Here is a 243845-nt window from a genome sequence, read left to right on the forward strand (position 1 = left end):
TCAAGAGTAACAGGAAGGTTAGGAGGGAGGGGAGGTTTTAGGGGAAACAATGAGTTCAGTTTTGAGAATGTTGAGTTTTATGATGTCTACTGGACATCCAGTTCAAGATTACCAAAAGTCAGTTGGAATTCCAAGGGAAACTTCCTATAGTTTAAGGTTCTTCAATCATCATGATCACTCTGTCAAGAATTCTAAGGTTCAGGAACTATTTAAAGGTTTGTAAAGTACCGTATTCCCAGTTATTTAATTTGACTTGGTTGGACCTCCAGCCAACAAAAGGTCCACTTCCACCTTCAGTAATTCTCATGTACACCTTCCAGTTATTTTTGCTGTAATAATTAAGCCATCAAATATTCTAGCCATTATTTATAATCTTCTCATTGTTACATTTATCTAGACTTTACAAACTATCCTCCTTTTGAAGTCTTATTTCAATGCTACAATAAAGGATGCAGCCTCATACATTACTCCTTTCAACATTCTAGCCAAATTGGCTTCCTACAGTTCTTCACACATGACATTTAATTGCCATTTTCATGCCTTTGTACTAGCTGATCCCCGTGACTGGAATGCTCTTCAATCCTTTACACCTCTAACTCTTGGAATCCCTGATTTCCTTTAAGAGTTTCCTTCTACGTGAAAGTTTTCCTCATTCCCTACAATGTTAATGCTCCCTTTACCACCCCTTCCCCACAGGAAACCTTGTATATGCTTTCTAGGTGTTCAGTGTTTTGTATATACTTAAATATGCACAGGTTATTTCCCCCTGTAGAATGTAAACTTGAGGGCAAGAATAGTTTAATTTCAGTGTTTGTATACCCTACCACCTAGCGTGGTGCTTGATACGTAACAGGTGCTCAATAAATGCTGGTTGATGGATTGTTCAGGTGACTGTAGGTTCCTGAAGTCTATTCTAGTAGAGGGCAAACTCTGGTAGGTCATCCAAAAATGGAAACACTTTGAGTAGGACTCTGGTCATGGGCTTCACATGTATTGCCTAAGAAGCAGCCTGGTTAAGTTTGGAGGGGCTAAGAAACAAAATACTTCTATCAATGAAATCACAGATTTTTCAAAGACTATCAAAGTTTCAAACTTGGTCCTCACTGTCAGCTAACAAGCATTTATTAAGCACCTACTATGTGACAGGCAATGTGCTAAGTACTAAGAATACAAAGAAAGGTAAAATTATGGTGTCCCCTGCCCTCAAGAAGCTCACATTTGAATGTAGGACAAAACATGCAAACAACAAATATGTGCATACACATATGTGTGTATACATGTATGTGTACATACAAGATATATATAGTATAAATGTGTTTCTCTGTTTTGGGGCTAGATTGTCTATAAACCTTTACTCACTTGTTATTACTAATTTTCCTGGCTTTCTAAAACTTTTCTGAAGACTAAGTTCAATCTACAACAATCACAGAATGAATTTTGGAACTGGAAAGGAACAAAGATTACTATCTTTTCAAATCACCTTGCTTTACAGATGAAGAAAATGAGACTCAGAGAGATGCAAATATTTTTCCCAAAACAGTTTGTTTTTAGAATCCATCAATCAACCAACAAGCATTAGGCACTATGTGTTAGGCATTAGAGACACAAAGATGAAAGTAGATTCTGCCCTCAGGGAAAGTAGATTCTGCCCATAGGATATATGGGGGGGGGGAAAGCAATATACACATATATATTGGTCTAGACAAAATGGATACAACATGCTATTTGGAAGAGGGGGTATCTGTAGGTAGGAGAGTCAGGAAAAGCTTCTCATAAAAGACAACACTTATGATAAGTCTTAAAGGAAATGAGGAATTCTAAGATGTAGAAGAGAGGTGGGAATGAGTTCTGGAAATGAGTGGTAGCTAATCCAATGGTTCAGAGACAGGAAATAATGAAGTGTCTTGTATGAGAAATAATAAGCCCAGATATATGAAGAATGAGTGAAGGGGAGTAATAAGGGAAGAAGGGCAGGTTAGAGCTAGGCTGTGAAGGAATGTCAAAGGAGTTTATATTTCTTCCTAAAAGTGAAAAGAATGCAGAGTTTTGCATCTCATAGTTTCTATCTTTTCTACTTTTAAAATCCTCTGCCTTCCCTAAGGAATATAAGTGTTTTAAAAGAATTAAATGGCACTAAGTAGTATTATGGTGATCATAAAGATTTTTAAAAATAACTGGAGTGGGATTCAGTTAAGTGAAGGAGCTTTCATTTCAAATCAAGGATTTGAAAGTTTCTGGAATTCTGGTTTTCTGTTGATTAAAATATAATTCTACTTTAAAGTCATTTCATCATTATTTCTATCATTTACAGATTACCCTGCAAAGTAGCAAAACCCACAATTACTCAATATCAAACCTGAGTCCTACCTTATCCACACCAAAAGCTTTAAATAGCCTCAGGATTAAAATATACCACTACAAAATAAAGCCAAAACATTTATTTTGGGCATGATATATAGTCTTTAAAAACTGCTATTGATAAATTTATCATACTGTTAAGATTTCTTTTATATTTTATATTATACCTGATCAGAACATAAAGCACAGCTATTTCCAATGAGGCCCCTTTACATTTGTTCATCTTTGCCAAGATTAATAAAAAAAAATTGCTGTTATACCTGATTTGTAGGTCACTAGATCTATCACAGACCTTTCTCAGGGTTTAGGAGGAAGTTGGACTTTGTACAGCATTGGCCTATGGCCAATAAAAAAATGTCATGATTGGTCTGTTGGGAAACTTGTTAGCAAAAGAAACTAATTACACATCCAATAAAGAGGGGTGTTTTAATTGTACCAGTCCTCTGCCTTCCAAAGTTCTCTGCTAGTTATAATACAATAACAAAATCAAGAAATGTATTAACTAGCTATAATACAGAAGACATTGTGCTGGGTACAATGCTGTTTCAAAAAATAAAACAGTCCTTTCTGCTTGAAGGAGCTAACTTTCGGGGGGGGGGGGAAGAACATATGTAAGACTATCCAGTATGAATGTGTATGTATATACATACATACATATGGATATATCAATACACACATGTATAATAAAAATAAACAAGAGAAAGTTCCTGTTTTCAAGGAACTTATATTCCATGAAAATATAAGTACCAAAACTGAAACAACTAGATCTTCACGTATAAGATAATTATTGGAAAAATGTAAACTTCTTGAAAGTAGAGACTATTATTTTTATATTTTTAATCCCCAGTGCCTGGCAATCAGTCAATCAACAAATTTTTATTAAATGCCTACTATATGCCAGGCACTATACTAAGCACTGGAAAAACAAAGAAAGGCAAAAATACAGTCTCTTCCCTTGAAGATTTCACAATCAAATGGGGAGATGACATTCAAAAACTATGTACATATGAGATATATAAGTGTGTTTTGCACAATACACATTTACACATGTGTATATATACATACATACATGCATGTCTATAACTATGTCTATATATAGAAGGTAATCTCGGAAAAAACCACTAGGTAGGAAAGGCAGGTGATTTGGGGGGAGGGAGACTAAGAAATACCTCCTGAAAATTTTATATATACATATATATATGTGTGTATAACATGTATGTAAAATTTATTTCATTAAGTATTTCTCAATTACATTTTAAAAGAATTTTAAACTATTTAAAAATTTTTTGAGTTCTATATTCTCTCCCTCCCTCCCCCCACCTTGAGAAGGCATGGAATTTGATACTGATTATACATGTGAAGTCATGCCAAACATATTTTTATATTAGCTATGTTGCTAAAGAAAACACAAACAACAACAACAAAAAACCCAAGAAAAATAAAGACTAAAAAAAAAGCATGCTTCAGAGTTCAGTTCTCTCCCTGGATATGGATAGAATTTTTCATCATGGATCCTTCGGAATTTTTTTGGATCATTGTACTGATCAGAATAGCTAAATCTTTTACAGATCATTATTGTTACAATATTGCTATTGCTATGTACACTGTTCTCCTGGTCCTACTCACTTCAATTTGTAATGAGTTCATATAATTCTTCCCAGGTTTTTTCTGAAACCATCCTGCTCATCATTCTTACAGCACAATTGTATTCCACCACAATCATATATCACAACTTGTTCAGCCATTCCCCAGTTGGTGGGCATCCTCTTGATTTCCAATTCTTTGCCACCACAAAAAGAGCTGGATAAATATTTTTGTACAAATAAGTCCTTTTCCTGCTTGATCTCTTTGGGATATAGACCTAGTAATGGTATTGCTAGGTCAAAGGGTATGCACAATTTTATAGTTCTTTGAGCATAGTTCCAAATTGTTCTTCAGAATGGTTGGACTAGTTCACAACTCCCCTAGAAATGCATCAATGTCCCAATTTTCCCATATACCCTCCATTTTCCTTTTCTGTCATATTAGCCAATCTGATAAGTGTGAGGTGGTATCTCAGAGTTGTTTTAATTTTTATTTCTCTAATCAATAGTGATTTAGAGCATTTTTCATATGACTACAGATAGCTTTGATCTCTTCTTCTGAAAACTGCCTCTTCATATCCTTTTATCATTCATCAACTTGGGGAATGTCTTTTTTTAATTATAAATTTGGCCCAATTGTTTATATAGTTGAGAAATGAAACCTCTATCAGAGAAACTTACTATAAAATTCCCTCCCCCAGCCCCCACCAGTTTCTAGTTTTCCTTTAAATTTTGGTTGTATTAGTTTTGTTTGTAAAAAAGCTTTTTAAATTTCATGCAATAAAAATTATCTATTTTATTTCCTGCAATCCTCTCTACCTCTTGTTTGGTCATACATTCTTCCCTTATCCATAGATCTGACAGGTACATTCTTCCATGCTCCCCTAATTTACTTATTTTTTTAAAAAGCAATTGGGGTTAAGTAACTTGCTCAAGGTTACACGGCCAGGTGTTTCTGGGTGGGTGCTAAGTGTCTGAGCCCAGATTCGATCCCCAGGTTATCCCAACACTGGAGCCGGTGCTCTTACTCACTGTGCTACCTGGCCGCCCCCTTAATTTACTTATGATATCACCTATATACCTAAATCATTTATCCATTTGACCTTATCTTGAGATGTTGGTCTATGCCTAGTTTCTACCAAACTGCTTTCCAGTTTTCCCAATAATTTTTGTCAAGTGTTGAGTTCTTACCCCAAGAATTTGGATCTTTGAAGTTATCAAATACTAGATTACTTTAGTCATTTACTGCTGTGTATCGTATACTTAGTCTATTCCACTGTCTGATCCACCATTCTGTTTCTTAGCCAATACCAGACTGTTTTGATGATTATTGCTTTGTAATATAGTTTGAAAACTGGAGCTATTAGGCTCCCTTTTCTTCATTTTTTTCATTGATTCCCTTCATATTCTTTATATTTTGTTCTTCCAGATGCATTTTATTATTTTTTCTAGCTCTACAAAATAATTCTTTGGTAGTTTTATTGGTATAGCACTGAATGAGTAAACTAATTAAGGTAGAATTGTTATTTTTATTATATTAGTTTGGCCTATCATGAGTAACTGATGTTTTCCCAGTTATTTAGATCTGACTTTATTTGCATGAAAAGTATTTTGTAATTGTGTTCTTATAGTCCCTGGGTTTGTTTTAGCAGGTAGACTCCTAAGTATTTTATATTGTCTACACTTATTTTAAGTGGAATTTCTCTTTCTGTCTCTTGCTGCTGGGTTTTTTGGTAATATATAGAAATATTGATGATGTATGTGGGTTCATTTTATATCCTGCAACTTTGCTGAAGCTGTTAATTGTCTCAACTAGTTTTTTAGCTTATCCCTCAGGATTCTCCAAGTGTACTATCATATCCTCTGAAAAGAATGATAGTTTTGTTTCCTTGTTGTCTATTTTTATTTTTTCAATTTCTTTTTCTTGCCTTACTGCTAGGAAGAACTTCCAGTACAGTACTGAATAATAAAAGTAATGATGGATATCCTTGCTTCTCCCCTGATCCCATTGTGAAAGCTTCAAGTTTGTTCCTCTTAGAGATAATGCTTGGCTTGGTTTTATGTAGATAGAATTATCATTTTAAGAAAGGTTTTTGTTGATTCCTATGCTTTCTAGTGTTTTTAATAAGAATGGGTGTTGGAGTTTGTCAAAGGTTTTTTCCATATATATTGACATAATCACACAGTTTTTGTTGCTTTTATTGAAATTTGTTCTTTTTTAGTTTTTGTAGTTGCATGCCCAATGCATTATTCTGCTCTTTTATTAATGTACACTTTTAGAGAGATAAATTTCCCCCTATGTACCACTTTGGTAGCCTCCCACAAATTTTGGAACATTGTCTCATTGTTGTCATTCCCTTTAATGGAATTATTGATTATTTCTGAGATTTGTTCTTTGACTCACTCATTCTTTAGTTTCCAATTAATTTTTAATCTATGCTTCCATAACCCTTTATTAAATGTAATTTTTATTGCATTATGGTCTGAAAGGGATTCATTTAATTTTTATGCTTTTCTGCATTTGGTTGTGAGGTTTTTTTGCCCTAATATATAGTCAATTTTTTGTGAAGGTGCCTTATACAGCTGAGAAAATTGGATACTCCTTTCTATTCCCATTCAGTTTTCTTCAGAATTCTATCATAACTGACTTTTCTAATATTCTATTTATTGCCTTGATTTCTTTCTTATTTATTTTATGGTTAGATTTATTTATCTCTGAGAGGGAAAAGTTGAGGCCCCCACTAGGTTTGGCATTTCCTTCTATAATTCATCTAACTTTTCCTTTAAGAATTTCAATGCTATGCCATTTGGTGCATATATAGTATAGATATTATTTTGTTGTCTTTGGTTCCTTTTTAAGGAAATGTAGTTTCTCTGCTTATCCCTTTTAATTAAGTCTATTTTGCTTTTGCTTTGTCTGAGATCATGATAGCTACCCTTATTTTTTTTTTTACTTCAGCTAAAGCATAATAGATTCTGCTCCTGCCCTTTATTTTGATTCTCTGTATGTGTGTTTGTTTCAAGTGTGTTTGTTGTAAACAATATATTGTTGGATTCTAGTTTCAATTCATTCTGCTATTTGCTTTTGTTTTATGGGTGAGTTCATCCCATTCCCATTCACAGTTGTGATCACTACTATTCGTTTCCCTCCATCCTATCATCATCAACTCCTCCTCCTCCTCATTCTCTCTTATCCCTCCTTTAAAGTCTGTTTACTTCTGACTGCTGCCTTCTTCTATGTACCTTCTCTTTTATCACCACCACCTCCCTTTTTCTCTCATTCCCCTTTTTCTCCTACTTCCCTGTTGGGTAAGATAAATATCTATTAACAATTGAATATGTATATATTTCTCTCTTTGAATCAATCTAGATGTGAGGGAGGTTCAAGCATCACTTGCTCCCCCCACCATTTTCCCCTTTACTGTAAAATCTCCTTCTTACACACCTCTTTTTTGGGAGATAATTTTCCCCATTCTTCTCCCCTATCCATTTTTAACATCATTATAACATAATCAACTCACTCTCATGCCCTGTATCTATGTATACTCCTTCTTAACTGTCCTTACAGTAATAAAGTTCTTAGAAGTTATATGTATTATCTTTCCATATTGAAAGGTAAACAGTTTGACCTTATTAAGTCCCTTATGATTTCTCTTTCTTGTTTATCTTTTTATGCTTCTCTTGAATCTTGTATTTGAAAGTCAGATTTTCTATTCAATCCTGGTCTTTTCATCTGGAATGCTTTGAAGTTCTCTATTTCATTAAATGTTCATTCCCCCCCAACCCCTCCAAGCATTATACTCAGTTTTACTGAATAGGTTATTCTTGATTCCCAAATCTTTTGCTTTCCAGAATATCATATTCTAAGTCTTCCTCTCCTTTAATGTGGTAGCCACTAAATCTTGTGTGATCCTGACTGTGGCCCCATGGTATTTCAATAATTTCTTTTTGACTTTAAATGTTTTGTCTTTAACCTGGGTACTCTGGAATTTGGCTATAATATTCTTGGGAATTTTCATTTTGGGATCTCTTTCAGATAGTAATTCCTCCCCCCCCCCAAATTCCTATGTTATCCTCTAGCTCTAGGATATTGGGGAAGTTTTCCTTGATAATTTTTTGAAATATGATGTCTAAGTTCTTTCTTTGATCATGGCTTGCAGGTAATTCTTAAATTTTAAATAATTCTTAAAGTTGCTCTTCTTGATCTGTTTTTCAGATCAGTTGTTTTTACAATGAGTTATTTCACATATTCTTCTTTTTCTTTTCTTCTTTTGACTTTGTTCGATTGTTTTTTGATATCCCATGGAGTCATTAGCGTCCACTTGCCCAATTCTAATTTTTAAGGAATTATTTCCTTTATTAAGCTTTTGAACCTCCTTTTCCATTTGGTCAATTCTGTCTTTTAAGCAGTTATTTTCATCATTGAATTTTTGCACCTCTTTTTCCTCTTGGCCAATTTTTATTTTTAAGATTTTTTTTTTCAGTATTTTAGTGCCTCTTTTACCAAATTGATTGTCTTTTGTTTGTTTGTTTTTGTTTTTTGGAGGGGGTAAGGTAGGACAATTGGGTTTAAGTGACTTGCCCAAGGTCAAACAGCTAATTTTTGTGTTAAGCGTCTGAGGCTGGATTTGAACTCAGGTCCTCCTGACCCTAGAGCTGGTGCTTCTGCTCCACCTAGCTGCCCCTTAATTGTCTTTTCATAATTTTCTTCCTTTGCTCTTATTTCTTTACCTACTTTTTCCTTTACCACTCTTATTTGATTTTGAACATTAATTTTTAGCTCTTCCAGGAATTCTTGTTAGGCTTGTGTCTGATTCATGTTTTTTTTTCTTTGAGGCTTTGCTTGTAGTTATTTTCACTTTATCATCTCCTTCTGAATTTGTGTCTTAATCTTCCTTATCATCATAGTAGATTTTTATGGTCAGATTATTTTTTTGTTGTTGTTTGCTCATTTTCTACCCTATTTCCTGATTTTGAACTTTATATTAAAGATGGCCTCTATTCCTGACATGGAGAGAGGGGCAGTGTCTTGAGCTATAGGCTTTTTTACACTGCTGTTTTCAGAGCTAGCTCTGGGGGTTTAAAAGTCTTTAGTGCTGGGGTGCCTAGGTGGTGCAGTGAATAGAGAACCAGACCTGAAGTCAGAAGGACCTGAGTTCAAATCCTGCCTCAGACAGTTAACATACTTACTAGCTGTGTGACTTTGGGCAAGTCACTTAACCCCAATTGCCCTCCAAAAAAGCAAAAAAAGAGTTTTCAGTGCTTCCAACATGGTATTATCTGGGGAGAGGTGTTGTCACTGCTCTCTTGGTCTTTACTATGATCTTTCCTTACCCAGGAAGGGCTCCTGATCCCTTGGGGCCAGAAGATATACTGTTCCTTGAAGTCTCTGATATCCTTGTAACCACAATTGATACTGCCTCTCAGGTTTCCACTTTCTCCTTAACCAAAAGTACTCCTTTCCCATGCTTGAACTATGACCCAATAGTGGGTATTGACAATGGAGTTGCCAAATAGTGTCTGATCCTGTGTCCAGTGCTAGCACAGGGGGCTCCTGTAATTTCTTTCTGACCAATTACCATGTCCCTTACCCCCTTTCATAGGGTCCTAAAGAGAGCTCTTGAGAGCTCCTAAAATTGCTGCTACTGGGGGGCGGCCAGGTAGCACAGTGAGTAAGAGCACCAGCTCCAGAGTCGGGATGACCTGGGATCGAATCCAGGCTCAGACACTTAGCACCCACCCAGAAACACCTGGCTGTGTAACCTTGAGCAAGTTACTTAACCCCAATTGCTTAGGGGCGGCCAGGTGGCTCAGCGAGTAAGAGCACTAGCTCCAGTGTCAGGATGACCTGGGAATCAAATTCGGGCTCAGATACTCAGCACCACACCCAGAAATAACTAGCTGTGTAACCTTGAGCAAGTTTTTAACCCTGATTGCTTAAAAAAAATTGCTGCTACTTCTCTCACCACCATCTATTGGTATTTCATGCATGTGTGTTCTAGGTCAGCCTCCAACCCAGTGTCACAAATGTTTCTCTCCAACCTCCTATATTGTCTTGGACTAGAAGAATGTCTCATTTTGATCTTTTGTTGGCTCTGCCACTCCAGAATTTAATTTGAGGCATTATTTTAAAGTAGTTTGGAGTAGAATATTGGGAGAGCTGATCTGATTAGCTTCTCTACTCTGACACCTTGGCTCCACCCCCAGAAGTCAGAAAATAGGTTTTGAACTGGGTCCTGAAGGAATGAAGGGAAGCCAATAGGCTGAAATAAGGAGGGAGATCTTTCTAGTCATGTAGTACAGCCAGTACAAAACCACAGAATTGGGAGATGGAGTGTCCTCTGTGAGCCTTAGTAGGAAGGCTGGAAAGATAGGAGGGGCACAGGTTATAAAGGACTTCATCTTTAATGGAAGAAAGGGGCTGGGGGTGCAGGGAGCTTACTGCAGAAGGTCAACAAGCATTTATTTACTATGTGCCATTCGAGGTGAATGGAAAGGAAGCCAGAAAAGGCCAACAGGGTGAGGTGAGGAGGGAGAGTATTCTGTGGACAGAGGACAGCCTGAGAAATGGAGTGTCTTATGTGAGGAACAGTAAATAGGTCAATATAGCTGAATCATGGAGGGTGTGGAAGGGTGTAAAATGCAAGAAGACTAGAAAGTTAAGAAAAGGTCAGTCTGTGAAGTCCTTTAAATGACCAAGAAATTTAATATTTGAGCCTTGAGGTTAAGGGAGCTGCTGGTATTTACTGAGTACAAGGATGATGGAGTCAGGTCCTATGTTGCTAAGATCAGTTGGGCAGATGAGAGTAGGATAGACTAAGGTAAGGGGAGACTTGAGGCAATAACACCGAACAGATGCAATGCAATGCAATAGAGTGGTAAGAGGTGAGGGGATGGTACAAAGCTGAGGGCAATAGCAGAGGTGAGAACAGGAAAGATTACGTAAAGGTAAAAATGACAAGATTTAACAATTGAATAGCTATGTGGAGTGAATGTGAGACAGGAGTTGAGGATGACACTGAGGTTATCAGCACATACCAGGCTCTTAAATATTTGTAGAATAACTAATCTTATACCTATAACAACCCAATGAGGTTTTTAGGACAAGTATTATATAATTATTACATTATATAAATAAATTTAATATCCTATTAGAAAATGAATAACCTAACACATTGAGAGGTTAGGTTAAAGACGAAGCCAGGACTAAAATCCAAATTTTCTTAATGTGAATACTGCCTTTCAGTGACACACTGTGCAATGTACTGTGTTTCCCCGATAATAAGACCTATCCCGAAAATAAGCCCTCCCCTTACTGTGTAAGATTCCTCTAAAATAAGCCCTCCCCCGAAAATAAGCCCTATTGAGATTGCTACTGTAGTGAAGGTGATCCCCTGCGCTACACGCTACATACGGTACCCTCTGTATACACCGTCCTGTCTCCCCCCCCCGTGAAACGCATGCCGTGCTCCGAGCTGCATCCAATCAGAGCTACAGCAGTGAGCGCATCATCCTGTTCTTCCCCAGTGATTTGCTTATTGAATAAAGGTACATTTTTTTGTTCACATTTACCTGTTTATTAAAATTGCTGTCAATGTTCATTAAAATAAGCCCTCTCCTGAAAATAAGCCCTCTGGTGTTTTTCTGTCCAAAAAAATTAATAAGACAGTGTCTTATTATCGGGGAAATACGGTAGCAGTTTCAAAAGGATACTTACTTATTCAGTTTATAATTCAAAGATACAAGTGTTGAACATCAAGTTAACACTGATAACAAACAAAAGTAACTGTTACCAAGACAGGAAGGAGACAGGAAATGATTAATGAGGAGATACGACGAACCTCCCTCTTCCACTACCCCTTTCCAATAATACTCACTGGACATTTTTTCTGCCTGATTTTTCTTTTTGACCAAATGGAAGTCATTATTAAAATAAGGAACTCTGGTTGGTTCCTTGAAGACTGTATTGAAAGTGTGTGAAGTTTTGATAGTTTATCATGTGCCATTTTGGCAGGTGTGCTATTTATATGAATAAGGCTTAAGTATCCTTTTGTACCCTAGTTCGGCTTGGTGAGATAAGCACACAGACAGTTTTCTTGCAGATAATTATATCATTGTTAGGATCCAAATGGGATGTCCTTGCTTTGCTTATATAGCCAAATGATCAAAGTATCTAGAGAGAAAAACAATTCCCTAATCCAAAGGGGTATAACCAGAAAATAGCCACTTGATTTGACCTTGGAATTAGTACTTGAAGTAGACTGACATTGTCCAGAGGAATAATTCTTATCTTTGAGGGGGAAAAACCCACTCTGAAGTAAGTCTTACTTTTGGAATGCCAGGGATTAATTTATGTAAGGGGCTACACAATCCAAAACTAGGAAAAGAAGGTATATTAGGTGTTAGTATAAATTGTCAATCTCAAAGCTTGTTCTAACACTATGGAAAAAAATAAAACTTAAGTAGGCTTTTGCAGGTGCTTGCTGGCTATATTATTTGCTTTGATACATGATCCTCATCCAAGTCTTTAACTGGGGGCTCAATTTTAGAAGGGTTTTCTTGGCAGTTTCTCTTGTCTGAGTATGCCATTTGGGGTTGGTTGGCAACAGAGTTTGAATGGAATTTGGAGGCAGAAAATCCAGATGCAAATCCTGGTTCTGTTCCTTGCTACCCATGTGCCTTTTGGCAAGTCACTATACTTTTCAGGGCTTCATTTCCCTCCTGTATAAAATAAACAGTTTGTACTAAATGATTCCTAACTTGCCTTTCAACTCTAAAAATCATAGGATGACCCTACTTATGCTGCGCAGAGCTTGTTGGCCCATGGTGTCTGCATGTCGTCTCCCCCATTAGACTGCTAGCTCCTTGAGGGCTGGGCTGCCTTTTGTTTTTCCTTGTATTCTCAGGGATTAGAATAGTCTGGCATAGTCCTTAATAAGTGTTCATTGACTGACTATTCCAGATAGCAAGGTTAGGGTTGTATTTGCACTAAGTCCATTTACCAATTTACCCTAAGGTGGCAATGGATTTATCTGTCACAGCAGTACTCCCCACAAAATGATGGCAAGCATACTTCCCTTCAAACCAATGTCAAATCTTCCTCAAGAAGACCCCACTGCAGGAAAGGGCCCTGTCAATTTATTCTCCTGAGAACTTAAGCTTCTTTAGCTTTATGTTATAGTTTTTTAGGCCCCTGACATTCAGTTTGAAGAATGTTCTTTTGAAGTTTGATCATTTCACCTACCTCTGATCTCTTTAGCTTTTCTGATTTCCTAAGAATGAAAAAAATGTCCTCAAGCATTAATGGCAATTGAGTTCAGTTTACATTCTCAATCCCCTCTTTATTGCTATGAATTTATTGAATGATTCAGTGCCCGACAGGCAGTTTCACCTAATACGAGCACTTTTTTCATGACAATAGTCACAATCCAATGTTATAAACACACTGAATCACCACCTAGAACCACCACTTCCTTCCTATCTCTCCTCTTCTAGGCTAGTACTCCTCTGAATTACTTGTTGCAGGGCTGGTTACATTTAATATTTAGCCTGGGCTAGTGAAAAGAGCACTGGGATACAAGACAGCTTAGTTCTGGTTCTGGTTTTACTTCCAATTGTATGATTCTGAGCAAATCACATCATCCAAGTTGTTATAATTATTAAAATAACTCACGTTTATATTATACTTTAAGGTTTACAAAGCCCTTTATATGTGTTATCGCATTTGATCCTTGCAATGTGAGATAGCTGCTACCATTATCTCCTTTTTACCTATGAGGAAACTGAGGCTGAGAGAGGACAACTTGTTCAAAGTCATACAGCTGATAAGTGTCTGATGCAGGATTAAAACTTGGATCTTTCTGACTCTAACTCTAGCACTGTTCCACCTCCAATTCACTGTGCAACCCAGTTGCCTCATTGTTTTTAGTTCCTACAGCTATAAAATAAGGAGATTAAATTAAATAAAATTACAGTTCTTTACTACTCTAAAATCCTATGGTCTTACACCTATGCCTGTTTGAATTCAAAATTCTAAAATGACATGGGTATTGTAACATACATTTTTCTTGCTCATTATTAGGGGAGGCAGGGAAAGAATGGGTATTTATTAAGTGCCTACTGTATGCCAGGCACTGTGCTAAGCACTTTACAAATATTATCACATTTGATCCTCACAACAGCCCTGTGAAGTAGGTGCTATTATTATCCTCATTTTATAGTTGAGTAGACTGAGGCAAACAGAGATTAAATAACTAGTCCAGGGTCACACAGCTAGGAAGTACCTCTGGCTGAATTTAAATTCAGCTCTTTCAGACTCTATCACTGTACTACCAGCTGCTTCCTTATTACAAAGGTATTCAAGTGAGAGGTAGACTGGAGCAGTGGATAGACAGCATACCTTAGAGATAGGAAGACCTTTGTTTAAGTCTTGCCTCTGACAAATCACCATAGGCAAATCACTTAGCCTTTCAATGCTCTAGTCAGAAGTGTCAAAAAAAAAAAAAGACAAAATTCCCAAGGAGTCTCAACCAGATTAAAATGTAACTGGAAAATGTTTACCAAAATAAATAAAAAATATAATATAACATAGATAATGTTAATTTGTAGTTTTCTAAGTCAACATGCTGCCAAAAGGATATTTTGGTACTTGAGTTTGACACTGCTGCCTTAGGTAACTCTCTAAGGCTACCAGTTACAGATAAGTTGTTGATTTGTGTTTGCATCTAAAAATTTTGGAATACAATAATAAATAATAAATGCTCATGCATTACTAGATCTGCAAGAGTAGAGGGTGATTCTCAACTGAGAATTCCCCACATTGATGAATTAATAGGATAATAGATGTAGATATAGAAGAAACCTCATATGTTCTAACCCTCTCATTTTTACAAATGAGGAAATTGAATTTAAGTGACTTGCCTAGAGTCATATGGTTAATAAGGCTAGATTTGAACCCAGGTATTCCTGAATCTAGCTCTCTATCCATTATACCACACTACCTTTCCATCCTATGTATAGACAAAAGCAGTTGTATTCCTATTTATGCTAGGTAAGAACCATAGGCCTAAATACTACTCTTTTATCAGAAGTTACAAAAAGTTACTATCCAACAAGTAAATTGTCTGCTCTGGTCTGGAAATGATTGCAATAGGGTTGCCAGTTTACAATTGCTATCTTACAAAGATCTCAAAGTACTTCATTAATTTTTACATAGCACTTTATACTTTATTAGTGTTTTATACTTGATTTTATAAGCACTTTAAGATTTACAAAAACACTTTAGAAAATCATCTAATTTTATCCTCACAGAAACCTGGGGAGGTAATCAGTCAGTCAAAAACATTTATTAAGAACTTACTAAATGCCAAGCCAGACTAATGTCTGGCTAATTACAGACAATATAAAGAAAAGCAAAAACCTGCCCTGAAGGAACTTATAAGACACGTCCACAAAGACAACAGGAAAGCAGGTGTGTACAAACAAGATACATACAGGATAAAATGGAGAAAGTATCAGAGGGAGGCCACTAGCATTAGGTGGGATCACCAAAGGCTTCTCGTAAAAGAAGAGAATTCCCAGCCTGTGTGACAGCCACTGAAAATGCATCAAGTCAGAGTATATAGCATTTTATGTGAGGAATGCCAAGTAGTCCAGTGTCACTGGAGTGCTATTATTAACCTCATTTTACAGATGAGGAAACTCAGGCTAGCAGAGGTTATGTGACTTTCCCAGAATTCACACAGCTAAAAATGATGGTAGCCAACAACTATATAATAGTCACTATGTGCCAGGCATTGTGGTGAATGCTTTATAATTATCTCATTTCGTCTTCACCACCACCCTAGGAAGTAGGTTCTCTCACTATTCCCATTTTACAGATGAGGAAACTGAGGCAGAGGTTAAGTGACTTGCCCAGAGTTCACATAGATAGTAAGGGGCTGGGGCAAGATTTGAATTCAGGTCTTCCTGACTTTCAGCATGATGCCTGGCAGTAGTAAGTGCTTAGTAAATGCTTGTTGAATTGATTTCACTCTAGGTCCAGCACTCTATCCACTATGCTACCTAGCTGTCATGAATGAAATGAAAAACATATACACATACATATATATTATATTTATGTATTATGTATATGTGCTTATATATGTATATATACATATATATCATAATATAACCAACATGGATGGTCAAACTATATTTTCCCATTGCTACTAGGAAAGGACAATTCCACCAGAGTATAGAAACTTCACCCACATTAGAGAATTGCTTTTCAATAGTGCCTCAGGGGCAAAAGTGGTCCTTAATGATTTGTTTACATATATAGACATGACTCAGAAGCCACTAGATCTAGACAGAAGCAGGCAAAAGTCAGGAGGTGAGGTGATATAAGTAACAATGGCCATCCTCATTCTCCATTGGGTTCATTTCTCCTGCTCTGTAATGTCATGGATCACTTAAGAAATATAGGTGGGTAATAAGGACTATAGCTTTCCTAAAGACTGGGACTCTGGTAGGCAGGGCTTTCCCCCTGCATAATGACATCATTTGTTTGGGGCTGAGTCTTCCAGGAGAGCTATATAAAAACAGCCCTAAGAGAGTTGAGAGCCTGAAGATCAATCCAGCTCACCACAGTGCTCCAGCTGAGAGCACGTGGTAGTATTCGGCTTGTTCCAGAGAGGCTTTTCCACTGAGTGAGAAAAAAGAAAAATCCTGTGAAGTACCTACCGGGAGACAGAGCTTTCCTGAACATGCCAGCCCAGAGCTTTAGTGCAGCTTGTGCCACCCTGCTTATCCTTTTCTTAAAGGGGCAAACCTCTGGAGCAGCACCACTTAATGGTAAAGTTTCTACCTTTTTTTTCTTTATGAACCTACCTGAGCTCTTAGATTTTATGCATAGACTCACTGATCAGATGAATTACTTGATGTCATATTAAATAATACAGTGAGCTCTTATCCTCACTTAATGGGGGTGGAGAATAGTAATGTATAACTTAGAACAGCAAATAATCAAGTTATTTTTTAGTTTTACTTAGAATGTATTACTTAAGGTGGGAAGAGGAGGTTAAAGCAGAAAGTGAACTTACTAATTATGTTTTAATCATCCATAATGTTAGAATTAGTATTCATTCCCTGGATGTATACTGAACAAAAGATAGCTTGGGAATGCGCTGACCAGTGGGGAGAAATTGCTATGAGACTTAAAATAGGCTATTCATAATCCACCTGCAGACAATAAAGAATTGACTAGTGTTTTATGATGTTCTGATTACTAGGAAAATTGCATATTGGTTTGGGAGATCTCAGAGACAAGATTCATTCCCTTAGGGGATAGATTCTCATGCCACCAACTTCATTTAAAGATGAAGGGATGATGCATATTAGCTTTAATCATTATATTCTCTGAAAGGAGTCTCACTGCCTCCCCCCCACCCCGGCCCCCAACACACACACTTTGCTTTTATCTTTTTTTTTCTGGGTTAATCAGTGCTCTAATATTTAAAAACAAGACTGGGGACCTGAAGCTTAAGTCGTGAGCTTCAGGTATGGGTCAGTGCATTTTGCTGAACTGCCACATTGTGTGTATGTGTGTGTGCGTGCGCGTGGTGGTGGGGGGGTGGGGGTGGCGGCATAGGTTTCAAGTTATTTTTGAAAGAAGAGAAAAATGCCAAACTTTGCTTGCTGGAGAGTGTGCATGTGGGGGTGGGGAATCTCTAACGCCTAGGGTTAGTGCTTTTCCGGGGGAGAAGACTGACACTTATGGATAGTTCATGGATAATTCATGGGTATTTCATGGATAATTCATGATGGTTCATGCCCTGTGTGGGGTATGCTCTGAGACCATAAGCCCGGGTCATTTGTGGGAGCTACAAATCCAGAGGATTTACACCTGCCCCCAGTTAAGACAAGTGGGATGTTTTGCTGGCTTGGCAGGGGAACTAAAAATCACTTCAGTCCCTGACCAGAAAACTTATGTGCCTTCTTTCTCTCCTAGAGGTCAGCAAGGAGATCTGAGTGGCAGAATCTATTGTTAGTAACTTTAAGATTGCCTTTAATGAAATTAAGGCATTGCATGCTTCATACTATCTTCTGGGAAGAAAGAAATAACAAGGAGATGGGAGAAAGAAGTGATATAAAAGTTTAAATGAAAAGTGGCAGAAGTTTAGATATATTGTGACTGTTGAAATCTTGTTAACCTTTTTCCCCCTGCTTCAAGAAAAGAGTAATAAGCTAGATCTATATTCAGCTTAGAGACTCTCCTCCCCCCCCCCCCCCCATCTCGCCTCTCTTCTGCTCTCTAACCAATCCAGGACAATAGAGACAACTAGCTATTCATTAGTCCTTTTCATTCCCCAACACTCTTGAATGAAGGACCTTTACCCTTTGAGGGGCAGCTACCTCCCACTGCCCCACTCGTCAACAAAACAACTTTCCAAAGATTTGGAATGAGTGGGGGTCTGGGGGAGGGGAAGTAGACCAGGAAAAGGAGCTCTTCATTTCACACTGTAGTTAACTGACCTTGCACTCTTTCCTGTTCACAAAACATATTTTTATATAGTTGTGCCTCCTCCTTCTCCACCCGGGCTTCTCAGCTCTTTTAAAGCCTCTAGGCATAAGGTTCAACACACCTATACCTCCCCTCCCCTCCAAGAAAAATACCAACCTCACCTGTGGTGCAGGACCAGGTCATGGGGGTGGAGGTGGGAAATGCAGCCTGGTATAAACTGTGGTTTGTTCTCTACCTGGACTTCACAGTTTTTAATTCCTCTAGCTGCTAGGATTGATGAATGTCAAAGAAAAATGCTTGGGGGATGGTATGAGTGAGAGAGAAGTAAATAAAAGTGAGATGTGAAGTCCTGGGCAGAGAAAGCCTTGAATTATGACTTTATGAGGCTGTTTAGGGCAGGTTTTTAATGAATTCTGCAGAGCCAAATCTAGTCTAGCCTAAACCAGTTTGTACTGTGTTTCAATGAGAGGAATTGAGTTTGCAGCTGGGCTGCTCTGCCTCAGCATAGGGTTACATCGAGAAAGTTCTGACAGTGGGTACAAGGAGCTCCAAATACTCTGAACCCTGTGACCTGGATCTTTATAAATCAGCTTTTTTTTTTCAAAACACACCCAGGACATTTTCCCTGCCCAGTCTGTAGCAAGTCTGCAGGTTCAAACAGGCATTCAAGGTTGAGTTACTCAAGCCTTCCTAAATCACTCAGATGACCTTCTTTAGGATGGAAAAAAATCTTTCCCTCACAGAAGGCCCTACTAGTCACAAGAAATTTGCCTCACCTGCTTTGTGGAGGTTCAGCCCTGTCCTTAGACATAAGTTTCCCCTGTAGTCCAGGTTTATTCTTCAACATCTTATATGCAAGGAGTAGCAGCCACTCTAGGAAAAGCTTCTTTTAGTAAGAACCTTAACAGTCTGTTTCAACACTATAGGTGTGTGTCAACTCTGGGACTGGTATATCACCCCAGAAAGCTAACTGGCTGGATTTGGCATTGATATGTATCTGTAAAAGCAGGCAAACCTAAATCCTTCTGACTCAGTCCTTATTAGCTTTGGTTTTTCTTCAGGCTGATTGTACTTCCTTTTCTGCACCCCACCCATTTCCAAATCTAACCAGGTACTGACATTTATTCCTCCCCCACTGAATCCTACCCTCCCCCCCCCCCCCCCGCCCCCCCCCCCACCAAGAGCCTAAGAGTCCCTCACCTCAGAGAGAAGACAGCTCAAGAGGTTGGCTTGTTATACCATTCACTTCCAGTAGCCAATCCCCAGCCTCGTGTCAGTCAACAGGCTGACTCCTCACTATCCCTGACATTAGGTAAGAGCTGTCACTGAGGTGTTTTTAGGTATTTCTCAGTTGTTTCTTCCTCAATTAACAGTCACAATAAAAGAAAGGGCTCAACCTGGGAAACTTGTCGAGTTAGCAGCAAAGATGTTAAGTAACAGCCCTCTCACTGGCAGTTATTTAGTTTGTGCAGGTGCAATTTAAACACTCAGGCTAAGGATGGACTAGTCAGTGGAAAATTGGTTGTTTACTTGGTGGTCTCAGGCCTGGTAACCGGCACTTACTGTGCTTCTCCAGGGGAGAAGTGGGGCAGAAATACCTTGTCATTCATGGAAACTTGGGCTAGAAGCTTCACGTGATAGGAATTTGGCATAGCTTCCTTTGTGAGAGTAACTGCCATATATTTCTACAAACTACCATCATACTTAGTAAGACAAGCAAGCAAATGTTCAGGGAATAAGACAAGACAGTAAAGGGGAGCCTCCTGTTGTTTAGACCTTAGGTAGGCTTCTTACCTTTGTTCTTTGGCCCCATTTCTGCTGAGAACCTGTAGTCAGTAAACTGTAGGAATTCACTTGAAAAATTTTGCTTCCCCAGAATTCCAACCACTTCTTTCATGACAGTGGGAAGCTAAAATAGCTAATCTGGCCTGAATAAAGGCAGTAGAATGAGGAAGCCTGATGTAATGGAAACAGTGGATACAAAAAGACCTAGGTTCAAGGTCTGCCTCTGACACACATTACCTGTGTAGTCCTAGGCAAGTCTTTTTAACCTCTCAGTGCCCCCTCCCCGCCAGAAAACTCTATACAATAAGCTGTAGAGAAGGTGCAGATCTCCATTGGTATAGGAAGTTTCTAACTGGGACTATTTGCTGATAAAATGACAGGTCCAGTCTCATTCCATCCCCAAAGTCTGCAGAACTGCACTTAGAGAAACTTAGTTTGATTCCCAATCCACAAAGAAGACTCGGTCTAATGCTATCCATGTAAATTCATGGTAATTCCCAGGCCACTGTCCCAAAGAGGAAGAGAAGCCTTGCTTTCCTGGTTGGTAACTTACTCTCCATGTACACTATTTCAGGAAATTCCAGGTCAGGCTTCACTTTACTCCCCCTCCTTCCTACTACCTTCTCCCTTTCCTCTACAACCACTTCACCCAACCTGCATCCTTACACCTTTTCAATTAAGGGAGAGCAAGGAAGCCTTTATGAAGAGGATAACATTTGAGCTACACTTTCAAGCATAACTAGAATTTCAACAGATGGAGATGGGGTGGGCAGAGATAAGGGTAGTCTAGGCATTGGGAAAGAGATGATGTTAAGAAATTATATTATGCATTTGGGGGTAATGTTAATTAATCTAATTTTTCTGGAATGCAGTTTATAATGGGGCACTATTGGGAAATAGGGCTGGAAGAGTAGGTTGGAACTAGATTATGGAGGGCCTTGAATGCCACACTAAAGATAATAGACTTTAGTTGGTCAACAATGGGGAGTCAAGGAAGGTCTTGGAGCAAGGAAATGATGAGATCCTATTTAAGAAAGACTAAACTGGTAATTAGGTAACATCCTAATCATGCAGGATGATTTGTAGGAGGGCAAAATTAGGGCAGAGAGATGACCTGGGAGGTTGTTTAAATGTCCAGGTAAGACTTGAAAACAAATATGGCAGTAAGAAGAAAAGGAAGGAGAAGAGATTTTAGGGAATATGATCAAGGTAAAGGGTGTATGGACTCATTTCAGTAAGTGAAGGGGGAGCATGACCTCTTAACATAAGATAGAAAAGAAGGAAGAAAGAATGGCTGAACAAATGAAGACTTTTTAAAAGATAAAGAGACAAGGTTTTCTTCTACAGGTAATCTGATTGATAGCATAGATGTAAGAAGAATGAGGGGAAAAGGAAGGAAAGACTGAAAGCTGGGATAGTCAAAGTGGTAAAAAGACTATCTTCATGGAAGAAATAGTAGTGGGGAGGATTTTTCTGTAGATTCCTTGCTATAGGCTACAAGTACTCTTTGTGATTGGGGATTACATTTAGTTATATTCATATAACTGAAAGGGACCTTAGGGATCATCAAATCCAGAAGTGTTAAACATGTGGCCCCAAAACACTCCTGAGTGCAGTCAAAAACCATATTAAAATGTAATTGGGAAATATTGAACAAAATAAATAAAAATAAAACATGGGAAACACTACATTGTAAAATTTAGTCAATATGTAGCTCACAGGGGTCCTTATGTATGGAATAGTGGTCCCCTTTCTATTTGAGTTTGACACTACTTGTCTTGTCCCACCTCATTTTATATATGAGGAAACTGAAACTCACAGAAGTAAATTGACTTTCCCAAGGTCACACAGGGACTAAGTGGAACTAAGAGTCCACTATCCCTGGAAAATCCTTGAAGGAAGGACTAGGTAACCCAAGTAAAAACTTCCCACTTAAAGGTTCTCTGAAATGCCACTTGAGGCTACACTCAAAAAATCTCAAGCTATTCCCAAGTCAGGACAGAAACAACCAAAGAGATACAGGGTTCCTATTTAGGAGCCCAGGCAGAGCAAACATTTTTATTCAAAATAGCTGATCTGACAAAGAAGCACACAAATTTTGCTACACCTGAGTATCACTCTTAATCTTAATTTAATTCATTTTAAAATTAAATAGGTCCTGCTTAGTCTCCTCTTTTGATTATCTAATCAGTTCTCATGGATTCAATGATCATCTTTATGTGGATGACTCCCAAATCCCTCTATTCAGCCCTAATCTCTATCCTAGACTCCAGTCAGTCAGGCCACAAGCATTTATGAAGCATTTACTTTGTGCCAGGCACAGTGCTAAGTACTGGAGATTCAAATAGAGGTCAAAATTACCCCTGCACTCAAGGTTCTCACATTCTAATGAGGTACACAACAAATAAATAATTATCTGCCTGCTAGAACCCTTGATCTGGATGTCCTATAGACAACTCAAACTTGCCATGATCCAAGGTGGAATTGTGGTAATGATTCCATATTTTCCTGAAATCCAGCCTTCCAAACTTCTGTTGATGGCACTACCATCTTTCTAGGCTCCTAGTTTTACTGTCTTGGAGGTATCCTTGACCCTTTCCTGTCTTTCAGCCATTACTTCTAATCAGTTACCAAGTCTTGTTGATCTTACTTCTATACCATCTCTCCTTCTCTCCATTCACTCAGGCCCTACCCTTATTCAGGTCTTGACTTGACTTGACTATTCCAATAATGTCCTGTTTGATCTCTCTACCTCCAGTCATCTCTTCCTTTCTCCAGTCTATCCTTTCATAGAGATATGGACTAAACCTGTGATTTCTTTAGCATAAGGAGCTCTCAGGTAAGGAAACTTCTTCTATCAATGCAGATTGGTACCTTCTATACAGTTTATTGCATATATACAATTTATAGGTTCAGAGAGCTAGCTGCCTGAAGTTAAGTGACTCCCCAGGGTCATACATCAGCCAGGTTGTCCTGGTCAGTTCTCAAATCACTAGACCACTTTGTCAGTCTCCTCCGTACAGCCACCAAATTTGTATTCCTAAAACATAGTTCTAAACCTGTATTCATCCTATTCCAGAATCATCGATGATCCTCTCTTGCCTCTTGAATAAAAAAAAAAAAAAGATTGTTTGCCTGGCACTGCATTGTCAAATCTGGTTCCTACATACCTTTCCAGTCTTATTCCATGTTATTTCCCTTCACACACTCAATTTTCTAGTCAAACTTTGCCTGGCAGGTGTTCTTCATTTCCTTTTCAGGAGTGGCCTTCCATGTATGGAATACATTCTTTGGCTTCCTTCAAAGTATAGATCAGGTGTTGCCTCCTAAATATGGCATTTCCTTAGTTTTCCTTCCCCCAGATGTTAACATTTTCTCACTCCCAAAATTATTTTGAATTACTTTGTATATAGAGTTGTATTCATGTTGTATCAATTCCTCCCCCTCTTCTCCATTAAAATATAAGGTGCTTGAGGATAGATGCATCATTTTTGTTTTAATATTCCTAGAGCCTGAGAGGCAGTGTGATAGAATGGACAGAGAGCCAGTGCTGGAGTTAGGAAAACCTGAGTACAAGTCCTGCTCCTGATGCATACTGGCTGCAAGACCCTGGGGAAATCATTTTAACTTTTCATTGCTCCGGGCACCGAGAAGACAATAAACTGCAAACCAATGGCTGGTGTACATTAGTGGAAGGAGTTCTTTATGAGAAATTCCCTATGCCAATGAAATCTCAAGTCCAGAAAAAAAAAGAAAAAAATTCCAAGCACCTGGAATATTGCTTTAAACATAGTAGACCCTTAGTAAATGTTTGGTGAATTGAATTAAATTTTCTGACCTGAGAACTTCACAAAATCATAGAATCTCAGAGTTGTGAGGGGACCTCAAAGGTCATCTTAGTCCAATTCAAACATGGACAAGAATCCTTCCTACCCTTACCTAGTAAGTAGTCATTTTAGCCTTTGTTTCAAGACCTCTCATGAAGGGACAGTTAGATGGTATATAGTGGATGGAACACTACACTTGGGGGGGAGTCAGGAAGACCAAATTTCAAATTTGACCTCAGACATTTACTAGCTGTGTGATTCTGGACAAGTCATTTTACCCTCTGCCTGCCTCAACTTCCCCTGCTATAAATTGGAAATAACAATAGCACCTACTTCCCCAGGGTTGTTGTGAGGATGAAATGAGATAATAATTGTCAGGTCCTCACAAACCTTAAAGTGCTATATAAAGCTAAGTTGTTGTTATTAGTGGTGTTTTTTTCTAGATAGGTAGCGCATTCTACTTTTGTATCACAGTAAGTTTCTCTTTCACTTGTAGGAAATTTTTCCTCACTTCAAACCTACAGCTACCTCGATGAAACTTCCACTGATTGCTTTTAGTTTTGGAGCCAAGTAGAACAAGTCTAAACCTCTTCCACACTAGAGCCCTTCAGATACTTGAAAACAGCTATAATGCCCCCCAAGTCATATTTTCTCAATATTAAAATTCCCTATTCTTTTAACTTGTACTTACTTGTTTTAATTTTGTTTTGTAGGATCAAAGTGGACCTATGTTGGTAAGTAGTGACTTTTAATTCCTTTCATCAGGAGAGAATTGAACTTAGAGAGGATGTCGGGAATGAAGAGTAATATAGATATTCTGAAGTGAGTAGGGAGATGGGGGTGGGCGTGGGGTTCTTCCCATTATAATCAGCGGGTATAATGAAGCAACCCTGGAGCTGGTCTGTTGAGAACCACAACTGCTTTCATTATTAAATGAAAACACAAAGGTTTCTATGAAAGATTGGTTCCTTGTGAGGTTCCTATTGCTCAGAAGGTGTGTGTTACATACCGTTCTCCAGAGAACTGAACAGCCTTGGTTATCAGGCTGCCCAGTGCTCCAGGTCACATGTCATGGCTTCCAGAGCCTCACAAGGACTCCTATGAGAAAGGAGTATTCAGAGTTACAGATACTGGGCAAATAGCCTCTAGAAGGGAATGGAGGAAAATGGTAGCCCTCTCTTCAACAGAGATAGGTTTACTTTCTATTTAATAATGAATAAAGGGCCTCTTTCTGAAATTTTGGCTAAAGGAGGAAAAGGACAAAAGATTTTTCTTTGATGATTTTGTTGCTATGTGGGAAGAAGTTAGAAGTTCTTATGCTTAGTCCTCAGGCACCTTACCTGCCCAAGGCTGAGAACAAAGTTTTGGTGATTACATTTATCCAAATCAGCTAATTGTCCTGCCCTGTCACTCCAACATCTGAGCTGTAAGCAATGATGTTTTCATAGAATTTCTATTTAGTGCCAAAGTTTTTTCTTGCTCTTGATCTCCATTTTGATCAGAACTGCAAGACAAGAAAAAAAACCAGCTTGCTTGGTGTGTGGAAATGAAAAGAATATGTTATATAATGTTTAGAGGAGGATTGGGAAGTAAAGATTTTCCTTGTGACCACGGGCATAGGAAGCAGGTTTCTTCAATCACAGTGGCTTTATCTGTAGAACAAGGATTATTAATAATGACTTGGAAATGGTGAGAGAAGTAAGAGAAGAGGAGATAAATGCAGTTTACATTGTTATAAAGAGCAAGAGGGCAGAACTGGGGACAGTGGTACAGGGAGCATCAAATCTGCTAATGCCTAAGATCAAACGTATCATGAAAAAGACCTCTTTCCTTTGATGCAGCAGAAGTTGAAGATAGAGGTTGACATGACTCTATGGTAATGTTCTGGCAGGATAGCCAACTATTGCAGTGGAAGCAGAGTCCAGGGAGAGAAATATTTGATCTGTATTTCCAAAACGAAACCTCAGCAGAGGCTATTGTGGCAGATTGAAAATCCGAAGAGTCACATCGTAACATTTATTTACCTATTTTAATATAATAGAAAGCATATTGCTTCTAGAGTGAGAGTGGTTCAAATCCCACATATGATGCTTATCACCTATGTGACCTTGGGCAAGTCTCTCCCTGGGTATTAGTTCTCTTATTTGTAAAATGAAAGGGCTGGACTAGATGGCCTCTGAGGTCCTTTCCAGCTCTCACAATAGGATCTTGTGATATTTATAAAACACCATGTATGTGTGTGTGCATGTGAATATATACATACATATACACAGATACATACTCACATGATATCCCAAAAGCCTTAATGCAGTTTTAAGCTATTAAAGATTTTGGGACACCCTGTATCTATAAAATCTTATTTGAACTTCAAAACTACCCAGTGAAGTAGGTTAAGACTCATATTATTATCCCCATTTTACAGATGAAAAGCAACATGGAGTACTGCATAGAGAGCTGGCCTTGGAGCCAAGAAGACCTGAGTCTAAGTCCTGTCTCTGACATTACTGGTAGCATGACCCTGGGCATGTCATCAAACTCTTAGTGGTCTAGGCCAGAGCAGTCCACAACACTCTTCTGAATGCAGCCTGAATCAGATTAAAATATAATTGGGAAATATTTAACAAAACAAATAAAAATATAGGAGAAGATAGATAAAGTGATTTTCTAAGTCAAAATGTGGTCCAAAGAGATCTTCTAGATGTTTTTTCGTCCCCATTTCTGTTTGAGTTTGACACTTCTGTTCCAGGCAAGTCAGCTACAAATTGCAGAGGAGGGGTGGGTTCACATGGGTGAAGGCATTTTCCTCAGCTACGGGTTTCACATACCAGTGAAATCACAGGCCTAGTCCATATCTTTATCTTACGAAATAGGAAACTGAGAGTCAGAGAGAGTAAGTCATTTGCCTATGGTCATAGAAGGTCAGTGTCACATAACCAGTCACACAACTGGTCTGCTACTCTGCGCCCATGGCTTATGTGGCATAACAACACTCATTAGTATGCTTTTCTGTCTCTCTTAGCCCTCTGGGCCACTTTAGTGTTTGCCTGGTATAAGAAGGGCATTGGACCAAGTGACTGCTGAACTAACAAAACCTCAATCTTTGATCATGCATATATGCACAGAGTACAATGGACAGGATTGAAGAACCCAAGGAACTAAAGGAAAGCTTTGTTAATTCCATATGGACATAGAATGGGTTCTTTCTTACATGTTGCTTCTCCCCCTCAAGGTTCGTTGCTCTTGGCTCAAACTAAAATGCCCAATATCCTTTATGTTTGTCTTTGAGGAGACACTCATTCATGAGAGGTTAATAGTTCTTCTTTGAAATAGGGAGTATAGGCCTAAACTATTAATATTATTTAAGCTAACATGTCCATTTTCTTTCATGTGCCTTATGATGTTAGCATTTCCTCAGCCCATTCCCACCCCATGAGCCTATTTAAGGCTCTCATTCTCATGACTTTTCATGATAATAATACTGACAATGATTATTATAATGATACTAGCCAGGAATTTATGTAGCTCTTTTAAGGTTTGAGAAGCACTTTACAAATACTATGTCATTTTATGCTTATGACAACCCTGGGATGTAGGTGTCACTATTATCCCTCCTTTAGAGATAAAGAAACTGAAGCAGACAGAAGTGAAATGACTTGCCCAAGGTCACATAGTTATTAAGTGTCTAAGCTTGAATTAGAACGCAGGTCTTCTTTACTCCAGGTCTAGTGCTCTATCTACTGTGCCACCTAGCTGTCTCAATAACAATAGTTAGAATTTATATAGCACTTAAAGGTACAACACACATTACAAATATCTTATTTTATCCTTACACCAGTCCTGGGAGGTAGGTGTTATTATTATCCCCATTTTACAGATGAGGAAACTGAGGCAAATAGAGGTTAAGTGACTTGCCCAGTGTCACAAAGTTAGTAGCTGTCTGGGGCCTGATCAGAACTCAGCTCTTCCTTTTTTGAATAAGTATAGGTTAGCCTTGGTTTGCTTTAAAACAAAGCAAAAGACAGGGGTCAGCATGGCACAGTGCCAAGAATACTGGCTGTGGAGTCAGAGGTCCTGGGTATGAATTCAGGGAATGAAAACTGAAAACTTGGTAAAAGCACTTCGTCTTTCTGGGCCTCAGTTTCCTCATTTGTACAATGAGAAGTTTGTTTGAAATGACTCCTGAGGCCCTTGCCAGCTCTAAATTTGATTATCGTTGGTCTCAGTTCAGAAACACTGATACAGGTTCACATTTCTGTTACACTTTTCCCCCTCACTACACTTACTCATTCAGACAAGAATAACTAAATGTAGCAGCTCTGTGCACCACCATGATTCCTCTCCTGGTCTTTGGTTCATCTGTCAGTTGTCACAGTCATGGTGGTGGTCTGAAGCGGGCTCTAACTTCTACCCTTTGCCATCATTGTTAAATGAAAGTCATATATTCTATTCCCTCTCACCACATTCGTTGGGGCCATTTCTTGACTAACAATAGTCCAACAGGAGATTATGTTTTAATTTAGCTTGAAAATTTTCTATTCAATTCTCATTTTGCATCAGGCCCACTAATCACAAAGCATAACTAAACCTTCTGCAACCACAGACCTAAAATGGATTTCTAAATGGCTTTTATTGGGTCACTTAAGTGGAAAATTATTACCTGCCTCTAATGATCCTTTCAATTTCCTTGGCCTAGATAAGGGTAGATTACTGCAAACACCAGCATTTTCTATGACCAAAACAACACCTTAGTGAGACCTGGAGAAATTAGCTCATGTTTCTGAAGTAGGTCTTTAACCATAGTTAGACCAATTGAGGTAGCCTGCAGGAGACTAGCTGGCATTACCCTAGTCGTCTGCAGTCCAAAGGAATTACCTTTCCTTCTGTTGATCAGGAGCTCTTAACCTTGTTTATGTCGTGGGCCCCTCCTCAAAATAATTTTGTAAATGCATAAAATAAAATATGTAGAATTACAAATGAAACTAATTTTATTGAAATAATTGTTAGTTTTTCTTTTTTAGTTCACAGACCCTAGGTAAAGAACTCTTGTCTTAGACGGATAAATTGTAGGGAACACCAAAGCATTGACATATTTGGGGGCCTTTCTCTGATAACTACTTAGATTAAGTTGAATTCTCTCTCTCTCTCTCTCTCTCTCTCTCTCTCTCTCTCTCTCTCTCTCTCTCTTTTTTTTTCTCTGTCTTTCTTTCTCCTTCTCCATCAGTAACAAAACCCACTTAGGAATCCAAATGAGCATCTTGTACATCACTAAATTCTAGTCTAGGAAATACTCAAGGGAAACCTTCTGGGGAAATTTTCACTGTTATATCACCTAATTAACAAACATTTGTTAAGGACTTACTCTGTACCAAGAAGGCAAGGTGCTAAGCTGCCAGAGTTACAAAGAAAGACCAAAACAGCCCCTGCCTTCAAGGAGCTAACATTTTAATGAAACAACACAGAAAAAGAAATAGGTATGCACAAGATACACACAGAGTAGATGGAAGGTAACCTTAAAAAGGATGGCTTTAGAAGCTGGCGGACTGTGAAAGGAAGGCCTTTTACAGAAAGCAGGACTTGAGCTGAGTCTTGAAGCCAGGGTTTCTAAAAGGTAGAAGCAAGTAGGGAAGCTCAACTGGAAGTGAATTGCAACTGTTAGAGGGCATTATTTTTTTTTTGTTTGTTTTAATGATGAATGTATGCCTTAGAAAGTCTCTATATTGCTGGGTATTTGCCACAGTTAAAAATAAAATAGTTTAACTCACTTGGATATTTTACCCTACAGGAAAGTAGGGGAAAGGGGATAAGAAGGGGGATGATAGAAGGGAGGATAGATTGGGGGAGAGGGTAGTTAGAAGCAAACACTTTTTGAAAAGGGACGGGGTCAAAGGAGAAAATAGAATAAATGGGGGGGGCAGGATAGGATGGAGGGAAATTTAGTCTTTAACAATATAACTACTATGGAAATGTTTTGCATATCTACACATGTACAACCTAAATTGAATTGCTTGTCTTCCCAGTGGGGGTGGGTGAGGAGGGAAGAAAGGAAAGAATCTGGAAATCAAAGTTTTAAAAACAAATGTTAAAAATTGTTTTTTACATGCAACTGGGAAATAATATATACAGGCAATGGGGTATAGAAATTCATCCTGCCCTATAAGAAAGTAAGGGGGGGATAGGGGAGGAAATAAGAGAGAACAAATTGGGGGAAGGGGTATTCAATATGCTTGCTATCTTGGGGTGGGAGGTAGGGGAGAGAAGTGGAGAAAATTTGTAACTTAAAATTGTGTGGAAATGAATGTTGAAAACGAAAAAATCAATTAATTAATCAATTAAAAAAATAAATAAATGGATTTATTTTTTAAATAAATAAATTTATTTTTAAAAATAGCTTTATTTTTTAAAAAGATAAAATTGTTTAGTAAGGGATGTGAGTGCTTGCTTTTTCTCCTTTGCGTGTTTCTAAGATATATTGTAATGATGAATAAAGTATCTGACTTAAAAGTAAAGCTATTATGTCCTGGGTCAGATTATTACATAGAGAATATGGGGTGGGGAACCTGTAGCCTGGAGGCCACATGTGGCCCTCTAGGTCCTCAAATGTGGCCCCTTGGCTGAATCCAAACTTGACAGAACAAATCTCCTCAATAAAAGGATTTGCTCTGTAAAACTTGGACTTGGCCAAAAGGCCACACCCAAGGACCTAGAAGGCTTCATGTGGCCTTGAGACCACAGAATCCCCACCCCTGGAATAGAGGAATTTACATGCTCAATTCTCTTTGTAGGAGGGATGGGGTGTGTGTGGAGGGGGAGCGGGGCTGGGGTGGGGGGGGTGGAGGGGGAGACTATTGCTGCTTGAAGACTTGCTTCTCCTTGAAGCAGTCTCCCTCAGATCATACTGACAATTCAGTTCAATTTAACAAACTTTTAGTAAGCATTTACTATATGCCAAGCACTTCTAGGACTTGACACATAGTAAGTATTTAATAAATAATTTTTGACTGATCACAAGGGATTGTTTTATATACTGGGGATAGGAAGACAAAGTACTCCATGACTTCAAGGAACTTAATATCTTACTGGGAGTGGGAGACAATTTTTACTCAGAAAAGTAAATACAAAGTTACTTTGAGGGGGAAGGGTGTAGGAAGTGGTTTCTGAAGTGAGCATGGAACTATATTAATGATAGTAATGGTAATAGCTATCATGTATTTAAGCACTTTAAGTTTTGCAAAATGCTTTACAAATATCTTATTTGATCCTCACAACAACCCTGGGAGGTAGGAGCTATTATTATGCCCATTTTGCAGATAATATCCCCATTGTCCTCAGAAGAAAATGAGGCAAACAGAGGTTCAGTGATTTGCCCAGGGGCTGAGGCTGGATATGAACACAGGTTTTCCTTACTCCAGGTCTTCTGCACCACCTAGATGCCTCTAAAGCTAGGTAGGATGTTACAGTGTAGCCAGAGGACCATAGCTCTATTTCTTATTACCTGTGGATACTTAGGTAAGCCACTTACTCTCCTGGGCCTTGGTTTCCTCATTTGTAAAATGAGGAGTTTGGACTAGTAATCTCTGAGATTACTTCCAGTTCTAAATCTATATAATTGTGACTCCAAGAGGAAGAAGTAAGGAAAGGGAGTAGTCCAGGCATAGAGGAGAGCTTCCAGAAACATTTTTTCCAAACCATCAAATGGGAAAAACCCATTGCCCCTCTCCAATATCACTCTTCTGCTATGGAGGTCAAATCATTGTAACTAGAGCAGATTTTTGCCGGGAAAGCCCAGGTAGAGCCAGTCGCTACAAGGACTCCATGTCGTGAATGCAAAAGTCAATTAGGGGAAGAGCAGCCCTTTAGCAGAGTGGGCTAGAAGAAAGGATATGGGTTACAGAAAAGGCAATCAGCAAGTCTTAACTGGCAGCCTTTCTCTGGTGCTCAGAATTGCTTGGAGTAAACAGTAGACAGCAGCACAGGCTGGGAACAGTTTGTTTCTGAACATGTAGGGCTTCTATTCAATGGGCCATTTTAAATGTAATGCTTGATAGCATTCATTCATTCATTCATTCATCCAAGAAAATCCTCAGGAGGTACTGGCCTTCATGATGCACTGTACCAAGTAGGTTTCAGGAAAGATGCAAAGATAACTGAGACATGGGGCCTGTAGAACGTCACATAAACACTGCTGAGTCACCTTTCTGTTCTGGAAGACTTCTATAGCCTAGAGCATATAATAATGTCCTTCTAGAAGTATGTGAAAAGGGGATCTATTCTTGGATCATCAGACCAACCTCAGAAGGTGACTCCCCAGGACACCGATTTGGATGGCTCTACTCTCCAGACCACAGCTTCAAGGCAGCCAGAACTCTCTCCCTTCTGATGACTGGTTCCCTATTCATGGTGACAGAGCAGACAATCAGGCTTGTATTGTTCTTTGATTACTGTTGAGGCATGAGAGAATATGGATGGTGTTACACAAGCCATCCCCATTAAAAAAAATGTCAAACGAATTCTGCTGTAGCCACTTGATTGTGGAAATGATATGATGTAGCAGGGGGTTAGTAGAAAAGAGACCACCTGGGTTCTAGTCCTAGCTCAGTTACCAACTTAGGTAATCCAGTTAACCTGCAAAATGAGGTAGGTGGACCTCCAAAGATCCCTTTCAGTTTCATTAGTGTATTACTGGAAATGAAAAATATTTATAAGTAAAATTCCAAGAAAATATTTCCACTGCTACAAGAGCTAAGTATGTACTCATACCTAGGTATTTTGGCCTGCAGGGAGAACTATCTTATGCCCTGAATTCTCCAAGTTAGAAACCAAGATATTAAAGAAAATAAGTTGAAAACACATTGTGTAGAAGAGTAACGCACATGAAGGTTCTTTGCTAATCACATCAAGCATAAATTTTATTCTAGGCTTTTAGAAACTTATAGAGATACAGTGGAACAGGTAGAATGCTAAATGTGAGGTAGAAAGACCTGGGTTCAAATCTTGCCTCAGACACTAGCTGTGTGACCTTGGGTAAATCACTTACCCTTTTTGGGCTTTCCTCATCTATGAATTTATTGTCCAGAAGTAATAGACCTGTTTATAGGTAGAGGTTAGATGGGGAAAAGGAGAACGGAGAGCTAAGGAATGCACATCTCTGTCAAGCTATGATCCTTTGTAAGCCTTAAACAGCTATCTTCATCATCATTATTGCCAGAAGGAATTTTAGATACCACTGAGTGTAATCCTTATATTTTATAGCTAAGGAAACTGAGGCAACAGAGAGGTTAAGCAACTTATCCAGGGCCATACAGCTAGTGAGTCTCTTGAGACAGAATTTGAACCCAAGCCTTTCTGACTCCAATTATGTTTACCAGATATTATCTTTTCACTATGGCCCATCAATATTAGAGCTAAAACGATACTCAGAAAGGGAGGATTATAGCTTGATGGAGACATTCATTGCTTACCCTTTCCCTTCCCTTCTCCTTCCCTAAACCCCACTTATAAACATGTCTGTCACTGATGAATTCACTGTTTGAAAAATTTCCTATGGGAATCCAAATTCACCATGAAACCAAACCACATTTTTGGTCTCCCAGGTTTCCCATGCTCTCCAACTCAGTACCTCCCCTTCACATACATACACATAATTGTCTTTCATCTGCTAGATAATAAGCTATAATATTTATACCTCTGCTACTATTCCCTATCCCCCAATCCCCCCAAAAGACCCTTAGTAAGTACCATAACTGAAACAAATGAGAGAAAATATTAGAAAACGGAGAATAATAAAACCCACTTTCCTTACCTCCACCCCATTTGCTACCTTTTCTTCTATGACAATAAAGCATGTAAATCTTCAAACAGAAACCACAATATTAAAGGATTTTGTTAGGAGTTAAAATGAGTCTAAAATGGCAGTCACCCCACATCCCAGGTCCACATCAATTAGGGAGCTGGTGCAATTACATTGAGCTGATTTAATTAAGGATAACTCTTGTCTTCACAAAAGGTACAGAGTTATAACTTAGTTGAAAAAGAACACAGCAGCCTTTATTCTTGGCCCTGCCTATGTCCCAGAGGAGGAAGGCAGTCTCTGATAATCATTGAGAGGTCAGCAAAGATCTTTTAGGAGAGACCAAAATAGTCATGGCATGCTTTCTCCCATGTAAATATACCCCTATTTCTATGATCTGGGGATTTCCCTTAAGGACAGTAATCTGACCCATTATCATTAATTGAATCTGCCCTATAATTTCAGTTACTCTGTAATTGAAATTCTAGCCTATTATTCTGAGTTCTGTCACACTAGTCCTGTGTGAAATGCCCAATTGTAATTATTTCTTAACTTTCCTGAAAGCACTTGGATTGTAGCATCTTCTGGAGAGATCTTCACTTATTATAATGAAATTCCTGCTGAATTTGCCTACTGATCAAAGATCCACATTTGAGCTCCCAAACCTGGTTCTGGAGCTGTGGGTATTATCCTTGCAACCAGCAGGGCATTATGAGTATTAGTCAATCTCCCTGTTTCTCTCAGTCAAGAATCTTAGGGCACTTAGTTATCGTCCACTGGTAGGGCTCCCTCTGTTAAGCTGGACTAGGTTCTGACTTCAGTTTAGAGGTGGGTGTGTGTGTGTGTATGCGTATAATCTCTGGCTTTATGCCCTCACCTACTTAGCAGTTCCCATTCCTCCCCATCTCTTGCATGTGCTTTACCAGGTCACCTCTGTGAAGGTCATAAATTCTTTAATTAGTGTGATAAGAGAAAACATGAGCACATTAAGATCAGATATATCCCATCTCAGACTACAACTTTCATTTAGTCTCAGTAGCAGCCAGGGAAGGCAAGAACCCAGAAATTAAAATTTTGGTGGCTCCCAACTCCTAGCCTATGAGGCAGAAAGTATGCTGGATCTGAAATCTGAAGACCTTGGTTCAAATACCTGTTTTTCTACTTAGTGCCTCTGTAGCTTTGGGCAAGTCACTTAATCCCTGTGCACCTCGATGTCCTCATCTATGAAATGAAGGAATTGTACTAGAAGACTCTTAAGTTCCTTTCAGTTCTAGAGTAGGAATCTATTATCTTCATCTATGATAATCCTCTGAGAGCTGAACAAAAGCAATGAATTGATCAGTGTGCTCTAGTACACTAATGAGAATGGGAACCACAGGATGCCTAATGTCATGTCTGCTGATAGCTGTCCAGGACAACAGGCATCAGTGTCACTGTCCCCAGCATCCATGTCAACATAGTTCCATACAGATACACATATCTCTCTGTCCCTTCAGGATGGGAACAAAGATTGGGTTAGCTGTAAGGAAATAACACCACCCAACTACTCAAGACTTGGCAAAAGCAAATGCCTGCAGGAGAACAAGCTGCTCAGTCATGCTGACTGTTCTACCCCTCTCTCTTCCAGTTCACCCACCCCTGCATCTGTCATTACTCTCCTAGGGCTTGCTCTCATCTTGGGCACGCTGGTCACCAGGCTTGGCAGCAGTCCCTCCACTACTCATTTTTTTGTTGTCTTTAAAACAGGGAATTGAGAATTAGTTATTTGAAAGAAAATGCTATGGTATGGGAAAAGTGTTGGAGGTGAAAGTGGGATAGGGATGTGGTGAAGATTGAGAATTTTTTTATAAAAGGTATCTAGTAGAAATGAAGAATCTTGAGGCTTTAGAAACCAGATAATAAAGAGCAGAAATTGCTCTTTTAGTCTTTCTCTAAACCGGGGTGAACATGGAATCCAGTTTCCTAATAAGACAATCTTACTTTTGACATTAACTTTCAGATAGCAGATTCCAGAATTCCTCTCTTTCTCCCATAGGTAGCACATATGTTTGTGTACCCAAGGCCTGCTTCTTTTAGTCACAAAGCAACTATGGTTTCTAGTTTCATAGATGAAGCACCGGCCGCACAAGGAGGTCAAACATTTTCAGATGATCCATTAGTAGAACTACCACTGACTGGCTCATCTCATGTAGCTCAGAACTCTGTTTCTCCAGCCCCTTGCCCTGTCCCATAATCACCCAACTTTTTTTTGGCAAAGAAGAAAATTTGGGAAGTAATAAGAACTATCTTTCTTTGTCAGTTATTTGCCTGTGTTTATTTATTTGCTGTTTTTTTCTGCTTTGAGGAAATTTTAAGGGCCAGATTTGGAGACAAAGGCAGAGTACTGCCCCTTCAGTATAACACTGCAATGTGACCCCAGCCCCAGGCCCCAGCCACCAGCCTATCACAAGCAGTCAGAGGGTAAAAAGGACCCCCAAGACTTTCTGATGAAGAATTTCAGAAAAGAAGTGGGGAAGCAAAACAAATTTGTGATAGGAGGGTCAGATTTTGGAGGGAAGATTAGTTTAATATGAGGAAAGAAATGGATTTTAGATTGTTTCAGAGAGATCTCTTTGAAATCACTTGGGTGATATTTATGGAATTGAGTTCCCAATTTAATACCAGATATTCAGTGTCTTTTCTCGGGACAGCAAACTTCAATTTCCTGAAAAGAACTATTGTTCTTGTCACATTTTAGGAAGGTTGACTTTTTTTTTTTGGTACCTTCTATATGTAGTTTTTATCTGATTTTTGCTTTGCTTTTTGTTTAGTTCTGTATCGGGGCAGATTGGTGATGCAATGGATAGAATATGTGACTTCAAGTCAGGAGGACCTGAGTTCAAATTTTGCCTCAGACACTAGCTGTAGAACCCTGGACTAGTCACTTAATGTCTTCAGCCTCATTCTCTTCATCTGTAAAATAATGGGAATTAGAAGCACCTACCTCCCTAGGATTGTTGTGCAAATCAAATGAGATCATGTATGTAAAGTGCTTTACAAACCTCAGAGCACTGCATAATTGCTTATTATTATTATTGTTGGTGTTGTTATAGCAGCATGAATAGCAAAGAGAAGAAGAATTATAGGGTTGTCATTGCTGTTACTGAAAAAGAGTTCTTTAAAAAAAATAATATGTAATTTCCTGCTACACTTCCTTTACATTACATGCTTACATTTCATTTTTTTTTTGAGGACAACTGGGGCTAAGTGACTTGCCCAAGGTCACACGGCTAGTTTTGTGTGTGTGTGTGTTAAATGTCTGAGGCTAGGTCCTCCTGACTCCAGGGCCAGCACTTTATTCACTGCGCCACCTAGCCGCTCTACATTTCATTTTAAATATTCAATTTACCAAAACTTGATATGTGCACAACTTTTCAGGATCAGTTTTGTTGTGTAAAATGACGTGCAGGTGTGCTAACATTCATTGCTTGCCACTTAATTTCTGGTATATACTGGAAAGGTTAGCTCTGTACAAATCTAGAGCTAAACAAAACTGAGTTAACATGTCTTGATTTTTTTTTTTAAGTTTTCCATCAAGCTGTTGCATGTGCCTTGTACCTTTTTCAGGATATAGAACAGAAACAGATACCTACCCACAACACAATACTAATAGAAATATGGTTTAGTGTCTTGTGATGCTCTCTCTCCAGTGACTCAGGAAGCTCCTTTGTTTTTGACAGATGTGGGGTTTGATTTTTACCTGCTGTAAAAGGTCACAATGAAGTTGGCAAAGAATAGTTGCTGTGTGGGTAGGAGGCTGCTTTCTTGAAGTTCTTGGCTGTTAGCTCCTCAGAGAATATCCCAAGGCTAGGAGAAACTGGAGAGATGGGGTTGGTTTTGTGAGAGTTATTGAATATAGATGTTGTATAAGTAACTTTTAGGCTGCTGGGTTTTCTTTTTTCTTCAGATCATTGGACTTTTAAGTAAACCTAGGTGTACAGGAAAGGCAAAGATTACACTCACTGTTGGGAGGAAGCAAAGGAGAAATCAAAATATCACAAGTTAAAGTGAAGGGTTTTTGAGTCATCTAAGGATTTGGAGCTGGAAGGACAAGTCAAGTCAACAAGCATTTAAGTGCTTACTGTCTGCCAGGTGCTGTGCTAAGGGCTAAAAGGTCATGTAGGACAAAATCTTCACTTTACAGAGGAGAAAACTGAGGCCCAGAGAGATAGTCTGAGTGACTCAGTACAACATGACTCTCACAAATGGCACACCAAGAAATTTTCTTCTTCACATATCCACTTAAAACAAATTATAAACCAACTATTTTGGCCTCCACTAAAAATCTGGCTCCTTTTGAATTTACAACTAATGTTATGAATCATCAGAGTACAAACAAAACAAAGCACAATTTGTTGCATGTTCTTCTCCACCAGGATAGCACAGAGATGGTCACTATAGAAGGGGCACAAATCTGCCTACCTGCTCACCTTAAGTCTCGAAGGTGGGGAAGGGGAAAGACGAGAGGAATCCCCAAGCCTTTGGTTAATTTGATTAAAAAATAAAAGAAAGAAGAAAACCAAAGTACCAGTATCAAAAATGAAAAGGAAGAAATCACCACCAATGAAGAGGAAATTAAAACAATTATTCGAAACTATTTTGCCCAATTGTATGCCAATACATTTGACAATCTAAGCAAAATTTATGAATATTTACAAAAAAATATAAATTGCCCAGGTTAAGAGAAGAAGAAACAGAATATTTAACCCCATTTTAGAAAAAGAAATTGAACAAGCCATCAATGAACTCTCTAAGAAAAAATCCCCAGGGCCAGATGGGTTCACAAGTGAATTCTAAGAAACATTTAAAGAATGATGAATTTGAATACTATATAAACTATTCAGGAATCGAAAGTTTTGGGTAATGACTGGATCTGGAGGCCTAATTGCCACAAAGCCTTTTCTGTTGCCAGTTGAAATATTTCATGTGCTATGATTCCCCATAGAGTATTGCATCATTAATAAATAAACAAAGAAAAGTTTAAGAAACATTGCAGTAGAATGTAAGCTCCTTGAGGGCAGAAGTGGTTTCATTTTTGTCTTTGTAGCCCAATATATACCACATTATCTTTTTCACTTTAAATATCTAAAAAATGTTTGCTGAGTTGAATTGCCCACAATCATATAACTAGCAAGTAGCAGATAAGGACAAGAACCTGGGTCTCTGCAGTCCTAGCCTCATGCTATTTCTACTACACCACTTGTGCGATCAATTTTTAAGTATTTTTAGAGAAACATAAAGTAATAAAAATTCAATAAATAATATCATTTGGTCAAAAAGAAATCAATTGAGGCAGTGCATGGAGAGCTGACCAGTTAACCTGGCAGTAAGACCGACATTCACGTATAAGACAAAAGCTGGTTCTGTGGCACTAGGTGAGTCATTGAATATCTCCATGTCCCGTGTACTCCTCTGAGACTGGGAGTTACAGAGGAAGTGCCAACCTGTCTCGATCGAGGGAGTTCCTTACCAGACATCACATCTATGAATTCACAGGTCTAGTTTCAAAACAAATCCAGCAAACAAAAAAAAACACATCATGCCAAGTTAACTTGATTTTTCAGAATCAAGATGAAAAGCTTAAGGGATCAAGAAAACACAATAGACATTGTCTGTTGACATAAGTAAAGCTTTTGATATGATTTATTGTGACATAATCCTGGGAAAATATGGGTCAAAAAAATATGTGGCTGCTGAAAAAATCAATCAAGTCACTCCATATTATTGATGTTGTTATTGTTCAGCTATTTCAGTTGTGTCTGATTTTGTGACCCCATCTGGGATTTTCTTGGCAAAGATACTGTTGCGGTTTTCCTTCTCCAGCTCATTTTACAAATGAGGGAATTGAGGCAAACAGGGTGAATTGACTAGCACAGAATCACATAATTAGTGTCTGAGGCTAGATTTGAACTCAGGAAGACTCATCTTGCTGACTCCAGGCCCAGCACTCTATCCATTATGCTATCTAACTGCCTCCATATTATCAATATCAGCTCACAATTGGGAAGAGATATCAAGGAGGTTCCTATTTTGTCAATGCTAGGTCCATACTGTACTTGAGAGAGGCCCATTGAGCGATTGACTAGGGGATCTGGCCAATTATCTGATCCAATCCAGTAATATTTATTAAATGCCTATGTGCCAAGCCCTGTGCTAAACTAATCAGAGTTGGGAACAATAGATTTGGAGTAGAAGGCTGGAGAGAGGGCTGCCCTGTGACTTAAGGGCTAAAGTACTTGATAAGGTCTTGAATGAGTAATAGAAAGTTAGCAATCAGTTGTACAGTCATAGTAGTGAGTGAATAAATGAGCTTTTATTGAACACTTGCTGTGTGTCAGGCATCATACTAAGCACTGGGGCCATAAATATAAAAAACAAGACAGTCCCTTGCCTCCAAGGGACCTACGCACTAGTAGAACATAACACATATAGAGTAGTGACCAGGAAGGGGTATTTTGGTCAGCAAAGTCAGAGGGAATAATGAGAGGAATCATAGGGTCATTGATTGCCATGTCCTTTCCTGGAATGATAATGTCGATCTGATGATTGTTTCCAGAGTAAGAAGTAGAAAGTCAGGAACCTGAGGGATAGGAGAGGCTATGGATGCAGATGCATGGTAGGGACATGTCTGAAGTGGATTAGTACTAGATTTACAGAGAAAAACCCAGGATCGTAAAGAAGGGAGAATAAATATGACTCAGAATAATCTATGTCTTAATTTCTCTTGTTACTCATCAAGGTTCTAAAATATGACATTGAGTAATGTTTATGTACACACACATCCAGTAAAAGGTAAGTTCCTTGAGGGCAGGACCATCTTTCATTCTGTCTTTACAATCCCGTGTCTTTGGCTCATGGGCTTATATGGTATAGGCACTTAATAGATAATAATTCTAATTTAATTGTATAGGGATGTATCCTTCATTTTCAAAGAGGAGAGATGCAGCCTTGTGTAATGGATAGAGTCAGGAAGACCTGAGTTTGAGTCCTGGCTCTGACACATACTGATTGTGTGACTCTGGGTGAGTCACTTCCTGCTCCAGGATATCCTTTGAGACTATAAATTTCAGAGAAGGTGCTGATCAGTATCAATAAAGGAAATTCCTCACTGGAGCTCCCAGCACTGAAAAAATTGTAGCATTTTCTGAGAGATCACTGTCAGCACTTAGAATCCTTGAATAGAAGTAAATCTGAAAAGAAAAAGTATTGAACCAATTTCCTTTCCACACCATGTACACTTCAAGGTTCTCCTTGGAGGATCTTCAGCTGTTACCAAGAGTTGTCTGTTGCCTATATCAAAGAAGACACAGTGCTCTATGAGCAAAGCAGAAATGCAGGAGCTCAAAAGAAATGTGAAATGTGCAAATTTAGAGCCAATTCTGCTCCAAATGTTCAAATGGACTTGGGCCTGACCTGTAGCAGAGCCTTCTTAGCTTACATCTTAGCCACAGTTGGACACACTGTACACTGACCTCAACATAATGTTGTCATTTTGGTCCTTTTTGAGTACGAAGGACAACAGCCTAAGATAAGATACTATATCAGCCTTTGCTCAAAAAGAATGCTATTTCTGATACACTACAAGAGTCAGTCTGTCAGTTTTCGCCTCATATCTGTATTCTGTGAATTCATTTTTTAAAAAAATTTATTTATTTTTAGTTTACAACATACAGTTCCACAAACTTTTGAGTTACAAATTTTCTTCCCCTTCCTCCCTTCCCCCCTCCAATAGCATGCAATCTGACATAGGCTCTATATATACATTCACATTAAGCATATTTTCACATTAGTCATATTGCAAAGAAGAATTATAACCAATGAAATGAACCATGAGAAAGAAGAAAGAGAACAAAACAAAAAAGAGAGAGCAAATAGTATCCTTTGATCTGCATTCAGACTCCGTAATTCTTCCTCTGTATATGGATAACATTTTCCATCATGAGCCTTTTGGAGTTGTCTTAGAACTTTGCATTGTTGAGAAGAGTCAAGTCTATCAAAGTTAGTCATCTCACAATGTGGCTGTAACTGTGTACAATGTTCTCCTGGTTCTGCTTCCCTCACTCAGCATCAGTTCACATAAGTTTTTCTGAAGTCCACCTGCTCATCATTCCTTATAGTACAATAGTATTCCATTACATTCATATACCACAACTTGTTCAACCATTCCCCAATTGATGGACATCCCCTCAATTTCCAGTTCTTTGCCACCACAAAAAGAGCTGCTATCAATATGTATGATATACATTTGTATGCTCTCTTTGGGATACAGCCCTAGAAGTGGTATTGCAAGGTCAAAGGGTATGCACATTTTTATAGTCCCTTGGGCATAATTCCAAATTGCTCTCCAAAATGGTTGGATTAAGTCACAACTCCACCAACAAAAATGTTCCATTTTTTCCCCCACATCTTCTCCAGCATTTATAATTTTCCTGTTTTGTCATGTTAGCCAAACTAATAGGAGTGATGTGGTATCTAAGAATTGTTTTGATTTGCATTTCTCTAATCAATAATGATTTAGAGCATTTTTTTCATATGACTATAGATACCTTTTATTTCTTCCTTTGAAAACTGCCTGTTCATATCCTTTGACCATTTATCATTTGGGGAATGACTTGTATTCTTATAAATTTGACTCAGTTTTCTATATATTTTAGAAACGAGGCCTTTATCAGAGATACTGGTTGTAAAAATTCTTTCCCAGTTTTCTGCTTCCCTCCTCATCTCGGTTGTATTGGCTTTGTTTGTATGAAAACTTTTCAATTTAATATAATCAAAATTATCCATTTTGCATTTCATAATGTTCTCTTTCTCTTGTTTGGTCATAAATTCCTCCATTCTTCATAAGTCTGACAGGTAAACTATTCCTTGCTCTCCCAGTTTGCTTATACTATCTATCTTATATACTATCTATCTTATACTATGCTATCAGCCTTTATATCCAAATCATGTACCCATTTGGACTTTATTTTGGTATATGGCATAAAATATTGGTTTATGCCCAGTTTCTGCCATACTATGTTCTACTTTTCCCAGTAGTTTCTGCTAAGTAGTGAGTTCTTATCCCAGAAGCTGGCATCTTTGGGTTTCTCAAACAGTAGGTTACTTTAGTCATTGATTACTGTTTCATCTGTGAATTCTTAAAGTAATTCTTTGCCTCTGGCTTGTTCTTATTCCACTTCATCTGTCTTAGAACTACAGCTCTTCAGGCATCCTGCTGTTCTCCAGTCTTAAAAAACAGTGAAGCAGAAGTGGTTTGTGATGAACAGCCCCTGTTTGGGGGGTTGTTTAGGTTTTATATCCCTGTAGGATGTGAGAGAATACTATTGCTTTACAGACCTTTAGTTTGGTCTGAAGTTTCTACTACACAGAGGCAACTAGGTGGTGAAGTGGAGGAAGGGCTGGACTTGAAGTTAAAAAGACCTGAGTAGATAAGCAAATTAGGAGAGCATGGAATAATTTATCTGTCAGGTTTCTAGATAAGGGAAGAATTTAGGATGAAAGAAAATATAGAGAACATTTCAAAATGTAAAACAGATAACTTTGATTATATAAAATTTAAAAGTTTTTTCACAAACAAAACCAATGCAACCAAAATTATAAGGAGAGTAGAAAAATTTTGCAAGAAGTATCTCTGATAAAGGCCTGATTTCTCAAATATATAGAGAACTGAGTCAAATTTATAAAAATACATGTCATTCCCCAATTGATAAATAGTCAAAGGATATGAACAGGCAGTTTTTAGACAAATAAAAATGAAAAAAAATGCTTTAAAATGCTCTAAATCACTATTGATTAGAGAAATGCAAATTAAAACAACTCTGAAGTACCACCTCACATCTATAAAATTGGCTAATGACAAAAAAGGAAAATGTTGGATGTTGGAAGGGATATGTGAAAACTGAGACATTAATGCACTGTTGGTAGAGTTGTGAATTGATCTAACCATTCTGGGGAGCAATTTGGAACTATGTCCAAAATACTATAAAACTGTGTATACCCTTTGATTCAGCAATATCACTGCTAGGTCTATATCCCAAGGACATCCAAAAAAGTCAGAAAGTACCTATTTGTGCAAAAATATTTATAGCAGCTCTTTTTGTGGTCACTAAGAATTGGAAATCAAAGGGATACTCATCAATTGGGGAATGGCTACACAAGCTGTGATATATTATTGCAATGGAATATTATTGTGCTAAAAGAAATGACAAGCAGGATGATTTCAGAAAAACCTGGAAAGACTTACATGAACTTATGCAGAGTGATGTGAATAGAACCAGGTTAACATTGTACACAGTAACAGCAATATTGTTTGATGAAGAACTATGAACACTTAGCTATTCTCAGCAATACAATGATTCAAAACAACCCAAAAGGATTAATGATGAAGCATACTGTCCACCTCCAGAGAAAGAGCTGATATTGTTTTACATAATTGCAAAAACAACAACAACAAAAAAGACCTGAGTTTTAATCCTGCCTCTTACATGTACTAATTGTATGACCCAGGCAAGTCACTTACCTTCACTTTGCCTCAGTTTCCTTAACTGTAAAAAGGAGATAAAAGCAGTACCTACCACCTCAGTTTATTGTGAAAATAAAATGAGATAATATTTGTACAGCATTTTGCAAACCTTAAAGTGGTATATAAATGCTAGCTATTATCAAGTCAGTCTCTTAAAGTGAAAGCTTTCTTGTAACATCCATTAACAAAGAAAGAAAACGGATATTAGAATCACTGATACTAAGACTGTACAGTTCTTAACCTGGGGTCTGTGAACTTGTTAATATTTTGATAACTGTATCTCAACTTAATTGGTTTCCTTTGTAATCCTGTGTATTTTATTTTATTAATTTAAAAACATGATTCTGAGGAGTCCATAGGCTTCACTAATCTGACATATACACACACAAAAAGGCTAAGAATCTCTGCTAAGTGGAGTATGAGGTACTTTATCAGGATTATCCACTTAAAAAAAATCTTGGACCTGGCACAGTTCTTTGTGTGTAGATATGTGCTGAATTTAAAAAAAAAAAAAAACTTAGAGGACTGCGGTGTGGTAGAAAGAACATTGACTTTGTAATCAGAAAACCTGGATTAAAATCTCACCATACTACCTGTCTGACCTTGGACAAGTCACTTAACCTAAATGGGCCTCAGTTTCCTCATTAGTAAATTAGAGCAGTTGGATTTAGAGAGATGCAGTTTCCAGGAAAAGAAAGGGGATAGAGAATTGCATTACATTCTATCCTCATCGGATCTCATCCGGAGTTTCACGTTCTGTCCAACATGCCATGGTTTAAGAACAACATCAATAAATTGGTGCACATCTAGAGAAGAGCAGGTAGGCTGCTGAGCAGTGTTGAGTCTACATCATATGAGGATCAATTGGAGGAACTGAAGATGTTTAATCTAGAAAAGATTTAGGGAGACATGATGGCTTTGGTTCAAGTATCTGAAGAGCTGTCATATGGAAGAGGGATTGGGTTTGTTCTGTCTGGTCCTGAGGACAGAACCGGGACCAATGGGTGAAAGTAGCAAAGGGATAAATGTAGATGCCATGTCAGGAAAAGCTTGCGAAGTGGACTGCCTCAAGAGGTCATGGGCTCCCCCTTCTTGGACATCTTCCAGCAGAAGCCAGACAACCACCTGTCAGTCATATTATGGCACATAGTCCTTTCATGGATGGGTTGAGCTAGAATAACTTTCACATCCCAGCCAGCTGAAGAACTATGGTACAATGTGAAACTGTGGCACAATGTAAAATTTAGTGATCTTTTGCATACTGCCTAGGGGTCTAAAGAATAATTCTAGGACGTAAACTGCTTGAGAGAAGACACTATTTTTCATTTTTGTATTTTATCCAGTGGAAGCATGTTTTAAAAAGACAAAAAAACTTTCTAGTTTCTCTATTAAGAAATAAACATTTCTCTAGTTTAAAAACACTTCTCAGTCTTTCCCTTTAGGAAAGTGGGTAGAACAAAAGGTCTTTCTTAGGGAAACGGATTAAGGGTGGAAACCAAATCTTGAACAAAGAGTACCTCTGGCCATTTTCCCATCTCCAGAAGGGGTTGGGCTATGACCCACCTAAGGGAAATATCATCATTTTCACTCTGAGGGAAGTGCCCTCTTCTGTTACTCAGAAAGCACTGCAATATAGATATTGATTTCAGGGAGGAGGCTCTTTCAATCCTTGAGGGAAAGGGTCAAGGCAGAAATTGAGTAGTTGAAGATTAAGTAACTATTGTTCTGGAATGTTAACCCCAAACTGTATTTTATCACATTATATCTTCTTGCACCTTCAAGATTGCTATAAGTGTTATGTCAAATTTTCTTAGGGTAGAGATATATCTAGGATGGTGGGGTGGGGTGGGGTGGGATAAGACAGACCTATTCCAGGATGGATGTTTCTTTCTCTAAGACAGAAGTACTTGGATGTTAGATTAATATTGAATTAACAAAAATTGCTTCTGACAGACTTGTGCCTAAAACAGTACTATATTAATATTTTATCTTTGACAATCCCTTGTACCTAGCAAAGTTGCTGGCACTTAATAAATCTTTATGAATGAATAAATAAGACATGTCTCAAGGATTCCTTATTTTGTTAAATTAGAAAATATACATCTTTTGTCTTTAGAGAAAACCTCCATTCATTCATTCAAAAAATATTTATTGATTGCCTACTATGTGTTAGGTACTGAAAAGGAATACAAAGATGTTCTTGTCTTCAAACTTATAATTTACCTGTAGATTTAAAATACATGAATAAATAACTACAAAACCAGACAAAATGTGATAGGCGCTATAAAAATGTGTGCTGTGGACAGTTGAGTGCTGTAATATTGTGAAGCAGAAATGTTTAACCTAAAGGTTAATGGGATGACTGACAAGGAAGAGGGAGCCCCAGAACTAGGTCTTAAATATGAATAAGATCTTGATAAGCAAAATCAGCCTCAAATTAAAAGGTAATTTAACTTAAACCCCCATTAGTAGAAAAAAGATACATATGAGGAATGCTAGAATTCATTTTCTAGAGAAGTAAAAAGGAAGATTTGGCCAAAAGACTAGAAAATACTACTTCTGAGAGAAACTGGAGGAATTGGGATTAACTTTAAAAAGTTACTGAAAGGTGAATTTAAGAATAGTGTTCAGGTATAAGGGTTATTAAGGATGAAATAATTATTGGCTCTTTTCCCACAATAGGAAAGACTGAGAAAATGGGCTTAAATGAAGCAAAGAGGGGTATAGGGTAGATATCAGAAAACTTCTTGACTATTAGGATAATTAATAATGTAGTGGTTGACCTTATTTTGTGCTTGCTATATCTCACAGTAACTCAATACTCACACTACTCTCATCGTATAAAAGCTTAAAAATAAAAATGTTCTGCTAAAGTATTACTCCAGTGCCTCACCTGGGTGTGTAGGTGACCCTCAAAGACTATGTAAGCCAGGGGAACACAAGTCCTTGCAGGTACTGCCAAGCTGGAAAGGAGTCTTATATAGTCCTGGAGACAAACTGTTGGACAAGAACCTTACCTAAGTTTGGAGAGGTTCATGCTCTTATCTTCTCACCCTAGTAACTAACACAGACTATCTACTAAGTTATTAAGGGGTTGAGCTCTCTTTTGGAGGGAGGTGCCCACACTGACAAAATCATGAAACTCTTAAAGAACTGAAGAAAAATAAAGCACACAACTAAATGTCTAAAGTTTTCCCCTGGCAATTAAATTCTAGTGACTCAGCTAGAACTTTTCATACCCCAAGTTAGCGCTCTGGGGGTGGACAGGTAGAATGGAAGAAACAAGCAATTTCTTGTCAGAAGAGACAGACGTACTGTTCCAAGAATGTACCAATAATTAAAGTCATCCTAACTTCTCTTTATAATAAAAGGATTAGGTCCTAAAGTCATCTTCCGGATGCCATGCTTGTTTCCATGCAAATGTATTTTGCATCTCATTTGGAAGATGCCTTTATTTTTGTTACCTGAAAGCTTCTTTTTTCATTTAGGAAGTAGGTGCAAATAATTTCTTTCACATATTTCCCTAGTCCCTTGTTTCCAGGAATTTTGTCATTCTTTCTCATAAAAAAATTATAATATACTTCCTAAACTCCAAACATGAGGTCAATTTTGACCTTTTAATAAAAAAAAATTAACTACAATCTAACCACATTTAGATATTTAAACTATAATTTTAAAAATTCATCCATGACACTTGTAAATAAAAACTACCCAATGGCTTCAGTCTAGTGCTGAGTTCTATTTAGCTAAGAATTTCCACCAAACTAAATAAGGTGTGGGCTTTGATATGTTTTTATTGACCTATGTTTTATGGGGATCCAGAAATGTGAGCAGTATTCAGATTTACAGTGGGTTATAGTCACATGTAAACAGGCTAACTGGTACTTCCTCCTACACAACATTCCATTTTCTCTTTCCTCCCTTGTCTTTGACCCTGACTGGACCCATGCCTGGAATCCTCTCCCTATACACCTTCATCTCTTAAAGCCTTGACCCTCTTTCAAAGTTCAGCTCGAGCTCTGCCTTCAAGTCTTTCTTTATTCTCCCACCACCCCCAGCTACTAGGACCTCTACTAACACTCCCCCCAATCCTCCATCATAGAATTCAAAACTCCTAGAGGGTGGGGACTGTTGATTTTTGTCTTTGTTTACACTGTACCTGGAAGATATTAGGGTGCCTAATAAATGTTGACTATGTAAGAGTGTTAAAGAGAAGTATCCTAGTCAATAAATCAATAGACATTTACTAAGGTCCTACTATGTGCCAGGTCCTGCTTTAAACATTGAGGATACAAAAAAAAAAAGCAAAAGATAGTTCCTGGCCTCAAGGAACTCACTGTTTAATGGAGGAGACAATAAGCAAACAATTATGTATAAACAAGCTCTATAAAGGATACATAGGAAATAATCCAAAGAGGGAATACATAGAACTAAGAGGGTTTGGTAGAGGCTTCCTACAGGCGAGATTTTAATGGGGACTTAAAGGAAGCTGGGGAAACCAGTAGGCAGAGAGGAGAGAGGAGAACATTTCAAGGATGGGGTTTTTAAAAAAGTGATAATCAGAAAGCATAGCTGAGAAAAAGGAATGAACAGAGAATGAACTTGGGTTGATTCAGTGCTGTAGTAGAGATTCCTTTTGTTTGTGGGCTGGATTAGAAGGTTTTTGAGATCCTTTGTAACTCTGATATTTTGATTCTATAATTTAAATCTATTAATTCAGCAAATATTTAATAAGTGCCTTTTATGTGAAAGTCAGTGTGTTAAATATTAGGGTTATCATGTGAAAAATGAAATAGCCCTTGCCTTTAAGAGGCTTACTTTCTATCAAAGGAGGTAACATGTACATAAGTAAACACAAAGGAGAGAGAAAGAGGAAGACAGAGAGGGTGAGGGAGGAGAATGATAACTGGGGTGAATCAGCAAAGTTCCCCAGAGGAGGTGGTGAAATTTACTTTGAAAAAAACCAGTACTGCTGGTGCTAAGAATTGTGTGGAAGGAATCCACAACTTTCAAATTCCAAACAACTAGAAAACCACCTCAGAGCTAATCTAGGAATGTGGAAGCAGATTACCTGTAAAGGGTAAAGGTCTGTCTCACTCTGGTGGGAGGGGAACAAGGTTTAAGAGCAGTAGCAACAGCAGCTAGCCTCATACCAGGCAGCCTGCAGCAAAGTTCCAAACCTGGAACAATCCATCATCAAAGCCCTACCCTCCAGCAAACCAGCAGCCCCCTAGGCAAATGAATAATCTGTGCCAGGCAGCAAGGTCCCACCCCAGCGACACCACCCCCAGCACAAGCCATCAGGCAGGCCTTGACCCAATTGCCGAACAGTAGTGATGCCCCACCCAGGGCCTGGCCAACAACTATATCTTCCTGGGGCCGACCAGAAGAGAGGCCTTATTTCCATAGCAAGCTAGCAGCAGGGTCCCCATCCCTCGGACAGATCAGCAACATAATTACTTCTCTAGAGACTGTTGAGGCCCCATTTCTATAGCAACCCAGTAGTATGGCCCACCCCTGGGACAGACCAGCAACAAGATCCCTCCTCCAGGGTCAGGCACCAGAAAGACTTTGTTTCCTTAAAACCCAGCAGCAAGGCCCCACCCCTGGAGCAGGCCAGCAGGTAAATCCCACACCCATGAGAAACCAACAGGGAGGTCCCACCCCCCTGTACAAGCAAGGAGGGAAGCCTCCCTTCCAGAGGAAGCAAGCAGCTAAGCCCTGAAGCCCAGTGAAAACCAGCTAACCCAGAGCCCCAGCACAAAAACAGTACAGGACCAGAGCCCAACTCTCATATAAAAGCATCAAATCACAAAAAAGGCATAAAAAATTAGCACACACACACACACACACACACACACACACACACACAAAGAGCCTTGGCTAATAGATAGTTAACTATAGTGATGGGGAGGACCAAGGCATAAACTTAGAAGAGGATAATAATGTCAAAATGACTACATGTGAAATCACAAAGAAAAATGTAATTTGGTCTCAGGCCCAAAAAGAATTCCTGGAAGAGCTTATAAAGGATTTAAAAAAGCAAATTAGAGAAGTAGAAGAAAATGTGGTTAAAGAAATGAGAGTAATACAAGAGAATCATGGAAAAAAGAGTAAATAGCATGGGAAAAGATAAACCAATTTACTGAGTAAAATAGCTCCCTAAAAAACAAATTGGCCAAATGGAAAAGGAAGTAGAAAAGCTCACTGAAGAAAATAATTCCTTAAAAATTAGAATTGAACAAATGGAAACTAATGACTCTATGAGACATCAAGATACAATAAAACAAAATCAAAACAGTAAAAAAAAAAAAGTTCATTTGAAAAACAACTGATCTAGAAAATAGATCCAAGAGAGATGATATGAAAATTATTAGACTACTTGAAAGCCATGAACAAAAAAAAGGGGGGGAGGGGCCTGGAAAAAACATCTTTCAAGAAATTACCAAAGAAATCTACCCTGATGTATTAGAATCAGAGGGCAAAATAGAAATTGAAATAATCCACTGAATACTGCCTGAAAGAGATCTTAAAATGAAAACTCCCAAGAATATCATAGTTAAATCCTAGAGATCACAGATCAAGGAGAAAGTATTGCAAACAACCAAAAAAAAAAAAATCCCAACAATTCAAATATTGTGGAACTACAGTCAGGATTACACAGGATTTGGCAGTTTCCCCATTAAAGAACCAGAGGGCTTGTAATAGGATATACTAGAAGGCAAAGGAGTTAGGATTACAACCAAGAATCATCTACCCCAGAAAACTGAATATCATCTTTCAAGGGAGAAAATGGATTTTTTTTCTTGCTTTTTGGAGGGCAATTGGGGTTAAGTAACTTGCCCAAGGTCACACAGCTAGTTGTGTGTGTGTGTGTGTGTGTGTGTGTGTGTGTGTGTGTTGTCTCTGAGGCAGGATCCAAACTCAGGTCCTCCTGACTACGGGGCCGGTGCTCTACTCACTGCGCCACCTAGCCGCCCCTTGAGAAAATGGATATTTAACAAAATAGAGGACTTTCATGCATTTCTAATTAAAAGACTAGAGCTGAATAAAAAAATTTGACTTCGAAATACGAAACTTGAGCAAAACATAAAAAGGTAAAAAGAGAAACAAGAGAAACCATAAAAAATTCAATAAGCTTAAACTTTATATTTCTATATGGCAAGCTAACATTTGTAACTCTTAACAACTTATTACTATAAGAGCAATTAGAAGGAATATATGTAGACAGAGAGTGTGTATATAAGGTGACTTTGATGGGATCATACCCCAGAAAGCAAAATAAAGGGGTGAGAAAGAAAATCGTACTGGAAGAAGGATGGGGGAGATTGAATAGGGTAAATTATCCCATGTAAAAGAGGCATGAAAGAATTATTATAATGGAGGGGAAGAGAGAGGGGACGGGTAAAGCTTAAATCTTACTCTCATCAAAATTGACTCAAAGAGGGAATAACATACATACTCAATTGAATATAGAAGTCTATCTTGCCTATGAGGAAGCAAAAAGGAATGGGGATAATAGAAGGGGGAAAAGGGGCGGCCAGGTAGCACAGCGAGTAAGAGCACCGGCTCCAGTGCTGAGAAGATATGGAGATCGAATCCCGGGCTCAGACACTTAGCACCCACCCAGAAACACCTGGCCGTGTAACCTTGAGCAAGTTACTTAACCCCAATTGCTTAGGGGCGGCCAGGTGGCTCAGTGAGTAAGAGCATCGGCTCCAGTGTCTGGATGACCCAGATCAAATCCGGGCTCAGATACTCAGCACCACACCCAGAAATAACTGGCCGTGTAACCTTGAGCAAGTTATTTAACCCCAATTGCTTTTAAAAAAAAAAATAGAAGGGGGAAAAGGGACTAATAAAAAAGAGGGTATATTGGGGAAGGTGGTGATCTGAAATAAAACACTTGTGAAGAGGGAAAGGATGGGATGTAAGAGACAGAGGGTGATAAAAGCAAAAAATAGCATGGAGGAAAATTCACAGTTAATTATGATAACCATAAGTGTAAATAGAATGAATTCAACCATAAAACAGAAGCAGAAAACAGAATGGATTAAAAACCAGAATTCCACAATATACTATTTACCAGAAACACATCTGAAGCAGAGACACACACACAGGGTAAAGGGGAAAAGACCTATTTGTACAAAAACTATTTATAGCAGCTCTTTTTGTGGTGGCAAAGAACTGGAAATTGGAATGGCTGCCAGTTGGGGAATGGATGAACAAATTGTGGCATATGATTGTACTGGAATATTATTGTGCCATAAGAAATGACAAGCAGGATGACTTCAGAAAAACCTGGAAAGAGTTACATGAATTGATGCTAAGTTGAGTGAACAGAACCAGGAGAATGTTGTACACAGCAATAGCAATATGAAGAACTGTGAATGATTTAGCTATTCTCAGCAATACAATGATCCAAGACAATCCCAAAGGATTAACTATGAGCATACTATCTGCCTCCAGAGAAAGGGCTGATATTGAATGAATACAGACTGAAGCATGCTATTTTTCACTTCCATTGTTTTTCTCTTATTAGTCTTCTTGTACAAAAGGACTAATATGGAAACGTTTTATATAGTTGCACATGTATAACTTATATCTGATTACTTACCATCTCAGGGAGGGGGAAGGGGAAAGAGGGATAGAATTTGGAACTCAAAACTTTAAATAAAAATGTTTTTTAAATTGGAGAAAAAAAGGGTTAGTGATTCTATGAGGCAGAAGTGAATAGGAATGCATTCCAGATATGGGGGATCTCTTGTAGAAATAAGAAATTTCATGTAAAGAGAGGAGTTAGCAGACTGGAATGAAGAGCATATGAAAAGGAGTAAGATGAAGAAAAAAGGGAAAGATAAGTGGGAACCGGATTGTGGAAGCCTGTAAAAGTCAAACTAATGATGTATTTTATCTGAGAAGCAATAGGGAGCCCCTGGAGATTACTGATTGGATGGTAAAGGGCGGGGGGGGGGTGCTGACATAGCTCTATGCTTTAGCAATATTGGTTTGGAAGCTGATTAACATTACAGGAATCATCTTTGAAGGTTTATGTACCTTGGCTTTGGAACAGGTAGATTTTCATCAAGAAGAAGCTCTGCACTAGCTGAAACTTTGGTCTGCATTTCAATTCCCAAGAAAAGTCAGCTTGGTCTCTCCTCCAAAAGCTTACTTCCCCATTCTCCTCTCCCAATACACACTGGCAAGGCAGGTCCCCTCTGGGTGGTGCAGAAACATCAACAGTAGTGGATGGAGTGGATGGAAGTTGGAACAGAGTTAAGGGAGAACTGCTCTTGCGATTTGGTAACAGTCACATACTCTAAACACAGCCTTTTCCACAGATGTAGTATATACAGGAAATGAGAAAGACATGCATTCATTTTTCAGGTGCTCATGAGGGGAAAAAAAGGACAGCATGGTTTTATTTCTAATACCACTTTTCTTTCCTGCCTTTGATTTGTAAGCAATAAAATCTTATCCACAAATAATTAACCCACATTCCAGTGACTACTATTTCTTCCTGGGCAGGATCTTGGTCTTTATGGTTATAGCTTTGAAGCTGAATGCCAGAAAAAGAACTACATAGAGTTTAGTTCAGCTTGAATCTCCTGGATGGGTTAGGACTAAGCTAAGTTGTGTACTATAGAAACTTGGGACTGCTAACTTGCTCAACGGTTTCGATTTTTATGAGAAATGGCATACTTTTTGTTCAAATTCCAAAACATACTGCAAGAGCCATAATCTGTATAATAAAAGTAATTCTTAGAATGATAATGCCTCTAGGTTTCCTCTAGTAATAATAACAGTACTATAATTTGCATAACATGATCACATTTGATACTTACAACCACTCTGTGAGATAGGTGCTATTAGATCTCCATTTTGTAGAAGAGTAAACCGAGGTTCAATAAAGTTGTTACTTCCTCAGTGTTACACAGTTAATAAGTGTCCAAGGTAGGATTTGAATCCATATCTTCTTAATTCTAAAACCAATGTTCTATTGGCTACTTTGTGGAAAAGGAACTGTTTGGTCTTCCATGTTTCTATTAGTAGGTGTTTAATTGTTTATTGAATTCCATGTTCACATTCAGAGATGTTACCTAGAGGGGAGACTGGTCTTCATGGAATGGAAATTTGAGGAGTAGGGGTAGATAAATTTCGGTAGTTGGTTGCAAAAGGCTAATTTATGGACTTTCAAAACAACCATAAGTTTGGAATATATCTGAGAATAAAGAGGAATCCCATCAAACGTTGCCTGACGTGATGAAGGTAGTGCCTTGTAAAGATCATTTTGATGGCATAGGCAGAGATTGGAGATAGAGGGACTGATTAGAAGGACAGTGCTTTGATGCTGTTCTAAGTGTTAAGTGCTTGAACTAGGGAAGTGACAGTGGCCATGAACAGGAAGAGACAGATAGAAAAGAGATTTCAAAGGTGGAATGGAGAGTGTTTAGTCCCAAAAAGAGGGGGAGGACATAGAAATAGATCCAAGATTTGGAGAGTAGAAGAAGGTAGAACAAGTGGGTCTGCTTTTTGAGGAGGTACTGTACTGCCAAATTCAAGTTAGAGTACAGATCGCCCTTTTCACTGAACCCCACAATGCTTTTGACAAGAATACTAAAAACAGAGGAAGAGGGAAAAGGAAATAAGCATTTAAGTGCTTGCTACATGCCAGATGTACTACATGCATTTTATAAATATTACCTCTTTTGATTGTCACAACAACCCTTCTAGGTAGGTGCTGTTTTTTATCCCCATTTCACAGGTGAGGAAATAGATGCAAACAGAGGTTAAGTGACTTGCCCAGAGTCACACAGCTACTAAGTGTCTGAGGCTAGGTTTGAACTCAAGTCTTCCTGACTCTAGGCCCAGTGCTCTATCCACTGCAACCCCTAGCTGCCTTGCACTGAGAAATTACTTTATTTATGTAATAATACAATGCAGAACAATGAGCTCTTTCAACTATTAGTAAAGTTACAAAAACTCTGACTTTTGATTTTATCTGGAAAAAAGAACTGTGATTTCTTCAATACTGTGGAAAAGTTGATTTATAAGGAGGGGCCTGAGCTTGGGGGGAAAAATTATTTAAAATAAAATAATAGCTGGTCCACTTAGGCTACTTCGAACATAAGTTTTCTGGCATGAATATGCTATACTCATAGGACAGAATTTAGAGGTCCTGGAGTACAGTTTAGGAAACTCTTAGCAAAGTATTAGTTTCTGTTCACTGGGTGATGTATTTCTTAGGGAAAGAAATGGTAGAAAGATGTTACCAACTCTCATTTAAAAGTCTATTTAGGGAAGCACACCATGCCTTTCCTGTCACTCCTCCCCAATTCTTTCTACCATTATCTCATACTTTTCTCAAAAAAACAGAAAAGAAGGATTATATATACTGTGATTATTTTTTATGTAAAGATTGGGGCTTTTCCTTAATATATTCACGAAATCAGAGAGTTAGAGCTAGAAGGGATGTTAGAGATCGTCGAGTTTAACTCCCTCATTGTTACAAAGGAAGAAACTGAACCCAGGTCTATTTGACATGCTAGTTCTAATGCTGCATTAATTTCTGTGATCACTCTCTGAGATTCCTTCTACTCTCTGATGCAGAACTTTTTAATGTTTCATTAAAGAGCTAGCAAATCTTAAGATCTCTGCTATTAGGATGCCTGGTTCCACGCTATGTGGCACACTGATCATTTTACATTAACAAGGCTGGAATCTGCTCTCTTATACTTCTTGAAATACTTGGCATGGCTTTTGCTACTTTTGTTCCCTGTGGTTTGCTTAACACCATTCCAGAGGGTGGAATTCCTCTTCCTAAATGCCCAGGTTCACTTCTGTAAGAATCTCCCCTTTAAACAACTCCAAAAAGAGGCAGCCAGAAAATTTCCTTGCCAGGAATTTCCCTTTTCAGGAAAGTGGGCCACTTTTACCCCCATACCATTGAAATGGTGAAAACAAAAAAGGTACAGTTTATCAACTTCAGGTCCATAAAAGTTTAATTGTTTGCAGGAACAGTCATACCCTCAATAACTCCACATTAAAGCCAAAATCGCGAGGTAGACAGAATAAATTTTAACCTGAGCAAGCAATTTCTCTTCTTTCCACAAAAGGAATTATCATCATCATGACTTAGGACTTTAAGGATGACAATGCACTTTAGACATGATTTATTTTTTCGTGGTAGTCACTTGAGGTAGGGTCTATGGCTATTGCTATCCTCACTGCACAAATGAAGAGACTGAGACTCAGAAACATGACTTGCCCATGTGACTCCTGACTATGTGACTTGTCCACGATCACAGAGCTGGTAAGTGTTAAAGTCAGTTTTGCTGACTCCAAATCCAGTGATCTTTCCTCTTAGGCTGTAAAGTCAACTTTGGGGGAACTCCCCTGAGAGGAAAGAGCAGTATTCTAAGAGTAAGAATAAGACCTTATATGATAATAAAAACAAAACAAAACCAACTCTGTGGGGTTTTTGTTGGGGAGGTAGTGGCAGCAGCCTAGTATATCTTGAGGTAGATTGTATTTGCTCTAGATACACTCCTCTCTATTGCTTTGCCCTTTTTCTGGACTCCCTCTTCCCTGCGCTAGAATCTTCCATACTCCGCAGTGGGCTTCATGGACCAATCCACAGTTAAATGTTTGTTGACTGACTGACAATCCCTAAGGCATCCTTGCCTGGAACATTAGAAGTAGAAAACCAAATCACAAGGGTCCCCTGCCTTCTACTGACCTATTCAAAAGCATGAAATGACAACAGAGGTATCACATGCATGGAACAACCAGGAATGGTGAGAAATTCAACATACCAAGTCTTCCTATGGGACTCTTTTCTTTCTGCTACCAAGATCTTATACCAGACCTCCTTGCAACATTCCTAGTTTGTACCTTCCCTGCCCTGCTTTGGAGATTCCAGCTGATGCCCTGGCTTAGGGGGGTGGATGAATTCCTAACTGTATCTGTCTCTTGCTGTCTCTGCTTCCCCCTCTTTGCTCCCACCTTTGGGTGTCCTGTCAATTCACACACAAGTCAACATCACCTCATGATGTCATTGGTCCTCTTCAAAATGTAGAACAAACACTGGGTGCCCTCCCAAACCCTTAGATTTTTCCTTCTGTGAATTAAAACAGAGCCAATAAAGGCTAATTGCTTTTAACATCACAACTGGTCTAACTCTGCTGCCAAAGCCCTCTGAAGTCCAAGAGCTGCTGTAACAGACTAGGACCCCTGTATAGTTCTCAATATACCTTTCTCACTGTGTTACTTGTGCCTTGGTTTTGTTATCTGTGAAATGGGAGTAATAATATCTGCTCTTTCTACTTTCCAGGGTTGTTTTGTAGCTTTGAGCAGGATGGGAACTTAGAGGTCACGTAGTCCAATGCCTCTTTTACACATGTGGAAAGAAAAGCCAGATGTGTGAAGTGACTTGTGTAAAATCACACAATTAGTAAATGGCTTCTCTTAGCACCTCTGACTACATATCACAATAGTGATTGAGTTGCTTTTATTGCCTCAACTCTGGACAAAGAGCAAAGAAAGTTTTAGAGCTGACTTGGGGGTAATTGTCTCCTTGTGACAGAACTCTAGAGTTTTAGGTGCTGTCTCAGGTTCCTGCCCTTGGGTAGGAAAACACTTGCAAATTGAGTGTTTGATGCACCTCAGTTGGTCCCACGAATGGGGGTACTTCTGGGCTTTTTAAAAGTATTGTCTGTGCCCAGGGACTTTAGTGCATGCTTGAGAAGTGTCTTTGTCTCCTTTTTGTAAACTTGCAAAAACAGTAGGCTTTCAATCCTTAGTAATTCCTTTCTCAGTCATCTTTTAAAAGAAAAAAATTTATTGATGACCTTTATTTTTGACACTACAGTTATTTTTTGGTATAATTCTTCCCCTTCTCCCTTCAAACTGAATCTTCTCTTATAACCATGAAAAACAGATAAGCAAAACCAAATAACTATGTCTGACTGCATATGTAACATTACACTCTTGTAGTCCCCACCTCTCTTCTGCCAGGAGGGATATGTGCTATAAACTAAAATTTGAACTATTTCTGGAGAGATATTCCCACTTCACCCACCCTTCTCATTAATTCTGCTGTTGCAGCTTTAAAATACTTTATATGGCCCTTGGCTTCTGATCCAATCAATCAACCAACAAGCATTTATTAGGCAATTAGTATGTTCCAGGCATTTTTCTAAGCACTGGTGATTAACTTCTGTTGTTGTTCAGTCACGACTGACTTTTGGTGACTTCATTTGGGGTTTTCTTGGCAGAGATAGTAAGGTGGTTTGCCATTTCCTTCTCCAGCTCATTTGATGGATGAGAAAACTGAGGCAAACAGGGTTAAGTAACTTGTCCAATGTCACACAACTAGTAAGTGTCTGAGGCCAGGTTTGAACTCAAGAGGATGAATCTTCCTGACTCCAGGTCCTGCTCTCTGTGTACTATGGCACCACCTAGCTGTCTGTCCCCAAGCACTGAGGATACAAAGAAAGCAAACAGTCCCTGCCCTCAAAGAGTTCATATTCTAACAGGGAAAACAACATGCAGATTACTGTGTGCATAATTGTGCACACATAGTGTAAATGGGAGGTAATGTTGGAGGAAAGGTGTCTTGTAAAAAGTGAAGTTTGAGCTAAGTCTTGAAGAAAGTAAGGAAGCCAGGACACAGGAATGAGAAGGGAGAACACTCCAAGCATGGCAGACAGTACTTGAAGAAAGTAAGACTAACTCAGACTTTCTTAGAGAATAGATCACACATAAGGAGTAGGGAAGAATTTTAGAGGATATCTTGTCCAATCCCTTCATTACATCTATTAGAAAATTGACACCTAAATTGAATGATTTGTTGGAAGTAGTAAATGGAGGCAGGATTTCAACCCAGTTCCTTCAAATCCATTCCTCTTTCTTTTTTTTCTAAACTTGTTGCTTTAAAAATTTATTTTATTTTAAATTTATGGAATATGCATTTCTATAACATAGAATAATTTTTAAAAAAAGATGATTGTGCATGAAATTGCAATTCTATTATTATGTACAACTTTCTATTCCTTTTAAATATAATAAAGTTATCATGTAAATTTCTTTCTCTCCCTTCCCCTCTTTCTAGTATATCACACTATCTCTTCTTGTAATAATATTTTTGTCCCCTTCAAATCATTTCTCCATTTGAGTCACTAAGATACCTAAGATTGGTGTGGCCTTTTAAAAAGTTGGGGGAGAAGATAAGAATTAGACAAAATGGAGCAAATGAAATATTTAAAAATTTTTCTGTACCCTTTACTTACATGAAATTACAATGAACGATTTGCTCCAAAGGCTCAAATGATAAGTAAGCCTTTCATTCATGCTTGAGTTTGCAGTCTCTGTCACCTTGGCCATGTGCCCAATTTATCCTTTATGAATAATTGTCTTCTCTACTTTGATAAAATAAAGCTCTCACAACCTACAGGACCTATCAGTTTTGCTTATGTCTTTGGGCTTCTTGTTTGTTTTTTCATTCCATTGATTCCTAGTTGTAAATCAGTCCCTAAAACTCTGTTTCCTTTTATCCCTGAAATCCTTTTCCTCTGCATATAAACACACCACTCTCTTCCCCATAATTACCTTGCTTCAGGCCACAAGAGTATGACAATTTTAATGTCTGAGGGCCGCCCACTCTCAGTACCTGTCAGACCTGATACAATAGGGCTGCTGTGAACTTGGGGCTTTGAGCACTGGGAAAAAGAGACAGCATGAGTATAATGAAAAGCAGTCTTGACCTAAACGCAGGGTCTAGCTCCTACTAACTAGATGTGTAATCTTGGGTATATCACTTTATATTTCCTGACTTGTTTCCTTACCTGTGGAATGAGAGGACTGACTTAGATGACCATTAAGGTCTCCTCCAGTTCTAAAATCTTATGAGTAGGTGATCACCTCTCTAGACAATGTGAATTTGGATGAACAACACTGACATTCTTTCTATTGAATATGCTATGTTCTATTTCACATCATCCCCTTTTCGGCAATACTAAGGAGGCCCCAGATCATAAAGGCCTATTCCCAGCTCTAATAAAGCCTACCATGCATCCCTGTCTGTAACCCAACGAGCTATAACATGCCAATAACTTGATACTCTAGAAATGCCTCAAACCAAAAATCAACTGCAATTTAATTGCCATGGAAGATAATCTTTTAAACATGTGCTTTAAATTCCATAAAGACTTTTCCCTGCAGGAATAAGAAAGTTTATATGAACTTGGGGGCAGTTTATTTTCATTTCCAGAGGATAGAATGTTATCTAATAAATAGCATAAGAGCCCAGTCCCTGAAGGATTTTTTTTTAAGTTCTTTATTCCCAGATATTACTTGTCATCTATTAAATACAGATATAATGTTTCAATGAGTTTTTAGTATTTTTCTTTCTCTTCTTGGCTCAAACAGAGCACTTAATCTTGTAATGCTAACATCATTATTTTATATTCTTCAAGCATCCACATGGTAAGGGATTCTGTATGTAATCCAAATGGCACATCTAAGGATTTCTATTCAATAAAATTAGATGACATAAAAATATATCAATCCACAAAGACTTTGAGGTTAGAGTCAAAATTATCCAGACTTTAGAATGCACAAGTCAGGCAGCCTAACCTGACCTAGCAATCCATTAACAAGCATGTGCCAGGTTCTGTGCTAAGTGCTAAGGATTCAGAAATGAAAATGATGTAGACTGCCCTCAAAGAGCTTATATTCAATCAAAGGAGCCATATTAAGCATGCAAAATATAGGGTGTCACCAAAGTCTAAAACTTCATTAAGACTTTGAGGACACCCTGTCCATAAAAAATTAATTCAGGGTAATTTGGGAGAGGAAACAGTGGAAGGGCTTTAAGTAGAAGATGGTGGCTGAGCTAAGGTTTGAAAGAAACTATGGATTCTAAGGTGGCAGAGATGAAGAGAATGAATTTTAGGCAAAGGGGAGCAGGTTGTACAAAAGAAACAGAAATGGGAGATGGAATGAGAAACAGCAAGTTTGGCTAGAATATAGAGTGCATGAAGGGAAGAACTGTATAATAAAGTTGAAAGGGTAATTTGGAACCAAGCTGTGAAAGGTTAACTATGCCAGTCCCAGGCAATGGGGACCACTGGTGTTGCTTGAAGAGGAGAATGAGATAGTCAGACATGCCTTAGAAAAATCACTTTGGCAGCTGTGTGGAGGGTGGATGGGAGGTGAGAGAGACTTAAGGCAAGAAGATATTAACAGCAGTCTGGAAGACAGTTGACCCATGTCTGAAGCAGAATGGTTGTAGTGTGAGTAGAGAAAAGGGGGATAGATGTGGAGTGTGACAAGGCGTGGCAACTGATGAGATATGTTTGGTGAGTGAGAGTGAGGAACCAAGGATCACTCTAAAGTTGTGAGCTTTCATGACCAGAAGGATAATGGAGACAAAAGTTCAGAGCTATGTGAACTATCTGAGCTCCTATGAGATTATTTCACCTTTGTCTCAGTATCTCCAGCAGGAGCACAGTACTTGGCATGTAGTACAGGGAAGGGATAGGAATAAGTTTCTTTCCTCTATTCCTTTCTTCTCTTCCTTTTTTCTCTTTCTTCCACCCTTCTCTTTTTTCCTTCTTTCCTTTCTTTCTTTCCTCTCCCTTCCTTACTAATGGTATGTACCTCAAATGATTGCTGTGAGGATTAAATGAGATAATAATTGTAAAACACTTAACATAATGTCTAGCACATAGTTAATGCTATATAAATGTCAGTTATCATCATCATCATCACTATTATTATCATACAGTACTACTATGTGCCAGGCATTGTGCTAAGCATTTTACAAATATTTCATTTGGTCCTTACAACAACCCTTCAAGGTATGTGCTATTAGTATCCCCATTTTATATATGGGGAGATTGAGATGGAGAAATTAAGTGACTCATCGAGGGTCACATAGTTATTAAGTGTCTTGAGGCTAAATTTGAACTCAGGTCTTCCTGACTCCAAACTCAGCACTCTATCCACTACACCATCTAGCTGCCTGCAGTAGACTGATTATTATAGTAGATTGATTTTTATGGAGGCAGTACATGGTTTCTCAGAAAGAAGACTAGACTCAGCATCAGATGACCTGGACTCATTTCTTTGTTCTGCCTTTTATCAGCTGTGTGACCTTGGTAAATTCAACTAAATTTTATGAGCTTTAGTTTCCTCATCTGTAAAATGGCGTTAATACACAGGGTTATAATGAAGACCAAATGAAATAATGTATTTGAAGTGCACTGTAATCATAAAGCACACGTAAATGTCGACTGCAAACAGTGGTTAGAAAGATTTCTATGTATTCTGTCCTTAAATAAACAACGTGTAAAAACCAATACAAAAATTCAGCAGCTCTGGTCTTTGAATGAACAGGTATCAGAGTCTATGTGACCAGCTTCTCCAGGTGTTTCTGGCTTCCTCTTATAGCCATTACTAAATGCGGTCAGTGAATATTGGCTAATGGAAAGTTAATGGCTTGAGAGCTGTAGTCTTTGAAGAATTTGCTCACTGCTTTTCTGTTACAAACGAGAGCAATCATCCTGAAAGAAAAACTGGAAGACAAAAATCAAAGCTTTCACTCTTCTTCCTAGGTGACAATGGAGAGAAAGCCTGGCCAAAGTCCTTCCCTTCCTGCGGAGGAATGTTCCAGTCTCCCATAGATTTTGACAGTGATATCCTTCAATATGATTCTACCCTTTCACCCTTAGTATTAGAAGGTTACAACATGTCTTCCAATGAGCAGTTTATTCTGACTAATAATGGACATTCAGGTAAGTTGGAAACCTGAGGAAAAAAAAATCTATTTTTCCACTGTTTCTCCCCCCTCTCTCCACTTGATAACATAGTAGACTCTACCATAAGAATCAATGTAGCAAAGAGCTTATACCACCTATGTGGGTTCTCTCCCTGAGAGAGAATGACTTATCATCATGGGCATTTCCCCAAGGACAATGCTGGCCTCTTCCTTTTCCTTCCAACACACACACACACACACACACACACACACACACACCCATACACCCACACACACAGTGGAACTCTCCAAAACCAGTTCTGTCATGGAGTCATGCAGTCTAAGACTGGTTGAACTTCCAGCAGTGAGGGGAGGAACAAAGAGCAAGCCAAATTGAAAGACCTTATGAGTAAAAAATATCTAATAGTATATACTCCTTGGGCAGCTAGGTGGTACAGTGGATAGAGTGCCCAGCCTGAAGTCAGGAAGATTCCTCTTTCTGAGTTCAAATCTGGCCTTAGATGCTACTGGCTGTGTGACCTGAGGCCTTAAGCTTGTTTGCCTTAGTTTCCTCTTCTATAATATGAGCTAGAGAAGGAAATGGCGAGTCCTCCAATATTTTTGCCAAGAAAACCCAAATGAGGTCATGAAGAATTAGACATGACTGGAAGGACCAAAAACAACCACCACCACCACCATACATACTCTGCCTTACAGTGTATCCAGGACCTTCAAAGTCTGAAAACCGAGTCCTATGGCGAAATTGTCCCACAAACAGACCACAGTTTCAGAATCTAATCTCGTAGTACTGTCAGCAAAGTAACATGGTTTCTCCTTGACCATAAGGTATTTTTTAAATTAACAATCATTGGGTATCATTGGGTAAGGTTAATGTTTTATATGGAAGCAGTGGTTGGCATGTGTAGGTTGGCAGTTCTACACATATTCAATCCTTTATCCTGATCTTATATGCAGAGTTGAAAGTGTAACATAAATCACTGGGCCCCGAGTACCATGCCCTCACTAGGGGTTGGACTGTATGGTCTCTCAGTGTCCCTTCTGATTCTAGATCTATGGTCCTCTGAACCCCAGGGATTCATAAAACTCATCCAGTACAGTTAGGACCTAGCAATCCTAATAACACAGTGAGCCATATAGGTCTTCATTCTAAGCCCAGAACCACAACCCTATTTCTTTCTTTAGCACACAAGGCTCAAATGATGTGCTCAGAGCTCTACTTCCCTAGAATGTCAGCGGTCAGTCTAGTCAACAAAAGTTGGCTGGGATTTGTCTGTAACTAACTTTGATGTAATTATCACCACCCCTCCCCATTCTTCCCTCATTCCCTCCTCTCTCCAGTGCTCTTCCCAAATGTCGATGTTATTTGTGTCTATGGTGCCTTTGTTCTGTGCAAGAACCGTGACTGCCTCACATCTCTACCAGCTTTGATGCTTTTAACAAATGATGTTTAAAAGATGAACATGCAGGGCAGCTAGGTGGCACAGTGAACAGAGCACCCGCCCTGGAGTCAGGAGTACCTGAGTTCAAATCCGGCCTCAGACACTTAACACAAAAACTAGCCATGTGGCCTTGGGCAAGTCACTTAACCCCAACAGCCCTCCAAAAAAAAAAAAGATGAACATGGGTCTCCTACTGCTTTCAGTTAGAATTTCATCAAGAATTGTACCAGGAATTGCAGAATCTCTGGGAAAATGCGTAGTGTGGAGCATTCATACCCCCTGTTTATACTGGTAACAGCAGCAGTAACAAGAGACAGGCTTCTACATCTCAGCCACCCAGCTTAGATGACTTACTGACAACAGGTCCTGGCTCCTACCGATAACCTGAGATGCTTAATGGTACTAGAGGCTAATTAACCAGATATCTAATTGAGAGTATATTATTTTATTAAGGTGCTAAACACATAGATCAGTAAACCCTTCTAAATTCTCAAGTGGGTTCACCACCATCAAATGCATTTTATAAATAGAAAAATTCTGTCCCTGAGGGTTTACAGAGTTTGGCAATCCTACCAGAGTAAGAAGAAACCAAAGGACTCTGATTCCCAAATCTCTTTTATCTCTACTTGTCTGGGTCTCTGAGTTTTCTTATCTCATTATTTTTAAACCTTTGTTCCCTGCATTGATCACTAGTGAATCTACTGCTTTTTTCTTACAGTGAAATTAGGTCTGCCTCCAAATATGTACATTAAAGGCCTGGGTCCCAGGTATACGGCAACAGAACTTCACCTGCACTGGGGTAATCAGAATAATCCCCATGGCTCTGAGCACACAGTTGACGGGAAGCATTTTGCAGCTGAGGTGAGTGGAGTAGGAGGGAAAATTGAGACCATCACTCAGGTTGTCCCTGATGCTGGTCTGGAACTGCATCTGGTCTCTGATGGGCTCATGCTTAAGTGGCTAATGGTTGTGTTTATTGTAGGTATACAGTTCAAATATTCATGTTATTTACTCCTATACTGCCTAGTTACGTGAATGATAAATGGAAGGTCTTGAGAAGCAATCTAGCTACAGTTGATGGGTTGGAGGTATCTGAAAATTCACTCTATTTCTCCCTCCTCAATCCCCAATTAAGCTGAAATACCCTAGTGAATATGCTGGGAGCCTGTCCTGATTCCTTCATATGACTAATTAAAAATCAGGTTAGGATGAAAGGAGGATATACCATCATACAAAGTGTTAGTTTCCTCTTCATTTTAATTACTTTGAACTACATTTACTAGTTAAATAAGTTACTTGGGGTGAATGCTTCATGGAGGTTTGTGATTTGCCCATTTCCCAGCAGGACAATAGAGACATGCTTCAATCTTTCAAGGTGCCCGAATAGAGTGGGACTACTTCAGAGAATGTGGAGGCAGATCACCCACATTTTATTATCTCTATCTCCAAGATGAGGATATAGAGGCAAAGAGGGATTGAGCAACTTGACCAAGGGCACCACATCTAGTAATTGTCAGATCCACTATCCAGGCTTCTGGCTCCCAAGGAAAGTCAGTCAAGTAGCATTTATTTAGCACCCTCTATATGCAGGGCACTGTGCAAAGAAAGGCAAAAAAACAATTCCTGTCCTCAAGGAACTTACAGTCTAATGGGGTGCTCTTTTCACCACTTCCTACTGTCCCTCCAAATTCAGAAGCCCTGAGTTCAAATCTCACTTCTGCTGCTTACTCCTTGTGTGGTCTTGAACAAGTCTCTCTGAGCCTCAGTATCCTTACATAAAATAAGGGGCTTAGACCAGATGACCTCTAAGGTACCTTCCAGTTTAAAGTCTATGATGATCATTGAAAATGGCGATGAACTCCTTCTAATATCATCACATTAGATACTAATAGCACCCATAATCTCTACATTCCACAATTCTGAAGCATCATGAAAATTAGCCTCCTTTGCCATGAATAGTCCATTATCATTATGCCAGACCTGTTCAAGAGTGTGCTATCACCCCTGTTATCTTTTGGAGCCTTAGTGATGTAGAATGGGAGAATGGGTTGGGGTGAGCCCCACCTCTGTTTTTCTCTCTAATCCCTACTTTATCACAACAGACTCTTGGAAGATAATAATAAACAGTATCAGAATATCAAAGGTAAAAACACAAAACTCCCTTAAACTTTGGTAGAGGGTGTCATGTTTTCTGCTTAAAGATCTGCTGAGAGTTAGCTTAGAGTTATAATATACCACCCTGTGTTGTCATACTGTGTACCCTGGTGTGCAAATCCACAATGTCAACAGAGAATGGGAGGAGGGGCAGAGCATTATTCTTTTAGCGACTACTGTAATTGTTGGCTTTTTACTCCACTTTTTAGTTCCTACAAGCCAGAACACAAGGGAACAGTTGCGAATGTTTATAGTGCAATACAAGGGATAAATACCACAGATCAGGCAATGGATTCTACAGTGAATAATTACATGTCAATTCTCCACTATTCATAACCACTAAATGGTTTCATGTCTCAGGCTAATTATAGGTCTATTTACAAGTAAGGTGGGGTATAATTCTGGACCCTGATATATGATGGTACTATTAGAAGCTCACACATTTTCATGCCCCTTTCTGAATCTCATACACTGCAATTATTCCCAGCTAATTGTTGAGTGCAGACTTCCCTTCCTCAGGGGAGTATAAGGAAGCTAGGGTACAGGTAGGAATTAAGGTTTAGGCATTTGCAGATCATTCTAGTTGCTTTTCTTTTTGCTATGAAGGCCCAAGTTATTATATCTATCTTCTATCTATGTGTGTATGTGTGTATATATGTGTTTGCATATATCTATATGTGTGCGTGTGCATGAGTGTGTGTGTGTGTGTGTGTGTGAAGACAAAGTTTGGTAAAGGGAAGCATTGTGGTGTACTAGGAACATTACTGGCTTTGGAGTCAGGACAAGCTGGTTCAAATCCTGGATGGGGCACTCACTAGCCAAGTGTCAAGTCGCCCTGGGGAAGTTATTTTCCCCATGTCAAAGTTTTCCTTTCATGTAAAATGAAGGTAATGATTCTTATAGAAATTTCTCTTACAGGGTTGTTGTAAGACACTACTTTAAAAATTTAAATAAAGTAAAAAATTTAATTGGGTTTAGAGCTGGGACATTGTGACAGCTAAAGATAACAAATATATAACTAATAGTCAGGAGATTTGATTCTTAACTTTCTGGGGGGAAAATAAGTCTAAAAATATTTAATTTTAACTAAATTAAGTTGTCTTTCATGACCAGGATTATCTTTTTTAAAGTTCTTTTAAAAAGACTCAAAAACTTGATAAAATGTGGCTAGAAGACCTTAAGTGTCCTTGTAATTCTGATATCCTAAGGGGTTAAGTTATGCTCTATCTCATCCCTTTGCACCTCAATTGTTTTTTTAGGAAAGGTCATATTGATGATATGAAGTTAAAGAGTATATTTTATGCCTGAGATGATTTAGGAAACTACCTTGGTTCAGAAATTAGGTAGCTGTTTGTGTGTCCCAAAAATGACAATTAAACCACTAACTAAAGATTGCAAAGTTTTGTTATATGTTAACCTGAAAGACAGATTTATATCAAAAAAGGAACCTACAGACTAAAAGGTGCTCTGTTTAAGTCGCCTAATTATAAGCTTTTTTTTTTTTTTTCCTGGAAGCATATGATTAGATAAAGAAAATTTACTATCAAGGAAGACACCACAGGAACACTGGGACATTGGGAGATGGACAAGTGGTGTAAATAATATATATCACATGGAATATTTTCTGGAAGAAGCTCTTGGGTCATGACCCACAGTTCAAGAGGTGCTGAAGGGGTCGAGAATGGAAAAAATTTAAGAAGACCTGCTCTAAACTATTAGATATAATCTGCATTGCACGGTGTCCTTATACATAGAGTGAAACATGCTTCTTGCCTTTCCTCCAAGATTATCTTCTGTTTGCCCTGTGTGTATACATATACACATGTATATGTTTTATCTATATAAAATCTATCTACATACATGTATATATACACATACATGTAAACATACATACATGTGAATATGAATACACAAATACTCGCACAATGCCTGGCATAGACTAGTGGCTTAACAGATGTTTGCTGAATTGACTGACTAACATTAAAGGACTCTACCAATAAGAGTTATTCTTTATGTCAGCTCCTTAAGAGAAAAACCTAATCTTCATGACTAAATTCAAATGAATATTATTTCTAAAATTAAAAACTCTTGATGCCTGTAGCAGATTCTCACATAAGCTCCATATCTTATCTAAATACCATTAATATTAAGTTGTAGGCTTACTAAGCCACTCCTGAAAGGACATAGAACCAAAGACTAACCAGAGCAGAGTCTCAATTTTTAAAAAAATCAGGAAGGAAGCCTAATGAAGGAATCAGATCCAATAAATTTAATATTGTTTGTTAATCTTTTCTTTTTAACAAGATTTTCCTGTCTTCTTTGATTTTCATGAACCTCTGTAGCAGTATTCAATCCAGAATGTAACTGCTGCAGACAAAAGGCTGTGTTTCTTAGCCCAGTGAACCAAAGCAGTCAGAATTCTGTTTTGTCAAATCAAGAAGAAACAGGGTTGAGCTGGTCTAGGGCTTTGCCAAAGGCTAAGTCCTTCACAGGGGAAGTAGTTGGGGTGAAGAACTCCTAGCCTGAGCGGAAAACCACTTTTCTCTTGAGTAGTTGACCCAGAGAAAATAGTTAATTAGGGTCACACACACACATATACATACATATATATATATATATATATATATATTTTTTTTTTAGTTTAGAGAGGATGAGGTCAAATGTTCTCCAAGACTCATAGACTATTAGAGCTAGAAGGTATCTTAGGGATCTTCTACTCTGACCCCCCCACTTTTTTTTTTCGCTTTTTTTGGAGGGGGAAGGTAGGGCAATTGGGTTTAGGTGGCTTGCTCAAGGTCACACATCTAATGTGTGAAGTGTCTGAGGCTGCATTTGAACTCAGGTCCTCCTCACTCCAGGCCCAGTGCTCTATTCACTGTGCCACTTAGCCATCCCAGCCTGACCCCTTTTTCAATAATAATAATGGCTGGGTTCAAATCTGGCCTCAGATACTTGAAACACTTACTAGCTGTGTGACCTTGGGCAAGTCACTTAACCGCAATTGCATTGCCTTCCCTCCTCCAAAAAAAAAAAATAATGGTTAGCACTTATATAGCACCTTAAGGTTTGCAAAGTGCTTTACATATGTTTATCTCATGTAGTCCTTGACAACATTTTGTGAGATGGCCACTATTATTATAGTTATCTTATTACATAGCTATGTATTATATTAAATATATAGTAACATATTAATATATTTTGTTAATGTAGCTATTAATAGATATTATGTAGTTATATTATTAAAGCCATTTAATAGACAAGGAGATTGAGGTCAAGTCAGTCAACAAGCATTAATTAAACCATCACATACTATAGGCCAGGAACTGTGCTAAGTGCTTAAGATACAAAGAAAGGAAAGATACTGGCTGCTCTCAAGGAGCTCCCCATCTAGTGGAAAAGACAAATATGCAAACAACTAGGTACTAATATGATATATATATATATATGGATAAACTAGAGGGAATGTGAGAATTAAAGGGGATTGTTAATGAGGAGGGTCACACAGCTCAAAATTGGGAGGTAGGATTCAAACTCAGATCTTCCTGACTCCAAGGATGATATTCACTATATCACCTAATTCTTTCTTGTTCTATTTATCCAGTTTTAAAATTCAAAACAAGAAACATTATAATTACTGAATATAACCTTTACACACACATGAAATTTCTATATTAGTCATTCAATGAAACCGAGGACTTTCAAGCATTCTTGGTGAAAAAAAAACAGAGCTGAACAGAAAATTTGACTTTCAAATACAAGAAGCAACAGAAACATGAGAAGGTAAACAGGAAAAAGAAATCATAAGAAACTTATCAAAGTTGAACTATTTACATTCCTACATGGAAAAACGATAATTGTAACTCATGAGACATTTTCTCAGTATGAGAATAGTTGAAGAGAATATATATGTATACAAACATATATATGTATGTATAGGAGGGTATATGTGTATGTAATATATGTGAGTGTGTGCATATGTGTGTACATGTATACATAGACAGAGGGCACAGGATGAGTTGAATATGAAGGGATAATATCTAAAAAAATAAAATTAAGAGGTGAGAGAGGAATCTATTGGGAGAAGGAGAAAGGGAGAGATAGATTAGGGTAAATTATCTCATATAAAAGAGGCAAGAGAAAACTTGTTACAATGCCGGGGAAGAGCAAGAAGGTAAAAGGGAATGGGTCAACCTTACTCACGTTGGATTTGGCTTAAGGAGGGAATAACATACACATTCAATTGGGTATCTTACCCTATAGGAAAGTAGAGGGGAAGGGGATAAGAGGGGGGATGATAGAAGGGAGGTAAGATTGGGGGAGAGGGTAGTTAGAAGCACACACTTTTGAAAAGGGACAGGGTCAAAGGAGAAAATAGATTAAGTGGGGGGCAGGATAGGATGGAGGGAAATACAGTTAGTCTTTCACAATATTACTATGGAAACGTTTTGCATAACTACACATGTACAACCTAAATTGAATTGCTTATCTTCCCAGTGGGGGTGAGTGAGGAGGGAATAAGAGAAAGAATCTGGAAATCAAAGTTTTAAAAACAAATGTTAAAAAAATTTGTTCGTTTTTTTTTATATGCAACTGGGAAATAAGATACACAAGCACTGGGGTATAGAAATCCATCTTGCCCTACTAGAAAGTTGGGGGCAGGGGAGAGATGGCAGAGGATATAAGAGAGAACAGATTGGGGGAAGGGCCATTCAGTAGGCTTGCTATATTGGGGTGGGGTTAGGGGAAAGATGGGGAGAAAATTTGTAACTCAAAATTTTGTGGAAATGAATGTTGAAAACTAAAAATAAATAAACAATATATATTAAAATAAATAAATAAAAAGAAATTTCTATATTAGAGTCAATTATGGTGAGATACAGAGGAGAAAGAGTGGTGGGGAAATAAAGACTGAGAGACACCACTTCAATGATTACCAAAGCCTTAATAGACACAGATCTAAATAAATTTGCTAATACTAATTTTTGTGGAAAATAATATGATAATTGTGAATAAAAAGCAACCACAAATAGGGCAAAATTCTCAGAACATGTTATAAAAAATATCTTTTGCTCATTTTGTAGGAAAAATATTTTTCTCCACTGGAAATTAGAAAATGTTGTAGATCATTTTAGAGAGAAAAATATCTTTTTCATGGAGAAATATTCTGTTTCCGTGGCATCTTAGAATATTATTGATAAAAACTTTCAAATTCTTTTAAAACCTTGTTTTCATAGCTTACAGGTAAAGTACTGGCTTTGTAGGTTAAATGAAAACAAGCTGGTGGTTAAAGGCTTCTCATCTCAGTCCTTGAGCATTTCTAGATTAAGTGGTATTTGGGAATGATTGAGCTTAAGGGGACTACATAATAAATATGACCTTGTCATGGGATGAGGAATATCTGGTCACAGCCTGAAGAAAGGAATGGAATTTCCCTAAAATAGTTTAGCTTTTCCATGACTTCACACAGGAATGAGAGTTGTGTATTCCTCTGACACTGACATTTTGGCCTTTTCTCTGCATCGTAGCTACATATTGTCCATTATGACTCGGACACATACCCTGATGTGTCCACAGCCAGAGACAAATCGGAAGGACTAGCTGTTCTGGCTGTTCTTATTGAGGTAAGAAGTTCACTGGGACTCTCCCCTACATCTTTTGGTTTACAGGGTTTCCAAATATGATTTCAAATATGAATCAGAGCTGGAATTTGGCAATTTTTTCCCTGGACTCCTACCTCAAAGGTTCAGTTGGCTGTGTTGTATGTTCTTCACATAAAAAAAGGCCCATGTGGTATAGTATGCTTTTTTTCTAGCAGATTCTCTCAGTCTGGAAGCAATATTGGGGGGGGGGAGGACCCTACAGTGATGATACTATCCTTTTATTCTGGGACAGGCAAAGAATAAATAGAGCTTTACTTAGACCTCTTAAATAGGACATTATTAGATGAACTTTTGTACTTAACATAGTCCTTCAAGTTCTGGGTTAGATTTTCCTTTTTTACAGTATTATAGCAAAATAAAGCAGTATAATTTAGCACTGAGTATAATGCTTTAGAACAAGGGTGGGGTACCTGGGGCCTCAAGGCCACATGAGGCCTTCTAGGTTCTTTTGTCTGGATCCAAGTTTTACAGAACATATCCTTTTATTAAGGGGATTTGTTCTGTGAAGTTTGTATTCAGTGAAAGGGCCAAATTTGAGGACCCCAGAGGGCCACATGTGGGTTCCTTACCCCTGTTTTAGAAACCCAAGGGACAGTGACTTGTGAAGGGACGCAGAATGGCAGTTACACAGTGGCAATGCTCTAACAATAGAACAATCTTATATGATGATCCTCCTAATTTCAGGAGATCAAGGTTGCAAAGAAAAAGCTAAGTGGATATTGCCTGCTAATGACTGAGAGCTTCCTCTAATAAAGGAGTAATTAACTTGTGGTCCATGAACATATTTTTATGCACATCTATATATAGTGGGATAACTATTTCAACACAATTTATTTTATGTGTGATCTTACATGTTTTATCACGCATTTAGAAACCTTGTTTTGAGAAGGGGTCTTCAGGGGCTTCACCAGATGCCAAAGGGGTCCATTATACAAAAAAAGGTTAAGAAAACCCTCCTCATGGGGTGGCTAGGTGGCGCAGTGAATAGAGCACCGGCCCTGGAGTCAGAAGGACCTGAGTTCAAATCCAGCCTCAGACACTTAATACTTACTAGCCATGTGACTTTGGGCAAGTCACTTAACCCCAATTGCCCTCCAAAAAGCAAAAAAAAAAACAAAACCTGCTCTAATCTGATAACTCAAAATATCACGGTTGGAACCCTCCCTTAGTCCAAGTAATTCAACCATGTTGCATGTATTGCAGATGGGTTCCTTCAGTCCTTCCTATGACAACATCTTCAGCCACCTTCAAGATGTTAAGTACAAAGGTAAGTGGTCAAATGGTCCCTTGTTTGATCCTTCAGTCTTTTCTGGGGACAGAATGCAACTACCTCTGTATGACAAAGAAAAATACAACACATTCAGAAGCTTGTGGACAACAGGCAGTTGAAAACAGTTTGACAAACAGAGAAACAGACAAAGCTGGTCCCTGCCTACCCTCAAAGGGCTCACTTTCTAAGGAGAGAAGACAAGAGCTGGAAAGAGGGTGGGGACACAATAGTTGGAGGTGGAGATGGCTGGGGAGGGACATAGAGACCTGGTTCCTGACAAGAAAAGGTCCTGCCTCATCTGGCAGGACCTGACAAGAAAAAAGCTGTCCTGGCAGAAGCAGGGACAGAGTCCAATGTGGTGAGGAGACGAAGTGTGGCAGCTATGCAGCAAGGCAATGGGGAATTTGTGAGATATTGTGAAGGGAGGAACTACACAGCACAGTATGTAGCGTTGGTGTCAGACTCAAATGACAAGAGAGACCTGCAGACATTATCTGTTTTAATTATACTTATTTTGTGAAGTATTTCCCAATCACATTTTATCTGGTTTTGGTCAAACTTGGGAGTGTTTAGGCTTCTTGTGGTCTTCTAGTTTTGGTGTTGGATGCCTCTGATGTATAAGTGTGCTAGAATCAGAGTCAGGAACACCTGGGTTTAAATCCCACCTTAGACAATTATTAGCTGTGTGACCCTGGGCAAGTCACCTAACCTTTGTGAACTCAGTTTCCCCATCTGTAAAGTGGAGATAATAATAGCATGTATTTCACAGGGCTGTTGCAAAGGTCAAATGATATAGTTTGCAAGTGTTGTATAAATGTCAGCTATTATTATGAAGTCAGTGGTAAATTTGTGGGGTAATTAGCAGTGATAGAGCAGGTTTAGGGTGGTGGAAACAGAAATATGCTTAGAGTTCTTATTAGAAGAACATTTCTATATGTTGCAGAGATGCTAATATCTCCTCTTTCCCCTCCCATTGTGTTTCTTTCAGACCAGAAAATTCAAATTCCAGGTTTTAACATCCATGACCTTCTTCCTCAGAACCTAGATGAATTCTACCGCTACCAAGGTTCTCTGACCACTCCTCCTTGTTTCCCCAGTGTGCTCTGGACAGTTTTCCGAAACCCTGTCCAAATCTCCCAGGACCAGGTAACTTAGGAGCTACTCAGGAGCCTATGTCACATTTCAATTTTTACCAAACTGAGATATTGCATCATTTGAGTAAGTTTAGGAAAACTATAGGAAAGTCAGAGGCAAAACACTCATGCCCCTCTAATTTCCTACACAAAAGTGGTATTGGAAAGGGAGATAACAAGAAAAATGAGAATCATAAATGCTTACCACCAGAGGTCTTAAAAAATGATCATAAGAAAGTGGGAAAGAATATAGAATAGAGAAGGCCCTGGAAGTCCTTAACTTCCAAGGGCCCTGCCTTTTCTCTATTTAACTAAACATTAGTCAATATATAGCTCATATCAATGGAGTTTATGGCAACTTATTTCACAGCCTATCCCTTCCTGTGGTCAGGTTTTGGATTAAAGGGAAGGACAGGGTTTGTTTAGGTTAACCATTGCCTTCATGAACAAAATGAAGGAAGTATGCCCAGGAAAATAAGCAGACCCCTCTTCATCAGAGAGTTTGGTGGTCTAGAGGATAGAAGGCTGGCCTTAGCATCTGAAAGACCCAAGTTCAAATCCTGCTTCAGACACTTACTGGCTTTGTGACCTATGGGAAAGTCATTTAACCTTTCTCAGCCTTGGTTTTTTTTATCTGTAAAATGGGGATGATGATATCATACCTCACTGAATTATGGTGACAGTCAAATGAGGTAACTTACATAAAACACTTTGCCTCCTGTCAAGCACTATGGAAATTCTAGTTTTCATTATTTGCAAAGATATTATTGGGTTGTCTTTTTCATACTCTTATCTTTCTCCTAGTTCACTGACTCTCCTCAGCTGCAGGCTTCTGGTATAAGTGGTCTCTGTCAATGGGTAATAAACGTTCATTGAGTTAACTTGGCTGGCAGGAAGGAATAAAGAAAAAAAATAAGTGATTTTATATAGTGAAATAGTAATATAGCAACTCAAAAAATTATTTGAAAGAGGTTGCATAATTTTCATGGGTTCATGAAATCATACACAAATAAGAGTCAAAAAACTCTTGTGCCCAGTAGTATGCTAGTAAATGTCTAACAACTGGTTCTCAAAAAAAAAATGTGACATACTTTTAAGGTTAATCTGCATTTTTTACATTTTTCCATCACTTTTGCAAGTCTAGACACTTAACAAAACAGTAAATCAAGCCTTGATTTGTAGCATTTGCCAATTTCCAAGCTGTAAGTGCTCACGCTGAAAATTAAACACTAGTTCTCAGTTTGAGCTAGCTCCAGGACACACCCCTCTTAATTATTTAATATAATTTAATGTAGTGTTGGGGAAAACCTCCTGGGAACATCTCATCTTGAGCTTTTTGTTAAAATTCTGGATTTTCTGCCCTCTATGTAGGGAAAGTAGAAGACCAAAATTCGAATTCTGCCTTGTACATTTACCAGTTGTATGACCCTGGGAAAATCAATTAATCTCCTTGGTCCTCAGTTTCCTTATCTGTAAAATAAGAGGGTTGAACTTGGTAACCTCCAATGTCCCTGCTAGATCTAAATACATGATCCTCAGTGACCTATGACACTATAACTAGAGAATATCACCTAAAACCATCCATAGTCTGGTCTGATTTCATCTATAATAGGGAACTATTTTTTAAAAAATCGCCTCTTCTTGGGAAGTATAGTAGAGATGAGAAAACAAGTAGGACACCAAATTAATAATACTTTTGGTAAGATGGAGGGGCAGCCAAATGTAGTGGGGCAGAAACAGCTCTTTGATTTGCTTTCGACTTGATTTTCCACAATACCTTGGAGAGCAAATTATTTTCTTGAGTCTCTTGGGGGCTAAGAACTACCACACTTCGGAATGAAATCTAGGGTCCAAGCCTGGTGTATTTGGATACCAGTGCATTTCCTCACTGGTAGAAAGAATGATTACTCAGAGTGCTCCATGTCTATGGAAAGGCAGAGTTGGCAAGAGCTTGGCAGAGAAGATATCCTTCTTTTCTCTGGTTTCCAGCTTTGAAAGAGGACACCATGTACACAGAGTGCAACTGGTATCACATTTCATCCAGCAGAAGAAAAGCCTGAGTTACTTTGCTTCTAGTTCCTAATAGTAGCAGTAGAAATTGAGAATGTGTGTCTCTAATCCCTCACAGCTGCTGGCTCTGGAGACAGCTCTGTATTGTACCCATATGGATGACCCCTCACCTCTAGAAATGATCAATAACTTCCGAAAAGTCCAAAAGTTTGATGAAAGGCATGTACGTGTCTCCTTCCACCAAGGTAAGGGAATGCAGCCCTTTTTCGGTAGGGGAGGGAAGGAAGGGAGAATGAGGAAGACACATCTATAAACCCAAGGAGGCAAAGAACTTATTGTTTCCACAGCTGTCTGACCTCATTAAAAGTTGAGCTAAGAAAACTGGGGTGGGGGAGCGGTACCTCAGAAGACTTCTGTACCCTGAGAAACAATTCTGTGAGGTCATGGAAATCTTTGATATCTCCCTTTCATTTCTCTTGATTGCTCACCTTCAACTGGTGTTAACAGAGCATAAATCAGGAATTCCAAGTAAATGGCTCAGGACCCCAGGCCTTTATTAAGTCAGAAAGACTTCTGTGGGTAAACCAGAATGGAGCCTTCTAGGTTTGCCCTTCATCTCAAGGGCTGACCTTGAAGTCATAATTCTGCCATGGAAAGCCAAGGAATTCTTTTAACTCCTGAGATACTCATTGAAATAAAGGCTGACTTTTGAATTGAGATTCTTTCTTTCTGCCCCACATGCCCTTCTTCTGCTGTCACCAGGAGCTGAGATTCACCACCATCTTCTCCACAACATGTGTTCATAAGCTCACAGGTGTACTGGGTGCTTAGATTATTGACAGAAAGCAAGATGCTAATAATATTTAGGATGGTCCTCCAAACCAACAAGGCCCCTCATTTGCTGTTCTCTTCCCAAATTTCTTTGAGCTCCTTCACAAGCACATGCATACTTAAACATATATATATGCTCAAGGAAACTTAATAGTTTTTACTTCTGATGCTATAATGAAGGGGAGTTGGTTTTTTCTTCTAAGCATCCAACCATGGTATCCAGGCTTGATGGAAAAAAATCTAAAACCAAGAATTCTTGGTGTCCTGGACCCCTTTTGGCAGTCTGGGAAAACCCTTTTCTGAATGATGTTTTTTCAGTGCATAAAATAAGAATCCACAAAATTACAAAGGAAATCAATTCTTCTGAAATATAGTGATCAAAATATTAAGAAAAATACAAGTTCATGGACCCCAGGGTAAGAATCCCTGTCCTTTCTGGATCTACCCTCCCTGACTCATGTCCTGCAGCTTCAGAGAGAACACTGATGGAATTAAGTCCTTCCTCTGATGTTCTACAGCAGAAAAAACATATTTTTGGAAGGATATTGTTTATACTACCTTAAAGGTAGTTTTTGTCAAAATCTATTTTCCATTTGTCTGTTACAGACAAGGGCTCTGTTTTTGCTCCCAAGTGTCACTCCAACTGTTCTTTCTAACTAGATCTACCTCATAGAAAATGGCACACAAACATAGAAGATTACACATTGTCTCTTAAAATGGAGTTTACCATTTATAACCATCTCCCCTCCTCCAGTGCCTAAAGCTATAGGGGTAGAGTCTTCCTGGGGCTCACCTGTCTTTTTGCCATCTCCCTCTCTAATTGAAGATACTTAGAACTAATCTTCCTACTTTGGAATCACTAGCTGGACAATTCTCATGGATAATTCTCATCTTCTGCCCAATTCCTCTTGTGGAATAGTGGAGCTTTTCTTAATATACAAAGAAGACACTCTCCATCCTTTATCAGGCCCCTCTTTTCAGATTTAATGTATTTCTTATTTGGCAGCAGTCTTTTCCTTGATGCTAAGATGATAACATTTACTTATTGGGTTTAATTGAACAGATGAGGGTTTTTTTCAAAAAGCACTTTCTGGAAAATGTTCTAAAAGAAGAGCTTTGGGATCCATCTAAATGGGTTCTATTTAATCAATTATATTTTGGTTCTGTTTAAGATATATTAAGAAAACCTATTTTGATTTCCTAAGAGATAGGCAGAGTGCCTGTGTGCTAGTTTCCTAAATTCTCATCTCTGTAACCTCAGGCAATTATATTCTCCTCTTTGTTCCCTTTGGAAAACTCCATCTACCAACATTAATGGTCCCTAAGAAAGTGAGTCTGCATAATAATGACTGAGTTTGGGGTCCTTTGGGAAAGTGAAAGGACTTTATTTGCCTGGCATTAGCTTCTGCCAGGATATGACTTCTTTTCCATTAATGAATGGAAAAAAATGAATGACACTTCATTAAGTGTCAAAACTTAAATTATTCACTTTTTAATTAAGTAAAAACTAAAATTCTCCCTTGAGATAGGGGAATATATCAAGCTAGGTGAAATAGGATCCTGACTTATTCTTTGAACCAGCAGTACATAATTGAACCAATATAAACTCCTTTATCTTCCTTGCCCCCATCAGGAAACTTCCCTTCTTGAGATGTTTTCCATGTTGAACTGCATGTGGGTAGACAAAGTGGATATTTATGAATCCAAACCTGATTTTGCATTGCAGGGACACTCTATGAGGGCAAATACAGAGGATCAGAAGAAAGCTTGCAGGACTTTGGGTTTGCCATCTAAAAGTAACCATTGCTCTGTAATGCTGAATTGATATGTTGAGAAAAATTAGCCATCTTCTTAGACCTGACCCAGGTCTAAGGTCATTGCTTCAAGTGCAGGCAGATTAGTTGCTAGAGAGTGCTTTGGTATCCTATTCTGGGTCTGCTGGGTGACTCTATTGCAGAGGTGGAAGCCCTTGAGGCACCAGGCCCAAGGAGTCAGGTTGCTCTTGAGAACAGCAGCAAAATGAAGGTCCCGAAGCAGCTTTGCCAATTTTGCTAATGCATAGCTCAGCTGTGAATGCTGCGTCAGAAATCCCAGCCTGGGTCTCAACTCTCTTTGGATGGAAACCAACCATCCTGGACAGTGGAAGATGGATTATAGAAACTTGGCCAAACACTTCATTCTCCAAGTATTCCACTTTTTAAGGACAGAATTAGGAGAAGGGATGGGTTTTTTTTTCCCCCAGTATTTATCAGGAAGCTGTTTCAGAAATATGAAATCCAAGATCTGTTGGAAGCTTTTTATATTCAGGAGTCTCCCTATCTATCATTCAATGCAGTTAAGTTCAGTATCAATAACAAGACCCTATGAAATTTTAGGTTTATAGTACAAATTTACTTATAGAAATGTATTGCAAACTATTAGAGTTCAGCAGCCTGGATCATTAAACCAAGAACTATTTCATAGTTCTAATTAGATTCATTTAAATGAGTAAGTAAGAGCTCTAGTCCCTAGAAACAACTAAAGTGAGAGTTATCAGTCATTAAGTACAGTCTCTAGAAGAGGGAGAGTTAATTATTTTTATTTGTTTTTCTTAATTCATAGAAGGAGAAAGCCTGAAGTACTAGTGCAGAAATTAATTAACCAACAAGGACACAAGGTACCCAATTCTGTGCTTGGTTCAATTGAGGATACAGAAGTAAAAGACATTATAAACTTGTCCTCCAGAAGCTTACAACTTAGCAACTATTTAATTTGGGAGGGTTGTTCATAAAATGACTTCCCAGAACTCATTTTTAGAAATTTCCAGTTACAAGGAGCCAATCAAATATCACACACACACAAAATTTAGAATCTTCCATGATATGCACAGACACTTAATGTTTCTGTGGAGTGAAATCAAGAGTCTGGTAATATTTGCCATTCAATCAATCAACAAGCATTTCTTAAGTGCCTACTATGTGCCAAACTCTGTGCTAGGTGCTGAAAACAATGAGAAAGATTGAAGAAATTTTTAAAAATATAGTTGGAGAGGACTGTATAGATAAAGAAGTAGTAAGAAAAGATTCAGGCAACAGAACCTTAAGACAAATGGGTAATAGAGAAACAGTCTGGTGTACAGGATGGAGGGCTAACTTTGGGATCAGGGAGACCTGGGTTCAGTTTCTGCCTCTGACTCAGACTGGCTATATGACCACAAGCAAATCACAACCTCTTATGCCTTAGGCAAACCTCTAAGGCTATAGATAATAGAGTAATTGACTATCTACATCAGGGGAAGGAATTCCCTGCTCTGGATCAATAATAATAATAATAATGATAATAATTCTAAGAGCACAGAGCCCAATTTCAGAGGATTTAAAATCTTCTATTATTTTAACTCATTTTCCTTTCTCGTTCTTATTCTTTATATCTTTTCTACCAAATCCCTTCCTACTTATAGAAGATACCTTTTTGGAGGTAAGAATCATATGTGTTTTCTTTGCTCTGGAAAAGTATTCCTTTCCAAAGGCATCTGTGTTTGTCAAGGTAGGGTGCATAAAAAGGTGTATCCCTGACTTCCTTGGTTCTCATTTAGAGTCAGGTTCTGTAAGTTAAAAACCCTATTATACTGTGTGGAAATAAGAAAGATGGCAGGGACTGAATATGCGACTTGCTTCTTAATTGGGGGCCCAGTGTTGAGTACTTTGGTCAAATTCCAATGGAGAATCTTTGGACCAAGGACCACAACATTGGGTCTAAATGAAAGAAGCTAAACAAAGCAAAATAACTATCAGCTTTAAAAGACAGTAATATCACGCTTTGTTTTCATATGTCAGGAGCAGGCAAAATATTAACTAGATAAGTTAACTTGACTGAGTGGGCCCAATAGTTTCTATAACCATGTTCTTAAGCTTGCTTACTGGTTATTGCTGGTAGATATAATCTACAGCTGAGGCCAGAGCCCATAAACCACACTCACAATCAGCCTCACAGCTGCATTTGAACCCATTTCTTCCCAAAACCAAATCTGTGAAGCAACAGTTAGAATATTAATGCTCAAATTACCCAATGGCCTTCCATCAGCCATTCTATTCCCAGTGTTCTGGAGTTTATGATAGAAGTCATAAAACCTTGCTGAAGAGGAATTCATTCTCGACACAGCTCTCAGGGATGAAACCTTTGTGGAGAATGAGAATGAGGTGAGAGATGGTTTCAGAGCGAACTAGTTTGCTGCTTGGCCTAGTAAAAGTTAGTAAAGTTCAGTCTTGCTTAGCCCTAACCCATCTTGCAGTTCCTTAAAAACTTAACAGCAAAAAACTCCCCAGAGAACCTAAAAAAGCTAAGATGGCTAATTTTGGAATTGTCAGGGAACTTGACCACCTTCATTGATGTTAGTGTATTTTGTCTGTGGAGTTATATATATTTTTTGAAGCTGTGTGTCTTAAAGCTCCATTATTTGTAAATAAAGAACACTTGATGGTAATTAGTGCATCACAATTTTTTCCCGAATTAGTTCAAATTAGAGAGGTAGTGTGGCATGGTAGATTTAAAAAAAAAAAAAAAATATATATATATATATATATATATAAAACTTCTTAACTTTACCCAGAATAAGAAAGACCTGGGCTCCAATCCCATCTCTGATGCTCACTAGCTGTGTGTCCGTGGACAAGTCACCTAAGCCTCAGGCAACTCCCTGAGATTACAAATGAGACAGAGGTTAGGATCTGTTTCAAAGTCCTTGATATTATCCATGTAGTTCAAATCATCACATTACAGATACTTAAACCAGGAAATAGGATGTCCAAAAGTCAAGGAGCATCGACAAATGCTAGCAGAGGCAAAGGAAGAATCGTTTCATTTAAATGAATGCTGCATTCACTTCCTGAGCAGTTATTACGCACACTAGCACTGCCAGGCAAATGAAACTCACTGAGTGGAGACAATGCCCTGAGAAGGCCATTCAGTTGTTGGCCATCCTGCTCTGGATTGTCAAAGTAGGCATTGAATAACAGAGACAGATGGATAAACATTGTAGACTAAATTCCAAGAGCCGCTCAACTCTCTAATCTGTATCCCTGAGGAAAATTGATCTTAAATGCAAATTTTTTAAATATTCAAACTTTAGTTTTTAGTGTTGTTTTATAGGACTATTAATTTGCTAATGGTGTTAAAATGACCCATTCGTTTAGAAAAATTAAAAATCTAAATAGGTGGAAACTCCATAAGACTCTTAGATTTACGTAATCCTCTTTTATTGGATTTACAGATTTGAGATATTTTCCTACTGATTTTATAATGTTTTACTGTTGCTTTGACTTGGAAAGAGGGGAAAAAAAGGACTCTAATGCTGTCATCCATCAATCCTCCTACCACAAACATCCTTAGTGTCTATAGAGATGATTGACTAGAGACCCAAGCTTGCTGGGAATTCTAAGTTTGAACTAAGTCCCACAGAATATCATAGCATTTTCTTTCTTTTTTAAAAAATTTCCAATAGGGAGAATTTTTTAGAAGTTTCAGTCCCATTCTGATCTATCTTCCTAAAATCTGGAAGCATATTAGTTGTAGTCTGGGACTGAGTTAGGAACCTTCTTGATGTAGCATGCTATAGAATGGTTTACCTGAAAAGTAGCAAAATATGTCAGTACTTCAAGGATCCATGCCCTCATAAGTGGAGGTATCCCTCCATTGATGCAAACCACAGTTTATATATGCCTCATTCTTTATGAACTCTTGCAGTTAAAAACAAATTCAAAAAGTGACCAGTTTTATGGTGATAAGCCTCTCCAAACTTAGCAAGCCTGGTTCTATAATAGCAGACATACAATCCATTATTGTGCCAATTTGGTAAAGCACTTATTGAGCTTGAACTCTGTTCACATGGCCTTTAAAAGGTCAGGGTCAAATAGGGCATCATAGTAGAATTATTGTGAAGGAACAGCATGTGACTAAGAAAGATCTTACTGCTCCCCAATATAAATTCTAAAGTCAGTTCTGTTCTGTGTGTTCCATATTCACCCAGTCTAATTTTCCCTGAGATGGATTTAGCTCTTTGGCAAGAATTTGTCCAAAGAGAAAACCAGTATTTTAGGCATTTGATAGCCATGGCTTATATTTGGTGTATTTCTCCTAAGGTTTTGCAGACTAAGTTGGCAAAAGGTAGGTTTGAAATCTCAAACTTCAGTTCATTCAATTCTGTGATATGTCTGGAAGTCACCAAGAATTGTCCTGTTGTTTTCATCATATCCCATCATCATTATGTCACACATGACCTGCAGAGGGGTCTCATGACATTTTTCTGAAAGGAAAAGGACCATGTTTTTCCTTTAAATCAAATACGAGATCTTCTTAGTGAATGCCAGATTGATCCAGGAACCACAACCTGTGTAAATGAGGTGCGTGTCCCTCCTTTTGGATTTTTCTGTGTTTGCACTTGGGAGCTGTAGAAGATCCTTAAATACCATTAACCAGTTTCTCTTGGTCCAGCAAGATGCCAGTAGAAGAACTCAGCTCTTGTAACCATGGAGCCCGTTTTACACAGCAGTGAGCAGTGTGCTCTTATGGCAAATGGTAGGCCCATCCAATCTCCTAAAAGTGTTCTGCAGCTTGCTTGAGGTTGCAGCTTTTCTGAAATTGGTCATGTATTTTTCAGTGTACAGCTTTCCTTATTTATGTATTGTATGGTCACGTCTCTGTTGTGCCCTGTACCCTTTAAGGATCTCAGCCTCAACTTACTGTATCTTCAAGACATTGATGCTTTGACCAACCAACTCTACCATGCCTTCTGCTGAGTTGAGAGCATTTTTTCTTTTCCATAGGTCATATAAGTGAACCAGTTCTTGAACCAACTTTTTTCTTCTTTTAGCTATTCTATTTCCCTCAAAGAAAACTTCTTGTCTCCTCTCCTTGTTTCTTGGACTCTTAGAAAGAACCAAAGTCTTAGAATCACATGTTGGTCTTCTATCTCAAAGTTTTTGACAGGAAATGATCTGGCATCATTCCTGAATCCAGATTCCTGCTAGTATTGCTTAGCTTTGAGCCTGGGGAGGGAGAAAATATTGCTATAATTTGAAATTTTATGTTTTTTAGCTCTCTCTCTATTGGCATTCCTTATATCTTCTCTGGGACTTACTTTCTAAATCCTTCCTGTAGGCTAAGGTTGGGCAGCTTTGTCAGGTATTCATACAAATGCTGCATATCAGTTAATAGTAATGGTGGTTGGTAGTGGTGGTAGCAGCAGCAGCAGCAGCAGTAGTAGTAGTAGTAGTAGCAGTAGTAGTAGTAATACTATCAATAATAATAGCTTGTTTTTATATAGTGCTCTAAGTTTGCAAAGTGCTTTACAAATATTATCTCATTTGATCCTCAAAACAACCCTGGAAGATAGGTTTCATTACTATCCCCATTTTCCAAAAGGGAAAATGAGGACAGAGAGAATTTAAGTAATTTGCCCAGGATTACACAGCTAATAAGTATTTGAGGCAGGATTTCAACTCAAATTTTCTTGATTCCAAACCCAGTCCTCTATCCACTGTATCATCTGGCTGATTATAACTCTTGAGGGTAAAGATATCCTTATAGGGGATTGATACAGCTGGATTCTTCTTCTTCTTGATAAGCCATGGAGTCTTAACTCTGTGTTGTTAAGGAAAATTCCTTCATCTTCCAGTGGCTCAGTTTCTTCACATGTGAAAAAAGAGATTGATTCCCATTGAAAATGGATTATTAAATGCCCCCCCTGGTGACAGGATGGAAAGCACCATGCTGTTCAGCCAAGACTGGAATTTCCCAGCTGTTTGCTCTACTTTTTGCGGTATTTGAGGTGATTATTAGAGTGACAACTTTAGAAATTCTCCAGTTTGGAAGATTTGGCCAAGCAGTCAGACTTGCCAATATTAGTCTTATGTGGGGAGAAAGGGGTTGGCAATAACAGAGATCCTGGGATTGAGGAACAAAGAACAAGGGCTGTTTCATCAAAGAAATGGGAAATTTAAACCACAAGTAAGATTTCCCTCCCCCCCCAAGAATACCTTATGACTTGGAACCTCTGGATACCTTAAAACAAATCTAAAACCCAAATTATACTATATCAAGGCCACAAGCCACAAAGGATCAGAGCATAGGAGATACAAATAGCATAAAGCCCTCCCATAAGGAACAGCATCTCCTTAAACCATGGTCCTTGTGTCCAGGGGTGGGAAGACGTAGGGGCAGCGGATCTCGGCAAGGGAGCCAACTCTGTCTTGTCTGTTACACAGGAATATTAGCTGTGGCAGATGTGGGCTGAATGGTAAAAAAGGCAGGCTGTCCCTTAGATTGGTGGGTGATATACTTCCATGCCATCTATCTCCAGCATCTTTCCTTATCATAATGAAAAGCCAAATGCTGGGCTAGAGGAACACAAACTGATCAGGAGATCACATAGAATAGCTTAGGACAAGGGAGAATACGTGGGTCAAAGGAGATACAGCTCTGAGAGGACACTATAGTAAGACTTAGGACAGTCACACTCCAGTTTCGGAAAGAGAAAGGAGGAAGCCCCTTTCTTCAGGGCCTCACATGTAGCATGAGCTTGATAAATGTTTAATGACTTGGATTGAAGCCTCTATATTTCTTAAGTAGATATGACGTTGTTACAGAGCTTGGCTGAGTATTATAGAAAGAATTAGGGTAGCCCTAGGTGAATTTTATGACTATGATCCTTGCAGCAGATAGAAGTGATATCCAGTTGGATTGATTAATCAGTCTACTTCAGGGATCCTCACTAAAGAGATCCATGCTATTTTGAGTGTTATTATATTCATCTTAATAACTTGGTTTCAGGGAGAAGAGGAATGTGGCCCCTTGGGATTTTTCAGCCCCACAGCAAAAAGTTCTCAGGGAAAAGTCACAATCTGCAAAAGTTCTGTTAGGCCAAGCAAAAGAGTAAAGTATTTATGTACAGAATTGAATCCAAAGTCAATAAACACCTCTCAGATTTCTCTAGAGGATGAAAAGTATATCTCTAGTTTGTTTGAGAATGAATATTGTTTCATTTTGAGGCTGTACTGCACAGAGCACTGGCCCTTGAGTCAAAGAAACCTGAGTTCTAATTTGACTTTAGACACTAGCTGTGTCTCTGGGGCAAGTTACTTAACCTCTGTCTGCTTTAGCTCCCTCAGCTGTAAAATGGGGACAATAATAGCACCTACGTCCTAGAGTTGTTGGGTGGATCAAATGAGATAATATTTTAAAAATACTTAGCACTGTGTTTGGAACATGGTAGGTGCCTAATAAATGCTTGTTCCTTCTTTCTTTCCTTCATGGGCCAGAAAGTTTATGGTGAGTATAACAAGGCAGCAGCATATTACTAACAATGACTTGCATGAAAGAAGTGGCATAAGTGATATTATGAAATTAAGATATAATCCAGGAGGTGTATAAAAAGAAAATGAGGTGGGCTGGTCATAGAGTGATAATGGATGAATAAGTCAAGTGCTACATGACACCTATGCAATATTTTAAAAAGACTGAGAGAAAAGTCTCCAAGCGTTAGGCAATCCTCATGGAGGATTTATGAGAGGAAATAGAGAAGAATCATAGGGTGAGCAGGAATGGATTACAGTCTTCACTCCAACCCAGTGACATCACAAAACCATTGAATTATTGAAGCAAGCCTCAGAAAGGAAATAGAGCCAGGGAGATGATACTGAAACAGGACATTTGTCTTTCTTGGAAATTCATTCAAGTCAAGTCAACAAGAAATTAGTAATTGCTTACTATGTGTCATGCAGTGTGCTAAGCACCAGGAATACAAAAAGCAGAAAATACACCTTGCCCTTCAGGAGCTAAAAAGGAAGAGAGGTGGGGTGAGTAGAAAAAGTCCAGGAGATTCAGGAGTGTAGCCTGGAGAGGAGTGAAGATGAGGCTGGCCTGGGCATCCTCCTTAGAATGAAGATTCTGGGAGGAACCAGGTAATCAAGAGGAAGAAGGAACTTCCAGTGTGACAAGGCCAGGAAAGGAGGGAACTCCCAGGGTGAAGAGGTTTCTGTGGCAGTCATTGTAGAGAAAATCTGGAAGACTTTCATTCAGAAAGTTATGAAATTTGCACTATATGCAAAGCGCTATGCAGGGTTAAGACTCTCTGTGTTTAGAGAGAAAATGATGTAGCCACTGAAATCAAAGAGCTTACAATCAAGTAATTTTTCAATCCCATGAAGTGTGGATTGCAATTTTGGAGAGGCTGGAGGTTGGTAGAAAGGAAGGTCATCACAGTAGCCCAGGTGAAAGGTAATAAAAACCCAATCTAGGGTGGTGACCACTGAAGCAGAGAAAGGCCAACGTGTTTATGAGAGAGATTTCACAGCCAGAATCGGCAGAATTTATCAATTGATTAGATGTGAGGGAAAAAAGAGTATGGGAAGAGCCAAAGTTTCAAAACTGACCAGAAGAATAGTAGTGTCAACAAAAGAAAAAGGCAGGTATGGAGGAAAGGGTGATAGGATCATAGATATAGAGCCATACAGGACCCCAGAGACCACTTAGTCCAACTCCATCATTTTACAGATGAGGAGACAGGTCTGGGGAAACCAAATGATTAGTCCAAGGTCATACAGAGAGTAAACATCTGAAGTAGGATTCAAAACTAGGTCCTCTGTCAGGGCAGTGCTCTTTCCATTGGTTTGGGGAAAAAGAGTTCATTTTAGGGACATTTTGAGCTTGAGGTGCTAACCGAATATGAGGAGGAAATGCCATGGGTCTTCATTGATCATAGAATCGATTGTCTGTTTAGAACTGGAAGAGACCTTGGGGACCATTGAGTTAGACTTCTTCAATTTACAGACAAGGAAACAGCTCCCCAGAGATAAAGTGGTTTGCTTAGGGTCACAGTCTGACCTTTCTGACTCTGTCTACTTAGCTTCCTAATCCAGGATAGGAACTGAGGGGAAAGGGAAGGGAAAGCGGAAGGGGAAGAATTGTAGATCTTATGATTGAATACCTAAAAATGATCATCGAGGCCTTAGGAGTGGATGAAGTTGGCAAGGGAGAAAGCATAAAAATCTCTAGAGAGCAGAGAATAAAAGCCCTGGGGTTCAATCTAGAGAAGCAGACAACTGACCTTCCCAAGTTATCCTGCTTCCTAACTTTGCCCTTAGGTCTCCAGCAAGCATCTCTCTTTCCTTCTCCGACAGCACTATTTATGACAGTGGGAGGGAGCTTCCTCTGAAGAATAGTTCTAACAAGGTAATACAGTGATTTCTCAATAGAAGGGAATGCTTGTGGAGTCTCTAGGAAAAATGACAATCTCTCTTCCCTTCCTTGAAGAATATTTATCCCCACCATTGGTAAAACCTTTTCTAAGTTTGAAATATTCCTAGGAAATCTGCATAACCTCAAGACCGCCCCACAAATAAGGTGGGACACAAGGAGTTCAATCAGAAAAGATTTGACTCTGGGTTAATTTCCACTTTTTTCCCTCCTTTTTTAAGAGCAAGACTTTTCCTACGCAGGACTCAGTATGGGTATGTGGCTGGCTGGCCAACTGTGCATGTTCCAGCAAAATGATCTTTGTGATTCTGTTTGTGATTTGTGCCTGTGGCAACTTTGATCTTTTCTTCCTGCTTTTCTCTGCTGTTGCTATGGGTACTTTCCATGTCTTTGCAATGGGTCTTAAGTGTGAAGTAACTCTCATTTTAAATCGAAATGAATTTGCCAATCAGACATTCACCAAATGAACGTTTTAATCAGTAGTATATTTCCAAAGAGTCTCTCTCCTAGGCTCACTATTGGCTGGGATGCGAAGCCATCTCCTAAAGATGTGCTGGTGACGGTTGGGTGAGCCAAAGACAAACTGTTGATTGGGTGTATAACCTTGGGAATGGGTTACTTATTGTTCTATGGATGCTTGAAATTCTGCTTTTTAATTTTTATTAATTAATCAGACATGGAAATTGCAGAATATTATTGAATCTGACAAATATGTTAAAGTAAAAAAAAAAGATATGTTACATAATTCTGTAGTATCATTAAGTTTGTAGTTGTCTCCTTTCAAATGCCTCACTAGAGGATATCTAATTGTGTCCTTCTAAGACAAGGCACTAGAATCAGATATTATTTTCCCAATTTATTTCTCTAACTATGAGTGATTTTATAGTTGTGATTCACCTTCACATCTATTTACAATAAGATTAAGTGGACGGGGAAGGAAGAATGAGGTTCAAACGCTGTGTGTTGATTCTCTCCTCATCAGGAGTCATCCTCTCTGTGGCAATAGCTGGTGTTTTGGGAGTCTCCGTTATCCTTGCACTATCGATTTGGCTTCTACGACGGAAGAAGAGGTGAGCTGGTTTGGCTTCATTGTGCTCTGATACTATGGAAAAGCTAAAAGAGACTCCATCTCTCCACAGGTGGTACTTACACCACAAAGCCTCACTTATCTTGGCACTAGAATGTATGTCAGAAATCCTTTGGAGTCCAGTGAAGGTTAGGTACAGGGTGGGATAAAGGGGACTTCTTCATAAACAAAACAAGAGTCCTTATAAGAGAACAGATTTAGGTCTGGAAAGAACCCCAGAGCCATTCAGTTCAACACCCTCATTCTTCAGAGGAAGAACGAAGATGCAGAGGTTTGGTGATGCATCCACTGTAACAGAGGAAGTAAGCAGCAGTCAGGATTTGAACCCACGTCCTCTGACTCCAGTGCTCTTTCCGCTGTGTTCTTTCCAGTGAAAATGACCCAAGACCTCTGACTACAAATCTGATTACTTTATACTGTCCCAGGCTGCTTCTCCAACAGGAGAGAGTGATCATGCCTGTAAAAAGTAACAAGTGGGCTTGTCCGGTCCTACTTTAGGGCATCCTAGGCCAAGCTTAGCCATTCCAGTTATTAATTGGAGAAAGCCCAAGAGGAGGCATTGCCTCCCCCAGAATGCTAACCTCATTCTTACATCAACCTAGTGCTTGCTGCTCTCCTTCTCTTCCCTGATTTGACTTGTGTGTTTTCCTTGTTCCAGCAGCAAGAAAGAAGAAAACAAAGGAGTTATTTACAAACCTGCTGTCAAGAAGGAAGCTGATATCAATCCCTGAGAACCCTCGACTACTCTGAGGCCCTCATCCAGGGGAAGATCCTTTGCCTTGGACAGTTTGGGGCCACTAGGCATTCTCCAGAACAGATCAACCAAACATTCCCATTGGTCTTATTATCTTGACGTGACTTAAGTGCTGAGTCAGGTGTAAAAAGTCATCCCCTTAAGTTTTCACTCTTGGTAGCTTCAATAGGAAGTTTTCCTATGAGGAAGCATGAGCATTGAGCTGTTTGGCAAATCTAGACAAGATATTGAAATGATCTGGATTCTGGAGTCACAAACCCAGGTACACCTTGGTGCCCAGAGCAGAGCTGTCCACCTTTCCAGCTAGATTAGCCCAACCACATTCTGCTAAGGAACCTCTACAATACCTTAAGGATAACTGTAGAAGGTCACTAAACCACATATCAGGGATTTACATATCATGCTATGGGCTTGCTACCTATTTTTTAAAATAGAGCATAGTTAGATTTTGGGTCTTTTTTTTTAACTACCTTTTCCTTTAATTACCTGCATAGCATTAAAGAGTATTAAAATTAAAGCTCTATAAGAGGCAGAGGATAGACCTCCAACTTTAATCACAGACCTGACATTTCACTAACAAAAGAAGGTTATTTTCATAACCTTCTAAATCTCATGACAAAGAATGTATTTGTTAGGGAATGCATTTGTCCCTTAAACCTCACTTGAAAGGTCTATGACCCTCTCATTGTCATAGATCTAGAAAGCACAGAGGCCATCTTGTCCCATCACCTAATTTTATAGGTGAAGAAACTGAGGCCCAGGGAGATGAAGTGACACACAAAGTTACCCAGGTAATAGTAGTCGTAGGCAGGATTTAAACCCAGGTCCTGACTCAAGAGCCATTTCTCTTTCCCCTGTATTCCTGAAAGGTTAAAATGAATAGTCACTTTTCAAGGTTTGGTTTGTGGGAATCATTTCCTCTCTGGTTAGGAAGAGTTGTGCTCCATTCTGTTCCTTTTGAACAATGACAAAATATTCACATGTATCATAGCAAAGAGAAGAAGTGGGGCAAGAAAAGTTCTGCTTTCTTGTGCAAAAGGCAAATTAGGGTTGACCTTGGATGTTAAAGTCTGCATGCTAATTAACTGCAGACTTTTCAGAGTAGAAGCAGAGTCAGAGACACTGATCCTGGGTTTTGACAATGATGCAGCCAGGATCTAAGTGGGAGCGGGTAGCTGAACTTGTGATGGATCGTGGTACTCAACCTAGAAATTTTAGGTTGCATACAAAGTTCCACGTAAGTTCTGAGTACTCAGTTATTCAAAGGTATTTTCCAAACCCCTGAAAACTAAAGATTAGTGAGGTACAGCCCTTCCCAGGATATTTTCTGGTAAGACAATAATGTTTTCTGTTTTTTAAACTTAAAAAAAAAATAGGTAGATGCATGGGACTCTACAAAGATAGGTTGGGATAGTAAATAGAGGGGTGGCACCAGGAAGGATGACTGGAATTCCAATTCTGTATCTGTCACAGATGAGCTGTTTGAAGCGGAGGAGTAAGAACCCTCAGACAACTCTCTAAGGCTTCAAAGTGCTTACTATCTGCTTTGAGAGAGGATATCCTCACTAGGAGTTCCTTACACTGATGAAATCAAAGGTCCTGAGCAAAAACAAAAAACAACCAACCAAAAATATTTGTTCTAACATCAGAATGGGGTGGAGGTGGGGGTGTGGTGTAATTTACCTTCACTGTTTTCCATACTAGAGCAGAAATGAGAAAAGGGCAAAAGCAAAGAGTTGGTAGACTTTTATCACCAGAGCCAGATGTCATGTGCCATTCTGTTTTATTGAGAGATAAATGCATCTGCAACAAACACAGCCACAAGAAATATAAATCTCCTTTAGCTGTATTCTTGGACTCCAGTCAGTTAATACATATGTGGGTATTTTCTTGAGTGCACCAACCAAATTCAGATATTGCACTTGTCAAGTTCACAAGGTTCTTTCTGAAGGGGTCATCCCCTCTCTCATTTTTTCCCTCAGAGTAGGGACAGTGACAGTGTATGACAGGAATTTAGTCCTACATTTAGGCTCACTCCCTACCCCTTCACAGGCCTCCAACATAAGTGATTCCTGAGACTTCCTTTCTCCCACTTCCTCCTCACTTGGCTGCTTGAGCAAAGCTGAAGGGGTTTTTGCAGACCACTGGGACTTCTCAGGACTTGGTAGCTCAGTCTTGCTAGGAAGACTTGGGAATAACCTTTCATTTTCCATAGGGATTGGACACTTAGCATTGGACACCATCACATTCTTAAGAGGCCTGTTCTATAAGAACCATCCAGGATTTGAGGAAGTTATAGGGATCCAAGGACTGTTATTTAGCAATTTAGTAGACTCTTAATCTTGCAATTTGACCGTTTTCCCCCCTGTTCTGGACGAATAGCAGTTAATCTTTTTTAATGAGCAGTGTGAAACTGATGAGATGTGCTTGCCTTGTCCAAAGGCAGCCCATCAGAAGTGAGTACAATTATTCCAACAGCAGAGTGAAGGCCCTTTAAAAATATTCTTTACACACTTTATAGATGACTTTTATGCCAGGGAACAGAAAATCAATCGTTGTATCTGACACAAGGAGTATTCATAAAATAGAAAACTTACTGTTTGATGGAGACACAGCAACATTTTACCTCTTACTTTTCTTTCTAAAAAAACTCTGAATGCATGGCCCCAAAAAAGAGCAAACCCCACAGCAGTAATAAACCTAAGGAAATGGAAATCAGGTTGCAAAAGTCAAAAGCTTCCTTCCTATCCATCAAATTCCTCTTGCAGCAAGGCAACAAACTTAAGAATTTTTTTCCCTTAAAATACCAATTCCAGGGAAAGAAATATGATGATGAATGAAGGTGACATATTTTACCCTGAAACTATCACAGGGTTCAGTGTGTCCAAAGCAGCTTCCCAAGTTTTCATCCTCCTTGTGCTTCCCACTGATTACAATAAGGATCTAGGTCTTTCTTCCCAGTTTCTCTAATGATATCTGATTGAAATGATGAAAAATCCTATCATTTCCATTGTCAGATACTACCTTTGTATTATGAGTAATTTTAATGAAAATGTGCATTGTAAATACAAAAGATTACAAATAAAATGTTTTCCATTTCAGCCTTTGGAGTCTGAAAATAAGTATTAATTCAGCATCTACCAAGCATGAGGGACAGTGATATTCTGATATTCAGATAGCATTCTTGTGAAACTAATCCAAAACAGAATCATCCTGGCCTTGACCCTCCCTGCTGGGGGATCATAGAGGGAACAAATCAGGATAGGATATATGCACAGACAAATATACATACCTACACACACACACACACACACACACACACACACACACACACACAGATAGATGGCTAGATAGATCTATATATACATGTTTCTATATCTATACTAGATAATTTGAGAAAGGAGGAAATATTAAGAACTGGGGGCTGTGACTAAGATTAGGCAAAGTTTGAAAGAGGATGTGTTAGTTAAATAATCAGGATGACGGTAGACTTTCAGGTTCACCTTGCTGCCCATTGTTATCAACACTAAGGTCCTGTATATTGGCTCAAAAGAGATAATTACAGATGTACTTTGCTTTGTCCAATCAGATAGCTCATATTTTTGGAGACCTTCTCTGTGTTCAGTGCTGTCATTTTACCCAACCCAACAACAACAACATCTAATTACTGGTAAATTGACTGTCTTAGAGAATCACAGAATCTGAGAGTTGGAAAGAATAGTAGTAACTTTTGCACGGAGCTCTAAGGTTTGCATTGCAATTTACATACTTGATTTCATTGATCCTCTGTTTTACAATGGAGGTGTCAAACACTGGCCTACAACACTCCTAGCTGGAACTAGATTAAAATGTAATTGGGAAATATTTAGCTAACTAAATAAAAATACAATAGAACATGTATAATGTTAATTTATAGTTTTCTAGGGGCAGCTAGATGGTGCAGTGGATAGTGGCTCCCTACCCCCCTTCCCAGCCTGAAGTCAGGAAAACCAATCTTCTAGAGTTCAAATATGACCTCAGATACTTACTAGCTATGTGACTCTGGGCAAGTCCCTTAACCCCATGTGCCTCAGTTTTCTCATCTGTAAAATGAGCTAGAGAAGGAAATGGCAAACCACTCTAGTATCTCTGCCAAGGAAACCTCAGATGGGGCCACAAAGAGTCAGACACAACTAAACAACAACTAATGGTTTTGTAAGCCAGCTTGCAGCTCACAGGGATTCTCATTGTGGTTTGATGGCCCCCATTTCTATTTGAGCTTTTCACCACTGCTCTACCACATCCCCAACAAGTGGCCATTTAGCCTTCACTTGAAAACCTCTAGTGTTCCGTATCTCCTCAGGCTGCTCATGACACTTTTGGATAGGAAGCTTATTCTTGCATCATACCTAAATCTGCCCCTCTTGGACTTCCTCTCATTGTTCCTAGTTCTGTCCTCTGGGTCCAGGAAGTACAATTAAACCTCTTTCCACATGACAGCCCTCTGAATATTTGAAAATACCTGTCACAGTGTCCATAAGTCTCTAGGTTAAATAGCTTCCTTTCCTCCAATCAATTCTCATATGGATTAATGAGGAGGCCCTTCACCATCTTCTTTGTTCTCTGGTTTATCAACATCCTCCCTAAAATGAACACAGTAGTCTTTATGTGGTCTGACCTGGGAAGAGTACAGTGGGATTATCACCTTTTTTATTGACACTAATCTTCTCTCATTGTAGTTTAAGGTCATGTTAACTTCTTGTACTGTTGGATTTATACTTGGGAAAAGAGGCATTTTTCATCCATTTAATTTTTCTGAATGGATGGGTAGACTTCTCTCTGATTATCCTCTTGAGGAGGACTTATAATGTTTAGGGGATTATATAATCATCATAAAATCATTTGCAAGTGGAAGTAATTTAGAATTTTTGTGTCCTAGACCCCTTTGGCAGACTAGTGGAGCATATGGACCCTACAAAAGGAAAATTCTTTGAAATAAATAAAATAAAATTCATAGGATTACAAAGGAAATCAAATTACAAATAAAATCTGCACAAAAGTACTAATTAAAACCTTGCCAACTGATTAAGTCTCCAAAGGAAAAAGAGTAGAGAGAAGAGCAGCAGAAGTTCTAAGAGTTGCTATCAAATAGAAAATAATCTAATGTATGCCCATTGATGGACTGTATGATTGTCCTCCCAGGACCAGACTGAACATAGTGTGTGGGATGGAATCAGAACTGAGTCAAAAGATGGAGTCAGTGTGGTTCACTCAATTCCCACAATTCCCTCCAATGCCAGTGTAGTCATATTTTGCCACTAAAGTGACATTTTTTGGTTCTCCCCCAACTCCTCCTTTCTACTATTTTTTATGAACTCTCAAAGATTCCTCCATTCTAGGACATCCACAACCATTTCCCTTCCTCCCTGATTTAAATGCTGTACTTGGAGGCAGTTCAGCTTTCATAAAAAGGAAAAAAAAAACCAGAGTAATGTCTTTGGATCACATAGGAAGTCCACTTTTCATTAAAAAGTCCTTTTATTATTAATTAAGAGATTATGCTACAAGTGGTTAATTTAAACTTGGATGGCCATTGCAGACTGCTGCTCACTGCTTAGAAGGTACAAAGATGTTTACAGTACCATTCTTGCTAAATTATCTCACATGCCTTAAATTATAAATTTCCATAAATTATGCAAGGGCTTGTACATGGTTAAATGCTACTACTTAGTGTTCTTCCTTTGATGCATGGCCACCAGAAGTCAGGAGTCATGCTTAAAAGTCAGAAAATATGAACAGCTGGAGCCATCTATAGGGAAGTCTGGGAGCCACAATACTGTAACAGCTAGCCAGATTTTCTCAGGCAGAACTATGACTTTATTTGCTCCAAGGTTTTGACTGCCTTTGAATATATCATCATCTGGCAGTGATTTGGCAACTGAAAAAGGATGAGTATGAGCATGAAGAAACAGAGAAATTTTGCATTCATTCTCAGCTTGTCTCCACTAAGTCTCCACTAAGCTCGTCTCTCCCTAGGAAGAATTAGATTAGCAGCTCAAGTGAGAATTTGGAGCAGAAGACCCAGATTTGAATTCTGACTTTGACACGGACTAGGACCTTGGGCAAGTCACTTAGGATCATAGATTTTAGAGCTAGAAAGGATTCTAGAGGCTATCTAATCCAACCCTTTATTTCATAAATGACAAAACTGAGGTCCAGAGAGTACTGGACTTGGAATCAGAAAGACTCATCTTTCTGAGCTCAAATCCGACCTCAGACACTTACTAGTGTGACCCTGGGCAATTCACTTAACCCTGTTTGCCTTCATTCTCTTATATGTAAAATGATCTGGAGAAGGAGAGGGCAAACCACTCCAGTATCTTTGCCAAGAAAACCCCAAGTGAGGTCACAAAGAATTGGTCATGACTTAATCTAAATAACACAGGTAATATGTCTGGGAACAGATTTGAATACAAATCAATTTCTCTACTGCAGCACACTATCTCCCTTATAAAACAGGGATAACAAAATAGTTCAATTCACAGAACTACTGTGAGGGAATAATAGATGAAAAACTTTTTGCAAACTTTAAAGTGTTATGTCCAACTGCTGTCATTAGTCAAAGTGCATACTATCCCATCCTAGCAAGATCACTTAAAGAATATATTTGGTACAGCCCATTCAGGAAGAATGAATTCTATTTACAACTCAGAAGTGGCATGACATTTCTCACCTGTATACTCTAAATATGAAAGGGAAACGTGTGATCTCCATTCACTTGGCAGAAAATGACCTCTCAACATTCTAAGTCAAAGTCATTACTTGTACTGTTATTCATTCATTTCAAACATTAACTTTTTAATTACCTGCAGTGAATGCAAAAACAAGATACTTACTGATTCCAAGGACAAAGACCTTTGGAGGAACACAATACCATGACAAAGTCCAGTCAACTAGTACATGTTGTTATAGAAGTCAAGCCTTTTTGATCAAGGTGCTACCATAACCAATATAATCAATGAGCTCATCTGTAGAAATTAGCTTCCTAAGTCATCTGTTTCAAGTTTTTCATTACGACTCCGATCTGTGTTTAAGACTCTCTAACTGATCTCCTGGAAGGTAAAGCATGGGGCCAAATGTAATAAGATGAAATTCAATAGGGTTAAGTATAAAGCTTAATACTTGGGTTTGGGAAAATGAGCTTTACAAGTATAGGATGGAGGAGCCACAGTTAGTTACTAGTTTATCAGGAAAAGATCTCAATAGCAATTAGTGGTGTGATTAACTTAAAAAAAAAAAGCTAATGAGATCTTGGGGTTGCAGTGAGTATAGCTTCCTGGAATAAGGAGGTGAGAGGCCTTCTGCAGGCAACTAGGTAGCACAACAGACAGAGAGCCAGGCCTGGAGTCAGGAAGACTCCTCTTCCTGAATTCAGATTTGACTTCAGACACTTAGAAGCTGTGTGACGCCAGGCAAGTCACTTAACTGTTTGCTTCTGTTTCTTCATCTGTAAAATGGGGTTGGAGAAGGAAATGGCAAACTGCTTCAGTATCTTTGCCAAGAAAATCCCAATGGGGTCACAAAGAGTGGGACACAATTGAAATGACTGAATAATTACCTAGTCAACCTTAGTCAGCCTGCATCTCCAGTGTTATGTTCAGTTCTAGAGACCACAGTTTAAGACAGAAATTAACAAGGTAGTGAGTTTTCAGAGAGGCTGCTAAGATGGTAACGGGTTGTGAGTCCATCTCATGAGGTTATTTGAAGGAATTAAGGATTTTTATTCTGGAGAAAAAAAGACATGACAGCTGTCTCCCAGTATTTGAAAGGCTAATATTTGGAAGGATGAGAACAGCTCTATTCAAACCTAGGGGACAAAAGTAAAAGCAAAAAGTAGAAGATACAAAAGATGAATTTGTGCCTGATGTCAAGAAAAACTCCTTAACAATTAGAGATTCCCCAAAAAGCAGAAAGGGCTGCCTTCAGTGGTGGTAGGTTTCCCTTCACTGGAAGTTATCGAGTAGAAGTTGGATGGCCTGGTTATGTTGTTGGCTATGTCATGGTGGGGCTTCCTTTTTGGTATGGGGTGGCTTAGACTTTGAGGTCCTTTTGCCTTCTAAAATTCAGTGATTTGTAGCTTTAAAAACTGTATATATACATATATATGCATATACACACACATACGTACATACATACATATAGATCCCATTACATCTTACTCACGAACTAGTTGCTCTTACCTACTGGATCAAGTCTATTCTAATTATCAGTCTGCTACTCCTCATTCCCAAATGACTATATTCTGTCTCCATACTTCAAATTCATGCCCTTATTCAAATTCAGATTCATCCATATCCCACAGAATTGCTGAGGAAAGTGATTTGCAAACCTTAAAATACTATTTAAATGTTTTTACTCTTCTAGTCCACACATTCCACACATCCAAACCCAAATAAAAAAATAATTTTCCTCTAATGAAACCTCCCTAGTTAACTTTACCCACTCTCTAATCATGCCTACACTGGCAATTTCTACAATAACATTGTAAGGAAAAACAACTTTGAAAGACCTAAGAACTCTAGGCAATGCAATGCCCAGACTCCAAAAGCAGAAGGTGAAGCAAACTACCTGTCTTCTAAGAGAGAGGTGATGGATTCAGGTTGCAGAATGAGACATGAGTTCTCAGATATGGCCAAGGTGGGAATTTTTGTTCAACTAAGTGTATCCATTAAAAAGAACTGGATTTTGGGATATGTTTTGTTTGTTTGGGAGGGGGCTGAGGTAGCAGGGAAAGTGGTTGTGTGGAAGAAGAGAATGTCTGTACTGTGTAGTCTATATATTATTTTGAACATCTTGTATTGCTCTGTCATTTTTAAGTTGCATGTCTTAATCCCTCCAATTATATTATTCCTGAGGGCACGGATTGTCTCTATCAGACTATCTCCTATGTTTCCTTCAACAATGGCTTCAGCACAGCTTATACATAAGTTCCAATTACTTTGAATAATGAATTCCTTGAAGTGGTTGCATGTATTTGGATTTGCACAATTTGAAATTACAATTATTAAAATATGGTTGTTGTTTCCAACCCAATGGAAATATGTGGTGCAAATTCAAATGATTCAGGCACTTTAGAGTGAATCATTCATACTAAAGTGAATCTAGCTCTACTCCATATAGCAAAGGCTCATATGAATACTTGACAAACTAAATTTACTTCTTTTGTCTGACACTAAAGTATTCAGGCTTCTTACCAATGACTAGAAAAAGTGGCTATCACTTATAAGTAAAACTGTGGTATTCAACATGCTGGCTAAAAATCATAACCTACTAGTTGCCTGGTGATGCCTCAAACTCCTGCTGCAATACTGAAAACAGGAGTGGCAAAAGGGCAGCTCTGACATTACATATTCCCATGATGGCATTGTTTTATGGAATTAACACCTAACACAAGCTTGTAAGACGTTTGGGGTTGGTAATTGGCAGAGGTTTTCTGCAGAATTTGAATTAAATTAGAAGTATCAACGCAAAGCCACAGATTCAGTGAAAGCATAACACATTGGGGCTGCTAGCAAAAGACTTAATTCCTTTGCCTAATAGTTGGTAGCATTTGAGCAGTTAACTCCAGAGAATATTTCATTAAATATAGTACATGGAAACTTAAAACAGGTTCATTCTAAACAAGGGGAAAGAACTCTACATTTTTAAAGCCCTGACATTTTTTTTTTAAGGAAGATTCTCAATTAAAAAATTTTTTTTTTTCCTGTGAGTAACCTAATGGTGGGACCTTGGGCAAGTCACTCATACACTCATACTCATGGGCTTCAGTTTTCTCACTTATGAGAGAATTAGACTAGACAATGTTTAGGGGTCTTTTCAGCTAACATTTTGATTCAGAAAGTGACTAGATAAAGTTAAGTGAGCAGAATATGAAAATGGGTGTGGCTTCGTTGAAGGCAAAATATTACAGCAGAAAGAACACTAGATTCAGATTTCAGCTTAAATCCTATCTTTGACACTTACCTACACAATCTCTGGCTTAGTCTCACTGAACCTTTCAGGTAATATTTGCATTGGTTATTTCATGGGGTGCTTATGAGCAAAGAGTTTTTAAGCTTGAAAGTTTTAGAATTTTTAATGTATCAGGATTTTTTTTTAAACCTACTTTGGAAGGTAACATTCGGAAGCATTTAAGTGCCTACTACTATATGCCTGGCACTGTATGAGGTGCTGGAGATAAGGCAAAATGTAACAGTCCCATCTAAGAAATTTACTATTGAAATCTTCCAGATAATTGTTTTGGCAATGCAGACCCTCACCAGAGCCACCACCTTCATATCAGAATTTTTCAAAGTGTCATATAGCAGTATGACATTTTCACCTTTCACTAAGAGATGAAACAAGTTACTGAAGGTCACACGGTGATGGCTGTCACCCCACACCTTTAAGTCACAATTTTGCTGCAGAAGTGTTTCCCATGAAATAATTGGTTATCTCCCTTTCTTGCTATGGAACCAACCCACCTTTTTCTTAAGTTTTAGTTTTTAACTTTCATTTCCACAAGATTTTGAGTTACAAATTTTCTCCCCATCTTTCCCCTACCCCCACCCCAAGACAGCCAGTCTACTGAATACTCCCTCCCCCAATCTGTTCTCTCTTATATCCTCCCCCATATCCCCCCCAACTTTCTAGTAGGACAAGATGGATTTAAAAAAAATTCTTTAAGATGGAATTCTATACTCCAGTGCCTGTATATCTTATTTCCCAGTTGCAAATAAAAAACAATTTTTAAAAAACATTTTTAAAACTTTGATTTCCAGATTCTTTCTGTTCTTCCCTCCTGACCCACCCCCACTGGGAAGATAAACAATTCAATTTAGGTTGTACTTGTGTAGTTATGTAAAATGTTTCCATAGTAGTTATATTTTGAAAGACTGACTATATTTCCCTCCATCCTATCCCACCCACTTATTCTATTTTCTCCTTTGACCCTGTCCCTTTTCAAAAGTATGTGCTTCTAACTACCCTGTCCCCCAATCTACTCTCCCTTCTATCATTCTGCCTTTTATCCCCTTCCCCCCACTTTCCTGTAAGGCAAGATACGCAATTGAGCGTGTATGTTATTCCCTCCTTCAGCCACATCCAATGTAAGGTTGACCCATTCCCTTTCACCTTTCTGCTCTTCCCCTCCATTGTAAGTTTTCTCTTGCCTCTTTTATATGAGATAATTTACCCTATTCTATCTCTCCCTTTCTCCTTCTCCAAATATATTCTTCTCTCACCTCTTAATTTTATTTTTTAGATAATCATCCCTTCCTACTCAACTCATCCTGTGCCCTCTATGTATACATGTAAACACATACACACACATACTCACACATGTATTTATAGACACATATACCCTCCTATACACATATATATTCCCTTCAACTATCCTCATACTGAGAAGTCTCATGAGTTACAATTATCACTTTTCCATGTAAGAATGTAAATAGTTCAACTTTAATAAGTTCCTTATGATTTCTTTTTCCTGTTTACTTTCTCATGCTTCTTGTATTTGAAAGTCAAATGTTCTGTTCAGCTCGGTTTTTTTCATCAAGAATACTTGAAAGTCCTCTTTTTCATTGAATGACCATATTTTTCCCTGAAGCATTATACTCAGTTTTGCTGGGTAGGTGATTCTTTATTTTAATCCTAGCTCCTTTGACCTCCAGAATATCATATTCCAAGCCCTTTGATCCCTTAGTGTAGAAGATGCTAGATCTTGTGTTATCCTGATTGTGTTTCCACAACATTCATATTGTTTCATCTTGGCTGTTTGTAATATTTTCTCCTTGACCTGGGAACTTGGGAATTTGGCTACGATATTCCTGGGAATTTTCTTTTGGGGATCTTTTTCAAGAGATGATCAGTGAATTCTTTCAACCTCTATTTTGCCCTCTGGTTCTAAAACATCAGGGCAAGTTTCCTTGAGAATTTCTTGATGGATGATTTCTAGGTTCTTTTTTTGATCATGGCTTTCAGGTAGTCCAATAATTTTTAAATCATCTCTCCTGGATCTATTTTCCAGGTCAGTGGTTTTTCCAATGAGATATTTCACATTGCCTTCTATTTTTTTCATTTGTTTGGATCTGTTTAACAGCATTTTGATTTCTCATAAAGTCATTAGCTTTGATTTGCTCCAATCTAATTTTGAAGAAATTATTCTCTTCAGTGAGTTTTTGAAATTCTTTTCCCATCTGGCAAATTTGGCTTTTTAAGGCATTCTTCTCGCTGACTTTTTGGGCCTCTTTTGCCATTTGAGTTAGTCTATTTTTTAAGGTGTTATTTTCTTCAGTATTTTTTTGGGTCTCCTTTAGCAGACTGTTGACTTGCTTTTCATGATTTTCTTGTATCATTCTCATTTCTCTTCCCTATTTTTCCTCCACTTCTCTTACTTGCTTTTCAAAATCCTTCTTGAGCTCCTCCACAGCCTGTAACTAGTTCACATTTTTCTTGGAGGCTTTTGATGAGGGAGTTCTGACTTTGTTGTCTTTCTCCCATTACATGCTTTGATCTTTTTTGTCCCCAAAAAAGGATTCTATGGTCTGATTGTGCTTCCTCTGCTTGCTCATTTTGCCAGCCAATTACCTGACTTTTGAGCTCTTTGCCATGGTAGAACTCTGCTTCCAGAGTGGAGAGAACTGTGTTCCAAATCGCTGGGGTTTTTGCAAATGTTGTCAGAGCTATGAGGAGGGCACCCTCTCTATAGACACCCCAAGCTCTGGCACACTGGTCACGTCCCAGGACTACCACCCAAGACTGTGATCCAGATCCAAGTAGGTCAAAGCAAGAGTGATTACCCTCTGAATGGTAGCTTGGTCCCCCTACAATCTGCAGGCCAGGAGCTCGAGGAAGCCATGTGGCAGCAGCTGCAGCTGCTGGCCTCCTCTGCCTCTCACCCTGGGGGCAGGGGCCAGACTGTGCTCTTTTGTCATCTGATTCCAACAGAGTTCCCCACTAACCTTTTACTTTTTCTTTGGTGTTCATGGGTTGAGAAGTCTGGAAACCACCACAGCTGCTGGTGATTCACACCCCGCCCCCAAGTCTGCTCTGCTGGTCAGGGATGCCCTGGGTCTGGGCCCTGGCAATTCATGCAGGACTGCACTCGGCTCCCCATTTGGTGTGATAGACCCTTCCTATCAGCCTGCCAGGCTGTCTTCAGCAGGAGATTTGTTTCTCTCTGTCACTTTGTGGGTTCTGTAGCTCTAAAATTTGTTTAGTCATATTTTACAGATACTGGAGGTGCTTGGTGCCAGAGCTCATGCCAAGTTCCTGCTTTTACTCTACCATCTTGGCTCCCTCCCCTGACCTTTCTCAATAGGCTTCTCTTCCCTTTCCTCATACATAGTTCATAGTTTGATATGTTGCAGTCTGTACCCCTATTCCATCTGCTACTTAAAGGTAATCCAACCCACTCTCCCCCTGTTTAATTCTGGGTATAATTCATTGTCCATTTGTACTAGACTCTAAACACAGCAAAAATAAGAAACAGGACCTATGAGTTGTCAGATCAATCTTATTGAATGCAAAGTCAAAGTTCATATGCTAAAAAAATGTCACATGGAGGAAACACTTCCAAAGATACTGAATCCAGAGACAGAAGATGATGAAAAATAAGAACTGAAAGTATCAAACACAATCTTCCTTTTAAATTTCACTGATAAATATTGATGCTTGAAAGATGCTGCTAAATTTATACACTGAAACCAAGGTTTGATATTGCAATTAAATATCAAATAATAGTACAACAGAAAATTTTTTTTAAAGCAATTGGGGTTAAGTAACTTGCTCAAGGTTACATGGCCAGTTATTTCTGGGTGTGGTGCTAAGTATCAGAGCCCAGATTTGATCCCAGGTCATCCGGACTCCAGGGCCGGTGCTCTTACTCACTGCGCCACCTGGCCACCCCAACTAACAGAAATTTATACTTTTTTTACACCAAGATAGCATCATCTCTTCTAAAAGCTTAAAATTTAAAAGACAATTCCTGTCTTCTAATTATGAAAAAAATGGAGTATCTCATTAAATAGGAAATATAGAAGCAGGAGTTAGGAGGAAAACATAGCACTAAGACTGATAAGAAAAGCAATTGTAACATATACCCTAACTCAGGTTAGGAATGGAAAGAGTAAAGAAAAAAAAGTTGTGGAGGCAACAGTGAAAAAAAAAATGATTATTTCCTGGATATTTACCTAACTACAGGGAATATCAACTACCAAGACAAAAGTATAGGGTAGTTCTCCCCACAGGGCAGAAACTATTACTGCATCCTAAAAACTGGCACTAACATTGGCATATTCTCTGATGCTAACAATGAATTTGCTTAGAATGAAATAATTTCTTAAACTTTTTGACTTAGGCCCTCCAAGTAAGGACTCAGTCATGGTTGAAGGGCAGTGGAAAGAGGGAAGCTTATTCTGGTAATGCTTGTTTATGCTTATTGCTTACTTGATAGTTAAGCAGGCAAAAAAAGGATTTTAGAATATGAATCAACCACTCAGCAAGGACTTAATATTTGCTTAAAAAATACAAAAAGCCATCTTCTATACAATTTATAGACTTCATCATTTATTTCTTTTGGTAAATTTATAATTTTCAGTTACCCAAAGAGACATTCACTCTATCTCCATCACCAGGACCACAAATGGTCATCACAATCTCCCCATTTAAAACATGCTGTAATTTCAAAGGCATTAAAGATAAATATAGTTTTTTAAATAGATGATCTAATTTCTGTCACTTACATGCCAATATATATATCCAAGCACTAAAACACAGTGCTCACAATTTCAAAGTCATGTTGACGGCATTTCTTTGCATGCTGCAAAGATCCTTCTTGGGGTACAAAATCCCCATAAGCACCATCTCCTCCCTCAAGCTCTTTGAGGGCTAATAAGGCTTTTTATAAATAACAAAGGCAAAAAGCATTTAATATATACACAGCACAAAGAAAAAACATAATCTTCTCTTTGTGTCTTCCTTAGAATCATGCTAAGCAGCATTATTTAAAACAATCAAATAACAGATCCCAACTCACCATGGCAAAACTGAGAGGGAAAAAGAACTTGAAAGGGCCCTTTACTAACAGCTATTCTATCACAAGATAATAAAAATTTTTCTAAACAAAATCAACAATCTCCAAAGTAAAGGATAATTTTCTTCTGAGTCATGGCATAGTTTCTGCAATGGGGATTTTAAAAATATCCTAGATTTCCTTACATATCATTATAGTGGTATCTCTAAAGCATTGATCATACTCCTGGTCTATGAAAAGATTTCATTTCCACAGATGCAAATTCTGTCTTGAACTCTCCTAGTCTGAGAATTTTTAAAGGCAAGAAAATGAGAAACTCAAGCAGTACCACTCTTTGCCCAAAGTAAAACCAGGGTTGGACTAAAGTAAAGGAAAACAGATAATTTTAAAAGTAATGGCTATAGCTCCTTGGATGTCTGTCTGAGGCATATTAGAAATTCAGTCTTGTCTTCGTTCAACAAAGTAAAATATGCAATTTAGACATCTTGGGCAAAATTTGATTTATAAAAAAAGGTGAAGTTCACATACAAGGTTTAATTCTGGAATTTCATTTGTAACTAGCTCAGGACACTGGTTACAATCCTTTTAAAAGTCTTCATTGACATACTACTTCTCTAAAGTTTAGCCAGAATGATCAGTCTCTCATGTTAGCATTCAGTACTTCTAAATATTTCTCCCTTCTCTTTTTGCTAAAAGTTCTACTGCACCCAAAGGATTTGTTGATTTAATGTGCATCTCATTTCCATTCCACATCACAATCCTCCCTAAAATAACTGCTAGTTAATACCAGCATGATTTACTAAGGTTTTTTTCTGGAAAAAAAAAGAAGAAAGTAAAAGAAGGTTTAAAAGTTGAATTAACATTGGGAATACTGCATCTGTTACTCAAAACAACAACAAAAAATATCACAAGTTTTGAAATATATACCTATCATCTTAAAGTAGAAATTTGCTAATTTTAGATATATTTCAATTTTACCATGACTAAGGGGAGATTATACTATTTTGGGAAAGAAAATATCATTCACCATTTAATAGCATGTGAACAAAGTAAAACAATACTTTACTGGTTTGCTTCCCTCATGTTATTTTTTTTTTAACCTTGTATCTACTTTGTTGAGTTTTATTCAAGTATTTACTATCTGGCTTCTTTAAAAGGATATTCAGAGATATAATATAGCACTGCCATGTAAACTGAGCACAGAGTTGAACAATTTAAGCTGAAAGCCACAAGAACCCAGGAAGAACCTCAAAATGAAAAAAACCTTAAAAATGTTGATGAAACAAAAAAAATCCCCCAATTTCAAATACCTTCCTAGGCATCTATAACCATTAGGTCAGATTCTGGTTAAGGAGAATGTCACCTCAGTTAATTTCTAAACCTATCTGGGCTATGCTGAGCATGCTTTTATGTAGTAGATCCATGGTAAAGTTGCTAATATACTTAAAAATTTTTGTTCTACATTGTACACAGTAACACCGATATTGTATGATGATCAACTATGAATCACAACTATTCTCAGCAATACAATGATCCAAGACAATTCTGAAGGACCTATGATGAAAATGCTACCCATGTCCAGAGAAAGAACTAATGGAGCCTGAATGCAGATTGAAACATACTTGGTAACTTTATTTCTCCTGTTTTTCTTGTGGTCTGTGGTTTCTTTCATAACAGGACTCATGTGGAAATATGTTTTGCATGACTGTGCATGTATAGCCTATATCAAATTGCTTGCCTTCTCAATCTGGGGGAGGAAAGGAAGGGAGAAAATTTTAACTCAAAATTAAAAAAAAAAAACAAATGTTAAAAATTGTTTTTACATGTGATTGAGGCAAAATAAATTATGAAATTTTTAAAAAAGGATTGGTGTTCTAATTACAAATACAGGTTACTTCCCTATACTTCAAAAATAATTTTTAAATCCCCAAAGTCAATTCTGGATGGGGAAAAAAAACCTTCAAAAATATAGCTATTAATAAACATCTTATTTTAAGTAAAGAACATTTAGAACCAGAGCCTATTCTGTCTCATAAGTCCCTAATTACCTTAATTAATCTAACCCTAAAAGGGATGTGCTTTAATAACATACACAAAAAGAACCACGAAATTATAGCCCTTTAACTTTTTGTGGATCCATAACTTATAAGATGTAGGTTCAGTAAGCAGTATATCCTTGATGTATTAATTTAACCATACTGAATGTATAAAGACACAGCTACACATTCCTTTCATATATTCTTGGACTTGCCCCAGGGAGTTATAATTCATGTATGCATTTCAGACAGCTGCTGGATAGAAGCCTTATTAGATGAGAATCACGTATCTAGTTAGTATTTTTTTCCTTCTAAATTCAACCAGAAAAGAATTTTAGAAAAAGGCACAGTTGTGCTTCCTCTAAAAACACAGAAAACTGTTCAGGGAGGTCCCAATTCTCAGATGTTATCTGGCACGTTGGTTGGAAAGAAGGAAGTCCTTGTCTCGGCACAACAGGCATCTTTTCAAATTTCTACAAGAGCCACCAGCAGTGAAGAATGCCCAGACACCCATGAGCAGCATGATAACATATGATGCTGCTAAACTTGCTTTATAATAGGGATTCAGGAAGGTCTGTAGGGAAAGAAAAGTAAATTAGCTGGGGTGATATAAGATTTTATAACAAACAGCTGAAAAGATCAAAGACAAATGAAGGGAAACAGAAAATATTCAATAGCTCAGGCTTATTTCACCAAATGTTTAATTTATGTGATGTACAATAAGCACTAAACAATGAGACTAAAATTTTAAAAAGAAAAACCACTGAAAAGGCAAGAAGCAGGTTTAACAAACACAGAGTAAGCTCTATCTGCTGTAGACAGATTCAAATGGAGTGTAGAAATGTATAGGTTGAGGAACTGAGGAGTTACTGTGTTTGAAGGACAGTCTATACATATACATAATACATATATGTGTGTGTATGTATGTATGTATATATGTTGAAATCCCCTATTATGAAGGCTCGAGTTGGGGAGGAGAAAAATACTGAGTAACATACTGAACTCATTGAGGAAGAAAGGGGAGAGACCTAGAGGTCTATAGGCAACAACTACCAGAACTCTGATTGGGTGGTGGATATGGATTTCATGAACCTCAAAGGAGGAGGTAAGTGAGTGATAAAGGCAGGAAGAGAACCTGGAAGTGTCAATAGGGAGCAAGGAGTGTTCCAACTCTCCTGCCTCAACCAGTGAGCCAAGGGAAATGACCCCAAAACTGGAGAGGGTAGCTGGGAGACTGTGTCATCACTGGGGAGCCAGGTGTCAATGATTGCTAAAAGATGGAATTAGTGGAAGAGGCAAAATTTAAGATGAAGGGATGTTTGTTGCCAATGGAATGGGCATTACAGCCTATTCAGTGAAAAGGTAGGTATTGTCTGGTTAGGACTTTAGAGTGCAAGGGTTGAGGTGAATGGGAAATAGGGTTCAAAAATCAGTGTGATACATAGGGTATGACTAGGTTTAAGTATGGAAGGTATCACTTTTCTTCCCAGAGGAGGATGGAGATTAGGTATGAGGCAAATACAGCACAACATAGAATGCACACAGTCAGATGAGAAGTCCCTTTTCACTTTTCTTCTTTCTAAAGGCTGGAGACGAGGCAAGAGACAAGTGCAACAGGAGATGGAAGTTGAACTTGCACAGCAGGACACTGAAAGTCTCACTCTCCATCAACATTCCTCTTCCCTTAGGGGACAAGTATAGCAGAAGATGGAAAGCACAAGATACATTTGGAGGCCAGCCTTGCTGCTTTCCCTCAGAAGTGCTGAGGGATGAAAATGACAGAGCAAAGACCTGGTACTGGGAAGAAGGTTTATATTTCCAGAAATTGGGATAAAGGGGTTGGGGATAAGCTAACCATTGAAAACTAAGTCCAAGAAAACAATCAGTAGATAGGTAGAATTCTAATGAAAAAGACAGGTGGTTAGAAAGTGCAAAGTCTCTATTCTTGGAGTTCTCATCACAACCATCAACTGCCTGGTCTCGTGGCAGGATATCCCATTGAATCTTGGGGGAGGGGGACAGCATCAGAAATCCCACTTCAGGGAAGACCCAAGTAGGAGGTAATGTGTCATGGGGCTCTGCTTCAAGGCAAACACAAGCAGTGTCTGGCAGTGCTGTAGCGCAAGGGCTTCTGAACGCCCAATAGCATTGGTTCCATAAATGTGGGTGTCTTAAACAGGTTTCTTGCCCATATTCACTTGCTTTCCCCCTTTGATGTTAAAAACATTGGTTGACCCCTGTGTTGGCTTTTGTTCATTTTTAAGATTTTCTGATTGCTTTTGAAGTTTATTACTGTTTTCTGTTGTTGTTTTTTCTCAATATTTCAAATGTTTCTATTAAGAAAGGAGGCGAGTAAAGATAGAACATCTTAGGCTATTATTCCATTATCTTCTCAGAAGTTTTTTCTCATTACTATTATTAGTAGTTGTTAGTAATAATAAACAGAATAAAATTACTTCAAAGTTCCAATTTACTTTTTGTTCCCTCTTTAAACAGAAATAAATGAATGATAATTCTCATTTAAAGTTAAAACAGAATTCACAAGAAATGAATGGTGTTTTTAAAAGGTAATCTTCTAGAATAAAGCACAGACAAATGAGAGTCCTTTAATTCTAAGAGAAACCAACTAAGTACAGATGAATGAAATTTAAAGAAAATCAGAGATTCTAAAAGAATAGCATAAGAAGCTACAAAATGGGTTCTAATAATTTTCTGAGTTAGAAAAATTATGAAAAGGCAGGGAGTCTTCTCATATTTTTTTTTAAAGTCATATTTCTAAATGTCATTTTCTTCTTTAGGCACAGGTAGAAGTGCATGGTTCCACAGACTGGCTATAGTATTGAACATATAAACTGGACTTACCAGACCTGACACCAGCAGATGACTCATGATGACCACGATTAGTGCCCACCAGTTTTTAGTCTCACAGGCATCGAAAAACACAACTCCCCAGAAGACATGCAGCAAAACCATAACTAGAGTCATGAAAGCTGAAATACAGTGAACTATTAGTGTACAGTAATATAAAGGAAATTAAAATTAGGATATAAAAGTTCTCTGAGTGAACTGTTCTTTCAACATAGATGTGCTTTCTTGGGCTATCATCCTGCTTCTTATTACTCACAACAGAAATATGTAAGCATTATCCATCATCAATGAATACCATAACATAACATGACATAACATTATATACACACACACACATGTATATATACACAAATGAATGTAATTTTTATCTTCTTGTACTTATGTTTAGATAAATACACTGAACAGTGTTGCAGCTTCACATTTGGTGTATATATTAAATAAAATGACAAATTCAAATGAAAACTTCGAGAGTTTCAATCGGGGCGGCTAGGTGGCGCAGTGAATGGAGCACTGGCCCTGGAGTCAGGAGGACCTGGGTTCAAATTCAGCCTCAGACACCTAACACAAAAATAGCCGTGTGACCTTGGGCAAGTCACTTAACCCCAGTTGCCCTCCAAAAAAAAAAAGGCAAAAAAAAGTTTCAATCAATTTTCTTAAATGGTTCAAGAATTCTATTTGTTCTTCATCTTATACCATATACTCTAATAGCCTCAAAACTGATATATGGTCCAAAGTAATATCATTAAAAAATTGTGAAAAAAGAGATCAGGTACCTTTACAGTTATGGCTAAGAGGTGAATTCTTAACCAAACAAGATAGCGGTGTGATAAACATAGAAGAGATAATTTTGATTACATGAAATTGAAAAACTTTTTTGAGAATAAAATTAATGTAAGTAGAAAGAGAAGACAAGTGAATTACTAGGGAAAATATATACATTAAATATATCTAAAAAGACTCTGATAACCAAGATAGATAAGGAATTAATATACATATATATACACAAACATACATACATATATACATACACACACATATATATGTAAATAAAGGCTACTGCCATTCCCTAATAGATAAGTGGTCAAAGAATAATTTTTTAAAGAATTATAAATAACCAACCATATGAAAGCATTTTCCCTATCACTAATATTAAAGGGAAATATAAATCAAAACAATATCTCACACCAACACATGTCAAAAATGACCAAAAAAAGGGAAGAGTTAAATTTAGAAGGGTTATAGAAAGATAAGCACACTAATGTACAGTTGACAGAGCTGTGGGTTGGTGCAAACAACATGGAAGACAATTTGTAATTATGCTAAGAAAGTGAATAAAACATTTATATACTATGATAAAAATAAATATAGCCAAGGAAATCAACAAAAAATAAGGGGCACATATACACCAAAATATTTGTAGTAGTACTTAAGAGTAGTAGCAAAGAACTAGAAACAAAATAGATGCTCATCAACTGGGGACTGGCTAAACAAGCTGTGGTACACAAATGTAATAGAATATTATTTTGCTTTAAGAAAGGATAAATATAGAGAATCATAGGATGACATATATGTATGAGGTAAAGGAGGAAAACAACATATATACAATGACTATATTAACGTAAACAGAAAGAATAACAATAAAAAATGGCTGCCATGGAATTATAATAGCCAAGACTGGCTCCTAAGAAGAGATATAAGAATGTCCTTCCTTCTCTATTTACAGGGTTGGAAAACTTTGGATATAGAACAACCCATATAATATTAGACTTGGATGATGTTTGGCTAGTTTTATTAATTTTTTTTCTTGTAAGTGATTGAATTCTGGGAGAGGAAGAGTTGGAGAGTAAATTAATGCTAAATGTGGATGATGTTAAAATATACAGTGTAAAAATAAAATAATGTGATTTTCAATGAACAACATCACTAAGCTGAAATTTCTCCACTAAACTTTTGAAGACAAATGAAAGAATAATAAAATAAGGATAGATAATGATCATTGAGGAGCACATCCTAGCCCTGCCACCATGAATGCAACAGGTATGTGAGGGCCATAGCAGCTGGGAACAAAGGGTAAGCTGCTAACAACAATGCCCCTCTTCTAGCAGCAAAACTACTTTATGTCATCAATCAGTCTCTGTAAGGAGGGTAAGAGATACATCTCTACTCATAGACTGGAATAGGAAGAAGTATGCCTCTACACATGCCCCTTTTAGTTGCTGATGATGAAAGTCACACCCACCCTCTCTGTCACCATGTTCTACTCCTATAGTCATGAAAGAAAAACTGAGCCTTCAGTCTCAAGTCACTGCAAGCTGCAAAGGAAGATAGATGGGTATTGTTATTAATAAGGGAGAAGAGATGTTATGACTCTGGCCAACACCAGAGGCCCAGGCTCTCCCCTCCCCCCCAGGATTGTGACAGATAGACAAGACTGTGACAATGAAGTGGGCACATGCTGCCAAAGACTACATGCCACCCTTACCACAGTCTTTGATTCCATTACTGTCCTCTCCTCCAGCCCCTCTCAAACATTGTGACTGAGGTAGGAGGAATTACTTCCTTCTTATCATATGGTTTTCCTAACATACTTTCTTTTTTTTTTTTTGCTCCTTTGGAGGGCAACTGGGGTTAAGTGACTTGCCCAAGGTCACATGGCTAGTTGTTGTGTTAAGTGTCTGAGGCCGGATTTGAATTCAGGGAGTCCTGACTCCAGGGCTGGTGCTCTATTCATTGCGCCACCCAGCCGCCCTATCCTACTTTACCATTGAACTTCCCCTCTCCCTTCTTCACCTTATCAACTTATCACATAATGAAGTGATCCTTTTCCCACCTCCTATTTTCTTGGTCCCTGTAATTCATAGATTCATCATTATTTGCTAAAATGAAAACTTTTCTCTCACCAAACTCATCCCTATCTCAACCCAGTTTCTATCCTCCTCTGCCTTCCTCACTTCCATTCTGTACTCTGAAACTGATGGTACCATTGTTAACAAATTCCTTTTCATCCTATATCTCCTTAAACTCTGTCTTTCATTGTTCTTTTGATTGTGGAAACCTAGTTTTCTTTGGATGACACTTCATCACTGGCCACTCTCATATTGTTAATCATTCCTCTTATAAGCCACAACACAGTGGACCAAGAGGGGGAAGCAGCATATATCTTGTTTACCAGTGCCACTTACATACCCTCCTGCTTGCAGACACAACTCAGGAACCTCTCCTCTTTGATCATTGATCATACAAGATCATTGATTCCTGTCATCTAGAAGTTTCTAAGTCATTCTCCTTTCTTACAGAGTTGAGTACCTGACTGAAAATCTTCTTCTCTTTACCTACTGTGAGTTTCCTCATCTCTCCTACTCCCCATCTCTTATTTCCTCTATATTTTCATCCATTCTCTTCTCCACTGTTGCAGACTCTGAGGAGAGTTTGCAAGAAACCTTCTTCTCCTTTCCAAAGCTAACATTTCTACTTGTGTCCTAGATCCACTCTCCTCTCATGTCCTCCAGGGTTTGTGCCATTGACCACTCCATTTCTTTCTCCCTCATTTTAAATTTTGCCCTATAAAATCATTCTTTCTCTGCTTATCATAAACATATTAAGGTCACAGGGTCACACAGAACTACAAATTTAGAGCTAGAAAGGTCCTTATATGACATTTAATTCAACTCTCTCATTTTACAGATAAGGAAACTGAAGCTCTGGGAGGATAAGTGACGAACCCAAGAACACATATGTACAAATTGGCAAGATTACCTTATCCTTGAAAAAGTTTCACTTGACCTCGACATTTCCTCAAGCTATTGTCCTAAATCTCTCTTTTCCACTGAAAAACTCCTACAATGGATCACCAACACTTATTTTCTCCACTTCTTCATGTCCCACATTTTACTATTTAGAATTTACCAGTGATCTTGACTATTAAATTTATAGGAGGTCCAACCAACATGCTGGATACATTCCAAATCTTTTCCTCCCTCCTCAAACCTCTCATGATTTGTAGCCAGCTCCTCATCTCACATCACTGTGATGATGCCTTCCCCCCATTTTCTCCTCCTTCACTCCTGGTCTCACAAGGCCAACACTTCTGCATGCCAAGTGATCCCAATTCCATCCTGTCTTCTCTAGCGGACTGACCCCTCTCTATCAATCCTACCCTACTTCTCATCAATCTTCAATGTCTCCCTCTCTACTGGCTGCTTTCTGCTTTCCTATTACCTACAAATAAGCTCTGTCCTTGATCACCAGCTTCCATGGATTCAATTCTCTTCTCTATGCTGGTGATTTCCAAATTGATTTACCTAGCTCTAACTTATCTCCTGATTTTCAGGCTTACATTCCAGCTGCCTAGAAGACTTATCAAACTGGATATCCTGTATATATCTTCCACTCAACATGTCCAAAGCTGAATTCATTTATCTTTCTCCCAAAACTCCCCTCTTCTTGTTTTGTTTTGTTTTTTTGCTTTTTGGGTTTAAGTAACTTGTCCAAGGTCACACAGCTAAGTTTGTGTGTGTGTGTGTGTGTGTGTGTGTGTGTGTGTGTGTGAAGTGTCTGAGGCCGGATCCGAACTCAGGTCCTCCTGACTCCAGGGCCGGCACTCTACTCACTGTGCCACCTAGCCATCCTGAAACTCTCCTTTTCTTAACATCCCTGTTACTATCCTGGGCACAATTCTCCTCTCAGTAGCCAAGGCTCACAACATATATGTCATCCTTGGCTTTTTACACTTTCTCACTCACCCACCCCCACATATACAACTGTTACAAAATCCTGTTCATTCTGTCTTTGTAGCATCTCTCATATATGCTCTCCTTTTCTCCTCTGACACTGCCACCACTATCCTGGTTCAGGCCCTCCTTACTTTACTCCTGGACTACTGAAAGAGACCGATGGTTGGTCTCCCTGCCTCAAGTCTCTCTAAGTAGGTCATCCTCCACTCAGCTGCCAAATTGATCTTCCTAGATCATAGGTCTGATTACGTCACTCCCCTATTCAATAAACTAGTGGCTCCATATTACCTCCAGAATTAAATATAAAATCCTCTGTTTGGCTTTTAAAGCCATTCACAACCCTCAGCCTTTTTATCTTTCTGGACTTTTTTCACCTGTCTTCCTTCCATGTGTTCTGTGATTCTGTCAATACGGCTGATCCTTGTTGCACCCCCTATGCTTGGAATTCTCTTCTTCCTCATCTCTGCCTCTTTGCTTCCCGTTTCCTTCCAGGCTCGGCCAAAGAAAAAAACAGAACAGGGCCCTCCCTTACAGAGCCTATATTCTATGGGGAATAACATGTATGAGTATGATTCATACACTAGGAAGGACAAGAATGAATGAGAGAACATGCAAAAGAGGGCAACCACTGTGATAAGCAGTTTAGAAATTATTTCTTATTCTGAAGGAAGTGGAAATGCATAGCTGGAAATGAGAAGAGTTAGCAAGGACATAATAACTACCCTCAAATATCTGGGTGTCATGGGCTCATGAGCTATTCTATACTGCCCAAGAGGGTAGAATTAGGTAAAAGGTAAAAGTTATAGAGAAGCAGATTTTGCCTGAATAAAAAAGGAAACACTGTTACAATTAAGAGTTGTTCAACAATGGAATGAGCTATTTTACAAAGCAGTAAACTTCTCATTAGCAGACATATTTAAAAGTATAATCTAGATAAACATCTGTCAACAAGTTTGTAGAGAGCATTCCTGGATGGGATTATAAGGTTTGTACCTCTAATTTCAATGCTACACAAGTAGTAAATAGCAGAAGAACTGCTATGTAAACCCAGACTCCAAATCTATTTTTTTCCATTAAACTGGGTTACTCCTCAAGCTAGAAGGGAAGAAGATAAGACTAAGATGAACTCAGGGGCGGCCAGGTAGCACAGCAAGTAAGAGCACTGGCTCCAGTGTTGAGAAGACCTGGAGATCGAATCCCGGGCTCAGACACTTAGCACCCACCCAGCAACACCTGGCCCGTGTAACCTTGAGCAAGTTACTTAACCCCAATTGCTTAGGGGCGGCCAGGTGGCTCAGTGAGTAAGAGCACTGGCTCCAGTGTTGGGATGACCTGGATCAAATCCGGGCTCAGATATTCAGCACCACACCCAGAAATAACTGGCCGTGTAACCTTGAGCAAGTTACTTAACCCCTATTGCTTTAAAAAAAAAAAAAAAGACTAAGATGAACTCCAAGGTCCATTTCAACTCTAAAAAACTCTAAAGACTGCATACATAGTGCTCATTGTTGCTGACTAGACCTTGTGAATAAATAGAAAAGATAAAAGAAAATTTACATCAGAAAACATAGTTGGACCAATATTCTACCACAGTTGTTGCATGGTTGCAAGCAATGACATACCAGGATCTCTGAAGAATTACAAATAAGTATCATCCAGAGGGCAATGAAGAGGGTCATGATGGGTGTGAGCAGGATGTAACACATTACAAAAAAGTAATTAAGAAGGCAAAGAATCAATTATGAAGGAATAAAAGATGCCACTAGAGAAATGTTTGAGGGGAGGCTAGATGGTGCAGTGAATAGGGCACTGGCCCTGGAGTCAGGAGGACCCAAGTTCAAATCTGGCCTCAGACATGTAACACAAAACTAGCCGTGTGACCTTCGGCAAGTCACTTAATCCCAACTGCCCTCCAAAAAGAAATGTTTCAAATAAAAAAGATGATAGGCTGGTGACATGACTAGAACAAGGGATAACTAATAGAAAGCTCATGAATTTGATAGCCTTGTGGTATCAGAATAAAACTAGGGAGACACAGCATACTTGGTGAAACTGCTATGTTAAATTTATAGGAGGATCTGAAAATGAATTAGTTGCAAAGGAAGCACAGGTACAAATGGGCTGAGACTCGTACTGATGTAGGAAATTCCAACGATAGTTGGACATCCTTACCTAATGAAGGACCAAAACCTAACAGGTTTTATTAAGCAATTACTTAGTAAATTATATATTTTTAATTTTGGGGGGGGAGGGAGGCAAAGCAATTGGGGTTAAGTGACTGGTCCAAGGTCATACAACTAGTTAAGTGTCAAGTGTCTGAGGTCGCATTTGAACTCAGGTCCTCCTGACTCCAAGGCCAGTACTCTATTCACTGTGCCACCTAGGTGCCCCTGTAAATTATATTTATATATAATGTGGATATTTTTGCTGATGACTCTTAGAATATCTATTCTATTAAAATTTGCTACAAAATATTAGCCAATATTACAACACATATTTATTAGAAAATATTTTGTTAGAATTTCCATTTAGAGTTGGCATAAAACTTCCAAAACAAAAACACAGACCTAAAAGGGAATCTGGAAAGTCTCTAGTTCCAATTCACATTTGGTATATGAAGAAACCGAGAACAAGAAGTCCTGTCATTTTACTTCTGGTCAAGTTCTCTGTCCACTATATACTTCCCTACTGACTGTTTCAATAATTTAATAATTTTGAACTTTAGTTCTATCATATTTTGTATTAACCTTCCCTCCCAACTTGACAAAGTTCAAAATAGTCACAATTGAGAGTCAAGCAACAAATGCCAAAAATCTTATTGATCAAATCTACCTTTAAACCTACAGCACAATAGGAGTATTCTGGAGTACATGCCCTCATCACTTCATGACTGGACTATTGCAATAGCCTGCTGGTGGATCTGCTTGCTTTAAGTTGTTCCCCATTCCAATCTACCCTGTGCTAGGTTATTAAAGGGACTTTCCTAAAAAGCAGGTCATACCATGTCTGTGTCTGTCTGTCTCTCTTTCACACACACACACACACACACACACACACACACGATAAACTCTAGCAGGTCCCTATTGTCTCTAGGATCAAATACAAAATCTTGTTTCATAGTCAAAGCCCTTCATAACCCAGCCCCCTCTTACTTTTGCTATCTTCTCACTCCTCACTACATATACACATGGCCTCTTGGCTGTTCCAAGAATAAGACACTCCATGTCTAGGCTCTGGGAATTTTTTCTCGTTATCCCCCGTGTGTGAAATGCTCTTCTTCCTCAACTCTACCTCATGGCTTCCCTGGCTTCCTTTAAGTACCAATTAAAATTCCATCTTTTACAGAAGTCTTTTCCAAACTCTCTTAACTCTAAATTATTTTTAAAAATTAAATCTCTTAAATTATTTCCTATTTATCCTGTATATAGCTTGCTTTGTATATATTTGTTTGCATGTTGTCTCCTTCCCTAGCTTGGAAGCTTTTTTGAGGGCAGGGGCTGTCTTTTTCTTCTTTTCATATCCTCAGCACTTAGCACAGTGTCTTGCACATAGTAAATGTTTAATAAATGTTTACTGTTATCCCAGACCAGGGGTCCTTAACCTGGAGTTCATTAATCCTAAGGTGTCCACAAGCTTAGGTGGGAAAAAATACATATTTCAAAATATTTAGTTGATTTTATGCATTCAAAAACATTATTTACCGTGAAGGCATCCAATGGTTCACCTAGGCTGCCAAAGAGGTCCATGACACAAAAAAGGTTAAGAGCCCCTGTTCTAAACATAGTCATTTTACAAAGAGCTTATAAAAATTGTGGCTAAAATTGATAGTATGTTCATAAATAACAATTAAATGAAACTTTAAAACAGACATAGGTTAATGAATCCTCTTTATATTGAAGACAAAAAATAAATACAATAAATGTTTCATACAATGAAAAAATCATTTCAAAGTCTGATGTTAAGAATACTGTTTCAAAAAAATCTAAATAATATGAATTAAATGTGGCTCTATGTTTATTTTATAAAATTCTAGCTACAATGTCTTTCCACAGAATATGATTCACACACATGACCAATACAATGGGAAGGAAATTCAAAGGGACAGACTCCTGTCCTTTATAATCTTGAATAAACTATTAGGAATATTCTTCTGACTTTAAAACCCTAAAACTATATTGTATTATGTGTTTAGTCTGTGGAACAGTCCCAACAAATCTAATGGAAACTATTATATTACTTTGCCAAGCCTCCAAGAAGAATGTTAGCTTGTATTTGTAGATGAATGAAAATTTAAAGTTAATATTTTTCAAAGCTTAATACTCCCCACCCCAAATTTTTTTTTTCAGATGATCAAATAGTTAAATCCAGAAAACTATCAAGAAACTGTTATGGTACTTTCATTCTTTTTACATAAACTTTCAGTAATACAAGATGAAAAGTGCATTGTTCATTCTTGATCTATTAATCAAAAATATTTTATTTAAAATACTGGCCTTAAATTTTAGGCAGATTAAAATATATTGTAAAATTATCATGAGCTGTACATTTTAAAAACATTTTTACTGTCTTTCAAAAGCAAGATTTAAAATAAGAACTTTCTGACTTTCTAAAGTAAGTCAGCACCATCTAGTGAAAAAAGTTGGCATTAGAAAAAGTTGTTTCATTAAGAAAGTGTCATTTAGCAGCAAAAAATAGAATAAAATAAGGTAGATAGCATAACACTGATTATAACTACCAAGGCAAAAAATTTGATGAAACCACCAAATATAATATTTAATTAATTTATTATTTAGTTGTTTAAAATATGAACCAGACCCTATTTATTATTATTATTACATGGGAGTAAAATACAAGTACACATGCTAATTAGTATTATATGTGAACTTTGATTAAAAAAGAAACAAAAAACTTCAACATTAAATTATAATTTTTAAAAGTTGTCTATTTTTTGTTAATGAGCTTAGTTATGGATTTGGGGGAAGATAATTTCTCGCATAGTACCACCAGGAACGATCACAAAAATAATAAAGCATGGCAGCATGGGTCACACTAGCTCAACAGACTATTGCTTTAGTAAAAATTTCCCAGCCATACTAAAAACTGCTGAATAGTCCTCTCTAGTTATCTATATATTTGCCTAGGGCAAGAGCAAGCACAGCTATATCAAAAGTTACATACAGGGGCGGCCAGATGGCTCAGTGAGTAAAAGCACCGGCTCCAGTGTCAGGATGACCTGGGATCAAATCCGGGCTCTGATACTTAGCACCACACCCAGAAATAACTGGCCGTGTAACCTTGAGCAACTTACTTAACCGTGATTGCTTAAAAAAAAAGTTACATACATCAAAAACTTAAAAGAAGTAGATTGAACTGGTTAAACAATTTCATGTCCTCTGGAAGAAAGAAGCTTATTTTAGTCAAGAGGCTATGATTAATACTTTTATAGAACTTTCTGCTTCTACAAGTTTGTTTTATTTGTGACATCTGGCATGAATAAGAGTTGGCCTTGATAAGGAGAAAGGTCACCTCTTCATGTGAGACAGCAGTAAAGTAGAAAAAAAGGGAAGGTATCCAAGAGATATGAGATGAGAAGCTGGTCATAAATATATATATATTATCAAGACAAGAAGAGGATTATTAACTAAATATGTATTCTTAAAAGTAGAAAAAGAACAAATTTTATTTGTCAAAATAAGCATGAAAGAGGAAATCTTGAAAGTTAGAGGAGAAATACACAAACGGGGGGAAAAGACTAAAGAACTAATAAACAAAACTAAAACCCCATTCTTTGAAAAGGTTAACAAAAGCAATAAGCCTTCAGCTAATCTGCTCAAAAAGACAAGGAAGGAAAATCAAATGATCAAAATAAAAGATGAATAAATTGAAATCACAACAAATGAACCACCAAACAAATAAAAACCTGGTCCTGATGGATATGGAAGTGAATTCTATCATGTATAAAGAGCAATGAATCATTATGCTATACAAATTATTCTCAAAAACTATTCAGTTTTTGAATATGCTCTATCAAACAAAATGCTCTATCAAAATCCTTTTATGAGACAACTCCAGTCCTAATTCCTAAACCAAGGAAAGACAAAAGAAAAGAGAACCAAAGTCCAGTGCCACTAATGATATAGATATAAAAATTTTAAATAAAATTCTAACAAACTGACGGCAGCAATGTATACAAAAAAACTATTCACTATATTAAGTAAGATTTATACCAGGGAGGCAAAGATGAATCAACATGAGGAAAACAATTAACAGAACCATATCAAAACATAAGCGTCTAAAACCACATGATTGTATCAACAGATACCTTTGTCAAAATATTACATTCATTTATGCTAAAAACTCTACAAGGCATAGACACAGTAGGGCCATTTTTATTAAAATGGAAAATATTTAAAACTGAATGCTAGTATTATTTGCAATGCATAACCTCTATAGCTTTCTCAATGAATAAAAGAGTATTCTTTTTCCCCACATTACTTGACATTATTCTAGAAATCCCAGTGATAGCAATAAGACAAGAAAAAGAAATCAAAGGCATAAACATTATTAAAGAAGAGACAAACTTGTCTCTATTTGCTAATGCCATGAACTTTAACTTTAAAATCTCCAGAGAATGAGCAAAGAAACATATGAAAACAAGTAAAGTAGAAAGATTAAAAAAAAATCCACAGTGAACAGTATTACCTTGTAGCAATAACAAAATCAAGAGGGAAATAATAGAAGAAATCCTATTCAAAATAACTACAAAACATTTGGGATTTAATTTACCAAGACTGCCTAAACATACAATTAGAATACCAAAATATTCTCTAAAGGAATGAAGAATGATAAATAATTGAAGTGATATACATTACTCATAATTTGGTTATGTCAATATAATAAAAATGACAATACTTCCTAAATTTATTTATAGATTTAGTTCTATATTAACCAAGGTACTTTTTGGAGCTAAACAAAGTAATTCCAAGATTAATTTGTAGGAGAAAAAGGTCCACTTTCAAGGGAAATTTTTATTTTTAGAGGATGAAAAAATATAGTAGTTATAGCCCACAAATAACATTTTAAAAGTGTGTGACACTGAAAACATAATTGTCGATTGTGGCTCTGGAAAAGAGTTGAGAGATGCACCACCATCCCCTTCTTTGCTGAGATGGGCATGAGGTGTATAGAATACTCCATCTACCATCAGATACAGTCAAAGTGCTGGTTAGTCTCGTTGATCTGCTTTTTTTCTTTTATTCATTTCTTTTAAATTTTTGTTACAAGGTATGGCTTGTTGGGTAAGGTATGGGTGAGTTTTATTCATAAATTAAATTGACATGAAAATAAAATATGTTAAGAAAAATAGATTATGAAAAAGAAAGTTAAAGTAAAATTCATTCGATGATCCTTCTCTACTTCAACACACAGGAAGACAAGACAGAGAATGGGAAGGTTCATCCCAAGACCAAGTCCTTCACTTTCCAGATGGGAAAAATGAGGCTCGGAGAGGGAAAATGATTTGTCCGAGGTTAAGCACAGGCAGTAAATAATACAGCTGGAATCTAAACCCATGTCTTCTACTGCTTTGCACTGTTTCGTGTTTGTAAATCTTTTGTCTTCCAATATTATAAGATTGGGGAGAAAAGTCTAACCAGTACTCATCATTATGTATCTCAGAAAGAGATACACACAATCAGAAATAAGTTGAAAACACTAACTAATTAGAGCCCAGGAAATATTTTGAACATAAATATAAACTCAGGAAGTATGCTGCCTATCAATATTCACTTTCAAAATTAAAAACACAGCAAAGCTGTGAGTATGGCATAATAAAAACAACTCATCTATATAGCTCTTTAAAATTTTATAAAAGCCTTGCTCACAATGATCCTTTGTTGGAGACAAAACAAGTATCATCACCATTTTACAGATAACTAAAGTTCAGAGACTTTAAATCATTTGCCCAAAGACACAGAAGTAATAAGTACCTTGGCTGGGACTATAACTTTTTTTCTCTTTTTATATATAGAAGCCCTTTCTTGCTATTTACTCCACAGCTATGTTCCCTACCTACAGCAGACTAAATCTATATGCAAGTTATTTTAGACCTCAGAATCCTAAAGCACTTAAAATTAAGCTACCATTTTCTCATGTTATATCACTTTAGTTATCAAGCCAGTGGAGAAAAAATGATGTGTTGAGTTCTTATCCCAGATCTAGCACTAACTCCCTCTTAGAGTAAATCACTCACTGCTTTTTTTGTGAGACTGAAATGCCTTAAAGAAAAGATGTGGGATTTAAATAGTTAAAATCTATGAGTTACATTTGAAGACGAGACAGAAAGTCTTCAGTATCAACAGCTACCAACCACATACCTGAGGCAAGGAAGAACTGAGGAGGATCTCCATGTATGCCCACTATTCCTGGTCCCAAGGAATCAGACAGGATATTAACAAGAGAAAATACTCCACTCATGATTCCAAAACCTAAGCCAGACACTGAAAGAGAAAAACGTAGACCATAAATTGTTGATGAAATGTATATTACTGCATTTAGAGTAAAAGACCCAAGTTCAAATTTCAGGTCTGCCACTTACTACCCTATGTGATCTTGGGCAAGTCACTTAATTTCTATGGGCCTCAGTTTCCTCATGTAAAAAAATGAGGGGGCAGGATGAGATCAAAGGTGTCAAACACCCTCTAGATGACCACATGTAGTTCACAACACTCCTGAGTGCAGCACAAACTAGATTAAAATGTAAATGGGAAAAGCTTAACAAAATATAAAATAAAACACAAATATGTGGTCTTCTGAGTCAAAATGAAGACCATAAGGACCCTTTGGTACATTTTGGTGACCCTGTTTCTACTGGTTTGATACTACAGGTCTAGGTGACCTTTAGAGTCTAGTTCTAAATCTATAATACTGTATTTTCTTAACCCTGTGATATATCTAAATTTTAGTTGACACAATATGGTCTAGGGAGCAAAGCTACGTTATGAAGGAAAAGGGTAAAAAAAGGACAGAGTCAGAAAGTACATTTTTGAGAGGCACAAGCTTGACTAAATGATAGAAGAAGGGAGAGAAGAAAAAGAAAAGAACTGAATAGAAAAACCAGTAAGAGAGGGAAAAGATAAGAACAATGGAGGAAAAGGGAAAGTAAAGAGAAAAAAGTAGGAAAGGGAAACTTCTGTTGGTTTTAACTTTTAAAAATAAGTTTCTACATAAATACTTTGATAGTTTAAGGGTAGAAATGAAGAACATATGTGCGTAGATCCTTTAAGGAATGGCCCTTGGGGATGGCTGGGTGGCGCAATGAGTAGAGCGCTGTAATATAATGCCAAGGAAAGGCAACTTCCCAAGGTTCAAAATACCAGCATAGGTGCTCTCCATTTTATTCAGTGACCAACCAAGAACAGAGAAGATCAAAACATGACATCATTCCAAATACAGCATTTACTAAATGTGATTAAATAATCTCCAAGGACTACCCCACCCCAGGACCTTCCAATCATTCAATCAATTACAAAGTCTCTGTTCTAAATACTTCTCCACCCCTAGGCTATACCTTCATTTAGTCCACCACAAAGCCCCTCTTCTCAAATGGAGATTAGTTTCCAAACATAAGTAAAACACATTCATTTGCTCAACCATAGAACACAAAAAGTTCAAAAGTTCCCCACCCCTGGATCACAATTGAATCTACCCCAGAGTTACATCAAGTTTAAACACAGCACTTAATACCCAAATGGAGGTCTTTTCTTCATCTTGACACCAGGCAAGTTCTCAGCAATCTTAGTTCCTGGGGAGACAAGGCTTAGCAAGACCATAAGATACATTGCCAGTCCCTTCATGAATTCATCCTGTCTGTAGAACAGTCCTAGAACCCCTGAACACATTAGCAAAGCCCTCTCCCAGGATTTCTGTAAACATACAAGAAAATCCTTCTTCAGGGCTTCTGAACCAACAGAAAGGCTCCCAGACCCCTGCAACAACAGCACTGTCCTTCACCAGTGGACAGTATTCACTCTGTCTGCAGGACAGTCTCCAGACCCCTGCAACAACAGCACTGTCCTTCACCAGTGGACAGTATTCATTCTGTCTGTAGGACAGTCTCCAGACCCCTGCAACAACAGCACTGTCCTTCGCCAGTGGACAGTATTCACTCTCTGTCTGCAGGACAGTCTCAGGGCTTCTTAGCCAAAAGCCAGGTTCCAGTACTTCTTCAACAACAGGACTGTCTTTCACCAGTGGACAAATCTGGCAAAACAACATCAAAACAGACAAAGTACCAGCAAAACAGCCATGTCTCCTCAGTCCTTGGCAGCTCAGAGGGGCAGGTCTCAAAAGTCCAGGGCAATTCAAAGCGGCCACCAGCAATTCTCTTAGTCTCTCTCTCTCCACGAGGTGCTGCTTCCAAAAAAAAGGTCTTCCGCCTCTCTCTTGTCTCTCCAAATCTACGTCACCAGCTCCTCCCAGTTCAGGACTTTCTTTTCACATCAACAAGTCCATCCCACAGGTGGGATTAACAAGCTCTGGGTTTTAACACAATCAATCTGAAAACCATGCCAATAGAGGGGAATCTTTAATTGCCATTACTATCACAAGCGCCGGCCCTGGAGTCAGGAGGACCTGAGTTCAGGTCCTGCCTCAGACGCTTAAAACAAAAACTAGCCATGTGACCTTGAGCAAGTCACTTGGCTCCAAGTGCCCTCCAAAAAGCTTAAAAAAAAAATGGCCCCCAAAGTAAGGTTGATATTATAACTTAGCTGTTTCTTCAGATTCAATCGGGCTTATCTTTATCATGAGCCCCATAAAGACCCACACCAATATGAAACCAAACCAAATCTTTTAAACAAAATTATAAAGGAATGATACATCAGTGGGGAAGAGTACATTTAATAATATACATCTTTCTCAAGTATACATGTGACCAAGTCCCCTCTCTACTCCCACTCAGTAAATGCTAGTGATTCACTATTACCTCTAAGACCAAATGTAAAATTCTCCTTTTCTAACCTGGCCCCTTCCTACCTTTTTAATCTTCTTCAATTTTATTTCCCTCTATGTGATACCTCTGTTGTGTGATCCAGTGATATTGACTTCCTAGTTATTCCTCATAATTTCCAAAGTGTGCAGTTCCACTGGGTATACCCATGTGACTGCAATTCCCTTCTTCCTTATCTCCATCTTCTGGCTTCCTTTAGAACAACTAAAATACAACCTGCAAGAAGCCTTTCCCAAATCACTTTAATTTTATGGCCCTCCTAATGAGATTATCTCCAGTTTATCCTGTCTATACCTTGCTAATACATAGTTGTTTGAATGTTGTCTTCCTTATTAGATTAAGAGCTCCTTTAGTGCAGGAACTGTTTTTCCCCCTTTCTTTGTATCCCTCAACATAATGCCTGGCACATAGTAGGTGATTAATAAATGCTTATTCACTTGACATGTATTCTTCTCTTGTGGTGCCCCAATTATGAAAAATACTAAATTCTTCCTTCCTCCAATTCCAAGGGCTGAAAAAAAAAAGACCTAGGAATGTCTGTATCCTCATTGATCCTTAGAGATACTGGACTTTTGAAGGAACAAAAACTGTTTCTCTCTTTAAGGATATATTTGATCACTGTTTAGACCTTTTTTTTAATTACTCAAACTTATTTATCTTTCTAGGACTCCTGCTTTTTTTTTAAAAAAAGATTATAACATCTTCCAGTTATGTGAATAAGATCTATTTTTTCCTCTTTAGAATGAAGTTCAACTTGGGAGAGTAAGTTATTCTTGGGTGTAAAACTCTTTTGCATTGAGATATGTTGTATTCTTCTCATATTTGTTGAGTAGTCCTATGTAATTATGACAAGGATTTCTTAGTATATGATGTTTCTTCTTGGCTGCTTATAGCACTTTTTGACTGGATAATTCTGGTGTTTGGCAATCACATTTCTGGGTGTGTTTACTCTGAGGGTTTTTCGGGGGTAGATTCTCTTTAGTCCTGGGCAATTTTATTTTGCTTTCTTTTTCAAGTTTTTGGTTTTAGAGAAGTCCAATCATGAAGTGCTCTCATTGACTCCTATTTTCCAAGTCACTTCTTTATGACAGATAAGGATCTGAACCAGAGTAGCTGGGAGTGATGAGAAGATACTTCCAAGATATTTTGGATGTAAAATAATAAAAATATTTAGGAGAATAAATTTAATGAGTGACACATTAGACTTAAGAACTAAGAAATGCTGATAACAGAAATAAAGAAAGGTTTGACTAAAGTGAAGGCACTTTGAGTCTGAAAACCTGGGTTCCAGGCCTAGCTTTGACACTTACTACTTTTGTGACTTGGGTAAGTCACTTAACTTGTCAGAAACCTTATCTATAGTTTCCTTATCCACAAACTGGAGATAAGACTTACACTATCTCGACCACAAGGTTTTCTGAGGCAAGTGTTTTATAAATCTTGAAGCACTATACCGATGTTGTTATAATACAATCTTCACAGAATCCTTAGCTTCTTTCAAGGGTCATCTCAGATATTAAAGCCTATGGGGAAGCCTTTTCTGAGCCATCTGGTTGTTAGTGATCTCTCCTGCCTCAAGTTACCTAGTATTTACTTAATCTGGGTATAATGTAATATCCTTCAACAGAATCTAAGATCCTTGACGTAAAAGATTATTTTTATTTTGTCTTTTTATCTGCTGAGCTTAGCACAGTGCCTTCTACATATTAGTCACTTAATAAATATTTACTGAACTGGTTAGTTGTAAAATTAGTAAAAGTCATACTTTTGCATTTCTGCTTTTTTACTTTAGTGGATGACTCATAGTTAACTGTGATCAACAAAACTGATTTTTAGAATTTATAGGGAAATGATTCAACCATATAAAGGCAGTATTACATATCCAGTGGATATATAATCAAATAAATGAACAGGGAATCCTCAAAAGAAATAGATAATAACAAATTTGGAAAATTTTTCAACCTCTAATAATTTTTAAAATGCAAATTCAAAGAAATAAAAAATGTCACTTCCAGGGCAGCTAGGTGGCGCAGTGAATAGAGCACTGGCTCTGGAGTCAGCAGGACCAGAGTTCAAATCCTACCTCAGATACTTGACACACTTACTAGCCCGTGTGACTTTGGGCAAGTCACTTAATCCCCATTGCCCTCCAAAAAAAAAATGTCACTTCCTACCTACTAAATTATCAGAAGTAAAAATTGTAAAGCTCAATTTAAACAGGGTCACCTACTCATTCATCTTCAATGCAAATTAGCAAAAATAATTTTAAGACCAGTTTGGCAAAAAGAGAGGCTATAATAAAAGTGGTCATAACACATGAGGAATCTTACTACTTAAAATAAATATTAAGGAAATTTTTTAAAGAACTGTGTATTTTTTTGTACAGTTATACCATATCAAAGAAAAATATTTTAATAGTTGGAAAAGACCTCAGAGGTCATTTAGTCAAGTCTCTGTGTTATTTTTAGGTAAAGGAATATTTCACTGTCATAAAGAATGACAACCAAAAGGATTATATAAAAACATGTAAAGGTTTATATAAAATGATTATACCTATATTAAAATGTACCTGTAATCAAAAAGACTGAAACAGACTATAATCTTTAGCTGCTATTTGTATTTAAACATGCCTTTTATTGTAGTTACCAAATATAATTTTAAAAATTACATGCCTACTACTGGAATTATGCAAATAAAGTGACTAACACATCCATACTCTTTGACCCAGAGATTCCACATAGCTAGGTCAATGACCAAAAGAAAGGCCCCATATACACCAAAATATTCACTGTAGCATTTTCTGTAGAAGCGAAGAACTGGAAACAAAGTAAATATGCATGGAGAAAGGCTAATAAACAAGTTGTGATACATGAATGTAATGTAATGTTACTGTGCTATAGAAACAATGAAAAAGATAAATACAGAGAAGTATGAGAAGACTTATATGAAAAGATGCATGGTAAAATAACCACTCAGAAAAACTATATACACAATGAATATGATAGAAATGAAGAGAACAAAACAACTAAAACTGAATGTTAAAAAAATTATGCTTGGTCTCAAAGAAAAGACATAAGAATGAATTTCCCTTGACTCATTTGCAGAAGTTGGGAACTTTAAGTGTGGAACACTGCATATATTATTTCACTTTTCAAGTTGGTAAATTTTGTTGAACTGTTTTTCCCCCTTTTTAAATTATTTGTTACAAGGAATTCTTTTCTGGGGAAGACAGAATGAATAAAACCAAAAGATTATTAGTAATATTTATTTTTAAAAAATAAAATTATACATCCAAAGTTTGTTTGTTATTGAATTCTAACTTACCATAGGCCAGCTGTCTTATAGAAATGGGTGATGTCTCCTCTTGACTGATAGTCATCAAACCCTTATTTGCTTTTCTGAAATATATATATGTATATATATGTAATTTAAAAAAATGAAAATATCTCAGAAAAATCTGAAATACATTTCAAATTCAGGTTTACAAACCTATGTGCTTTGGGTCATGAATTACAACATTTAACTGGATATACAGTAAACACACCAATTAATTATAACCCAACTGACTAGAATTCTCGATTTCTTTTATGTTTTACTTAAAACATATTAAAGCACAAGAAACAAAGCTATCAATCAGGCATTAATTCAGAAAATGGATTTCAGGGGGCGGCCAGGTAGCACAGCGAGTAAGAGCACCGGCCCCAGAGTCGGGATGACCTGGGATTGAATCCAGGCTCTGATACTTAGCACCACACCCAGAAATAACTGGCCGTGTAACCTTGAGCAAGTTACTTAACCCCAATTGCTTAAAAAAAAAAAAGAAAAAAGAAAATGGATTTCAGCCCAATCTCTTAGGCTGCAATATACATCCCAGAGCCTCCAAAACATACCATACTCCTGTGACTTTATTTATGCTCTACAGTCTCTTGTTGGAACGTCCTCCTCTTTACACTTTGCCTATTCTAATTTTATAACCTTCAAGATCCAACTAATGGAATTGTGTCTCTTCTAGCAAGTCTTTCCAAACTACTACAGTAAATACTGATCTTTTCCTTGTCTAAATATTATGCAGCATCATTATACAAAAGTATCTTGTCTCCTCAACTGTTTTGTAAGGCACTTCAGTGCAGAAAGTCTTATGCTTCTTTTCTATTCATCACAATAACATTTTTTGAACTTCAATTCAACAAAATGTCAGTTTCTTGATGGCCAGGACTTTTAATCTTCAGTGCTTAGTACTTAGTATTATTGAGTATCTGAATGAAAAAGACAATTTTATAAGTATATGACTACACAGCTGTTCACTCGAAAAATATCTGTTTTAGTGGACAGGAAGCTCAATGAGTTAAAAGTGTTATACAACAGCCAAGAAAGGTAATATAAGCTGAAAGTTAAGAAAGGCACATGTCCACACCTAAGGAAGTTAACAGTTCCACTGTACTCTGCTGTGGTCAGATTATATCTAGAGTCTCTTGTTATGTTCTGAGCATCACATTTTAGGAAGAATGACAACCTGAAGAGCATGTAAAGTAGGATGATCAGGTGAGTGAAGAGTTTTGATTTTATAACATATGAAGATAGATTGAAGGGAGAAGATTCTAGGGGATGGAAATATGACAGCATTTTTCATTATTTACAGGGCTATCACGTGGAAGGAGGATGAAACTTGTTCTGTTTGGCAATAAGAGCAGCACTAGGAACCATGGGTAGAAATCGCAAAGGCAAATTTAGACCTAAAAGAAGGAAAAACTTCTTAACAATCAGAGCTATCCAAAAGTAAAGGCACTGTCTCAAAAGGTATAATGGAATCTCCCTCAATGCAACTCTTCAAGCAAAGCCTAGAAGAGTGCTTATTACCTATGCTGTAGAAGGGATTCTTGTTCAGGTATGGGTTGACTAGCTGTAATGATTCGCTCACATAAGATTCATTCAGTAAGTATTACTAAGATGGGTACTCACAACAACCACCTTAATTTCAGCAGCCTTTGAAACAAAGAAGTTTCCATTACAGTAACCGTTTTTTTAAAAATCATGCTTGTGAATTCACTGATAACATGGAATTCCCAGTGAATAAAATCTTTCTACTAATGTGGATTAGTGCCTACTGTGCAGGTCACAGCCTTTTCAGAGAATTCTCAAAGGCTATGCCAGCAGAAGGCAAGCTCTGATAGGTCCTACAAAATGTAAAGGCTTCACTCTGAAGGTGATAATATACTGATGCTAAATTCTGTCATTAATAGGCTAAATAAGTAACAGAAGCCTGAACACTAGATTTTCAGTATTTTTGGCCACATTAATTCATGAAGATTACCTACTAAAGAATGGAAAAGTTAAATCCTGAATTGCTGGAGAAACTGCAGGGATGAAATAATGAATCTTTTGAAGTTGAATATAAAGCTATGTTAAATCCTTAAATTTGAGATCAGTTGTTGCAAAAGGTATAAATTCCTTCCTTAAACATATCCTAGATTACTACATACAGGAGAATGTAGGCAGTAACTAATTTTTAGGATTAGTTAGGTCTCTACCATAGCTATAGATTCCTCTTGATGAATGTACTTCCAAAGAAGAGTGAGTATATCCCAAGTTACCAAGAAATGTTCACTGAGGTTGGGATGAAAGAAAAAAAAATTCATTTCTAGTGCTAGGTGGTATAGTGGATAGAGCATTAGGTCTGGATTCAGAAAGACTTGAGTTCAAATCCAGCCTCAGATTCTTACTAAGCTGTGTGATTCTGCAAGTCACTTAATCTATTTACCTCAGTTTCCTTATCTGTAAACTAGCACTTACTTGGGTTGCTGTGAGAATAAACATGAGATAACATTTGCAAAAAAGCACATAGCATGGTGTTCTGGTACATTGTAAGAACTATATAACTCAACTACAATGGCAATAAAAAAGTAAAAGAGTGATTTCCTATTATAATTAACAGAGAAAATTTGGTAGTAGGTATGTAAGAAACTACTAAAAATTTCTCAAAGGACTTCTCTGTCACCACGAACAACTTAAATACCCAATTTTCCTATCCAAGCATAAATATTTAGTTATCACAGGAAGTCCATTAAAAGCTTCTTAGCTAATACAAACTATTAAATGCTGAATGCTACACGAACAATAATGAATTCTCCAATACATATATGCATTCACTACTATTGCCTCTTTGGTCTCAATTCTTAATGAATCTATTTGATGTAGCAAAATGCGTGAAAAAAAAAATCACATCATGTGAATAACTACTGCAGCCAGAAAATGCATACTTTTAAAGTTTTCTTCTGGAGAAAAAAATACTAAAATATATCCTGTCAAAAGGTGTTTTGTTTAACTCACATCTTATGAATTACTCAGAAAAGTTATCATGTTAACAGTGCCTAATGGTAAAATAAGGAAGTGAAAAAGGACAAAGGAAGATTCATTTCTATACTTTTGATGATACAAACAAAAGGATGTTGAAAACATCAATGTTTCAATTTGACCATCTAACTATATTGGGAAGTTCTTTAAATCTGTCCTTATAGTTCCAGGGGTGCTGTATTACTATTACATTTCTAGGACAACAAATAAATTAAGAAAAACATTGTAGGAACTTGATTTAAAGTTCTTTACAAAAAAAAATCATGTTCCTTTTTTGAGTTTATTCTTTTCCCATTGTTATATTCCTTGCTCTTTAAATTTAAGATTCCTTACTACACTTATGACAGTAGCACTGCTGAGATTTAATGTTCCTGTCAATCTAAAGGGTTTATTATATGACAAAAATGACTCATATTATGAACATCTATACCTCAAAGGATAAAAAATCCATTATTTATTTTGGGCTGTCTCTGCTGACATATTTCAAGATTACTAATCAGATACAAAGGATTGTCAATCCTGGCCAATAACTCAAATGAATTCTTATCATATAACACTGTCGGTCTCAAAGCTACTATTCATTTTTTAACTATGTGAAGTGATTAGGTCTCAAAGCTACTATTCATTTTTTAACTATGTGAAGTGATTGCATCTCAAAATCTGACCCTTTAATGAAGCTTCTAGATTATTACACAATGAAGATTTTTGGTTCTCAATTTGCAATGATTTAGATATAAATTCTTCACATTTTAATCTTGCTGAATGACATTCAAACCCTTTAGTTTGGCATTCAAAGATCACCACAATCTGGTGCCAGACTACCTTTCCAGGTTAATTCATATTACTTCCTCCCAGTCAAAGTGGATTCCTTGCTCTCATATATCCGCCATGCTCTATCACTTTAAGTCTTCACTAATGCTGTTCTTTAAGCCTGGAAGGCTATCTTTCCCCCTACTCCCACCCCCACCAGAATCTGTTAACCTAGTTCAAATGCTACCTCCTTTATCAAGTCTTCTTAAACATCTCCTCCCCTTAAAATTTTTTTTCTATCAGGACTTCATAGTACTTTTTACTTCTCTATATACTTACCATACTCTATTTAATATTTTAATTATTTGTAAGTGTTGTATTCTTTTTACTAAAATTTAAGTTATATGAAGGTAGGGGCTAAAGTCTTATTCATCTTTGTATTTATTCCCTAGCACAATTATTTGCATATTGTAGCTACTATTGAAATGGTTGCTTTCTTTTCTTTTCTTTTTTTTTTTTTGCCTTTTGGAGGGCAATTGGGGTTAAGTAACTTGCCCAAGATTACAGGGCTAGTTTTTTTGTCTGGGTGTTAAGTATCTGAGGCTGGAACCGAACTCGAACTCGGGTCCTCCTTTACTTAATGCACCACCTAGCTGCCCTCAAAATGGTTGCTTTCTGAATGTAAATGCCACAAATTCACAAATAATCTATTATACTGAAGAAGGAAATCTCTATTTTGGAATGGGATAAATTAAAATAAAACTTTTAAAACTGAAGCCCTTATTTTTACATAGTATAAACAGCAGAATTAAAACTGTTGTTGTAAGTTAGACCTAATACATTCATCATTATAATTCAAGTTACTTTATCACACAATTACATCTGACATTTCTGAAAAGCCCTTTCTTCACCTGCATTCTGTAAAACTTTTCCAAAATTTGTCAGATTTTACAAATGGAAAAATGCAACTATTTGTATCAACCTTCCTCCCTCATCTCCATAGCCCAGTTCTATTAGATTGTAAATTCCTTGAGTGCAGGGGCTGCTTTACTTCTGTTTTTTCATCTGTAGAATTAAGCACAGTGAGTGGCACACAGTATGGGCTTAAAAAATATTTGACTGATTAATTATAGTATTTTTGTCAGTGGCACCAGCCTTAATTTAAAAACCTTGAAGTAAGCTTTGCAAAAAAGAACTGGGCAAGAGGATTGAGTAAATCAATTACCAAGACTTACTACTTCCAAAATCCTTACCAAGTCCATTCTACTTCTAAAATAACTTTTGCCTTCAGTACTCTTGACATCGACCTAGTACAGACTCTCATTATCACCTAGTTAAATTACTGTAAAAATCTCCTAAAAAGGTCCTCCCACCTCTACTCCATTTCCCCTCCAATGATTCCTTCACACCAGCAACCTACTGCCCAAGGACTAAAATTCAGCTAGCTGCCTGTTTTTGTAAGGCTTGCAATCTGAGAACAATTTTTATATTTTTTGAATATAATAAAATGTATTTAAACATAAAAAACCATTCTTAGTTTGTAGGTCATACACAAATAGGCAGCTGTAGTTTGCCTGTTTTACTACTGCTGGACTAATCTTGCTTATGTACAAATCTAGTCATGTCACAATTCTCTCAAAACCCCTCAATAGTGCTCCATTTCCTGCCAAATAAAATTTAAACTCCTCTACCTAACATTCAAGGTCCTACATCATCTGGCATTTTCTTTTCTGACATTACATACTACTCGCCTTCGTAATACTTCACTCTAGCCACACTGCATTACTCATCTACATTTCATGTCCTGTTCTTTCCCACTTCAATGCATTTGCTCATAATGTTTTCTATGCTTTGAATGCCCTGCCTTTGCCCTCAGTCCCACAAAAGCTGGCTGAATTCTTTATTTTCCTTTAAAATACAACTTACATGCCATTTTTCTCTAGCAAGCTTTCCCAGACATCTCCAGTAATTTCCCTTCTCTACTAGACCAAGTTATTTGCCTATAGCTCTCTTGACACTTTATATCAATTTTTGTTCACTGTAGTTACTTTCTATATGTAACATACCCCAAATTAGCCTGAACACTTCTAAAAGGAAGGGGCCCAGGTCTTACCTAAAATTTGTGTTCTCACACTTAGCACAGTGCCCTAGTAAATGTTCATTAAATTCAACTCTAAGAACAGATTCTATTTGGTGAAAAACAAGTAAGATTTTAGATAAGGGCCCAAGGCCATCGGTAAGCTGCTCAGTTACTCTGGGAAAGTCAAGTTTGGGGATCTTTAAGTGCAAAGTAATACCATAAATCTAAAGTGTGAATTACAGTGGTATAGTCTGTGATAACAGTTCCACAAAAAGTCTGTTTTTAACCAAATAGGAACCATCATTTAAATGACAAAAAATGAAAACAATTCCAATCAAATTCCTATCTGAGGTAGATGTTCATTGTTCTAAGATATTTAAAAGATATAATAACTTTTAAATCTTTTTTCCAAGAGTTTTGCATATAAGTAAAGTGTGCTTGGTTTCCACCTGGGACTTAAACTGTTTTATCAGTGAAAAGACAAAGTCTAAAACGTGCAGTAACTATTGAAAAGAGCTTACCAGAACCCTCAAAGGAGCCAGTTAGGAATTTGTCTAGTTAACTCTAGGATATTCATGAAAAGGCTTCCTCCACAAAAAAACTTATTTCAGGAAAGGTAAATTCATACAATATGATCTTAAGAGTAGGGATTGTTTCATTGTATTTGCATCCCTAGTGCCTAACAAGTCCTGGAAGTAGGTTCTTGTTAATTGCTTGTAGTGTAAATCAAAGCCAATCTCAAGTTCCTCAATAGCTCTCATAGAATACTGTAGTTCTAAATTCAAGCTTAAGTTTAACCAATAAACTTGAGTTTGTTTTGAGACCACTAAGGTCCGCCCAAGGGTCATCTAAGTGATTCACTACATAGTCTTTTTGTATCCTATAAATCACATCAGTAATAAATTTTTTTAAAATCTATTTTCTGTTATAGACATTTATTCACAAAATGTCACAAAATTGTGAATTTGAATCTCTGTGTAGGAAAATGGGGCTAGGAAATGGAAATAAATGAAACAGGTAATCCGCAGAGAGGATGCTTTGCCCTGCTAAAGTAGTTCAGGAACAAAAAAACTTATAGATCATTGACTAAATATATTTTATATTTTTGTGCTAAAAATTCTCTGACTCTATAGCAAGAATTTGGTGGGAAGAGGGTATGAATCCTCAAGAACATCATAGTGAAGATCTAATTTACCATACTATTCAAAATCATCTTTAAAAAAAGCAAAGCAAAATATCAACTTACTTTAAAAGTCTATAATATGCAAACCGGAAGACCTCCTGGATTATGACTGAACACAATACTCCAAAGATAAGCAAACCTTTCTGCACTGATTCATCTTTGGTGCTACTAAGGGTTACTGCAACGAACCAAATGAGGGAGGAGAGCAGCAGAGACACCAACCAGAAGAATGCTCTGAAAATTTCAAAAATTTACAAATGCAGTTTAAATATTCACAATAATAAAATGCACCATTAAAAAAAACACCTTTAATTCTCATTGAAAAGTAGAGAATTAAAAATCTGTTTTTAAAGGAGAATGATACTCTAGAGGATTTGCTTCCATCTCTTAATTTTAAAAACCCGCCCCAGGTTGTCTTCACTTAGTCCAATAATACTGTAAAACAACCCTCCAAAATTATTTTTAAATTTTAATTCACTTTAATTTACACAACAAACATCACAGTCATTTGAGTTAGGGAGGTAACCTGGAAGTCAGCGCTCCAGGACGTTCTCCACCACTCCTTGGCTCGGAATAAATATAAAATAAAGGGGAAGAGTGTTTTGAAACATATATATTCCAGACTAAAGGAGCCTGCGGTATCTTTCTAGCGCGTGTCTGAAGGCGGGTTTCGCCCCATTCGGACCCCGCCGCCGTGGGGTTATGATTCATGGACTTCCCAGGAGGTTGGATAACGGGGTGTTTACACAAGGCATCCTGGGGTGGGGGATGGGCTCTGGCAGCCACAGCCCTCTCGGGACTACACGACCCTCTTTCTAGGAGCAGGCCTCGGAGGAGGCAAAGAGCCCGGCACCGCCTCACGGGGAGGCCCCAAGGAGGTGGGGTCTCGGCTCTCCTCTCCCGCCCCCCGCCCTCCCACAAAGGCCGGCAGGGCCTGTCCAGGGGGCGGCCCGGGCTCCTCTGAGAGGCCGGGCCTCGGCGGCGCGGCGCTGAGCTGCTACAGAGAGCGCCGCGGAGCCCGGCCCCGGCTCGGCTCGGGCTGGGTCGGGTCGGGTCGGGTCGTGTCGGGCCTGCTGGGCCACCTCAGCCTCGGCCTCACCCGGCGATGAGGAAGATGATGCGCAGCGGGTCAGACGCGATGGTGAAGACGTAGAGAGCGAGGGCCGGCCCGAAGGCGATGCAGGTGCAGCCGAAGAACACGGCGGCCGTCATGGCGGCCCGGGGCGGCAGGGACTGAGGCGGAGGCGGTAGCGGCGCGCGGCGGCTCGGGGCGGCCCAGGCTGCGCCGCGCCGAGCTGCCCAGCCCTCTGCCGGCGCGGGACGGGGGCGGGGGCGGAGGAGGGGGCGGTGTCCGGCGGGGCCCAGGTGAGCGGGCGGCCAACCGCACCCCCCTCACCCCCACCTCCTGAGAGGCAGCGGGGCTCCCAGAGACTGCCTGCTATTGCGCGCCCTCCCCCCGCCGCGGCTGGCCTGTAGCCCCGCCCCCGCGCGCCACGAAGGCGCTTCCACCACGCCCCCAGCCCGACATCCCAGGCCCGAGGCGGGAAATACCCCCAGTGATGCGCCGCGGGAAACGTCAGGGGCGGGGAAGGGGGGAGGAGGGAGGCTTTGGTACAGCCCTCACCTTTGCTCTTAGCCCTACCTACTCTTTGTCGCAGTAAAGAAGGGGAGGAAGGAGAATGTGAAATTTTGTTATTCATCACCTTTACTCTCATCACTCCTGAAACTTTGTCGCATTGATAATGAAGAGCCCTAGGCATGCAGAAGCAGGTTCCTGTTCTAGTGTCGGGGAACCTAGTTTTTATAAAAATAATTTGATAACTATTTCAGTATAGCTGCTTTCCTTTGTAATCCTGCACATTTTATCTGATGCCTTTAAAAATATTATTTCGAGATTAGGGCCCTAGGCTCCAGCAGATCAGCAAAGGGGATCCGTGACCACTGGGCTGGGCTAACGTCCTCATTTTTGCGGAAACAAAATGAGGAAGCAGGCTTAAAGATGAAATGACTTGTCAGGGTCACGTAGGTCTGAAGAAACAGCCAGGCTTGCATAGTGTCGTGTAGTAAGCCATTCTTCCGCTTTGCTTTGCTTTGCGTTTTGGGGATAGGTTTGAAATTAATGGCATTTTTGGAGCCTCGTGATAACCTGCGCTTGGGGATCCAGGCCCCATTCCCCTCTAATTCTCTGCTTTAAACATAGGAATAGTTTTAGCATAAAAATACTAAATTTTATATTTAACCACCGAGCCCAGCAATTTGGGGCTTTTGAACTACTTCAGCAGGACAAAAAGGTCATCTTTGTGGAATAGCCTTACGGCCGTTCCTTTCCATTTTCCAACACACATAAAATAGAAGTACTGTACTTTAAATCGGGTGCTCCTTCCATTATACGAAGCAGGAGAACCATTCTTAAAAATTTTTAGCTATAAAAGATTCTCATTTTTTGGAAGGTACAAGCCAGTATTGAATGGAAGATGTAAGAGTGGGGAGGGGGTAGGAGTAAGGAAGAAGCGGTGCTATGTTTAGAAATGTTTATGTATAGAAAACGTATCCGAAACTTATTTCCATAATTTGAATGCATGAGGCAAGTGGTTGGTTTTTTTTTAGGGTGTGGGGGTAGGAAAGAAAGGGAATGAACATTTATTAAATACCTACTAAGTACTGCTAAGTGCTTTACAAATTTTATTTTGTGTTCTAAAATTAAGATCCTAAATGTACACACTTGTTAAGTCTTCTGAGTCATTATATGTAAAAATAATAATCATCCTCAGCTCACACAAAGATATTAACTGCAATATGTAAATTAAAAAAAATTTTTGAGTACTCAAAAGTAGAACCTCAGAATTTCAGTTAACGTGGCAATGTATTTTTATTTATTTTGCTTTTTGGGGAGGGTTAAGTGACTTGCCCAAGGTCACAAGGCTAGTTTTTGCGTTAAGTGTCAGAGGTCAAATCCGAACCCAGGTCCTCCTGACTCCAGGGCCGGTGAGCTATTCACTGCGCCACCTAGCGGCCCCCATGGCAATGTATTTCTTAAAGAACACCTTTCAGCATTTATAATTAATGAAAAAGAAAGCTGTTTTGCTAAGTGAGAAGGTAGTTATTAAAAATAAATCATGACTCATTCTAAAAATGTGTGCATCACTGAAAATGTACAGTGAAGTGTAAGAAATATGTTCAGATGGCACTTAAAGGTAACAAACTAGTTAATTCCCTCCAAAAAATTAGTAATAGGGAAATTATAGGCAAATAGGACTAAGTCTTGACTTAAGAGTATTCAGTGTTGTTTGTTGTTCTGTTGCTGCCCACTCTTTGTTTTCATGGCAAAGACACTGGAGTAATTTGGCATTTCTTTCTCGAGTGGATTAAGGCAAACAAAGGTTAAGTGACTTGTCCAGGGGAGTGTAAGTGTAAGTGTAAGAAGCCAGTACTCTTTACTGAACCACTTAGCTGCCTCCCAGGGTACTCAATAAAATCTTTGAAAACATTGTTAGGAGAATTTAGTTTTCTTGCCATCTTTACCTTCTTAGAATTAAATTTTCATTGTGACAGTAAAGTTGGAAAAAAGTTAGACATAAATATGTGTGTGTTCCAGCTTCCTTTCAATTAAACAAACATTAAATGCCAACTAGTTGAACATAGTGCTAGATGCTGGGAATACAGTAATAGATATGGGCATGCCCTTAAAAATACAATAGAATCACAAGAGATAAGAGGTACACAAGTAAGGACAACTTATAACATAGTAAGTGCACATTAACTTAGGGGTTGTTGCAAATAAAGAACTTTTTTTCTTATAAATTGTAAAACACTATAATATATAAATATTTGCCATCATCATTTAAATGTGATGTTACTGAGCAAGGCATCAGTCACAAAGAGTGAGATGCAAACAGAACAACAAAAAATATCAGTCATCTCTTTATGAGAAGATATTATTCATTACCCTAAAGACTTGAGATCCCCAGCAAGGGGCAAGGACCATGATGACAGTGAAGTCCATATACACAAGAGGGTTGCAAATGCCATTGGCCTATACAGACTCAGCTAGGAAACTCATTTTCAGTAAAGTTGGGGTGGAGGGATGGGAGGAGGAAGTTTGGTAGTTGAGGTGACAGTCATCTCAGAGGTCTACCAGCTAAGGTTGCCAATTGATATTGGGTGGAGACCATTGCATTAAAAATTGGACTTTTTCAGTTGTCTCCACAGTAGTGCTAATATATTTGCATGATTTCATAGATTCCTATCAAGGTTCCCTAATAAAAAGGAGTGCATCTTAAAAACATCTAGTATTTGGCGTAGTATTTTGGCCATTGAACAGATTAAAGTTAACTGGATTCATTTGGGATCTAACTCTAATGGCCTTGGTCTCATTAGTCATACTAAGTACTTTATTTTGATGGTACAATAGAATCTTAAAAAAAATCAGCGTAACACGATAGAGAATGACAAGTTGTCATTAAATACTCTTGGAATTAAACTGAATCTTTTACCCTGAGAGCAGTATTGGGTTACAGAAAAGTACAATGCAAGAGGAAAAGGGAATATAATGGATATAAAAGAGAAAAAATAGGTCATGAGGAAGGATAAACTATTATTTAATTTGTTTGGAAAGTAGCCATGGTAATTCCTTGTTTGTTCCCTATATACATAGATAGGAAAAGAGGAGATATTACCATGAAGCTGTATTTACAGTCAACATATATAAATATATGTATTCTTAAAACATAACACCAAATGCAAAAATGATAGTAATTTACCTTCACTATCTCAGGAACAATTTATGAACACAGGATATTACAAGCTCTATTAGGTAAATCAAAGTGCTGTTTCATATGATTTCAGAATATTGAAAAGATCCTTGGAAATCATCAAGTTCAACTCTCTCATTTTACAGAAAAGGGGTCTGAGACCCAGAGAGGGGGTGACTTGACTAGTACTTAAAGGTCACATGAAGACAACCAGGCTTAGACACTCATTCCCAGTCCTGTGCTGCAGTATACTAGACTGGCTCAGAGATGACCTGAAACATTTTAGATGATTGATGAGGCACCTATTTTAAATATCTGCTTTCTCTAAAATTCTAAACATATAAATGCAGTAGTTGTTATGCTTACCATATTTGAAATTCCTTAGGTTTTTTTTTTTCCAATGTCCATTACTCTACTTGACAATAAAAAAAGGAAAGGAAAGGAGAACTAAATCAGTTTGTTAACACTATTAACAGGGTCTCTTAATGATTGTATGTTTTCTAAATAAAATCATTTATTTTTTCATTCCACAAAATCATTTGTGTAGTTGTGTGCTAGGCAGTGGGAGTGATAGATGACATAGCAGTTACTGCTTACAACAAACTTACAAGTTAGTAGAGAAGATAAAGATACAAGTCAAATGTAGGGTTTTTTAAGTGCATGAAAGAAGCTAACATGTTTATGAGAGATCAGAAGAAAGAGAAATTTCTCAGTGGAGTTTTAGTAAAGGGAGGCAATGGTGTTATTCTGTTTATAGAAGTATGAATGGACATGATTTGAACATCAAACCATCAAGTCTGCTTTAAATGAAAAGACCATGAAGGCATATAGTGTGAAATAAGGCTGTAAAAAGAAACTGGAAACAGGTTATGGAGAACCTTGAAGGCCAGGATAGCTAAGGAATTTGAAGCTTATTCAGTATGAAATAGGAAGCTATCTGGCTTTGTTTTTGTTGCTGTTAATGGAGTAGTAATATGGTCAGATCTATGCATTAAAAAGCTAAGTCTTCTTGATTATAAGGAGTGGAATGAGTTACTGGTGACAGAGAGACTAAGAAGCAATGTCATATAGTGAGTAGAAAGAGCAAGGTTTGAATTTGGATGACCTAGGATTGAATCCTAGTTTAATATCTTAATTGAACTTAAAATACTGATGTAACTAACCTCTAGCAGGTCACTTACTCTCCATGTCTCAGTTTCCTCATCTGTAAAAAAGAGGGCACTTGATGACATGATTGTTGAGGTCTGTTCTAACTTTCAATGTATGATCCTATGAGACCAATTAGGAGCATGTTGCAGTAGTTCAGGCAAAAGTAGATGAGAATTTGAACTAGAATAGTAGCAGTGGGAACAGAAGTGGGATGGTGGTGGATATGAGAGATTAGAGAGTTGGAATCATTATATTTTAGTGTTCGGTTACAGGGGGAAGAGCCAAAATGTTGAGTAATAGAAAGAATTATAGCAAGTTTCCTTCTTCCTCAAAACTCCAAACACATCTAGAAAATGCACCAAACAAAATCCTGTTGGAGAAATTTAAGAAAAAATCACCATGACTCATTTTTCCAGGCCAAGATGGCATGGGGAGACAAAGAGGTCTGTGAACACTAGGAACTGGGTCTGGCTAGGAGCTCACTCAGCAAATTTGTCCAGCCCCCAGTGACAGAAAAAGGACTGAGGTTGTGCACCAGGGCAAGACCCATCTGGGGTGCCATGATGTCATACAGAGTATGGGAACAGCTGCCAATTGGCAACTTTGTCACTCACTACCTAGTTCTGTGTCATAGATCCAGGACAGACTAAGGAGGGGACTTGCTCCTATGGTTGGAAGGCCCTAGGATTGTACACTACAGAAAGTCCAACAAGGAGCAGGGCTTTAATAAAAACCACTGAATTTTGTAACTCAGAAACCTATTTCATTTGATTGGTGTGAAGAGAAGGCAGGCTGAAAAGGATTAAGGAATGAGTGGTGAAGAAGTGAAGGCAATGAATTTGCACTTTTCAAATGTTTGGGTAGGTAATTCCTCAGGGAAGCAGGGTTAAGGGCAGGTTTTCAAATAGGAAAGACCTGAGTTTATGAACAGTGGAGAAGGAACCAGCAGAGATGGAGATTGGGGATGATAAATGGAACAAAATGGTGTAGGAAGTTGGAAAAGATGGAATTAAGGACACAAGTATGTTAACATTTGTCAGGATGAAGACCAAATTAACCTTTAAGACAAGGAAAAAGGAGGAGAAAATGAGTAAACATTAATTTTAAGATGTGAAAGAAGGGACTTGGGGAAGCTCACAGTAGATGTCTCTATCAACATGTCTTGTTTGACATCTTTCAAACAGAAAGGAAATTTTCATGCTCTATGAATAGTGATGGGAGGAAATGAAGCATTTTTCAGATGACTTAGGCTTCTAGATGATTTATCTTTATAAAAGGCAGTGCTTATGCACTAATTATGTACTATGTGAGAAAGGCCAATGTACTCGAATTTGGTGGTAGATTGCTGTGCCTGAAGTTAGGAAGACTCATCTTCCTGAGTTCAAATCTGGTGTCAGACACTTACTAGCTGGATGACCCTGGGCAAGTCACTTAACTCTGTTTACCTCAGTTTCCTCATCTGTCAAATCAGCTGAAGAAGGAAATGGTAAACCACTCCAGTATGTTTGCCAATAAAACCACCAAATAGGGTCACAAAGAGTCAGGCACAACTGAAAATGACTACGAGAACAATTCTCAATGACTAAAGAGCTATCTTCTTGTCAAGTTCCTTAAAGAAAGATACTTTCTTGCTTTTTTTTTAAGGACAGTTGGGGTTAAGTGACTTGCCCAAGGTCACAGGGCTAGTTTTTGTGTTGTGTCTGAGGCTGGATCTGAACCCAGGTCCTCCTGACTTCAGGGGAGGTGCTCTATTCACTGCTCCATCTAGCCACCCAGAAGATACTTTCTTACAAGGGAAGATAGATAAATTTGCCATTTAATTAAGGGGCAGCCTCCTACCAAGTTTTCTTAAAATACATTTATGTTCCAGAGAGTACTACATTTATTTCTAAGCTGGATATGGGTTAAACCCCTTTTTAGTGTTTTCTAAAATATATATGGATTTACTCCAAAATGCTAAACTAAAAGATAAATTAGGTTGCCTATTGTCCTGTTAAATATTATGACTTAGTTTTAACAAATAATATAACTGACAGTTTTTGTAGAGCCAAAATTGTGTTATTCTTGAATAAAAACAGTGAAAAAGTTGAGTTTGACATTTTCCCTGAATTGACTTTTATTGTTGTTTTCTTGTGTGTGGCGGCAGCACAGTAGATAGAACACTGATTCCAGAGTCAGGTAGGCTTAAATTCAAATCTAGTGTTAGTTACTAGTTGTGTGACCCTGGACAAATTACTTAATCTCTTATTTCCTCAACTGGAAAATGGGAATATCCAGCACTTACTTTCTGTAGTTGTTATGAGGATCAAATGAGATATTTGTAAAGTGCTTGCCACAATGCTTGGCACATAATAGGTAGGTACTTAACAAATGCTTATTTCCTTTCTTCTGGGGAGAAGTGGGTGGGAGAGAATAAGAAAGGAGGGAGGGATTGAGACATAAAGATAGGCAATAGATGAAGAACCAAGATGGCAGAGTGGTAGGAAGCAGTATGGTGAAGTCCACACAATTCTTCCAAACAGAACCAGACTGAATCCTGATGGAGAAATCCAAAGTCACAATCAATCATTTGTCCAGTCCAGGTGAGCATAGGGAAACAGATAAGTTTGTGGCTACTGGGGATGGGGTCAAGTACATTGTGCTCAAGGGAAGAAGAGGTCCTGGACTTGTACCAGAGCACTACCAGACCCATAATGGAGCACTGTGAAGGGAAAAAGTATAAATTGGTAGTTTTGTTGCCCACTACCAGGTCATAAATCCAAGGCACAAGGCTGGCTAGGTGGCATAGTGAATAGAGCACCGGCCCTGGAGTCAGGAAGACCTGAGTTCAAATCTGGCCTCAGACACTTAACACAAAAACTAGCCATGTGACCTTGGGCAAGTCACTTAACCCCATTTGCCCTACCCTCTCCCCTCCAAAAAAAGCAAAAAAAAAAATCCATGGCACTGGATCCATTTAAAAGGGTACCTACTGTGGAGGTACCACACATTTTCAAGTAAGGAGATCCTGTACCAGAAATAAGGAATTTCAAAAGCCAGCAATAGAGGTGTGGCTCAGACCCCAGAAGCAGAGTAGGGTCTCATTTCCAGCATCTAGCCCAACCTGAAGAGGAATAACCAGGGCAAGAATACCTAACCATAAGGGAGCCTATAATTTTGCCACTGAACCAACAGAACTTTCTAGCTGACTGATGAGGACTCAGTCCAACAACAGTCTACTCTTGCTCAGACCAAAATCAAAATTAGAAATTTGTATTTAAAAGGGAGTGAAACAAACACTTTTTGCCCTTGATCAGACCACTTTGAGATTATAGGAAGTATGTAGGTATACAACCTGTCCCTGAGATCCTAGAATAGCACAGTACTCAATACCTTCAAGAAATCAGCAAGACCCCAGCTCAGACCTTTTCTCCAGGAAGTACACTGAGCCACACCCTAACTTTAAGCCTGAAGTCAAGAAGTAGGCTGGAAGAATGAGCAAACAAAAAAAGAATCCCACCATAAAAGGTTAGTATGGTAATCAGGAAATCTAATGGTAGCAGGGAACCTAAAGACACAAACCTGGAAGAAGAAAATGGCTACCAAAAATTTATAAGCAAAGCCTCAGGAAAATATACAACTTGAAAAAAATTCAACTAAACTTCCTGCATGAAATGATGTGAGAATAAAAAAAAAGGTAAAAATATTTTTAATTTAAAAAATGAAAGCACTTGAGGAAAAAAATAAAAAAGAAATGAGCTATGAAAGAAAGAATTAGAAGTGGAAGTAATAGCTTGGCACAAGAAGTACAAACTCTTGCCCAAGCAACTAATTCCCTTAAAATTTTAATGGGCCAAATCAAAGCCAGTGACTCCATGAAGCAACAAGGAATATTAACATAAAGCCAAAAGACTGAAAATAGAAAAAAAAAAATTAAGGTATCTTGTAACAAAAACAACTGACCTGCAAAACAGGTCCAAAAGAAAAAATGTGAGAATCACTGGACTATTTGAACATCATGACCAAATAAAGAGCCTAAGCATCCTGTTTTAAGAAATATTAAAAGAAAATCACCCAGATCTCTTAGAACAGAGGGCAAAGTAGAAACAGAAAGAATCTACTAGTCACCTCCTTAAAGAAACTCCAAAATGAAAACTCCCAGGAATATCATTAGCCAAGTACCAGAATTTCCAGGTCAAAGAAAAAAATATTATAAGCAGCTGAAAACAAAGAATTCAAGTACCAAGGAACCAGTCAGGATCACACATGATTTAGCAGTCACCATCACAAAGAAGCAGAGAACTTGTAATACAGTATCACAGAAGGCAAAGGATATGCATTTACCACCAAGACTAACTTACTCTGCAAAACTGAGTAAAATGCTACAGTGACAGAAATGGACCTTTAATTAACAAGGTCTCCAAACATTCATGATGAAAAGACCAGATCTGAACAGAAACTCTGAAGCTCAAACACAGGAGTAAAAAGAGATATAAAAAGGTAAATATGAACAAAAATAAAGGACTAAAGAAAGAGAAATGGGGGCAGCTAGGTGGCACGGTGAATAGAGCGCCAGCCCTGGATTCAGGAGAACCTGAGTTCAAATTCATCTTCAAATACTTTATATGTACTAGCCGTGTGACCTTGGGCAAGTCACTTAACCCCAATTGCTCTTCCCTCCCCCTCCAAAAATAAAGCAAAAAAAAAAAATCTTTAAAAAAAATAAAGAGAAATGACATATTCAAATATGAAGATATGATATGCATGTCCCCCTCTGAATTATATCATCATCAGGTCAAAAAAGGTGTCTAATTAGAAGACCTAGGGAAAAAGGGAAGGGAAGGGAAGGGAAATACACTGTTAAGGAAAGGAACAGGAAGATTAGGGAAAATTATCTCATATAATCAGCATATGTAAGTTGACATTTATACATACAAAGAGGAGGAAATAAGGGAAGTAGCTGACATTTGAACCCCACTCTCTTCTGAACTAGTCAAAAGAACACACATACACACACACATACAGAGTTGGGTACAGAAATACATTGTACTTAACAGGGGAAGGGGAGAAGGGGAGAGGGTGAACAAAAGGGAAGCAGATTAACGGAGGGATTAGTCCTAAACAGAATAGACTCTAAAGATATAAAAAAAAATTTATAGATCTCTTTGGAGTGATAAAGAATGGGAATTTAAGGAGGTCCCCATAAATTGCGGAGTAGATGAACAAGTTATGGTATCTAAATGTGATGGTGTTGTACTCGGAACACAAGCAAGACTCAAGTAACAATTTAGAAGTGAACCCTTTATTGGCACCATATTAGTTGGTTGGGCCCCTCCCCAAATTGAACAGCCCTGACCCCAGAGAAAGCCTGAGTTTTGCAATTACACACTTTGAAACTCCCGTGCCCCCCAAGTCTCGCTAGGCAGAGCTAAATCTGGCAGTTTGCCTACTTCTGTGAAGGAGAGCTGGTTGGAGGAGAATGGGGCCCGAATCATACTGGTCAGTCAGTTCTGTTCCCAAGAGCTGGTAGTGGGGATCCCTAACAATTAGCAATTTAGCAGAGTTAATAGGGACTTAACAAATTGTAGAAAATGATTAATGAGGTAGGGCACTATAATCAGGGCCATAGTCTGGAGGAGGAGGGGGCCAGGTACAACATTTACCCCACTCTTCATAGACAGAGTGTCAAACCCTTGACCCTCTGGTGGGGTTATGGTGGGGCCACATTTTCCCATTGGTCCTCTGGTTGAATTTCTCCAGGAAAGAAGCTGTCCCAGTAAAGGCCAGGTCCGGACTCTTGGGAAAGCTGTCTGCATCTGATGTCGTCTGTTTCAGATCTCTCGGCTCAGAGGAGGGGTAATCTTTAGATGACTAGAGTTCATATGTACAATAGGTACAAGCTGGCACAGCCAACCAGACCTGACAAGAGTTCTCAGAAACACAATTTAACACCAAGTGTACATATAAAGGTCCAGTTTTCTAGCTGTGCAAGACTAGGATCAAACAGTATAAACAAATAGTTCAGCTTTCTTAGCCACACAGGGCTACGCTCAAGCAATACAATAAGGTTTTCTCATAATTTTACAAAATGACATGATTACATTAAGTCAGGTACACAATTACATGCCACCAAGAAAACTTACACACAAACTATACAAGAATCATTATTAACATACAATTCCTTGTATCCGGTGACTTATTTCATTTAAACAACACTTTTGAATCCCAGATGCCTCATGTAGTTACAGAATTTTAAAAGGAGTTCTGCTTTTCCAGTTCAGATCTAGAGGTTACCGGATAATTTTGACTTAATATAAAGTAGCACAATAACTTAAGATTAGTTCCATATTTTGAAACTACAGAGAATTTTCAGTTTATTTATTCTTTGTTATTTCTACCTTTCCTAAATCCTATACCTGGTATAGGAATCTTTTAAAATAGAAAAATCTTTTTTTTTAAATGATTTTATCTGCCCTTTGTAAAATTATCAGACAGATGCTTTAATAAAGTAACATTAGTTTTACCCTTACCACTATCTTATACAATTCTTGTGCTAAAATTCAAATCTCTGATCTTATTCCCAAACATGCTCAAAGCTTGAATACACATAATAGAAAAAAATTTTTAAGACAATTGCATACATCTGTATTTAATTCTAGAGAAATCATCTAAATCTGATTTAAATCTAGAGGAGTCATCTAAGTTTGATCCTGTTGCTCTCCTCAAACTTCATTATCCTGGTCAATTAGACATCTATTTAATTACATTTTGCCTTATTAATAATCATCTCCTTTGAAGGATGTTATCTCTACATTTATTCATTTATTTGGCCCTGAATATTACTTCTCAATGAATTTGCTATAGAAGAAAAAAAGGGACAATGTCATAAACCTAGCCAGAAGGAAAACTTCCTTAGCCCTGTTTGGATCTAGGCATGAGTCATTTCTGGTAGTCATTCAGATAGCCACCAGGTGCTGAAAGCAGGGCTTAAGCATAAATAGGTGGGGGGGGGGGTTTCCTTTTCAGAAAGAAAACACACATTTGGGAAATAAAGTCAGAGAGATCCCACCTGGGCAGTGTCCGAGGTTGTCTCCAAACTTTTACAAGCATAGACATCCACCTTAAACAGTTTGCAGCCTGCAGCCTCTGCCATCCCATTATTGGCTTTTATGACAATGATTCCTATAATTAAGGTTTAAAATAATAGTAAAATTTACAATCCCCCGAATTATTAAATAGCAAATAAATATAAACTAGTGTTCTTCAGATAGGGCCATCTAAATTTTGATGGAGCTATTAAATACAAAATCAAGTTACAAATCTTTCTGCCTTCCCAAAACTTCCTCATACTCTCTCAACATACTTAACCATCTAAAACAGATATCAACTATCTGGAAACAGGAGGGGCTTGGATAAACCCCATTTGTCCCCAAACGTTCTTATCTGCCTTATTCAGCTTTCCTTTACAGACTTAACCATAAATAGATTTTCAGAAATTATCATACAAGACCTTTCAAAACATCTTTTCTAAAAGTATTTCTTTCCTTAAAGACAGTTTGAATTTATCCTGGTATTAAAAGGAATAATCACTAAACCTTTATGAAAGAAAAATCAATTGGAAAGTTTTAAATGATATCTTTCTTTTACTTAAAGCAACAATAAACCTTTACAATTGGAATTCATTAAACTAAACTATGTCTTTGAGTAACATAAATTCCTAACGTACTATACAGAATTCCTAGACATACAAAGCTTAGTCTTAAGCAGTTTGCATAATTTTCTGACTAGTTTTAATTTTAGATGAAAAATATTGGATTACCTGGTAAGATAACACAAAAGAGCTCATATCTTTTGCTGACTACTTGCTCTGATCATAGAAAATTTGCTATAGAAAGAAAAAAAAATCAGGGACACATGACATTCCAAATATGACAGCATAAAACATCCTTGACTGTTTAAATTCAGATAGAGTCACATTTCTCCAACCATGCCTCAGATATTGATTTAATGCAGACAACTATATCCAAATTCAAACTCAAAACAAAATTAATTATGGTCCCAAGTGCCTTTTACCTTAAACAGCAATTTACTTTCACTGAATTACAATATACCACAAAGATTTACCAGGACTAATATACATAATGAATTCCTATTCTAAATTCCAAATTTGTACTAAAAACCAATTACTAGAAATCAATTTTACCAACTTTAAAGGCCAGTTTGAAGACTGATTTTCAGTAAGATTTCTTCAGAGGCTGAAGAAGTAACTGCTGCCCCCCCCTCCTTCTTGGTGGGAAGGGGTGAAATTCCCTTAATCTGATCTGTGATAAATGGGATGACTCTTAGGCAATTCACCTGAAATTCCCAAATCCCAGGGTCCCATCTAGAAACTTCAGAAAATTCACATGCAACACAAACCAGATTAAAATTGCTGTAGCTTTCTCTTTAATTACAGGTAAAGATGTAGATACCTGCTTTTCTAAATAGCAGAGATACACATTATAAGACAGGGGTAAGCAGAATTGATAAAGTGACACAGCTGGTTTTACACAATTATTTCCATCTTTTAGTTTCAACAAAATTCAGATAAAAATTGCCTTATCTGACACCATTTCTGACTCACAATGGTCACTCAATTTTTACAGTATAAGAGAATCTTACAATTTAGAGATACCATAATAACACAATGATATTATGCTATTAATTGCATTACCAAGTCATTGCATACAAAAATTATTGATAGAGGATTGGGCTAACCAAGTGCAGAGGCTTTTCTCCTCTCCCCATAGTTGCAGAGCCTGTTTGTGGACCTAGGGGTTTGAAAGGAGAGAGGGTTGGGGCGGCTAGGTGGCTCAGTGAGTAAAGCGCTAGCCCGGAGTCGGGAGGACCTGAGTTCGGTTCTGGCCTCAGACACTTAACACCCATACAAAAAAACTAGCTCTGTAAACTTGGGCAAGTTACTTAACCCCAATTGCCCTCCAAAAGGCAAAAAAAAAAAAAAGGAGAGGGGGTTACCTGCACGCCTACAGGTGTGTGCTACAGGGTATCCAGCAGCCCAGGGCTGTTGGTTCTAACTTCTCACTGTACCCTGGGACCACGAGAAGGAGCACTGTGGCCCCAGTTTGGTCAGAGCTGGATGACAGTGAGAAGGTACCACAGCCCTGGCCTTGTCAAGGGGGGAATGACAGGGAGAAGAATCTTGGTGGATTTTTTTGAAAGTGAGAGCTTTCAATCTGCCAATCTCAAAACTTCACCTCTGAGGTGTCTCTTTTACAGATCTATGTATTTTCCCAATTTGCCTAATTGTCAAACAGTACTTATCTTAAGCAGTGAATTAAGAGTGAATTCAATGGGGCGGCCAGGTAGCACAGCCAGTAAGAGCACCAGCTCCAGTGTCAGGATAACCTGGGGATCTAATCTGGCTCAGATACTTAGCACCACACCCAGAAATAACTGGCCCTGTAACCTAGATCAAGTTACTTAACCCAGATTGCTTTATTTTAAAAAAAAGTGAATTCAGTTGCCTTTCAGTTGCATCTAGTACACAAAAAGCCTTTTAGGTGAGGCAGGACATAGTTAAATGTTATGCACCTGCCTGCTTCTTTGATCTGAGTGGAGGGATTCCCAAAGAGGGGCCCACCTCCCCACCTCTCCCAATGCCCCACAGGGGAGGGAAAGGAATGGCAAAGGGTAGAAAGTGAGCTCAAGCATAGTAAGGTGCCTTTTTTTTTAAGTTTTGGAGACCAGATTTCTTTTTTTCTTTTTTTTATGCAAAATATTTTATTTTTTATTTTTTAATGCTTTAATAACTTCTGATTTACATCATTTGTTTCCGCCAGATTTTGAGTTAAAATTTTCTCCCCATTTTTCCCCTACCCACCGCCCCCAAATAGCAGTCCCACAGGATATCCCCTCCTCCAATCTGTTCGCTCCCATATTTTCTTCCATACCCCTTTTGACTTTTCCAGTGGATCTCTATGCCTCAGTGCCTGTATATCTTATTTCCCAATTACATGTAAGATGGTTTTAATAATAGTATATATATATTTGAATATTTGACTTTAAAACTTTCAATTCCAGATTCATTCCCTTCCTTCCTTGTCACCCACCCTTACTGGGAAGATAAGCAGTTCAGTGTAGGTTGTACATGTGTGGCTAATGCAAAACAGTAACATAGTAGATATATTGTAAAAGACTGACTATATTTCCCTCCCTCCTATCTCACCTCCTACTTGTTCTGTTCTCTACTTTGATCTTGTCCCTTCTCAAAAGTGGGTGCTTCCAACTTCCCTCCCCCCTAGCCTGCCCTCCCTTCCATCATCCCCTCCTCATCCCTTTCCCCCCCTACTCTCCTGGAGGGTGAGATGCCCTATTTAGTGTGTATTTCATTCCCTCCCCAAGCCAGATTCAATGAGAGTAAGGTTGACCCATTCCCTTTTGCCTTCCTATTCTTCCCCTCCATTGTAACCATTTTCCCTTGCCTCTTCTATATGAGATAGTTTACCCCATTCTGTCTCTCCCCATCTCCTCTCATTATATTCCTCTTTCACCTGTTAATTTCACCTTTTAAATATCATCCCTTCCTGTTAAATTGGTCCTGTGCCCTCTATCTATGTATACCTGTAAACATATATACACACATTCACATATGTATTCATATGCCCATATACCTCCATATATATATATATATTTTTTTCTAATCCCTTCAACTACTGAGAAAAGTTTCATAAGTTACAGTTATTGTTTTTCCATGTAGGAATGTTAATCATTCAACTTTGATAAGTTCCTTATGATTTCTTTTCCTGTTTACCTTCTCACGCTTCTCTTGCTTCTTATATCTGAATGTCAGATTTTCTATTCAACTCTGTTTTTTTCAGCAAGAATGCCTAAAAGTCCTCTATTCCACTGAATGACCATATTTTCCCCTGAAACATGATACTCAGTTTTGCTGGGCAGGTGACTCTTGGTTTTAATCCCAGCTCCTTTGACCTCCGGAATATCATATTCCAAGCCCTTCGATTCCTCAGTGTAGAAGCTGCCAGATCCTGGGTTATCCTGATTGTGTTTCCAAAATATTCAAATTATTTCTTCCTGGCTGCTTGTAATATTCTCTCCTTAATCTGGGAATTCCAGAACCTGGCTATCATATTCCTAGGAGTTTTCTTTTGGGATCTTTTTCAGGAGGTGATTGGTGGATTCTTTCAACCTCTATTTTGCCCTCTGGTACTAAAACATCAGGGCAGTTTTCTTTGAGAACTTCCTGGAGGATGATTTCTAGGTTCTTACTTTGGTCATGGCTTTCAGGTAGTCCAATAATTTTTAAATTATCTCTCCTGGATCTATTTTCCAGGTCAGTGGTTTTTCCCATGAGATATTTCACATTGACATCTATTCTTTGATTTGTTTGGATCTGTTTAACAGCATCTTGATTTCTCATAAAGTCATTAGCTTGCATTTGCTCCAATCTAATTCTGAAGCAATGATTCTCCTCAGTGAGCTTTTGAGATTCTTTTTCCATCTGGCAAATTTGGCTTTTGAAGGCATTCTTCTCCTCCATTGCCTTTTTGAGCCTCCTTTGCCATTTGAGTCAGTCTGTTTTTTAAGGTATTATTTTCCTCAGTCAGGCTATTGACTCTCATTTCATAATTTTCTTGCATTGTTCTCATTTCTCTTCCCAATTTTTCCTCCACTTCTCTTATCTGCTTCTTAAGGTCCTCTATGGCCTGTAACTAGCTTGTATTTTCCTTTGAAGCTTTTGGTGCAGGAGTTCTGACTTCACTGTTTTCCTCCTGTTCCATGCTTTGCTTCTTTTTGTCCCCCAAATAGGAGTGTAATGTTGGAATCTTCTGTCTGCTTTGTTTCCTTTGCCTGCTCATTTTGCCACTCAATTACTTGGGCTTTTTGCCACAGTAGGACTCTGCCACCAGACAGTGGAGCTTTCGTCCCAAACACTGGGGTTTTCTCAGCTGTGGGAGGTATTAGTTGTGTGCCCTCTCTGAGGTCTCCACATGCCCTGGCAAGCTGGACACACTCCAGGACCTCCACCCTAGACTGCAATCCAGATCCAAGCAGGTTAAAGCAAGAGCGATTACCCCTCAGACTGGTGCTTGGTCCCCCTACACTCTGCAGGCCAGGAGCTGAAGCTGCCAAGTGGCACTGGCTGGCTGTGCTGGCGTCTCAGCGGCTTCTTGCTCTGAGGGTAAAAGCCATGCTCTCCCACTTACTGGTCCCAAGGTCCATACTGCACTGACCTCTCACTTTGTCCTTTGCATGTATGTATTGATAAATCTGGAAATGGCCACAGCTGCTGCCGATCTAGAGTCCCTCTGGCCAGGGGCTGGTCAGGCCCGCCCTGGGGCTAAAGCCTGGGTGTGGGACTTGGCTCAGCTCCCAGAGCTCTGCGCTGAATTCCTTCGTGCCTGTTGGGCTGTCCTCAGCAGGAGGTTAGCTTCTCTGTGTCATTTTGTGGGTTCTGCAGTTCCAAAGTTTGTTTAGAGTCCCCTTTTTACATGGATTGGGGAAGGTGGAAGCCGGAGCCGCAGGAAGGTTGTGCTTCTACTCAGCCCCTGAGACCAAATTTCTTAACATACATGGCCAGAGTCTACTTTCTGGGAGACTGCCCTGCAGTCCCAGAGAGAGAGAAATTTCCCAATTGTCCCAATTGGGAAGAGGGAGGGGATGTGCAAGTCCCAACCCCACTCCCCTTTCCATTTCAGAGGGCAGAGAACTCCTCCCGCTGGCTTTGCCCTCTTCCCCTCCCTTCCCCCTAACAACCAGCAGCAACGGGCTTGGAGTGGGGGCTTGCACCTTCTCTGGCCGTGGCAGCAGCAGCGCAGACATGGGATTGGTAAGCCCTGCCCCTGACCTGACACAGGAGCTAGGATGTCCAGGCCCCGCTCCTCCCTCCTCCAGCTGCTGCAATGCAGAAGGGGAGCCACAAGGCCTCCACCCCACTGTCCTGGCTCCTTCCTCTTCATGGCTGTGTGGCTTCCTCCTCACCCCTCCCTTTTCTTATCTCTCTCTTTCTCCAAAGAGGAGACAAAGAGAAAGCTGAAAGTTCAACAGTTTCCCTTGCTGTCTCTGAACACATAGGTTGTTAGTTTCAGACAGATAGACACTTTGCACAGAAACACATAAGACTCGGACACTAACAGACAGACCCACGGGAACAGTCACACACCAGCTGGCAGACCAGGACACAGCTAGCTCTGCCCCAGAAGGCCCACCCAATGTTTGTGGACTGCCCGATAAAGAAAGGAACATATCACTGTGTCCAGCTGCCCCAGTTTCCCAACAGATGAGTACTCACAGAAACAGAAACCATACAGCACCTCCAGAGGCTGGTACAGAGGTCTGGGTCCACAGAACTGAAATGAGATCTAATCCATATTGGGGGATGGTTTGGCCTCTCAGCCTTGAGTCCTGAGCCCTGCAAAGATTTCAGGTGCTGGCTGTCCTAGAAGCCAGGGTCCAGTAGCCTCCTTCCCCTGTGGCCAAGGATCAGTTTGGGTCTTGAGCAGCAACACAGAATGCTGCCAATCTTGCTAGGGCCTCCAAATGTTGTACCCAAAACACAAGCAAGACCCAAGTAACAATTCAGAAGTGAACCCTTTATTGGCGCCATGTTGGCTGGTTGGGGCCCCTCCCCAAATCGAACAGCCCGACCCCAGGCAAAGCCTCAGCTTTAAAAGGCACACCACGTGGCCAACAGTGAGGTATTACATAAGCAGGAACTTGCAGAGGCCAAAATCAGTGATGGGTCAGTACATACTTTGAAACTCCCATGCCTGCCAAGTCTCCCTAGGTGAAGCTAAACCTGGCAGTTTGCCTACTTCCATGAAGGAGAGGTGGTTGGGGGAGGGGACCCAGAATGGGGCCATGTACAATTGGAATATTGCTGTGCTCAATTCTCATCAGCTTAACCATTAGCCATGATTCCAGAAGACTAATGAAGAAAAATGCTACTTGATTTCTGACAGGTGAAGGACACAAAATGAAGAATGAGACAAAACCTTTTTTTTTGGACATGGCCAATGTGGAAACTTGTTTGGGTGGACTATATATGTAATGGATTTTGTTTTTCCTTTGTCTTCAATTGGGAGACAGATTGGAGCAGAAGGATGAGAAGATGGATCTTGGCTGACTGGAACTACATTTTTCTAAAAATTAAGGTAGGCAAAAGCCATGAAAGTACTACAGTTTTAGCGTTATTTGTGTTGCAAATTAAGAGCATTAAAATTCAGATTGAAATATCTGTGTGATATCCATTTAGAGTTTTGTCCCCTATATAGGGGGCAGCTATGTGATGCATTAGATAGAGTGCCAGGCCTGGAGTCAGGTAGACTTATCCTCCTGAGTGCAAATCTGGTCTCAGACAATTACTATCTGGGTGACCCTGGTCAAGTCACTTAACCCCATGTACCTCAGATTCCTCATCTGCAAAATGAGCGGAAATGGCAAACCACTCCAGTGGTTTTATTTTGTTTTGTTTTATTTTTGCCAAGAAAACCTCAAATGAGGTCATGAAGAGTTGGACACAACTAAAAAAATGAATGAACAACAACCTCTATATAGATCAGAATTATTTTTTATCCAGTACATATGAATTAGAGAATCTTTTTCTGCCTTTCAACTTTTCAGAACTATTCTAATGGAAATGACACTGAATAATCCAAGTTTGAAGGTAAGTTTCAAGAATTAATCATATAAAAGGAATAACCTCTTCTCTCTAATGTGTTTTTAAAAAATTTTTTTGGCCAACTTTCCAAGACTTTATTCCTGCCATCTTTATCCTTTTTTTTCCATGTAATCTAATACTTGCAAATCCAAGCATTTAGTTTTTTTTAAATTTCACTCACATAACATGCCCTTCCCATAAAAAAGTGTTCTTTAGATAACCATCCCATTATGTAAAGCCTTGCTTTACAAAGGAAAAAAAAGGTATAACTCATATTTAAGAAAGTTTTACTTTATTCTGTCCATCAGACTAAAAATAAAATCAATTCGACTTACTGCTTTCCTGTTCATCTTTACAAGTATTTAGTTCTCTGTACAGTTGTATTTAGAGCTCACCTTTCTTCGCTATTTCAAAACAGTTAGAAATCTGGTTAGGAGACAACTCCATTGCAATGAGCAACTTGTGTATTATATTTCTTCACTTTTGTTGAGAATAGTGAGTCACATGTCAGCTAATATTTTTTTCCATTCTTGGTAGATTAAAGGAAATTTCAGACAACATTATGAAATGGAATGTATTTCATAATTATGTAGTCTTTATTTTAGACACATTATTGTAAAAAAGTTGACATGGAATAAAATCCATTTTTTTCTTTTGAACACAGCATCAATATCAGTACACAGTTAATGATTAGATTCAAACAAATTTAACCACATAACAAGTCCATTTATCTGCAGGAGCTTTTCACATTAAGCTTTTGGAGCAGAGATACAATGTGCTTAAACACACAAAGGGGAGGGGCAAATCTATTGAAAAACTAAGCTTTTTCTGTTAGGGTTTTGTTTTTTAGTCAGATACTTAAACTATATATTGCATTAAAGACATTGGAGTCCTACTTCAGCAGTGTCAGTTGCAAAAGAACAAAAAACACTCATTTGTAAGGCCATAGGAATGCACTGAAATAATTAAATTCAGTGGAAACTAAGAAAATGAAATGAAAATTATGTTATTTCTTGGCATAATTAAATATAATCAAATGTGGCACAAGCATAAGAGATGAAGTGATCTGAAAATAACTACAAATAATTATTTAAGCTTCATAATTGCACATTTCACTAAATGAAAGTCAGATCAAAGATAAGTTTTAATAGTGAACAAGAAGTATCAATTTTATTAGCCTAAAAACATTTTAATTTTACTGTAAAACTGCTAGTCGAAGAATGTGATTTTTACTAACATCCTGTTCCTGTAGGTCACATGTTGAAGCATCCCTTTTCTTTCAGATGGTGCAAAAAAGAAGAGGAAATGCTCTTTCTAAAAAGAGACTTGCAAAGTCAACTAGAAATAAATGCCCTAAATTTTACATAAGTAAACCAAACATAGTTTTAACTTTTTAAGTATGAAAGATCATTTTCAAAAGTTAAGTACTAAATTTATATAAAACAGTCTTGGTCATGGAAAAAGAAAATCCGAAGAAAAAGAATAAAGGAAAAAAAATCTGAATAAATCTTCCACTTGTTGATCCTAAGTTCAAAGCTTTATTAGGCATAATAGAGATGATTACCATTGAGGATCTAAAAATTTAAGCTGTAATCTTGGAGGAACTTTTGCAGGAATTTACCTATATTGCACAGCTACACTTTTTAAAAAGAGCTGGAATTATTTTTTTTGCATTATTGGACATAACATAACAGGTTCTAGTCTAAACTTGAAATGTCCACTTTTACCTAAAGACTAATGATGCCTTTAAATCAAGACAAAACATAAATCTACTATTTTGTAAAATGTATAATAGCTGGCTCACCTTTGTTCTACTAGATATTAGAATACTAGTTTTCAAACTGAGGTATAGTTTTAAAAAGTCCTTCAAAGTAAAGATAATAGTCTTCAGAAAGCTTACAAAGACTACACAAAATGTTCAAATGGATAGTAAGAAAACCTGCAGCACCCAGGAATTGATGCACAGGCAAAACATACCGTTTATTGTTATGTTTTTCTGAAGTAAAATATAGCTAAAATAGATTCCCAGCGAAATGGTACAATCAGTGATTTACATGCTACTTAGATACAGCACATTTTTCATTGTCTGACACTCAGACTATATTTGAAAAGGTCTACACCAACCATTATAAAAAAATTAGCACATTGATAATAAAGTGCAGCCACTGAACCACTTAATACTGCTGCAAATATCTGTATTTTACTTTATTTATAAGATCAAAAAATGTTCACGTGAAACTAGAATTCTTCAGTTTCAGCAGGGAACAGACAAAATTGTCTGTTATTAAATCCTTCTACAAATAGAAAAAAATAATGTATTATATGAACATTATTAAGCAAAATGAAATATTTACTGGATCATTTTACCATGCATAAAGTGAAATTTCCTATGGTCTCACCTCAAATTTATATACAATTTAGCATGGCTAAATGTAAGAAAATAGCAAAGATATCTTGTTTTTATACAACAGAGCAAATACCCCAAATGGCTGCTACTTCAAAAAGCTAAAATTTTAGACTCATAATTTTCACAGGCTCTTTCAGAGGGAAATTCATGGAGACTAGGCATTAACATATACAGGACAAAACCAGAGAGAAAATGGAACAAAGGCAAAGCATTCTATTAAAAACAAGCCGACAACATTGCTAACCACAGAATATGTCAGTTTTGGTTTGCAGACAACCCCTGAGATAAAAATAAGTATTAAGACACCAAATAGTCAGAGGTAAATTACTGAAAGATAATTACATTCATAAATGGTGTCATAACACTTGCCTTTATAGAAAGCACTTTACTACCTTACAGAAAACTTAACTACTTGACCCTTTTTTAGAAAGTGGTTAAGTACACACAAAATGATTAGGGATGTTTTTGAATATGATTTTTCTTCCTTTTAAAAAAATCCATTTGAATAACAGTGATTTATAGTCAAGTTATAAAGAAACATTATTTTATGGGAAATAGCAACAGGGAGCATTGTTTCATCTATGAACACCTCAACCATCAAACCTATAAAGGTGACTACAAAGATGATTTTTAGTAGTAAGATCTTAACACCAATCAGAATGTGTTTGTTTTGACACATAGAGATAGGTAAACCTGTCAAAGCATCCTAATGACAAATCTTATTTCAAACAAAATTCTCAGTAGTGACAGCCAACTCATTTTTTCCTATTACCCACCAATTATGATAATGACCATAGTAAAACAGAACAAGAAAACAATTCCTAACAAGGATATATTTCACCCCTTCATCCTTTTATCTTACTTTTCTACGCTATGACACTCATGCTAAAATACATTGTTGGGTTTGTACCAACCTGAATTTGGCACCTTCATAACCACTAATTTCTCTTATTTATGCTCCATGAATATTTGTTTTCCCTTTTTAAAAAATCTGCAGAGTATACCAGGGACCAGTGTTCAGTGAAAAAGACTGGCAAGCTTCTGATTGGCTTTGCCCTAAATAACACCATCAACCTTTATACTCTGTAACTTAGAATGTGATCAGATGGAACTAGGTTTTACAAATTCAATAATAGCTGTTTTGAAACTAAAAACATTGTTCATATTTTTTTTTACTGAAAGGGCATTATTTACTAGAGGCTTCAGTAAATCCAGTTATGCCCATATATATATTTTTTAAAAATCCAACTCCCTAAAATTTCCCAAAGTTACACTATTTACTCAGGTTGCTCTCTTTATATAGGTGAGCTTTCTGCAAGCTAAAAGACTAATTCCTGCTAACCCTGATCAAAATTTACACTAGAAATAGTTAGTCTAAAGGAGAAACCAAAAAGTAAAGGGGCTGTAAATCCAAGAAGAAAATTTTTGAGTATTGTCTTATGGAGAAGCTACCATAAGCCACTAAAAAAATTTCCTGTATATATAAAAAATTTCAAAGTCTCAATTTTAAAAAGTCACATTTGGAAGTCAAAGAGTATTGGATAGAAGGTGAGGATCTAAGACAATGGAGAAGGGAAGAGGAGGCTAAGAAAAAAAACTGGAAGAGGAGGAAAGTGTACTGGGGTGGAGTCAGATGTGGTCATAAGTAGGAATTCCCTAGAAGAAACTCCTCCCGTCGAATAAGAATTAGCAACTTATCTATAGCCTGGAGCACAGACTAGGAGGTAAAGTGATGGCTTGTGGGCAGACAGTCCTAAGGAAGTTCCAGGGGACTTGAGCTTAGGTCTTCCTGACTGTGAGGGTGAACCTTCATCCATTATACCACACTGCATCAAATATTTTGAGAATGGTCAAGTAAAAGTGATTTAGAGCAGTTTTTACAAACTAAGAAGAAAGGACATAAATTTAGAAAATTATAGCCTTAGCTACTCCCAATACCTGTGGGGTCAAATAGACAAGAATGAAACAAAGCCCTACATACTGAAGAGGAAGGAGTAGTAGCCTCAGTACAGATCAGCTCATTTTCTTGAATTAAAAAACCTCATTAGCATTTAACTTTTCTTTTAGGAAATTTACATAAGACTAGGGTATATTTGTCCCTATGAATCAGATAAAGTCTCAGAATTTGTGTAAATTTAACAATTCCTCTTTTGTAAACTTTCCTGAAAATGCACAAATCTGTTAAGAACTTCACAAGACAAAACTGTGCAAATACAAGTGTATGATTGTGCTGTAACAGGCAAGGACTAACATTGATGTGCAAAGTTAAAAGAAAGATAGCAGCTTCTGCAACAGGCAAGAAAACAAACAAAAAGTTAACTCCTGCGTGTGTCTCCACTTCACTGCTTCCATGTTTGAGGAAAGAAGCCTGACCTGCTGAAAGGCCACATGGCCATCATCCATGTTGTATTTTGTTTAAAGAAATCTGAGTTCCATGGAGCTCTCAGTGGCAGCTTGGTGGTATTGTGTCTCTGGGGCTATGAGACCCTGTGCTTTCGAAAAAGCAGGAAAGGTTCTTCTAGGTGTGCTGTAGTCCATCATTAAGAGTTTATCAAAGGAGTGTACAGCGGAAGAAACTGCTCTTCTTTGACCTATTCTCTGTTATTTTCACTGGTCCTCCTGCCCCTGGTGAATTGCTGTCATTCTAAAGAGAAGAAAATAGAATAAAAGTAATCAATAGATGATGCCGTTGTTTACCCCAATACCCTACAAGAAAATTAAAACTATCATATCAAGAAGGTATTTGGCAAAAACTAATGAGAAGGTAATTTTCAAAACCCTTCAGGCTGGTTTTTTTTGGGGAGGAGTTTGGGGGGAGACAGACAAAGGGAAAAAAAGACCTTGCTATAGAACATTTAGATTAATAATCTAAATAATAAAAAGGAAGCTCTTGTTTCCATATTGAAAGGAATGATAGGCAATGGAATACAGAGCTTATGCCTAATTATAATAAGCACTGCTTGTATATCTTGGCATTCTAAGATAAGTATCAATAGCTTTATATTCAAAGATTTTATTTAGTGGTCAAGCTAAAATATGCTCCCAAAATTATCTATTGTATGTCACTGAGATACTAATAATACTAAGAATGAAGCATTTCATTTATTCAGTTAAAAATTCTCCAATTCTGGATTTTTATCAATGAATCTCTTTGTATTACTAAAGATCATTTAATAATGCTGTCAAGAAAAGGAATCAAAACATCCAGAAACAGGTAAGGATCAATGTTCCAAGAGATTTTCCTTCCCGATCACTCATATTCACCTGGATGTACACATCCTTAAAAACACATTTTCTGACTGTTTTTGCTTCTCTTTATAGGTCCTGGCACATGTAGTAAACTCTTACTAAATGCTTGTTGATTAATAAAAGACCTATGAGAACATTTAAAACTGTAAAAGACACAAACCATTTTTCTGTTGAGTTTTGTCATTATATCCCGGGCAAGTGTAAAAAATGCCTGAAAAATTTAAAAAAAAATTATTATTACATACTCATTTTACACTAATAAAAACATTTTAATTAAAGTTTTTACTAAAACTTAAGCTCTTATTCTTTAACCATCTACTTCTGCCAAATGAGAAGCCAAGAAAATAGGTAGACAAGATACCATTTCAGAAGAAAGGAGCCCAGATTTTTTTCAGTATTAAAAATTTTTTTCTAAAAGTATATCAGAGTTAAAATGATCTTGAAAAAATAGTACTTAAACTTTTTCATTCAAAATTTCATATCTTGTCTTTATATTCACTTTTAATTTTCCCTGTTAAGTATTTAGTATGTCTGGTTCTTGAGATAAACTAATTTTAATACTGTATCATTTGGTTATTAATAATAATATGTAATATTCCCTTCTCTGTCAAAAGGCTAACTTAAAGAGAAGCCCTCTCCAGGAAAGAATGTCAGAAACAATCCAGCTCTTTTCAAGGCATCTGGATTGGGTTCCACCCAAATGAGAACGCTATTATTGTCCGCCAAATAAACAGAATCTAGTGTAGCTTAGGACCTTTTTGAGGTAAGGAATGAGGGGAAGAGGTGTGGAGGGGAGGTTGGGCTCTTGTCCTTGCTCCCCTTCATTAGAGTTTTAGGGCGACCTGACTCATGAAGGAGAAATCACACCACAGAGAACTTGACTGGGGTGCCCAGATTGCTGAAGGGGGCTCATACCTCACATCTTAGGTCCACATTCTCAGCTAACCTCCTCCCCTTAGGATGAAGTGATTGGGAGGGGCTGAGAACTTTTAGCCAACTGCCTCATTAAATGTCCACCAATCAAGGTTGAGTTTCACTGGTCAGGGGAGTTCCCTGTCAGAAGGAACACACCTGATTTAAGGTGTTTCAGAGTAAAAGTGTTTCCAACAGAGGAGTCGGTAGATAAGGAGAAACTGAAGATGAGAGTGGGGATGATAGTAGGGGCAATCTGTTGGGAAATACAGAAGGGCATGGGATCAAGATTGTATATAGAGGGCAAGGAGAAAAGCTATCTCTTCATCTGAGACCACAGTGAAAGAAATAGCGGAGAATGAGAGAAATGGTTATTTCTCTTTTGTATTTAATAATTATTGTTAATAAGGACCAAGATTTTCTCCTTTTCTACTTCCTTATCCAGAAATCAACCAGTGTGAGAAATCTTACTCAAAGATTTACTTAGCCATGAACCTTGGCCCTCAAGGCTACATGTGGCCCTCTAGGTCCCTCAAGTACGGCCTTTTGACTGAATCCAAATTTCACAGAACAAATCCCCTTAATAAAAGGATTTGTTCTGTAAAACTTGGACTTAGTCAAAAGGCTGTACCCAAGAACCTAGAAGGCCACATGTGGCTTTAAGGGCTGTAGGTTCCCCACTCCTGGTTTAGGTGAATAGGTTGATTCCTGTTCATTGTGTTTCCCAGACAGGTCTGGGAAAATGTGGATACTCCCTTTTGTTAGATGAGTAATATGGAAACTGATAAGTCTCTGACAAAGATTTGGGTGTTCAGTGTAATGTGCCCCAAGACCCTCATTGAACTAGGTCTACCTTCATTCTTTCATTACTTGTTAACCAGAGTCAATTGCCACCCTCAGGAACATCGACTCTTCCAATAAGCATTGAGTGGGTTGCATGAGGGTCTTTTGTATCCAAGAGTATTATTGACCCTTTTATTAATAAAATGATTAATTACCCAGAAACTATGTCTCTCGAACCCTCTAAATGTCACAAGGAAGATGTCTGGGTGGTACAAGATGAGAGGGAGGAGAAAAGAGGGAGGTCTAGGCTTCCATATTTTCAGTGAAGTTATGAGGCCAGGTCCTTAGCTGAGAGGGTGCTAGAGAGGGTGCAACAGAAGGCTTGAAGAGAGACAAGGTAGTTTGGCACAGTCACTATGGAGAATGGAATAGCAAATCAACAGGGAAGGAACAGAATGTTTGCTTGCTGCATTGAGGGCCAAGTTGAGATTAGATAATATAAGTTTATATGGAGAGTGTTAGCACCATTTCACAGTTTCCTCTAGCCCCACTTACTATGTGAATAGAAGCAAAGGAGATGGGTGGTAGGAGTAATTCAATTTTTGTTACTGCCTCATTTCCCTCCATTTATTCCACTGTTAAGCTCCTTCAGAGAGCTGTTTTTCTGAACCCCATGTGAACTTTCTGTCAGCTACCTTGTTCCTGGACCCCTTGATTTCTGCTACCTACACTTAACAGAATCTGTACTTACTATAATTACTGGCTACCCTCTTATTACCAAGTTTAAAAAATTATCCTTATCCTCTTAAATTCTAGTACTCCTTTTGTAAATGTGGACTAGGACCTACCTTCAATACAGTCTCTGATCTGAGCTTCTAAGAAGCAATCCTTACCTAGTTTAGCTCTTATCTCTCTGGCCTCACTTATTTTTGCATCAAACTAGTAACAATTTAATAGTAGTGCTCTGGGCAAAGTAATGTTTTCCCACATATTCAATAACTATCAATGAATAAAGTACACACAAATCTATTTTTCTATCCCTAAGTTCTTTCATCTTCTTTTAGTTCCTGCCTGTGTAGTATTCTGCCTGTAAAATATCTTAGATATTCTCACTGACTCAAGATGAGAATGCTCAAGATTAATTTCTTGACCCTATCCTATACCCAACTCCCACATCACAGTGGGCAATACAACTATTTCTAACAATATGCCAGGTAAAGAATCTATGATACATCTTTGGTTCAACCTTATGACACTTTTCTCTCTATACTTCCCATATCCATGTAGCCTATGATCCTAAAGTTGTTTTATGCATCCTATCACCAAGATCGATGTATTTTGTTTGTATAGAAATCATGTGCTTTAAAATTTAGTGTTCTAGCATTTGATTTTTTTTTTCTTCTAGATTGTCCTTTATTTCAGTATACTTGCATTCCAACTTGGTAGGAAACTCTCTAAGACTATAAATTGCAGTGAAGTTGCCAAGCTGCATTGGTAGAAAATGTAGTTCCCTATATAGTCCAGTAGTTCCCTATGCCAATGAAATCAAAAGTCCAGTAAATATCCTTTAGCATAAAGAGAATAACATGAATTTGGTAGTCAGAAGACATAGGTTCAAATCCCAGTTCTGCCATTTAGTAGCTGTGCAACCTTTGGAAAGTCACTTAGCTCTATGAGCCTGTTTCCTCTTTTATAAAATGGGGCTAATAATAGTAGTACTTACTTTTTACAGGGTGTTATAAATGAGATGATATATGTAAAGTGCTTTATAAACATGCTTTATAAATGTTATATATACACATATGTGTGCATGCATGTGTAGCAGATGTTTATAAAGCATTTTAACTTTTACAAAGCACTTTACTTTTTAAAAAAATTTTATCCTCACAACAAACTTGTGAGAAAGGCACTATAGGTATTATTCTCCCCATTTACAGTTTAGGAAAATGAGACTCACAGAGGTGGTCATGTCCATGGTCATGTATGCATTAAGTGTCAGAAATGGGATTTGAACTTAGGTGTTTCCAGTTTCTAAATAAAGTGCTTTTCACTACACCACTCCTAATCCATTCAAGTCTAAATTATAAATCAAGCGCCCTAAGAAACTAAATGTTTGACACTACCAACAATTCTTTCTTTTAAAAACCTGATGAGTCTATAGGAGTTTCTCTGTGTGTGTTTTAACCATCCAATTTATTATCATTTAATTAAAGATAAATATAAATAAAAGATAAAGATAAAATTAAAGATTTTCTGATAAATCATACATTGTTGTCAACTGCAATTGTGTCATAGTACATGATATTCGACATATTCCAAATGTGTGTAAGAAAAATATCTATTCAATAAACTAACAGTTCAGTCCTCCTGAGAGAGTTCTAAGGCACAGACTTGAAAGCAATTAGTATCTTTCTGCTTTGAGATTTTCTAAGATGATATAAATAGTTACAAATAGGCAAGAAAAACTACTATGTCTGTTATACCGAGATTTCTAATTTCTCAGATGAATGAAAAAATGAAATTATCCTTCCATCTTTAATTCAATAGAATTTAATTTTCTATTGAGCAACAGCAATCCATGTGAAGGGTTAACACTAGAAATCCAACAACCAGAGTTAACATAAAAATCAGTTGCAAAAAAAAAATGTAGAATATAGGCTGTCAATATAAGTTATTTACTAGGTTAAGAGGCAAAATGGTTAAGGAACTTGTTCTGTCACAAGTTTCTAAGTACTAGAAAAATCAATTGGCCAAGAATCTTACCTCTTCTACATTTATGCTGGATTTTGCACTTGTCTCAAGGAATTTAATTCCATAATCAATTGCTAACTGTAAAACAAATGAAAAATATTTTTATTACATATAAAACTATTCACATACTCAAAACAAGTACACACACACACTTTTTTTTTTCATAAACTGCAAGCTGATATGGTAACCTCCTGTTTTCTCCTGGTCCTTCCCCACCGAGGATCAGACAAAGGATGCCCATAAATAGTTTCTAAGAGTTACATTTCAAAAGCAAGAAGCAAGCTGCCTATCTTGGAAGTCTGGAGCTATGGTTACTTCTTATTCAGACTATATTGCAATCATAAATATAATAACTTGACTTAGGTATAAGAGGTAGGTAATAAAGTTATAACTTTTATTTTTCAGAACACTTAATATCTTCTGTTCATAGAGCAACAAGATAAAGGACATTCTTTTGTCTTTTAGCTCTAAAACAGAAACTCTTGTCATTAACTTGGGGTGTGCCTAAATCAGTCCATCTGTCTAAGGATCTAAATTAGTCCTATTTGTACGATTTTTCAATAGCCATTATAATAATGATAGAATAGATTTACTGGTGTAATGGAATCCAGCAGTACAGAAACAAGTTTAAGTGCCAAAGATGCATGCCTTTATCTTTTTTGATTAATGAAATATTTATTCACTTTTTCACTTACTCTTGAATAGTATATGAGTGATTTATACTACCAAAGGCCACTAATGGTAAATGTTGTAAGAGGAAAAAATATCTGCAGTCCTGTTTGAAACACATGAACTATATCTTGTACATGTTATTTAAGCCAAGCATAAAACTAAACTATAAGAGTTAAAAACTATACACTACAAACATTTAAAACCAATTTAAAAGATATGTTAAAAAAATGCTATTGGGGCAGCCAGGTAGTACAGCGAGTGTCGGGATGACCTGGGGATCGAATCTGGTCTCAGACACTTAGCACTACACCCAGAGATAACTGGCCATGTAACCTTGAGCAAGTTGCTTAACCCCGATTGCTTTAAAAAAAAATGCTATTATTTAAAATGGAATTTCAAGTACTTGAATTAAATAGACACTAAATTATGAAAATTTTTAAAAATAGTATGAAAAGTTTAATCCATAGCTTGAAGAACTAAAAGGCTTATTTATTTGTGTAGTGATATGTGACTAATGTGCAGTAAAAAGTTCTTATAAAAATTATGAATAGAGAATTAGTGCTATTCACTGATACTCTGGTCCCCACCCCTAAAGTTTCTGGCATATTTACCTAATAGACTTAGAGATAAGAGACTTTTAATGCTATAAGGACTATTTCTTAGGAGAATATCTATCTTTAAAGAACTATAAAACAGATACATAATCAGGATATTGAATAAAAGCTGTTTATTTTTTAATGCTACAGATGATGTTTGCTTATCTTGGATAAATTTCAACTATTTTGGTATTCAGTCAAAATTTACCTTTTCTCCTCTCTCTTTTGATACTTGTCGTTTGTCATTCATATCACTTTTGTTGCCCAGGATCATTCTTTCAACATCTGAAGAAGCATGCTATAGAGGAAAAAGAAAACCTTGTAAACAGACCCTGAGGAAAATAACAGTTATTTAACCGACAAATTCTAAATTTTATCAGAATTATATACACATTTTATAATAAACAAAACTAAATAATTTGATATAAAGCTTAGCAAACAAGACAGAAGAAGCCATAACATAAGACTTCAAAGAGCCTGAGCAAAGATTTACTTAGTTTCATTCTGGGATCTGTCTATTTTATTCATGAACAAGTTGAAATGAAACTTATATATCCACCAAAAGTTCATTTTTTGAATGATTAATACCAATAATACAATTTAGAATGAAATAGTAGGAAAGATATCTTGGATCCAGAAACACTGTAAGAGTAAGCTCTGGAGGCTGATACAGATATGCCTAAAAGTCATTTCATATTGATAGTCCTTTTTTATAAAAGTCAAAAAGAAAAAAAATTTCAAATTTAAAAATTGTATAATGAAGCCTAAATTAAACTACAGCTCCTAGCCTTTCAAATCTAAGGGTTCCCAAGAAGGAAAAAATATGTCATAAGGGCAAAGAATAATAAAATAACAAGAGTTAGTGGGGGAAGAACATTGTAGTGAGAATCAGTTAATGAATTCTAGTTATAGTTGCTATTAATCAGCTATATAGTGTCATTATCTATAAAATGAAGAGATTGGACTAGATCTTTTTTCTCATCCTTTTTTAAAATTAAATTTTATTTGTCTTAGCAAAAATTCACCTTCCTTCCCTCTCATATCCTAGTCCAAACTGAGAAAGAAAAATAAAATTCCAGCTACAAATATACAAACAAAATAAATTTCCACACTGAGCATGTCCAAAAAAAAATTGTCTCATTCTGCACTATAAATTCTTCACTCCTCTATCAGGAAATGAATGGCATGTTTCTTCATCAGTGCTTTGGAGTCATGGTTGGTCATTAAACTGACCAGAGTTCCTAAATCTTTCAAAGTTGATTGTCTTTACCATATTATCATTATTATATAAATTGTTCTCTTGGCACTGTTCATTTAACTCTTCATCAGTCCATCATGCATGTTTCTGGGTTTCTCTGAAACCATTTCCGTTATTTCTTACAATACAATAGTATTCTACCACATTTATATGAAATAACTTATTCAGCCACTCCCAATTGATGGGAACCCCCAGTTTCTAGTTCTTTGCCACCACAAAAAGGGCTAAAAATATTATTTGTACATTCCCAGAGTTTGTTTTGCTGAGGAATAAGCCCTCTCTAAATCTACCTACCCTCTAATTAATTCCTCCTTATACATTCTCCCCATTCCTCCTATTTCTTTATTCAGTAAAATGTTTCTATACCCAACTCTCTGTGTATGTGTGTGTATGTATGTATGTATAAACTTTGATCAGTTTAGATGAGGGTGAGGTTTAAGTGCCAGTCATTTTCCCATCCCTTTCCCCTTGTTTGTATAGACTTTTATTTGTGTACCCCAGATAAGTGAGATAATCTAACTTTCCTCTCCCTTTCCCCACTATGTATTCCTCTTACCCTCCCTTCCCATTCTCCTTTTAAAATCATTAAAACATAAAAGAACCACTCCTAGGTCTTCTAATTAGATGTTTTCTATGACCTACTCATGGTGATAGGATTCAGAGGGGTGACATGTATCATTTTCCTGTATTATAATAGTTTATCCTTGTTTGGTTCTTTATGATTGTGTTTACCTCTTTCTCTTGATGTCTATGTTTGCACTTCAAAGTTTCTTTTCATCAAGAATACCTGGAAGTCCTTTAATGCATTAAAGATTCATTTTCTCCCCTGTGGCATTATACTCAGTTTTGCTGGTAAGTTACTCTTGGTTGTTAAGCCTAGATCTTTCACATTCTAGAATATCATATTCCAAGATCCTTCATAGTGGTGGCTACTAAATTGTCTGTGATCCTGACCATGTTTCTGGAAGTTTTCACTTGAACCTTCCTTATTTGATGTTTGGATTTTCTTTATTTCTACTTTTCCCTCTGGTTCTAAGAAATCTGAGAAATTCTCCATTATGATTTTTTAAAACATGATATCTAGGCTCTTTTTTGGTCATGGTTTCAGATAATTTCAGTGATTCTTAAATTGTCTCTTCTTGATCTGTTTTGCAGGTCAGTTGTTTTTGGTGTGAAATACCTTACTTTTCCCCCCCATACTTTCAGTCTTCTGACTTTGTTTTAAACGGTTTTTCTTGTTGTCTCATGGAGTCATTGGCTTCTAATGGTCTGTTCTAATTTTCAGAGAATTTGTTGCTTGGGCAAAGTTTTGTATCTCTTGTACCAAGCTATTAATTTCCTTTCCAATTCTTTATTCCATAGCTCTCATTTCTTTTCAAATTTTTTCCTCTACATTCTCATTTCATTTATAAAAAATTACTTAGCTCTTTAAAAACAAAACAAAAAAAAACCCTCTTGCTTTATCTCTTCCAGAATCCTAGCTGAACTTGTACTCAAGATGTGCTTTTTTTTTAGGCTTTGCTTATAGATATTTTGGAGTCATTCTCTCCTTTTGGGTTTGTATCTTGAGTATCTCTATCACCAAGACAGATTTTTATGGTGGAATTCTTTCTTTGTTTCCTCATTCTTCCAGTCTACTTCCTGACTTTAGACTCTAAGTTAGGATGAGGCTCTGTGTACTTCTGGAGGTGGTACCTAGGCTGGTTCTGATGCTGCTTTTTTTGAGAACTGAATGTGTTATTCTAGGATCACAGAATGGTTCAGGCTGGATACTTGAGTTTTCAGTGCTCCCAAAGTGGCCTGATCCAGGGAAAAGGCCTAATGCTATCTTCCCACCTCCATCTGAGTTCTGTAAGTTACCAACCTGGGTTTGGGGCTGAACAACAGGTCTTTGGACTTGCCTCCTTTGTAGTTTCAGTAGATAGTTGTTAGCCTCACCTCAGTCACCTGGGAAGTACTGCTGTTATAGAGTTATTATATTATATATAGTAGTTTGGGAGTCTTGCCCTGGTTATTCCTTTGTAGGCTCCAGACTGTGCTAGATGTTGGAACTGAGACCCCACTTTGCCCCTGGGGTCTAAGCCACACAGCTTCTGTTTGCTTCTGAATTTGATCCTTGCTTGGTATATAGCCTAAGGCCCTTACCTTGTAATGTAACCACAGGAGCTAGTCCCCTGCTCAGTCTTCCCTGGATCTCTGACCCCCAACTGGGACCCTCAAACTCTGACCCCCAAACGCTGTTTGCAACAGAGCAGATGGCATCTATACCCTACATAAGTTTAGGCCCCTTTATTTTTGATCTGGGACTTCTGGCCCTGATACATAATCTTTTCCTGGCTGGAATGCTTCACACAGTGTGCTCCTGGCTAGACTTCTCTAGTTTTCTCCCTTTGCCAACCTATGCTATAAAAATGACTCACTGTTTTGTTTTTTTCCCCTTTTTCTTGAATTTCCCAATCAGAACTGAGTCAGGTATATGTTCTAGATCTGTTTGGAAGGGATTTTGGGGGGTGGTGGGGGATTGGTTGGAGAGCAGAAGTAGGAGGAGAAGCTCACTGTACTTCTTCCTGCTACTCCTTAGACTAAATCTTTTAAGGTTTCTTTCAGCTCTAAAATTTTGTGAAATCCTCTCATTTCAATTTTTTGTAGTAAGAATGTGAATAACTTGAATCTACATATTGTCTCAGAAATCTTCATGCAGTGTTGAGTTATTAAAGCTTTAATAATTAATATTAATAATTTAGTAATGAAAGCCTTAACAGCTCAACCCTGCATGAAGATTTCTGTGATACCCTGGGTAGTACCTCTTCTCCTACAGGCCAGCAAGTTAAGTACTACCTTTCCATTTTACTTACATGGAAACTGAAATTCAGAGAAGTAAAGTAACTTTCCCATGGGTACACAGCCAGAAAACAGTCAAGCCAAGACTTAACCCAATATTCATTCTCAATTCAGTGTTCTCACTTTACCATACTGAGCAATTTTATTTGGGGTTCCAAATCAAACCAAAGCTCTACAGTTCAGTGCTACTTTTGAGAATTCAGTTTCAGTCAAGATTAAGTTTGCTGCTAATAAAAAAAGCCAGGCTAATTATACTAGAAATTCAAATCTTCTACAATTTTATAGAAGCTTCACACATCTCAGCAAACTGATTTAAATCCTAGATAGACAAAAGGAGGCCTCATTAGTCAATAAGAAAAAGTTAGTTTTAAAGACCACCATTCACTTTGCCTCTCCTCTGTTTTCCCACTAGACAAAAGTTTTCCTCAAATACCTCTTCAATGTTTCTTATCCAGTTTTTAATATTTTCAAAAGATTTTTCATTAGTGATGTCATATACCAGCATAATTCCCTAAAAGAAAAAAAAATTTGATTATTTTTTACATTATACATAATTATTACTTCTGAATCTTTCCCAAAAGCACCTCACAAAGGCGCTATGAGACTTTGATCATAATTAAGCTCTAATTAATGATTATAAGGAGTCACATTAGTTTTATGTGAAATAACCATTCCATTTTGTCCTGTGACACAAATCACAATTAAGTAGCACTAAAGGAGTATTTTTTAAATTCAATTTTATTTTATTTTCAGGTCTTAATTCTTTCTCTTCCCCCTCTTCCTCTTTGCCCATTAAGAAACCAAGAAAAACAAAACCTATAACAAACATGTATAATCAAGCAAAATTCTCATGTTGGCCATATCAAAAACAAAACAAAACAAATCCTTAAATCTCAATGTGAATTCTAAATCCATCACCTGGAAATGGGTAACATGTTTTATCATGAGTCCTCTGGAATTATGGTTGCTCACTATGTTGATCACAGTTCCAAAATCTCTGAAAGTTGTTTGTCTTTACAATATTATGGTTATTGTATAAACTGTTCTCTTGGTTCTGCACTTTGGTTCTTCATTTTGTATCAATTCATATAAGTGTTTCCAGCTTTCTCTAAAACCATCCCTTTAATAATTTCTTATAGAACAATAGTATTACATCACATTCATATACCATAGCTTATTTAGCCAGTCCCCCAAATAATGTACATCCCCTCAGTTTCTAACTCTGTCACCACAAAAAGAGCTATCAAATATTTTTCTACATTATAGATCCTTTTACTCTTTCTTTGATCTCTTTAGGGTAGGGAACTAGTAGTGAGGTCTAAAGAGTAAAAAAGCATGCAGTTTAATAGCTTTAGGGATACAGTTTCAAACTGCTTTCTAGAATGGCTAGCCTACTATTGAAAGAATATGTAATGTTAAAACCAGCAATAACATTTACAATAAATTATCATCACACAATTTATGCTTCTTTAGAAATTGCCTTGTGTACTACTTCTGAAATAAAAGTGAAAGCGTATTACTTTTAAATGATTTCTTCTAAAATAGACTGGTCAAAATTTCAGGAATAATTTAGGTAAACCATACATATTTAAAATACAGCATATTTGTTGTACAAATCTATTGAAATGTACAGTCCAGAATGTGAGTTAATGGAGGGTAGAGGGTATATTTCTCATTTTTCTTTGTGTCCCTAGTAGAGCCTTCCATAGCACCTCACCTGCCCTTATAATATGCTTAGTAAATGTTCTTTGAATTGAAGCTTTGACCCTAATTTTCAGTATTTCTAAAGCACTTACCATCATAATGAAAAGGTCTTTGAATTTAAAGGTCAACAAACCAGCAAAAACATTATACTTCATTTTAATATTATATATTTCAAGCTGAAGACAATGGGGAGGTTAACACCTGGTTCCAAAATTTAGACTGTCTTTCTTCTAACATGTTAAGACCATAATTTAACAAATAATGAAGTGAGGGGGAACTTGGAGCACCGGGCTGCAGCAGCTCAGACTAGAGAGCAGACTACAGCAGAGAGAGAAGGAGCCCCAGCTGGACTCATCCACCCCAAGGGCAATCTGCAGCTGTCTCACCAGCATCTCACCACAGGACCGGAGGATCCATTGGAGCCGGGCAACAGAGGGCTTAGGGCCCCCAGCAGAGACAGCAGCTTCTCCTGGGGCTATCAGCCCCCAGCCTAGAAGTTTAGAAATTGCCTGCCTGATTTTCCAGGGGCCAGGATGGCAAAGTAAACTCTGGCTGCTCCGATTCCCCCTCTCTGACCTAGAAAACCCAGAGATAAGTGTCCCACCCAGAGTGAAATCCTGAGATAGTGGAAATAGCCTCGGGCTTGGGAGTCACAGAGGCAGCAAGGAGTCTGAAGAGAAGAGGGGGAGGGGTCCCAACAAGCCCCACCTCTCCTGACCAGCAAAAGCCTGCCTGAGCAGTAGCCCAGGGGCATAGAGGCAGAAATCTGAAGTGGCCAGACCACCCCTCCTCCACAGATTACTCTGTGAGCTGCAGCATAACTCAGGGGAAACACTGAGACTCCTGTCCTTGGCCTCAATCTAGACACCCAGAGGCTACAACAAATAATGAATTAAGGGAATGGAAGTTTAAGCAATTTGTCTAAAGCTGAAGAGTTATGATAACAAGTAGATATTCCTACTTCTCACCTTACCAGCAAGCTATTTAAACTTTGATTTCCATTTATGGGGATGTACCTTAAAACATTCCAGGTCTGGTTGGTACTAAAGCCCAAAAGGCCCTTTGACCATATTTAAAATTCTGTCATAATTCAAGGTTTTAATATGAGTCTTCCTGAACATAGGTCTAAGAGCCAGAGATAAGCCATGGTAACTAAAACTGAACTTATACTTCAGGCTAGCCTTTCTCCCAAGCTACCAGGGAAAACAAAAGCCAAAAGGTGAAGGGATTAAAGAGAGACCGGTTCAAAAAGAAGGATATGGTGGGCAAGATTTATGTGGACAATATTTATCTCCACTACATTCCAAAGCTTCATAGAGCTACAAATCTTCCAGTCACTTATTTCCTCACCAGTTAAAAGGCTACCAGAGGTGAGCCACGGGAAAGGGATGATGTTAGGGTGGACAAAGAGAAAGATAAGAGGTAACTTAGTGACAGAAGGATGTGACTCAAGGAGGCACAAGAAGAATGTGATAATAGTGAATAGTTATAAGGCTAGTGACACACCAAAGTGTGAAATAATCTCAGAACTTGCAACCATGTGATTATCACTAAAAGGTGACAATAACAAAGAGCATGGCAAAAAATAAATAGCAGTTTTAGTTTGTTTTCTTCTTTATCATGAAAGCTCTTTCAACCATGGCAACTATAAGTTAGAATCTAACTTCAATCCTATAATCTTGAAAAAAGGAATAACTTATGTTTTATTTTCACCCGAATAGTTAGAAAACCTTAATTTATACTCACCATGGCTCCCCTGTAATATGCTGTTGTGATTGTTCGGAATCTTTCCTGGCCAGCTGTGTCCCTAAAATTCAAAAGAAAGAAAGCAATAATATTAAAAGTCATCATTACTGAAAAAAAAAAAAAAACTATGGGTGCCATTATTCAGGGTAATAAGTATAGTATTTTCTTAAGAAAAAAGAAAAGGAACCCAAGAAACCCCTGAAATTTGGAGGTGGTAGCAGTTACAGAACCTGACAGGAAATCACAAAGACATTTGTAAAAATCCTGGATCTCAGGGATCCACAGAGCAAGAGAAAAATAGGTGAACTCTACTGGAAACTGGAATATAATACCATTTCAAACTCGTGGGAGAATACAATCGTTCCAAATTTTCTGACTCCAAGAGGGACTATTAAACAAATTTTTTTACAAAGATTTAACAAAAGAAATTTCCTTTTATATAGATTTCTTCACAAAATAATCAAATGAGTTGAAATAATGCAGAAATTACTCAGTAAAGCATGCTAAATTGGGTTTGTTGAATAATTTTGTGAGCAATAGAGCCCGTTATTAAAGTGAGAGAGACTAACATATATCCTTTGGTAATCCTAAAGACTTTCAAACAAAAACTCCAAGCTACTTAAACTGGAGTTTTCATTTGTGGTTAGGCAGATGATACACCATAAGCACTAGGCTCTGTGTAATGAACAAATTCCAAATTTGTTGTGTTTATCAGAAAATATCTAATGAGAAGTCAGATTTTCTTGACATTTGGGAAAGTCAATGTCCCAGACTTTGCTATTTATATCTCAGAACTAACTCCCTGGAATCATAGAAACTAAGTAGCATTAAAAGGCACTGCAAATTGGTAGGAAAGATATATGCACAAAAAAAAGCCTAGTACAGACCTAACTAAGGCCAATACATTTCAGGGGAAATTGGGTAAAAATCTATTAGAAAATGGAAACATCTGTTTGATACATGGAAAAACAAATAGATATATGAGGGAGGGCAAAGGAATGAAAAGCAGTGGGGGAAGAAGGGAGAACAAATATTTTGGAACAGTATCATCAGACTTATTGGACATGAAAAGTGGGAGCCTGGAGGTTTAAATGTAGACTTGGCTGCTCATGGAGGTGATAATGAACAAAATCACAAAAAGTTTGTTCACTCTAAGGATATCAGCAGAAAGCAACACTGGAAATATAATCCAATTCCCTCTTTAACCTGTAATTATCTGCTCATCAACAAGTTGTTAAATTAGATCACTACACCCATGTTTCCATGTTCCCACACCCAAAATTATGAAGACATGGGATAAGGAATTCTTTTTCTCCCAAAACACAGAGGAAATAGCATTAGGACAGAACATAAAGGAAAGAGAACTTATTATGTTAAAGTCAAGAATTAAATGTCTGAATGTTCAAAGAATGACTAGTGATACATTTAGAACTTTTATGCCAGACAGAGTAAGTGTGCACCAGTAACACTGGGTACTAAATTATTAAAGGAAAAACCTATGTTGTCAATGCTGTGTTCCAGTGAAGATAGCATGGTCTGATGGAAAGAGCCTTAGCCTTGAAGTCAAGAAACCCGACTCTGTCACTAGCTGGCTATATGACCTTTGAGCAATATACCCTTTCTGGAATCAGGTTTTTTTTGTTTTTGTTTGTTTGTTTGTTTTTTGCTTTTTGGAGGGCAATTGAGGTTAAGTGACTTGCCCAAAGTCACACGGCTAGTAAGTGTGTCAAGTGTCTGAGGTCGGGTTTGAACTCAGGTCCTCCTGACTCCAGGGCCAGTGCTCTATTCACTGTGCCACCTAGCCTCCCCTGGAATCAGTTTTCTTTATGTGCAAATCAAACTACCTATCTCTAAGGTCTCTTTCTGCTCTGATATTTATGATTCTCTGAAGACAGGGACAATTGGTCTTTTGCCCTCAAGAGAAAACCATTTAATTTGTCAATTTATAAGAACCATCTTAGATGAACCCTTGGCTGTCAGTGCAACAGTGCAGACTGCAACCCATCCGTGCTTTCTCTTGCTTCAAGATTCTTATCCACATTCTCCAACATTTTCTACAGAAGGTCCATCTAAAAAATGAGGATTCTTCCTCTAGATTTATTTACATTGCATGAGTACCAATATAGCACTCAGACTATCCATTTGTTTGGCTCTCTTTTTTGTTACATTACTGGTCTACTCCCTTTCTGACTATTTACATATATATAATATATAGATAGATAATGTTACTAGTATCTTTTATTTACTATTTTTGTAAAATTTTTTCATGATTGACCCTATACAGGCCCAGCATGCATCTTTCCATTGCCTTTTGGATCTGTAACTTTAATTCTTTGAAGAAAGTGCTTCATTTTCTTCTATTTTTTCATTCTTTTGATTTTGTTTGACTGATTCTTGATGTCTCATAGAGTCATTAGCTTCTTCAATTCTAATTTTTAATGAATTGTTTTCTTTAGTTAGCTTCTGTACCTCCTTTTCCATTTGGCCAATTCTAATTTTTAAGCAGTTGTTTTCTTCAGTGTACTTTTTTTCATTTGGCCAATTGTATTTTTTAAGGAATTGTTTTCTACAGTCAATTTTTGTCCTTCCTTTTCCAAGTTGTTGACTCTCTCTTGCATACCTCTAATTTCTTTTCCCAATTTTTCTTCTACCTCTCTTATTTGACTTGAGCTCTTCCAAGAAGGTTTTTTGGGCTTGATACCAGTTCATATTCCCCTTTGATGTTTCAAATGTGGGTATACTGACAATGTTGTCCTCTTCTGCATTTGTGTTTTGAACTCCCCTGTCACCATAATAAATTCTCTATGGTCAGTGGTGTTTTGTTGTTGCTTTTTTGCTCATGGTGTTTGCCTTTTTCCTGGCTTTTAAAGTTGATCTCTGCTTCTGGGGCACAGGGGGCACTGTCCCAAGCTTCTTGTGCTGGGATTCAAGGGCCTAGTCACTGGCTTTGTGTGGTGGGGTCTCAGGTGCTGGCACCTGGAGGCTGTAGGGGTCTGGTAGCTCACCTGGTGCTTAGCTGGAGCTGGTGGTGGTGGCTGGTATGTGCTAAAGCCACGTGGGGTTTTTCTGCATTTCCCTGATGCTACACTAAAGCTAATAGGGACAGCTGCTCACCTGGAGCTACAATGAAGCACGGGAGGTTCAGCTGCTAGAGGATACCTACCCACTGGCACATATGGTGGTACTCTGAGTCAGAGTCTACTGGTTTCGCTGGCTGTGCCAAGACATGCGGGAGGTAGGAGTGGAATGGTACCCTGGTGTTGGCACTTGTGTGCTCCACCACTTTCTCAGGCTTAGGATCTCCCACTGATTTGCTGAGATGTGGATAGCTGCTGGCTTGCTGGGATGCCTCCCAGACTGTACTGCTTCCCTTCCACCAGAGCAAGAGGGTGCTTTCCTGTTAATCCCTCAAGCCTCACAGGCTAAAAGACTGCTGCACCCTGTCTTTCTGCTGGCTCCACTGTTCTAGGATTTTTCCTAGGGCAATATTTTCTGGGTTTTTTGAGATCAATAAGGGAGAATTGGATCGACTTATTGCTTACTCCACCATCTTGGCTCCCAGAAGTTCATATGAATGGCCTATTCAATGTTTCAGTCGTATAGAATCGCTGGGTCACCAACAGAATATTGGTGTTCCAAGAAGACGCTTGGGGTCATTAAATGCAGTCTCTGAAACTTCCCAGATTCATTCCGGACTGTCCTCCTTTCCCTATTCAATTCTGGGTCCTTAGTTAACTAAGTGTTGATAAATTCCTCAGGCATTTAAAGTTGTTCAATAGTGTCCAAATCTTCATGACTCTCTGGATTATATCATACCAATACTATCCATGGAGTTTTCTTGGCAAAGATACTGGAGTGTTTTTGCCATTTCCTTATCCAGTGGATTAAAGCAGACAGAGGTTAAATGACTTACCCACAGTCACACAACTAAGTGTCTGAGGCTAAATTTAAACTCAGGTCTCCCTAACTCTAGGCCCAGCACTCTATCTAATAAGCCACCTAGCTACAGGAATTTAACTAATGAAACATAAAAGTAAAAGATAAGTGATCACAATAGAGAAGCATTTAGATAAACCTAAAGATGTGCCTCATTCCTTTTCACTTACTGTGGGAATACAGATGGGAGATGGTACTAGTCTTTTCCTCATCTCCCATGCCAATGTTCACCTCTATTCAGGTTCAAAAGGGAAGAGAGGTATTTCCATCATAAAATTATCTAGTCTCATTGCTGCAGCTACTTAGCACTTGCTGTATGGGTGGGATGTGTAGATATCTAGAAAGATTAAAAAAAGAAAATCTTTTTCATATTTGAAGGCCTTTATTTTAACTGAAGTCAGAATATAGTGTTCAGTACTTTCCTGTTTTTCTCTAATAGTATTTGATAAAATTAAAATGCTTTTGTCATTATGGGATATTGTTCATATTACTGATTAAGGTAAAAGGAACTTGTGCCTGACTTACCAGATCTGCAGTTTGATTTTCTTCCCATCCAGCTCTATTGTTCTTATTTTAAAGTCAATTCCTGTTTAAAAAATATATATATTTGTGGTTAAGTTTCAAGAAAAAACAAAGATTTCTATTGAATTTAATATTCTCCAACGCACTAGAAAATGTGCACACAAAGAGGGTGTGAATGGTATGTTTTCTTTGAATAATATAACTGAAAGAAGAAAGGAATGTCAACCACTTCGCAGAGAATTCCAACACACATGGAATATGGTTTATTATAAACTTTAGTATCTCTAGATGCAATACATGTATAAAGATCCCATAATTTGGTAAGACTAGGTAAACATGTACTGTTCCTGAAATAGATGTCAATGTTAGTTAGCTTAAATACTTGAGGTTTTGGCTTTTTTTTCCCTGGTAAAAGGAGTAGAACTCTTCAAGACTTTCTCTTTCTCTTCTCTGATTTGACTACTAAAGCTCTATAACTAGAGCATAAGTTCCCTAAAGGCGAGAGCCATGTCTTTTTAATCTTTTTGTTTCTTTCATCCCCAAACACTAATGTACTGTACATAAATTTTTTAAAAAATGAATTTTGAATGAATGAATAAGTCCAAAAAGCTATTAAAAAATTAAAGTCCTTGGCATTAATATAGAGCTAGCATATATTGTATTGATATTTCTATGTACCATCACAATAGCCTTCATACTAGAAACTTAACTATATAGTTTTATTTACTTGCAATAGGCCCAAAGATAATCAGCAAATCTGACAGACAATGTGGGAAAGCTATTTGGGACTCAAACATTTTAACCTCCCTTTTTGGACTACTAATGCTATGAACATTTAAACAGTTCATTTTAATCAAGAACTGCAAAGACTTTACAAATATCACCTTATTACCTTAAACTAATGCTTATTTATTATCAGTAAATTAAGCTTTTAAGGCACCAGTTAGTAAATATGAATGAGTAGTAATTTACTAAATCCTTGCCATCTCTGTACAGGATGGTATTGTGATAAGTGTGCACTGCTACATCATATTCTTTAAATGGGTTCTAGAGGTAGTTCCTCTTCCATATTTGGTCACCCCCACAAGACTACATTAATATCTTGAAAAAATGAAAGAATAGAAACTCTAATCAATATAGTAACCAACCACAAATCCAGGGGACTCATGATGAAGCATGCTATCCACCTCCTGATAGAGAGAACAGACTCAGAGAACAAACTGAAGCATATTTTTTTCTTTTTCAGCACAGTTAATACGGGGATTTCTTTTGTATGACTGTGTGTGTGCGTGTGTGTATTTGTAATAACTTTTGCTTACCTTGCCTTCTCAATTGGTGAGGGAGGAGAGGAAAGAGGGAGAGGAGAAAATTCAGAAACAGAAAATAAACTAAATTGAATTTTAAAAAGTAAAGCAAGAGATTAAAAATATCATATAAAAACTCAGAAGGAAAGAAATGTAAGGAGAATAAATAGGTTAGAACTGAAACTGGCAAACCTTCTAAATATCAGCCTTCAAGAAAAGTAGAATGTATCAAATAGAAATCAATGATTCTATTAGACAGCAAGAAATATTGGAACAAAGTTAAATAATTGAACAAAAAGAAGAAAATGTAAAATATATGATATAAAAAAGGGGACCTAGGGGAAAAAAAGGTGAGAGAAATTAATAATCAATAGAATCCCTGAAAACCAGAAGTCAATAAGCATTTATTAAGCACTGCCCATGAGACTACTAAAGGCAGCTAGATGGCTCAATGGATAGAGTGCTGGGCCTGGAGTCAAGAAGACCTGAGTTCAAATGCAGGCTCAGACACTTACTAGCTAGTTGACACTGGGCAAGTCACTTAACCTTTGCTTACCTCAGGTTCCTTATCTATAAAAATGGGGATAATAATAGCACCTACTTCCCAGGGTTGCAGTGAGGATCAAATCAGAGATTTGTAAGACTTTACATAGTGCCTAGCATATAGTAGGTACTTAAATAACCCTACCCTTTCCTTCTATGTGCCAGACACTGTTAAACAAGACTTCTGCTCTCAAGGAGCTCACAGTCTAGTGGGGGAGACAACATATAAACATTCTGTGTAAACAAGATATATGCAAGATAAATTGGAGATAATCCAAGAGAACGAACTATCATTAAGGGAATCAGAAAAGCCTTTTTATAGAAAAGAATTTTAGCTGGGGCTTGAGTGCAGCCAGGAGACAGAGACCAAGAGGGAGAGAATTACAGGCATGGGGGGCAGTCAGTGAAAATGAATGAAGTTGGGAGATGGAGTATTATGTGTGATGAATAGCAAGGAGGTCAGTGTCACCGGATCTTCGTGTACATGGAAAGAAGTAAAGTGTAAGAAGACTGGAAAGAAAGGGAGAGGCCACATTATGAAAGGCTTTAAAAGACAGAGGATTTTATATTAGATCTTGGAGGTAAAGGAAAGCCATTAAGAGTTTATTAAATGGGGATTAGGGGTGGTGACATGGTTAGATCTGACCATTAGGAAGATCATTTTTTTTTTAAAAGCAATCGGGGTTAAGTAACTTGCTCAAGGTTACACGGCCAGTTATTTCTGGGTGTGGTGCTAAGTATCTGAGCCCGGATTTGAACTCCAGGTCATCCTGACACTGGAGCTGGTGTTCTTACTAGCTGTGCTACCTGGCCGCCCCTAGGAAGATCATTTTGACAGATGAGAGGAAGATGGATTGAAGGTGGAAGAGACTTGAGGCAGGGAGACCAACCAGCAGGATACTGGAATAGTACTGTATTATGACTGAGATGATAAAGACCAGCACCAGGATGATGACAGGGTCAGGAAAGGACTACATATAAGACAGATGTTATGAACGACTTGGCAACAGATTGGATATGCAGGTGGGATTAGTAGGGAGAGGGAGGGTAGGAAAAAGTAAGGAGTTGAAGGTGATGTCAAGGTTGCAAGCCTGAGTGATTGGGAGGACTGTGGTGCACCTAAAAGTAATACTAAGTTAGGGAAAAGGGAAAGCTTGGGAGAAAAGATACTGAGATAAATTTTAGACATGTTGAGTTTAAGATATCTGGTTTGAGATGTCCAATAGACAGTTGGAGATGAAAGACTGAAGGTCACAAGAGAGGTTGGGGCAGATAAACAAATCAGACAGTTCTCCACATAGAGATAATTGAATACAAGGTAGCAGAAGAGATCACTAAAGGAAATCCTATAGAGAGATAACAGGGTCCAGGACCAAGCACTAGAGGACCTCTATGGTTAGTAGATGTGGCCTGAATAAAGATTCAGCAAAGGAGACTAAGGGTCAGACAGATAGTAGAACCAGGAGAGAGCAATATGAAAACCTAGAAAGAATTTCTTAAAAAAAAATTTTTAAAAGAGTGAAAAAAAGAAGAGGGTGATTGACAGTATCAAAGACTGGAGAGTGGTCAAGAAGCCTTAAGGATTGAGAAAAGAACATTAGATATGCTAAGTAAGAGGTCATATGTAGATTTCTGAGTCATCTGCATAATGTTGACAATTGAATGCAAGTGAGCTGAAGAGATACCAAGCCAGAGAAAAGAGAAAGAGAGAAAGGCCTTGGAGTCACCCATGCATAGGTGGTAAGATAGATATATGCCTGAGGATCCAGAAAAGTGGACTAGCTGGTGATACAGCAAGGACTAAATCCCAGGACAAGGGGGACTCCTGAACTCACAAATCAAAGTTCTGTTCACTGCTCCCCTTGTGTGATGTTGGGCAAGTCACTTAGCTTTTCTGAGCCTCAATTTCCTCATCTATAAAGTGAAGGGAATGGACTAGATCAATGGTGTCAAACTCAAACAGAAATGGATCCCAGAGGCTGTATACACAGACTTCGAAAGTCACAAATTAACATTATCTCTAGTGTACTGTATTTGTATTCATTCAGTCAAACATTTCCCAATTACATTTTAATCTGGTTCTGGCTACACTGGGGAGTTTTTAGTTTGCTTTGACCTCTGGTCTAGATCACCTCTAAGATCCTTTCATGCTCTTAAGTATATGAGTGAATTCATTAAACATTTTTTATAAATCAAAAACTACTGCAAAATTGCTTTTGGTATTATTATTTATGGCTATGGTACATGGGACTTTATATAAATATGTTTGTCTGTTGATTTCAGAGTCCCCAAGAATCAGAGAAATCAGTTCACCAGTCATTCAAAATATACATTGAAGGGCTAAAATGTTATACTTCCTTACTAAAGATTTTTATTTAGTTGGTAAAAATTCACAGCAGTCTTTGCTAATCTTTAGGTTACAGATATTGTTTTAATAATTTTGCCAACAGATACATTTTATTTTATGCTTATAAAGGAATTTTAAAATTAAAACCTGAAATTCTTTAATTGGAACAAATGTGAGGTAAAATGTATGAGATGAGTTATGGACTGAATTTTTATTTTTCCCTTAAGAGAAAGTATTTTAATAATCTTTTGCATGGAAAAAATAAAATTCAGAATTTTGTTTACACTAAATAATTATTATGGACTGGAATAATGGAAGCATTCTTCATAAAAATATAGTTTATTAGTTCACAATAGCCTGTTTTCACAATGTACCTATTTATCTTGTTTGTTAAATCACTCAACATTTTTCTGAGGAAAATCACTTTGGAATTCCCAAGTTTCTATCAGAACTCTCAAAAAAGGAAACTTAATTGAATTTTTAGAATATATTTAAGTATTAACTTGGAATAAACACGAATAGACTAATCATTTCCAAATGAGTCTAATCTGACCACAGTGGAGAAAAAGGTTTATAAATAAACTAACTTAAGTATCCAGCAAACATTTTGAACTTGAAAGAAAATATTGAATACCAAATACATAATCAAAAAACTAAATAAAATAAAATGAACCAGAAAAATTTAAATAATTCCTCTGCCCATCTATTTGGTGAATAGGAAATGGCAAGCTGAAGTATGTTTACAACATAAATCGATAGTGATACATACTACCACTTCCTGTGGAAGAGGCTACATATCTATTCGTTTCAATAGTGGTTTTCTACTTAGTACTAAATTAAGTGCAATACTAGATGTTGAAGATGGGTCAGCTGCAACAGCAAATTCAAAGCATGCTAGCAAGAGGCAAAAGTTAATACATGCATTATAAATATGAAAGGGTTTCCTCATTTTTGTTTTGAGCCATATCAATGTGAAAGCTAAAGGCTAAAACACTCAAGTTAATAATATAGCTAGGCAATTCAAGGCATCTTACAAATTAAAAGAAAGGCAAATTATCAACCTGGAGAAACTTCTATAAACTGATGCTGAGGGAGGAGAGCAGAGCCAGGAGAACCAGAATACAATCACAGACACATCATATCTGTGATGACTAACTTTGAGAGACTGGGCTATAGATTATAGACAGATAGGACTCCTCTCAGCAATGCAACATAAAGACAACTCCAAAAGACTCCTGATGGAAAGTGCTATTCACATCCTAAGAAAGAATTATAGAGTCTGAATACAGATGGAAGCAAACTACCTGCTCTCTTTTTTTTGTTTTGTTCCTTCTTTCTCTTAGTTCATTCTATTGGTTATAATTCTTCTTTACAACTTGACTGATGTTTAATATGGAAGGTATGTATAAAAACTATATCGGACTGCATGCCTCCATGGGGAGGGGGTGGTGGGAGGAGAGGGACAGAGAGAAAATTTGGAACTCGAGGGATTGTGGAACTGAATGTTGTAAACTAAAAGTAAATAAATATATTTAATTTTAAAGAAAAAGGTAAATTATCTACTTAACTATCAAATTTTCTGATGGGAGATAAATCACATGACAATGAATAATAAAAACATAGGCATATACCCAGTTGCAGATAAAGGGTCTCCAAAACATTAAAAGCATCAAAATGTCAAAGGGAAAAACATGAATAGAAAATTAAATGCAATCACATTAGAAAAGTTTTTTTGGGGGGAAGGAAAGGCAACTGGGGTTAAGTGACTTGCCCAAGCTCATTCATCTAGTTAGTGTCAAGTGTCTGAGGTCAAATTTTAATTCAGGTCCTCCTGACTCTAGGGCCAGTGGTTTATTCACTGAATCACCTAGCTGCCCCAAAAATGTTGGTGGTGGTATTGGTGTGTGCATGTGTGTGTGTGTGTGTTTTATGCCTTTATATCCGGTCAGCAAAATTTATTTGGCATTCCTATTATCATTTGAGAATGACAAAATTGATGCACAACAAGTCTCTCACAAATTTTACACATTCAAAATTAGTGTAACTAACTGCTACTCAGTCTGGAAGTAGTAATATGCATGCCAATGTCAAAATATTGGCTTTAGAAGTGATCATTAAACAGATATTTTACCTTTTATAAAATTTCTTGAAAAGGATTTACATTTTGTCAAATACCCAAATTCTGATAAAAAATTCCTTGCAGAAAAAAGACTTTAAATATTCCTGAGATTTCCGTTTCTTTCTCTACCATAAAATTCATGACAACCTGTAACAAAGAAATCCAAAAACAAGACTACTGAAGTTTGCTATTCTTTTTCTCAATTCATTGTTTCTTAGACAATGTACCTTAAAAACTAGAAAATTACTTGAGTCTATTAATCTTCTAAACAGGGGATTTCCTTGTTTATACTTTCTGCATAAGGGCCAGCTATGACTTTCATTTAAGCTGGGGCCCTTCAAAACTAAAAGATGAAATAAAGTCACTGTCTTTATGATCTATTGCTATAAGAAAGTCCAACTGGTAAGTCACTGAAATTACTACTGGAAAAAATAACACATCAATGACATTTCTTCCAAAATATACTGCAACTAATTCTTTGAACCTAATCATTGAATATGTGTTGCACTTTCCATTAATTCTGAAACAAATAAAAATGTTTTTAAATTATAAAAATATACCACATAAAGAATAACAAGGCTAAACAGAACTACTGAATTAGATTTTACCAAAAAGAAAACTGCTAAAAGAATAGAAGCTAGGATATATATTTTAAAAATCAGATAACAATTAGGACTGAAATAATTATTACCTGTTTCACTATTTTCCACAGAGTCCCAACATCACCCTACCCATGTAAGTATTATTTTTATACCCTTCCAAAAGATATAAAATCAAATATGTGTTGCCTAGTCAGTATGATTCAGCTAATGAGAAAAGGAACATTCTTTTAAGAATGCATAAACTAATGTCTGGAGTGGAAAAAAATGAAGTCATTCTACCACCCAATCCAAAAAGAAAGCTATGCCAGATGTGCGAATCACAATACTAAGGATCCTGTTAGCCTCTTGACGCAAACCAGTACTACTGTCACTAAACTGCTACAAAATTAAGTGCCATTTACAATCTACCATGGCTAGTATAACAGATGGGTAATTATAATAATCTATTACTGACTAACAAGGTTAAAACAAACAGATGGAACATAGGCAAGTGAAAGGATGAGTGAAAAACCAACATAAGTGGCATAAAAGAAAGATATTTTCCAATTAGGCAATAAAAACAACTCCTCTTTCCATCTTTCCTTCCCTTGCTCCTTCTTTTCTGCTTTCCTTCCTTCCTTCTCTCTTCTCCTCCTCCTACTACCACTATTAATAATGACAATGATATTAACATTTGTATAGCACTAATTTAATGTTGGTAAAGCACTTTGCATATATTAGCTCATTTTAAAATTCAAATTTCTACTACTCTAAAACCTCTAATTATTCTGATGTAAATACCCTATAAAATAAGATTTCAAAGTACATAATATATACCCTAAAAGGCATGCATAGTGTAATAAACTTATACAAGCCAATTAGATATATAAAGAGAGAGAGTGTAATATGTCCCAAAATAATTTTAAAAGCATTGTTTTTTCATCCTTGGAGTAATAAGGAATTCTTCAGCACAATAGGATCATAGGAACTGTACAACCCTGTTTGGCTCTGTGAAACAGACCATAACTAGATAGATGCAAAGGAGAAATCTTTACTTTAGTCTGAAACATTAGTTATTAGCTATCACTGATGGATCACACCACCAAAGTCTGGACCAAATGATAAAAAATCTCCATCAGCTATTTACACCCATATCCTATGGCTAATTTAAAACAATATATTCCCATGAACACCCACATATAAAATACATATGTATAAAATATAAAAATGAATGCAGTGTCAAAATATTCTGTAGGAGCCTTTACATTTTTTACTGACATTCATACAACACCAGGCCAAACCACATTCACAGAAGCCCATTTTAAAATGGCATCCTACTGTACTGACAAACACTTTTCATCCCGTTGAGAGTACTATGTAGAAATCAATTATTTCTAAAGGGGTGAGAAAAGAAAGTCTGCTTTTGTAAAAACTAAATGGCAACAAAGCAGGATACTTCAAGTTTTTTCTTTGCTTAAAACACCAAAGTATCATCAGCATTTATGAGAGGTTACATATTCTGTTTCTTCCAGCTCTCTCTAAAATCTTATTTAAGAATATTCTCATACATTTACTTCCTTTTACCTATATATTTCAAAATGTGTTATTTCCAAACAAATGGACATTAGTACTAGGATCATTAATTATGTTTTAACACTTTGAGCCTCTTGGGCAAAAAGAAAGTTTAAAAAAAAAGAAAGTTTAAAAAGAAGTATAGTATGTGGCTTAAAAAAAATCAAATACCAGGAGTCTCCAACTTAAAAAATATTAATGAATGATACCTATATATGAACCAGTTTCTTGTCTGCTCTGGGATCACCTGCTTTTAATTTACTTGTTCAGAACGTCTGGAAAATAACTGACTTAGAGAGATGCCATATTTCATCCAAACACAGAGAGGTGACTTTTTCTCATACAGATACAGGATAAAAAATTGTTACTGGTTCCCAGGAGTATCTGTCGCTATAGCCCTGTCCAAAAGAGTCAATGTACCTGGATGCCTAGAAGTAGAACTCAGAACGTACATTCCATTACAGAAATAATGTTATACATGATGATTAAGTGTATTTGTGTTGCTATTATATTTCAGGTATATCATCAGTAAGGCTTTTGTGGACTGGCCTAATACCCTATTGTGTAACACACTATACTTATTAGAAAATGTATTTTGAGTGCCAAACCACTAACTTACAAAAGAACTTGAGGAAGAACATAAACTCACCCTCAGTTGGGGACTGAACTTATCTACCAATCTGATAATTTATACTTTGCTCTTCTGAGTTTATTTGTTTTACTTCACTGTTTCATTTTTGTTTGTTAGTACTACTAGCAAAAGGGACTCTGCGTTTATTAAGGTAATTAAAATTCAGTTAATGAGGTGCTACTTATTCATAGCTCAAGTCAAGTCAGCAAGCAATTATTAAGCCCTTACTATGTGTCAGGCAGTGCATAAAGTGAGGCTTGGAGTCAGGAAGCCTCATCTTCCTGAGTTTCAAATCAGGCCACAGACCCGTCCTAGCTGTGTGATCCTGGGTAAGTCACTTACCCTGTTTGCCTCAGCTCCTTGTCTGTAAAATAAACTGGACAAGGAAATGGCAAACCACTCCAGGATCTTTGCCAAGAAAACCCCCAAAAAAGGAGTCATAAAGAACCAGGAGCAACTGAACAACAGCAACAAAAACCAAGGCACTGTGCTAAAGCAGCAGGAATACAAAGAAAGGCAAACAGGCCCCACTCTCAAGGAACTCACATGGAGACAACATGCAGACAAGTTCATACAAACTACAGACAGGACAAACTGGAGATAACCTTAGGGGAAAGACATTAGCATTAAGAAAGACTGGGAAATTTTTCTTGAAGAAAGGGGAATTTTAGCAGAGACATTAAGGAAGCCGAACAAAAGACAAGGAGGGAGAGAAGTACAATTTCAGTTAAAAACATACAGGAGGGAGAATCTTGAAAATAAGGATTTCTGTAATTAATTTATGCTACAATCATTAATCATCTGCAAATAATACAATTATTATAAAAAGAAAAAGGGTAACTGAGTTCTCCTTATTAAACTGAATCCAGAGTTTAAAAGTAACTTTGTTGAATACCATGTTGCACATCCTGTCATACCCACAAAGGTCCTGAATGATTTTGCTTTGCAGATTTTCCATTTCCTCCTCATTCTGTAAGAAAAGAACTAATTCTCAGGACTCCTTATTATTAACTATGTTGTTGTTTTTAAAGAATAGACTGCAATGGGGAAAAAATAAATCTAATTCCTGGGGTAGGGGGAAGGGAGAGTTGTCTCAGCTCATTCCAAGGGCAATATATGTCTAACACATGCACACACACACACGGACAAAAAAAGGTCTCTCATGTTTTAACATACTTATATATAATTATTTACACAGATCTCTACTTAATAACAATTTCACTGAACTGACAGAGCAATACCCTAATTGCAACTGCAGGTTAAAAACATGAAGAAAAACAAACAAAACCACCCATTCACATTATTACTATATTGGAAAAAAGTAATTTTAACAATGTACTGACAATCAAACCTGGGGCAAGATTTCTGCAATGAGTAGTCACAATTTTTGGGTGCTGAGGTTGGGCGGAAGACAGTCAGTCTGCCAGGAAGTGCACCAATCAGTGACGCAAAGAAGTTAAGAAATATGGCAATGACAATGTAAATTTTTCACCCTGAATAATGCCTAGGTATGTTTAGCAGGATGGGGTTTGCGGAGGTAAACATCATAATAAGCATCAGGAACTGAAAAAAAAAATAAAACCACAACCATCAAGTTTTAATTCTTTAGAGTAGAAGTTCTGAGCTAACAAGAGGAAAATAGTATAAGTTCAGTGTATCAGAAGGACATCTAGTCAGTCCAAATTCTGATAGCAAAAGACTTATGTAATACTCAGGGCAGAAATCTATATTAGTCTTTAAAACACAGAAGGTCCCATATAGAGATTACAGGAAAGAAAATAGGGCTCTTTGTGTTTTCATTTTAGTTACATAGCAACATGTACTTTTTTTTAGAGAGTAAAAACTGCTACAAGTTGTTCAAAGAGGATAAATAAACTAAGTGAAGATTATTATATCTTAGTTAACTGTCCAAAGGAGATGCTTGAAGGAAATCCAGTTGACTAATGAAAAGATTTAAAGATTTAAATTTTATGTTTTACTGTTAGTAGATATTAATAATAGATGATAGACTAGGGGATGATTTCTAAATGATTTTCTGTGATACAAAACTCTTTGCAGTAATTCTTCCATATCAACATGTAAGCATATAATTATCTTTCACAACTTAGGGTAAACAAGTAGCTTTTGTCTGTCACAAATAAGAAAAATGGTGGCTGTGATTTTTCACTGTTCTGTTTGGGAAGCCTGATTTAGCTCCTTGAAATTGAGATGCCATATTAAAAAACATACACAGGAACAAATACCAAAATACCTTCCTCCACCCCTGCCATATGCCCTCCTAAGCTCTTAATAAATAAATTGCAATCCTGGTAAAAATTAAATTAATTCTGAATCCTATATTATTAGAATATTGTATTAGAGAGTATATAATATAAAAAATTAATTTTTAAGGATTGGGATATTGAATCTAAGGTTATGAAATCCACTAGAGATAAATGAAAGTCTCACATTTTGGTGAAATCAACTTCACAATGGAGAAGGCACAGAGAAGGCATCATTAGGGAGAAGTGTGTCTGAAAAAGGCAAGGGGAGTTTTAGTGGACTACAAGCTCAATATAAGTCAGCAATGTGATGTGGCAGCCAAAAAAGCCCACTATGATTTTGGTCTGCATTAAGAGAGGTATTAACTCCTAGGAATCGTAAGTTTAGGGTTATCCTTTCTCCTTGGGTCAGACCACATTGGGTATCCTGTGCTCAGGTCTAGACTCCATTAGTTTAAAAAGGATGTAAGTTAAAGGCCTCCAGGATAGCACCTCAGTGATAAAAGGTCTTGAGACCATGTGTTAAGAAGACAAAATGAAAGAATAGGTGTGCTTAACTTAGAGAAGGCTGGACAATTGTCATGTTAAAGGATGTCATGGAGTAGTGTCATGGTGTAGGGGATAGGGCTCCAGAATTGAAGAGCGGACTCAAATATTGTTTCATACACTTAGGAATTGTGGAACCCTGAGCAAATCACTTAATCTATTTGTGCTGCAGTTTCCTCAACTGTAGAATGAGGGAAGTACGGCCTCTAAAGTCCCCTTCAGTTTTGATCCTATTTTAGTAGGATCTCTCTTAATAGATTACATGTGTTCCATCTGGCTCCAGGGGCAGAACCAGGATAGTGGATGGAAGCTGGAAAGAGGCAAAGTTAGACTTGATGAAAAGAGCTTCCTAATAATTAAAGATATCCAAAAATTGAATGGGCTGCTTCATGAGGTATTGATCCCCTCTCACAGGAGACTGATCTTCAGGGAGGGGCTGGATACGTACTAATTGGAAATGTCATAGTAGGGATCCTTTCAAGTACTAGTTGGACTAGATGGCTGCTGTTGATGTTCCAACTCTAAACTCCTGTGATAAACAAAAATTACATGTAATGTATTTTTTTGTTCTTTGTCTAAAGAAAAAGCTATAGCTAGGTACCAAGCCCATAGTGATGATAGTGTTCCTTTTTCAAGATGTTTAGCATAGCTATCCATATTCCCTAACCTAAACACTCATTGGATAATTTAGATAAAACATCATGAAAGATACTTCAAGGAGCTAAAATGGTAGTCTGCAAAAACTCTGCAAAAGTTATTTCAGTTTCCAAGACAAAACTAGAACTGTGGCTGCAGATTAGAAAGGTCTTAGTGAGAAATGGAAAAGGTCTGTTTTCTTATGAAGAGTTTCAGAATGTCATATCTAATTCCAGATGATTTCTATTATTAGTTTAAAGGCTCAATCAACCCAGAGGTTTGGGTGCACTTTAGGTTGTACCTAGAGATATAGTCTGGCTCTTAATCCATGAGGTTTCCCTAGATCCAACCAAAAGTGAATTAAAATATCTGGATTAGGTCTGGAATTGGAGCAGAGATGACTTTAAAAAACATTGGGGCTGCTCTCAAAGTCATTTGTCCTTCTTAAGACTTGATCTTCCATGATATCAGATGCATTATTTTTAGACCTTAGTAAACATAGAAGAGATAGTTGAGATTTTCTAAGATGACAGAACAAAATTCTGCTACAAATTACAATGCTCTTTTATAGAACAGATAACAGAACTGGGAAATAAATAGAAAAATAATAAAACTAATTATATAAACTATTTTTAATAGCTTCTTATGTTAAATATAATTTTTTCTTTACTTAATTTGCAAACCTGACATAGTATCATCCAGTACATACATATGTCTGTTCCTGGGCTTCAAAAGTAGTCCATTATTCATCATCAGGGGTTGAATCACAGACCCCCTTCACCACCAACTTGCAGCTTTTCACTCAACTGTAAGCTTCTGGGCAGGATGACCTAATGAACTGGAAGTGGGTATATGCTGACACAGTAGTTAGCCAGGCCTTCCAAATCAGAAGTCTGGCCTTGAGCCAGAACAGAGCCACTATCATCACAGCCCATGAGCTGAATCTGACTGTGGGCCTATTGGCACTACTCCCTAATCCACAGGTTGCCAACACTATAGTAAATAGTGTCATGGTGACCTGAAAGAGTTTATGTACTATCATAATTAGCTACTTTAAACACCAAGGTCCCACTATACATATCCAACCTGTTATTCTCTAATATAGTCAGGGAATATCCACTTATTAAGCTCTTTCTATGTTTCAGGTACTGTACTAAGTACTGAGTATACAAAGAAAGGCACAAATGCATCTTACTCTTGAGAAACTTATATACTAATTAGGAAACCCATATGTAAGTAACTAGGTAATTAAACAACTAGCATTTGGGGGGACTGGGAAAAGGTTCCTGCAGAGGGTAGCCTTTAAATGGAATCCTGAAGGAATCTAAGAGACAGCAATGAGGACAGAGACCACTCTAGGTCTAAGAGGGACATCCTGTGCAAAAACTCCAGATCAGTGGATAGGGTATTGTGTGTGAGTAAAAGCAAGTCAAAAAGTATGGCCATATCATAGAGTACAGGAAGCTGAGTAAAGTATAGGAATGGAAAAGCAGAAAGGGGCTAGTTTGTAGAGAGCTTTAAATGTCAGTAAATCAGTCAAAATATATTAAGTCCCAGATACTGGGGATACAAAGGAAGGTAAGTCCCTGCATTGGAGGAGCTCACAATCTAATGGGGGATGTCCCCCATTAAAATACTAAACAAACATTTGATCCTAGAGGTGACAGGGAGCCACTGCAGCTACTGAGGAGAGAAAGGTCAGTCCTAGGCTTTAGGAAACTCCTCTTGGCAGCTGTTTGGAGAATGCATAGGGGTGAAGACTTAACAAAGGAACCCATTGAGAAAGCTACTACTAGAAGCCATAGAAGAGATGATAAGGGTTTGAACTAGGGTGGTTGCTGTGTAAGTGGAGAGAGGGGGACATGTAGGAGAAATACTATATAAAAATAAAAATGCCAAAATTTGGCAACCAATCAGATATGTGGGGTGAGTATAAATTAGCAGTTGAGAAGAGCTTAGATTCTGAACCTGGATGACTAGAAGGATAGTGGTAGCCTTGACAGTCATAGGGAAGTTTATAAGAGAGGTGAGTTTTGGAAGAGAGATGAGTTCTCTCCTGGATCTTCTAAGTTTGAGATGCCTCCAGAACATCTAATTCAAAATGTCTAGTCGAAACTTTATGATGTAGGACTAGAGTTTAGGTAAGAGATTAGGGCTGGATATATAGATATGAAAATTATCTACACAAAGATAAATGAACTCATGGGATCAATAAAGGAGACAGCATAGAAAGAAAAGAGCACTCAGGGTAGAGCACTGAGGGATACCCACAGTTAGTGTGAGTGACATGGATGAATAGCCATAAGATCTTTTCATCCAAAGTGAGAAGGACCAGATAGTAGGAAGGGAACCATGAGAGAGCAGTGGCCAGGAAGAGAGGCTGACCAAGGCTCAAATGCTGCAGAAAGCTCGAGAATGTTGAGAGGACCAAAAAGAGAACATCAGATTTGATGATTAATTAGATTAATTAGAACATTAGATTTCGAAATTTGGTAACTTTGGATGGAGGAGTTTTTGTTGAATGATGCCATATCACGGAGGGTTTGGTTTCAGAGACGCACTAAACTTCTTCAAGGAGTTTAGCTGAGAAGGGAAGTAGATATAGGATGATAGCTAGCAGGGATGGTAGGATCAAATGTTTCTAGACAGCTAAGAAGCCAGTAGATAAGAAAAAGGTGCAGATTATAGAAAGAAGGGGATGATATTGAATGCGATATACTAGAAAAGATAGGAGGGGATAGGATCTCACAAAGCAGAGGCACCGACTTTGACAAGGAGAAGGGGAACCTTTTCAGCACAGTTGCTGATTCTTAGTTCTAATCAGGCAGATTTTCTTCACTGTCTACCCCTTCACATATCCCTCCCTTGACATATACTGACCATACTCGTTTCTGCCTCAGTGCTTTACTTATATGGTTTTCTCTACAAGGATAACTCTCCTACCTTTTTCTCTCCATTAAAATCCTATCTAGGGGTAGTAAGGTGGTGCAGTGGACAGAGTACTGGCCCTAGAGTCAGGAGCACCTGAGTTCAAATCTGGCCTTCTATACTTACTAGCTACTAAACTCCATTGCCTCCCCCCAATGTCCTATCTATTTTTCATAGCCTAAGCACCATCTCTTCCAGACCATACTGATCTCTCAATTCTTTGAACTTTAAGATCACTTAAAGAATCACACAATTTAGCTCTCAATTGTTTTCCTATTGTTTCAAATGTTAATGTTTAATTTTTTTTCTCTCTCCAAGTAAATTATAGCATAAGGCAGGGGTGGGGAATCTGGATTCAGTCAAAGGGCCACACTTGAGGATCTAGAGGGCCACATGTGGCCTCAAGGCCACAGGTTCCCAAGCCTAGAATAATGCATTACCTAACAGAAAGGATGCTCAGTAAGAGTAACTATGTGGAAAGAATGGATTAATCGACTGTTAAGTTCCTTCAAGGTGAGAAAGTTGACTTACTGAGGATCCCTACTCTATTCCAATCAGTATTAATCAATTTGATATGACAGGGGGTAGTGATTATAAGTACTATATATTTGGCCCCAGAGCTTTGAGCTGCAAATGGTAAGATCACTTGTGTAATCATAGGAAGCTAGCTAGAGGCCCTCCACCCTTCTTTTCCCTTTTCATGGTGAGTAAGCCCGGGTGTGATGGAGATGACTTAACTACACAGAAAGTGCCCCAACTATTTTTGTATTTCCAGACCATTCTCTCTCTTTCAATATGAGCAGGTATCCCTCTTATAACCATCTTATGACCACCTAGTCAGTGGAGATACTTCTTGCTTCACCCAACTTGTGACCCCACTGGCAGATCATTTTTGTTTATTTTAGCCTATGCATCATATGTCAACCAATAGAATTATTCTTTATTTGGTATAGTTGTTCTGGCTCTGGAAAAAGGGGGCATTTCAGATTGTGAGGAAGATCTGAGGTCCACTTCATTAGAGGGGACAACTAATCCTTTAATTGAGTTCCATTACTTCAGAGTTCTGCTTCAGTTTCTCTTATTGTTGGTTGGATAATTTCAATTCCCACAAAGGTATTAACCAATAAATACTTATTAATTTAATCATTAATTTAATTTCTAAAACTCAGATCATCTACATATAAACAACATTACTAAGTTATATTTTAGTGACTGATAACTTAAAATCAAATATGTGGGCCCCTTTATTATTTCAAACTTGATATTAAAATTTTATTTAAAAATTAAATACTATGAAAATAAAATTTTTAGAGGAAACCAAAGTTACAAAAATAAAAAAAACTAAACACAGAAATTGTCTTGAACTTCCAAAATAGGCACCTCAAATGAAAATGTCTTGTAAGATGGGAGTGAAAACAACTCTCGATTTGGGAGTCAGAAGATTCTCTAGTTCAAGCTAGTTGATTAATCATAGGCAAGTCACTTAGCCTTTTTTGAACATGTTTTCTCATCTGAGAAATCAGAATAATAACCTTTTCCACTACTTACATCACATATTTTTGTTGAGAAAGTGCTTTGTAAAGCTTAACATGACACAGAAATAGAAACTGTGATTTCTTAGGGAAATGAAACTGAATTTAAAACTAGGTTGTGATTGTCTCATCTTTGTTCCTCAATACTTTCTAAGTTACTTTGGATAGGAGTAGGTGTTAGAAAAGGCGTAAGGCACTAAATATGACAAGGACATATAGAATACTACCATAACTAGACATCAGACATTCATGTGTGTTTAACCCAAGGATTAAGAGCATTTTTATGTAGCAAAAGTCAGGAATGAAGTATCCTTAGTGGACAGTTATCAAACTTGTAAACTCCATAAAGGCAGGAATCATGATTTATCTAAGCCAGAAGTTCTTAAACTTTTTTTTGCCATGGACTCCTTTAGCAGGCTGGTGAAACTTATGGATTCAGGCAAGTGTCGGTTAACAAAGATTTATTAAGCACTTACTATGAGCCCAGGCATTGTGCTAAACACTGGGAATACAAATACAAGCAGAAAAAAGACAGTCCCCACCACCCTCAAAGGACTTTACATTTTAATGGAGAAGATAATACATAAAAGGAACTCAAAAGGGAGAGGATAAAGAAACCCCACACATGGCAGAGAAAATCTAGAGTACAGCCAGGAGAAGAATGAGAATAAGACATGACTGGCCTGGATGCCTTCCTAAAATAAAATGTAGGTTCTGAGAGGAGTCATCCAAGAAGAAGAGAGAAAAGGTATGAATTCTAGGGCTAGAATAAATTTCTTTCTCGGAATAATGTCTTTTAAATGCATAAAATAAAACACAGACACTTATAAAGGCAACGAATTATATTACCAAAATATTTTTAAAACAACTACCTAGGCCTCAGGTTAAGTTCCCATGAATAAATTTTCTCTCTTCCAATCTCGAATAGTGATCTGGTATGAAATAAATGTTCAAATATCAAATTAAACTTAGTCTTCCAAACATAAACTAAAGCAAAAGACAGGTCATTATATCTCAAAAATATTGAATATCTCAAAAAATATTGAATATTTATGTTTGATGATTCTTTTTTACATGAATTTCCTAGTGGGATAGATAAGATCTATGATACAAATAAGACTTTTTTCTGTTTGAAACAATTGAGATATTTCTTAAGTTTGGAATTTTGATTTCTGTATCTAAAAAACTACTTGATTTGTGATGATTTTAGGTGTGTGATGGAAACTTATTTATTACTGAAGTCACTGGGTTGCTTCTCTGGTTCAAATAAAATTAAAGGCAAGTCGTCAAGAAGCAGCTAGAAGATTCATGACTTTTTTGGTCTTAAAACAGATAATCAAGTTAGTAAATAAGTCTTAGGTTCCTAAAGGCTGAACTGCTACACTAAAAAGTCAAATATCATCTGTAAGGAAAAAGTGGATTTTTCCTTACAAATGGAGTTAGTTTGTAAAGAACAAGGCTCCAGCTGGCAGACCACTGCATAGAGAATATTCAAGAAGTCAACCAAAGGTCGCTTTTTAAAAAAAAATTCCAAAGCTGGTAAAAATAACACTCTCTAGCTTCTCTTGAAATGAGTGAAAAGAACAGCAAGCAATTTCATCTTATTTAATAGGTCATTTAAAGATGTATAATGCTAAGTTTAGGGTAGGTTTTGGAGGGGTTTTTGTTTTGTTTTGTTTTGCTGGGAAGAAAGGCATTGGCAGTTAAAAAAAAAAAAGAAAAAAGAAAACTCACCCTCTTCATGTTGCCCTAGAACCATGAAGGGGAGAAGTAGTTAGCCATCCAAGATGTGCAACAGAGTGAGAGTGAGGAATGTCAGCCCAGAAGTGTTATACCAGAAAGCAAAACAAAAACAAAACATAACATGCAGGGAAATTAACAGAGATAAGAAACTAAACTTATTTCACAGAAACTAATTCTAAGAGATAAGTGTCAGAGAAATTATATGACTAATGGAAGACTGACCCAAGAAGACAGAAGAAAGCAGGAACTCACCTATGTACTTCCAAATTCTCCTAAAAGAACTTTAAAATAACACCTCAAAAAAAATTCTGGAACCACAAAACCAACAAAAGGATGGGGGGAAATAATTTTCCAGACCACGATAACTTAGAAGGTCAACAAGAAAGGTCTGTCTCAGTGAGGTCAGAGTGCAGTACATTCCAGTGCAGGCAGCCCAAGCATGCCAGCAGCAGGAAAACCACTGCCCAGAACAAGCCAGCAGCTGGGGATCCCTGCCTCCCCATCCCAGCCAGCCCCAGTGGAGCTGGCAGCAAGGCCCCATGCCCCAGTCCCTGATGTAAACCAGCAGTAAGGCCCATAGCTCCACTGTAAGCCAGTGCAGGCCATAGAGACAACTGAAGCACCGTCAGCAACTCTTGGAGCTCTCTGTGCAGTCCACAGACTGTAACAGGGTGGGATAACTGGTGAGAACATTATAGGGAACACTATGCTGGCACTGGGTAAAGAACTCTGTCCTATTTCCCAAACAGGGATTCAGGTCATAGTCCCAAAATGAGGAGGAGAACTAGCGTATAAGAGCATGCAGCCACAGGGGAACAGTGATCCTGATCACAGATCCAGGTTGAAAAAAGTGCTTGTGGTCATTAAAAGACCAGAACACAGGCCAGGAGAGCAGTGACCACATCTCTCCTTTGATCATACCACTTTGGAAGAACCAAAAACTCAGAGATCCCCACAATTAGCTCTGGAAAAACCTGAAGCAGGAGCCAGAGTCCATGTTTAACATAAAATTAAAAGTTAAGAAATAGGTTGGAAAATGAACAAAAAAACCCACAACTCCCCACCTCACCCCCCAAAAATATTGCAAGCATCCAGAAAGAAACAATTCAAGAATTGTAGAGTCACAGTCAGGATTACACAAGATTTCACAGCTTCTACATTAAAGGATCAGAGAGTAAGGTGGTAAATAGAGAAGAAGAAGAGAGAAAGGAGGTAAATAGAATTTTAGAAATGGGGGTGGCTAGGTGGCACAGTGAGTAAAGCACTGGTCCTGGAGTCAGGAGGACCCCAGTTCGGTTCCAGCCTCAGACACTTAACACCCACACACACACACACAAACCTAGCTGTGTAACCTTGGGCAAGTTACTTAACCCCAAAAAGTACTTTTGCCCTCCAAAAAGGCAAAAAAAAAAAAAAAGAATTTTAGAAATGTTAGATATGATAGATCTCTAGAGAAAAATGAATGGAAACACAAAGAAATATACTTTTTCTCAGTGGTACATGGCACCCACACAAAATTTAACCCTTTATTAGGGCATAAAAACCTCACAAGGAAATGTGGAAAAAAAGAAATATTAAATCCATCCTTTTCAGATCATAATGCAATAAAAATTACATTCAATAAAGGGTCATAGAAAGATAGATTAAAAATTAATTTGAAATTAAATAATCCTAAAATAGAAAAGAAACTGAAATAATTAGAAAAGGCAATGAGGAAACAATCTTTGCAGGTGACATGATGACATACTGAGGGAATCCTAGAGAATCAACTAGAAAACTACTTGAAATAATTAATAACTTCAGCAAAGTTGCAAGATGTAAAATAAACCCATATAAATCACCAGCATTTCTATATACTACCAACAAAGTCCAGCAGCAAGAATTAGACAGAAATTTCTTTTAAAATAACTGTAAACAATATAAAATACTTGGGAGACACACCCAGGAATTATATGAACACAATTAGAAAACATTTTACATACAGAGTCAGATATAAATAATTAGAAAAATATTAATTGCTCATGGGTAGGCCAAGCAAATATAATAAATATGAAAATTCTGTCTACATTAATTTAATTATTCAGTGCCGTAAAAATCAAACTGCCAAAAATTCATCTGGAAGAACAAAGATCAAGAATTCAAGGGAATTAATGAAAAAAAAAATGAGAAGGAAGGTAGGCTAGCTGTACTAGATCTCAAACTGCATTATAAATGGCAATCATCAAAACAATCTGGTACTGGCTAAGAAATAGAGTGATGGATCAGATTAGGAACAGATTACACAGTATTAGTGTTTGATAAACCCAAAGATCCAAATTTTAAGGATAAGAACCCACTATTTGATAAAAACTGCTGGGAAAACTTAGAAACAGTTTGGCAGAAACTAAGTCTAGAGCAATATCTCCCACCATATACCAAAATAAGGTCAAAATGATTTAAACATAAAGGATGATACCATGGACAAATTAAGAGAGCACAGGGAATAGTTTACCTGTCAGATGTATGGATAAGGGAAAACTTTATGACCAAACAAGAGATAGAGAGCATCATGAGACATAAAATGGATAATTTTGATTACATTAAGTTAAAAAGATTTTGCACAAACAAAACCAACGCAGCTAAGATTAGAAGGAAAGCAGAAAGCTGAGAAACAATTTTGACAACAAGTATCTACAATAAAGGTCTCATTTCTCAAATACATAGAGAACTGAGTCAAATTTATAAGAATACAACTTATTATCTAATTGATAAACAGTCAAAGGATATGACCAGGCAGTTTTCAGGTGAAGAAATCAAAGCTATCTGTAGTCATATGAAAAAATGCTCTAAATTACTAATGATTGTAGAAATGCACATTGAAGCAATTCTGAGGTATCACCCCACATCTATCAGATTGGCTAAAATGATAGAAAAGGAAAATGATAAATGTTGGAGAAGATGTGAGAAAATTGGGACACTGATGCACTGTTGGCCATGAACTGATCCAACCAATCTGGAAAGCAATGTGAAACTATGCACAAAGGGCTATAAAACTGTGTATACCTTTTGATCCAACAATACCTCCACTAGGTCTATATTCCAAAGAGCTTTTTAAGAAGGGAAAAGGACCTATAAGTACAAAAATATTTATGGCAGATATTTTTGTGGTGACAAAGAATTGGAAATTGAGGGGATGTCCACTAATTGGGGAATGTCTGAAAAAGTTGTGGTATATAATTGTAGGAATACTATTGTGCTATAAGAAATGAAGAGTAGGATGTTTTCAGAAAAACCTGCAAAGACTTAACATGAATTGATACAGACAAAAGTCAGCAGAACTAGAACAATGTACACAGTAACAGTAATATTATATGATGATCAACTGTGAATGACTAAGCTATTCTCAGCAATATAATATCCAAGATAATTCCAAAGAACTCATGATAAAACATGTTATCCACCTCTACAGAAAGAATAAATGAAATCTGAATGGAGATCAAAGCATATTATTTTTCACTTTTCCTTTTTTTTTTTCATTTTTGGTCTGTTTTCTTTTACAACATGACTAATATGGAAATATGTTTTGCATAATTACACAGATATAGCCTACATCAAACTGTTTACTGCCTCAAGGAGGGGGGAAAGGAGGGAGAAAGGGAAGGAAAAGATTTGGAACTCAAAATTTTTTACAATAAATGTTAAAAATTAGATCTACATGAAATTGACAAAAAAACAAATTATTTTTTTAGGTATAGGAATAAAACCTTGGCTCAGTAATATGTCCAATTTTGGGAATATGACATTTATATCAATTCTGCTGCTGAAAATTTTCAGAGCTAACTCACATGAGATCCTTAGTTTAAAGCTAGTACAAGAAGGTGTTTCACACTCTGAACCCCAATTAATGTATCTAAAAAGATAATATACCCTGATATTTATCTGGTGAGAATGTCTTTGATTGAGTCACAGAATCACAGAAGTTGTAAACTAGTTCAAGGAAAGGCAGTTTCAGGAATATGCACAGACCTGAATGTGGGCATCCAACATAAGGCTCCACACAACTTCTGAGGACTTCCAAAAGGCTTCCATCCAAATAGGAGCTCTTAGTTACCCCTTTGCCACACTCTAAACTTGAGCCCACTTTCCTTTGGACTATGCATGTACTTGTGGGAGAGGGTGTACTAGACTTCTGGGAAATGTTTTTTGTATGAACTGTTCTTGCTATACACAGTCAATATATATTTGTAAAAGCTAAATAAAGTTTAGTTTACTAATTGTTAATGGAGAACACACTGGATGGGGGCTTATAAGTCCCCTTGCTGGGGGACCTCTAAGGAGAGCAGTCAATCTATCCCATGAATCCAGTGGAAGTAGAAGTGAAGAAAGTCAGTCTAGAGTGGGTGTAACACTAGAAAGCACAAAAGGCCATGGCATTCAGGGAAAGTACTTAATAGGGATAAGAAACTAAACTCATTCCACACAAACAAAATAAGACCATACTATGAGTGAAATAATGAAAAGATTCAGTTTCATGTAAAAGCCCCTTTTTTCTCTACTTTACATATTAAAATGCTTGTTTTAAGTTTATTTTTTTTTAAAGAAGCCTTCACCTCACACCCAGCAAATTGAGAAAGACGATAAAAATGAGAATAGTTGATGTTGGAATCTCAGCCCTGGAAAGTCAGGCAATGTTGGTAGAGTTATGAATGAATCTGACCATTCTGGAAAGAAATTTGAAATTACAGTATGCTTTTTTAAAAAAACATATCGAAAAGTTCCACATACAGAGATCACATTGTTAGGGATATATCTGAAGGTTAGCAAAAGCAGAAAGGTCCCTTATACATTAAAATATTAATTATAGCTTTTTGGGGGTCGCAGAGGGGTAATAGTGATAGAACTAGAAGTAGTAAGTATACTTGAAGTGGTAAGCCATTGGCTCTAAAATGGCTAAATGGTGACATGGCTAAGTGGTAAACGAAGGTAAAGAGATTAATATATTTTAAAAGATGATGAACTGATACAGAGCAAAGTAATCAGACCTAGTAAAACAATCTATATAATTACAACTATGTAAATGGAGAAACATGAGGAACAGATGAGAAAATGCATTTCCCTTTCTTCTTTGCAGAGGAGAGGTATATTCTCTCAGACTCAATGTGTTGCCTGGATTCGTTGAACTCTCCTCCTCCCCCTTTCTATTTTATTCTTTGTTATGAGGCACTCTGGTCAACTCTGACTCAGGTGGGTCTCGTGGTTTAGACTTGGAATGAAATCCATATAAATTTTAAAAAATAAATAAATTTAATTAACAATAGTATGGGAAAGTATTCAGCAAAGACATAGCACTGGTTTGATTAGGCACAGCTTCCCTTGCTATCACATTTGATGGTTTATGTTGATTTATAAAGAGTGGAAAGTCCAAGACTTTTATGCTTTGGTGACTGGGAAGATATGAATGGTTCAAATCTTAGTCCCCTGGACCAATTAAGTCTCAAGGAGAATTTTAGTAATTTTTGAGGGAAAACTAGTCTGGATGGCAGGGAAATTCCAGTCTTAGGGCATGCATGGTCAATCTCTAGCTATGCAATAGGGACTATTACCACAAGTTTCAACCAGAGATAATTGCTCCTATCACAAAAGATGTAGTTCAATGGGTAGGGAAGTGAGCAAAGATATGTTTAGAGATGAAAGTGATATAAAAACTGAAGTATCTATAACAATTTTTTAAAATAATAAGATAAAGTGACTTTACTTAAATAGCATAGAATGGATACAACACAGTCTTCTCCAAAGAGTAAAAAATAGTTGGGCAAATAAAATATTAGTTTATCCTGTTTAACGGGATAGAAAATTGGGATCTCTACCATTTTTTAAACATCTCTGGCTTAGTATATACAGATACAAATTAAATGGAATGAATTAGATCATTCCTGTAAATGCTTGATTTTATAATATTCTAAGTCTCCACCTTCCAGAAATAGACTCCTCTGCCAGCACCCCAAAAACCTTATTTTATCTACAATAATATTAGGCTCATGATCAATGTTATTCTATTTTACAACTAAATTGAAAAGAAAAAAAAAGGTTTAAAACCTGAAATGCTAGAAACTCCTATGTTTTTACAAAATTAGTGGAGAGATGAGAATGTATGCTGGTATACCTCATACAATTATTGTTCTTGAGAGCAAAGAATAAATGAAAATATATGGTGTTTTGAGGAGATTAGAACTAGTCCATTCCAATGTCATACTCACTCAGGAGAAGAGAATCAGCTGAAAGAATTTCTCTAACAATCTATCATCATCAAACCTCCTTTTAAGGTGGTTTATCAGCAATCTTATAGCTCTTAAATTTATGACATTAAGTTTTTATGCTCTTTAAAATTAATGATGCTAGGGGTGGCTAGGTGGCGCAGTGAATAGAGCACCAGCCCTGGAGTCAGGAGGACCTGAGTTCAAATATGGCCTCAGACACTTAACACTTATTAGCTGTGTGACCTTGGGCAAGTCACTTAACCCCAATTGCCCTGCCTTCCCCCCTCCAGAAAAGTAAAAAAATCACAATTAACGATGCTAGAAGACAACCTGAAATGTGAATAGCCAGAGTTACAAAACTGTCATCCATATAATTTAAATAAGATGACAGATTGTAGTCTTGGGCATAGACATACTTCAGTAATTCTATTAGACTTGAGTAATGCAGACATCTTAGGAGCGTATAACTTTTCAGGGCATTTGAGTACAATTTGCCACACTGGAGCAAAGCTTTACTGAGAAGTCAGTGACCTGAGTTACTCACTCAATAGCATTACACTTCAAGGGAGTGATTCTTGGAAGAATCTGGCCAAATTTGAATTAAAACAGACTAGAATTTTCTCCATTGGTACAACATAAATGAAAACAAAAATGATCAACTTAGATATTGGCAAAATATTAAAAAAAATTAAAATGTAAGAAAGTACAAATTCCAGGGGACATATCACAAATTCCACTTAGTGAAAATAATGAATCCTGTGAAGTGGTCACATGCATTCAAATTTGCACTATTCAAAGTTTTAATTATGTAAAATATGGCAATTTGTTCTAGCCCAGTGGAAGTATGCAGTGTAAATTCAAATAGTGTAACCACTTCATGAAGAGATTCCTGTTTTGCTGTTTGCAGTAAAGGATACCTGGCAGTAGGTAGAATATGAAAGCATAAACTCAGCAACAAAACAGGGAATGGAATACTTTTATTCTCTACAGGTTTTATTTTTGAGAGAGGTACAAAAAGGAGTTATGCATTAATATAGATATAACTGAAAATCTCTACTAATGAAGCAAAATCTAGCAGTAAGCTGAATTTACCCATGGTCATGCAAATAGGATAATTGTAAGGCAGAATAGTCACAGTATGTGAGGTCAGTTTTGCAGATTCCAAAAAAGCTTTTCTTAAACAAACAAAAAAAAATTTAGACGATTTAGACCCTCTGACATGCTTCAGGCTCCTGCCAAAGTCTAATAAAAATTTAAGTGAACATCACAGTAAACTATTGCCAATGACATGTGCTTTTAATTATATACAGAAAATGTGCAAGCAAGCAAGGCTTAATTATATCATGCTTCATCCAGCATTCTTCACCATGGGAGTATATAACAACATGCCCACATCTGTGAATGATTATATATGAGAAAAGGCCTTTTGGGATCTAGTTTAAAAGTTCTAGTATTTTGTGATCATGCTTCAAGTACTGGACAATTCACTAAAGTATGATTCTCTAAGTGACCAAACAGTTAGAGAACTCCAATAACTGGCCATTTCCTCATTAAACATAGATATTTTATATTACTTATTCTGATTCATTACTCCTAAAGATTAGAAGTGTCATTTCTTTTCTTCTACCCAATTATAAAAAGCATTTTGCACCTTAGAATATTTTTCATTTTATATTTTTTAATTGAAAAAAATCACCTCAAATTATAACCACTAATTTTGAAGTTTGTTGAATCCAAACTGGACCATTTCTTTCTCCTTCAATAGAAAGGAATATTTTCTACTATGAATTCATTCCAGTCATAACTGGGTTGAACCAACACCAAACTTAATTCAGTGCTGAACATGAACTGAAACAAAAAAAGTATACTAATTATATTCCTGCATTAAAGGAATCATATTATTAATTTGTACCACCTAGAATGTTTGCAAGATGGTCCTGCATTTTCTGCTTCTAAGTTAAGTAAGAAGGAAGAATGAACTGGAAAAACTATTTGCTAAATTAGCAGCAAAGTAAAAGCATTCATGCTTTTAAGAGACTGCAATAAAAGAAAGATGAGCAATATTTCACTTTTATTTAAAGTTCATATTAAATGTATTGGTCAGTCAACTCATGGTAACATAAGAAAAGTCTGGTGCAGACCAAATACAGAACAAAATATTGCTGTGTTAGATTTCAGTTGAGACAGGCTTTTGGACAACTACATCATTTCACATTAGCTTGTGGGGGTTTTTTCTATAATGATGTGTTTTAAGAAAACTTAACTTTGTTAAGTTTTTATGAAAGCTCTTAAGTACAAAAATTTTCAAGTTAAAGTCTTCCCTCAAATTTTCTTTTACATTCTCTTATCAGACTGACCACCAGAACTAAGTATATAGGGTTAATAAATAAGTCTACTAAGTGAAAACTCTGGGAGCATGTATAAGATGGAGACACATTTGTGCCACATCAAACTACTTTCCCAACCACCCAACAAGTAAAGAGGAAAGAATTTATTCAATTTGGCTTTAGTTTTAAGAACATCTGTAAAATATTTTCTGATAATGTTATTTCTATACTTGTGATCTACAAAATGCATCCTTACAACAATTTTCTCCTCACCAAAAAAAAAAAGTTAAGGAATTAATAGGTAAAATTAAAATCCAGGAATTTTAATATCAAGAAAAATACATAACCCTATAGAAGAAGATTTAGTCCCTTATTCTTTCCCCCCCCCCTAAATATGACATATATTTTAAATAAAACAAAGAAACCTCATTTATGACCATGGTCTATGACCATGGTCTTCCTTCTATTGCCTTGTAAAAAGAAGTTCCATAAAATACAGACTAGAAAAACCACTTAAGAGCTAAAAGCTAAATTTAAGATAATATACTGTGTGTACCTTAAAACAAAGATATCAAATTTATAAGCCACATGAGGCCCCCAAAACTCCTTAGTGTTGCCAGAATCATATTAAAATGCAATTGGGAAATGTTTAACAAAACAAATAAAAATACAATACATCATAGATAATGTTCATTTATGGTTGTCTAAACCTGCAAGGCTGATTTCTATTTGAGTTTGAAACCAATGCCTTAAACTACTCATTATCACCTGATAAAAAATTACTTTGGTACAACTATATATATTTGGACTTTTAGAGAACTCATTCAATTCTTGATCTTTTGTTTTTATGTGAGACGAGGCACTAATTATATGAAAGGAAAAAGGCAAGCATCTCTAATGTGAAAATTAGGCTCTGAAAGTCCTATCTGTGGTATCTCCAAGTTGACTCTCATTACCATGTGTCTTTCCTTCTCTGCTACATGTCCTAGCCAAAAAAGATTGGGGATCCCTGAAGCAGTGATTACTGAACACTGTTATTAACAATAGTTCCCAAGGGAAAAAAGACACTTTAACAGACCTAAGTTATCAGCTACTTAAGTTTGCATTTTTAAGAAATAAAATTGAGTTAGGCAAAGCAAGATGAGTAACTGATACCAAAACTTAACTAAATCAACTTTAAATACAAATTTCATGTCAAAATGTCAGATGACATATAAAAAGTTTCTTACTAAACCACATATTCAGAGCAGAACTGAAAGCCCTTGATATGTCTATAATAATATTCTAGAATAAATTATGAGAGGTAATATGGTGTAGTAGAAAGATCTCTGCCTAGGAAAAGGTCAATATTCTTGAATTGGCTCTGCCACTACTACCTGTATGACATTAAAAGTCACAAACCTATCTGTGAAAAAAAATGGTTAGACTAGAAAGATCCAATCATTTCAAATTAGTTTTTGTTAGACACAAATTCAGTTTCAAAACCCTAAGGGAAAACTAAAAACAAAACAAAACAAAATAGATCTCCCCTTCCCAGAAGATTAAAGAATTCTTTAAATAGCCAAATTGTTTGAAATGTTGTAACAGCAAGCACCTCAGCATCCCCAGGGTGACTGCCAACACAGGTTCTTAGATCTGCCTTTCTAAAGGAAAGCAATTCAAAGTGGGTTAACAATCTTGCTTTAATCAATCAAACATATCATTAACCTAGTTCAGGGGGAAAAGTCAGCACCCCAAACTTCAGAGTATACAGACAGAAGTTACAAGAAGACAGAGAAACATTTCAAACAGACAGGCCTCCTAATGTCGGACCATTACATCTATACCTAGTCACAGTTACCACATAGGGAACCATCAACATCTGGGTTTTCAAAGCTGGGGAGGATCAGTGGCTGCCCAGAGTCTCGTCTGGTCAAATCACACAACACTTCTCAAAGTGAGCCCCAAAACAAAGCCTCACATCAGGGTTTACATAGCCTTCTCCTGGCTCAGAGAATGTCACAACCCTCTGGACCCACTGCCCAATCACAAAGTATCTCCTGAAAAACAAGCCTCCCACCACAGGCTCCAGGTGCACTTAAGCCTATCAAAGGGCCTAGGGGCAGGGATTTTCATTCCCATAACAAATGTATTATCCTAAAATTTTTGCTAAGATAGATTAATATGCTTATAAGGCACAGAAAACAATTTTTCCACTATACATTATTTTACTATACAAATTAATAGATAAATTCATGAAGCAGTAAAATCACAAATTATTCCTCAAAACTGATGTTTCTGTTATGCCCTTAATGGGCTAGGTCACTATGCCTTAGCTCCTTACAATTAAAGAACCTCAGAGTTAGAAGAGGTCTTATTGTTGTCATTCAGTCATTTCAGTCCTGTCTGACTCTTTGTGACACTATTTGGGATTGTCTTGGCAAAGATAATGGAATGGTTTGCCACTTCCTTCTCCAACTCATTTTACAGATGAAGAAACTGAGGTAAACAGGGTTAAGTGATTTGTTGAGGTCATACAGCTAAGAAGTATCTGAGGGGGGTGGCTAGGTGGTGCAGTGAATAGAGCACTGGCCCTGGAGTCAGGAGGACCTGAGTTCAAATCCTGCCTCAGACACTTAACACAAAACTAGCCATGTGACCTTGGGCAAGTCACTTAACCCCAATTGCCCTACCTTCCCCTCTCCAAAAAAAAAAAAAAAGCAAAAAAAGAAGTATCTGAGGCCACACGTGAACTCAGGAAGATGAGTTTTTCTGACCTCAGGCCCTGTGCCACCCACCTGCCCCAGAAGAGTCCTGGGATTTCACGTATTTCCACCAATATGTGAAACATGAAACTCTTCTAAAATATCCTGCCAAATATTTGTCCGGCCTTTGGAGCTCTCCAGTGATAGACACATACATATGAAACTTCCCAAGGCAGCACATTCCACTATTGGGAAGTTTTAATGGTCAAGGTTTCTCCGTATATCAGGCTGAAATCTGCCTCTCTCAAGCTGCCATACACTTCTATCATGTGAAGCCAAGTAAACAAGTCTAATCCATCATCCACCTGATAGCACTCAAAAGGCTTAAAAGAAACCTAGCACGTCCCATCCCAGGGCCACTGTCCAAATTTCCTCCTCTCTCCTATGTAATGAATATAAACATTCTCAGCTCCTTTGTCGTACAACTTGGCTTCCAGTTGCTTCAATACCCTGGTTCCTATCCTATGAATTCACTCCAGCTTGTCACAAGTCTTCCAAATGAACACATTATTCAAAATACGGTCTGATCAGGACAGTGAACAGTGGAACTAAAACCTTCCTCATCTCGGACATTACGATATCATTTTAGATTGCAATGTGTTCATGTTAAGTTTGTTGTCACCTAGAATTTCCAAAATTTTCCCACAATTTACTATTATTTAGCCATGTTTCTCTCCAATCTTATATTTCCTTTTAAAAAAATCACAAATTATGGTTATGTGGATCTAAAATATTAGGAAATATTATTCCATAAGAAATTATTAAAAGGACTAATTCAGTTACCTAGGAGGGCTGGTGTGAACTAATAAAGAGTGAAATAAAATAACATAGAGTGAATAGAAGCAGTAGAACAATGACAAAACACCATAAAAGAAAATAGCTATGAAATGGTTAAGAATTCTCATCAATGCAATGACCAAACCACTACCACTCCAGAAACATAATAATGAAGCATGCTTCCCACTATCAGGCACAAGGTGACTGACAGACTAATGGTTCGAAAAGAGACACATATTTTCAGAGATGACCAAAGTTGAGATTTTCTTTTTTGCTTGACTAAATTTGTTAAAAGAAAGGGCTTTTATATTTGGGGGTGGCACAAGGGAGGGGAGCTCTATGGGAAATGTAGAGTAGGTGATAATAACAGCAGAAAGACATCAATTAAACACAAAAAAATACATAGAAGAGAACAGGAAATTCAGAAGGGGAAACAGAACAGTGTTGGAATTAGTTAAATTTAATACACTCGAAAAAAAATACTGTAGCTAATAGAAATTTAAGATGTCATATGTAATCCTCTTTCTGTTCTTTGTATGTGGAAATGTTCATGTTTGTCGAATTCACAATGAAAATAAAATTCTTTAAAGAAATAGTTTTTAAAACAACAGAAACACACCCTTCCAAAATCCATCAATTAAAAAATAATGTACTAGGCATATAAACACAAAAGTGAGATAATCCCTTCCCTTCTGGAATTTATATTCTACTGGAAGGATACATGTTCACAGATAAGTAAATACTGGATACATGCAAAGAAATTTCTGGGGTAGGATAACTACAGGGGGAATCAGGAAAGCCTTCTGAAAGTAGTGCCTGAGTTAAACCTTGAAAGGAATGAGAACTTACAAGAGGCAGAAGGTAAAAAGGAAGAACATAGGGGTGGCTAGGTGGTGCAGTGAATAGAGCACCAGCCCTGGAGTCAGGAGGACCTGAGTTCAAATCCAGCCTCAGATACTTAACACAAAAAGTTGGCCGTGTGACCTTGGGCAAGTCACTTAACAACAACTGCCCTCCAAAAAGCAAAAAAAAAAAAAAAAAGGAAGAACATTACAATCATGGAGGACCATCTATACAAAGGCATGAAGAGAGGTATGAGATGGAATGCCACATAGAGGGAGCAGCAAATCTGGCTGCAGAATAATGTGACAGGAAGTGATGTGTAATAAGCCTTGAAAGACAGGTTGCCTCCAAATTGGGAAAAGCCTAAAATGCCAAAGTAGTTTGCATATTTTTGTTAGAGGCAATGGGAAACCACATGATTGGACCTGTGCCTTAGATTTGGTAGCTCTGTGGAATTTGGTAGCTCTGTGGAATTTGGTAGCACTGTGGAATCAATTTGGTAGCTCTGTGGAAGATGGAATAGAGAAAGAAGAGACTGGAGGCAAGGAGGTCAATTAGCAGGATATTATAATAGTCTAGAAAAGAAGTGATGAAGATCTATACTGCAAATTATCTTAAGGAGATAGAAATGAAGATGTGACAACCAACTAGATGTGGGTGGAGTAAACAGAAGTAAAAAGTCAAGGGTAACTCCTAGGTTGTAATTCTGGGTGATAGGAAGACTGGTGATACCCCCAGTTTTTAGCACAGTACCTGACACAGTAGGTGTTTAATAAATGTTTACTGATTGACTGATTAGACCTTTGACAGAAATAGGGAAATTAGGAGTAGTGAGTTGAGGGGGAAAGATATGAGTTGAGATGTGGACATGTTAAGTTTGAGATGCCTATGATATCCAGGTGATAATGTCCAACAGGCAGCATGTTAAAAGTATTTCAAAGTACATCTGGTTGTTCCCTCCTTACCTCACTGGTTACAAAATCTCTGCCATTCTACTCTTGAAAATAACTCATCCCTATTGGTCAAAATTTAGTGCAGAATTACAATTCCCTTCAGCATTTATTTCAACTTTTGAAAAACGAGTTTCTCTGTTTTTATCAGAGAGCACTCCTGAAGATATTCAGGTAGCTGTGAAAACCTATTATGATTATATAATGTCTATATGCCGGGTTTATGATTTCCTCACTCTCTTTAAGACTTTTCCCAATTGCCCTTAATACCAATGCCTTTCCTCCAAGTTATCCTGTATATGCCTTGTCTGTACACAGTTGTTTGCATGTTGTTGCCCCGCATTCAATCAGAAGCTCCTTGAAGGCAGGATCTGTGTTTTTGCAGTTTTTTGTATCCCCAATACTTTAGCACAGTGCCTGGCACACAGCAGGCACTTAATAAGTGACTGCTGACTCAACTTGTTTCCTGAACACAACACATTTCTGTGTTTGTGAACAGGGTTTTTTGTCTGTTTCATTTTTTTTTTAAACATTATACTCCCAATGCAAAATTGCTTCTGTTTCTCCCTCCATTATTCTTCAAATTGTCTCCACCTTGTTTCATTATGGGATTACAGAATTTCTATTATGAATATAAAGTCTTAATATAAAGGTTACTACTCCACCACTTCATTTATCTAAATCTATTCTTTTCTAAATAAAGTTTATCCTTCTACTGCCATATTTCAGTAATGAGACATCCCACCAAGTCTCAGTGATATCTATGATGTCGAATTTACTTCCTGGCATTAAGATCTCTAGTTCATTTTATTACCATTAGATATTTCCAAAAATGACTTATGAACAAATTGGTGACATAAAAGTCATTAAGAAGTATGACCAACGGGGCAGCTAGGTGGCGTGGTGAATAGAGCACCAGCCCTGGACTCAGGAGGACCTCAGTTCAAATCCAGCCTCAGACACTTAACACTCAACTAGCCATGTGACTTTGGGCAAGTCACTTAACCCCAGTTGCCCCTCCAAAAAAAAAAAGTATGACCAAAAAAGAAGTTTGATGATCATGAAATAAAAGTGTGCATGTGTGTATCTTGCACACATACATGCAGTGAATAGCTTAATTACTTACTATGCCAGTAGCCACAAAAGGCCTCACTCAGGTTGGTTAGATGCTTTATTGAAGATTTCTGGAAAGTCAGGTACAAATAGCATAAGAATAAAAAGAAGTCGGTAGATTGCTATCTTTATAAGTGAAGGGAACACACTATAAAATCATGAAAGGGTATATTAAGATCTCTAGTTTAGGCACCTATACTCTGGATATTTGTATGTGGATATCTAATGATAATAACAACACCTACCATTTACATAGTAATTACTAAGGACCAGGCACTGTACTAAGCACTTTACAAATATTATCTCATTTGATCTTCACAACTACCTGGTGAGGTAGGTTCCATTATTATCCCCATTTTACAGTTGAGGGAAACAAATGGTAAGATGCCTCAGGTCACACAGCTGGTAAGTAAGTAAGACATATATATATTTTTTTCTATTACCTTCAACTATTTTCATACTGAGAAAAGTTTCATCAGTTACAATTATTGTTTTTCCATGTAGGAATGTTAATAGTTCAACTTTGATAAGTTCTTTATGATTTATTTTCCCTGTTTACCTTCTCATGTTTCTCTTGCTTCTTTTATTTGAATGTCAAATTTTCTATTCAACTCTGGTTTTTTCATCAAGAATGCTTGAAAGTCCTCTATTCCACTGAATGACCATATTTTCCCCTGAAACATGATACTCAGTTTTGCTGGGTAGGTGATTCTTGGTTTTAATCCCAGCTCCTTTGACCTCTGGACTATCATATTCCAAGCCCTTAGATCCCTCAGTGTAGAAGCTGCCAGATCCTGGGTTATCCTGATTGTGTTTCCACAATATTCAAATTCTTTCTTCCTAGCTGCTTGTAATATTCTCTCCTTGATCTGGGAATTTTGGAACCTGGCTATAATATTCCTAGGAGTTTTCTTTTTGGGATCTTTTCCAGGAGGCCATGGGTGGATTCTTTCAACCTCTATTTTGCCCTCTGGTTCTAAAACATCAGGGCAGTTTTCCTTGAAGATTTCGTGGAGGATGATTTCTAGGTTCTTTTTTTGATCATGGCTTTCAGGTAGTCCAATCATTTTAAAATTATCTCTCCTGGATCTATTTTCCAGGTCAGTGGTTTTTCCAATGAGATATATCACATTGCCTTCTATTCTTTCATTTGTTTGGATCTGTTTAACAGCATCTTGATTTCTCATAAAGTCATTAGCTTCCATTTGCTCCAATCTAATTCTGAAGGAATGATTCTCCTCAGTGAGCTTTTGAGATTCTTTTTCCATCTGGCAAATTCAGCTTTTTAAGGCATTCTTCTCCTCATTGCCTTTTTGAGCTTCTTTTGCCATTTGAGTTAATTTATTTTTTAAGGTGTTATTTTCCTCAGTCAGGCTGTTGACTCACATTTCATAATTTTCTTGCATTGTTCTCATTTCTCTTCCCAATTTTTCCTTCACTTCTCTTATCTGCTTCTTAAGGTCCTCTATGACCTGTAACCAGCTCGTATTTTCCTTTGAAGCTTTTGGTGCAGGAGTTCTGATTTCACTGTCTTCCTCCTGTTCCATGCTTTGATCCTTTTTGTCCCCAAAATAGGAGTCTAATGTTGGGTTCTTCTGTTTGCTTTGTTTCCTTTGCCTGGTCATGTTTTGCCACAGTAGAACTCTGCTACCAGACAGGGGAGCTTCGTACCAAACACTGGGTTTTTCTCAGCTGCTGGAGGTATTAGTTGGGTGCCCTTGCTGAAGCCTCCACACACTTTGGCAAGCTGGTCACACACCCCAGGACCTCCACCCTAGACTGAAATCCAGATCCAAGCATGTTAAAGCAAGAGTGATTACCCCTCAGACTGGTCACTTGGTCCCCCTACAGTTTACATGCCAGGAGCTGAAGCTGCCACCTGGCAGGAGCTGTGCCACAGCCCTCAGCAGCTTCTTGCCCCAGGGGCAAAAGCCTTCACACTCCCAACTACTGGGTCCTCAAGTCCACTGTGCACTGACCTCTCACTTTGTCCTTAGCATCTATGTGTTGATAATTCTGGAATGCCATAGCTGCTGGTAATCTGGAGTCCCTCCAGCCAGCAAAAAAACTTGGTGTGGGGCTGGGCTGGGCTCCCAGAGCACTGCGCTGGCCAATTCCTGCCAGCCTGCTGAGCTGTCAGCAGGAGGTTAGCTTCTCTGTGTCATTTTGTGGGTTCTATAGGTCCAAAGTTTGTTCAGAGACCCCTTTTACATGAATTGGAGAAGGTGGAAGCTGGAGCCACAGGGAGGACCTGCTTCTACTCCACCATCTTGACTCTGCCATCCCTATTTCCCTTAATTTTTAAACTTGTTGACATGAACTTTCTACTTTCTGCTAACTGCTCAATGCATGGGGAGATCTGTTGCCAGATGTTCCAGAATAAGGATATCTAACACCACTTGCACAGATGTATCTAATCTAAAGTTAGCAGATTCCTGCCAATGCCCTATAAGCTGCAAGAGAATCTTAGGTTCAACTTGCAAACATTTCTTTCCTCATTCTCTCTCCTCCTACCACCAGGATACATCCCAGGACCTTCTGCTTGTGGACTGCCTCTTTATCACTGTCTCTACTGTTTTTGAGATACCAACCAGTAACATTGAGGAATACCTGAAATGTCCTTAACATTCACACTTGTCCAAAGACTATGATTCTTGCAACATGACCATTTCCCCATCCAGATGACACTCACTGTAAAATATTTAGTTCATTCCATTAAAATATTTATTAAATACAAGGTAATTATTAGGAGCTAAAACAGTGGTTCTCAAATTTTTTTTTGTTTTTGCTTGTTTTCTGATGGTGGTACAGTAGAATGTTGGCACATTGAATGTTTAAGAAGGCAACATCATGGGAAAGATAGAAGAATCACTAGATGTAATGGTAATGGGATTTGAAGATCTTCCATGCCCCTTGTATTGGCAAGCAAACAGGTACTTAGCACCTTGTTTCAAGTTCATGATTGTAGCAAGTATTAAGATCCAGAACTTGTGAATCACACAGTGGGATGAACTTGCTGATGTAACAGGAAGGGGTAGGACAGGGAGGAGCTAATACCATATATAAGGAAAAGCCCAAGCTAGAGAGAACTGAATTGAGAACTTCTGAGAGCCAGCCAGAGCTGCTGGGAATGAGAACTGCTGGGAACAAGCGAGCCGCATGGAGGCTGAAGAGCTACCATGAGTGAAAGAGGAGGATCCTTGCTTGAGGGAGCCTGTTTTGTTTTGAAGGCTTGGGAATGAGGGTGTTCGCTGCATTGGTTAATGTACCAACTTCATGATTACTGTAATGAATTTGGCTTTCTGGTTTTGGGACTCAGTTTTCTGGTATTTGAATAAATGCTTTGGTTCTATCCTTCATGTAGAGGGCCTGTTACATTTTGTGATTCACATACGCCAAAGTATTTATAGCCACTGTAGGCATTGTGAATACTGTATTGGTGTGACACTAGGCTAAATAATAAAAAAATGATAAATATTGCAAGGTGTCAGCTCTCATAGAGCTTACAAATCTTTGGATATCAGACATTTTGGATATCAGACATTTTCAGGGCATAATAGGACTTGAGGTCATGTCATGTCTTTCTAGGCTACTCTTAACACTCAGTGCCCTCTTTTAAAGTTGTCATGTCAATCTGGTGTTGAACTTGTGTAAATATACTATAAACCCAATCAGCACCATCAAAATTCAACAACTTGATTCCTCATTCCAAGATATAAAATGGTTATAATATTGTAACAGGATGATACATATGATACAATGTAGAAAGCACATTATTTTTTTTTTGGAAGGCAGTTGGGGTTAAGTGAATTGCCCAAGATCACATGGCTAGTTTTTGTGTTAAGTGTCTGAGGCTGGATTTGAACTCAGGTCCTCCTGACTCCAGGGCCAGTGCTCTATTCACTGCGCCACCTAGCCACCCCAAAGCACATTATATTTAATGAAAAATTTCTAAATGTAGGTTTTTAGGTAACGTACAAAAGTTGTTAGCAATTGGGGTTAAGTAACTTGCCCAAGGTTTACATGGCCAGTTTTTTTGTGTGAGTGTTAAATATTTGAGGCCAGAACCAATCCCAGGTTCTCCTGACTCTGGGGCCGGCACTCTTACTCACTGTGCCACCTAGCCGCCCCACAAAAGTTATTTTTGATCTGTCATTTCCAAGATATTACAGAATCAGTGCTTGAAATGAGAGAATAAAGAAAGTAGAGTGGTTTGTGTATAAATTCAGTTTGAAAAATAAGAAGAGGAATATAACTTTTCTATAAAGAGTTTTTTGGGACAAGTCTGCTAAAAGACAGCAAGATGGTTTTGGGCCCTTCTAAAGAAAAGTAGGATAGCATCCTACTTCACCCTCAAATCTCAATTTAATAGAGTACAAATTGAGTAGAATACAAAATTCAATCCAAACCAGCCTTTATACATATTTTGTAGGTATACTCATTATCTGAATTGCATGTCAAAGAAAAAAAAAATGAAATGGAAAAATGGTGTTAATATCTGCTTGTGCATTTAATCTACATAATTCTTTTTTTTTAGCCTTTTGGAGGGCAATTGGGGTTAAGTGACTTGCCCAAGGTCACACAGCTAGTTTTTATGTTAAGTGTCTGAGGCCAGATTCGAACTCAGGTCCTCCTGATTCCAGGGTCGGTGCTCTATTCACTGTGCCACCTAGCTGCCCCTATCTACATAATTCTTTTAACCAGAAAGTTAACTTTTAAAAGAAATTAATATATACCCAAAGGACTATAAAAATGTGCATATTCTTTGACTCAGCAATACCACTTCTAGGGCTGTATCCCAAAGAGATAATACAAATAGGAAAAAGATCCATATATACAAAAATATTTATAGCAGCTCTTTTTGTGGTGGCAAAGAACTGGAAATCAAAGGGATGCCCATCAATTGCTGAATGGCTAAACAAGTTGTGGTATATGAATGTAATGGAACACTCTTGTGCTATAAGAAATAAGGAGCAGGTGGACTTCATAATAACCTGGAGAGATTTATATAAACTGATGCTGAGTGAGGGGAACAGAACCAGGAGAACATTGTACAAAATTACAGACACGCTGCATCTGTGATGAACAACTTGGATAGACTGGGCTCATCTTAGCAATGCAAGGTTATAAGACAATTCCAAAGGACTCATGATGGAAAGGCTATCCACATCCAGAGAAAGAATTACAGAGTCTGAATGCAGACTGAAGCAAACTACTTGCTCTCTTTTTAATTTTGCTTTGTTTTGTTTCTTCTTCCTCGTTATTCATTCCATTGGTTATAATTCTTCTTTACAACTTGACTAATGTTTAATGTGAAGGTGTATATTGGACTAACCTATATTGGACTATATGCCACCATGGTGGGGAGGGGGGGACAAGGGGCTAGAGAAAATTTGGAACTCAAAAACTTGTGGAACTGAATGTTGTAAACTAAAGTAAATACAATTTTTTAAATTTCAAAAACAAAAAAAAAGAAATTAATAACTTTTATCTACATTGTGAAAAATGAATTATGGTATTCTTTCTCAACTTAAGAAATCATTATCAATTCAAGTTTGGCACTTTTCTGCACAAAACTTAGCTTGGATGTTTCAAAGATTTAAAGTATTGTTCCTATTCATGAATGAAAACAAACTCATTAAAATTCATAAGGCTTCCACAAAGAAAGAATCCTATTTCATCAGCACTTAAAATTCACAAGCTCAACATAGGAAATCAAGCTGGAATTTTCAAATTGAAATATTTCCCTCCTCCAGAAGAGAGCATTGTCTAGAGATTCACCCCCCCACACACACACTTTTCCACAAAATTCCAAGATGCCCTTAGGTACCTGCCCACTCTTGTAGACCATGACAATCTAACTTCTTGCATTCACACTGATGTTTTGTACCCAAAATTATTCTTACCCTCTTTTCTCAAACCAGCTGAGGCAAGTAGAAATGGCAACAAACTCCACCCCAGGAATAGGTTGAAAGAATTTTTTTCTAAATATTTTTCATCAATAGCTGAAAGCTCAGTTCTATAGGAAAATATACTAAAAAGCATTTAAGCATCTTGTGCAAAACACTATAACTAGCTGCCCCCTCATGGAGTTCACAGTCCAGTGTAAGGGAAAATCATAAACACAGATCACAGTATTACAAGTATACAGCAAGTAAGTGCATTTGAGAGTTGATAAACAAAGTGATGAGATAAAAAAAGTGGGAAGGCCCCTGGAAGATAGAGCATTTGAGCTGGACCTCAAATTAAGAGCCAGAATTGAAAAGTCAAGTGGGGTAAAGAGCATATTCTAAATGTAGATTCTAACATGCATAAAGACCCAAAGAAAGAAGAGTTTAGTGCACTTTGAAAAGGCATTTTAGTTGGAACATACAGTGTGTGGAAGGGAAGAATGAAATGAGGCAGAATCGCAGCAGACTTAAATGCCAGGCAAAGGAACCTGAATATTGAAAAACTCTAGGTCACCTCCAAGATACATGCCCAGGGAGGCCACAGTAGCTCTCTATTATTTCTCCTTAGCAGGAAGTCACAAACCACAACCACTCATTTCTTCTTCCTCTGACCAGTACTGGATGGTCTATCATACAACTAAAACCACCTCCTCTTCCCACCAAATAAACCCTACTGCCTATCTTTCCACTTCTGATCAGTAAGTTGACTGGACAATTCTATAACCTGAAACCATAACACTAAATAGAACTAATTTCTGCTGACCATTATTTCCAACACAGTGCACTCTATCTGCACTCTAACAACCAACCTCATTCTCCCTCTCCCCCAACCACCTCCACTTAAACAACTGTGGATGCTGCCTTTGGGATGCTGAGTTCTGAAAGGTGAGCTCTCACCTTAGCTTGCTCAAAAGCAGGTCTCTAGCTCACTTCCAGTCCACAATTTTCAAACTATGCTGCAAACTGAACACTCCCTTTCTTCCCTCCCCCTTCTTTATATGTTGTCTTTCTCCATTAGATTGTAAGCTCCTAGAGTGCAGGGACTGTCCTGTTTGCTTGTATTATAACCTTTACATTTAAGCACAGTACCTGGCACATTTTAAGAACCTGATAAATGCTTTTTTTCTGGTATCATTAGGAAATTAGCTATTTCACAAAAGTAAAGCTTCCAGCTAGAAATTAATTCAAACATTTATAAAGTGTCTGACATGTGAAAGGCATTGTGCCAAGTCTGGAGGACACAAAGATGATCTAATAAGTTTAAAATAGGGGTGGCTAGGTGGCACAGTGAGTAAAGTGCTGGCCCCGGAGTCAGGAGGACCCCAGTTCGGTTCTAGCCTCAGACACTTAACACCCACACAAAAAACTAGCCATGTAACCTTGGACAAGTTACTTAACCCCAACTGCCCTCCAAAAAAAAAAAAAAAGAAGTTTAAAATGGAAGATTTAAGATCATGTAGGAATATCTGTACAATAAGGCAGAATCCAAGAAATACAATGGTAAAATAAAAACAAAAAACACTAAGAAACATAAGGAGGGAAACATTAATTTTAGTTACAAAGATTAAGGAATGCTTAATAAAGGTGGTGGTACCTGAGTTATCTTAAAGGAAGAGATTCCAATAGGTAAGGATGGGGTTAAACAAGAGCCCATTCTAGGGATGAAGATAATACAAAGACATGAAGATAGGAAAGGGGCAAGATGAGAAGGATACAATATGACTGGAATATAAGAGTACAGTGAGATAAAGATAGAAAAACAGGAAGAAACCAAACCCAAATACTAGGATCAGGATTTGATATTTTGGTAAGCAATGGGGAGTTACTAAAGGTTTTTGAGAAGAATGACATAATCAGATTATTGAGCAACAGTCTAATGGATGAGAGAGCAGATGAGAGAGAAGATAGAGTGGAGGTAGAAAGACTAGTTAGGAGACCCTTAATGACAGTCAAGACATAGATGAAGTGTGTTGGTAAATGTTAAACAATTGGCTTTCTGCAAAAGAAACTTTTAAGCTTAATCGGCATGATTAACATTTTCTCACCACTTTCAAAAGTCTAGACAATCAACAAAACAATAGACCAAGTCTTGATTTATTGGATTTGCTGATTTCCCAGGTATAAACACAAACTGAAAATTAAAGCAGCATGAGCAGGCTCTACCACATTTCTGACAACAGAGGATAGGGGCTTCAACTGAGGTGTTCCTAATGAGAATATAAAAGAGAGAATAAATGGGAAAGATATTGTGGAGATCACTCCATTAAAGTACTAGTTCAATGTGACATCAAGAGTGACTCAGAGTTGACCCTAAATCAGAAAACACAAGTTTTGGCAAGTCCTGATAAGCTGAAAAGGCTTGAATATGCACAATCTGTCTTCTGAGTACCATCTAATATCAAAGAGACTTATCGCCAGGTTGGTCGATCATCTACAAAGTCACAGTGATCTGAGTTAGTGGAAGGAGTACCCACAGTGATGAAATCATAGAGCCCTCAAGTATCATGGAAGTAAACTTACAGAACTTGACAGATGGTCATTGGGAGATAAAGGACTGAGAAGAATCAAATATGATTTGGATATTTCAAGTCTGGGTGACTGGGATGGAAAATGGTGGCGACATCAACAGAAACTGAGGTTGGGAGAAGGGCAAAGTTTTGTTTGGGGGGAGTAGGGAAGATTAATATAATAAATATCTAATTTTTTCAGCATTGGCAATAAGTGGCATTTATATACTGCTTTAAGATTTACCAGGGGTGGCTAGGTGGTGCAGTGAATAGAGCATGGGCCCTGGAGTCAGGAGGACCCGAGTTCAAATCTGGCCTCAGACACTTAACACAAAAACTAGTTGTGTGACCTTGGGCAAGTCACTTAAGCCCAATTGCCCTCCAAAAAAAAGGCCAAAAAAAAAATTTACCAAGCTTACATATGCTAATTACCTTCATGTTAACTTCCTTATCTGCTTTCAAGAATCAGCTCAGGTACTACCTCTTTTGTGAAACAAGCCTTCCCAGATTCCCACAAACAGAATGCAAATTCACTAATGGAAGGAACCAGTTAGTTTTTTATCTTTGTATCCACAATACCACAAAGTGTTTTGTACTCAGTAAGAATTTAATAAATGTTTAACTGAATTAAGTAATTTGATCCTCACAGTAAACCTGTGAAATAAATAGAAACATCTGCAGGCACTATCTTCATTTTATAGATGAGGAAACTGAGCCTCAGAGAGTTTTAAAAATTGAATCATAGTCACATAGTGTCAGAATCAGAAGTTGACTTTCAGTATTCTTTCTATTAAAGCAAAATTGCCTCTCAAAGAGGGTGGAGCCAAGATGATGGCATAGAAGCGCTTCCCCCATAACCACCTCAAATACCTATAAAAAATGACTCTAAACAAACTTTAGGGCTACAGAACCCACAAAGTGACAGAGAGAAACAAATCTCTTGCTAAAGACAGCCTGGCAGGAGGACAGAAAGGGTTCATCACAGCCTGCTTGGAGCAGAGCCCAGCCCCATGTGAGCCCACAGTTTTAGCCTCAGGGCAGCCCAACCAGCCACAGCCACAGGGACTTGGGGAGAGTAGATCACCAGCAGATGTGGCAGTTTCCAGAATTATAAATCCATAAATTCCAAAGACAAAATGAGAGGTCAGTGTAGACTTTGGTAACAGGGAGTCTGGGAGCGCAGTCCAGCCTCGTCCCTGGAGGGATAAGTGGCTGAGGTGCAGCAGCGGCCACCGCCACATGGCTGCTTTAGAGCTCCTGACCTGCAGATTGTAGGGGGACCAAGAAACCATTCTGTAGGGTAATCGCTCTTGCTTTCACCTGCTTGGATCTGGATTGCTATCTAGAGTGGAGGTCCTGGAGTTTGTGACTAGTGAGCCAGAGCATGTGGAGGCTTCAGAGAGGGCACCCATCTAATAGCTCCAGCAGCTGAGAAAACCCCAGTGATTTGAGACAAAGCTCTCCTCTCTGGAAGCAGAGTTCTACTGTGGCAAAAAGCTCAAAAGTCAAGCAATTGAGTGGCAACATGAGCAAGCAAAGGAAGCAAAGCAAGCACAGCAATCCAACTTTGGATTCCTTTTTTTGGGACAAAAAGGATCAAAGCATGGAAAGTCAGGAAGATAATGAAGTCAGAACTCCTGCACCAAAAGCTTCCAAGAAAAATATGAACTGATTACAGGCCAGAGAGGAGCTTAAGAAGGATTTTGAAAACCAAATAAGAGAAGTGGAGGAAAAGTTGGGAAGTAAAATGAGAATGATGCAAGAAAATCATGAAAAGAGAGTCAACAACCTGATTGAAGAAAGTAACACCTTAAAAAATAGACTAACTCAAATGGCAAAAGAGGTTCAAAAAGCCAATGAGGAGAAGAATGTCTTAAAAAGTTGAATTTGCCAGATGGAAAAAGAATCTCAAAAGCTCACTGAAGAAAATCATTCCTTCAGAATTAGATTGGAGTAAATGGAAGCTAGTGACTTTATGAGAAATCAAGATACTATTAAACAGATCCAAAGACATGAAAAAAATAGAAGGCAATGTTTAATATCTCATGGGAAAAACCACTGACCTGAAAAATAAATCCAGGAGAGATCATTTAAAAATTATTGGACTACCTGAAAGCCATGATCAAAAAAAGAACCTAGAAATCATCCTTCAAGAAATTCTCAAGGAAAATTGCCCTGATGTTGTAGAACTAGAGTGCAAAATAGAGGCTGAAAGAATCCACTGATCACCTCTTGAAAAAGATCCCAAAAAGAAAACTCCTAGGAATATTATAGCCAGGTTCCAGAGTTCCCAGATCAAGGAGAAAATATTACAAGCAGCCAAGAAGAAACAAGAAACAATTTGAATATTGTGGAAACACAATCAGGATAACACAGGACCTGGCAGCTTCTACATTGAAGGATCAAAAGGCTTGGAATATGATAGTCCAGAGGTCAAAGGAGCTGGGATTAAAACCAAGAATCACCTACCCAGCAAAACTGAGTATAATGTTTCAGGGGCAAAATGGTTATCCAATGAAATTGAGGACTTTCAAGCATTCTTGATGAAAAAACCAGAGTTGAATAGAAAATCTGACATTCAGATATAAGAAGCAAGAGAAACATGAGAAGGTAAACAGGGAAAAGAAATCATAAGGAACTTACCAAAGTTGAACTATTTACATTCCAACATGGAAAAATGATAATTGTAACTTATAAAACTTTTCTCAGTATAAGAATAGTTGAAGGGAATATAAATGTGTGTATATATATATATGTATACATACATATATGTCTATATAGGAGGGTATATGTATGTATGAATATATATGTGAGTGTGTGTGTATATATGTGTACAAGTATACATAGACAGAGGGCACAGGACCAAATGAATAGGAAGGGATGATACTTAAAAAGTGAAATTGAGAGGTGAGAGAGGAATATAATGAGAGGAGATGGGGAGAGACAGAATGGGGTAAATTATCTCATATAGAAGAGGTAAGGGAAAACTGTTACAATGGAGGGGAAGAACAGGAAGGCAAAAGGGAATGGGTCAACCTTACTCTCATTGAATTTGGCTTAGGGAGGGAATGACATACACACTAAATAGGGTATCTCACCCTACAGGAGAATAGGGGGGAAGGGGATAAGAGGGGGGATGATGGAGGGGAGGGCAGGTTGGGGGGGAGAGAAGTTAGAGGCACACACTTTTGAAAAGAGACAGGGTCAAGTTAAGAATAGAACAAGTGGGGAGGCAGAATAGGATAGAGGGAAATATAGTCAGTCTTTCACAATATATCCACTATGGAAATGTTTTGCGTAGCCACACTGTACAACCCATATTGAATTGCCTATCTTCCCAGTAAGAGTGGGTGATGAGGGAGGAAGGATAAGAATCTGGAATTCAAAATTTTAAAATAAAATGTTTAAAATACACACACACACACACACACACACACACATACATGCAACTGGGAAATAAGATATACAGGCACTGCATTATAGAGATCCATCATGCCCTACCAGAAAGTTGGAGGGGGGGATGGTAGAGGATATAGGATAGAGCAGACTGGGGGAGAGGGTATACAGTGGAATCACTGTTTTGGGGTGGTGGGTAGGGGAAAGATAGGGAGAAAATTTGTAACTCAAAATCTTGTTGAAATGAATGATGTAAACTAAAAATGAACATGAAATTTAATTTTAAAAAATTAAAGGGAAAAAAAGATTACTTCTCAAAGACATAAAAGTGGAATTATTCATCAGGTAGAGAAAATAAAGGACTAGACCTATAAAGAAAGTTCAACCTGAAAATGTGGATTGTAAAGTTTTCCACATGGAAATGATAACAAGACACAGAGGATCAATAAAAGGAAAGGCAGAAAAGAGGTCTGTGGACAGTACCTTGAAGAATGTCTACATTTAAGGAAAAAGGAAGAAGATGAGGAATCAAGGAAGAAAGTATAAGAAGTTGTCAGAGAATCAGAACCATAAGAATGCAGCACTAGAAAATCCAAGGGACAAGAGAGTGCCAAGAATAACTGGAAGCTTATACCATTATATAACTTAAAATATGTTTAGTTATAATCCTTTTCCATGGTGTAATTCCTGAAATGTATTACATACTTTGCTGTCTTCTTAATATATACATAATATAATAAACAAACTAACTTTTTTTTTATAATTCAAGTTCATTGAATAGTATTGTATTATACTGTAAAAAAAGTGAGAGTCTCAGGGTCTACTGAGGTATATAGGGCCTTAAATGATTTCAGAATAAAAGAGTTATTGTACTTGCTTATACTTAGGGTATTTGATACCTAACTGTCAAAGTACCTATCTCTCCCAAGCTCCCACTTTCTTTACTCTGCTAGTTCTAACATTCAATAGGCTATGAAGTTAGTCAAACTTAGAACTTACTTGTACTATAAGAGATATTCACTTAGAGATTTTATATTCTTAGGAGTAAAGTGTATTCGCTTTAGTTAGTTCACAGACTTTGTGACATCAATTTCAGCTACTCTGATGACTTCTTTTTTTTCTTCCTGGTTCTCAACTGTGTTCCAAAGAGTTGAGGTTGCTAGAGAAATTAAGTGTTACTATATATTAAAACTGAATCTTTATGAAAAAGGAAATAAAAGGCTGCATAAATTAAATATGCATTTTTATCCTTAAAAGAAAGATCAAGGGGAGGCTAGGTGGCATAGTGAATGGAGTACTGGCTCTGGAGTCAGGAGGACCTGAGTTCAAATTCGGCCTCAGACACTTAACACAAAAACTAGCCATGTGACCTTGGGCAAGTCACTTAACCCCAACTGCCCTCCAAAAAGCAAAAAAAAAAAAAAAGAAAGATCAAACTAACATGAAAGTTTTTAACTCAGTATGCCAAAGGAAGGAAGTTCACAGTTAGTGTTCTAACCACATTCTATCTAGGCCCCACAATTACTAAAATGTATTGTAGGTCCAATGTGAAGAAAGAGCGATAAGGTTTAAGCTATAATTATGTTTCCTTCTATTTGTGAGTGTGCAATACTCTACCTTAAGCATACAGTGTTACTTCCCTAAAAGCAGTGTCAGACCTGAATGTTATAACCACTGGAAGGAAGCCCTCAAACATAAATTTCCTAGCCCTCTCTCCTACAGTGTTTTTACACAATCTATTATTTTCACTTGTAGAAAAGATGCAGTTTTGTTGTGATGTGAAAAAATATATATATATTCTCCCCCAACATGCTTTTTGAAAGATTGGTCCTTATAAGGACCTCATAAGGAACTTATAAGCCACTGAAAGTCATTTCTAACAAATAAGAACCTAAAACATGACTTCCCCAGAGAAAGGGCTCTAGTGTAATGTTCTTATTTAATGAAAATTATAATTTTCTAGTAGTCATCATAATTACTTAATCATGACCACATACTGAGCACTGCAACCTTCTTAAGGGTAATTCTGTGAAACATGGACTCCATCCATTTCATAGCCTCTGAGAAGTTTTTGAAAGAACTTGCACATTAGTACTAAAAATTCAACCAGACATGGGTTAGAAATTTGTCTCTGACACATGCCAGCTGTGTGACTGTGAACAAGTTACTTATCTATTGTCTTAGCTTCCTTATATTTAAGTGGAAATGAGACCTACAGGGCCTAATTCCCGAGGTTGTGAAGATCAAATGAGACACCTGTAAATGGTACTTTGCAAGCGTTCAAAAACTATTATGTGTTTACTCTAATTATTATTATATATATATATATGAACTATAAGCCTGCCTACAATCATCTTGTTTTGAAGAGTAAAAAAGAAACTACTTCTATTAAATGTGTTATTTACATCTCTTCCTCATAATACCCACAGGATTTAAACATCTGAGTTGAATACAAGTAAAAGGAATTTCTAGTTTAATTAATTTGTATTAAAATAGAATGCATAGTGATAATGTGTTTTCTTAAAAATAGTGTCTTTATGTATATGTGTGTGTATGTATATGTTCTAGTATTTTTTTTCTAGAGTTTTTGGTGGCAAAATTGATATTCAAACCTGGAAAACCCAAGTGCCATAAAGACAGATGCTGATACTTTGATATAGTTGATGCTGTAGCATTTGCTTCCCACCAATCAGTATGGTGGCAAAAGAGCAGCAGATTCAGAGGCAGAATGCCTTGATTTGGTGCCTAGGCCAACTACTTATTTATGGTGATATCTTAAGGAAGTTACATCATCTTCCTGGGTCCTCAGTTTCTGGGTCTGTAAAATGAACAGGCTGTTTTAAATCAGAGATAATGTGTCACAGTGGACACAGTGCTGGACTATGAATTAGGAAGACCTGAGTTCTAATCCTGCCTCTGATAACTTACAAACTATGTGATTAGTGCCACAACGTCTCCTTTCTATTTTTTCATAATATTAGGGATTAAAACAACATGAGTGTTTCTATGTGAAACAATCCTTACTTACAGATACAAATTCCTGTTACAACCTTATAAAACAATAACTGCTAAAAGCAATATTTATTAAACTTATTTTAGACAAGGACTTACTTTCTTTGGATATTCTTTGGGTATACTGATAGCCCTTACTCATAGTTTGCTTTTTTCAAAGGATGGATGTTAATCTGCACACCTAACTAGAGAACCACAATTGACTTTTAATGATCTTTGGTAAAAGGGGACTAAAGCAACTGATTGAAAATCATTAGTAATGCACAAACTCCATTTTAGGCAAGAGTTTCCAATTCTTCTATTAACCTAGTTTTCACCAAGTAGCAAAGTAGACAGCAAATGAGAAGCAGAATAAAGTTTGGGTTTTAGTGGATTTTCTAATTTTCTCCCTGCCAACTATAATACAAGAGGTACTATCAAGCAGTAAAATTACCAAAAGGTAGTCAGCTTGAGGGTAACTGGGTAGTAAGTGCCATGAATCATCTCCAAACTGGGACAATGAACTCTCCACCAAGATGAAGTTACCTTTCTTTAATGCTCTAGTTCAAGAGCTCTCTGCAAAGATAAAATTAAACCTCTTCCTCTCTGAGGAAAGTGAACTACTTTGCCTTTCCAAAATCCATAGATTTGTTATGGGAGGATTACCTATAAACACTTTGTAACTTGCATCTACAAAGAAAAACAAAATATGTTTTATGTGTTCAACCCCTATACTAAATGAGCAAATGCTCTACATAGAGAACAAAAAATGATCATGTTTCAACTTTTAGACTGGTCACTGTATCAGAATGTTTTCCCCCAAAAACTCTACTGTAATAGATCAGAGATCTGCTTCCTTCAACTTTAACTTTAAAAAAATTTTAATAGATGGAATGATTCAGAGAAAATAGACCCAGGAGTTTTTTGGGTTTTTTTTTTGCTTTTTGGAGGGGGGAAGGTAGGGCAATTGGGGTTAAGTGACTTGCCCAAGGTCACGTTGTTTGTGTTAAGTGTCTGAGGCCAGATTTGAACTGAGGTCCTCCTGACTCCAGGACCGGTGCTCTATTCACTGCTATTCATCTGACCCAGGTTTTTAAAACAGTTTCTACAAAGCACTTTGCCAAAATATGCAGCTATCTCACTAGGATTGGGGCAACATTTCTAGGTATAGGTTCCAGTGCTGCTAAACTGCTTTGTGATATGACAAATTCTGTCAAGCTCTTTGTAACCTTTCTCCCCCAATGGAGGGGAAATTAATGGAGTGGAAAACAATGTTATACAGACTTTTGCAAAGTGCTTTGGGATCCCAAATGATACTATAGGACTACAAAATATACTAATAAATATATTAAATGTTTGTTGACTGACATGACAATGTGTTTGAGATTTATAATACTCATACTTCAATTAACACAAAAACGAAGAGCTTTGAAGTTGTCATCAGGGAGTTAAGAATTAAAATACTGAATCTGAGGAGAGATAGAACTGCCCAGAAAATCTCCAAAGGTTCAGTAGCAAGTAAATTCTGAGGAGCCAAAGAGTAATTTTGCTGAATGCTACAGGTAGAAAGGAAAGGAAACAGCAAGGAAAACAGCAGTCACTGTACATAAGTTTCTGAAAGCTCATATTTAATCATGTCATACAAAGTAAGCCCAAGAGTTTAGCTACACAAAGTCTGTTTAGAGTGTTTCTTTCTCTTTCACTGTTAACAATGTAACACTATCCTAAAGTAGAGAGAGCTCATTGGAGTCAGAACCTGGGTTCAAATCCTAACCCTGTCACTTTCTACTTCTGTGACCTTTGATCAGTCAACTACTCCAACTTTTCAGTTTTCTCACCTGGACAATAAGCCCTTTAAGGTCCCTTCCAGCTCTAAATTTATTATCCTGTGAAGCAAGAAGACAGCTTTGCAAAATTATTCAAGACATATTAAGCACTCATGTATAAAGCAAAGCCCTGTAAGTCTCTTATCTGCCAGCCCTCATGAAGCTTCCAGTCTAATAGGAGTATAAATACACAGATAACTTTGATACATCATAATACACTAGTCATTCATTACAGAGGTTCAAAACAAAACGTTACCTGACATTCCAGGGTGAAAAAAAAAATCCTCACAAAGACAGAATCAGGGAAGGTTTTGTGGAGGAATTAGCATATAAGTTGGGCAAGAAGGTTAAAAAAACCTTATTTTGTATTTAAAAGATGACTAAGAAATTCAACAGCTGAAAAAGGAGAGAGAACATACTGAGCAAAGGGAATTGCATAAGGAAAAAGAAAAAAAAGGAAATATTCCTATTTGACTCAGATAGTGCCAGTTCATGCAAGATTTCTATGGGCTTTGATACCAAGTCAAGTTTCATTTTTATTTGGAAAGCAATAGGAAGTTCTGGAAGGTTTGATCAATGGAGTGATTGGGATAAACCAGATCTATGCATTAAGATTAGTCTAGGAGTGGCATGATGGATGCAAGACTTTCATTTTCCAAAGTTCATCTTCAACCTACAAAATTTTTTGTGGGAGGAAGAAAGAAAAAGGAGGGAAAGAGAAAGGAAACCATGAGGTTTATGTCTGACATCCCCCCCCCCCACACACACACACACTTGTAAGTGTTCACAAAGTGCTTATTAAAGGTTAACATTCCTCCCCTTCCACACAACTATAAGTTTCAACTTATCCATTTTTCCTATTTTTTCCAGTTCCACCTTTCTTGTCCTCCCAAAAATGTCCTTAAAAGGCAAAATGCCAAAAAAAACCCACCAAAAACCAGAACAGAGAAAAAGGAAGATAAACTTGAATCAATACAACTAAGCAGGTTTAAAGAAGCAGATTTGGAGTGGCTAGGTGGCACCATAGTATACAGAGCACTGACCCTGGAGTCAGAAAGACACGAGTTCAAATCCAGTTTCAGATGCTTACTGTATGGCTCTGGTCAAGTCATTTAACCTTTGTCTACCTCAGTTTCCTCAATTGCAAAATGGGGATAATGGTATCACTTAATTCCCAGGGTTGTTGTGAGGATCAAATGAGGTAATATAGTCAATGCTCAATGTTAGGGGAGAATGTTCCTAGAAAATGGCGTTTAAGTCAAAAAAGAGAATGCTGATACACTGAACCTATGGGAAATAGGGAATTAGGTCCCCAAGACTGTAATCTTTTGCTAGAGATTGTTGAAAATGCAGTTTTTTGGACACAGTTCTTTATAACAAAACATTAATTCTGACATGCACTTTTCCTAATAGAGCAACGATAACCCATAAAATGCAGGGAAGAGAAGAGGCAACCCAGGGAGGGATAACAGGAGGGATAGGTTCTGTAAGGTCAGAAGAATCCCTCTCCCCAGTAAAAAAAAAAAAAAGATGCAACCTGCCATCTCTAATCTCCCTTTCAGCTCAGTTGAACTATTACCTGAAGCCCTGAGGTGAGTCTCTGCCCCTTCCAAGCTTGTAACTTCCATGGCAGGGGAGGCTCTGCCCTGCTGGACCCTGCTCTATACCAACCAGACTTGGTAGGGGCTACGCTGCTCCATCCTGCAGCAGGCTGGACACTTGGGATCCCAGCACAGGCAGTGGGGGAGACAGGATACTCAGTCTACCTGAGGAGCGCCTGTCAGAATTTGAGGGCACATCATGCCTCTCTTTTTTTTCTCTACTGCATATAGCCATGAATGTGCATGAAAGTGAAAATGAGGTTACTGATTAAATCATGTGAATGCTTGAAGTCACAAAAGTCAAACATGCAAATGTTGAGGATTGACTGTAATTGTGAAGTGCTTAGTACAGTGCCTGGCATACAGTATATGCTATATAAATGTTAGCTATTTTTATTCTGGTAGCAATGAAAGATACAGCATCTTACTGTTTTTTACCTGAAGCCCATCTGTAGAAAAAAATAAACATTTCAAATTTCAATCTACTTACTATTACCTACTAAATAACATTCCAGAAACCAAAATCCATAGGCCACTTTAAAAGGCAGATGATAAAGGATGGTGTGTTCTACTTAAGTAAAAAGACCTGTGTTCAAAAATCCCACTTTGGCATTCACCAGCTGAGTGACCACTGGCAAATCACATCCAAATCTGTTTCTTCATCTATAAAATGAGTATAATAATATCTGAAGTATCTATCCCTTTATGAGTTTTTGATAAGGATCAAGTAAGATAATTTATGTAAGTTGCTTTGAAAACTTCTCAAGGAAGTATGTAAGCATCAGTTATTATAAGGACAGGAAAGTACCTCCTTTTAAAATTCTAATCAATGTAAAAAATGAGGGAAAAACAACAAAAAGGTCATAGAACAAGAGGATCAAAGAACTAGAGCTGAAGTTCAAATACATATGAAAACATCACAGTTTTAGATCTGATGCTAAAACTACATATACAGTACTTTCTAATCAATAACAGTTTAATCTTTAAATCTATAATTAACATATAATATAAAGCAATGTTATTTTAAGAGGACACTGTATCTATTCTTTGATATAATGACAGTATGTTAGAAAATATTTTTTAGGCAAATTGGGGTTAAGTGACTTCTCCAGGGTCATGCAGCTAGTAAGTGTCTGAGGACGAATTTGAACTCAGGTCCTCCTGACCCAAGGGTTCGTGCTCTATCCATTGGTTAGAATTTTTTAAATGGAGATAGTTGACAATCCATAATATATTTTAATCTTTCATTTTATTACTGCTTTGCTAAGCAGAAATATTAATAACTAAGTATCAGTTTTACTCTAGACAGTATGTTGTGCAAATGATATACAACAAAATCTATACAGTAGGTGTTAATATACATATTCTCTTTTACAAAAGGATTTGGTTTAGTCAACTCAAACTCTTAACAACTCTAACCCACTTCCCTATATGGAGCAGAGAACAGAAACAAACATAGCTCCATCTGCCAATTAAAAATAAGGAAGAAACTGTTAATGGGCATCTGTTGCATTGTTTCAGGCTAATGAGCAAAGACAAAGAAGAAATGGCTCTTCTAATGCAAACCAAGTAATTTCACCCATTTTTGATTTAATATTCTTCAGTACTTCAATTTATTAAAGGAAATAAATCAGAGTATTAAATCTACCACAGTTTAACAATTTGGAAAGGTCAATAAATAAATAAAATGCCCTCATCCTAAGATATCACTTTAAAAACTGTGGCTTTACTGTGTATACCCTTTGACCTAGCAATACCCCAAATTTGTATATTTGTATCCCAAAGAGATTTTTTTAAAAAGAAAAAGGCTCTATATTCACAAAAACATTTATAGCAGCTTTCAGTGGTGGCAAAAAATTCAAAACTGAAGGGATGGGGGAATGGTTAAACAAATATATGATTGTGATGGAATACTACTGTGCTATAAGAAATAATGAGCAGGATGGTTTCAGAAAAGTCCAAAAATACTTAGAAAAAGTGATGCAAAGCGAAATGAGCAAAACCAGGAGCACATTATACACAATATATAGCAATACTGTACAATGATCAACTGTAAATTCTCAGCAATACAATGATCCAAGAAAATTATGAAGGACTTATGATGAAAAATGCTATCTACCTCCAGGGAAAGAACTTATAGAATTGAATGCACATGAAAGTATAATGGTTTTTTTTAACTTTATTTTTCTTTTTTCTTTTTGGTCTGTGTTTTCTTTCACAACATAACTAATAAGAAAATGCTTTGCAAAACTGCACAGATAACCTCTATCAAATTGCTTTCTCTAGGGGAGGGGCAAAGAAAGGATGGTGGGGGAGACTTTGGAACTCAAAATTATAAAAAGCAAAGGTTAAAAATTATTTTTGCATGTAACTGGAAAAAAATAATTTTTTTAAATTGAGGCTTTTAAAAAAATGCATTTAAATTCAGGGAGGAGTACCACAGGGGTGTAGGAGTAGATATTTGGACGTTTATTAGTGTTCAAGGACAAGTACTCCCACTCATCTTCATTTTCTTTCTTTTTTTTTTTTTCTGCTTTTTGAAGAGGGGAGGGCAGGGCAGTTGGGGTTAAGTGACTTGCCCGAGGTCACACAGCTAGTAAGTGTTAAGTGTTTGAGGTTGCATTTGAACTCGGGTCAGTCCTCCTGACTCCAGGACTGGTGCTCATTTCACTGAGCCACCTAGTCGCACCACTCATCTTCATTTTTATTCAAATTTAATTCAGTAACCTGAAATGGCATAAAGGTTAACCTCAATCAAAGCAGTTTTATAGGGGAGGGTGCACTGACAGCTGAGAGAGTAGTGGGGATCAAGAATCAAGAAGTTAGAGATTCCAAGAATTTTTTAGTTCCAGTTATACAGTCTTTGGGGCAACTAGGTGGTGCAGTGGATAGAATACTCACCTTGGAGTAAAGAGGACCAATTCAAATATGGCAACAATATAATATGTGTGTTATCCTGGACAAGTCACTTAACCATCTTTGCCTTAGTTTCCTCATCCGTAAAAATGATCTGGAGAGGAAAATGGCAAACCACTCCAGCATCTTTACCAAGAAAACCCTAAATGGGGTTAGGAAGTGTCATACACAACTGAAAAGGCCTAAGCAACAACATACTTTTTATTAGATTCATATTAATATCTAATTCAAAACTAACTTCTAATTTTTACTCATATTGAACTCACTACTTTATCACCCATCAAAATAACACATATTTAGTTATTTTTTACTTTTTTTGGTTAATCTCTCCTGACAAGAAGCTTCCCCTTAAATTGCTATTGTGTATCAAACTCAAATAGTAATGGATCCCTGCAGGCTACATACTGACTTAGAAGACCACAAATTAATATTAATTATATTGTATTTGCATTTATTTTATTAAAGATTTCTCAATGGCATTTTACTCTGGTTCAGGCTGTAAGCCACACTACAGTGAGCTGACCCATACAGTGAGTTACACTTCTGGTGTAAAGACACTTTCTGTAACTCTTCCTGAGTCCATTTATTCTTAAACTATAGTTATAAATTTTATCCAGAATTCTCATATTCCCCACCCTATCCTTAATAACTAGCAACTAGCTGGTATAAGGATCAAAGTTGGATGGAATCTCATTGGAACCTTAATTCAAATCCTGCCTCAGATACTACTAGTTGGGTGACCTTGGGCAAGTCACTTAATCTCTTGGTGCCTCAATTTCTTCATCTGGAAAATGAGGGTGTCAGATTCAAAGGTCTCTAAGGTCTGCTTTCGCTCAAGATCCAGCACAGTGCCTGGCAAAAAGCAAGCCTTTAACAAGCATTGTGTTTATTCTATCTCTCAATCTATCTATTTGATGAAATCTATAATTCTATGATTCACTCAATTTTTTAGTTCATTATAACATTCACACTACTATTTTGGTGGTACTACTTTTACCCTATATCACCTATTACTAAGTACTATTTTTTCTGGAAAGTAGTATAAAAGGCACTATATGACACCAGAGTAAACAATACTTAGGTGGCATGTCTGTTGATAGCTTCAAAAGAATAAGAAAACAGTCTCTGAAATAAAGTATTATATGTAAAATATTTACTTTCCAGTTATTACATATTCCTTGCATAAAATGAAACCAAGATAATAATTATAGAAATTAAAGTCAAATTTTCTGCAGATGTCAGAAAGAATACAACATAACCTGGGTAATATTTAGGCATGTTGATATCATCTTTGATAAAAATGTAAATATAACAAAGTTTTTCAATCAATGTCTTTATATAAGTTTTGAATTGTTATCAACCAAACAAAAATTTTAGTCTAAAAGAAATTCAACTTGGGGAAATAACACAAGACCAAAATTATTTGTCAGGATTATCTCACTTTTAAAAAGTTTAATAAAATTTTGTTGTTTCCCCTTTGTTCGTGCATTACTGTCATTTGGAAATATACTGCCCTCCCCCTTCACCAATCTCCACCCATAACAAAGAAAAAAAAGTTAAGTAAAGCCAATTGATATATCAACTACGTCTAATAGCACATGCAACATGCCATACCCATAAGTCAGTTAGTGAACAAGCATTTATTAAGTGCCTCTATTTCAGGTACTGTGCTAAGTACTGGGGATATAAAGATAAAAATAAAATAAACAAACAAACAAAAAACAATCCTTGCTCTCAAAGAGCTCATAATTTAATGTGAGAGATAACATGCAAAGAACCTTGTTTAAATCAGATATATCGATATGTATGTATGAATGAATATATGTCTATGTATATAGGGAGAGAGAGAGACAGAATCAATAGACAGTATTGAGAGACAGACAATAGACTTCATATCTTCACTGGAGTCAAAAATTATTCATTATAACTAATAAAACATTCAATTTTGTTCTACTGTTGTTATTATGCATTTTATTATAGTCATTGTATATACTGTTTTCCTGGTTCTGTCTACTTTACCATGCATCAGTTCATACAAATCTTACCATGTTCCTCTGAATTCCTCATGTTTGACATTTCTTATGGCATATATACCACAATTTGTTTAGCCATTCCCCAACTGGTTGATCTAATGTTAATGGCTTAGTTATACTCAAATTTTATAAATATACTGAAACTGAATTGATCTTTTCTGTTACCGTGAGCATGAAAATAAATTTTCATATGATCATAGATTTAGAATTGGGAAAGAGTCACAGTTTTACAGAAGAGAAAACTAAGGTTTGGACAGGTTAAGTGACTTGCCTAAGGTCTGAGGTATTAAGCAGTACATCTGAGATTGGAAGCCAGGTCCTTAGATTCCAAATCCAGTGCCTTCTACTACCCCACAATGTTCTAAATTTCAATAATTTTAATGCACTTTCATCTTCTAACCTGAAATTATGAAGCACAAGAAATATGCAAAAAGAGTGAGCAAAGTACAAGCATGTGGTAGGCTAACTCTGTTAAATTAACATTAACTATTTCCCTGAACAAATTGAGTCAATTGATGCAAACAGGAATATTTTAAATTTCCAAATATAAGATTTATCTAAATTCTAAATTCCTAACTGGAAAAAGTTAGCAGCCTGACCTAGAGTTCTATTTTCCCTGTCTTATGAAAAGAAGTCTTGAATGACCATGAATGCTCAGATAAAAGCTCTGGACAGTGAGTGGAGAAAACTAGGTTTTTGATTTGCAGCTGAGCCAGCTGGGTTACTCAGACAAAGCACTTCAATCTCATTCTATGTTTTCTCATTTATAAAATGAAGAGTTTGCACTAAATGATATCTCAGGCTCCTTCCAACTAGAAAAATCTATATTATGATTCTAAGTAGAGGTAGATTTCGATTATTTAGTAAATATGGAAACATAAATAAATAGCACAGGGTGAGGAGTTCAACAAAGGCAAATTACATTGATCTGTACTGCCTTCAAAACTGTATATCGACTACAAGAAGTTAGGGATCATTTCTCTTTTTTCTTGTTTCTCCCACATGATTTATGGGCACACACTCAGCATTTAATAAGCTCTTGATGGTTGATGCATATACTAAAAACTAAGTCACTACCTGGTGTAAAGAAATTTAAGAGGAAGAGATGATTCTTTCCAAGGAATGACAGTAGTTTGGATCTTCCTCAATTTTATCAGGAGACCTGTGGCAGTCTTCTTCAGAACTCTGATAGAAAGTCTCCAAAAACTGCACATAAGTTTTTAAGAAAAATAGCAATGACTCAGGAGGTAGGAGGTGGTCTCCTTTATCTATTCCAATATAAACCTTATGCTCTGCTTTAGTGACAGTACTCTTGCTTAAAATCTCCATCAATTCCACTCTTATACCTGTGGTTACAGAAGACTTGGTATGGTACTTTCTACCTGACAGTTGCTAGTCTTACCCCTTCCCCTCACCTCCCACACACCTATTTCATAAGATTTCATGGAATCTAAATTCATCTGCTGTTTTGAAAGAATGTTATTTGTTACTTTCTCTCAGGTCACTCCTTCTTACCTATACATTCCAAGATCCATAAGATCTAAAATCCAATGAGAACAGACTCAATTTTATTCCTGCTTCTCACCCTAAACTATTACATGGAACTGTTATGAATGACTTAATAAATGTTATCCTCCAAAGAAGTTGTATTTCAATCATTTAAAAAGAGATTTTTTTTTCAGAAACAAGTATTAAAATTCTTCAAAATTAAAAGTATTTTATGAAACTATTATTTTAAAGTGAAATAAATAAAAAGCAACTCATAGACATCCTTATAATAAACATATGAAACACACAATGAAAATAATGATGTAATAAAAAAAGAATGAATAAAAACAAACAAATGTAGTCTGAGAAGTTTGTCTGAAACAGTACTAAAAGATTCTGTTCCCTTCAGCCCTGAAGGAGATGAGGAAATCATATGATATTCAACTTATCTGTAAATTCCCTATACTATCTATGGACAATAGCATACTCTCAACAAAGAAAAAAAGAAGTGTTTTACAGTTTTGAAATTAGTAACATTTTAAGACATTAACTCCTTTTAGTTTGTATACCAATTCCTACAAAACCCCTTATGAAAACATGTAAAGGATGGCATTTAAAATCTGTTTCCTCAGGAAAGAAAAAGCCACACTACCTTTGTCATACACATGTCAAGAACTAGTCACCCAAACTTCCCTGAAGTATAAAACATCATAAGTTTAGAATGTCAAGGCCACATGTGGCCTTGAAGCAGCAGGTTCCCCACCCCTGGTCAAGTCCATATGAAAATTAGGAGACAAGTGAGCTAATTTTTAAAAAAATAATATTTGGCTTATAAAGTGTGACAAAATAGTTATTTTTAAACACACATGTAGAGATAAAAACCATAAAGGTGGATGACTCAAATATACCCTCCCCCCCAAAATATACCTCTTTTGGTGGTTCCTAATCCAGCAACTCATAATGAAACACGTTAAAAGTACTACATTCATATATGCAAGAATGACATACTAATAAGGCTTTGAAGTTCATGGGCTAATTTGTTAGTAAACCATGTTTACTAGAGAGGAAAGACCATAGTAGTTTCTTACTCAGATACTTCTTTAATAAGAAAAATGAAAGCAACGCCAACTCTGTACCCAGCATAAAATCAGCTTTAATTCTAATAAGAAGATTGTAGCAAGATTGCTACATATACTGCTACATACCTGAAAACACAACAGCTACCAGTAACAAAGTTCCCAGCAAAACCAAAAAAACCTTGTCAAATCAATTAGAAGTCACCAACTGAGGTAAAAAGCATGTCCTAATACATTTAACAAGTAATTATGAAAGCCACAGAAAGATATACAGCAGAGCTAAGGAAGAAAGAGCATGAGATAACATTCTTTGGCTAGGAAGTTAATGAACATTCAAATTTTTAAAAGCAGACAAAAATAAAAACCTGAAGGTGTAACTTCAGAAAAGGAAAAGTCATAAATTCCTTCAGTTACAACAATTTAATACTTAATATCAATTAAAAATTAAATCATTCCACCATTGCTCACATATCTTTGTCTCTTACATTTGATCCAAACGAAATAAAAGCTTGGGAAAGTAGAAGCTACTATGGTAAGAGTGCAGCACCCCTACTCCTTCCCATTTCTTCTACAAATCTCTCATATTCTTTCCCCCAGTTGCTCACATAACATTTACTGTATCCTACCCTTTCCCTTTTTGTCTTTACTGTCTCTTTTTCCTATTAGCCCATTCCTTATCTTCATTTCTTTCCTTCACCACTTGTTCTCTAACTCTATATTCCCACCCTAATTTCGTCTGCTCCAGTGATCCAGGACTCCCATAGCCCCATTTCCTCCTTTTTGCTCCAGTCCCCTATTCTGATCTCTTTCATGCTCTCCACTCACTGACACTTATCTAGATTCAGACTCCTCTTGTTCCTATGATCCCTCAATATCTCACTTTCCCATTTTCGTCCTTTTTCCTATCCCATTCTTGCTCTCTTCTTTCCTGTCTCCCCTCTAACTTGGCTCTCTTAATTACCTCCAGTAAGTCCTATCTCCTCCAGTCTCCTATTTCTGTACTCTACAATTCTCCAGCCACCCAATTTCCCCCTTTACTTTCTTCTTCTTGTACCACCTTATTCCCTCCTTTCCTCTGGTTTCTTCTCTCCCTAACCTCTTGCCCCCTTCTCACCCTCTCCTTAATTTAACCTTCTTCCCATACCCACAAAGTTCCCTCCTTCCTTCTTCTGTTCTCCTCTCTTAACCATGTTTCTATTCCTTCCATGTTCCCCTCTTCAAGATCTACCCCTCTCATATTTCTGGTTTCCTTTTCCCCTCCCTCCTCTACCCTCCAGTCACTCCCCCATGTTTTCCTCCGGTCCTCTCATGGCCTCCTATCTCCCTTTGCTGTCTCTTGGTCTCCTCCCATGATATCTCCATGCTCTCTTCCCTCCTGTCCCGTTTCCCTCTTGTGTTCACCCTTCATCCCTCTTCTTCCTCCCTGTTCCCTTCTTGTTCCTCCTTGTTATCCTTTTATTCCCCTCTTTCCCTAATCATATCCCCCTCCTTCCCATCCTCCCGTGCTCCACTCCTTCCTATACCCCCTTAACATCTCCTTTTGTTTTCTCTACACCCCTTTCTTTCCTTCTTCATGTTCTCTCTTCTGTCTTCCCTCCCATCCCCCTTGTTCCCCATGTCCTTTCTTTTCACTGTGTCCCCTCTTTTCATCCCACATCCCTTTCCTTACTGTACTCCATGTGTCCCTTGCCCCCCACATCCACCTTGATGTTCGCTCCTTGCCATACTCCCCTCTTTCCTCCCTCCTATTTCAAACTTCCTTCTCTTTCTTCCCTCTTGACTCTTCCATGCCTCTCTTACCTCCCTCCTATTCCTTCAAGCTTCCCTCTTTTCTCCCTTCTGTCTCCTCCTTCTTTTTCCTTCCTCCTTTTCTAATGTACTCTCCCCCTCCTAGTCTTTTCTTTCTTCCCTCCTGTCCCCTCATCTCTACTTCCCCCAGTCCCCACCCTGTTCTCTTCCCTCCTGTCCACCCATAGTGTCCCCCATATCCCCTTTCTCTTCTCTCTCCTGTCTCATGATCTCCTTCCTTGAACCATGTCCCCTGTTTCTCTTCCCTCCTGTTCCCCCATGGTCTCTCCTCTTGTCCCCCCTCTCACCTTTCTTTTATCCCCTCTGGTTTCCTCTCTTGTCCCCCTTGTCCCTGTATATCCCTCTCTGCTCCCTCCAGTCTTCACCCTCCTCCATGATCTCCTCCCTTATTCCCTGTCTCTCCTCACCCCTGTCCCACTATGGTCTCCTCCCTTGCCTACTTACCCCCTCTCTCTTCCCTCCATCCCCCATGGTCTTCCCCCTTGACCTCTCTCTCTCCTCCCTTCTGTGGTCTCCTCTCTTGTTCCCCTATGCTCCCCACTGTCCCCCGCGGTCTCCCCTTTGCCCCCTCTCCTCACACCTGTCCCCCAGGGTCTCCCTACCCCTCTTTCCCGTCCTCTCTCCTTCTCCCTGGCCCCCAGGATCTCTGTGTCTCTCTCCTCCCCCCTTGTCCCCTCTCTCTCCTCCCTCCAGTACCCCAGGGTTTCTCTTCTGTCCCCTCTCTCTCCTCCCTCCTGTCCCCCAGGCTCTCTCCCCGGACCCCTCTCTCTCCTCCTCTCCTACATCCCCTCTCCTCTCTCCTTGTCCTTTCTATCTCGTCCCGCCGTCCTCCAGGATGCCCCCACTTGTCCCCCCTCTCTGCTTTCCCCTCCATCCCCTCTCTTTCCTTTCCTCTGTCCCCTAAGGTCTCCCCGTCTCCTCGCTCTCCTCCCCCTGTCCCCTCTTTCTCTCCTCCCCGCCCGCCCTGTCACCCAGGGTGTCTCCCTGTCCCCTCTCTCCCCTCTCCCCCCGCCCTGTCCCTCAGGGTCTCTCCCTGTCCTCTCTCCCTGCCCCACGTCCCCTCTCTCTCCCCGCCCCGTCTCCCAGGCTCTCCCCCCACATCTCTAGTTGCTGTCCCCCCTTTTCCTTCGTCCCGGCCATCCCTTCCCCAGCCCCTGCGGCCCCTCACCGATGGTAGAAATGAAGGTGGTGTTGAAGGCGTCCTCGGAGAAGCGGAACAGGAGGCAGGTCTTGCCCACCCCCGAGTCTCCGATAAGCAACAGCTTGAAGAGATAATCGTACGTCTTCGCCATCTTCTCGCTCTGTCCCTCTGACCGGGGAGGGAGCGGAGGGGATGGGGGGGCGGAGGGAGGGGGTGTGGCCTCAAGGGGCCGCTCGCCCCGCCCCAGCCCCTCCTCCTCCAGGCTGCGCGCCCCGCCCAGTTCGGCCAATCCTGGGGACCTTCGTCATCACCACCCGCGCCCCAGGGGCCCATGGGATTTGTAGTCCCTTCCGCGATCTTCGGGCGTTCCCCTGTTCAGAGATGCGCAACCTTTTGGCGTGGATACGCCAAGCTGAGTAGGGTTCCAAAGACCTACTGCAGACCAACTCGGAGATTTCTCCTTAACCGGGATGGGACCGAAGGGAAGGGACTAAAATATTGTTAGCCTTGCTACCCAGGGAGAGAATCCCTCTATTTCTTTGTGTGTAAGACGTCTTTCATATCGAACACCTTCAGTCCTGGACGCCTCCTAATAGAGAAGTTTACCCCAGAATCGTCAGGGCAGAAG

The 243845-nt window shown here is 37.7% G+C and overlaps 4 protein-coding genes and 1 long non-coding RNA gene across 10 annotated transcripts in view; 2 read left to right on the plus strand and 3 right to left on the minus strand.

Annotated features, from left to right (window-relative positions):
* The window catches only part of LOC138169158 (inter-alpha-trypsin inhibitor-like), a 136282-nt gene extending 117383 nt beyond the window's left edge, over positions 1 to 18899 (minus strand). For both annotated transcript variants that reach the window (XM_069098360.1, XM_069098359.1), the window contains exon 1: positions 18606 to 18899. The gene's annotated coding sequence lies outside the window, so the exon portion shown is untranslated. The remainder of the gene's footprint in view (positions 1 to 18605) is intronic.
* CA12 (carbonic anhydrase 12) overlaps positions 1 to 93853 on the plus strand; it is a 241089-nt gene extending 147236 nt beyond the window's left edge. The window contains exons 1-11 of one of the 5 annotated variants that reach the window (XM_069098352.1): positions 16512 to 16775; positions 24770 to 24790; positions 63022 to 63201; positions 65343 to 65485; positions 72304 to 72399; positions 73642 to 73705; positions 74697 to 74854; positions 76970 to 77096; positions 89133 to 89165; positions 89894 to 89981; positions 90657 to 93853. In XM_069098352.1, the coding sequence (XP_068954453.1) occupies positions 16688 to 16775; positions 24770 to 24790; positions 63022 to 63201; positions 65343 to 65485; positions 72304 to 72399; positions 73642 to 73705; positions 74697 to 74854; positions 76970 to 77096; positions 89133 to 89165; positions 89894 to 89981; positions 90657 to 90729 (1071 nt within the window). In that variant the 5' untranslated portion in view covers positions 16512 to 16687 and the 3' untranslated portion in view covers positions 90730 to 93853. Of the gene's footprint in view, positions 1 to 16511; positions 16776 to 24769; positions 24791 to 63021; positions 63202 to 65342; positions 65486 to 72303; positions 72400 to 73641; positions 73706 to 74696; positions 74855 to 76969; positions 77097 to 89132; positions 89166 to 89893; positions 89982 to 90656 lie in introns of those variants that run through there. The other 4 variants (XM_069098353.1, XM_069098357.1, XM_069098354.1 and 1 more) reach the window with 4 other exon arrangements.
* Positions 93854 to 105314: 11461 nt separating this feature from the next.
* Positions 105315 to 138101, minus strand: APH1B (aph-1 homolog B, gamma-secretase subunit). Its single transcript, XM_069098361.1, has 6 exons — positions 137916 to 138101; positions 136880 to 137050; positions 129777 to 129850; positions 123820 to 123942; positions 110706 to 110833; positions 105315 to 108417 (listed from the first exon to the last, which is right to left on the minus strand). Exons 1-6 carry the CDS (start codon positions 138026 to 138028, stop codon positions 108250 to 108252), a joined length of 777 nt encoding a protein of 258 aa, XP_068954462.1. The 5' UTR covers positions 138029 to 138101; the 3' UTR covers positions 105315 to 108249.
* On the plus strand, positions 137613 to 158789 carry LOC138169161 (uncharacterized). The gene is made up of 4 exons (XR_011170279.1): positions 137613 to 137999; positions 156675 to 156866; positions 157336 to 157378; positions 158656 to 158789. It is a non-coding gene; the product is annotated as an uncharacterized lncRNA (long non-coding RNA).
* Positions 157946 to 243419, minus strand: RAB8B (RAB8B, member RAS oncogene family). Its single transcript, XM_069098362.1, has 8 exons — positions 243245 to 243419; positions 180753 to 180813; positions 176292 to 176352; positions 173275 to 173352; positions 168951 to 169040; positions 167487 to 167552; positions 163189 to 163239; positions 157946 to 162423 (listed from the first exon to the last, which is right to left on the minus strand). Exons 1-8 carry the CDS (start codon positions 243366 to 243368, stop codon positions 162331 to 162333), a joined length of 624 nt encoding a protein of 207 aa, XP_068954463.1. The 5' UTR covers positions 243369 to 243419; the 3' UTR covers positions 157946 to 162330.
* Positions 243420 to 243845: the final 426 nt, after the last annotated feature.

This window comes from Petaurus breviceps, unplaced genomic scaffold (genome assembly GCF_028583685.1).
Source record: "Petaurus breviceps papuanus isolate PSGF00001 unplaced genomic scaffold, PetGlider_PUasm1.0 37, whole genome shotgun sequence".
In the NCBI taxonomy this organism is placed as follows: domain Eukaryota; kingdom Metazoa; phylum Chordata; class Mammalia; order Diprotodontia; family Petauridae; genus Petaurus; species Petaurus breviceps.

Coding starts and splice junctions, on each gene's coding strand:
- RAB8B (XM_069098362.1), bottom strand. CDS start 243,368: ATGGCGAAGACGTACGATTATCTCTTCAAGCTGTTGCTTATCGGAGAC. Junction 180,814..243,244: donor CACCTTCATTTCTACCATCG/GTGAGGGGCCGC, acceptor TTTTTTAAACAG/GAATTGACTTTAAAATAAGA. Junction 176,353..180,752: donor AAAATCAAACTGCAGATCTG/GTAAGTCAGGCA, acceptor TTTGAATTTTAG/GGACACAGCTGGCCAGGAAA.
- APH1B (XM_069098361.1), bottom strand. CDS start 138,028: ATGACGGCCGCCGTGTTCTTCGGCTGCACCTGCATCGCCTTCGGGCCG. Junction 137,051..137,915: donor ATCATCTTCCTCATCGCCGG/GTGAGGCCGAGG, acceptor TGAAATTTTCAG/AGCATTCTTCTGGTTGGTGT. Junction 110,834..123,819: donor TCAGTTCTTCCTTGCCTCAG/GTATGTGGTTGG, acceptor ACTGTATTTCAG/CTTTCATGACTCTAGTTATG.